The sequence below is a fragment of the Stegodyphus dumicola genome, chromosome X2 (genome assembly GCF_044657685.1).
Source record: "Stegodyphus dumicola isolate Sdum_Otavi_A_Nest chromosome X2, ASM4465768v1".
NCBI classification, from domain to species: Eukaryota; Metazoa; Arthropoda; class Arachnida; order Araneae; family Eresidae; genus Stegodyphus; species Stegodyphus dumicola.
Genome location: NC_140781.1, coordinates 73,861,581 through 74,067,775, shown reverse-complemented (window position 1 = coordinate 74,067,775; position 206,195 = coordinate 73,861,581). Strand labels below are relative to the sequence as shown.

General features: G+C 33.4%; 1 protein-coding gene across 2 annotated transcripts; it reads left to right on the top strand.

Annotated features, from left to right (window-relative positions):
- Positions 1-616: 616 nt before the first annotated feature.
- On the top strand, positions 617-152,288 carry LOC118181422 (rho family-interacting cell polarization regulator 2-like). Of its 2 annotated transcripts, XM_035350566.2 has the most exons (22): positions 617-860; positions 16,569-16,700; positions 31,840-31,984; positions 32,068-32,146; positions 49,853-49,882; positions 54,452-54,505; positions 60,874-60,922; positions 78,792-78,953; positions 90,409-90,578; positions 102,342-102,490; positions 102,587-102,731; positions 107,474-107,803; positions 113,729-113,847; positions 116,541-116,727; positions 126,054-126,177; positions 130,186-130,338; positions 130,430-130,567; positions 138,075-138,224; positions 139,140-139,186; positions 139,380-139,463; positions 139,669-139,762; positions 150,442-152,288. In XM_035350566.2, exons 2-22 carry the CDS (start codon positions 16,571-16,573, stop codon positions 150,468-150,470), a joined length of 2,568 nt encoding a protein of 855 aa, XP_035206457.1. In that variant the 5' UTR covers positions 617-860; positions 16,569-16,570; the 3' UTR covers positions 150,471-152,288. The 2 variants fall into 2 exon arrangements, with proteins under 2 accessions (XP_035206457.1, XP_035206458.1); XM_035350567.2 differs by lacking the exon at positions 49,853-49,882 and having other exon boundaries at positions 618-860.
- Positions 152,289-206,195: the final 53,907 nt, after the last annotated feature.

Below are 206,195 nucleotides of genomic sequence, written 5' to 3'. Positions count from 1 at the left end.
ATTATTTAGTGTACTTGAAGAAATCTTCGTCGGGGGAACTTCGACGAGTTTGATTTAAAACATTTTCTCTTAGTATGGTTACTTCACGTGTGCTGAAATTTCAGTACTTTGTTGTTTTTGTGTCGTATTTGGTAATTTAGTATGTAGTCTGTATTTCTACGTAGATTTTCCGTTTTGCATTTTGAATCCGTTTATGATTTTGTATTATTTTAAAATTTGTTATAAAGCCCTTAAGACTAGCACTGCTTTTGCATGTGTAACGTTTTTTGTTTGCATGCTCACCAGTTCGGCTGCTAGCCTTACATATTTCGTTCGTAAGAGAAATGCTATGTGACTGCGGTATTTTTATGATTAATAGGACTTTTGTCATTGTTTAGCATTTAGAAGCACATTTGCTACTTCCCAGTAAATTCGAAAGCAGCAATTTACTTGATGGAGGTAGGTCAACAAAGACTATGTACTCCGGTGTTTGCACCACTCCAAGAAACCTGAACTCTTACACGCACACACAGATCGTATTTTATTCTCTAGTGTCAAGATGTAGAAACATCTTTTTACTCGACTTCTGATAAGAATCAGGTTGGAGGAGAAAGAGTAGGGTGGAAGGAAATGTAATTCACTACATGTTCTTATGAGAAGTAGAGAAGTTAAGCCAAGTTTTTGAAATAGACGCCAGATTGCGCCACTTGCAGCCCGAACGTTTGTTTAATAATACTATTTTTGATTTTAATCTTCAGTGTAGTGAAGATTGTTCGTCGTGTGATTCGCTGTACTGGTGTGAAAGTTTTATATGGACTTGCTTGGACTCCAATTTTATTTCGGAGTATTTCATTTTTAGACAATTTTGATTTTATTATATCGTAAGTCTCTGAAGTTTGCGTTTCTCAAGTATTAAATATATAATCCAATGCATTTTATTAAAAATACTGAGAATCGAAAGTGTTCCGCAATGCTTTCTATAAAAAGTTTTAGAGTTGGAAAAAAAAAAGTGATATGAAATGTTAATGCAGAGTGTTTTCTTGGAATTATATTTTTCTTTTCTGAAATCATAAAACGTCAACAAATTATGACTTGAAATATTAAGTTTTATATGATATAAATATGTTTGCGAAAGTTGGTCGTAATAAATGTGTATTTGTAACGAATGTGAGGTCTTATATTTAAGAAAAAGAAGTAAAGTAATTAACTTAGGAGAAAATGAATGTCAGGTTGTAATGCGCACTAAGTAGTCAACAAATGTACAATGAAATTTCTCGTATATTGTTGGATGTTTTAGGTAACATCTCAACCGCTGGTAACAGTGACTTGGAAATTTAAAACAGTGCTTTAAAATGCATGTACTTGCAGTTTTTTATGAAGTTTTATGTGATGACATGTGTTGAAATGATTCTATTATGCATTTTAGATATCTACAAATAGTATTGGCTGTATCAATTTATAGTGACTGTTAAGTATTTAGTAATTTATCTGGGAAATTTCTCATATGTCATAGAAATTTTTGATAGATGTCTATTATTTACAATGAGATTGTTTTTCTGATAACATATCCTACTAAGTGATGAAAATGCAGTAGATTGCTTGCAGTGACTATAGATGAAATGCAATCTTCAGCCTAAAAAGCTTCACCACCCCAGTTTTTAAACATGCTGTCATTTCATAAATTGTGTTTTCAGCCTTTCTCTGCATTCATCATGAATATTCATTTAGATTGTGATGTCACAGAACATGTTAAATGACAAAGTTAGACATTCTAAGAATATATATATACACACACATATACATATTAGGTGTATCTCAATGAGAACATTTGTATACGTTATTATTTGTAAAGAGCGAATTAATTTTAATAATAATTGCCATAGTTTTGAAGGTAGTTATCTGTAGAAAATTCAGTTTCATTTTAAAAAGTAAATTAACTGACTGCATTCATTTTATTGCAAAATGTTTAATTTCAGTATTTGCTTAAAAGCATATATTTTTTAGCTTCTTTAGTAGGTCAAACATTTCAAAGTTGTGTATGGATGAAGTAGGGCTGAATGGCATTCCATTACTTCCCATTTGAAATTCTATAGCAATGTATTAGTTTCATGGAGTATGCAAGGACGGGCAGTGTTATACAGAAGTGTAACGCTGTTGTTGAGCAAGTCTGGCCATTCATTTTTCATTGTACAGAGATTTTGCAGGATCCTTAGGATATTCAATGTTGGTAATGGTTTTACGCTCCATTGCATTCTCTTAGATTTTACTGGAAGTTAAATATGATGATATCAGTTTTGATACCAGCAACAGTGCTGGTGTGTAATTCATAGTCAGTACGATAACATAGCAGCTCCGCTAGTGGCTGAATGCTTAAGATCACTCTGTACTAGTATATTGACTTGGAGTTTAACCGGTAAAATCCTAGTATATGGTGCAGCCTTGGTGCGATTTTAAAATTATCGCCAACACCAAAAATTACCAAAAGAACGTCTATGTATATTTAGTGATAGTATACTATACACTATATACTATCACTATATACATAGTATATACTAAGTATAACTATATATATTCTTTGAATACCTGTTTACTACTCATCGTATATGTCCCGTTTTTATTGCTCATCATAAAAGTCGCCAAAAGTAGCCAAATCCCATGTGCACCGGATACTAGGATTAAACCGTTTAACCTAGGTGAATGGGCTGGCAGCATGGGTTTTTTTTTTTGGAATTTTTCCTATGTGTAAAAGAAATACAATCTAGTTTTCCTTAGAAAGTACTCCATGAAGGCATTCTGTCCCATAGGCAGATAATCTGCATGTACTTTGTCCCATTTAAATAATTTAATCTGACAGCAACTGTGGGAAAATACACTGTCATTCAAGATGTGGCTAAAATGCAGAATTGCCCACTTATTTGTTTGGCGCTTTTTACAAGAGTAAGAAGAATTGGATTTTTGTCAATTTTCTTTGACTTTTTAAGTGAAAATAGGTCGATATGTACATGGATAAAGTCAAGGGTGTGCACAGTGTCATTTTTGTGCAATTCGGGGATTTTTTTTTAAGTGAAAATAGGTCGATGTATACATGGGAACCGAGTATGTGCAATTCTTAAAATTCGCCAAGCAGTGGACGATTCTGCACGTTCTCCCAAGATGCTTTTGCATGTTAGTTTACATTTTTAGCAATTGCTGCCTTTGTTTCTGTTTATATCCTTATCAGGAACTATTACATAAGTCGGCTAATCTTTGGAATATGGTAACAGGTAGTTTGGCAACATTTTGGTAAGGCGATAAAGGTTACTAGGTAGGACTTTAGCAATAATCTGAGAAGTACACAGTTCGAATTGCAGATTATTTTGTCTCGGAGAAATAAGAGATCATGAGATATGTCGTGACATTTTCGGGAAAATTCCGATCGTGATTTTAGCTAATAAACACTTAAAAACAATTTCGCTGCTAAAGTGCAGAATCGCCCACTTATTTGTTTGGCGCTTTTTACAAGAGTAAGAAAAATTGGATTTTTGTCAATTTTCTTTGACTTTTTAAGTGAAAATAGGTCAATGTGTACATGGATAAAGTCAAGCGTGTGCGCAATGCCATTTTTGTGCAATTATGAGATGTTTTTTTGAGTGGAAATAGGTCGACGTGTACATGGATACCACGTGTGTGCAATTCTTAAAAACGTGTGAAGCAGTGGGCGATTCTGCACTTTCTCACAATTTCGCATTTAATCTTCTTCATGATTAAGCACTTTTGTTCTAGCATAAGCATAATTCGGCTAGCAGATTGTTGGAAAAAATGTTGAGTAAAAAAAAATGCCTTTATTTCGTGAAAACAAAATGGCATCCAAAAAAAAAAAAAAAAAAAAAACTAGCAGGTTGCTGTAGCAGGGTTGGTCGCCAAATTTTCGCCAAAAAATCTCCAAGTTACCATAATCCGAAGATTCAGTCTTACGTTCATTTACTATGGCCATTCAGTCAAATGGCATTTGCTAGAGCTGGGAATGCTTCGTTCTGCAAAGTTACTGGGTCCTGTTTGAGATGAGTCCACTATTAATGCATGATTTTTTGTAGAAAGTAGGCATCTTTGATTATTGCAGACATTTAATTGTGAATTTTAGTGTGTATCATTTTTTAAATGTGGAAAAACATTTCATTTTGTTCTGGATTTGAAGAATTTGCAATCACAAATGTCATTTTTGCAACTTTTTGAACAGTCAGAAGTCGTTAATCCGGACTCGTCGGGACTTCGGCGACTCCGGACTATCGATTTTCCGGATTATAGATCATCAGTTTAAATCTGGTAAGATGGCATGCAGAAATTATAAAATTAAAAATATGAAACCGTAATTTATGAAATAAAGAACAATTATGATCTAAAGGGTATCAAAATTTACAAAAAAAAAAAAAAAAAAAAACTTAATATTTATTTGTTTACTTTATTAAACATTTCTTTCAATGTAAGTTGTTTAAGTTGCTTCGTTTTATGTGATAATACTTTCTCTTTAATTCTATTAAGCAGACATAATTTCTTGTTTAGTTACAAAGTTCCGCTGTTCAAGTGCTATAATTGCTGTGTTGAGAATACCGACTAATTTGTCAATCGAAATTTTTTTGTTTTCAATAACCTCTGTGTCACTTTCTTCACTATCAGAAGCGAATTATAATGATGAGGAATTTGATTTAAATCATATCAAAGACGGAGTACATCGAGATGAAATACTACATTTAGTAAATAATTATAAGTCAAATAAAATAAAAACATCTGCCCTGAAGATAAGGATAGTGCTGACAGATCAACTTCCAATAAATTGCGCGTTGCGGCGTCCCCCTCCCACCGCAGAGCAGCGTGAAATTGATAAACAGATTTCGGAATGGTTACATAAACAAAGGATTATGCCTTTATCCATTTTTTGCAGCAATTCCACTTTTTGTTTAATGGACTTCGAAACATACTTTCGCTTTTTAGATCCTTTACATATTAGTAAATATATATCGGAAATTCTATTTGACATAATTGAAAGTTGAAGCTTACTTTTATAGAATTGCTCTAACAGTCTGCAAAAAATAATAAGCCGGATCCAATTTGAATATTAAGGAACAACGCAATCTGCAACATTAACTGAATTAGATAATTTTAGCTTAGCTTATACCGTCCATTATACGTTAAACGCGCATGCGTAAACGTATTATGCGCATGTGCACACGCATATTCGCAGTCGTAAAGGTCTTGCGTGCATGCGTCAACGTGACGCATCCGCAGAAATTTTGTAGCTTTGAGGTCTGGATTATGGGTTTCCGAATTAACGACTTTTGACTGTATTCTTAATATATTTGTACCATAATTTCGCGCGTATAGTCTGCAGACTATCTGTGTTTAAAATGCGAATTTTTGAAGCTGCGCACTATCCACCAGTGCGGATAATACGCTGGTTGTTCACGGTTAAAATCATTGAAATTAAAAAAAAAACACACTGTTGTGAACTGCCGATGATCAAATATAAAAAATGCGTGAGATTCCAAGAAAACATTCGTATGTATCGTATCGATAGTAAACCATAGAGCATAGTGCAGAACGAATAAGTAGTAGCAAGTAGAGCTCCTAAAATCCAGGCTGGCGCATCAAGTGATGCCGGGATATGAGCACTCACTTAGCGCAACCAGAGTCTTGTATCCCAGTATCCTGCACACTGCTTTAGCGCAACTGCTGGGAGGAGGAAAGTAGTTGATGCGTCAGCTCGGTTTTTAGGAGCCATAGTAGCAAGTACCTGGAGTATGAAAAAAAAGCGTGATTCGTTTAACTTATAGCGTGGTTTGGCAACACCGAGTGAGTGGGGTCGAAGGTCACATTTCATTATCACTTATCACGAGGATAGCACGTTGCACAGTATTTTGTTTTCGTATTTTGTCTTTCATCTTCGATAATGTTGATGAAACATCGCCGGAGTTTTACTGCTGAGTTTAAACTCAAGGTAGTTGAGAAAGCTGAAAAAGATGGAAATAGAGAAGTGGGCCGTTATTGGTTTAATCCTAGTATCCGGTGCACACGGGATTTGGCTACTTTTGACGACTTTATGATGAGCAGTAAAAACAGGACATATACGATGAGTAGTTAACGGGTCATTCAAAGAAAATATATAGTTAAACACAGTATATACTATGTATATAGTATATATACTATGTGTGTATATACATATACTATGTATATACATATACTATGTATAGTGTATATATATATATAGACATTCTTTGGATAATTTTTGGTGTTGGCGATAATTTTCAAAGTCGTGCCAAGGTTGCACTGTATACTAGGATTTTACCCCGTTATTTTGAAGTAGACGAGAAAGCGGTGAGAAATTGGCGCAAATAAAAGGATGTATTTAAAAAGCATGGGAATATTGCCATATTAAAAAAAACGTAATTTCGGACATACAGTCCGTGGACTATCCGGTGTTGCAGCCTATTTGATGATTTTTGAAATTTTTTTTATATAAAATCATGTCTGCGAACTATGCGATGGTGCAGACTATACGTGCGAAATTACGGTACTTATAGAAAGATATTTTTGTACTCTTCTGAATGTCCTTTATGATCATGGCACTTGTCACTGTGATATAGTGTGGATCTGAAGTGATTCAAAATCTGCTGAAGAATTTTTCTGACCAGTTGCTCGGTGACTTGAAGTCATACAACATTGTTTATCGATAACCTATTTTGGCAATAGGACGGTGTTCCATGTGGATTTATAACATGTTCCACGTGGAACATGTTATGAATCATTGAATTTTTTTTTCATAATTTTTATATTTGAGTTTTAAATTGATTTTTCACGTCGAAGTTTGTTACCTTCCCATCATAGTATGATGCTTGAAAGGTTAAAAGTAAAAAACTGGAATAAAAGTTATACAAAGAAAAGATAAAAGCAAGAAGTGACCTTTGACTGCTGCTATTTTGCCTAACTGATTTTAGCAATAACTTTCATAAAGTAAAATAAATTGCTCATTTGAGAAAGCACAAGTAAAAAATTCACATTCTTTTCTGTTAGAAGGGTGCCACTTAATGCCAAACATAAGCAATGACATGAAGCCTAATTGGTAGTGTAGTTAAGGGGGGGATAACTGTTCCTGGGCGCAGCATCCAGGTGGCACCAAATTGATGTTTCCCATTCTATTTTGGCAAATAGGACGGGGTGCAAAATGGGAACTGAATGGGCCCTTGGGCACTGAAACCATAACAATGCCTTTGAATCTAACTAGATGGTTATAGCTCTTATGATAAATAAAGTTTCACATATTTTATATGCAATCAGTATAATATATATGATGTTTAGTGTGCACAGTGCTAATGTGTGCAATTCTGATTTTTTTATGCGAAAACATTGTATGCATGGAACAAATTACATATTTGTTCTATGTACATAGCAATCTGTTTTCGCTTAAAAAAAAATCTGAGATCTGTATAAATTTGGCATCAGGCACAAATTTGGCAATTAATGACTATCTTCACTTTAATAGAAAAGTAACTGATAATCTAGAATGGAAAATTACTGGATTGATGTTTATTTTTCTCGCTTGTTCACAACAACACTACTGCTGACATGGCATAAGCAGTGACCAAATGAGCATCAAATAAAGCACTTTTAGTATTTTGATGCCCATTTAGCTACTGGTATAATGTTAACAGAAAAGCACCAAAATTCTGTTATCTGCACATATTTTCAATGAATTCTGAAAACTTTTCAAGCCTTTTTTTTTTACACTTTCATTTTCACCTACATTTTCCTTCCATTCATTTCCATTGCTCATCTAGTGATCTTTGGAACTCTGGTAGTTTTATTTTTAGTGTGGTTCCTAGCAGAATGGGCTATTTGCATCAGTGCTTTTATGATATTTCTCATTTGTGATGATAAAAATGCAAATTGGTTTCCATATGACTGTTCTTTACATATATTTTCTGTTTTTCTAGGATAGGTAGCTCGTTTGTTCTTTGCTGTGATTGATTACCTTGTTCATTTTCTGGCCACTAATCTGTGCATTTACAAAAGTTGATTCGTATTAGAAAAGCAGGAGTTGGTACTTAACATATTAATCCCTTTGAATGTGAAAGTAGGCTGCCATCAAACTATGAAAGTTGGCAGAGATCCCACAGAAGTTGCATTAATTGTTTATGCAGAATTCTTAGCTGCAGTTCCTGAAATAAAGCATTTGTTAATCTCTCTGCACAATACACTAAATGAGGGAAGCGATTTCAAAATTGCCAACTTCGCGTGCTCTTGCATCTTAGCTCCTGGAGTTGCACCTCTCCAGAAGACTCTACATAAGAACTCCACATTTAAAGTGGCAAAAACCTAAAATAAATATAAAAGAGTTGGAAAAAATTTTAAAAACTAAAACAATAATTTTAAATCATTACAAAATACTGGAAAATTAACTCTTATCTTAACCCGGCGGAAGTCGCACCAAGAAAAGTTTCTAACTAGAGTGAGTGCGGGGGGTATCATATACTCCAATATTTGAAATACGATAAAAATAGTTTTATTTAGTTTTAAGGCTGTTTTTTTTTGTTCTCGTGTATTATAAATATGTGAATAATAATTGGGCTTCAAAAAATTAATTTCCAAAATAATCTTAGATTTAAAATTGAAATAAGTCAAAATAATAAAAAAATAAACATCATGCCTCTAAATTTCATTGCATACACAATGCTTATTTACTGTCCTGCCCATTTTGTGCAATCTTTATGGATGAAAGACCAAAAAAACAGAATATATTAACTTTGTTGATGCATGAATGCCAAGGTGAGACAAATTGTGCAATGTGGCAAAAACTTTGTCACAAAGGCTGGGGGAATGTAAGGGCAGGTAGAACCTGTTGACAAATCGCAATATTTCGGTAAGCTACAATTAAGTAAGGTAATGTTTTTGAGTAGTAGAACTTTTGAAACTTTGAGTAAAGTTTGTAATTTTGAATCGATTTGATGCATTTTAGCAATTTCCTCATAGTCGATAGGGTTAGGCATGCTTATCGCTTCTATGCGGGAAACTGCGTCCGCTGCAATATTCTCTGAACCTTTTATGTGATGAATTGTGAGATAAAGTCTAAATGCCTAGCCTGACGAGGTGAACATTCATCCAAACAATGTCAAAATGCATACGTAAGCAGCTTGTAATCGGTGACTAAAGAAAAATTTTGTGCTTCCGACATATGCTTAAAATGCCTAATAGCATCATAAGCTGCCAATAGCTCCCGTTCATACGCACTATAGTTCTGTTCTGCTTGTGAAAGCTTTCCTCAGAAAAATGTGAGAGGGTGTAAATTTCCATTAACTATTTGTGTGACAGCAATCCGCCGAATGCAAAGTCTGACGCATCAACCTGTAAAACCAAATGGGCATATTTCTTCGGGTGAGCTAAAAGAACCGCATTCGCGATTAACATTTTACACTTTTGAAATTCGCTCCGCGGTTTATCAGACAAATTCGGGGTTGTCTTATCATTTCTCTGAGCCCATTTTAAATAGGAAGTTAAGTGTATTTGATTCTGGGCTACCATGGGTAAAATTTTAAAAGTCCTAAGTATCTTTGCAAATCTTTTACCGTTTTCGGAAATGGGTAGTTAAGTGTCGGTTCCACTGATGCATCAACCTGTAAAACCAAATGGGCATATTTCTTCGGGTGAGCTAAAAAGAACCGCATTCGCGATTAACAGTTTACACTTTTGAAATTCGCTCCGCGCTTTTTCAGACAAATTCGGGGTTGTCTTATCATTTCTCTGAGCCCCTTTTAAATAGGAAGTTAAGTGTATTCGATTCTGGGCTACCATGGGTAAAATTTTAAAAATCCTAAATATCTCTGCAAATCTTTTACCGTTTTCGGAAATGGGTAGTTAAGTGTCGGTTCCACTTTTTTCAGCAGAGGCTTGGTACCATTTTTATTGATTAAATGCCCTAAGAAAGATATTTCGAGAACGCCAAAAACACATTTCTAAGCGTTAATTGTCAATCCATATGAAGTTAATCTTTCAAAAACAGTACATAAGTGAGATTTAGGATCATCTTCTGTGTCACTAAATATCAAAGTATCATCTACGTAGACATAGGCAAATTTTAGATCTCCAAGAATTTCGTTCATAAACCTTTGAAAGGTCTGAGCTACTCTGCACAGTCCGAAATTTAAAAACGGAAATTCAGAAAGACCAAATAGGGTGCAAACTGCAGTTTTCGGTATATGATCTGGTATATGATGATATGCTCGTATCGTCATATACAAAAATTTTTCTGCTAAGCATATTATTAGCAGAAATTTCACTCCTTAAGGCCTTAAGCTTCTCGAGAGGACCACAAAAATCGTTCGGATCGCTGGGGGATCTTGCTGAAGCTACCTGAATAGCAAACACGCTATTGTTTGTTGGCGTGCACACTTCAGCTATCTTAATCAGCCATTTTTGCTAAATTATCTAAGGATTCAGAACTTACTGATAAAATGGGATGCATCTCGGAAGGTAAACTTTGCAGCCATAATGATTTTAAAAATTCGTCAGTTATACATTTTCCACCCAATTCTGTCATTTTTTTCAATAAGTGAGATGGTTTGTCATCCCCTAAATGCAATTCAGAAATAAGTCTGCGTATTCTTTGTTTTCCAAATCCGATAATTCCGCTATTGACTTAGCTTTTAGGGCATTGTATTTTTCCGCCGCAGGAGGATTAAAATATTTGATACCGCGGAAAGCGTTTCAGGGTGAAAGAAATCACGTGGTTATATTTCGTAATATCTTTACTGATCTTCGTTAGAGCAAAGTTACTTTCAACTTGAATAAACCTTTGAAAGGTCTGAGCTACTCTGCACAGTCCGAAATTTAAAAACGGAAATTCAGAAAGACCAAATAGGGTGCAAACTGCAGTTTTCGGTATATGATCTGGTATATGATGATATGCTCGTATCGTCATATACAAAAATTTTTCTGCTAAGCATATTATTAGCAGAAATTTCACTCCTTAAGGCCTTAAGCTTCTCGAGAGGACCACAAAAATCGTTCGGATCGCTGGGGGATCTTGCTGAAGCTACCTGAATAGCAAACACGCTATTGTTTGTTGGCGTGCACACTTCAGCTATCTTAATCAGCCATTTTTGCTAAATTATCTAAGGATTCAGAACTTATTGATAAAATGGGATGCATCTCGGAAGGTAAACTTTGCAGCCATAATGATTTTAAAAATTCGTCAGTTATACATTTTCCACCCAATTCTCTCATTTTTTTCAATAAGTGAGATGGTTTGTCATCCCCTAAATGCAATTCAGAAATAAGTCTGCGTATTCTTTGTTTTCCAAATCCGATTAACATTATTTTTTCTTAAAGGGGGTATTTTAACCGCCACGTGTGAGATTTGTGGCTTCTGAGTCGCCACATTCAATTCATTGGTTTGGCTTTCCGATCCTGGCATGGTTAGCAATTATAAATATATCATAAATCCTTAGCTTAATGTTTTACACTATGCTTTAAGACTTATGTATCATATCAGAATAGTCATTCAATATCTCAATAAAATTGCGAGCACAAATATTATCCAAAGATCCATCCTTAATTGCGTGATAAATTACGTGTAATCCGTACGATAAAATGAGAAGGAAATAAGTACAGGGTTCGTACGGTCCTTAAGAGTCCTTAAAAGTCCTTAAGTTTTTTGGAATTGATTTTTGTTCCTTAAAAGTCCTTAATTTTGGCCAAAATCGGCAGAAGGTCCTTAATTTTAATCATCTGAAATTTCTGTCTGTTTTTACGACTGCCATTTTGAGTGTGAATTAGCATTTTGGAGAAATATTTTTGGCAAACTTTCCGCTTTTGGGGAAGTGAATTCTTTTATTAAACGGTTCTAAATTTGGCGATTATTAACATTTTGGCGATTTCAAGATCGAGTTCTATTGAAAAATTTTAATTACGAGATCTGGGAATTTTTTGACGATTTTTTTAAAACATTCTAACATTGATAAATTTCATTAAAATAATGGTAATATATAGGAATTATATTTAAGAAATAACATTAAAATAAAGCATTTTTGTTTTTCAACGACATGTTAAAAAGTTCCATTTTGGCCACATATTATACAATATTTTGAATCCAAAAAAATAAGCAAGGAATAATGCTATAAAGCACAGTTTACAAAACAGTTTCTAGCAAAAGCAAAATAGCTGTGTAATTAATTAAAAATGTCTTTTAATTTTTTCATGGTAAGAATTTTTCCCATTTCTCTGGGGACTGCGGGATCGACAGTGTTAAAGTTAAAAAATAAGTATAGTCTCAATGAAATGTGATCAGATCTAGTTTTAATGAAATTTATTGAAACATTCTAAACAAAAATACGCTTAGCTTTACACATGTTACAATACGAAACAACTATTTTGGTAACATTTTTGGCTACCTTTCATCCAAATAGTTCTGAATTGTCATCATGACATTTCGAATAATACTTTCGGACTTTATGTGCGTCTCCTTCCTTTTTGTATAATTTATGAATAATTTAAGTCGGCAATATTGCACCGCTTGATCTCAATATTGCCGCCGGCTCATCGCTGCCGGCTGAACGGAAAGGATAGCAAATTCGCCGCCGGGCTCAGCGTGTTAAACCTTTACCGTGGTCACAAGGTAAAACACAAAAATATAAAAATTCATGTGAAACTTATTCTTTGCATCTAGTGAGACTTAATGCAAAACAACTTATCACCGCTAATGCTTTAGTGGCTTAATAGAACCTTAAAGTACTATATTAACTGAGTTACAACCCCTGGAACTCTACATGAAGCTACAGAGGTCAGCTAACTTTCAAAACTTGCTAACTGTACCTACATCAGGCCTTTCAGGTTAGTTCTGATCAACAGGCCTCTCTATAGGCAAGCAGGAGTGACAACAGTCAGTCTTTTGTTATAAATCAAGCTGATTATGATTTTAATGCTCATTTTAACCTATGCTGCTTGACATGAAATCTACTTACTATTTACTAAACCTCTAGACTGAGCAAGTATGTGACAAAATGAGACATTAAAAAAAAAAGCATACTGTTAGTAAAACGTAACTAAAATGTCACTTATCTTTTTTCAAAATATGTCCAGTTATTATGAGTGTAAAATACTATTTAATGCTACTTGATAAATTTCATAAAATTAATTTTATTCTCAAACATATTAATAATTATGTTAATTAAGTTATGTTTAATAATAATGCATCCTACTCTCGTTCAGGCACAGATATAATATTTTTAATTGAATTTATTCAGTTTCCATTTGCTCATAGGTCCTTAATTTTTTTCATTAATGGTCCTTAAAAGTACTTAATTTACTTGTGCAGAAATGTGTATGAACCCTGAAAGAGGATGGAGCATTTATTTCTCATAAAAAAGAGCATTCTCATCAAAATAAGCCATATTTTTAGCTTTATGAACCAAGACTGAGACAGATAGCCATTAGGAATCTGAAATAGAAGGAGTGAGAGACAAGGTCACCAGTGAGGTACGCCCGAGTAACACGTGCCCACAAAAGTATAGATAACATTACTTAGGAAAGCAGCAATCGTAATTGAGATAAGCATATACCATTAAGAATGAGATTTAATAAGGAGAAGTAACATAGATATATAATAATGGTTTAAGAAAGAGTACATGCCCAACACAGACATGGATGCCGAAGTTTACATATCACGGTGAAGGCACAAGACTAGACTGCAGTCGTTAGGTAGATGCACACAGACTGAAGCCGTTACTCAGAACTGCCGGGGAAAACTTGTCTCTCCCTGTCAGCCCGTAGGATTCCAAGCAGGTTTACTGTCTTTGTTTGTTGTTTTGCCAATTTGTGGTTTTCTCTAGAGTTTTTGAGTCTGTATCACATGTTTGGCGCTGCTGCTGCAAGCTTATCGAGAATCGACTGAGGTTACATCTAGTGAAAGTGCAAATGTTTTGAATGTGCTGTGATATCGCACATCTGTATAATTGGTGTTGAGCCATGTTGCTTGGTTAGTTTCATGGTTGACAGGATAACGTGTAAGTACCCAGAAGGTCTTTTCCCCAATCAGTTATGTAATTTTGTCATCCTTTATGTAGCAGAAGTCACTTACATATCTGAAAAATCACTTCCCTACTACAGACAAAATTTTTTTTTAAATTCTCCATATTCTGTTTTTCATGTGCATTTTTAATCTCCAGTACAATGACTCCCTGCTTGTTTCATTTGCAACAATGAAAAGTAGACATAGTAATATGAATTAGAATAGAAATTTAATTTAAAACAGATTAGGTCATTATCTGAAAAATGCTCCACTTTGTTAAAAGTATGCTTTCTCTGTGCATTCCGGGAAGAAGTTAAAGAATGCTTTTTTGTTGGCATTTTCTTTCCATGAGTATTCTGCAGGATATATGTCAAGATTTCACTGTTAATCTCTTCATAAAATATTTAGTGACCAGATTCTTCTGACTCTAAATGATATGACCTGTTATGTATAATTAAATAACACTTGAATCGTATTTTACTTTTATTAAACTCCATAACTTTTCTGCCGTTTGATTAATTGAACAAATGTATGAAACATATGCTTCTGTTATAGTTTATCAAAGCTATGCAGGACTTTTATTTGCATATAGTAAGCACTGCCATCTTTCTTATAACTTAAATAAAAGTAACCATATTTTAAATTTGATTGAAATACCAGGAAAATTGTCTGAAAATTATCTAGTACGCAGTAGGTCCACTTCTGGACTATAGAATTACAGAATCAGAACGGGGACATGAAATCCAGGAGTTGTCCAAAGGAATCTGCCAACACATCATGCCTCATGAAGAATGATTGACTCTTTGTAATATTCATAGGAGGGAGATCTCTACTTGGAAGGGAATGTTGTATGGAATTCAGACCTGCTTGATAATATTAAGATCTGGTGAACAAAACAAAGATGCATGTTTCTCAAGCTATTATCTGGTTGTGGGACATAACTGTAATACATTATCTTATTAAATGAAACCAGACCCATGTAAGTGAGCCCATCAAATAAATGGGTGTCACATATTTGAAGGGGTATTTGAATAGCATTCACTGGTTAAAAAAAGTTTAAATGTATGGGGTACTTTAATTCATATTAGCAGAACATATCCCATTCCATTACTAGTCACTACCAGCTTACATTTGCCTTTGTTGACATGCTAGATTCATTGATTAATGGGATTTTTGGAATCTTTGATCTCTTCATCTGGCTGAATCAGTTAGATAGATAATTTGTTACATCAAGATAATTATTTCCGCTCTTTCAGTAATTGACATTTAAAGCCTATATTGTGCAAAGAGCATGGTAGTTTTTTACATTGTCTTTAATATATTGTGCATGTTGCTATCATCCACAGTATTTCAACAGTTGTATTGTTGTTGTATGCTGAATATTTTATTTGAGTTTGTATATTAGACTATATTCTTGAAATAATTGAATGTGACCTGTCTCATGAGTACATGTTGCTGCATCCTGTTCAAAGTTAACACAAAATCTACCTTCATTGCAAATTCAATCTTTTAATTTTCCATGAATATCTCTTGCTATACATATCTTACTGGCAGATGAAATAATTTCTGGGCACTTCACTGTGTTTATAATAGCCCTTCATTAATAGTTTGTCAAAACTGTGTAGGATCCTTATTTGTGTTATTCATACACTATTCTATAATATTTATATAATGTTCCCTGTCTTTAAAATGAAGTTGTATTTTGTATTTTTAGTTTTCGTAAATAGACAAAACATTCTTTCCTTCTCATTGTTCCCACTAGAATTTAAATTGCTGAATTACAGAAAACTAGTAGTTTGGTCTAGGGTTTCATTTTCTGCAATATTAACTGACAGCGTAGGTTTTTTCCTATGCTGGTTATAATATAAATATGAGTTTGTTTCTCATGAAAAGTAATGTTTAGAAATGTAACAATTATGTTCTATTGTAAAATCAAATATGTATTGTTAGCTCTGAGTCAGGAATACAATTAGATCCCAAATTAATATCTATCTAGGAACTGTTCAAAATTATAATTAAATAGAGGAAGTAATTTAAGTATGATGTATATTATAAAATGCTAAAATTTTTATATGTTCTTCCTAACACTCCAGCTATTGTATATTGTACATGAAAACAATTGTTAAATTGGGTATGTTTAAATATTGATTCATGGTTCAGTGTAATTTAAAATAAAATTAATGCTTGTCATTTATTATGTAATGTATACTGAAAACAGTTTTCAAATCAACAAATAAAATGTACTTTCATTTTTTTGTGATTTTTATGTAACTAATCAAATAACGGACCTTATTTGTGCACAGCGGCCGACTTCAAGCCTCATTAATGAAGCAAAAGTTTAATAAAAGTGGAACAGAAATGTATGGAAATATTGGAAATATCACAAATCGACTGCTTATTATTTCCTCAAAGTATAGCAATAATTTAGTTAAATTGAAATGGATGTATTTTCTTTTTTAATGTAACCATTATTGATGCTAATGTACTTTGCAGTTATTTTGCATTTTCATCATGTGTGCTTTAATGTGCAGCATAAATGTACTTTTATCTTTCACAGATATGTCACTGAATGAAAAAAAGCGACATAAGCAACTTCCAGATATCTACTTATCGGAAGGCATATCTAGAAGCAAATCGTTTGCAGGACTCTCTCACAGACGGACATATTCTGTTGATTTGACATCTTCTGGTATCAGTGCTAATTTTAATTGTTATTTAATTAGCTTATTGCATAATGATCGGGTACCAATTCATAGTAAATTACAATATTTGGTAACTGGGCTTATATTTTTATACAAAATTTTAAATACATTAATGGTATTGTCCGTACAAGTTCTGAATTTCTTACTTGCTTTTCATAATAAATTCATATTTTTATTTCTGTGCTTTGAATGAAAATTTGCTTTTCGAAGAATTTATAAGCATAATTATTGCGTATTTTTCTTACACTTACCATTGTTTTTGTCAACAAAAAAGAAATTGGAAACACAGTTATTACTAAATATAGATGACCAAAGACTATATTTTTATATGTTAAAGTTTTTCTTTGGCAGCATAAATACTTTTATTTATTTTTTTAAATGTCAGCCAAAATTGAATTGGAGATTCCTTTTAGACTACTCCTTTTTATGCAAATCATCTAATTAAAGTAAATTGTTCTCAATCTTACATGGAAGAGGTAGAATTGAACTGTAGGATAATCAAAGCTGCTTGTGCCATTGACAGGTAAAAGCCTATATCTCTAAAAATTCATCTTTTTAGTGTTTGATCACTGTTATTTTTTCTTGCTTTCTGGTAATATGATGTTTTGAAATTAATGCATGACTAGAACGTAAATCTTTCTTTAGTGGAATTGTAATAATAATATGCATGTCCATCTGCAGAACTTTGCACATTCTGCAAAGCATATAGTTAAACAACTTTTGCTGCCTGAAAATGTTAATGTAATATGTTCAAACTTTGTGGGTGTGTAAAGCCTCCTCATGGAAGCTGAATGTAATTAATTAAAAAAATTTTTTTTTTTTTCCATGGAGATATGTATTCACTGGTTAGATGGGAAAGCTTGTATAATATTGAATTTCATTTGACTTTAGTAATGCTTGTGTTTAGTATTTTGTGACATACCATGATTAAAAATCCATGCAATGCGAGTTCTTTGCCCCTTTCATTGTCTAATTTATGTTTGTACTTCTATCTTTCTAGAAGAATGTACTAATAATCCAAGTAATGGATACACACAAATGTACAAAATATCTTTATATCCATAAAAATAATAGAAGTTCATAATGTAATCGAAGAATCTGATTTTTTTTTTTTTTTGGGCCATGGAATGAGCAAGAGATAAACCTCATTTCTATTTCATTTTGAAATACAAGTAATGTTATGGTATCATCTAGAGGGGTGACAAGCACTTAATGCAAAGCAGCTTTCTCTGTGAATTTCTGCAAGATTTGATTTCAGTGTAAATTTAGTTAAAAATAGCTTTTTTTTTTTATGATACACTTGTATACATTAAAATAACTCTGATGGAAAGCAGTTGTTTAGAGCAAGATGCAGATTTGTGAAAATGGTAAAACAGCTAAATGTGTAAAATAGAGCAGTCTGTGCCTGTGGAAGCAATTAAAGAATTCTGAAACTCTTTCCAGAAAGCTGAAACAAGTTCATAGTAGAAAGTACTGTTTCTTAAGCTAGTTTCTTTTTGTAACAAGAAGAGCTTGGATGGTAAGCAGCTGAGTGAAGAGCTGCAGCCACTACTAAAAATTTTAAACAAATATGTACAGAAAAGCTATTAAAGGCCTTTATGTCAGGAGATCTGTTCTATGTTTTACTGACTTTATGACAAAGAGTCACTTGAATTGGTACAGAGAGCATTAAACCTAGAGACCAAAGGGTCTGCTATCTCTTCAGTTTAAGTCATGGTTCAGTTGAATATCTGATTTAAAATGTACTTATTTACATCTGGAGAGAGTTATAAACATCAAATTCTGCTAAACAAATCATTTAACAGTTTTTGAGAAATCAATATTGTTGTGCATATGGAGATAATTTTGAACTTAAGTGTATGTATTAATAAATGAATTTATCAAATAGTTCATAAGAGGGTACCAAGTCAGAATCAGAGGGTGATCGCAAACAAAATGAAAATAAGACTGAAATTTAATGCACACATCCCCCCACATATGTATATATTAAAAATATTTAAATTTAATTCATATTCAGCTTAGAGTTAGAAGGTGGCAAATATAAAAATAAAAATTGTTTACAAATGCAATAAACCATTGTAAAAAAAATAGTCCAGCATTGAGATTAAAAGTTCAAAATACGTTGCAAAAAATATAAAGTGCAAAAAAAGCATATAAAAAAAGAAATCTAAGAGGTAATGCAGTAAAATCTTATCTTCTTTGCTTACATAAAGTTGTAGGGATTTATATTTATTTTAAATAACCAATTTTATTTAATTTTAAGCTTTCCTATAAGCCTTCATTTCCCTAATTGTCAATGCCAGAATATTTAATTTTGGTAGCACGCATGAAGGTATGCAAATTCTATCTTGTGAAGAAAGAATTTAAAAATCGTTCAGAAGGAAAGTTAGATTTAGGCTGTTGCCGTCACCTCTGTTGCATGAGCTCCTTCTCCCGAAGTTATTGCTGGTTTACGTGGCATAACTGCATTTACTTGTTGCCACTAGTTTCGATGTGGGTTTAAGAAACAGGAATATCTGAGCCCTGTAACTTAAGTTCTACTACTTGTTAACGTCTTTGAATTTTTAGTATAGTTCTGTGATTTCAGTTACCGCCCAAGGGAGGTGTAGTGTGTTAGCATCAAGTTAACACATTGTAAATTTTAAAGAGTTCATAAAGGGTACTTTTAATTCTTCTCCTGTGTAGTCCCTACAAGAACTCGCTACACGTACAATTGTCACTTGGAAGTAAGCAAGTGGACCCTACAAAGTTCAAATGATCTTACTGGGAAATCTGTCGACTTCTCGCACAGGCGTGAATAATACTAGAAATAATAATACAGGAGAAGGGTAAAATAAACGCTTTATTAGTTATAAAACTGTTAACACAAATGCACGTACTTCGTGCTTACAAAAATACCATTTTAATTACAAAAACACACTTGCGGTGGTGTATGAAGAGAAGTAAATGTATCAAGCTGTTTCTTAACTGTTGGCACAAATTTACTAAATTTAAAACTTCAATAACTACAAATAAATTTGTATTCATCAGTCCAAATGTGGAATAAAAAGAGCATTTTGCCCAATTTCCTACAAATCCATTATCCATTAAGATTCAAACAATAACAGAAACAGCATCACAGCCTTTCATTTGAAGGTCCCACTTTAAGTTAAGTGCTGTCCTTAAGCTTGTCAACCTGTCTTGAGTTCGTTCATAGACGAACAAGCTGGCTGCATAGTGGGTTTTTATGGTTTTCCATGTGTATAATGCAACTATGAGTCTGTTTCTCTTAGAAAGTCCTCCATGAAGGCATCCCTCTCCTTAGGCATAGAGCTTTTGCTTATTTTTCCATCTTCTAACAACCTAACCATCAAATGCATTGTGCTTTTCTTCTTGGTAACTAGTTCAAGACATTTGTGATTTTTCAACATTGAGCACCCCACAGATAACACTATACATTTCCATCAGTTAGTGTTTTGTTCTAGAGAAACAGCATGTGAGGACAGTGCCCGCTTCCTGTTGGTGCAAATATCAAGTGTCCTCCGTACTTTATCATTCTATTAAAAATCAGCACAGCCTCACCAGTGGCTGAATGGTTAAGAACACTAAATACTGGTAGTTTAACCTGGGTTCAAAACAGGTGAATGGGCTGGCTGCTTGGTTGGTTTAGTTTATTTGCCTTATATTGTACTTGAATATGAGCCAGTCCCCTTAGAAAGTCCTCCACAAAAGCATCCCTTCACTTAGATAGCCCTAATGACTTTGCCATATTCAAATAACATAATCTTTCATTAAATTTGCATAATTCAACACAAAACATTTCAAGCAGAGTAATTCTCTAACCAAATATAGGAACAACACATAAAATAGTGAACACAGTAGAAACAAATAAAAACAAGTTATGCATAAAAAAACAAGGAAGACTGAAAAATTGTTGAATATTAAAAATAAAACTTAAAATTTAGTTCTAATAAACAATCTAGAACCTCTCCAAATGTGTGTCCAAATCCATATGTGTTGAAAACGTTGGCCTGAGCTAATTCTAATATGCACAAAATAGTAGCTTCAAGTGGAATTGTTACATTAACCCTCTGAGAGGCCCAGGTTTTTAGATCTATCATGAAGACCTGTATTGAAAGAGCGTTTATTAGCTAACTATATATATTTACCTATTTTCATAAACTTACGTTCATCAAGATGGCATTTATATTATTAATTAAAGTAAGAAAAATATCTTAAATTAATAAGCTAATATATAATAAGTGACAAAAAATCTCATGACCAGATAAAGCCAGTAAAACTTTCTTCTGTGTTGAAGACTAACAGAAATATTTTTATCCTTTTTTTTTGTATTATAGCCCGCCAAAGAGATCGTAGATACTCCAAATGACAGGAATCATTAATCCAAACATTCTTACAAAACAAACAACTTATTTTATTAGTATATACAAAGGAATTTAAACCAATAAGAGATTAATTACAATTGCGATAAGCAGCGCTCACTTCTTCCGTTTGCTGGTAGCACATGATCTGTCTCTATTTTTTTAAATTACCAATGTTTCTTTTCTGATGTTGATGTTCCGGACAGCACAACTTTTCTTTTATTCATAATTGATGATCATTACAAGTCCCTCAACGAGAAACACATTCGTCACCTTGGAGACAATGCTGCTCAGAGTTCAGAGAGAGAATCTGAAAATACAGTAATCCCCCCCCAAAAAAAGCAACACAGCGTGTATTCAAAACAATGAAATATAAGTGAGAGCTCGAAAATATGCAGCTTTCCCCAAAAATGATTTAATGAACACATAACTAACAAAAATAAATGTGACATTATATATATATGACATATACACACTGCCAGAAGTCAATACTACAATATTAAATTAATGCTATCGGAAGTATTTTGAATTTGTTGGGAAAGTAGGTTTTCTTTTTAATTTAATTTTGCTTACGAGTTAACTGATAACCTTGATAAGGTATCAGTATTCGCGTGGGAACTGCCTGTTCACAGTCATGTTGTAATGCTAAGGCCCAATGTGACAGTTTAGCACCATGAGGGGCACTTTGGGTCAAGTAGGTGATGGGATTGTGGTCAGACACAATTTGTACTTTGGCACCGAAAATCCAAGTGTCAAATTTTTTCAAGGCTTTGATTATGCAAAATGCTTGCCTTTCGATGGTTGACCATCCGTGTTGACAGGGAGCTGAAAAATGCTATGGACATTTCTTTGCCATGTTCATCATTTTAAGCTAAGCACGCTCCAAATGCAAATGCAGATGTATCTGAATAGAGTTGAAAGGGCTTGTGAAAGTCTGGAGTATGCAGGGATGGCATTTTAATCAGCTCTTCTTGAAGTTTTTTGAAAGATGCTTCCATTTTAGAGTCCCATGGAATAGTATTTGGAACACTCTTTTTTGTAAAGTTTGTCAGAGGCAAAACTATTTCAGAAAAATTTGGGATGTATTCCCTGTAGTAACTTCCTATCCCTAAAAGACTTCTTTAGTGGTATTCTTAGGCAGATTCCGAATGACTTCTACTTTCTCAGGATCTGGAGAGTGAGGGCCAGAACCTATTATGTGACCTAGAAATTTCACGTGACTCTTTCCGAAATCGCATTTTTCTAGATTTGCGGTTAGACCTATGTTTCTTAGACTCATGAAACACTTGGTCGATGTAATGGAGGTGGCCATCCCAAGTCTCAGAAAATATTGCCACATCATCAATGTATGAACAGGAGTATTTATTATGGTTTGCAAGTACCTTATCCATGGATTTTTGAAAGGTATTTCCGGCATTTTTCAAACCAAAAGGAAGAACTTTCCATTGGTAATGACCGGAATGAGTGACAAATGCCGTGTCAGGTTTGGCTGTTTCTTTTATTGGGATTTACCAATATCCTTTGGTTAAATTGAGAACTGTTATGAATTTGGCTTTTCCTATTTCAGAGAGTAAATCTTTAGCAATCTCCATCAGATAGGCATCTGGAACTGTGAAGGTGTTTAAAAGCCTAAAGTCTATACACAAGCTAACACTACCATCCTGTTTTGCAACACATACCGCAGGATGTACCCATTCACTGTCATTAAGCTCTATAAGATCCCATTCTAATAGTTCTTTAACTCTGCGATCAACTTCATCTTGAAACAAAACGGGCACACGATAAAGTCTTAATCTTTTTGGGTTAAAGTCTGCTGTAACCTTTATGTCATGACCATCAACTCTAGTTTGGTCTGGTTTGTTACTAAAAACATCGGCATAAGATTTTAATGCATTAAATAGTCCTTTTCGTTGGAAATGTTTTAAGTCAACTTTCGAATTTTGAAGTGGGTCTTGATATCTTCAGCAGATCTATTCATAGGATCCACTGGTGCAAAGTGGATATTCCCAAAGTCTTGATCTCGGTCAAAAATACCAACATGATTTACACGAGCAATTATAAGGTCTTAACTTATTTGTGTGGTGTTCTCTCGTACTTCTGTTTTCCATTTCGACTTTGGCAGAGTGTGCCCTTGTAAGTTCAAATTTAGTAGCTCGTCCTTGCCAAGTATTGAGCAATTTATTCGGTGATGATGGCATTAACACAAGGACTTTGTCCCCCCCCCCACATTGAAAGTCTTTTCTTTAGAACGTAAGTTAGATCTTGAAGTGTATTCTTTTTTAGATATATTTGAGTTTGCTAACGCAATGTCACGAGCTTTTCTTAATTTTTCTAAAACATCTTGTAAATAATTTTCAGTTGACCTGGAAGCTTTGACTGGAATGCTACGTTCACCTGTCCAGATCTCTTTTAATAAGGATAAAGGTCCTGGTGGTATTTTTCCATATACCATCTGGAAGGGAGACAAACCAGTGGTGCTATGTGGCACTCCTCTATAGGCAAACAGGAGATATGGAAGATGCAAATCCCAACTTCTCCCATGTTTTTGGACCATGGACCTTATAAGAAATAGACTAACCCAAACAGGTTTTCTCCCTCGTCTGAGGCGTTGCCGGCTGTCACCTTGATCACATCCGGAGGAGTAGGGACGACTTGCACAAATTTAACATTGGTTGCCTGTTGCAGCATGTATAATTGTCAAGAAAAAGCTGGTTGTAGCGCTTCATTTCACAAATTAGAATTTCTACATATTTTTATTTTTGAAACTGAGATTGATTTTTAAAAATTTAGCATATTTATCAAGCATAATTAACGTTCCAAATAATTATAAAGCTATTGCATGCTTTCAGGGCTGGATATTTTTTTAGCTTTTCCTATGCTGTAAGGAAATTTGTGGCTACTTCTTTTAGAAAATAATATTTTAAATCTGAACTAATAGAAAATTTCAAACAAGCAATTTTCTCTTGTAATTTTTATGCTTCTTATTGGTGTAAATAAGAAAAAATACTAAAATATTTAAAAACGAATTTTTGAAAGTTTTGTTTAAAATTCTAAATTGTGCTGCTTTTTTAAAATTATAGATGAGTATTATAGCATAATTTCTATAAAGGAATTTTATTTCAATTATATTTCATAATACATCATAGTGATAAGCACGTTTGACATCTTAATTTTTATACATTTAATTCTAATATTAAAATTGTATTTAACTGTAATAATTAATTTTGCTTGTATTTTATAGTGATTATTTTTTAAATTTATTTTTAGTTTTGCATAAGATTTTTTTAAATTTACTGTTAATTTAATTTATTAACCCAAAGTGGCGGTAGCCTAGAAAGACTCTTAGTTTCGAAGAGGCACTTTGCGCTCTTTTACTATAAGTGTCCGTGTCTCCTTGCAAATTGTTGTTACCAAATATTATCGCCCTGTATTATATGTAAAGAAATGAAATAATGTAGAAATCTGCATGAATACATGTATGTTTCTTGCACTGTGACAAAAACGACGCCATCAAATTTTGAATAATGTAATCCTACACCCGAACATGGGCATCTGGATGGCCGAATTTCGAATTTGTTTCAATCTACTTCATATTTTGTAAAACTTTTAACGAATTTTTGATTAACAAACTCAACGAGTTCAGAGCGAGCACTGTACGGAAAATAACAGTTTTATCTCCAGTGCAGAAATTCTAAAGATATGCTGTTTTCAAATGTATGTGGTTTACGGGTGAAGAACATGATATTCAATAAATATAGGTAACACACAAAACTTTAAAAAAAGGTTCCTTTTGGGCGTAATATAAAATCTGAGTGCTTCTACATTTTATTTTATCTTCTTTTTTCCTTTCATTTCGCTCAGAAAATTTTATGCTCCAAAATTTTTGAATTATTAAAATAACTAATCCACTTTAATGTTAATAATTTAATGATCATATAATCAAATAAATATGACATTTGATAATGTCATTATAGTTTGGTAAATCACTGCCTGAAAATGTTCATTAAATTAAAAAAAATTATCAGATCTTGTTTAATTTTACCTTATTTATTTCAAAGCAATCACGTACTACGAAAAATTAAGTTCATAAATTTTGTGGTTAGAGTTTTTACCGTTTTACCATAGTAAAGATGTTTGTACAAGAATTACGCGTGAAAAAAATGCGCAAAATGCAGTAAAAAGTGCTTTAATGAGATATATTAAATCCAATTTGGAAAAAACTGTGGCTTTCATAATCTCATCATTATACAATGTATCGCAATTAATAATTAAAAAGAGTTATGTGATACAAACACCATAGGTTTAAGTGTTAAAGTAAACCAGATCGTCCCTACTCTTTCTTGGCGACATGTCGGTGACGCGCGCCCTGCCTACTGGGTTAGTCTATCTCTTATAAGGTCCATGTTTTGGACATTTTTGTTCATCATCTCTTTTAAGGTTCTGTTCCAATGTTCAACAGCACATATACTCTCTGGGTATCCTGGCGTGGAGAATCATGGGGATACACCAAGGAGATCCTCAAAAGCTCGGGTGAGTTTGACTGTGAAATTAGTTCCTTGGTCGGAACAAATCGTCTTTGGAAATCCAGTCTGAGAAAAAATCCTCATCAAAACGTTACATGTTTTTTTTGATTTTGCACTTATCTCTTTGAAAGGAGTGGCTTCTGTGCATCTAGTGCATAGGTCAGCTGCACATATCACAAAACGATGACCTCTTCCAGATGAAGGTTCTAATGGCCCGATACAATCCACACTCCATGCTTCAAAGGTCTAACGATAGGTTGAATTGGTATTCTGTCTTTATATATAATTGTCCTTCTTAACTGGCATTCTTTACAACTTTTGCAGAACTTTTTAACATCTTGCTTAATAGTAGGGAGTGAGTACTTGATTCGTTGAATTGTCTTTTTCTCACCGAGATGTCCAGCAAGAGGAATTTCATGTGCCATTTTCAAAACTTCCTTTCTTTTTCCTAAAGGCAACACAACATGCTTAATGTTTTCACCGCAGATATATTCAAAGTGAAGTAATATGCCATTATCAGAAGCATATGAGTTTGCCATCTAAAGCATCATGCTAATATTGGGTATGATACCCTGTTGCTGAAATGCATGCTTGACAATGTTAAGGTAAGTTGTCAAAGGGTGTTGACCACTTGTGGCAGTAGTGCCCATTCTTGTAGTAATGCATGGCAGAGCTCGTGCAGGGTGCTTGTGGGAACACTATGACCTGCTGTCCGTCATCCCAACATACCCCATATGTGCTCTATGGGATTCAGGTCTAGTGATCTAGCTGGCCATTGCATATGTAGAATGATTTCACTGTTCAGATAACTCAGCACCATATGAGCTTCATGCAGGTCAGCATTATCATCCATAAATATCGTGTCATTGCAGTGATAAAAGGACACAACAAGGTGTAGAATTTCGTCGTGATATGAAACGGCTGTGATGGAATCACCAGGAATCATGTAGAGGTTGATGTGACCATTCATTGCTATCCCAGTCCATACAAGTAACCATCCTCCTCTGTAATGGTCTCTTTCAATGATGTGTATCATTTGATTGCATGTCATTGCTCTTCCGGAATAGTTCTGGATGTTAAATCGAAACTCCTCCATAAAGAGTACGAGGCATTACTGCTCTGGCATCCTACTGCAATGTTCACAGGCCCGATTCGACCACACTCGTACAGGCAATGGAGACAAAGGAACACAAATCTTTAGTCATCGGGCGTACAGTTCATCTTCATGCAGTCGACACAGTGCAGTTTATACGGATATGGACTGTCCTGCAGCAGCAGAGAAATGCAGTGCCAGCTGTCATGCTGATAGTGATCTATGGTGTCTTGCATATAGCAGCAGGAAGTGATCATCTGCTGTTCTGCTAATCCTCTTGCATCCAGACCCATGTTCCCGTGACCATAAAATTCTTTATAGTACTTGCTTGTAATAAAAAATAAATATACAAAAATTCAAATTCAAATTTAAGATAAAACAACTTGTATAATCAAATTATGTCTTAGAAATTTGGTAAACATAATTTTACATTACCTTGTAATAATAATTTTAAGCTTTTATTTAAAAAGAAACCAAATTGAAAGAAAAAGTCTTTGGCAGTAAATTTTCATAATTAAATTTAGAATAATTGTACAGTCAAAAGTCTTTAATTCAGGACTTCGGCGATTCCGGATTATCGGTTTTCCAGATTATCGATCATCAGTTTAAATCTGGTAATATGGCATGCAGAAATTATAAAATTAAAAATATGAAACCATAATTTATGAAATAAGGAGCAATTATGATTTAAAGGTATCAAAATTTACAAAAAAAAAAAAAAAAAAAAACAATATTTATTTGTTTGCTTTATTAAACATTTCTGTCAACACGCCAGAAAACTATTTGACGTGTATTCATGATATTTATAATGACGAGGAATTTGATTTAAATCATATCAAAAAGGGAGTACATCGAGATGAAATACTAAATTTAGTAAGGAATTATAAGCCGAATAAAATAAAAACATCTGCCCTGAAGATAAGGATAGTGCTGACAGGTCAACTTCCAGTTCATTGCGCGCAGCGACGTTCCCCCCTCCCCCTCCCGCAGAGCAGTGTGAAATTGATAAACAGATTTCAGAATGGTTAGAGAAACAAAGGATATGCCTTTATCCATTTTTTGAAGCAATTCCACTTTTTGTTCGATGGACATCGAAGCATGCTTTCGCTTTCTAGATCCTTTGGCAGCTCCAGAATCGGAAATTCTTTTTGACATAATCGAAAGTTCAAGCTTACTTTTATAAAATTGCTCTAACAGTCTGCAAAAAATAATAAGCCGGATCCAATTAGAAGATTAAGGAACAACACAATCTGCAACATTAACTGAAATAGATGATTAGATAATTTTAGCCTAGCTTGTACCGTCCGTTATACATCAAACGCGCATGCGTAAATGCATTATGCGTTTATGCATGCGCAGAAAGTTTGTAGCTTTGAGGTCCGGATTATACATCATTCCGGATTATGGACGTCCAGATTAAAGACTTTTGACTGTAATTGTTTTGTCAAGGCTTTTTTAAATATTTCATGTAATATTAAAACATAAAATTATGACTACATCCATTAATAATTGTGCACAATCATAACATTTTTAAAATTTTTACAACTAATTCTCAATCCATTTAACACAATTTAAATAGTTTTATTAGCATTATGCTTTTTGCTATTACTAAGGTATTTCAAATTGAAACTAGATGATCCCGTAGCTTTCTCTAATACCCACCTAACCATATTTTGGGGCAACCCACATTAACAAATTGATGTATGAATTTTCACTTGTGATTAGTGGGATGCTTGCTGCAGTTACTTCTAAATAGCCTCCTTTAAAGGCATTTGCCCTCTTTGAACTGCTCAAAAACATTCCATTTATAGAAAAAAAAATTACATTCATTTTATATTTTTCCAAAATAGCATAATGAAATTGCGGAAATTTTAAATGACATTTAAATGTAAATAATAAAGTCCACAGCATATTTAACAATTTTGTTACATTGAAAAATGAATCTGAGTAAGCTCAAACGAAGAAAATAGTTTTGAGATTCTGCAGACTAAGTGCTATTAGGAAAAGCGGAATTGCAAATAGTAATTTTCTGGGGCATATACTTGAAGCACATTAAACACAGATCAACATCCTTGGACCTACTATAAGGCTGAATCTGTTAAGCATTAATTCGCTTTCAAGATTTAAAGGACACTTAATTTTTTTTTTTTTTTTTTTTTTTTTTTTTTAAGTCTGAATATTGAGGTGACTGACGAAATTCCTTAACCAGATTAGCTTTGAATTAAAGTAGTAATGCCACATTTCATTTCATAGGACGTTAGAACTTTCGAACATGCAAATGAGCAAAACACGCTTAATTGAATTTTATAAGTACACCGAACTTTAAATATGGGGCTATTCTCTATTGAAGTTCCATGAGGGTGGCTAAAGTTTAACTGTAATGATTCGAGGATTAATGATTTTATGACTTCTCAGTTCTTAAACTGTACACATAGAGTGACAGTTATGTAGATGGAAATGATGGACTTTCAGACAGATAAAGCCAAATTCAACATAATTTTTATTATTGGATAAAGCCTTTTAAAGGATAATGAGAAAAAATATGTTCACTAAGTTAATGTTGCAACCAATGTCCAATGCTGTAATTCTTTATGTTAATTAAATACAATTGAACACAGAATTGCACTTCTGTGCTTATGTTAATGCCAGAAATTTGCAAATTCGTTGATTGACAATGTGGTGTACAAAAGATGCATGTTGAAATTCATGTCTGTAGTACAGTTTAAAGTGATTGTTGTTTCTGAGAGTATTCAGTAGTTATGGTTCAAAGACATCATTTAAGCAAAGATCAAAAGTGGCGAATAATTGGTTGAATCGAGGGAGGTCAAACACAAATAGAGGTCAGCTAAGATATGAATATCCTTCAAAGTGCCATATCAAGAGTTTGGAGCTGCCTTTTTAAGTACTGGATTAGTTAATGGACAGCCTGGTCAAGGATGACCAAGAGCAACAACTGCATCAAAAGACTGTTTTCTGTTGCTGCCGTGCTCAAAGAAACCAAGAAGCGACTACAAGAGATTTGGTTTTAGACCTTCAGGCTGTAACTGAAACTTCAATTAGTCATTCATCTCCTGTATGAAGGTTTAATGAGGTTGGATTGTATGTGAGATAACCAATGGTTTGTGCCTCACTCAGTTCAAATTTCAGAGGGGCCCATTTAAACTGATGCCATCATCCTGGAGCCAAGATGATTGGGTCCAAGTATTGCTTACTGATGAGTTCAAATGTAGTCAGAACAATGATTCTAGACATGATTTGATCTGGAGAGAGGAAGGAACAGGAAACTTGCTTTTTCTTGTCCGTGAAATACACCATTTCCGTAAGTATGTGTTAATGGTTTGGGGAAGAATCATGAGAAATGGCCTTACCGAGCTTCATATCATTCAGAGAGGTTCTGTAACCACTTGGAGGTATGTGAATGAGGTATTGGAATTCCAAGTTAGACTGTTTAGGGGTGTTGCAGGCTCAGGGTTTTTCCTAATGGATGACAATGCTCGGCCTCATCGAGCATATGTAGTGTCAGAATACTTTCAGACAGAAGATATCACTCAAATGAACTGGCCACCTTACTCACCTGACTTGAACCCGATTGAGCATGTGTGGGATGTCTAAGGGAGCCGAATTTAAGAGTGCCAATTTCCTCCCAGACCCTCCAGGAGTTGAGCACTTTTAGAAGAGTGGCGTGCAACTGCACGAGACTTGATCAACCCTTTGTTAAAGTCTATGAAATCTGGATGTGAAGTATGCATATCTATCTTAGGTGACAATACACCATATTAAAGAAAAATGTTTTCCGCAAGAGGCAACTTAAGTTTTCTATCATTGTACGGTTTCTATAAATTTGATTTTAATTTCAGTATATTGTGAATAATCAACTGCCAAGCATTGTAATTTATGTTAACTAATGTTTTTGTACAAATTTCTATGAATAACTTTTCATTCATTAAGTACATTTTATTTCTGTCATTATCTTTTAATTTTGATGATCAGTGTATTTGCTTCACACAGAATTATCAGTGCAATAGGCATACCCAATTTTAAAACTTAACCCATCTTCAAATAACGGATGATACAACAACCCGAGCGGCAAGTACAAGCTAAAGCAGGAAAGATGAGCAAAAGAGAGTGTGTAGTTAGATTACTGCATTATTTAGAGTAAAATGTTACATTAATCTGATTAGTTAAGAATGGTATGCAATGCAGGGTTAAGATGACATTAATGTGGAGTAGTTTTGAGATAAGACTTGGTTTTGAAAAACTATTACTATTTTTAGAACAGAAACGAGAGACTAGCCCAAATTAAAAAGAGGAATTATAAGGGGCTATTGTTAATTTAAAATAGAATTCAGAGTTACATAGTTTTTTTATCTTGCATACATGTTTATAAAATGCAAAATTAATATATTTAATTTATTCATTTAAGTTTGGAAGTGCATTTTATTTTGTATTTATTAAAAGTATATATATATATATATATATGGATGGATGGAGAAGTAGAGTCTATAATTTTCTCACTTGTTGAAAAGTTGGTAAATGCATCAAAAAGGTCAGTGTGTATGTTGTATTGAAGGGCTGTAGTTATTTAGAGAAACATGGGTTTATATGAATAGGCTAAAATACTATTTTGTTAGGTGTTCTGTATTTATCATGTAAAACTATATATTATCAAACTGTGGTTTTATCAGAAGGGTTGAATTGTAATTTATCATTAATTAGCAATACATATTTTGGACATAATAATATTTTACCTACCACGAGACTCATACTGTTCATAGTTTGTTTCCAAAGGAAGTCTTTCACGGTCAAGGAAGTTAAGCATATAATTCAGGAAAAGTTGTTATGGGAGCACAGAAGTATATATTGTAAAGTAGTTACCAAACTATTATTCCTGTTTAAAATCATGAATTTTAAGAGTGTACATGATCCCAAACTCTGCTTTTCTTATCCTTTGATGCCACTTTTAAGTAGTTTTTTTGTGAGTAGTATATAGTTATGAATTAAATTGGTTCTTGTAGCAATTTTACATGTAAACACAAAATGTTTTCTACATATTTTTATGAGTATTAATTTATTGTCTTGGAAGCAGTGCATTTTTTTAGCTTTATTTTTACTCTAATTTCTTGCTTTAATTATCTAAAATTACTTTTAGGGGGATTTTTTGGACCCAGTTCTACTTTAAGTTCAGCGAGGCATTACCTCCATGGTCTTGCTCATTTAAAGCCAAAGAAGCTTCGTAAAGCACCTCAACCTGAGCAAGCACAAATAGTCTTTGATATCATAAGCAAAGGATTGAAGTAATGTTTATTTATATAATTTTTTATGTTTTTTATTATAATAACTTGATTTAATATTTATTAAATCTTTTCCTTATTTTTAGGGATTGCATTGCTGTGACTCAAAATGAAATATCAAGTTTTAGAATTGCATTTGATAATGTATCAGTGTCTTCTCTTCAAGTAAGTAGCCATTGGCATCTAATTTTTCAAAACTGTAATCTTAAGAATAAAATTATTTTCCAACTGTTTAACTGTGCTTGAGTTTATAAATGAATAAAATATTTGTCAATGAAAATAAAATAATGCTTTTATGTGTGTATTATTTTATAGTGTAGTTAAATGCTTACAAAACATTATGAAATTTTGTCTTTATTCGCTCCTGACTACAAATTATCTTTATAATTAGAACTCTGTTTCTTCAAATAATGTTAATTCACATTTAAAATCAAAAATAATCTTTATGATCGTTTTTCGTAAATGTAAACAATTCTTGGAACAACAGCATCAACAATCTTTTGTTGCCATTCCAAGAACGACAAAATTGAATAATCTTTTTGTTGCCATTCCAAAAACAACAAAAAGCAAATAAAACAGTATTAATTAGTATTTAAAATTTCTGTACAAGTTCAAGCTGCAACAATACTCCCTTTCCAGTAACTAAGTTATGGTAGAGAATATTATTATGACCTTTAAAACACACTATTTACAAAAAATATTATTGATGCATGTAAATGCTAAACCCGAAATCGCACAGGGGGTTTTATTGTTCATCTTATTCATGATTTTTTTGCAGGAAACTTGTTAATTTTAGAAGGTAAGTCTGTTGGAGGTTTGACAGGCTGTCTTTTTGACGTTGTTGGTTGCTTCGTAGTAACATCTGGGGTTTGCAAGAAATATGCAGGCTTTGATCTATCAATAGACACTGTAACATCTTTGTGATTGATAATTACTGTAAAATATTTTTCTTTTCTGTCAACTACTTGAAAAGGACCATCATAAGGAGATTCTAATAACTTTTTAACTCTGTCTTTGCCAATAAACACAAGTGATGTTGTTTTTAAGTCTTTAGGGACGAATATTTTTTTGACATATGTATCGGCTACTGTTCTTGGTTCAGTTTGTTCCATAGTTTTTTTAGTTGCTTGACAGAAATATCAGGTCATGTAGTAGTTGTGCTATCTTGGAAAAATTTTCCAGGTAATCGTATATTTTGTCCATAAACAATTTTAACAATGGTTTATGCAGTCTTCCTGCATAGCTGTGCGTAAACCAAGAACAGTTGGAAGTGTCTCACTCCAGGCCAGGCTATGGTGCGCCATAAGTGCAGTCTTGAGAGATCTATGGAAGCGCTCGACCTTCCAGTTTGCTTGATGGTGGTAAGCCATTGTATGTGGCAATTTTATTCCACACATTTTTGATAGGTTGTTGAACAACTCTGAACTAAACTGTGCTCCACGATCTGTGACTAGGTGACATGATGGCGTCTCAAACATTAAATCCAGTTAGAATAAAATGCTTTAGCTACTGTGTTTGCTGAAATGTTGTTAAGTGGAATCACTTCCATCCAGTTAGAGTACCGGTCAACGCAAGTGAGACAGTAAATATTCTCATGTGATGGTGGTAGGGGTCAATTAGATCAATATGCACATCACAAAATCTTTCCAAAGGCAGTTGAAAATCATCAAAATCGATTTTGTGTGCTGATTAATTTTACTTTTTTGGCAAGCCTTGCAAGATCGAGTCCAAAGCTGCACATCTTTACGGATACTTGGCCAAATAAATTTAGACGATAAGAGTTTTACAGATGACTTAATGCCAGGATGGGCTGCATTATGCATTTGATGCAATATTTTCTTGCGATAACTGTCAGGGATGTATGGTCTGATATTATTCGTTGAAGTTTCACACCACAAAGACTTCCCAGGAGGTAATGGATACTGCTCTAAGTTCAGGAAATTTGCTGATTCTTCAAATTTTGCAATTCTGCATCCATAATTTGTTCGTCTGTAATTTAAAAAGAGCTGTGCAGAGCTGTAAAAAGAGCTGTGCAGGATCTTTGATAGTTTTATTGTCTTCAGACATATTCACTTTAAAATGAAAACTCCAAGCCACCAGTTATTGGCTCCTGACTACAAATTAATCTTTATAATTAGAACTCTGTTTCTTGAAATAACTTTAATTCACATTTTAAAATAAAAAATAATCTTTATTATTGTTTTTAGCCAATGTAAACAATTGTTAGAACAACAACAACAACAATTTTTTGTTGCCATTCCAAGAATGACAAAATTGAATAATCTTTTTGTTGCCATTCCAAAAGAAAAAAAAAAAAAAAGAATATTAATAAGTATTTAAAATTTCTGTATAAGTTCAAGCCAGAACATCTTCTCTAAGGTGCATGTTTTTTTAGAAATTAAAAAAAGGCATAAGTGAAACATATTTGCAGAAAATTACAAAAGGTTTCCATCTACTGAACATAATTGTGTAAAAAGCCTTTTGAGAGTGATTTAAATTCAATATTGTTATTTTATCAAAAAATTTCGCAAGTATAATGCTGCACACATGAATCATACTATCATTTAATTGAACTAGCATAATGTTACAAGAAAATGTAACTCAGGCTGAAAAATAACATGTTGAAAAATGAAACACTATGACTCAACTGAAAAATTAAAATTACATTTTTGAAGTTATCATATTTTATGCCTTAGATAATGTATTGTCCAGCTTCTCTATGATAGCTTCCCAGCAATGCAGGTTTAGGGTTGCCATAAAATGGCAAGGAGAGATGGGGTTGCTACATTTGGCGTATTTGGTGACAAAATTAGCGATATGATATAAACGGATGCATTAGATGTATTAAACAGAGTTAGCCTAAAAGAAATAGGTAGATTAAGTAGATTGTAAGAAGAAAAGTGTCTCTTTTTATCAAGTAACATTTAGTACCATTTCATGAAGTTTATGACTATCCTCCTTTCACATGCTTTTGTGAAATCAGTGTCAAATCAGCAGTGTTGCTATAAATTGAGCATTGTGGATAATCATGGAATATATGAGAGATTGAATGTCTTAAGTGCATTGTCTTGAAAAAAGTGCATATTCTTTTTCCATGAAACAATAGTGTTAATGATAATGTAGCTAGATACTGTATGTGAGTGGCTGATTAACAAAGAATATTTAACAATAAAAATTTCATATTTGTCGAACGATGCATTTCATTGCCTACTTATGGGGGATATCATAAACCAGTTTTTTTTTCATTCGCTAAATGATTTTGTAATACATTTGACACTCTGAAATTTATGAAAATTTGCTTGTTTGACCCAAGGGGCAGAATACAAAAGAATTTGAACTGATGTGAAATGTTCAATGAATTGTAATTTATGGAGTTAACACAAGAACACAAAATTGAGACTTCGAAAAAAATCTAGAGTGAAATCCTGAATTTTGAGAAGCCGGTATATATTTTATACCACTGCCCCTATATGACATTTTTTCCATGTAGCTGCCAATTGTTAATTTTAAATTTTTAATCTTATTTTTCTTTGATCTGTGTCTATAGGAATGGTGCTTTAATATAGCTATGCAAATCTGAAGCCGAAAAGTAAAATTTCTCCAGAAATTTAAAATTTTAGAAATAAAATTATGTTTTTAGGCACTTTGATGATGCTGTTCTACTGAACATAATTTGAAAAAAGCCTTTTGAGAGTGATTTAAATTCAATATTGTTATTTTATCAAAAAATTTCACAAGTATAATGCTGCACACATGAATCATACTATCATTCTGTAATTGAACTAGCATAATGTTACAAGAAAATGTAACTCAGGCTGAAAAATAACAGGTTGAAAAATGAAACACTATGACTCAACTGAAAAATTAAAATTACATTTTTGAAGTTATCATATTTTATGCCTTAGATAATGTTTTGTCCAGCTTCTGTATGATAGCTTCCCAGCAATGCAGGTTTAGGGTTGTCATAAAATGGCAAGGAGAGATGGGGTTGCCACATTTGGCATATTTGGTTACAAAATTAGCAATATGATATAAACGGATGCATAACAGGACATCACGAGTTGCAGCATGGAGAATCTTGAGAGTGCGTTGAGTTCTGAGAACGACCAAACCAAGTCAGGAGTTTTACTCAAGTGCTTTGCCATGAAGCTGTCTTTACCATTATAGCCTGATGGCTGTGTTACTGATTGTTGCAGCATGTTTTTAGTAGTTTTTCAATGACTGTAAATGTGTCTTTGGAGCTGTCCAGAGTGATACTGGCTAATAAATTGTGTTTTCATTCTTTATCAAGTGTTGTCATTAATCACTTCAAATTGTACGAACCCATAAGGAATGCAACAACTGGTGTCAGAAGTGGGATTTGAGAGTGAATGCCAGTGACCCGCCTGCAGCAGAAAGCCATGGGAGAGAAATGAAGTTCATAGATTTCTTAGTAGCTGTAAAAGTTGGACAAAAAGAGCTGAAAGTTGGATATGAAGAGATGAAAGCCGAATAATAAGAAATAAAATTTGGGCAAGAAATAAGAGCTGGCCAAGAAAAGCTACAAGAGCAACTCCAGCAGATAAAAGCGGAGCTTACAAAAGAAACTAGAGTCACAAAAGAAGATGTAGAATGACAGAAGTGGCATCTGAAGAATCAAAGGATGGAGAATGGATGGATGAATTCTTATTACAACCCCACTGTGGCATCAATCACCTCTTTTCACTTTCACTGTATTCTCTTGAGTTTAGGAAAACATGAAGCGATGGGTGTCCTCGGGGGCTAACATGCCGCATTTAACCTCTACATTTGTGTAGCATTTTGGCGCCAGACAACAATTTTGAATTCGATGAGTTTTTCTCAGGGTAAAGATTAAAGTGGTGAAATTAAAATTTTAGCTGAAGAGAGATGAATGAAAACTCAACTGGTAGTAAGCAAAGTATAAAAAGAAACTAAAATACTTTTATTCAGTCTTAGCACAGGGTCATTAAACTCTTCATCCCCCATGAACATAATATTTAATCCTAAACAACTTGTAAATTAATTATAAACAACTGTATTATATAATGTCATTTATGATATAAATAAATTCTGTCCCCCCCTCCCAGAGTAGAGAAGGAGAAGCTTGGTGCTGCCGTCTATTGGCAAGGTACCCTTAACATGGGTGCTGGTATATATTACATATTGTATATAAAATATATTACTATAATATATAAACTATATTATTATTATAACAACATATTTTATATGGTATTATATTTTTTGTATGTTTTAATGCTGTTTTTTTATATACCGGTATTAAAATTTTGTAAATAATCTACCACTTTTGATGTAATTACCACTTTTGATTGAAATGTAATAATTATATAACGTTCAGCATGTGTATGTTATGTATTTGAAGATTTTGAGTTTTTTTCCTCCCCTCAAATATAATTTTTAAATCTTCAAACATGATACCTTTGAATGAGGAGATATACTGATTTCATAATTGCAAAATATTGAGCATTCATAAGGTAGTGCTGCCATTTAGAATCAAAAGGGAACACTAGAAATTCAAGATTACAGTTTTTGGTATAGGAAAATTAGCATTTTTTGGAGGCTAGAAAATTGACAAATTTCCAGTATATGTTATATGCCAGTGCCTTTTAAAGGGTTAATGCTCTTGCTCATCCTAACAGTAATATTTTGCGATACTAGAGCCTCAAAATATCAAAAAATACAAAGTAATATTGTGTGTCATGCCTTCATAGGGATCTCCTTCAGTAAAAGGTCCAGATGAACCGGAAGACATGAAATTTGGTTCCAATTTGAGATGAATAACAGTTCTTGCGCAGAAGATAAACATATGTAAATTATTTCAGAATAATGAATTTAACATCGCAGAAAGAATCTGTATAACTTCATATTTTATGTCATCTTTCAGTTCTGACAGATCCCATGAATTTGATTACACTTTAGATTTTAGATAACACCAGAACCAGAAATCCATTGGAGTAAGGTCAGGACATCACAGTGGCCTTGAAATTGCAAAGTAACAGGAGATGACATTATCTCCAAAGCACTGGTGCAGCACTTGCCGAATGCATGACTTCATGGAGGCACACCATTTTGGTTCCGTACAATATAATTAATGACATTTCGCTGCTGCAGTTCTGGAATTACAAAATTCTGCTATATTGTTGTGTACTAAGCAGTTGTGATGGAGCACATTTTCATACCTGTGAAGTGACCTCTTTGAAAAACTATGCTGGGAAAATGATTTTGCTTGTGTTGGGGCAAAACACAATCTTTATAGCTTTGAGTAAAGCTGCTGGTGCCACATTGTGAGCATTTTTGTCAGCTCAGTGAACTCAGTTCTAGTAGTTTATGTTACCAGTTAAAGAGAAATGCTCCTCGTCTGTCCATAATATCTGCAAAGTCGACATGCTGTTGCTCTTCCCCAGGTTGCAACGTCTGGACGCATTCAAATTGATAAAGAAGTATCCACAGGTGAGGGTACAGATGCTTGAGGACTGGTTTTCAGTACATGCATACTGCGGTCTTCTTGGGGATCTGCTGTAATCATCTTATGCACTTTCTCAACAAATTCAACAGGAACATTTGCCTAGATTGTGATCTGTCTCATGCATTGAGTTTCTTCAGACTTTTTTATTCACAGCTTTCCTATCATCTTTGCTAATGTTTTATGCCTGCAGTTTATGGTTTTTCAATTTGTGCAGGAAAATAGTGGGAGTTGCCATTCAAAAATTTAGAAATTTTCTCACTGTTATTGTAACTGTAAGAGCTTTATTGTTTTAATAGAGTCTTGAGCACATACCTTGAAATAACAATATCTGAAATTTCCAATCACATGGTTGAGCAGATAGGTGTAAGGGCTCATATATTGAGAAAGTTTTTTTTTTTTATCACCACAGTGTGTGTATAATAAGGTTTAAAGGTTTCAGCAGGCATTATTATTTGTATTAGCAGAAAAAACTGCTTTTGAATGAAACAGTTTTTTTTTCATTTGATTGTTATTTAGTTAACTCCTTAATTAATTCATTTCTTAGAAATTGTTGATGCTAGTTTTAGACATGAAATTTGGTTCCAATTTGAGATGAATAACAGTTCTTGCACAGAAGATAAACATATGTAAATTATTTCAGAATAATGAATTTAACATCACAGAAAGAATCTGTATAACTTCATATTTTTATTGTCTTTATTATTATACTTTTATTATGTATTATTATACTTTTATTGTCTTAACCTTTTGATGTGCATGCTGTTCTTTTCATAATATTTTAACTAAAAAACTTTAGAAATCAAATATTATGATCCTACAGACAAATAATATATGAATTAAAAAAAAACTACTCTTGTCCACTGATTTGTGGGAGGTGGTCCCACTGTGAAACCAGTGCTCATCCGGGACTTTGAAACTTACTGAGGTAGTAGGGGGAAAACTTACCTTTCTCCTTGCGCATTTCTAATAAATGACAAAATTTGTAAATTAAAAAATATTATCTAAGAATTGTATTATATGTAAATTTTTTACATTATTTTACAAGGTAAATTGTCAGGAAAAATGAAAAAATAAACATTTATGTAATTTTTCTATAGCAATGAAAGAACATACATACATACTAAAACTTTTAGATAAATGGATTAAAAAAAGTGTGATTTTTTTAAAAAAATGTCAAAGAACATTTTTAAAAATGTCAAAGAACAAAGTATTTTTGTGAAACTGTTCAAAGGATGTTTTGTCTTTTTGGTGCATGCATAGACCAACGTTGCACATTTTGCACAAGTATCTTGTTCTATAAGATTCCTCATCCCTTGTGCTACAAAATGTACATTGCCAGGATTTGCAGTTGCCTGGCATATGTTGAGCATTCTTTTGTCTCTTTTAGTCTGGCACATGAAGTTTGTGATTTTTTATGTTAATAGGGGGTTTGTTTTTTTTTACTTTGGTATGGATCCTTCATTTCCCATTTGTAGTTATTTTATTTGTATTCCATCCCAAAAAACTTGTGAAATATTTTTAATTTAAATAAAACTTTTATGCAGTTTCTATTTATAATTGTCGCAAAAATTTTTTACATTATATTTAAACCATGGAAAATAATTTATAAAGCCACGATACTGGCATAGGAAATGAGCATGTTGAGCTCAGAGAAAAATCTCTGGAAAGTGGACATTTTCACTTTGTAAGCGCATATATTGTTTAGTAATAAAAGGACTCTGGTTTCAGAGCCCTTTATCTAAAGTCGGGTAAAAATAAGCACTCCTATTTGAAAGTGGAATATACCATTGTGAAGAGCAGTGGTTTCAGTATGCTGGTCGCGCCCTGAAACCATAAAGCAGATGTCATAAAATATACACAGGTTGTTTACATAGTAGTTTAATTAGTGCCACATTTTTATTGTTTATGATAGAAATGATGATGTGCGATGAATAACTTTTGAAATTTAAAGTTGTTTATATTAATGAAAGGAAGTCTATTTTGTCTCATTGAGAACGCATTTTAAAAGGCATCTAATTTGAAGTACTAAGACCTGAAAAACTTATGGTTTTCCAGTAATTTTATGTTATTTAGAGGTAAAAAGATAAGTAATCAGTGGATTTTTACTCAAGTTTCAGAAAGAATAGAGGGAAAAAGATGTGAAAATTGGCGGTTTCAGGTTGCGATCACCACACATCAAGAGGTTACAAGTTATTTCTTGAATTTTGTATGGAACTGCTAATTATTATACGAAGTCAGTACATGTCAGAGAAAGTTACTTGACGGCAGCTTTACAAATCTCATAAAATTTCCAAATGACTCATAAATGCATTGCATTTGATTTATGCTCTATACTTGAAAGGGAGATGAAACATGTGAATGTTGGGAATGTGTTATTGTCTAACTGCAAGTGTTAGGCAGTGTTTTAAATATTAAATTATTCTCTGTAATTAATAGTTAATTGCAATCATTTCTGTTTACTTTGGAAGTGTGGGACTGTAATGTTTTGGCCTGATTAAATAACTGATTCAGCTATCCAGATCTTGGTTTTGAAATTGAATATCTAAAGGATTAAGCTAACATTTTACCCCGCCCCCAAAAAAGAATTTTGTATTTAGTCGAATAATATAATAGAAAAAGCATTTAGTAATAAAGTATTTTCAACTAATTAAACTTTGTTTTCTCTCCTGTAATAGTGTATTTAATGATCATTAACATGTGTAATTGCTTGAAAAATGCATTAGGTAACTGCTATAAATGTAAATTAAAATGATATAGGGAACTATTTGATGTTTAAAATTACACAGTACAAAGTCCGAAATCCAGACGTCCATTATCCGGAATGATCTAAAATCCGGGCCTGAAAACCACCAACAACATTTTCCTCATTGGCTTTACGCATGCACATTTGATTCTCCCCCCCCTCCGCACATGATAAAATATCTGGAAAGTCCCGATTCTTCATTTCACTTTGATACTAAATAAATTACAATCAATTTAGCATAAATTTGTACAATCAGTAATTTGGCTCCATTGCTGCATATCTGCTTGGCACACATCTCAAACCGAAACATTCCACATAGATAATCGTTGATTTGACACGAACCTGGTGAATCATTATTTATTATATTTTCCTTTCATCACCGCATGTTTATCAACACAAGACAACGTGAGTGATGACTCGTGTAGCGATGCCTTAACAATTTTTTTATGTTAGTAATTGAATAATAAAGAAATATGGTAACCTTTTATGTTGACATTACACTTGGCAATGATTACAGATTTAAGTTAAATGTGCTAAAAAATGTTGACGAGGAAAAATTTACCGAAAATTTCTTTCCATGTGCTAAAAATAGATTTTGTTGATGATACTCAAGGACTTAAAGATTACATATAGGGCTATTTGAATTAAGAATAACTGATTTGTTATTCACATAAACCCAAAACCAGTGCCAGGGCTCGTATGGCTGTGCCGAGTCGCAGAATTTAAGACCCACAGAGACTGCATGAAGATATCTAGCGTCTGCCCTCAATAAGGCTTAAGTATATGTGGGAATTTACTTATTCAGAACTCTGATAAGCCTTAAGCATGTGCATGAAATAGACATAAGTATAATAAATAACTAAACTAATACAAGTCAGGCTTAATTATTTCAATGCCGCGATAGAAGCGAGAGGAAATTTAACGGAACAATTTGTTGTTAGTCGCCAAGCTCATGATGCATAGCCAAATATGTATAGTGAAGGGTAGCTACATTTGATGATGATAGCCGCTAATTTGAAAGGTTTTTGGATATCGCAAAACAAAGGTGAAATTTTTCCAATTAACGGATTTTGTAAAGAAATGCAGAGAAAAGTGGTAATAAATGAAGATGATATAAAAGTTTTTCATTATGATGACAATGCTTCTGAATCATCAATCAATTAATGAATGGCAAAATCTGTTGTATGGCTCTAGATCCCGAAAATACCGCTACTGATAGTGAAGAGAGTGACAGAAGTTACTGAAAACGAGAAAATTTTGATTGACAAGTTAGTCGGAATTCTCGAAATAGCAGCTACAGGACTTCAACAATGCAACTAAACAACTTATGTCTGTCTACACTATTAAAGAGAAAGTATTAGTACAAAAAGCGGAGCAACTTAAACAACTTTAAAGAAATGTTTAATAAGGTAAATAAATAAATATTAAGCTTTCTTTTTTGTAAATTTTGATACCACTTAGATCATAAATACTTCATTATTCCATAATTCACGATTTCATATTTTTAATTTTGTAATTTCTACATGCTATCTTACTAGATTTAAACTGATGATCTAATATCTGGAAAAAATCCCAAATCCAGAATTGCCAAAGCCCTGACAAGTCCGGATTTCGGACTTTGCACTCTTATTATCTTTTTGTTTAACCTTTTGAAGATGGGATGGCCATTATAGTGGCCATAGAATCCCCTGTTTGAAAGGACGAGGTTGTCCACTTTAGTGGCCATGTCTTCCCCCCCCCAGTTTTCTAGGCTGAAAGAGTGAGGTGAAATTGTATCAAGGATCCTGTTTTCCCAATTTTTCCCTTTTTGTTCTTGTAGCTACAGGTACAGAATTCACGATAACTGTGTTTGTAAATTGTAAACAGCTTTGCATTGCTTTGGAATATTGCATATTTTCGTAAGTTTTCTAGCCATTATTTTGAATTTTTTTCTTTCTTTCAATATGCTGAAAAGGAAAAGAGGGCTGATTGAAGAAAAAATACGAAAACTTCTTCAAGAGCTTGATGAAGAAAACTACAGAGATAGCGAATCCGAGATCGAGCTAGATATGGAAAATTGATCTGAAAGTGAACATGGGGATGTGGAAGAAACTTCATATTTATTGACTGATTCAATAAATTACAGTGATAATGTGAACAAAATCTCTTTTGATTCAAAATTTGAATGGCTTGAACTAAAACCTCACAACAAGATATACGTTTTGACTTTTATTGGAAGAAACGATATAAAAGGCCTTGCTTCTCAAGCTACAACAGAAATTGAATTTTTCAAAATATTTTCCGACAAAATATTATTGAAAAATTGAAAAAATTTGCCAAAGAAACAAATCGTTATGCGGAACAAATATTAAGGAAAAATTCCAGTTTTAGCCCTCAATTAGAAACCAAAAAGCATACAGTTACAAGGAAGGATGTTAATGAAAATGAATTGCTAAATTTCTTGGTGCTGACATTGCTGATGGGGCATATTCAAAAAGACAAGATAAAAGATTACTGGTTAACAGATGACATGCTTGAAAGACTTTTTTTTTGAAAACTATGCATAGAGATTTTTGCAAATTCTTTGTTTTTTGCACTTTGACTTTTTCACCACCAAATAGAAATGATCCTAATTATGATAGATTTTGGAAAATAAGGGGTATATTTGAGCATTTGAGAAACAATTTCAAGGAAGTATATGAGCCCTCCGAAGAACTGGCTCTAGATGAAGTAATCTTTTTTTAAGGGAAGAGTAATTTTTGAACAATATATTCCTAATAAGCATAAGCATTTTGGAATTAATATTTATAAGCTTGCGGACCGCCATGGTTATACATATGACATGAAAGTATACCTCGGATGGAATTCCTACGAGTCGAACAATGGGAAATGTGCCGCTCATAACACGGTTATAGCGAGCAAAAAGTGTAAAAGGCAAAGGACATAAACTTTTTATGGATAATGAACTTTTTACAATAATAAACTTTTTATGGATAATGAACTTTTTACAATAATAAACTTTTTATGGATAATGAACTTTTTACAGTAATAAACTTTTTATGGATAATTTCTTTTCTTCACTGAATTTATTGCATGAATATCTAAAAAAGTATAAAATAAACAGTTGTACAATTTGCAGCAATCGAAAAAATTATCCGGAACTGAATGCTGGCATCCGAATGCAGAAAGGACAAATTTAAATAAAATTTTCATCTGGAATGACTGCAGCTTGTTGGGAAGACAAGAGAGAAGTTTTTATGCTCAGCAATATGCACAATCCTATTGCAGCCTATGACGAAACGGGAAAATCCAAAATAGTATACACTTACAACAAAAATATGGGATTCGTTGACTTGAATGACAGAATGTCAAATGGTTATATATTCGGAAGGGAAACTTTAAAATGGATGAAGAAAATCTTTTCCCACATACTCGATCTAGCAGTTTTAAACTCCTATATATTGTACAAAATGAAAATTTCAGACTTATCTTTCGCAGATTTTAGAAAAAGTCTTATAAAGCAACTCCTCAATGATTCAGAACCTTCAGTCAGCTCTGCTCATATTTAAATAATTTTGAAGATGTTTGCATGAATTAGAGTGGCATTTGTAAAATGTCACTGTCCATTGAGCTCCAGAATATGAACAGGATGTTAAAGCTCTCATATAATATACAAATTATTGTTCTAAGGCAACACATGTCCCCCATCTGAATTTCTGAACCTTGACCTTATAACTGGTTGAATGCCTTTGCTATTCATTAGACACATATCTCACCAACTACACTGAAGGACAAATACCTGGAGGGCATATCTTGGCCGCTCAGTTATAAAATAGTTGTGATAATAGAGCATAATGACTGAAGCGTTACTGAAACCATTGAATAGCTGCCAAAATTTCGATAGAAAAGGGAAAAACGGTCAATTCAACTGTGTCAGTATAGAATTCACTTGACCTGGCAGTAAGTTTTTTTGAGTAACTGCACATAAAGGTACTAGTATTTCATAGAATTTAAATCACACCGTATGAAATATGTTGCCATGGTTGATGACAAAGACATTTTGGAGTTGAAATGAACTGGTTTAGACAATGGAGGGAATAGAAAAATTCACATGCAACGATGATTTCAAACAGGAGAGATTTTCGTTGGCCGGGCATCTGAAATTATCTAGAAATTTTTCTTAATGCGTTAAATTATGTAGCACAATAAAATATAGAATAATATAATACAGTTAAGATACAATACCATGCCGAACAAGTATTAATTCAGAAGTCAAACAACAAAAATCAGTGTTATATTTTCAAATTTCCACAGCGTTTTCACAAAATTTTCACTGTGAAAATTTGAAAATTTAACACTGATTTTTGTTGTTTCACTTCTAAATTGATATCATACAATATTGAAAACAACAACTAACTATCAGGTAACTTTTTTCCCCTCAGTTTTTTGGAAACTATACATAACAAACAATTTTCTCTTCAGTTTGAAAAAACTCTTTGCACTAAGAAATTAATTTTGATACCAGACTGAGGCAGGGAATTTAGTATAAAAGGACAAATGGAATTTACTTGTAAGTATGGTGTTTTGAATTATGGGCTGGCATACTAAATAATTTGACATTTTCAATGACTTGAATTTATTCTATTATTAATACTTGAAATATATCACTAATTTTCAATAAACAGTAAAAAACAGTACACGGTTAAATAATCCCTTTTTTTTTCTAATTTTTAAAACTAAAATATATTATTCTAAAAAACAGTTTTGGAGCTTCTGTTTTATTCTGCAGATATTTTGGAAAAGAACTGAATGTAACTTAGGAACACTCACGTAATTGCACATTGCAATACTTACAATAAAATAAAATAAATTTTAATTAAACCATATTCTAATTTGCTGGAAGTTTCCTTCTTAAATAGTACTTTATCAAGCAGATTTTTAACAATTTTGTAAAATTAAAAGTTTATTACACCTACAGAGCATAATTTTAACAGTTCCACTGAACTTTAATTTTTAATCATAGCACTAAGCATTTATTTTTTAATTATTCCTTGTATGGAAGAAATTTCAAAGATGTAGCTGTAGTTGATAATATAACAAACCAAATAAAAATTATAAGGAAATTTAACAGTGAAAAAAAAGACTGATGAAGAATACACATATTTAAAATTGTCCATAAAATAATCAGATAGCTGAAAAAATTTTGTGACGTAACATTAACATAAATTTATGACTGAAATAATTATTGTAAGCACTTTCTAAAGAAACATAATTTTGTAGTGTAATTTAAAATTCAAACAAAATTTTTGTAAAAAACGAAAGTAATGCATTATAATATAAAAATGACATGTTCTTCAATGGAAGTTTACACATTTCCTTCTGCGTAACGCCCAGTAGTCTCATTCCAGAACAGTTGCAATATGAAATTTTCCCTCAATGACGAAAAGAATCTTCAAGTCAGGTCACTAATCCCTACATTTCCCTTCCTTTTGTGACATAAATGCACCTCTCTGAGAATTCATTAAACTACACACAAGGATCTTTGTTGCAAACAGGAGGTGATTTCTTAAACGGGAGAGAGCATTCAGCTTAAAATACCCCATCCTTTCAAGGCTTTTACAGTTGCCAAAGTCCCGACCTCAAAATGTTAAGTTCAATTTTCTCTGGCAGATTATTGTCTTATTCTTTGATTTTGACAATTTCATATTGCAATTTAAGTTGTGAAAGCATTTGACATTATGAATATCTTTAACTTGTGTTGGTATCTTGTGTACCTGAGAATTGGCTGAGGGCAGCCAATTAACAGATATGCATACCCTAATGCTACACTGTAATTCAACATGATCCATGGCTTAAAATGAGAAGCCCTAATAAAATCGTCCCCAAGGAACTGAAAACTAGGTATATTATACTGAAAATCAGGTATGCTAATAGTCATGGTAAGGAACAAAAAAGCTTTTGGTGTAATCATAAACAAATAAACATAATAACATCTTTTGATGCACTATTGTATCTTTTTTGTTGCATCAAGATGCAGCAAAAATTTGGAATTTAACCCATCCATAAGTCTATTATAAAACCTGTCTATTCGTATAAATTAAAAAAATTTATGCCAGAATGATGAAATGATGAATGAATATGAAACTTAATGCCTCACATTTTGATGAAATGATCATACTTATATAAACATATATTGATGGAATATTGATAGACATATATTGCACAGTCTGGAGAGTAAATACTATTAAATGTTTCATTTCGGTAATTGATTATGTTTAATTTAAGCACATACAATAATTTTCCCCTCTGTGCCCTCAATGTGCATTAAATTAAAAAACCAAGTTCAGTTTCACAAATCATAAGAATGGCATTATGTTTTGAAATATAGAAATAGTAGATTACCAACATATATACCATGTTCTTACTAGTTATTGGACAGAAACATCTCAGCCTGTGAAGCACATCATTCCAGTGCAGATGATTAATTGCCTTATTTATAGAAATTCCGAATTGGATGTAGATGGAATGATTTCTTATAGTTTTCTTGATGAATTTCAAAAATTGCTGCTAGAGAGTTCTGAATTTTCTTCAATATCTGAATCAATCAATGTACAATATCTGAATGTCGTATTTCATTTTATAATGTCTGATATGTGATTCAATAAATACATATTGTACATCAGCTTGAACTACTTTTTTAATTATCATACCGATCAAGGATGGAAGACGTAGCATTTACATTTATAGCAATTATCTAATGCATTTTTCAATCTATTAACACATGTAAATTATCATTAAATACATTATTACAGGACAGAAAAGAAAGATTAATTAGTTGAAAATACTTTTATTACTAAATGCCTATTCAAGCCACATCTTACTCAGTGTAAGTGCTAAGTATTGTATACTTGTTGAAAATTAGAAGAATTATCTCAAGTTTATAGTGACTCTACTTTTCTGTCAATTAATTGAGTCTTTTTGGAAATTATGTATTTTTTTGTGGTTTAGCTATGGAAAAGTAACCTTAGTCTTTTAAAGCAATGAGACTTAGCATTTTCCCCAATAAATGAATTTTTAATATCCATGAGTATTAAATTCAGAAGTGAAACAACAAAAATCAGCGTTATATTTTCAAATTTTCACAGGACTAGTTTCGATGGTTTTACCGAACCACCATTCTCACCTGCCTTATTGTGTCTTAATCCATGAGTATTTTAACCCAGTGGTACTTTTAATATTTTGTACAATACCTGAAATGTAAATAACACTTTTGTTTAATGCTATTTAAAATTCTGTATTGGAGACGACTCAAGCTTTTTCCAAGAATTTCATATTTTTGGGATACATGTCAGTCAAATTCTTTTGCATAGTGCATTGTTTTACAAGTATATATACATTAATTAAAATGTTAATGCCAATTGTGGTATAAATAATTGCATAAAACCTGTTGAACAAATGGTGACTATTTTGCTACTTTTTATTCTTGTACAGTATATCGTTTTGAAGATTGATTGCTAATATCGGTAAGGATGGGAAGAGAATATTTTTACAGAATAATATATAAAACTTTATTTAGTTGAACCCTATCTTGTCAGGCTATTGTGTATAAAAGGCTCTCCCCTCTCCCGAGGGGCTCGATTGGGGACAACTTCCGGCATTCTGGCTAAGACCTATATGCTTAGACTCGGCTCATTGGGTACGTAATCAGTCTTCAGAGTGATTAGAACCATAATTTATTTGGTGGTAGGTTCAGGCTCGGCAAGAACCGTACTGGTATTGTCTTGTCTGCCCCATGGTTATAGGGGCATTACATTGTGAGATATCAAAGGTTGTCCATCGGGGTTTGGCTTACCCTTGGTCAGCACTGGGGGGGCAGTCTTTGACCTGACTTCATTCTGTTTGTAAGTGATTGCTTGCTGGTCACCACTGACTTGCGATTCATAAACCTTGACTGTGTGCTATTTTTGCCCTCTCCCTGGGTTGGCCAGGGGTTTATGCCTTCTTGGATCACCTCAAGGGGATCCAAGGAGGCATAACTGATGGCAATTATAACTGTGTAAGGGTTTCATAAAGCCCAGGTCTGGGAGTCCCTTCTCCTTAGTGAACTGTATATATAAAGGTTAAAACCTGAAGTTGTGCATTTCTAACCATAATTTGGTTATTTTTCTTTCAAATAAGGCCCCAGCAGTAGGTGAGTGGTTAAGACCACTGAATGCTAGAAGTTCAGCTTGGTTTTGATCCCAGGTGAAAGGGTAGTTACGTGGTTGGTTTCGATAGCTTTTCCAATGTGTAATGTGAATTCCAGGAGGGAAAGTCCTTTGCAAAAGCATTTTTAGGAAAGTCCTCTGCAAAAGCACCCCTCCCCTTAGGCAAATAGCCCTTGTGTACCTTGCTGTATTCAAATAACCTAACCTTCTAATGCATAATGACAATAAATTACATACTTTATGTAATGAATTTAAAAAACTTTTTGAACAAATCAGCAAGTTTACATGTAAAAAAACACTTGGATATTGGGGATAATCCTCTCATTGTTTTCATTTCTCAAGTATCGTCATGTAGTCAGAAATTATGTTATAAAGTTGTAATTATTTTTTATTTTAAGTCTGATAATATGCTGTAAACTGCTTATAAAAATAATTAAATTGTCTGTTTAAAATCCTAGTCTCAAGGCAGACTGTATGAATTAGAGAAGGTGAGTTTTTGTGCTTACCATTCTGCATGTTTTGGATATTTTTGTTCTGAGTAACATAAACATCCGATATTGCCTGTGAAACTTAATTTTTTTTTCCTGAATGAATTAATTGAATGACATTTTTAACACGGTTATTGTCTATGAAGTAGTCTTGCTTACATATCCATCTACATAAATGCTAATTTTTACTTACTGATTACATAATTTTCTGCTTATTAAGCAACTGCACTTTTGAATGTGTAAGCATGCATCATATTTAAAACCACTTTCTATTAATTAAATAGTTTGTTGCCTGTTCTCTATTATATATTGTGTATAAACTGTTAGATTTCTTAATTAGTAATTCAGATTGATTTGGAAACTTTTTGGGTTATATTTGAACTTATGTTAATCATGTCTGTTCCATGCACTCTGTTATAATTTTTCAGTCAAAAATTACCTAGTAAAATTTCTTATTCTGCATGTAAGTATTCATTGATTTAAGAATTTCTATATAAATATCTTTCTGAGATATTTTTACTTTAGTTGTATTCTATTTGCATGAAAATAAAATAACATTGATACATTTATAAATGAATAATTTAAAAAGTGCATTATTCTTGAAGTTTTTGTAAAACAATGTAGCTGTTTACCCTTATGAATAAATATTTTTGAATAACTCATGCATGCATGCATGCAAAAAGTTGATTTAATTTTAAAATTTGTTAATCATGTGTTTACCATAAAGTATATATTAATAAAATTAAAAAAGACTATTTAAGAAAATGTATTGAAATTTTGGATCATTTGAAGTGAAAGAGCTGTGATATTAATTGGCTGAATGTTGCATTATAGGCTGTTAAAGTACTTTATAAAAGACATATAATGGATTATTTAAATTCAACCAAACTATCATTGATCTTCCTAATAATCCTGGTGATAACATTAGGCATTTTACGAGTCCTGAATGAAAGAGACATGTAGTTGTCTTAAGTATATGTATTACATAATTTAAATTAATAAAATATGTCCATTATAGATTGTTTTGATACCTTTAATTAGCTACTTGCAAGATTAAAATTATGAATTAATGTGGTTCTTCATTTTTATTGTTTTTTTTCTCTTAGCATTATTTATATGTATATCAGTATTATTTATTAAGAGTCTGTTTGTTGTTGAAGTAAAATCAATGTTTCCCACTGCATGTGATTAAAATTATGAATTATAAAAACATAGCCTTATTATTTTGTGTTTATTTTAAATTAAGTCATGTTTAGATGTATCATTTTCAAAATAAATTGAACAAATTTTAATATTTTCACTGTGTGTCTTTAACAGTCTGTTCCCTGGTGCTGACTAATGTTGATTTTTCAGTGCATGAAGAAGTCATACAAACAGGATACTGATTTGTATCATTTGTATTGCTTTAGAAATTTCAGTAGATAATAAAAAGTATTTCAAAAAGGAAGAGCGCATTTTACATGCTTGTAAAATTATTTCTTGCAGTGCAGGTATGAATCATACATTTTCTTGTAAATTTCAGAACATGCATATATATAGTGACCGTTACTTAGCTCATAGAGTCCATTAATCATGAGAAAATAAATTGAAAGAATTTTAACATTTTCACTGTGTTTCTTTAACAGTCTGTTCCCTGGTGCTGACTAATGTTGATTTTTCAGTGCATCAAACAGTCATACAAACAGGATACTGATTTCTATCATTTGTATTGGTTTATAAATTTCGGTAGATAATAAAAAGTATTTCAAAAAGGAGGAGCGGATTTTACATGCTTGTAAAATTATTCCTTGCAGTGCAGGTATGAATCATACATTTTCTTGTAAATTTCAGAACATGCATATATATATATAGTGACCGTTACTTAGCTCATAGAGTCCAGTAATCATAAGAACTGACTGTTAACATGGCATTCCTTTCACCAGCAGATCTGTATGGTAAGCTCCCTTTGACTGAAAGTTCTGGAAGTTTCTTAAAATTGGCCAATCAGTTTATACTGCTTAAAGGCTTGAAATGAAAGAATTAGGGATGAAAAACAGGTCCAGCTACACAGCTCTGAGGAATATTTCAAATAAAGGGGATAGAATTATTCAATTTATATTTTCATAAAACATGAAGATAATTATTTTAGTGTGTACCACCATACAAAAGCTCTGTAATAAAAACTTGAAAATATAAAACACAATACATGAAATTCATCATACCAAGCTTAAACTTTGCATATAAATTATATGTATGATAGAAATTATACTGCCAGAAATGATTCAAATTCAAATTATCTATTCTTTGTAAATTGAACAGAAACTGTAGTCATTAATAATAAAAAAATAGTATAAGCAAATTATCAGATAAAACAATTGCATTTGAAGTATATTTCTATAGTGATTGAAAGAGTTTAAACAGGGAAAGAAAGTCATAAAAATAATGGAAAACAAAATGCATTTCAATTAAAATACAAATGTGCTTTAAAAATATTTAAATGTGTATTATCAGAGACTAAATAATTTTGAGTACAATTAATGTGCAAAAATGACTGCGATAAACAAGTGCTAAAAGTCTAAACTGAAAAAGAATATAATAAACTTATGGGGATAAACATATTCCTGTTTAAAAAATTTATCTACCTTAATTTAATTGCCTGTAGATGTACTGTGAGACTTATATATTTTGAGTATAGTAGTTATGCCAAAATTTGCTGCGGCATTCACTGTCTCCTTGGCAGCAGCTGACTGTATTCCAAACGAGCGTGGTCTCGGCAAGGTGATATTGCCATCTTTTGGTGGAGACGGAAGGCATCCCCCCCATATACATATACATATATATATATATATTTAGCATTCACGAGCAATTAATTAACAGCATTTTGATTCACATAATGTCAGGAAGAACAAAATGTTTGTTTGTCATTATTTAACTGTTCGAGTTTAATGTTTCAAATTCTTATTACCCCTTAAAAAGTTCTGTTTGAAGCATTAAACAAATTGTGATTAATGGTTTTTGTTTGTATTTTTGTCTGTTACTCCAGTTGCTACTTTTTTATAGTTTTTAATTGTCCTTTAGACGAAATTTCCTAATGTGACTTTAACTTTGTTACTTCTGATTAACATGCAACCATTTTACTTCCCTTACACAGTCTTTCTCAGATAGGATAATCTTTTAAAAATATTGCTTTTATACTAAAGGCTTATAATTCTCTCCTTTGCAGGCACAGTAATTTTTTCAAAGAAATGTTTCTCATTATCTTTTTGTAATTTCAGTTTTTTCTTACCTACGCACACACATCCTCTTCCCATATATATGTAATATATATATGCATGGAGAGAGAAAGCAATACAGTTAAATTGTTTTGTCAGATCATCTGTAAGAACTTACCCGAAGTGACCCTATAAAATGACATAATCTAATGGTTGATGAAGGACTGAGCGCAATAAAATGTGTGAAGCTATATCACAGTGTGGAGGGGAAAAAGCTATCTAAAATAAATATTAAGATCTTGATCATAATTTTGAATATTCAACAAATACTTGAGAATATAATTAATATTATTAAAATTTATATAGTAACATTAGTTATTAACTGAAATTATGTAGGGATATTTTATTTAACTTGAACACCTAATGTGTTCAAGATAAATACTATTGTTTTAAGATTATAATCTTTACTTTTAACCTCATCAACTTCATTAATTGTCTGCAAAACAGTTTTTGAAACTTGTGTTGTCAAAATAGCATGACTGACAAAGTGAAGTTTCATTATATTCCTCTGCATTATGATTCATCTGGAAAACCATAACCAATAACCACACTTTTGAAAAAGTCATGCCACTTCAGAAAGAATACCATTGTTAATCGTCCTTCTTCTCTGAATGCTGATGATTATCACATTGAGTATGTAGCAGTTCAGCATGCATTGTGAATTTATCTTATTCCACCATTTTTGATGCAGATGCTCAGTTCTAAAATGGAAGCATTTAAATCCTGTTTGTTATTGATTGCTGCAAACAAAGTTGTAAGAAAAAACTTTCAATATTTGACTTTGGTGCACATTTTGAATTGTACCTTGATATGGTGATAAGCTGTGCAATCTTATGCTTTATTAGAGTTCTTCAAAGTGTGTTGAGAGACATTAAGTAGAGTTTATCCAAGTTTTCTGCAGTTTTTGTTGAGATGTTAGCAGGTGGCTTGATTGCAGAATGTTCCATATTTTTCCAATTTGAAACCAAAATGAAACATTATGTTGTATCATATTTTCATTTGTTTTGTCATAAAGATAGTCATGACTATCTGTAAATGTACCTTATTGTACAGAATTCTCCTAAAATGTATGAATATTTCCAGTTTTAAAGAAACTTTAGATTTAAGATTCTGTTATCTGCTAACAGTAATATTTTTACAGTATTCTAAAAAAATACATGAATAACAAATATTGTCAAAATCTGGGTGGGGTTTTCTTTTAGTTGTTTTATCTAATTATGTGCTGATTTTTCTCATTTTCATGTTATTAAGCATAGTTCCTCCCCTTATAACATACAGGATGTAAACATTATTCATGCTATTAAATTTATTTTCTTAGCAAGTGAAAGCACATGAAAGATATTTGAAGAGCCTAGAGTTTCATCTTGCAAAGGTAATTTAGTTCCCTAAATAATATATTCTAAAGAAGTATATTTATGAGAGTAATAAATATTTTTTAATGTGTGTTTTCATTCTTATTTGTATATTGTACACTGGTCATCAAAATTAAAGGATAATGCGAAAAATTGCTTACTAATTTAATATTGCAACCAATGCCCAATGCTGTAATTATACAATTTAATGCAAACTTGCATTTCATGCATACGTTAAGCACTGGAAAAATGCAAATTTAGTGATTGATAGACAATGGACACATGTTGGAATTCTGGTCTGCAGTGTTTTTAAAGAAATGTAGTTTCTGATAGTGATCAGTAATCAATAGTTATGGCTCAAAGGCATCATTTAAGTGAAAGCCAAAAGTGGCAAATAATTAGTTCATTCGAGGGAAATCAAATAAATGGAGATTGTTCAACATTTGAATATCCGTGAAAGTGTCATATCAAGATTTTGGAGCCGCTTATTAAGACTAGGATCAGTTAATAGACAGCCCGATCAAGGGCGACTAAGAGCAACAATTGCATCCGAAGACCCTTTTCTGTTTTTGTTTAGCTCGAAGAAACCATGAAGTGACTAAAAGAGATTTGGTTTTAAACTTTCAGGCTGCTACAAGAACTCGAATCAGCTTTGCTACTCTTGCATGAAGGCTTAATGATGTTAGACTGTATGTGAAAGAAAACCAATTGTTTGTGTCCCTCTCACTCCAGCTTCCAGAGGGGCCCATTTAAATTGGTGGCATCGTGCTCAATGGAGCCAAGGTGACTGGGCCTGAGTATTGTTTGCAGAGGACTCGAGATATAGTCCGAAGAGTGTTTCTAGACATGTTTTGATCTGAAGAGGAACACGGAATTTGCCTTCCCTTGTCTGTGAAATATGCTGTTTCCGTGACCACAGTTTTACGGAATCTTGACTAATGACTGCACCAACCTGCATGTCTTAAATAATTTCTGTAAATGCTTGGAGATGTGGATGAGGTATTGCAACCCTAAGTTAGGCTGTTTAAGGATGCTGTTGGCTCAGAATTTGTGCTAATGAATGGCAATACTCAGCCTCATTGAACATATGTGGTAACAGAATGCTTGCAAACAGAAGATATCACTCAAATGTCTTGTAAGATTCCAAACATAAAAGTTACTGCAATGGAACATTGAACTGGTAAGCAAATAATTGCTTAGTTCAAAATGATAGAAGTGTAAACTTACGAAGGGTTGAATACCTTTTATTATTCAAAATAAATTTAACAGACAACTCCTTTCTTAGAGTTTACAATAAAGACTCCTCTTGGGCTTAAACTGAGGAATACTAAGAATTAAAACTTAACTTAAAAGATATAGTCGAGGCTATCAATATTCTAACAGAGTTGGCCCCTTAAAACTAACTAGCGGTGAAGCTATCAAGGGCCTAAAGTACGGCCAAGCGTAATAATAGCTTAAAGGCCCGTCCACACGAGGACGCTCCCGACGTAGTTGACGTAACTTTTTTGATGCCGGCGTTAATTTACGTGACACAGAAGATGTAAAACTGAGTACGCTCCTGTTCAGCTTTTTCGCCGCGACGCGCGCATATAGCCAATAGCCGACCGAGTTCTTATCACATGTCATAATCAGAAAACCTTCTTGCTTACCCGTTTCAATATGGCATCAGAACCACACAGAGATGAATTTTTGCCTAGAAATGTAACTGTATACAGCAATAAAATGATCAGCATTGTTCACGCCATCTTCAGATTTCTCAAACCGTACATATTGGTATACATTTAAAATTCTCATTAAAGGGGAAAACTGTATATTTATAAAGCAATGATTCGACCAGTATATCCATATGCTTCACCTATTTATAACACCGTAAGTAATAGGAACCTAAATGAATTACAGTTTCTACGAAATCAAAGTTTCTGCCTTACAAAATTCTCCTTAATTATTATAAATATTGGCTATATCATGTTTAATAAAAAGCTCTATAAAAATCCCAATATTAAATACACCAAAAACTAACTACAGCAATATAACAACTTCTGAAATAAAGCAGTTGACTGTAAAAGAGCATTCAATAAAATACAATTACGAAATTTTGGAGGAAAGTTACAACTTGTGTCATACAGCAATCATTTATTCAAGTTTAATTAAATTACCTTTGCAGCGACTTCTACTTGTTACATTATTTTTCACAAACACTGCTTGTCACAGAAAGCTGAGTGGTCAGCGCGCTGCTTTGGTGGCGGAGGAATGGAAAGGTGGCGAGTTCGAACCTCACCCGTAGACGGTACATAATTCAGTTAGCTTTTCTCATTTTGAAATGTGTTTCTTATATTTAATCATGAGTCATTCTATTCTTATTTTACCTATTATTGTTGTTTTCATTTCTTATTTTATTCATTATTATTATTGTTTCTAATTTAGTTTAAAAATGTGCAGTGCAAATAGAAATCCTTATGTAATAAATAATATATCTGCATCTCTTTATCATATATCATCTATAAATTCTCTCTTTATTTTTACTTTTTTGCATATTTTATCAGGCACATAATTTCTCATAAACTGTCCAAAGTTTGAACCTCATTCTAAATTCAAAAATAAATAAAAGAAAAACAAAAGACCAAGGGAGAGGGAGTTAAAAAAATATGAAGTTGGTTTTATTATATGGTGGATGGTGTATATAAAGAGAATTAAGTAATTTAATTCTCTTTATATGCAATTTACCAAACCAATTTTATAAATCCTAATTTTCATACGATATAGAATCTTCAGGTCTGTCAAACTGGTCGATACTCATCCTGAAGGAATTAAAAAACAAGTAATATACCCCCTCAAAAAAAAATTAAGTCAATTCCTACTTAGGTCCACAAAGAAAAATTTTAAAATACAAAAATAAATAAATAAATAAATAAAAATACAAATAGAATATTTTAAAATTAAAAATTAAAAAAATTTTAATATGTGAAAAAGCTGTATTAACATCAAGTGTCATTCACTACAAGTTAAAAAAATTGTATTTGAACTTGAGTGGATGAATAAAAAGCATTTTATGTACTGAAAATTTGAACAAGATATAGGGAGAGTGTGAGCTAATAGTAGGAATTTAATAATTCTGGATATTCCTTTCGCAAACAAGGCAGTAAAAAAAAAAATCTCTTTGAACAGGTCGCTCTAAATAAAACTTTCGGACCTATTCTTGCCATTTTTTGTGGTTTTGCCTCTGCTTAATAATTGCACTTTATAGTAAAGTTTCAGCTATAAAAAAAAAATCGGCTGATTCGGACAACTTGCCGCAAACATACAGAACAGCGAAGTAATAAGATACAGCTCTGTTGACGCTATATTACAGCGTCACGTGATTTTTGCGCAAAATAATTCTATTGGTTAAACGCACTCTTCGCAAGCGTACTCGTTTGGATGCTTTTATGCTGGTGATGTAAAAGCGCGTTCGTCAGCTACGTTTCGAGCGCACTCGTGTGGACGGGCATTAAGAGAGACAGTGGCCTTAAAAGCGAGCAGGCGCTGCTCAGAATATCTGGTTCTCTAACGAAGTCAGCAGAACTTCAAAGTTAAATACTTCTCCTCCTCATTTGCATTTAACCACGATTCTGAAAATACGTTCAGGCTGCAAGTTGTAAGGTGAAATTAAGACAGGAAAGTTACTTTAACTAAAAATTAACTGTTGGGAACTTAGGATAAACTGTATAACCTTACTCACCCAACCTGAAGTGAATTGAGCTGTGTAAACTGTATAACCTTACTCACCCAACCTGAAGTGAATTGAGCTGTGTAGGATGCCTTAAGAGTGCCAAATTTCAGCGACCAAAATTCCTCTCTAGATCCTCCAGGAGTTGAAAAGTGCACTTTTAGAAGAGTGGCTTCCAATTCCACAAGACTTGATCAACACTTAAAAAGTAACATTGGTAAAGTCTATGAAATCAAGATGTGAAATAGGCATATCTGTCTGAGGTGACCGTAACACCATATTAAAGAAAAACGTTTTCCACTAGAGGTGACTTAATTTTTCTATAGTTTTCCAGTTTCATAAATTTGGTTTTTATTTCAATATTTTGTGAATAAGCAATTGCCAAACATTGCAATTTATGTTAACTATTGCTTTCTATTAACAATTTTTCATTAAATCTGGGCAGTGCTTATATACTGCCAGTCTTCTTAATTTTTGCATTCCATGCTTTAATGCTTTTACAGGATTCCCATTTGTTTTGACTCTAAGATGGACTGTTGTGGCTGCTGTCTAAATACAATGTCAGACTTCTTACTAAAAAACATCAGACTCTTGATCTTGGCTGAAACTCAATTTATTCATTCTTCCCTGAACACACCACTGTGGTTGAATAATAAGTTGCCAAGCATACTGATGTCAGTGGCATTTTTCCTCGCAAAAGCACTGTCATACTAGTATGCACATAGCCATTTCTCTGCTTAGTAAATTTCAGAAAACTGTCCCAGGATTGTCTGTTTTTTTATTACAAAGTTTGAAGAAATGTATTTTTTAGATGTATTACACGTGAAAAAATCATTCTTATGTTAAAAATAAAGTATATATATATAGAGAGAGAGAGATGGAGAGAACAAAAAATTAGTTACCCGTTGTAATTTTGACTTTTTGCACACACATGAGTAGTAAGATTATTTTGTATTAAATACCCCTGTAATATTGGCTTTTTTAACATGTGCCAGGTAGTAATAAACAATTTACATAGCTTTACATTGCTTGTTTATTACATATCTGGAAATTTTAGCTATAATTTAATGTTTCATCTCAGAACAATCTATTTTAAAACAAGGAAAGGCACAGGAAGGATATTTTTGGTATACTTTAAAACAAAGAATAAATGAAAATTAAAACATGCAAGGTTACACTAATATAACTTAAAAGCTATTTTGTATGCTTTTAGTAATGAAATTTAAAAGTTTATGAATTTGTAATAAAACTTTACGAAGTGAAATATTTAGCAAATATAACACAATATATTTGTTTGAGAGTTTCATTATGAATTTAGAAAGGGGGAACCTTGCAAACTTGCTCTTATGGTCATCTAACATCATCTAGAAATGGAAAAAGTAAACTGATATAAATTGTATGGCATAGTAAAAAAGAGCTAAAGCTTTGGAAACAAGATTCCCATGTCACATATGGGCAAGTCAAGCTGTGGGGGGGGGGAAGGTTACCTGTATGATGAAGGAACAAAACTGTTAAGCAGGTAAAAACTGAAGTTTTAAGCACTTGTATGAATTTTAGAACACTGTTTTATATCTTTGCCAATCCTCAGCTTAGTGACATTGAGCAAAATGTACATGATACTGAACACCACTAACTTTGAAAATCCTGAAATGCAAAAGAAATGAAGAGTTGTCTAGGGAAGTCTGAAAATGTAATAATTTTTTAAAAATCAGAAAACCTGGAATTTTATTCATGAAGTCAGGGAAGTTGAAAAGAAATGCAGTGTTCTATTCAGGATAGGTAAAACGAAATGCAGTATGCTATATTCTCAAATAGTGTAAAGTTCATGTTTAAAACTTTGACTTGTAAAGTTGACTTGAAAGGAAAGCAAATAAAATATGACTGTATACATTTATACTTTTTGCTCTTACGTATTTTACTCTTGTTTACCATAACTATCTTCTGCTCCTGCTAGTGTAGTGTTATATATTCTTCTCATTAAAAATTTATCCTTTCTGTAACAAAAACGAGTAATGCAGTTTCAAAGTTGTTGTGCTGCATAATTGTTATATTAAGTAACTAGATTAATCAAAACTTTTGTGATCCAGTTAATTTATGAATGGTGCATGGTTGTTACAAACAAAATGAATGACTTCTCCCCCAGAATTTGATTTTGTTTTGTTAAACCTTACTGTATTGTTTTGAAAAAGGGTTTAGGTGCATGCTATATACATCTTTATTTTAGCTATCTTTATCTAAGCTACGTTTCAGTGGCAGCCCTGTTTTGTAGTTGTCATTCAAACATATTGTCTTTGTGCTGACACAGGTGATTTATTTTTACTATACTGTGGATTGCACTGCATTTTCTCCCTTATTGATCCCATGTTGAAACAGATAATCATGCATCGTCTAAAATAAAATTAAAAAAAAAAAAACTTGAATTATGCAGCGTTTCAACTTTTGTCATAGTTCTTAAGATTTTTTTTTTTTTTTTTTTAATCTGTAAAAGATTCTTCCTCATATATTTTTAAAGCTTTGTAATGTGTTTTTAGGCTTTGATTTGCTTAAACAGATTATGAATGGAAGGCCTTTTTTATTACTTTCAGCTAACAACTGTTGCAACATTTTTCAGAATTGAAATATTTTGATATGAAGCATATTGTTTTGAAAAGTTAAATGTAAGACTACTTTATTGCTTTATAGCTTGAAGAAGTAAAGGAGCAGTATGATGTGCAACAGAGAATGCGAGTTGGTATGATATTTGACACTTTGTCAAGTTCTAAATTTAGATGTAAATTCTCATTCTGTAGAAATTGATAATAAGTTGTGAGATCTGTTTTTATAAGTAGTTAACAATTTAAGAATTAGTATAAGAAAAACTATTTTTTTCTTGAAAGATATAGTTACAATGTGCAAGAGTATTAATTTTTATGAGATGGTCAAACATTCTAAGAGTTAGTATGAGAAATATTTGTGTATAATATAAGAACTTGATTATGAAAGATGAATAACCAACTTCTTTGTGTTCTAAATTTTAGATCTTTCTATATAAAAAGACTATTAATTGTCATGCTAATCAAAAACCACCTAAAATTTGTTGCACTGATTAGGCAATTTTTTTTTTTATATATCGGATGACTAGCCATTTTCTGTAATTTTCCAGAGAATTCTTCTGTTAGTTTTCTGATATTTGTATATCTGTACTTGGATTTATCATTATGTTCATAGTTTTGACTATGATATTTTAAATGGGATGTAATATTTCAATAAAAATGTAATTTTAGCACAATATTAATTAATATCTCGTGCTATAATTATAAATTAAATGTTACTTGAATCTGAGAATAAATTATTATCTGAAATTTTAAGTGGAAAATCAGGCTATTTCTTAATTTAAGTTTAATATAGGATTATTATAATTTAACTGATGGTACTCAAAGACTATGGAGATTGTTCATACGAACAGAATCAAATAAAATTTGGAACACATGCTATAAGGTCACAGGGAAGTAATTTACAGAGAGAAGAATGCTATCAAAATAGTTATTGCTGTAAAATTGTATTACTAGGGTAAAACATCTAAATTATAAGCTTCTATGTGTGTTACATTAAGTAAACTATTAGAGCACATTTATTAACAAGCACATACAAGGTGTGCCAGTGAAGTAACCAGACAGTTTCTTGTAAATAAGAAAAAGATTACTAACCTTCAGTTAAATTTGTCCCCTACAAAATAATCACCAGAGGAGTCTGCACAATTTTTCCAGTATTTCTTCAGACCATCAAAACACTGTTTATGGGCTTTTAGAACTAACAGTTTGCAAGATGCATGTAACATTTGATTTAATAACATAGACATTTTCAAAACTGTCCTTTTGTGGTTATCTTATTTTTCGGAAAGATGAAAAAAATCAGTTGGCCACATGTCTGGAGAATATGGTGGGTGATTTATTACTGCAGTTCAGTTTTTAACAAGATGTTGTTCTACGATATTGTTTCTTAATTGAAAAGCACATTCTTGAAAAAATACTGATTAATTGATTGATTTTGAGGGAAAAACTCTTGGTAAGTCCTTTGTAATTAAGAAATGCAATCAGCATCACCTTAGTCTTTGATTTCAACATCAGTGCTTTCCTTTGTTTGGGAGAAGATGGTCCTTTCCACAGTGCACTTTGTCTTTTTTATCCTGTGCCATATCTGTCTATATCTGATATGACTATATCTGTCCTATCAAAATCCATGGTACAAATCAAGCCCAAACATTCCTTATTTTCAGATTTTCAATTAAAATTAATCTGCAGCTTTCTTTGCTTATCCCAAGCATGTCTGAAAGTTGTTGAATTTTTACATTATCAGCTTTTGCCAAAGAACTGATTTTCTGCACACTTTCCGCACACTTCGAAGCTAACAAGGCATCCTATCTTTGGTTTATCTTCAATGTTTTTGCACCCAAATATAAAGCAGTTGTACCACTTATATACTCGTTTCTTGATAACAGTGCATCCTCATATATTGCAAATCATGTGTAGCATTTCAGTAGCAGATTTACTTAATTTGTAACAAAATTTAACCTTATAATACTGTTCCATCTCAAAGCAAATTTTTTGCGCAATGTCTTCCAAATAAATGATAATGACTCCTCTGTTTTGATATGCAGATAACAAAATACAGAGTTTAAATTAGCTGTAACAAGCATTGGGATGTCACTTTCTAAATGTGCCTTTTTTTCTTTTACTTTTTTTATTGCTTGATCTTTTAATTTGCTTGGTTATTTTTTGAGTGCACTTTTTACATTTTTAATATGTAATAAAGTTCAGAGTACATGATATCTGCAATATGCAAACTATATTCCAGAATCAAATGTAATATGCAAACTCTATTCCAGAAACTATAATCTGAAGGCAGAGCACCACACTATATAATATTAATGCTACTTATACTTAACAAATATATTGTTGCGTGCATACGGGTTCGTTATGAAATGAATGCACAAGTCCGATGAAAAATGAACAAAAATTTATTATTATCACAACAAAAATGCTTAAATTTTCTCAAATTATCATGCAGTATTACAATATCTCACAGTAGTTATCTTTTAACTACTCAAATGTCCAATAGAACGTAATTCAAAACAGCTAAAGAACGCTAATCCGCGAATTCGCTACAATCAACAACAGTAGTTTTCAAAACAACAACAAACTAAGCAACTACTTCAAACTGAGATGTTTTCCTCCTTTTATAAGATTTTAAAATCACGCACTAGAATTTTCCAGTACTTTCTCGAAATCAAAAAGAGATATTTATTTATTTAATGCACGCGCTCTTGTATTTTCAATTTTCCGGCTTAGCTTTCTTTTAATATTCGTCATGTGCTGCACTGCGCGAGAAATAAAACCATTTAATTTATAATTGAACTAACATTAGCTTTTTAAATACCAAATTCATAATACTGCCCCCTTCCCAAGGACTGCACGTCCCAGGCAGTACAATCCCTGGACAGGAAGCTAAACTTACAACTGTGGCATAAATGCAACTGAGGCATAAACATTACATTACAATATCAAACAATATAAACAATAAATACAATAACTAACTTAAACAAATCAAATGCTATCAAATACTAAATACAAAACAAATACTAAATACAAATCAAATACTAAATACAAATCAAATACTAAATGCAAATCAAATACTAAATACAAATCAAATCAAATACACATTTATAAACAAAAAGGACCATGGTCTGATACTATTTACAATTATTTACATTACGTACTGTGGCCATAGTAATGAGCTAACCTGTCGTAATGAACGACTTCGAATCCGAACCATGACGTCATTTAGTCTGTTCAGCACTGTATACGGATCATCCGAAGGTGACTGTAATTTAGGACTCAGTCCTTTTCGTTGAATCGGGTTCCACAACCACACCTTGTTTCCTTTGTTGGATCTATGTCTAGTAGCTCGCGTGTCGTATCTGGTCTTTTATTTCTCCGTCGCCAAGTTGACTCGCTTTCGTGCAGAACGGTGCATCCCCTCAAACCCGGCCTGGACATTTTGGATGTGTTCCTCAGGCGATGAAGGCGCATCCGTACGGCGAGCAAACAGGCGGTCACAAGGCAGACGAAGGTCTCGACCGAAGAGCTTCTGAGATGGAGAATAGCTGGTAGTCTTGCGTTTCTTTTCGACCCTAGCATGATTTCGGCGGCTTCCCGAGCTGGGTCTTTCGGACAAGGCGTTGGCATTTCCAAGTGAGGATCTCTTCTGAGGATGGATAGTCATGTCACCAGATGCTGAAAGCAGTTTGTTGTTTTTGAAGTCTAAGGAAAAATTGTATTTCCTTAAAAAGTCCAATCCGAGTATGCATGGATCTGTAATATCTGCCACATAAGCCGTGTGATGGTAGGCGGCACTTCCAAACATGATGTTTACGTTTAACTTCCCAGTTATGTCGATCTTATCACCAGACGCAGTCTGAAGGGTAACACAGGATGGCGTCCAAATAAGTTTATCTTTAAACTGTTCAGCTAAATCTTTCCTAATGATGGTAACATTAGCTCCTGTGTCAGTGATCGTATCGCAAGGAACTCCATCGATATTCCCATTAATGGACATTCCGTTACTGTTGCCACTCACTGTATAAATTTTACGCGCTTTAAAACAAGGTTTTTCATTATCTGACAACAACCGTTCCTCGATATGGTCACTAATTTGTTTACTGCGTCGTTGCTGGGAAATGGTCTTATTTTCCGTACCTCGGGATGTTCTGCAATTTCTTCGTATGTGGCCTTCAACTCCGCAGTTCCAGCATTTTAGAATTAGTTTCTTTTCACTTATGTTCCGTCTCAAGCCACTGACTTGTCTGGTAAAATCATCTGCTTTATATCCCGTACCCTGGGGTGTTCTGCAATTCCATCTTAGGTGACCTTCACTACCACATCTCCAACACCTTAGAGCCACTTTCTTCTCCCTCCTACTCCGTATCAAAGCGTCGACTTGTCTGGCTAAATCATCTAAACGAGCCATCAGTTGATCCACTGGCTCATGGACTCGCACAGCTCTAACTGGGTAGCGATCTCTATTAGTTGCTTGCTGGGCTGCCTCGAACTTCATGGCGTACAACAGAGCGCTTTTTATGTCCTTTACATCTGCCATTCGAAGAGCTTTCTGTATTTCAGGATCCCGGATGCCGTCGATGAAATATTGCAGCGACAGGATTTCTCTTGTTTCTGTCGGGCACTCCGAAAAGGTGAGGTGGGACAGCCTTTCAACATCCGTGGCGAGCTCCTGAAGTGTTTCGGTGAGCTTCTGTTGACGAGATTTTAATTGGAGCCTGCTGTAGTCTTTTAAACATTTCTCGCCGAAGCGCAGCTCCAAAGCGCCAGATAGAGCTTCGAAATCTAGCCTTTGATTTTCGGGAAGCGTCTGCAGGATATCCGCTGCGTCTGCTCTCAGAGAAGCGGCAAGATGACAGGCCTTAGCTTGGGAATCCCATCCATTCGCATCTGCAACGATAGAAAATTGTGTCCTATACACCTGACAGGAGGACTTCCCATCATATGTAGATAGTTTCAGAACGGAACGAGCAGGCATCGATAAAAATTTGAAACCTTCAGAATTGTTTCCTACCGTCGCTATGCACTTCTTTAGGCTGTCAACTTCTTTGGCGACGGCAGCAGAAACCCTATCATCAATTTGTTGTTTGACGGCAGAAACTCTTTCTTCAATTTGTTGTTGGAAGGCCGAAACTCTTCCTTCGACTCGTTGCTCCACAGCCGACACTCTATCTTCTATTTCATCTTTGACAGAAGAAACCTTTTCTTCAATTTGCCTGACTTTATTTTCGACAGCTCCTATTCTGTTTTCCATAGCCTCAAATTTACTTTCTATTATGCAGGTTATTTCTCTTTTCATTTCGTCTTGACCTGCTTCAATCTTTTCTTGTACAGCTTTTATGTCTTCTTTAAAAGTTACTTGACCAGCTTCCAACTTTTCGTGAACGGCTTCCATTTCCTTTTTAACGGATCTCATCTCTCCTTTAACGGAATCTTGGCCCAATTTCATTTCTTCCTTAACGGATTCCTGGCCCAATTTCATTTCTTCCTTAACGGAGTTGACGGCCCCTTCCATCTTTTCTTGGAAAGCAGCAAATGCAGTCATCATTTGCGTGAATTGTTCTTCCATCGCTCTTGTTATTGGCATTCAAATCCCACTTCTGACACCAAAAATTGTTGCGTGCATACGGGTTCGTTATGAAATGAATGAAAAAGTCCGATGAAAAATGAACAAAAATTTATTATCATCACAACAAAAATGCTTAAATTTTCTCAAATTATCATGCAGTATTACAATATCTCATAGTGGTTATCTTTTAACTACTCAAATGTCCAATAGAATGTAATTCAAAACAGCTAAAGAACGCTAATCCGCGAATTCGCTACAATCAACAGCAGTAGTTTTCTAAACAACAAACTAAGCAACTACTCCAAACTGAGATGTTTTCCTCCTTTTATAAGATTTTAAAATCATGCGCTAGAATTTTCCAGTACTTTCTCGAAATCAAAAAGAGATATTTATTTATTTAATGCACGTGCTCTTGTATTTTCAATTTTCCGGCTTAGCTTTCTTTTAATATTCGTCACGCGCTGCACTGCGCAAGAAATAAAACCATTTAATTTATAATTGAACTAACATTAGCTTTTTAAATACCAAATTTGTAACAATATAACATATATCTTTTTGTAATGAGAAAAACTTATAATTGAAATGATTTTTTTACTAAAGCAGTTCCACTTTTTGTTACATAAACAGTTTTCTGATTACTGGTGTGCATTGCTTTATTAACATGATCAGCATTTTTCAAACTGTAGTAATTTCCTTTATTGCCTAAATAAGGAATCCAATAGAGTTCCACACATTCGACATAATGTAGACTGAGATTGTCAAGTTTCCAAAAAGTCGAGTTTTATGTATTAAGAAATGGGTTTTTTCAGAACTCTTAATATTTAACCTTTTGATGTGCACAGTATTGTTTTTATAATGTTTTAACTTAAAACTCTAGAAATCAAATATTATGAAATAAGTAGTCTCCCTGATTCTCCAAATTTATCTTGGTATAAAAAAACTATAACGTATTCATTCGAGTATAAAAGCAGCTGTAATAAAGGCAATTTTGAATTAAAAAGGATAATAAGTATCCGGCAACTTTGAATTAAAAAAAATCTACTCTTGCCCATTGATCTGTTGGTGGTGATACTGCTTTTTTCATCTCTCAAGCTAGCCAGTACTAGCAGTAAATCCAGGCTTCCCTTCTTGAAATTCATCCTAAAATTTTAGGACTTTCTCTTGTAAAATTGGTCCCGAATGGGTGTTCCCCTTTGCTGCCTGAACCACAAATAAAGCACCTCACTCACTTTTTCATATTCACCACATTTCATCCTTTTTCTTTCCTTTAAACTATCCATACAAGCTCTTTTTACACACCAAAACTTAATTTCCGACTTCTTCTTTTCCCATCCTATCAAAGTAGTTCGTCCAACACCTAAATCCATGGTAATTTTGTTTATATTTTCCCCTTTGTCCACTCTCTTAAAGACATCTAATTTCATTTCCATTTGCATGGTAGTTTTCTTTTTGAAGGACATTTTCACTTCACAAAATTATCAGGAGTTCCCAAAAATATGTAACACTTATACCCCTGGATATGAATTGAGGAGTGATACCTGCAGTGAACTGGTGTGAGTTTAGTTTGCAATGAAATGCAGTCACAAACCTTCAGATAAGTCTCCTAACATTTCGAAACAATAGAAGGGATTGTGAGCCAGCGGCCAGCTGCTACATGACTTTCTTTGTACCCTCGAAAGAAGCAAGCAGCATTGCCAAGTATCACGATGTATCTTGAAATTTGTTAGGCAGTTCCAAGAATCGACAGAATGTGGAAATGGCAAAAATTACAGAAAAAGAACACTCAAATCTTTAAACAGAACAGCAAAGACATAGGCATAATTATATGTACTATAATATTTGCTCTGTTTGGCCTAGAGATATCTTCAAAAAGTTCGTTAAAAGTTGTTGAATTATACGGAATGTCAAGATATCAGGAGTCGAGTTTACGGGACTCTACTGTACCATATTTTGATGTTTAGAACTATGTTTACATTGTTACTGCGTGTTTAAATTTCATCTTACTGCCTTTATTATGTGTTATTTAAGAACTTTGTTTCGCAGTAAATGGACAGCCTCCTAATGTTTACTATCCCTGAAAAATACACTTACTCCAGTAATTTTTTTTCTTTCCTTAATCTGCTGATTATGATAAAATTTAGTCATGTTTTTAACCTCTAAATTTGTTGCTTAATTTTTTTTTTGTTATTTTTGGTACTAAACTTTGCATAGTAACTGATCATTTTTATGATGATACCTGTTGGTAAGGAACTGTAGAGATGAATTATTCATTTATATTTATCAATTCTTGTATTCTAAAAGTGTTTTGTACATTTCCTCTATGACTGTTCTTGATTTGCAGAGGATACTTTAGCTATCTTAATCATCCTGTTTGCGGATTTGTTCAGTTTGAGATGAATTTGGAGAATTAAAACTTTGTTCAAAATTTCAAATTATTGATTCATATTTATATTGGTGAGGGAAGCATGTGCATATTAATTCTTTCTTATGGTAGCAAAAAGCATGTTATGAGGAATAATTAATCGGAGTATACCATGGAGGGTTATTGCCAAAGTTTTGATACTTTGTCTGAACTGTTGTTTGATAGGTTTATAATATATTACAACTTTAATAAGTAGTATCGAGTTACCAGGTAATTTTTACTCACATATTGATAAATATCCATCTGAATTTTTTCTTAATACAAATTTGGAATATGGCAAATTTAAAAAATGATTTAATAAAGGCTCTTTTGACATTTTTAGACTTAATTCAGTTATGTATCCGGCAACTTTGATGAGTAACTTCCAATTGTCAGGTAGTTTTTATCCTTATATTCACAAAAATTTATTCAAATTTTTTCACAAGGCGAATTTGGAATGTCATGCTTTATTAAAAGCTCTTTTTGTATTTTTAAACCTGTATCTTTCATAAATTTTATATCTAGAAATTATAGTTTAAATATCTGCAATGATCCGAGGCCAAGCAATACCTTGTTTTTCTGTATTCTGTAGTGAGCATACTCCATTTTCCAAAGAGCTTTTCTCTGCTCTACGGTGAATTTAATGAAACAATGTGAACACTTTTGGTCTTAAACTCATTATCACTCTGGCAATTAATAACACTAGATGTTCCTAAATGCATATATTACTTTAAAACTTAAAGTACATTTACTCATTTGAAGACCAACCTTCAAACCAAAATCTAATAACACAGGTAAGCTCCTCATCATTTAGAATTGCATCCTTGAAGTGCTTTTGCTTAATTGCACTGATCTAGATGGAAAAAACTGTGTACAGTTTTTGTCATTTCTGGATCATCTTTAATCCTCTCTCTGATTCTCCAAATTTATCTTGGTATGAAAAAAGTATAACGTATTCGTTCAAGTATACTCAAGCGTCCTCAAATGCTTAACATGTGATTAGCCCAAGTGCTAGAAGTAAATACTTCCATTCTTCACTTCAAAGCATATTTTCTTTTGACTTCTAGTAGTTGGTGCTACAAAAGAAGTAACCACAGGAGTTTTGAATTTCAGGGAGTTCTGCTGAAGAACAAAACTGACCTTCTCTTCTTGAGATGCTTTAAAAGTTATTTGGGTGTAGACACAGAGGAATTGGGGTTTGACACAATAGACTTCCTACTTTGCAGATAGGAGGATTGTAGTGTCAAGCATGGAAGCTAACTGCATTTGAAGCGGAAGGCAAAATTTTTCAGACCGTTTTTTTACTGTGACTGCTTACCCCTGCAGGACAAAATTAATTTTGTTGAGCTACTGATTAAGGAGTTAATAGGTTTAGGAATGAATGGTTATGGAAATAAATCTTCTCTGTTTGTCAGTCTCTCTCTCTCTATATATATACATACTGTTGCAGGCTGATATCTCTTTAAATAATCACTCTGATTGAGCAGGAAGATAGTGACAATTTGTTAAAAAAATTGATGATAAGTAGCTGAATAAATGATGATAAATAGTTCAAAGGGAACATGAATATCAAGCAGTTTCCCTTAGTACATGGAACATATTATCAACTTTCTAAGTCACTCAGAGCAAATTCTAAACTGCAGTTTAGCTATTCTTTGTGAACCACTAAATTTCACAGCTGATTAATAACTAACTCCTTAGCTCTTTGAGCCATATTTATATAGTATAACACAGGCTTCTGGAAGTTTTGCGAAGAATCAGTCACAGGTCTTCAAAAATATGTATGTCTTGCCAAATTTTTCAAAAAGTGCGAAGTTCGTGTGAAATTTCCAGATGTCATTAACTTGGTGACCAAAAATTATCACCAAGGCCTACCAGGAATGTACTTGCCCATATCTTCTATTCTACTTGTACCATTTATACAGTGTGAAGTTTGTTGGACTCAGAATTGAAAGTCCTATAATTCTGCATAAGAAGTAAAAACTTATATCCTGAATATGTGGACGCAAATTCACTTAAAGGTAAAATAAATATTAAAATTATCACATTAAAAGCAACAAGTAAGGAAATAAGTAAAACAGTGCTAAAAATTACAATACAGGAAAACAAGACTGCAATCAGAAAGGATTGAAATATTTACAGAAATGTACAACAATATTTTCCAGTAAGTTTTAATATTTATTTGGAAAAATTTCATACATTATAACCAGGTTGATTTTAACAATATTCATTATGAATACTAAAGATTTCTGATGGGGAAGTACATCAGTTACTTGACTTTAAATAAATTATATGTACTTAAAAATTCCCTTTCAGACTGTGTATCATATTTCTGCTTCAGTTTAAGCTTTGAGAAGCAAATGTGAGTGGCTTTCTGTCCTGTAACATACCGAAGCTAAGCCATCTTTGGAACTAGCTGCCTTTATTACAGTTGGCTTTGAACTGTCAAAAACATACCAGACAGGTGTATTAAAAATCTTATTTTTACATTCAAGAGATTTTTAAATGTACCGTGAATCACTACCACTATTGCTGCTCCTATTAACCCCTTAACAGCCGCGGGCGTATATATACGCCTTGCTCAGCCGATGTGTTAACTGCCACGGGCATATATATATGCCCTTCCAAAATACTATCAAATGCCTTGCGCTGCTACCCATAAAATTATTCGCAAAGCTTTGGAATACAACATCACAATGACCTTGACAAAGTATGCGAAGGAGGATACTATTTCAAAGAGGAGGGAATTGGAGAGGGGATGTTTGCAGTGAAAGTAATGACTGCGGGGTATTCGCTGGTGCTAAAACGTATTTTCCTTTTAATTCTGTGTTCTCCGTTTTCATTTACTTTTTGTAGTATGTTCCAGGAATAAAGATATAACATATGTTTCAAACCCATTAATTTTTTATGAATTATTTTTTGATGAACTGTTGGGCTTTATATTGTTACTGAAACTAACTGTTTTGTCAACGAGTATATGAACTAACACCTTGCAAACAAAAAATCAAGAACAAAATTGTGGCATTCGACCAGTTCAGAAGAAATATGTGTTTTTTTTAAGGCATACTGATCTCACAAGGTGTAACACTGAAACTTGATATTACACTTTACTGGTCTAAAAATGAATCGATTGAAACTCCATTTTAGGGATCTTTTTTATTATAAAAACATCATTTTTATTATACTTACATCTTTTTATTATACTTTTACTCAAAACATTAAATTTTGTGCATTCTTTTTTTTCTTTTATTCTGTATTTTGTGAAAGTAAACAGTTTTTAAAAAGTAAAACTTGCACTTATTTTCTCCCTAATACATCGCATAACTACGCACACTTGTGTTAGAAATCATTGCACTGGGAAATGATTCTTATACATTTTCCACAGCAGTTAAGGGGTTACATTTAGCATTTTATGTTTGGTATTATTTGATGATTTGTTTTGCAGTTTTGTTTGATCTGTGAATCTGGCAACCCAGATTTTTTCTTGGAATGTTTTTCTTGAAGAACATTTTTACCATTCTAGGTAGGCAGCATTTAATTTATACTACAGAAAATATTTAATGTTATTTTGAAGTATTGCCAATGGTAAGTAAACCATTTAAAGGCTGAATTCATAAAATTAAAAGTGTATGTGTCAGATATAGAATAAATGGTTATAGATTAATTGAAAAAATAAAGGTAAAAATAAGAATATCTTCAGACATGCTTCTGGAAAATTTAGATTCAGCAAGTAATTGTGAATTAAAAGAAAGAAATTATAGATATAATAACAATTCTGTAGGAAGATGTTGGTTTTTTAATGTTGAATGCGATGATCGGTTCAAAGCTGGAATTGTTGCTGGAGGGTTTCAACAAGCAGAAGGAATTGACTTTGAAGAACCATACAGTCTTTTGAAAGAAATGCAGCATTAACCCCTTCGCGCCGACTGTCACGTATACGTACCAGCAACGAACGCACTTACCTACCGGCCGACACACAGGCGTGCCAGAGGATTGTTCCATTCTCTACCGACTGTCACGTATTTGTGCCAGTACATTGGAACGTTTTTCAAACTATAATTTCTGCCACAAGATGGCACTGTATGTCCATATGGTTTCAGATACATGTAAATTAGACCTTCTACTCGAAATGAGAGAAGCATGACTCACATAAACGTGTTTTTGATTATATAAACAAACGGGGAAATAAATGTTTTCGAATGGCGTGATTTATGACGTCTCTTTAAATCGCACTTTATTCGCACGTGGTAGTTGTTTACTGTAAGTAGAGAAGTTTTATTTGCTCTAAAGCGTTGTGTATTTCAGTTTGCAGTTCAGTTTATAGAAAATAATTAGATCTCGTTGACGTGAATTCTTTGTTTTTACCGTTGCAATGTCGAAGCGTCGAAAATGTTTAACAGAGCATGAAATAGCAGAAATGATGCAAAATATTTCAGATATTGATTCTGAAAGATTAACTGAAAGACATTTTCCAAAACTTTGTTCAGAAGAGACCGATAAGAAAATGAGACGACGATGCTTCGTTTGTTCACATTCCCGGAAAAATCCTCCAAAACGGCAAATGAGTTATTACGAGTGCAAGGAATGTAACGTAGGACTGTGTGTAGATCCCTGTTTTCAAATTTTTCATACGAAAAGAGAATTTTAAGTAATATATTTTTCAGATGTATAATGTTAAAATTCATAAAATGGTGAGTACTTAAAATAAAATATGTAAAATATGCATTTAAACAAGAAATAAGGTAATTAAAGTATATATATAAAAATATTTATAAAGCATAAGCCGTTTAAATACTCTATAGAGCTTTATTAAACAATGCGTTGATACTTCGGAAATTTCATGGATTTAGGCTTAGTAGCAAAAAAGCCCCCGGCCCTGGAGAGACGCTCACGTAAGACACTGCCGGCCTCAGCGATAAGCGCGCGTTTTCGCTACCCGGCTCGAAGGGGTTAAGGATATTATTTGTAGTAACAACAAAGAAGAAATTTGAAATTATGCTATTTTATATGAAAACTTAAAAATGATATTTACATGAAAGTTCCAGAAGACTGAATATTGAAACAAAATATTAAAATTACAGAAGTTCGTTAGTGACTGAAACAAACTCCTCGTAATGGGAATGATTACTTCAAAAAATTTCTAAAAGGAAAAGTTCATGCAAACTAAATTTGATTGATAATTGTTTAATTACAAATGGTTCCTTAATGATTTTAGAACTACTTTTTTGTTTGTAAAGAACAAATGAAAAAAAATTTAGAAGCTATCTCATGGGAATTTGCAATAAAAGTAGAACATTCATGCAATTTTTTGGGACCAGAAGTAGGAAGAAATAATACTAAAACAATCAGGTTGTTTGGTAGATGGTATTGAGAAATATTGGTTGACTGAGAGCAAGGGAGCAAGTACTTTAATAAGATTTAGAATCAACAGTATGTAATGAAAAGAAAAAAGATAATTTCCCTTTTGGAGAAGCAAGTGGTGCATATGGAAAATCCAAGTATGAAAGATACTGAAAGTGCAAAAATCTCTAGGTATCTCAAAGGTAATTCACAGCTATTTGGCTCTTCATTATGAATGTTTGGAATGTTGTTTTACTTCAATGGAAAATGTTGAAATTTTCTGTGATGTGGATTATGCAGGTAATGAATAATTTGCAGAAACTCTATTGTATATGTTATTTGTGAAGGAGAGGGACCATCTGTTGGTCTTAAGGTCTCCAGTTGTGTTAAAGAATTTATGTATTTTTTAAAAAAAGAATCTTTTTAGGAGAAGTAACCATTAAAACTGTTATAATTAATTTAAATGCTGATAATCAAAGTATAATTAAACAAAGAGTGGAATTTTGGGTAGTCTATATTTTTCGGTACCCTTGGATTATCGCCAAGTTGTTTCATTTAACCTGAGTATTTTACAGTATATGTTTTGGAAAGCCTATTATGATGCCGTGATTGTGCTGATTTTTATCATTTATGAGAATATTTCTCAGGTCTTATATCATCTGCGTTTGGTGTTGGTTAGGAAGTACATTACTTATTTTGTGCTTTACACCACAAAATTGCTGCTGGTGGTAATATTAATTTAAGGATTCGGAAATCAGAGCTGATGTGAACACTATGGAAGGTATATGGGGTGTAATAAAAATGGATTTTCAAAAGAAATGCCACCAACAGTCCACCACTGCGAAGGATATTTTTGATTCTTACTTTTGTAAATTTATGTGGTGATGGTTCTAGCTCAGATAATTTTAAACAGTTTTTGGATGCAGTTAAGGAATTCTGTTTTCCACAGAAAGGCACAGAAATTTCTAAATATGGTAAATATTGTTTCTAAATATGGTATTTTTTTGTACTGCACAGATTAGATAACAAGGTGTTTCCATTTTTATGTTATTTCCTTGTTTTGTTTTGATTTAAAATTCAGTTTATTGAGATAATTTTTTTTATGTTTTAATTATATTTTATTGCTTTATACAGGACTAGCATAAATGGTTCATTTATTTTGAAAAAGCTATAGTTTGAAAAGTATTACACATACACACACATGAAAGATATATGAAAAGAATCACGAGTTCCCCAAGTTTATACACCCTGTACAAATATTCAATATGTGCCCTTCTGGTGACACGACACATGTCCAGATGATAATCAAGCTCATTCCATACATTTTATAGCATAGTCCTGTTATTTGTCTGCACTGCAGCATTGATGTGTTCTTTGAGCTCGACTAAGGATTTCAGTAGTGGGGGTACATAAACAATTCCTTAATGTACCTCCACAGGAAGAAGTCGCAGGGCGTTAAATCAGGGTATATGACACGAGAGGCCAGGGAAACAAAGCTAGCTCATTCTAACCAATATGCGCAATCCAGTGATGCAGAAATTCATCCTTTAAGTAGTTACGAACTGGGACGTGCCAATGAGAGAGTCAAAATCCCTGATATCAGCACTGAGTTGCGGGAGCAACCACAACTGCAACATATCCACGTAACATGTATCATTTTGCTCAGTTTGCTCAGCGAAGAGAAATGGCCCATACATCTTTGTGACACTGCGCAGAAAACATTCACTTTTAGCAAATCTGTTTCAGCTTTCACGACTACGTATGGATTTTCTGTGCTCCAGAATTGTATATTATGACGATTCAGGTTCCTGGGTAAGTGGAGCATTGCTTCATTGCTGAATATCAACTTGGCGGTGAAATCTTCATCCTCCAATGCTTCCTGCATGCTGACACAAAAATCTAGTTGACAGGGCACAACCTTCTAACCTTAATTGTTGCAGGAGCTGCACACAGTACGGTTTGAAATACAACCCTTGATGCAAAATCTTCTACACTGTTTTTTGCAGTATTCCAAGTTCACAGCTTGCTTGGGACAGAATGCAAAAACAAGGACCACTGTTCCATGTTCCTCTTAGGGCCTGCCATATTGGGGTGTGTGTCTCTAAGCTTCTTAGAGCCCTTCAACGGCGGCGCAGACCCCCACAGTCCCTGCCCGGCTTTATGCAAAGCATAAGACAAGGTAGAAAATGCTTGACAAATTTTGAACGCTGTGATTTCTTTTCCTCCGGGCACCACTCCATTGGCATCGATTCTTCGTATTGGTGCCTTGTCCACTCTGTCAGTCACCATCATTGGAACTGAGGGGGCCAACCCCCCCTGATGAAGGTGATCTGTGATCTAGCTCCACAACAGCCGAAGGAACGGACACGACAGAACTAGTACAGTCCCTGCCAAGCCCGAACCTGCCTTAGAATGAACTAAGGTTTTGCGTGTAGAGTCCTGTAAAGTCAACTTATACGCCCCATGGTCAAGACTGCCTAAGTACAGATCCTAGCCAGTACTTCCCAGGAATTCTTGTGAGTCAACCCCTGGGGGGGGAGCTTGCTTGGGATGTTGATTTTTTTTTGACCATTCAGGAAACTATCCCTCACTCTCTCCACTGTTTATTACAGAACTTTTGGTTGCCCAGTGCTTTTCCCTTTACACAAGCAACCAGTGTTCTTGAATTGCTGGTACCACCGTAAAATGCATTGTTTACATCGCAGTTCTTTTCCATACTCTCTTCTGAAAGCACATTGCACAGCTGTAACAAACATCTGGCATATTCAAGTACACAAAAACGTTTTACTTTCTTTCCTTCCGTTTTCGACTGGTACGAGGCACTACGAGGTACCAACCTCGTACTGCCCCACCATATCGGAAAGATAATAAACTTGCGCTGCCACCTGGGTTACTCAGTACAAACTTGGTGAGTTTGTGGTTCTTTTCGTATATCTTTCTTGAGTATACGTGTAATATTTTGAAAATACAGCCTTTTTAAAATGAATCAATCATTTATGATTCCCCTGTTTCATAAATGATTCATTCCTGTATTTTGGATGGTATGTTTGGTTGGTATGTTCCCTGTATTTTGGATGCTATTTTACTTGGGATCATTGCCAATTTTCACCAAGAGGTACCCTCAAATGTATTTTTCCCGGAATTTTTGATAGAAGTAAACATAATCAAGTAAGGTATTTTTTGATGGAAATAAATCAGAGAAAGTAATAATAATTTAGTTTTTGTATCTTCTGTGAGTGAGTGAGTGAGTGAGTTTTGTATCTTCTGATGAGAATATTGTCTGATGTGTTTGTAAAATTGTTGTATGAATTGAAAGCTAATAAATTTCAGAATTATTTGGTGTATTAGAAATTTTACCAGTTTTAATAGTAAATATTTTGCTAACTCAGAAGTATTAAAATATTATAATAAGCTGTATAATAAAAACTATAAATAACTTTTTGGTATGGTTGTTTAAATCAAAATTTTGGTATGGTTGTTGAGGGGCAATTTTTTTCTGATTTTTTGTGAGTAGCAGTTTATAAAATATTTCTCCTGCCTTCGTGGTGTAGTGGTCAGCATGCTCGGCGCATATTCGAGAGGTCCCTGGTTCGAGTCCCGGTGATGGCATTGCTCATTTTTCATGTCTCTTGCTTAGAAATAACCTGATGTCTCTGCAGTAGCACCCAAACTAAAAAGGGTAGTGGATGATGTTTCTGCAACACCAAGATTTAGCGATGGGGTCCTCTAATCCCCAGTTGCCCCTTAAAATTGGGAATATATAAGGTATTTCACCAGCCTTCTTACCATTCTTTTGTGGTGTAATGGGCAGCATGCTCGTCGGGTATTTGAGAGGTCCGAGGTTAGAGTCCTGATGAGGGCATTGCTAATTTTTCAGCTCTTCTGCTTTAAAAATATACCAAATGTCTCTACAAGTTAATTAACTAGTTTCTTTCAGTTATGTTTTCTAACTTGATTTGTGGCCTGAAATGAAAACATAACATTTTTGGGAGGAGGGGCTACATGTGAAACATAACCTGTCATAAAGAAAAGAGGCTATCATATGTTAACTCTTTCTTCAAACCATTAACACATTATATAGTCTGAATGTAACTGTAGCACTACCATTTTGATGAAACATTTTGACTGAAATTATGTGTTCTAGCTTCATTACCTGGTATGATGAACCATATTAAATTATTTCGACAACAGTTGGAGTCAGGTTTGTAGCAAAAGCATGGTTTCTGCTAATATGTGTAAATTTTTATCTAAATGGTGTCATACGAAAGAAACATGTGAACCATATTCTTTTTTTTCTTCTTAAATCTCTTCCACATGATCTGAATCGCAATGAAAAAGATTCATTTCATTTTGTATGTTACTGTGCATTTAAATGTAACCTTCAGCAATTCAGTAAGATGTGGTAATTTGATTTTGTTGCTTTTTTTTAAAATCTAAACCAGTAGAAGTATTTTAAATCCTTCAATTAATAATCTTTTTCTGCATTATTTAGTGCAGAGTACATAAATATACATGTGGGTATTTCAACGTAACAAAGTTCTGCAGATTAAAAAAAAATTTAGTGATTCTTAGCTAGAAAATTGCTGATTGATGTTTTAAAACTCGCAGTTTGTAGAATAGAAATATATATGAATTATTAGAAATATGCTTTGTGTGAATTTGAAAGTTTTTCTCATTTTAAGTATTTTTGTTGTAGGAATTCGTAGCATGGGTCATGCCTTTGTTTTATCTCCTGGTAAAGAAAAAGAGACTGCCTTACAAAGCATAAAAGCTGAATTCAAAGAGTGTACAGAAGTTATGTGTACATATGAAAATCACTTGGAATTACTTATGGGAACATTGCAGTTTGAAATGAAAGGTGAAATTTTAGATTTGTTTTCAATACTTTTTAAATTTTTTAATAATTTTTAATACTTGTTTTTTAAAAAATTTCTGCAGTAGACTATAGTGTGAACCTTGTTAGCTAAGTGTCAACTTTAATCACTGCTGCAAATAATTTCATTTTATTGTTGTCAAAAATATTATGTTAAATTTTCTAAATTGCTTCTGTATCTTTTTTTTATTCACGGAAATCAGGTGGGCTAGATTTTTGAGATTTGTTCAGAATTCATTGTCTGAATTCATGTTCAGAATTCATTGTTTCAGAAGCCATTGTCTGGTGGAACTGAGATTGTAGTCAATGCTATAATTTTTATACCGGGAGTACAAATAAGTCTCTGCTTTTTTTTAATCAAAAATTGCTCATTTATTTTGAAAGAGTAGAATGTTATGTTTTATTTAAAATATTGTCCATCACTAGCCATTACTTCCAGTCTTTCTGGCAGCAAATGGATACCGCATTGGCAAAATGCTTCATCTTTCAAGGCTATGCACAAATCAGCCCAATTTTTGGTATAATCATGTGATATGAAGTGTTGCTCATACAGGCCATGCATCATCATTCGACACGAGGCAGTCGGAAAGAGGTATGTCTTGTGAATACAGCTGGAAGGAGAAAACTTCTCATTTGAGTGTTTATGAAGTAGGTTTTGACTGGTGCCGCAACATGTGGATGAGAATTATGATGCAGAGAGTAATTTTGTAATGTCTGGAGTAGTTAATGAGTGCATTTATCTTTGGGTGCTCAGCTGAGTTTCATCAGTTGTCTTCGGTAGAGAGCCCCAGTAATGGTTTTGCTCGGTTTGAGTAATTCATGACACCAAGTTAATCCTACCATATACACATTATTATTATTATTATTATTATTATTATTATTTCGTGAATACTTGGCTTCTGAATCAATGTTGAAGCACAGTCAGGTGGTTTGCATGATTTCTTATTTGGGTTATTGTAGTGGATTTATTTTTCATCAGTAATTGACTAAAGGATGCAAAAAACCCTTCATGTAAGCCTGGCCGGCAGCATTTCTTATGTAAAAATCGGCCTTCTACATTTCTCAGCTTCAATTCGTATGGAGCTCAATTGCCTTGCTTTTGAATCATTCCCAGTGATTTTAAATTATGTGAAATAACTTGTTCAGAGTGTCCTAATGTGTGGTAAGTGTAGAAAGTATTTGTACGGAAAGTGTTATGATCTGAAAATGCCTCGTTAATAAAAACTATTAATAGGAATAATAAAATATAATTGAACATTTCCGTGTGAAATTTGCATGAAATAAATGTATGCATAAATATGACATTAACCAAACAAAAATAATCCATCATCTTGTGATATAAAAAGTATTCGTACATTATATGTAATGCTGAATATTTTCATAAAATATATTTAAATGAATACTTTGTAGGATATCCTTTAGTGTGAATAAATGCTTCAAATCTCTTTGGCATTGATCAATCAAATCTTAATGAGCTAGACATGGTGAGCCAGAAATGAGCTAGCCATAGACTCCCATTTTTATTTAAGAACAGATATTAAGTCATTTTTAATATAGGTGTGTCTGTATTTAACATTTTTATCAAGAATTTTCCTTAAATTCTCATTGGGATGGAAGTCAGGCGACTGAGGAAGAAATTTTCTAAACTTTGGGATGTTATGTAATATCCGGAGCCATGTATTTAGGGTTTTATATGTTTGAAGTCATTATTATGCATGAAAACATATTTAATATCCAAACCAATTTTTGTCATTCTATATATTATTTTTCAAAATATCAATGCCCCTCAGGGGGCTCACTTCTGTGAGTACGGGTGTGGCAATCCCGAGGTACCCTAGCCCTTCAGGGGATCATCTTCTTGATGAGACGGCTGTCACGATCCTGGAGCCCCAGTGATCTATCCTCTTTTCCGTCTCCTCTCCTCTTTGCTGGAACTTTTCCCCTTCTCTTCTCCCTCGTGGTTTCTCTCTACGGAGTTTGGGGCTCGTCACGAGAGACTGGAACAGCCCTTGTCTCTAGTCTTCGAGTGGCGAGAAAACTGCCCATGTGTTTGCCGTGCGTGGAGACCCGTGTCGCTGGAAAGGAGGGTCCTGGTAGTTGAGGGGCGAGGTACTGTCCCCAACACACTACTTTGGCCTCTGCTTCAGCTAAACGGGAGGCACCTTAGTCGTCCTCACGGGTGTCAATCGGCTGGTCACTAGTCCTTGTGTCAGTGGCTTGGGGTCAAGCTCTCGGGAGTACCTGCTTTCGGGAAAGCCGACTGTGGGGCTTCAGTTTGCGTATAGGTCCGGCTAGCCCTAACACAGGAATCTGTGTTCCCTTGTTGGGCTCCGTGGTGGGCGGGGCCGTCGGACCCGAATCTTTATTCTTTCACTATGGCTTCTTCTCATATCTACTTAATTAAAGATTTCAAGGTAACTCCAGTCATTCAAACTAGTTCGGAAACGTCTACAGCTAAACCAGTCACTCAACCTAGCTCTGAACCATCTACTAATAAACCAATCATTCAACCTAGCTCTGAAACGTCTACTACTAAACCAGTCACTCAACCTAGTTCTGAAAATTCTGCAAAAAAATTACGGACAGATGCAAATAAAAAAAATCATCACAATAGTCCCCGTTTCCTAGTCATCTCTAGTCCTTCTGGCGAAATGCATAAGATGTCTCCTTTCGTAATAAATAAATACATCCAGTCTTCTATTGGTGAGCCGAGAAACATAAAGCGTCTCCGCTCCGGAGACTTGCTTATTGATACAAACTCAGCCACCCAGTCTGCTTCTTTACTTCAGATTACTAAACTTGGGCAAGCGAATGTCACTGTAACACCCCATAAGTCACTGAACTATTGTCGTGGTGTAATCTCAGAATTCGACCTTCTGTATGTTTCTGAAGAAGAGATCGCTTCTGAGTTATCCGAACAAAATGTCTGCGGTGTAAGGCGGATCAAGATGCGTAAAGAAGGTAAGTTGATAGACACGAAACACGTGATCCTTACCTTCAACACGCCTGATCTGAAGAATATTAAGGCCGGATATCTAAATATTCCTGTAAGACCTTATATTCCAAACCCTATGCGATGTTTCCAATGCCAGTGTTTCGGCCATTCTAAGACATCTTGTCGTGGCAGCCTCACATGTGCCCGATGCTCACAGATTGGCCACGATTCTGATAATTGTACTGCTGCGCCTTTGTGTATAAATTGCAAGGGTGACCACCCAGCATTTTCTCGCTTGTGCCCAAAATGGAAATCGGAAAAAGAAACCCAGACTACAAAAGTTACTAGGAACATCTCTTACGCCGAAGCCAGAAGACTAGTCCAGAGCACACAGCTTCGACCAAATTCATCATACGCCAGTGCTGTTAAATCATATCGTACAGTTGCCACCCAAACATCAATAGGCACACAGACCCTACCAAATAAAACCCAACCGTCTACATCCAACAAGAAAAAAGAAAATGCAACTCATATAGTACAAAAGAAAGAAACAATTATTCAAAGTAAGCCGAAAACTGCCACACAAAAAATATCAAATAAAAATAGAAGTCGCAGCAATAGCTCTCTTGATGACATGATTTCTGAATCTGCGGATTCAGACTTTATGGAAGTGGAAGAGGGTCTGGAATTTCCCAGGCATCTACTTCCACGAAAAACAAAAGAACAGCACAGGAAAAACAAAAACCATTCATAATGGCCACCCTCGTGTCATGGAACTGTCGCAGTTTCCACCGAAATTTGCTTGACATCAAATCTATAATAAATGCGTACCATCCTGTGTGCTTAGCAATACAGGAAACAAATCTGAAACCAGAACACCATGCAAAACTTCGGAGGTTTTCTTTCGTCAGGAAGGATAACCTTGCAGGTGAGCGTGCCAGTGGAGGAGTAGGTCTCCTCTCCTCACTGGATTATCCCTCAAATGTACTTCCTTTGACGACATCCCTCCAAGTTGTCGCTACTCAAATAAATTTTGATATTGTTGTTTCATTTGTTTCTTTGTATTTGCCTCCAAATGAGCACATTTATCAGCAAGATTTAAATAATCTAATAGAGCAGCTGCCTGAGCATTTTATTATAATAGGAGATTTTAACGGCCATAGTCCACTCTGGGGTAGCAAAGATACAAATTGCCGAGGAAGACAAATTGAGCAGATGATCGAAGATCACAGCCTTTGTCTCCTAAATAATGGGCAAGATACATACTTCCATGAGCCTTCAAGGACATTCCACGCTCTCGATCTTGCCATCTGTTCACCATCTCTGTTGCCATTTTGCACTTTTAGTGTCGGAAATGACCTGTACAACAGCGATCATTATCCTATTTTTGTGTCTCTTGCACGAAGAGGAGCAAACCCCATGTCGAGATCCCCTCGATTCATACTGGACAGGGCAGACTGGGAACTCTTCTCTTCCATTGCAGAGCTCACAGATGAAATGGTAGAAGATGCGCATATCGATGACGCTGTTGAAGCTGTTACTAATACTATTATTCAGGCAGCTATGCTCTCCATTCCTAGAACATCAGGAAAACTACTAAAATATTCAAAACCATAGTGGAATCGCGACTGTCATGAAGCACTGAAAAAACAGAAAAAAGCATGGGGTATTTTTCGTAGATATCCTACTCTGCGAAACCTCATAGCTTTTAAAAGATCCAAAGCAAATGCACGGAAAGTAAGAAGGCAGAGCCAGAGGGATTCCTGGATTTCATATGTGTCCTCAATAACATCCTCTACGCCTAGTAAGCGGGTTTGGGAAAGAGTTCGAAAAGCATGCGGAATGTATAAAGACCACTCACTTTCCTTTCTGGAAAAAGATGGCCGAGTGATTAGCTCCATAGAAGAAATTGCAAATACAATTGGTGAGACATTTGCTGCCGTTTCTTCCAGCCGAAATTACTCACCTGCATTTCTTTCTATCAAGCAACGCTCTGAGAAAAATCCCATCGCTTTCAACTCTTCCAACTTTGAGCCGTACAATAGAGACTTTACTATGGTTGAATTAAAGAGAGCTTTGTTGCAGACACATAGGTCTTGTCCGGGTCTGGATGGCGTGTATTATGAAATGCTAAAGCATCTGTCCTATAAGTCACTGAGTGCCCTTCTCACACTTTACAATAGAGTGTGGAAGGAGCGTACATTTCCCAGTGCATGGAGGAGAGCTGTTGTCATTCCTATTGCGAAGCCAGGGAAAGACCCGAGGAATCCCTCGAACTATCGGCCAATTGCCCTTACCAGTTGTGTTTGCAAACTGTTTGAAAAGATGGTAAACAGCCGCCTAGTCTACTTCTTGGAAAAGAATAATATTATATTGCCTTATCAGAGCGGTTTTCGACAGGGGAGAACGACCGTAGACAATATGCTTCTATTAGAGACATCTATTCGAAAAGCCTTTGTCAGAAGAAGTCACCTTGTCTCAATATTCTTCGACATTGAGAAAGCTTATGATAAGGCATGGAGATACGGTATACTCCGGGATCTTCACGAGAGTGGCTTGTGCGGCAACCTACCAATTTTCATACAGAATTTCTTGAATGCTAGAACTTTTCAAGTAAGGATTGGCTCTGTTTTTTCGGATGTTTTTCAACAGGAAGAGGGTGTGCCTCAAGGCTGTGTGCTTAGTGTAACGCTGTTCAGTTTAAAAATAAATTCTGTATTAAAAGAACTTCCTCACACCATCTTAGGACCACTATATGTAGATGATTTACAGATTAGCTGTCGAGGAGCAGACATGAGATACGTAGAGAGGCAATTGCAGATGGCTCTGAATAAGATCCAAGAATGATCAGACAAACAGGGATTTACTTTTTCGAAACAGAAAACTGTGTGCGTGCACTTTTGTAGGAAGCGAGGTCTCCATCCTGAACCTGAGTTATATCTAAATGGTACAATTATTCCAGTTGCGCCCGAAGTAAAATTTTTAGGAGTAACGTTCGACCAGAAATTGACTTTCCTTTCTCATGTTTTAAACCTGAGAAAGAAGTGTCTCAAAACACTAAATATGTTAAAAGTGTTGGCGAACACCTCCTGGGGTGCAGAGCGTTGCTCCATGCTTCGCATTTACAGAGCGCTTATCCGCTCTAGACTGGACTATGGCTCAGTTGTTTATGGATCTGCTCGGTCATCTGTTTTGTTAAAACTGGATCCTGTTCACCATCAAGGTTTGAGGATATGTTCAGGAGCCTTCAGGACTTCTCCTGTCCAGAGCCTGTATGTTGACTGTAATGAACCATCACTTTATCTGAGGCGTGAACAATTGTCCCTTTTGCAATATTTTAATATACTATCCCAACCTGAACATCCCAATAAGCTGTGCTTACTTGATGATGTGAGTAACGCGTTATTTGAAACACGTCCATCTTGTGTTCCTACATTTCTTTTAAGAGTTCGCCCTGTCATTGAGGAACTTTCCCTCTCTGATATGCACCCCCAAGCAGTACAGAATTTTGAAATCCCACCTTGGGAAAATGCACGGATTCAGCTTCTTGATGTTTTTAAGTATCATGTGAAGGCAAGCACTAACGAGATTATATACAGACAACTCTTCGCTGAGCACAGGAACAAATATAGCAGTTATCTTCCAGTTTATACAGATGGGTCCAAGTCAAAAGATCATGTGGGGATGGCATATGTAATTAAAGACCACATGGAGGGCAGACGCTTGCACAATGCTTTCTCTGTCTTAACATCCGAATTAACTGCGATATATTATAGTCTTTTATACATCTCAAGGCTCTGCTACAAAAAGTTTATAATTTATACAGATTCGTATAGTGCTCTTAAATCAATAGAAGCTTTTCCTAATACTCAAAATCCAGTAATAGTGGATATTCTCAAAATACATATAAACTTAATGAATCGTGGGTATGATATCCTGTACTGCTGGGTTCCCGGGCATGTGGGAATAAAAGGGAATGAGCTGGCAGATATCACAGCAAAATGTGCTGTTGAACTGTCCAGTCGTCTCATCCCTTTTGCAGACATTTGTTGTGTTGTGAAACAAAAGATCCGAAAAAAATGGCAACAACTTTGGGATGTTCAGCTTCAAAATAAATTAAGACATGTAAAACCTAGAATTGAGCACTGGGAATTAACCAAAAATCGTAAGGAGGAAGTTCTTTTGACTCGCCTCAGAATTGGTCACACTAGAGTGACACATAACTACCTTTTAAAAGCTAGAAATGAGCCTGTTTGTTTTAACTGTAATGTTTGTTTATCTGTTCGTCATATTTTAATTGAGTGTCCATGTTTTAATAGTCTTCGCCAGAAATATTTTAATAGCTGTGACTTACCTCTCGACCGTTTAATCGGAAGAGAGGTCAATTCTAATTTATTTTATTATTTAAAAGATATTGGCTTTTATTACCAAATGTAATTTGTTTTGAAGACTGTCTCTTGAATTTTAATATGTGCTTTTAACTTGTGTTTATATGACTTCATCCTCTGGATTTGGTACATTTATCTACTTGTTTTTATTTATTGAATTTTAATGTCATCAATTGTAATCATCTCATCTTTTGTTTGGCGCGTCATAATCATCTCTGGTTTTGCGCCATAATCACTCACTCACTCACTCACTCACTCAAAATATCAATGTATAGGAAGTGGCTTATAATGTCATTATTGATGACAAAATTGCCAACCGCGGAAGCACTCATACTATCATAAACCGACTTGATCTCGGTGTTTCTTTTGGTAGTAAATTCATTGGATGCATTTCTGCATTTTGTTTCTCCCACACCATTAGCCTCCTGTCTGATCCAAGAACATTGAATTTACATTCATTCGAAAAAGTAATGTTTTTCTAGAACTCTGAACGTTCTTTCACATATTTTTTGGCGAAGGATAATCATAACTTTCAATTGCTGTCACTCACAGAGAATTTTCATCATGCAACATGGCCATGGAAACGTTACTTTCTGTATGCATTTTGACTTGTACTTACAGAACCGCTCTTCTCGTATTTCACAATTCTGCTGTTAGCTTAGGAGCACTTTCTTTTGGGTTTATCTTCAAAGAGTGAGCCAAAAATTGTCTGTTAACAGATGTAAGTAGGTATGGTCATTCTGAATGAGCACTTTTGCACTGTTCCAGAGGTAATAAACTTTGAATAATTGACTGCACAGTTGAACCTGGTGTGCCGACTGAAACAGAAATTTCATTGTACGATTTACTGCCTTTACATTGTACGATTTACTGCTTTAAGTTTAATTGTCTTTCGGAAATGCTCGTTTCATTACCTTTATGACACATACAGTACACTCTCGATTATCCGCGGAATTGGGTGGCGTGGCCGCCGCCGATGACAAAAATCTCAGATAATCCGAAAAAAGCTAAAAACAGGTATAGCAAAAGAGAAAACAGTCATTCCAACTTTGAAAAATCGTTTTATGTACAATAAAACGTAAAATAAACAGCAGGAAATGTTTAACTAATGCTTAACTTTTTAGTATATCACTCAAAACTAACCTAAAATGCATTTTGTTAATGAAAACAGAAAACTGCTTTGTGCTTACGAGAGGCGTCAAGGATACACAGAAAAAATAATACACATGTACAGTTTTAATACTGTAATGTATTATGTAATTACAAAAGCATAACTGTAAATCTACACCTTTTTGGAGAAATCTGTCATTTGTGTTTGCTTTGGAAGCATTTTCTCTTGATCCGAGATTGCATTTTTCGTAGCATAAATTTCTCGGCCAACTCCGCGTTCGTTGTCTTGTTCTTCCAAATAGCCCAGCAGTCCGTCGACTTGTTGCAAAGCCGCTTCGTGAGTCTTCCACATCTGCACAGTGGGTTTTCTTCCCCTTCACATCGCTGTCCTTCATTTTCGGTCTCTCACCTTGCTTTCTTCACAATTTCGTCATCTGTCAAGCATTCGAAGCCAGGTTCGTAGACGTCACACTCCAGCCACTCGTTAATGTTTTCAGCATCGACGTTCTCACCACCCGGAACTGTTTTCACCATATCGACAAGCGTTGCCGTAGGCATGTCTACATCTTTATTATCTTCTTCACAACTCAAAGGGGTTAGGTTGTTGTTGGCTTCAACATTAGGCATGAGTTGTCTCCATGATTTTATGAGGGTTGAAGGTTTTGCTGAGTCCCATGCAGATGCAATATCGTAGATGCTTTAAAAGATTGTGTAGTGTTTCCAAAACTCTTTCAGATCGTAACTTTCTTCAATTTTGTCATTAGCAGCTTGGTTCGGTATGTTCTCTTCATTGTTGCACAATGAATCCTTGGTCCATGGGTGGGGTTAGCGCAGTAACGTTGGGGGGAGGGGAGAAACTTTGCAAAAATTTGTCCATCAGAAAACTTTAGCACGCTTGTTGCTGGGTGAAAAGGCGAGTTGTCGATCAATAGCACAGCTTTTTCAGGCAGGTTTTTCGATTTAAGATGTTTAAGCACTTGAAGAACAAAGATTTTTTCGAACCATTCTTGAAAAATGTTTCGGTTCATCTAGCCTTTTTTTTTTTTGGTTAAAGTAATCAACGGGCAAATTTTCTATCCTTGTGCCTTTGAAAGATTTCATTTGTTTTGGCTTTCCAATGACAACAATTCTAAGTTTATATCCACCGGTAGTGTTATTGCAAGACATGATAGTGATCCTTTCCTTGCTGCTTTTATGACCGCCACTTTACTTTCGCTTTCAAATGCTAAAGTGCGAGTGGGCAGACATTTCCACAAAAGTCCCGAATCGTCAGCATTGTAAATGTGTTCAAAAGATAGCTCTTTTTTGAAAACAAATTCATCAAATTCATGGTGGAAATCGTCGGCTGCTTGTTGGTCACCACTAAGTTTCTCCCCATGAAGTCCAATTTCTCGAATTCCATGTCGCTGCTTAAAACGAGTCTACCAGTCAGAAGACGCATCAAAATTTCCTTTCAGGCCTAACAACTCAAGAAAGGTTTTTGCCTAAAACCATTTACAGGAGTACCCTCTTTTCGAACTTGAGCTAACCACTCTGTCAATGCCGTGTCTAGCTCATCAAAGTTAGAACCCTTCATAGTTTTTCACGTTTACATTGCAAAAGCACTGTCCGACATTGAAGCAAAGTTCACCAGTTTGTCTTTTTGCTTTAGAATGTCACGCACTGTTGTTTCCGTGATTTCGTAATCTAATTCCATCTGCGGCTTTGTAGCGTCATTTGCTACTTTGAAAATTAATTCTAGTTTTTGCGCAGTTGTCAACACAACCTTCTTTCGTTTTCCTGACATTTTAAATCGGTAACGAAAAACACAAAACCAAAAAGGACAAGCGCTGAACGCAATAAAAGATAAGAAATTAACTCCGATCGGTTCGCAAACACTATCAGGCTGAAACTAACAATGGTGGACGTGTCAGTAAGATTAAGATGAGAGAGGGCGGTGGAGCGGCACTGCCCAAGGGTGAGAAGAAATCACTTACTCATCCGAGAGCAAGGTTCCGAGAAGGCCTGGGATATTTTTGCCATAAATAAGCATGATGTTAGCAAATTTAAAGTTTCACTCAGTTTTGTGAACATTTTAATTTTCTTCGCTTTATGCTTGTACAAAAAAAAAAAAAAAAAAAAAAAAAAAAAAACTGTGGGGCATGCGCAGATAATCCACTCCGCAGATAATCCGGAGTCTACTGTATTAAAATTTACATTTCTTATCACATTTAAGTTACAGCTGGTCATTTTATATAACCCACAAGATAATCATGGTCAGTTATCAACGAAAAATTGACTAAACAAATTAGAAAATGCTACCAACATTTAGCATTTGTTTGAATGTATGATTACTTTTTGAGCACCAATAAATCCTTAGTTATTAGTTTCCCATATATTTTAAAGCTAATTCAATATCTTTTCCAGTCTTTTGCAGTCATATTTGGTAAAACATTTTTTATTAGTTATTGCCTTTTGAAGAAGTTTCGGTACAGTTAGTGCATCAAACCACTCTTGTACAGATAATTTCTACGCTCACTGTAAGTACAATGTGTACTTGTGTTTTGCACAAATGTTCATCCAGTAATGCTACAATTCCACATCTTCATATACTTACATCCTTCCATTATGTTTTTTGTCTTTGATGTCAAATTCATCATTCTTAAACTTTTGAACCACTCACAACAACTTGTCTCACGTAAGGCAACTGCTTCATATGTTTCTACAAGCAATCAAAGTGTCCTTGCTGCAGATTCCTTCAAATTAAAGAAATAAATCAAAAGTTCTCACTGGTGACACTCATCTGGCTCAAGACTTGACAATTTCTCATACAGAATCGCTAATGTTTCAAGATTGTGTTGTTAGCAGATGTCCAACCTTACAATAGCAGATGTCCTACTTTACAATGTGACGTTTTATATCAGACAATTTTAACCATAACTTACTGGTCGCACCAATTTTTGCCAAATGGCAAGACTTATTTCTACTCCCAATATCACAATAGCCATTTCTTTTCTTCACATTTCAGGTATCCAAGGTTTTGCTAGAATTTGTTCTGGTGATGTATTTGAAGTTGTTCTTAAGCATGGAGATCAGAAATGGAAGACTCGTGGCAGAGTTGCGAGAAATGGAGAGCAGTTGTGGGAGAACAAATATGTTTTATTTAAATCTCTTTTTAATGAACCCCTTTGTATAAAGGTTAGTTATTACCTCTTTATCTGTATAATTTTGTTAATGACCTGAAACATCAATGACTAATTGTCATTCTTCTGTGTTCTTGAGACTGACAAATGATTTATTTTTCTAAGAATGATTGTTGTGTTTTTATTTTGATAAATATTTATTGCATTTACACTGAAATTATGTTTGTTATACATTCAAGTGTTGTAGATGTGTGTTTGCAGTATCATATGTTGTACCTTAAAAAAAAAAGTGTAATTCTTATGTATTGCAGATTTGCCAACTCTTCAGATTTCTGACCATACTCCTGTCAACCCGATTTCTTGTGACTTTTCCTTATTCTTAAAATTTCTCATGATTTTTATGTAGCTTGGCTTAATTATTTGTCCCCCAAAATGTGATTTTTGGGTATCTGAAAGTACTTTTTCTCTAGATGCACATAAAAAAAAAAGAAGTTTCATCACTGTGATATGGGGGTTTCTGCTTTGCGTGTGGAATCCGAAACACATGTCTGAAAACATGATGTTTCAGTTCTCCAGTGAGAATCAAGTGCCGCTGTTTTTCATGTGCCTTACATTAACCAATGAGCACAAATCGAGGTTCAAGCGAGATCAAGGTTGTTTATTTCATTCGTCTCACCAGCAAGCAAATTTTCATGTTCTTCCCAGAAACTGTGACCTTCTGTCTTAGTTATGTCTATGAAAAATAACAATTACTCATGTACTTTTCAAAAATCGTATACAGATCTCTTTCCTGCTAGTATTTCGTCAAGGAAATGTAATATTGCAATGTGTATCATTTGTTATTGCAATTTTCTGATTTCGCACAGTGGAAGGGCTGATAATCTGAAACATGTGCATACACAAGGGCAATGCAAGTTGTACTGGAAAAAAATTAAATCTTTTTGTGGAAACAAAAAGCCAAAAAGTTAGTCATGCGAAACACCTGTTTTCTGTCTTTTTACTGGAGCACAACCTGCCACTGAATGTATCGAATCATGTAGCTTTTTTAGAAAAATGTTTCCCGTCAGTGAGATTGTTAAGAAATGGATTCAAGAAATTGGTATGAAAAATAATTCTTCAGTTATTGATTGCATTAAAACAGTTCCATTCTACTTCTCTATGGTGAGAAGCAATAATACTGATGCAAAACTGTATCAAATTGTTTCTTTTTTTTAATCCAGAGTCTTCAGAAATTGACTGTAGTTTACTTTCTGATCCCACTTTAGAAGAGATTCGACAGACCTTTAATAATAGCACAACTAATTATTAAAACTTTAAAGGGAAGTGCAATCCTTCAGGATCATTACTTAGCACTTAATGCTCTACAAGGAATGCACCAGGAATTTCAGATTTGAAGACTGATATTGCAGGCATCTTAGAAAAAGAAAACTCGTATTTCCAAATTATGAAATGCACCTATCACCTCTCAAATGTAGCAGGGAAAAAGGATTGACTTTTTTGCCGATAAATGTTGTTGAACACATTTTTTATATTTATTATCTTGGACAGCTTGCTAAAAGGAAGGAAAAACTGAAACAATTCCAACAGCTGCATATTGAGTTTATACATTAATGTGTTACTTTTTAAAAAGTAACACATTAATGCATAAACTCAAGTATAAAGTATCTCTATTATTTTAAAGCTTAATAGGGGAGATACTTAATCTTTAAATTAGGCTGAACCAAGTAAACTATGAAACTTTAATTTTCCAAAGGTTCCAATAGTAGTAGGTTAATAAGCTGGCTTTGGGTTTCCTCATGCATGGGTCACTTTTCTACAGAAAGTCCTTCATAAAAGATCTTTTTTCAGTGTCATGCACACTCTAGTAGGCTTTGTTATAATCCAATAGTCATTTCCTCAATCTTACCTTAGTGCCAGTTTTGTAAACCTCGTGTGTTGTCTCTCGTATGTCAAGAAGTCAGAGGGCGAATGAGCTCAATAACCCAAGATAATAGTTAAATTGATGACAAAAGTAGTACTATAAGCTATTTATTTATTAGCACAACCACCTTAGTAGAATCTGTCTGATTTCGAGAAGACATCAAACTATAAAAACCATATGCATAACAATTCTTCAGTTTTAACAAGTAATGTTGCCTTTTTTGTATACATTCTTTTTGTTGTATTTAAAGTTCCAGTAGCTTTTATGGGGGCAAGTTATGACATATTTTGTCTTAATTTTAAAATATGTGTTTTTGGGATTTTCCCGCTGTGGAAGAAGTGGTATAATATCCTATGGAATACAGTATTTTGTCCCAAAATCATCAGAGTGAACAGTTGATTTTTATTAGTTTCTAAAATAATCTCTGCAAAATTTTCACCACAATGAAAACAGAAATCTACTTGTGAGTATGTTTAGTGATTAATTTTTTTAAATTAGTAGGTAATTAAAATATAAAATATGCATGTAATAAATTTTTGGGGGAAAACAGTTGCAAATCATAATTTTTCTTTTATAAGACAATCACCAAATTATGCTAAGATGGTTGTGCAAATATGTAAGTACCTTCTAAAATCCTGATAGTTAAAATAATATTTTTTGCACCAAATTCAAAATGAATTCAATGAAATTTCTAATGTTTCATAATAGAATCTATTTGTGGCAGGAGGGGTAATTTGCAGGTATTTCACAGGTATTTCACTTTTATTTGTTCATTTAATCTGTGTTTTAGGGGAAAAATTAACTGTATCATCATATCATATAAGTAGCATATTCATCTATTCCATCATATGCAGAAATGTTGTAGTACTGATGGTATTCAACAGTAGTAAATAATAGACAGAATCATTTGCAGTAGTTCTACTTGATAAATGAAACAGTTCAGATAATAAAAGCATTTAAGTCCGTCATAACTGAAATAATATCCAGTGAATTATTTTTGAATTTGTTCCAAATATGGACTTGGTTTGGAAAGTAGGCTCAAACACTTGATGCAAGACTTGGCTTGGAAAGTAGGCTTAAACACTTGATGCAAGACTTGGCTTGGAAATTAGACTAATTGTAATCTGTCAGCTCTGAAGTAAATGGTAGATTTCAGAAAACTCAGTCATCTAGTAATTCAGTTTTATGAGTTTAACATTTTTATGTACTGCATGAGCTAAGTACCTATGGAAAAATGTATTTATGGAAATTTTGGTGTTGAAAATTGGGACATATTAAAAAAAATTATTATATGAAGTAGCCTATTAATCTGATTTATTTTTGGGGTGAGCAAGGCATTAGCAAAATGTAAATATAATTATCATTATCCAATTCGATTTGATCAGTCTGTTTCTGAAAAACTGATTATGGTATGATGTCTTTGCACTTTCTGTGAAGTATCTGACTTTGCCATTTATGAAATCAAAAGTGCATTTTATTTTTGGAGAATTGTATACAAAAGTGTCATTAGGAAGAATCTTTAAGATGTAGAACTGTCAGTATGGTTGGCAATTATGAAGCTGACAAGAATGCCTGTATATTTCAAGGCAGTCATTACATTCTGGAAGTAATTTGAAGAAAGAAGGTAGAACAGGATCATTGTAGAAGACTGAATTTTGGTTTCTTCTTGCTCTTTCCAACAACATCTTGACTACTAGATGATTGAGTTTAGGGCTGAAACTGTCCTTGGTATTCATATCACAGGAACTGTGTATAGAAAACTGAATGGTAAAGGACTTTATGCCAAAAAGCGAGCATTTCAAATTTAGAACATTATAGCAAAAAAGTGCTTGCTGTGGGAAGCATCAGAGCTAAAGTCTACAATGTTCGACCCGTGTTCTTTTCATTGATGAATTAGTATCTAACTGTTAGCACATTCACATTTGTAGAGAAGCTTGGAATGGGAAATATTTTCACCAGTATTAGAAGATATGTTTGTTATGCCACTGCAGATGGAATGGTATGGGGAGGAATAATGATAAATAGATGTTTCCCTGTATGTGTTTGGCATATAAATTATGTTCTTTAAAAACTAACAGGATAAAAGCTACAACCTTGCATAAGGCAAAATAAGGTTCCTTCAAAAATATCAAGATAAAACCTACAACCTTAAGGTACATGTGGATTTTTCTCTTTATGGATGATGTCTGTGCAAAGCAAACTTAATTGATGAATTTCTTGAAACTGAAATTGCTGAGTAAATATATTGGCCCAGCAACTGACCTGATGTAAATTAATAGAGTAGTTATAAGACAGCATAGACAGCATAGCAAGTGTTTTGTTATGTAATGGCATTCTCTTCCTAGAGATCTGAATCCCATAAAGATCATATTTATGGAGGTGTGTAATTTTTTCTATTAACCTGTAATTAATTATTATCTTAAGAGCATCCCATTGCATTGAAATTTTTGTGCATAAGTTAGGGATGCAAGTTTTTTTGGTAATGTCAAATGTTTGCATTTTTCATCTGGGGTTTTCTAAAATTTTTTCATGTATTATCTCTGCTTTTTTGCTTAATATAATTATGTGTTACATACATCCACATCTTATCAATTTGAGTTACTTGATTTATGCATTATGATACTGTGTATTACTCTGAATAAATTCATTGAACATTTATTGAGAAATCTGTGATTTATGTGCTTTTGGATGACACTAAACATTGAGAGAAAATAGCCATGGAAATATGTACAAGTTGTATAGATTACACTTGTTTCTCAAACTTGTTTTTAATTCTTTACTGCTCATGAGTCTGATGAACGTAGGTATTGCTTTTAGTTTTGTCACCCTAGTGAAATTGTTGAGCTGAAACCTTTGACTCGATGAACTTTGCAAAGCGAAAAGATGGTAGTAGTAAAATTCCTATTGTTTTGCATCTTATTAGAGAACCTATATAAGAATACTAGCTTGTTTGTAATTTTAATTACATATTTTGTATAAAAATTTTAATTTTGTGAAATTCCTTCACTATTAAAACGGATATTTTTATGGATATTAAAATGGATATTTTTACAAGGTTCTTTCCATTGACCATTATCTTGGCCCCAAGAAAGTAAAGAATTTTTGTAGGTTGTGATGGACTATAAGAAAATCAAATTAAAGACAAAGGTCCTAATAGAAGCAAACTTGAAACAAAGTGACCAAATATCAGTAATCAAGACTGAAAACTTTTTTTTAAACTCCAGATGTAGATACAGTCAAATCCCGAAAATCCGCCAACCTGAAATCTGCCAACTCCTGAAATCCGTGTCGGCTCTCAAAATATAAACATTCAGTTTATAGGTTCCGGAAACCACAACATGGAGTACGAAATATCGAAGAAAAAATACTTACCGAATAATGACGTCATAATTACCAAATAATAATGAGTCATAACGGATATATCAAATTATTGACATCATGATAACATTTTTTACTCTCCAATCTGCATCGAGGTAAAAAAGCGGACGATTCACTCAATTCTTCTTTCAAGTTCACGATTCACGTACTTGTATTTTCTGAGCTTTGTTATTTCACAAGATTGCGTAGTACTGCCCCCTTTTTTTTAATCCGGATATTTTGTGGCTAAATTATGAATATTTTAAATTTCAGCCCTTTTTAATACATTGACAAATAAGAAAAGCACTCGTGGTTTTACTGCTTGAAACGTTGAGAAACGTAAACACGTTGCTTTGACAGTAATGCAAAAGGAGTAGATTCTGCAAAAGATAGAGGCAGGTTCTACTCCTCGGTTTATAGCAGAGTCGTATGGAATTGCGACACGGACTGTGTATTATATACGGAAAAATAAAGAAAAGCTGTTGTACAGCAACAGTGATTCTAACACTGAATCCGAAACCGGAAATCTTTGCATGAGGCGAAATCGGAAAACCTTGATGCTGTCTTGTACAAGTGATTCGGGCAGCGGCGGAGTGATGGGGTACCAATTTCAGGACCGCTCCGAGAGAAAAGGGAAAGCAGAATCATGCTGATTTAAAAATAGAGGAGCCTAATGTCAATGAATAATATAATCAATTTATATATGTAATAATAATTTAATGCATATAATAAATTATTGTAATAATGTATATTATAATTTAATTAAATGCATCTATGCCGTATTTATTTTGCACTTTTAGTCGAATATTATGATTTATCTTTTCTGTCCTGAAATCCGCAAAATCTTAAAATCCGCACAACCTCTGGTCCCAAGCTTTGCGGATTTCTGGATTTGTACTGTATAAGAATTCACCTTTATGCATGATTTAGCTAATGAGATAGTATACTTATTAAAAAAGATTTAGTCTCTAAATATTCTTTGTTAGGTTTTCCAAACTGAGAGCTAAAAATTCTGTCTTCAGATTTTAATACTTTATTTTTTGAAAAATGCATATTCATGTTTATAGTCTTATGTTTCGTCTATTTTTGTCTATTGAATCAATAAGAATGGTGCTGCATGTGCAGATGTTATCTTCTCTGTAATTTACTTGTAATTTGTACATTCATATGAAATATCAATATTATTTAGACCAGCCTTTCTTAAATATTGTTCAGTGGGGGATCACTTTTATAAATTAGAATAATTTGCAGACCACTATAACTCATGTTCCCTTTGAAAGCAGTTTTATGTTACTATCAGTTTACTTACATTTTTCAAAAACAATTATTTAATAATCATCTAATTTTATACTGGTATCAAGTAATTAATAGAATAAGATTTATTTGTTTTTAATAAGTCAAGGCTATTAGAGTTTGGGTAATTTTCTTATTAACTGACAGTGACGGTAAAACCAGAGAGTGCTTATTAATGCGAATTACATCAAAAAGCACTCTGGTTCTAGGAGATTGTAAGAATTCTGTGTTCATTCCTTTCTTACCATCAATTAGCTATAAAATTGCATGCATTTTATAGAAATTCAACTTTTGAGTTATTGTTTCTTAATAAAATTCGCTGTTCCATGCGTAAAGACCCAATTCTGGATATGAACTCCTGGGGTATATTTTGAATTCTTTGCTAGTGTGGTTTAATTTACAGTGACTAAGTTAAAATTTCACATGAAGGAGCATCATGCATTAGGAAAAAAGAAACACATAAATCCTGTGTTGCCCAAAACTGTTGGTGAAAAAATCACACTTTCCATTTTTCTGCAGACAAAATTATTAGAAAAAAATCTTCCATTAGAAGTCTTTCACACTTGTACACTTGTACACATTCATAAAGATCTTTCAGTTTTAGTTGATCCTAATTCCAGTCTGTCTTTATCCTCAGTTTTTAAGGAAATTACTTCATAGTTGTTATAATTTTTCATCAGTAGATGACAGTCTGTCTTTATCCTCAGGTTTTAGTATTTCCTGAATGTATGATGCCAGCAGCTTAACTTCCTTCCTGTCATTGTTATTGCCTTAGCACAGGCTTCTTTTTCATAATTTGCACTTCTGCAGCTGAGAAGGTTCTGTATTTAAACCTTTCTAACCAGTCCTGCAAATTTATGAATATTGCACCAATTCTTGTTTTTTAGCACCTCCAGTAGTCCGTATGTTGTTTGGAAACAATTTTTGGTATGATAAAGTCTTTCATTGAAGCAAAAATTTGTGAATTGTCTAGTTTCTTTAATCTGACATGCATCTTTTTTCTTTGACTGCAGTTCTGTGTGTGAATTAGTATTTTGAATGAATATGGAATTCTGTCCACTTTGTTTAGAATGGAACCATTTCAGATTTCTTCTGTAGATAATGAACAGTCAGCCAGCCCGAAATGAAAGTTTTGAGCTGCCTAATTGATTGTTCTTCCAACCTTTTTAAAACAGATGTTACCGATTAAGCAATGGAAAATGTTTGTCAGCAATGGAAAAGTATTCTTTAATACAGATGTACTTTACAACCATTCTTTCACTTACTGCAATGAAAACACATCTTTCAAGAAAATAAAAGGTAGAACTTCATAAAGGTAACATTTCCAGAGCATGTTATGTGTGAATTTGAAAATTCTTCAGGACTGTGGGCAAAAGATATAAATAGGGCATTTGAAAAGGAGTAGGATATTCTGAAGAAATATGCAAGTAATAAAACAATCTAAATCTAGGGAGAGCCACATATTTATGTTAAGAGTACAAGTGTCCTTGCTTTAGTGCCACTAGAAACAATGAGGACCATTTAGAGCAAGGTTTCCAACCTTGGCCCACATGAACCCCTCCCCTCATGGGCCCATAGAAGCCTCGAGGGCATCTGTAAGAAAAAAATATATTTTCAGTTTCAATAATATGAACTAAGGGGTTCTTGATAAAATATTATTAATAAAATAATAATAAAATAATACTGAATTGTTATCTTATGAGATAGTCCGATGTCTGTTGAAAAAGGAAAGGAAGGATGTAAGGAAGAATAGTGACTTTGCATGCAAATATCCACTTTTATGTAAAGCTAAAATGTGTTTTATTGTTTTCCCATCATCTTATCTTGTGGAAAATGGCCTTAGTCGGCTAACATGGTTGTTAACACAAAATTGCAATCAACTTGATATAGTAAAATGACAGATCTCTGTCTTACTCTCTTAAAACTTGAGTTACATATTAATTTGCAAATATCAAAACGTCAGCCATTAGGATCTTTTTAGAAAGCCCGATTTATTTAATGATATCTTATGTAACTGGCTTTGGAATGAATTTGTGTCTTGTTTAAAATAGTATATTTATTTTTAAGTTTTAAGTATAAATGTTTCAGTTTTATCAGTTAAAATTTTCAATTTTTGTAATCTATATTTTTCATATTATGTTAGAATAGTTATTTATTATAGAACAGTTATTTATTATAGTTAGATTATTATCTTCTAACAATCTGCAGATAAATATTTCATATAAGAATTTGCTTCATTTGCAGTTTGGCACCTGAGGATGATGGTTCGGTAAAACCATTGAAACTAGTTCTGTGAAAATTTGCAAATATAGTGCTGATTTTTGTTGTTTGACATCTAAATTTAAAAATTGTTTAATTGTTTACCTATTTGCTGTTAATATTCTACACATAAATATTACATTTAGGAATATTACACATGTGAATTAGGGAGTCTGCATACTTAAAGTTGAGACTTGGGATCCACAAGCAAAGACAGATTGGGAACCCTTGGTCTAGAATATTACTTTGGGAAAGAAGTAACCATTAAACTTTTTTTTCTTTAAAAGGAGGTCAATGATGGTTGACTGTTGAGTTGATTTTTCTGTTGAACTGCAAGTCCGAGCAAGATAACCAGCATTAATTTATTTCTACTAACTTTCATAAGTCGTTGTTTTTGCAAAACTCATATTTTATGAATTGAACAATTTTTGTGCAAAGGCACTATAAATTGTGTCAGTTTGTTTAAATTTTTTTCTCTTGCAGTTTATATTGCACCAAAAACATTTTTCCATTTTAGCAATATGAATTCTTTTGTGCATTGCCAAGTTTAGTGACTTTTCAACATTTTGACGATTTTCAAACATATTTCCCCCCCAAAATTTTCATTTTTGTGAATTGTTGAGTTCATGATGATATTTTAGCATGTATCATAATGTTACTACAATATTTTTAAAATAACAGTAATAGATTAAAATTACATTTTTAAGAAAAATGCTTAGAAGTACTTTTATGTCAGTGATGTTTTAAAATGTCTTTCATTTCAGCAATTTTTTAATTATCTTGATTCTGAAATTTAAACAACATAATAAATGTTAATTCAGAAGTCAAACAACAAAAACCAGCGTAATATTTTCAAAATTTTTACAGGACTTATTTCGATGGTTTTACCGAACCACCATCCTCAGCTGCAAAACCGCAAATGAACAAGATAGGAAATAATGATTAGATAAGATAAGAAAGTCTGGACAAGAATAAGCAAGTGGTGCCATCTGTTGGTGAAACCAGAACTAAAACATAATTTCTTTAATGGCCGAAGGCAAAGATGGATTGGAATTAGGATCGTTAACTAGAACAGAAAGATTTTTTTGAATGTGAAATGCCTCTAGAAAATCCAGTTCTCCAATGGAAGATGTTTTCTGAATAATTTTGGCAGCAGAAAAATTGAAAGTGGGATTTTCGGACCAACAATTTTGAGCAACAGAAGACTTCTGTGTTTCCTTTTTTCTAACATGTGCCTCATGTTCCTTGACACGAAATTTTAAGGCTCTCCTAGTTTGGCCAATGTAAATCAAACCACACTGGCAAGGAATCCTATAAATACCCCAAGAATTCATATCCGGAATGGGGTCCTTGAGTATGGAACTCAGAATTTTATTGATGGGAGAATAAACAACCCGAAAGTTAAATTTCTTCAAAATATGTGCAACTTTATAGCTAATGGATGGAAAGAAGGGAATGCCATGTTCTTGACACACTCTTGTGACACTCTCCTAAAACAAGAGTGTGTGAGTTGTTTTAGGAGATTATAAAAATTCTGCTAAAAGATCATACATGAATTTATATGGTTTTATTATGTGGCACGCGCACACACACACACACATACAAATCATTCAAAATAACAATCTGAGCAGATAAATGATGTCATTGCAAATACTTTCCCAGTCCAAACTGGCTGATGTTGAAATTATAACTATCATAAAATAAATTAAAAGAACTATTTTTTTTTGGGGGGGGGAAGGGGAGAATTTCATCATTGCCTTTCTTAAATAAATGCTAAGTGAGTTAATTTATTGCATTTTGTATTCTGATCGTATCCACTCAAAAGTGCATCTGTATATGTATTAATCATAAGATTACTGATGTGTTTAATTATAATTTAAAACTAGATTTTTTGTTGATTTGTAAATGTGTGTTTTTCATTATAGGTTTTGTAATTATGTTTTTTTACTTTATTGTAATGCATGACAAGTTTCCAGGGCAATCTAGGACTAAAAGAATTTGCGTAAAATATAAAAAAATAATGTTTTGATGGAGTCTGAACTTACTTTGAAGGATGTAAGTTCAACTGCTAAAGAGGACACATATGCAGATTGAACCTCGCAGAACAGTAAGAAGTAACACAGAGCATATTTCTCACAATTGATTGACCAAAATTGTCCATGTGAACTGATAATTCTGACTTGAAAAACTTTCCATTTTTATAGATTTGCCATTTTAAAAATTCTGTAAATTTTTGTTTTGAATTTGTCTCAGAAACTGTTTTGGAATATTAAATCTTGAAAAAACAAACCATTGTTCTTTTTTCATTAGTTTTTTTTTATACTTTTTGTTGTAACTAAAGTTTTTTTTTTTTTTTTTTTTTTTTTTTTTGCTTTAGCAAAGTTTATCATTTATGTATAAATAAGAATTCCTTATGTCCCCTGTTTTGTATCAAAATTTTTAATTCTGTTGTATGACTCAAATGTTGAGTCAATAGGCTATAATTGAGGAAGCAAATTTTAGAAACCAGTGGCTCAGCCCTTTTAGTAAGCGTGGTTTTTTTCATCTTAATGTAAAACTGGAAAAAGAAAAAAAATCGTAATCCTATGGGTGATCAAAAATGGCTTTTCACATAACTCCAAAAACATATGTTGATTTTTTAGCAATTTAGATTTAGATTGTGTTAGAAGTGAATACTAAGTTATAACTATCATAAAAATTATAAGAAGGATTTTCTTTTCATTGGAAGAAGAATTTCATCAGTACTGCACCTGTTATTCCCAGATTAATTATATTTCTACATTTACTTTTCTTGTGTTTTGCAGTGCCTTTATTCTAACACTTTGGTAATTTTTATTTTATTGGCATTATGTAAACCTTTATGCTGTTTATACTATATTTTATTTTTGCTGTGGTACGGTAACAAAAATGTGTTTGAGTTTCTCTTTTGTTACCATTTTTAAGTCATTTAGATTTGTTTTGTAAACTTTTCCCTCCCTTGAAATCTAGGCTGTTGAAGTGAGAGGATTGGGGAAAAACATTTTGTTAGGAAATAAATTCTGTGAAACCCGAGATTTATTTAGTCCTCATCCTCAGCAAATGACTATTAATCTAAATCAGTCTGGATCATTGAAGCTAAACCTTGTAATAACATGGAAGTAAGAAAGTATTTTTGTTTGTGTTTTCATTCAAACAAATATCAGAAGCTGTCATATTTTTTAAAATTACTAAAAATTAATAAATTTTATTTTCAGTTCTATTTCTGCATCAGCAGAAAAAATATGTGTACCTGTACCTCCTTCAGCCGGGATGCCTTATTCTTGTGATCGTCATAATATTAGCCAGTCATCAATACATGAAGTAGAAAATCTCAGCGAGCTTTCATTATCAGAAAAAGAGGTTTGAAAATTTCTTTCTCTTTTGAAAAAAGGACATTGGGGTGTGTTGCATGTTGACAAAAACTATTGTTTTCTTGAAAGTTAAAAGTGCCTATTTTAAGGTGAATTTTTTTGGGGGGGAGATACATTGTAAATGTATGTATGCAATAAATAGGGTGATCTTTTGGCATAATCTCAGGAATTGATTTCAGATTGGTGAAGCTCATAAATGTTACTGTATGCGTTTTTCTGTTTGAATGTGCACTGGACAGTCTGTGATTTCTTAAAATGATTAAATTTACAAGCCCTTATTTCCTTTTTCTCAGTGAAGAATCTGTGCTTTGTAAATGGAATGATTAAATTTATAAAATCTTATGCTTTTTTCGCAATGCAAAATGCCATCGTTCTTTAGCAGAGAAAGTTATTGTCAGTTGGTTTACGTAGTAAAATATCCTGGAAATGACATTAAAGTTGATGAAGAATTTGAAGGTAAAAATAAAGATATGGTTGAATAATATGATAGCATGTAAGCAAACTCCAGTGAAACCTGAAATGGTTAAATATGTCTAAAATTAGTTCAGGAAGATAAATTTGGAGGATTAATGCAAAATTTTGTCAGCAGAAGCAAACTCAGAAGCAGGGTATGTAAGGAATTACAGCTATATTCTCTTATATATTCTTACAGTGCAGTGGAAAACATGCTCATCTGGTAACCAAGGAAGGTCCCAAGTTTAAGTCCAAGAGGGTGCAGAGTCACCTAAACAAAAATGTAGTGGACTGTAATTCAACTGGGTCTTATCTCCTTCTCCCAAGTGCTTTTTAATTACACGGAGAACACAAGAAAGAATTTTTCTTCTATATAACTTTATGGTTTATAGGTAAGGACCTCCAGCTTGGTTGGAAGGTATGATTAGTTTTCCAATTATAAATCTGCTGGCAGTCATTTCTAGTATAGTGGAAGATTTCAAAATCCTTTGAATTAAAACCTGCCAACTTCTGAAATTCACACGCTTTTCAGATGTTAACAAAGAAATGTATATATCTTTTGCAGTTTTTTTTTTTTTTTTTTTATTTAACAGCTGCCAAATGATGAAGACTCTGCCATCAAATTCTTTGAGAAAAAAAGAATTATCTATAGTAAAAGATTTCATTCAAATAACCATAAAATCAAGTTACAATTTAAAGTGCTAATACAACTCCAAAATGGCACTGAAGCCGGCAGTCATGCCAAGAAAAGTAAGGATTCCAAGCCAAAAAGTTTTTAAGTTGAGTTATTCACTTCACAAAGCTTAGCAATATTTCCCTCAAATACATATAATTATATTTTAGAACTATTATATTAGTATTCAGTGTGTCATTAAAATTACCATCATTGTTTCAGGCTACATTTTGCAGCAACATTTATTTTTGGTCACTGACTGCTGGCCTGCTAATGATACTGAATTTCTTCTCTTTTGTAATGACTAGTACTAAGCTAGCAATTTTGTCCTATGACAGAATAGCAGTTTCTCACATTCGTTCTTAGCTTTTTAGCGCAAAGCATCTGAATTTTTTAAAAATATTCACAAATTTTTCTTCCTCAAGACGTTTACAAAGTGAGCTCTCATAAATTTTAAAATGGTTTTGTCCATGTCCAATCCAGTTTTTGTTATACTAATTCATAAGATATTTTCTCCTTTCAACATGCTTTTGTGGTGTAATGGTTGCACACGTAACAGTATTTGAGAGCTCCCAGGTTTAAGTCCTGGCGAGGGCATTGCTCTTTTTTCCTGTCTCGTACTTCAAAATAGCCTAATGACCGTACAGTAGTGCCTGAAATAAAAGGTGGTGGACAATAATTCATTACCACCCGAATTTGGTGATTGGGTTCTCTAATCCCCAGTTGCCCTTTAAAAAAAGGCTAAGTATATTAGCTATTTTCTCCTTCCTTTCAGCATGCCTTCTTTGTGTAATGGTAGCATGCTTGAAGCGTATTCTAGAGGTCCAGGTTCGAGTTCCAGCAAGGCTATTGCTCATTTTTCATGTCTCCTACTTCAAAATAACCCAGTGACTGTACAAAGTAATTTGCATCTGCATTTGGGGTGCATGGGCTCTGGTTAATACAGCAGTTATATGGAAGAGGTTCAATCAAATAGGGATATCTTATGTTCTTGATGGTTCTAAAAGTTATTGCACAAATGAAGACAAATTTAACAGTGATCAAGAGCAATGATTTGCAAGCTGTAGTAGATTGCATATACAATAGTTCCAGCAGCACTGAATGATTTGAGGCCTTGGGAACAGCAGTAGACAACGATAAGTGTGGGTGAGATTCAAGATATAAGATACAGGGGAAGTAGAAATGATATCATATTAGATATTATAATGCTTGTATTACTGTGTATTCTTATTGGAATAAAGCTTCTTTTAAATAAATAATATTGCAATAATTACCGATAGTTTATCCATAAACACTTCCCATTTGTTTTGTTCTTACTGTAATCACATCTTTCAAAAATTAAATTATTCGCAGAATTTTCGTGACAAAATTAGTAAAAGGGGGAATAGGTGAGTATGCACAGTATTTATTTCTATATAAGGTAATCAAAATGAAGTTGAATTATTTTATATGCTTTTTTGAATTTTTTTTTTTTTTTTTATCTATTTGTGCTTTTTGCAGTTTGATTATGTTTTATTTGTGATCGGAAATCTGCACAGCAGCTGCCAAGCTGTGCAGATTTTTAGTCTTTCACTGTATTTCATTCTTCAAGATCTGATAAAAGTATCTGCCATACAACTTAAAAGTGCAGTTGAGGATATTTTAACTCCCTTTCGTATGTGATATAGTACTTATCTTTTAAGTGAATCTATATGTTTTTTCATGTAATTCATAGAAGAACTTGTGATCATCATAATGCAGTATGAAGTCCGAGATCTGGACATCCAATATCCTGATTGATCTAAAATCTGGATCTTAAAGCTAACGTCAAACTTTTTTTAAGGATTTTTTTTTCTATGCTCTATGCATGTGCATGTGATTTTTTTTCCCATGATAAAACATGGGGAGAGTCCCGATTCTTAATTTAACTTTGCCACTAATTAAAATACCTCACTATTGAAGAAACAATCATTTTAGCATAAATTTGTGCTATCAATAATTTGACTCAGTACTTGCATATCTGCTTGTCATGCATCTCAAACTGAAACATTCTACATAGAAACATTGTTGATTTTAAACACCAACTAAAATTTTATGTCCCTGACGAATCATTATTTATTATATTTGGCTTTTATCACTGCATGTTTATCAGCACATGACAACCTGTATAATGACTCATGCAGTGATGCCTAAAAAATATATATTTTTTAATATTAGTAATTGAATAACAAAGAGTATGGTAAACTTCTCTGTTGACATTACGCTTGGCAGTGATTACAGATTTAAGTTAATTGCCTAAGAAATGTTGATGAGGAAACATTTAAAAAAATTTCTTTCCATATGCTAAAAATAGATTTTGTTAATGATGCTTACTCATAGGCCAAAAGATTACATTTAGTGATATTTAAATTAAGAATAACTGATTTTTATTCACATAAACTCAATGAATGTTTTGAAAATCATTTCATGCCCAAGGCTCGGCAACATTTGTATTCAGTTGGTTTACCTGATCACGCAAAAATTATTCTGATTGTAGACAACTGTACAGTTCATACTTCATTTTGTTTTAGTGAAAAATAATGTATTTGCATAATTCTTTCTTCCAAATTGTATGTTCCTATAGATAATGGAATAGAGCATGAGCTGAAATGCAAATATGAAGTAGCATTTTTAAAATTCATGTTAAATTTCTTGAATAATGGCAAGACTATTCAAGAATATTTGAAATATTTTTGCATAAAATCTGCTGTGTGGATCATCACGAGATCGTCGGAGATGTGTCTTCAGATACTTTAGAAAATTCATGGCATAAATTTTGTCCAGCAACCATATTTCAAGGTGAGGCTGATGAAGATGATAACCGTGAAATTCGAAGGTTTTCGGATATCACAAATGAAAGGTGAAATTTTCTAAATATTGGATTTAATAAATGAAGATGATACAACAGAAGTTTTTCTTTGCTATAACAATGCTCCCAATCATCAATCACTGAATGGATGACGAAATCTGTAGTGTGGTTTAGCTCATTGAGGAGTCATTATAACTGTAATATTAGATACTGATAGTGTTACAGAGCTACAGACAGGTTATTGAAAATGATCATAAGCTACAGATAAGCTGTATATAGAGAGAAACAATAAGCTACAGAGAGTTTTTTGAAAACAAAACAATTTTGATTGATAATTTAGTCGGAATTCTGGACGCAGTAATTACAGGACTTGAACGAAATGAAACTTTGTAACTGAATAAGAAATTAAGTCTGTCTATAGAATTAGCGAGAAAGTATTAGCACAAAACTTAAAGCAACTTATATTCAAAGAAATAAATATTGATCTTTTTTTTTGTAAATTTTGACACCATTTAGATCATAAATGCTTCATTATTTCATAAGTCAAGATTTCATATTTCTAATTTCTACGTACCAGCTTACTAGATTTAAACTTATGGTCTAATATCCGGAAAAATCCGAAATCCGGAATTGCCAAAGTCCAGATGAGTCCGGATCTCGGACTTTCTATTGTATTAGGCAGTCGTCAATCTCTTTAATTCAAATATCTGTTTAGATGAAGTTATCATTTTTAAATGTATGCTTTGAGTAAATTATTTATATATCTTTTCTCCCAAAGGGCACACAGCATAATGCTAATTTCTGTGATATTGGACAAAGTTGTAGTAGCGAAAGTACAAGTGCTTCTGCCCAAAGTTCAGCATTTACAAGTCCTGATGTGGAAGCCACCTTTAAATATTGCCCTTGTAGTAACTGTGATTTCATTCCTTGTCCAAGTGAAGAAAACTCAGAGAGTCACAGTGTTTCATCTTCGGACTCTCATGCTTCTGGCTCTAATTTAAAAGACATACTTAAAAGCATATCTTTAATACTGGATGATAATTTAGAATCTTATCCTGAAGTGAATGAATTTTCCCAAGTGTTAAAAAGCATTAACAGATTTTTAAAGGTAAGCTAATTATTTGTGAAAATAAGGGCTTTTAAATTCTTTAAATATGGAATTCTTATTTTGAATGGCAAGATAATTTTTTACCTTTCTTCCAGTTCTTTGTTTCTGATCATCATTCTTGTGAAAAACTAAGCCTAACAGTATAGACATGAACTTTTGCATTACACATTAAAACCTTCATATACACTAGGCAATACCCCTCATAATCTGGCTTTGATTAACCTGTATTCAACATGGTCCAGTTTGAAAATTTCAGAACTGAAATTTGAGTGAAATAAAAATAAATTAAAAAAATCAGACAAAGTTACTTCTAGTACATAAATGATAGCCTCCCCCTTTATACAGTCAGGTCACTTTTTGTGCGGTCTATATTTAATCAATGTAGTACATATTTTTTTTTCTGGAGTTCTGTGTTGTATAATATGTGCCTGCATGTGATATTTTTGTTCTTGAGCTCTAACAGCTGTTCAAGAGAAAAACACACCTGCTTTAATTGAATTTTAGAAAAGTTACATTTATTAAAGTTGAAAATTTTATTGAAAATTTTAAGTGCAGCATGGCATGAATTAACATTAAGTCACATGAGTGTAGTATGGAAATGTGTCAGTGCAAATGATTTCATTCATTTTTTAACCTATTTTGCTGAAGTTATTGATAACACAGTGGAAACTAGACAGCAGTTTTGTTTCTATGAGTTAGATAGTAACAGTGGAATTGAGTGCATCAAATCAAACACTTATTAATATAGATTTAATAGTATCTGTATTTTGTGTTGTATAACGTTCTTATTATATATCTTTCCTCTTACATCATCAGTTCTTTGCAGGGCCCACCAGCAGCTAAGCTGTAAAATCACTGAACACTAGTAGTTTCAACCTGGGTTTGATTCCAGGCAAACAAGCTGGCTGCCTGGCCATTAGCATAGCTTGTGTAATGTGGAAAACCATGAAACACATGGAAAACTATGAGAACATGTGGAAAAACTTGTATTCGAGCCAGTTTGCCTTAGAAGGTTCCTCCATGAAGGCTAGGGAGGTAGCCCTAGTGGCTTTTTGTATAATCAACTAAACCCAAACCATCAGTTCTTTCCATGGAACACACACAAATTGAGCATTAATTTTTGCAGTATTAGTAAAATTCATCAGCCTGCATCAATCCTAATGCATATGTAACTTGAAATAATTGTTGTATAGTTCTTTTAATAAACCTGTTTGTGTTATGTGTTCTGTCACTTCTGTGTATTACACTGGTGTGCAAAAATTAAGGACGAGACGGTATTTTCAATATAACTTTGTACAAAAGCTTTCCAAATCAACACATTTAATACCGTAAGATCCCCATAACGTAAGAACATAACGTAAGCAACACTTACTAAAAGAGAAATCAGAGGGATAAAGAGAAGCTTTATTAAAAAAGTAGCATGGAGCGCAATGCAACTGAAGGCCGAAACATCCCTGTGATGGGTGTCCAGCAAGAAACATCCGGTCTTTAATAGGGGATATGATCTCCCCTGACTGCTAGGCAGGTTTCACAGCGTCTGCCCATGCTGAGAATGAGGGTGTCAATGAGTTGTTGAGGCATTGCTGCCCATTCATCTTGCAGTGCCAATCGAAGCTCCGGAATCATTACTGGTGGTAAGGTACAAGCTGCCAAGCGTCTGCCTAGAAAATCCCATACGTGCTCGATGGGATTGAGATCCGGAGATCGTGCCGGCCAATCCATACATTCAATATCCTCACTCTCTAAGAGCTGTTCGGCAGCTACTGTGCGATGACATGGTGCATTATCGTCCATGAAAAGGAACTGCGGACCCATAGCGCCTCTAAAAAGACGCACATATGGAAGAAGAATCTCGTTACAATAACGGGTCCCGTTGACTGAACCTGCGTCTAAGATGTGAAGGTCTGTACGACTACCAAGCATGATGCCTCCCCAAACGAGAACACCGCCACCTCCATACCTGTCCCTTTCAATGATGTTCGAGGGATGATTGCCGCTTCCCCGCTCTCTCCAGATGAGTATGCGATGAGAATCGCTACTCAGACTGAATCTGCTCTCATCTGTAAAGAGTACTCGTCCCCATTCATTGTCTCTCCAATTCCAGTGTTCCCGGCACCACAGAGAACGCCTTCTCCGATGAGCAGGCGTTAGAGGTACACACCGTACAGGGCGTCGTGCAAACAGACCACTACCGCGCAATCTTCTGGCCAGGGTAAAACGCGATATCGTTCGTCCAGTCGCCTGTGTCGTGTGTCTAGTGATTTCTCCCGCTGTCTGCCGCCTGTTTCTTCTGGCCTGTAAGGCAATATATCGGTCATCTGCGGGTGTGGTTCCTCGTGGACGACCACTACTAAACCCCCGGATAGCTGTTCCTGTAGTTTGAAATTGTCTCCAAAGTCGTGAAACGATGCTGTGAGCAATTCCGAACTCTGCAGCCACACTTGTCACACTGCGGCCTTCCTCCAACTTCCCAATAATTCGACCTCGGGTAAAAGCATCCAGATGTCGTCTAACAGATTGATTATTCGCCATTTCTCGCTGAGGCAGCAACTCGGTGTGATTTTAACTGCTATACGGTGTGCAATCTCTTTGCCAGAAATACTGATCTTACACCGACAACATGCTTTATACTACTCAGACACTCCCCCATTACGTCTACCTGCATATCTGCGCATGTGCTACCGTACATCACCTTACTTAATCTCCTGATTGGTCTTTCTGTCCGCTCTGCCTCTTCGTTCAGCTGATATGCTAATTTTTCGACTTCGTCCTTAATTTTTGCACACCAGTGTATGTGACGCACAGTGTGCCTGTGTTCTGTCATTATAATACTCAATTTCTGTATTGTGTTTAGATGCTTGTATTTAATAAGCTATGTGTGCAGAGGGTATTTACACATTTTTGTAATGATTTTTCAAATATTTATATATAAAGAAATCTTAGGATTTTATCTTCTAATATGTTAATCCGATAGCCTTTTGTCGAACTATCATATTACACTTTGATTTCCAAGATAAAAGTCCTTTTCTTGAAACATCATGGTTGATTTTATTCTGCTCTTTCTTCGCAATCTTCCAGAGTTCATCCAATTTTTTAGAATGCCGCATATAATGAGCTGGTTTTAAAAGTCCAGATGCACAGTAATCCATAGGTGACACATCAGGAGATTTGGGTGGGATGCAGTTAAAGGAAGTAGCATCAATTTCAGTTTCATTTCTGGTTTTTCAAAAAATAGAGCAGTAGATTTAGAGGCATGTCCTTGAAACCTTATCCTGACGAAACTTAACACAGTGAAGATTGTTTATATAAAGAGACAGAATTTCTTCTTTAAAAATAGGTGTTAAAACATATTTCTGATAATAATTCAAATTAATTGTGACTTTTTTTCCTACTTTCCTTATTTTAATTTTTCCATTGTAAGAGAATCCAGTAATAACTTTAAAACCGTTAGAAAAACTTTCCTTGTTTTCTCTGAACCAACATATTGAGTCTTTTTCTCCTCTTTTTCAATAGTAAATTGATCTTTTTTCTATTGCAATCAGCTAAGTATATACAAGCCTTTTCAATTGTATCTATATATTTCCATTTTTCACTATCGAAATAATTTTCATACAGCAATCTGCACATAGTCTTGTGCTGAGAAACATGTATTGGCATTAGGCAATGAACATCATGTTTTTTTTTTGATTAACTTTAAATAAGATTTTATAATTTTGTTCACAGTTCCTACAGATATATTTAAAGATTTTGCAATAGCTGTTACGGCTGCTGGATTTTCCTTTAAAACATGAGATGTGATATGATTTAATAAGAGCTATACCTACTTCTGTTTGGTATGCATTTTTTATCTTTTTCCCAGTCAGATGTCAACTTTGATGTTTCTTTCCTTTCATATTAATTATGTCGCTTATCATATGGGTAGAAATATTAAAACCATGCTTTTGACATCTCTTTTTTTTTTTTTTTTTTTTGAATAAGAGTTCGGACAGCACAAAAATATAGCCTTCAATCCATTGTTTATTTTTTAGCAACATTTTAAAGAAAAGAATATTTTTAATGCTGCAGACGATAATTAGACGTTATTGCAATTTGATGCCAGTCATTTTTGTATTTTAAAATTAATATTTAAATTCATGGAGAAAAGCAAGATCATTACAAAAATATGTAACCACCCTCTGTATGAGTATGTGTGCAGCCTCTGTTTTGGGGTTTTTAAAAATAAGTATAGAATGCTTATTTTGTAATATATATGCAGCATATAATACTTTATGGACTTGTTTTGTGTATTACAATAGTGTGTACTTCAGTTTTCTTTGTTTGTAAATCTTGGAGGGGGAAGGTAGAAAGTTGTAAAAATCATCGATTTGGTTCATATTAATGATTAATTATTCCATGGATTCATTTAATATGCTTTTCCTTTATGAATTTTCTCAGTTATATTACTGTGTAGTCAATTGGAAGTATGTAAATTTAATTGTAACCATTAATCTCTGTCCACATGCGGATGAGTGGATAAGATCACTGAACTCTGGTAGTTAATCCCTTGCTTAATTCTTGGCAGACAGGCTGAATGTTTGGATTTTTCATGAGTTTTCCAATATGTAACATAAATGTGAACTAGTTTCCATTAAAAAATTCTTATCCGTTCTGAGGCGGATATTCCTTGCATGCTTTGCCATTTTTAAATAATCAATCATTAATTTCTTTTGATGTTTTTTGAATGCATGGTTGTCTATTTTTTTATCATAATTTCTAAAGTTAACGGACACTTTGCAAAAAAAGGTTATATATGAAAGATAAAAAATATGTAAATCAGCTGTATAATTTGCTTTAGTAATAGTCACTTAATTCTTCATTTTCAATTTAGGTATTTCGTCTCTCTGTTCTAAAAATACACTCATGTCCATAAATTAAGGATAATTTGGAGTCACACGGAAATCGAACTCTAAAATAAATATATCACCTGTAAAATCACTACACACATCTTCGAGAATCATATGCAAATTTCAGGAAGTAACCAGATGACACCGATGGTACCTCACAATGACAAGAGTGTAAGAGAGTGATATATATAAGGAATATAGGCAAAAAAGTAAAATTGTTCGCAGGCACTTTATAAGTATTTCAGTGCAATAACCAAATAGTTATGACACAAAGGACGCATTTGGATGATTTTTTACGTGGTAGAATTATCAGCCGTCTGGAATGTGGGCGTACCCAACTGGAAGTATCAGACAAACTTGAAATTGCCTAGAGTGTCATCTTCAGGCTTTGGCAGTGATTCTAAGATGATGGTAACGTGAGTAGACGTTACATCACAGGTCGCCCCAGAGTTACAACGCCGAATGAGGACCGGTATTTGGCAGTTACTGCCAAAAGAAACAGGCGGAGCACAGCCTCAGACCTGTCTCGTCAGCTCTCTTCAGCCACTAGTACGACAATTTCAAGGCAGACCGTGTACAGACACTTAGGGCAGATTGGTCTATATGCTCGTAGACCTTGGGAAGGGCACTATTCACTGAAGTGTGAAGAAATAATGTACACAAGTGTACAGAAATCCACAACAATATTATTTTAATTATTTATTAATTTTAATAGTTGTTACAGACCTTTCAAACACAGAAATGAATAAAATGAACAAATTTCTGCTGTAAATTTTTTCATCAGTGGGTTATTGCTGTACTGTTTTAATGTGACCATCTTTGGAAATTCTTAAGTTACAATATGCATAGCAGCCAGTAGCCAGAAGTATGAAACTAACTTAGTAAGTTTATTGGTGTAATTTTCTAATTTTGATTAAATTGTTTATTATTTAACATTATAAGATAATTTCTAATTTCAAAATAATAGCATGCGTATTTTTGTTGTTAAAAAAATAATTTTGTGTGAAGCTGTTAGAACATTATTTTATTTATTCTTGAATAGGGGGAAAATGACAGTACATCTGGTTCAAGTATTAGTATTTCCATTGAAAGTGCTCTTGGTTGTTTTGATTTCTTAAACACTGCAATTGAAAGTGAAGAATTTGAAAATGCAAATGACAGGTGAGTGATTTGATTCTTGTTGTCTTTAAATGTTTACATACTGTACAACATTGAAATTGCAACACCAATTAAAAAGGTGTACAAAACTGGGGTAAGGGGAAAGGTTTTATGCTATGATATCACCCTAATAAAGTAGTGATAATCTAAAATATGAGCTTTTTCAATAATAATGCCATGTCTCACTTTAGAAATATTTCAAAATCTAGATTAAAAATTGCATTGGACCAGTTTTGAGTGAAATGGTGGCACAATGAGTCTCAAACTTAGTCAGATGGCATGGAAAAAGCATGAAAGAGCAGGGAAAAGATAAAAGTCATGGCCATTTAAGAGGCATGGAAAAGATACCCCCAAAAAGACAGTTACATGTTGTTTTCATTCTTATCCAACCAATAACATCTCTTCCTTTTCCGTTTCTCATCACTTTCCACTTATGCCATCTATTGACTTTCATATTTGCTCAGTAAAATGAAATGAAATGAAATCTGTGCCTATTTTGTATGTTTAATATTATTAATAATATTTTTTGTCTTAGATTCAATGATTTCCTTTGATTTTGTTATAACTATGTATATAAGATACTGTAATAAAACCTAAATTAACAGTCATCTGTGGTCATAGAACAGATTAATGTGCTCTAAATTATTTCTTACGGAGAAAATAGTTTCGGTTGACAAACATTTTAAAGGACAAATGATCTTAAGTAATGAATTAAATTTGTGAACCAAGGTTTCACTGTATTGTCTAATGATATTTCCGATCGAACATGCATTGAAAGGTGCCGTCATGCAGGCCTCAAAATTAGGGAACAGTCACAGGCAGTATGTAAAAAATGTAGCAGCAGCTGTCCACATTTATTGAGTACGTGAACAAGAGTTAATCAGGATGTGTACACAGTGGTGTCCCATACCAGCATCCCAGGTCCTGTGCATGTATGAGGATGACAAATGGCTAGCAACGTTAGTTCTCTGCACCTGTACACTTGGATACATATAGCACAATGCTGTAAGCAGAACCAGCATTTTTCTGAAAAGGTGGTACCTCTTCTGTGTACTGCCATCATTTGTAGCACCATTGTAGGCATGTCAGTCACTGCAGAGTCAAGGGAAGCTGTAACAGTGGTCAGTGTGCTGACAGTTTGTGCAGTTGTAGTCATACTGCCCATTGAACATTTGCTGTCTTGTACATGAGCCGAGTTGCTGATTCAGGGTACATGGCATGGCTGTACGATCCTGCAAAACCAAGGGGGGGACAACATGTCTAACTTGTCGGGTGTTAGCGGCCTAGGGCTGCTGTTATCCTCCATGGTGCCTTCATAGTATGGCAATTTTGATGGTCAACCATTATCTAGCACTTTTGCTATCAGTTTTTCAATAAAAAAGGAAGATCCTTTTACTGAGTTGTAACACATAGTCATCCCTCTTTTAACATTTTGAAATTATTTATTTATAAATTCAGAAATAAATTTTTCAGTTATAGATGTGACATTTTGATCAGTGGCATATTCCCATCTTTCTGGTTGTTGAAAAACTCCTCTTTTATTGAATTACAGGGACTAATTGGAGGAAAACCGATCCAAGTGGTCTTTGATTTGTGGTCAAGAAAAATTTTGATAATTCTCAGTAGAAGCATTTTAATTTGCATTTATGTGTTGAATTCAGTGCAATATCAGTTTGCCAAATCTGTTTTCTTCAGTTGCTTCCCTTACTTTGGTCATTTGTGACCAGTGAAACTAGTTACTATGGTTTTTGGAAAGATGTCATGAGAAACATGCTTATTTTAAATAGCATGATTATTTTCAGGTGCAAGTTTTCCATTATTGGTCAGCTGCTAAGATAAACCAATTTTTTTTTTCTTCCAGTAACTTGCTATACTGAATCTACTTTTCATCAAGAGTGACAATTTGGAGCAAATTCTCTTTAAGTTATGAATTACAAGCAGAAATATGGTCTACTGAAATTTTCTGTTTCACCTGATTATGGTTTTCTTCTGAGTCTCAAAACTGCACTGCTGGCCATCCATTGCAACACAAATAAAGACAAGAAATATCTCAACAAAATTTATTTAGTAATGCTCATTTTCTTTCATGTTTAAAATGTCATAGTAAACAGTTAGGCTCACTAGTCAAAGTTAAATTTCATCAAAATGATGATTGAGATGCAAGTTTAAAATTAGAGGTGTATATCTGCTTCCATGAAGGATCTAACAATTTAGAAAAGCAGTGGCCATCACAAATAAAAGTGGGATGAAGGTGTGTTACCATCTAATATTATTAAATTTTTTAAGATACTTTTGTTTAACTGTAATATTTTTGTAATATTTGACTGTATAATATACTGTATCCAGTCATGTTTTTGATATATTATGTTCTAATAACCACTGAAAATACATAAAAACTCAAAACAAATTAAAAATGTTTTTGCCTCTCAATTAGACAATGAAATTTTATGTTGCACTTTATATATAAAATACTGTATATCACTGATTTAAAAGAAATGATCGTTATTTATTATGAAATGGTTTTTGTTAAGGTATCGGCTGTATAATTGATTAAATTAAAATGCTGAATATTAAAAAAGAAATGGAAAATATTACAAATGTCAAGAGCTTTTACATTTTTGCAGTGAATGTATTTTAATGAACATTAAGTATTATGATTAGTCAATTTGTAAACTGTTTCTGTTCTATTTCAATAGAATTTCAGAGGACAACAATATAAAGCCATGTGATCAAAATAGTGCATCAGATATCCACATACTGCCTTTCAATAAAGAAAACTGTAGAAGCAATTTGGATTTAACATCTTTTAATGTTTCATCAGGCAATGAACAAATTGATGTGGTTTTGACAGAACATTTGGTATATTGTTCAAAATTGATTTCAGTAAGTTAAGTTTAATATGTTTTTAATGTAAAGATAATACTTTTTAGCAAGCTGAATGCTCACATATTAGTGACCAGTGAAGTCCTTGTGTAATTTTCTGGTGATCTGAAACTTGCTTTACATTTTAACATATGGAACTACATGCATGCAATTTAAAGTGATTATAATTCAGGTGATGCTCCTGGTGTGGAAATTGCAATGAATACTTAAAACATGAGCCATTCATAATTGAATGCATTAGCACATACTGGTGCAGACATATTGCATAATGTTCTCTGGGATGGTAGTAATTTTTTTATTGAATATTTCAGCTGAGTTGCTGAATTATGTTAGGCTAGTTTGCATCTGTCTTTTTAAATACCTATACAAAACGAGTACATAAAATGAAAATAATGACCAATATTAAATAGGGAATCTTAGATAATAAAATATGGCATTTGGTGACATTTTAGTAATGAGAATAAAATTCGATTTCAAAGATATTGAAGCCGAAAATCACTGTCTAATGAAATGAGGGCTGTGTATGTAGTTCCATTGGATTGTTGAAAGCTAATTTAACTATGTTTTCATTTTTAATTATGTAGTGCATCATTCATTAAAAGGTTATTTAGAAATTTGTAGGTAAACTGATTTTGAATTACCCTGCACAAAATAAAATATATTAAATATTACATGTTTCTCAAATGAAATAGTCTACAAATCATCACCTTTTGTTTGTATTGTATTTATAAGCATCAGAATAAATTCGTGATGATTAAAACCAATAAAAATGTGTTTAATATGCATGGTTTCTGAGAGAAATGCTGCATAAGTGATTCTTAAAATTCTCTCTGCAGTATTAAACATTAGATATTTCTCAAATGCCTAGTCTAAAAATTATCAACTTTTGCTAGTAATGCATTCATAAGCATCATACATTCGGGATGATTAAAACAAGAAAAAATTTATTATTTGTTTTTAATATTCATGGTTTTTGAGAGAAATGCTTCATAATTTATTCTTAAAATTATATAACATGTTTCTTCAGTTCTAAGACACATATTCCACTTCCCCAAACAACTCTGAACCACAGGTTTTTCCTATCAGTGTAAATAACCTTATTCCTCCTCCCTTGAATTTTCTTACACATCACATATAGCACTTAATGGTTTGTTTATAAGGGATTTGTGGTTTGCTTGAGAAAGAATGCTTGGTTGTTGATTGATAACCTGCTGGTAGTGGCTTAATCTGCCTTTCTTTACCACCATAGCCCCCCACCCCCAAAGAAAAAAGACAATGGCACTAGTATCAAAATTGGCAGTTTAAATATTACTAGCTTAGAATCGAATCCCAGGAAGAATGGTGCAGTATTATTTGTAAAAACATTGCATCAGCTAATATTCTTGATGGCTTAAGGTGAATATATTAATAATATATTAATTAAGGTGAATATAAGTTTAAATATTACTAGCTTAGAATCGAATCCCAGGAAGAATGGTGCAGTATTATTTGTAAAAACATTGCATCAGCTAATATTCTTGATGGCTTAAGGTGAATATATTTAAGGATTAAAAAAAAAAAAAAAAAAAAATGTTCAGAGATGTTAGATTGTATATTGATGGAATCCTTTACTTATTTCACTTGTTAATATGTTGAGTTATGGTATCATTTTCTATAATACAGGACTGAAACCATAGAGAAGTTAAATATTGTTTAGTGCATAGCTGGAGTAATGCATCATGTCTAGTAAATATATTTGATGGGGGGAGACCAGGAACATGATGATTTTTTAAACTTGAAAGATATGCTCTATAGTGTTGGTTTCGTCTGTGCTGTTTGGTGTTTCAACATTATCTATTGTATTTGTCTCATTTTTGCCAAAGATCTTAACTTCAAACTAAATAGTTTGATGTACTTGGTGTGATGTTTTATCTTATATAACTTTGAGTATAAAAATCTAGGTCTTTTTTTTGACACCCTGCTAATTAAAGGTCTGTCTATATGAAGTGATTTTATTGGATCTGCACACTCAGCACACAAAGGAAAAGCATAATTTAAAAAAAAAATTGCTGGAAACTAAGCAAAAAATCGAAATCACACAGCACCATCCTTAAATAATTTCCAAATTCCACCATGTTTTCAACACACAACTCCAGGAGCAGGATATTACGCGCATCATGAATTGTTTGTCGTTTGACCCAATTTTTGGTCCAAACGCATTTTCTTCCCCTCCCTTCTGCAGCAGTAGCTAAGTTTAAAATTGCAGCTATAGTAGCAATTTAAAGTAAAATAGTTATCCATTATTTTGACTATTTGACAACACCGTAAGTTTTGTTTACAAATTATAGACAGAGTGATGCTGTAGAGGACAGGAACACAACCTTTTACGGTGATTGGCTGAGTGAATTCCTGTACTAGCGAGAAAATCATTCCGTGTGGACAGGCGAGCTATCTCAGATATTGTTGGCCAGATAAGTCGGCCAAGGAAATCGCTACGTGTAAATGGGCCTTAATACAATTGGTATACTTCCAGAATATTAATGATTGATGTTAATGAATTAGTTTCGGACAGCCAGCACTATTGCTTAATATATGAATGCATAATTCTTTTCATAAAAAGAATAAAATGCAAATTATGTTTTACGATTTTACATTTTATGGTGCAGTCACGCTTCAAGAAGTGTATTTTTTGTAATTATGTGTGAAAAGATGAAAAATAATTACTTTTAATCAAATTGTGAACTTGTGGCAAATATTCTCTAATTGACAGCTTAGTGAAATGTGCATTCTGCCGCCTGATTTGTAGAAAAACACTGAACTTAGCCTTGCCTGTCATTTGTTCAAGTTAAACTAAAGAAAGATATTAAAATTGGGGATATTTTTACATTTCCTAATGTAAATAAAAATTTAAGTAAATAATAGTTTCAGAACATGCCTATACATTCATTCATTGCATGAAGCCATGAAAAATCACTGTACTGCCTTAATAAGAATAAGTGGTACCTTCTTTTTTAATACAGTAAGCGTGGAGTTGCATTTCTAATTCTGGAACAAATAAAATTCAAAATTTTGTAATTTTAGTCTTATCAAAACATGAAACTATAATTTATTATTTGAGCTTTAGACTAAAAATTTCTAGTTCTGTATAATGTGCATTTAAATTTAAGTTCTAGTTTCATGTCAAATGTAATGTAGATCATCACTTTTCAGTATTATTATTTCAGTGCATTGTTGGTTAGACAGTAATGCTATTAGCTCCTTGTACAATACGGATATTGCTACAAAAATGTAGAATTTTACACCACATATACACTGGCATTACTATGGAAATGTAGAAAAATTAGCTTAATTTGTTACTACTGTTAGCTTAATTTATTGATTTAATCTCAGAAAAAGTATGTTTTAATAGTTTGTGATTTGCAGGAAAGTGATGTGTAAGGCTCTTCAAAGTTGCAGAGAGGCTATATGGCATAACGTGGTATTGTAATGTTATATAGCACTTCAGAAATTTTAGAAGCACTTCATTGAAGATATTTTTGACATAAAAAATTCTGATATTTTTTGTAAATATCTATGGTACTGTATATCTTATATAAAATATTAACAGCTACAAAATAAAGTATTAGTTTTAAATATCAAAACATTTTTATTTAAAATTTGAAGATTTCTAAAGGATACTGTTGAACTGCTAAGCTGACTTTAGTTGAAGTATATTGTTTTTCTACATTTATTAAATCTGTTGCCATTTTTAAATTGCAGAATGTTTTTGAAATGTTTCTTTTTTAAGAGTTCAGTCCAGATATATGGGCCTCTTATTCACTGTCCCATTTCTAGTTCTTTCATCATTGCCCGCCCAAGTTCATAATGATTAATCATATCTCCTCATTGCATCAGAAATGCTTGGGAGGAGAGTGTGTAATGATCTCAAGAGCTAATCAAATTCTCACATTACAAAAAACTCCACTTATCAGAATCTATCGTACGAGAATTGGTTGTGGCATTGTATTAATTGCTTCACCTTTAAAGAGATCAGGTTTTCAATTGTCTTCATATAACTCATGTTCTATTTAATTTGTACGATTTACCTTTATTGAATTTCACTGTTTATTTATCATTTAGCTTTACTGAACTTCAGGTTTTCTTCTTGTCCTCTTTGCAGTACTCTTTTAGGTCATGCTCTGTTTGATTAGAAGCCCATACAGTAGAATCCTTATAACATGGTACATACGTTCTGTATTATATGAATCCATGTTGTACAAGTCACTTATATTGTACAAATACATGAGCCGTTCACAGCCCAAAGTGATTAACTTGTTATATTTAAAATAACTTTCTTTAATAATCAGGCTTAAAATACTACATGACAATTTTTATGGCCATTGAACAATAAATGTTTCTTTTTTCACAGGAAATGTATAAAAAATTATGAGTACATATTTTCTACCTTTTCTTTTATGGACTTAATTGTTTTTGCAAATGAGCAACTCACATGCAGTTTAACTTGTGCATAAACATTCATTTATACATATACTACTTAACAACAGATGTAAATGAGTATTTAATATGTAAAAGTTAAAATATTTTTCATTTTTTTTAAAACAAACATTGAAACAAAATTTTTTAAATTCATTTAGTGTTAAATAAAAGAAGCAGTTACACTTTTTTAACATATATTTACTATTGGAGCTATCCATAATTAGGTTCCAATCACGTCTTCTTTTAAATGCTGGTTGTGTTATTAAATAGCTTGAAGATTAATTTGTTTCTTCACTACTATTTTCATCGTTTAAAAGGGTATCTTTTTGTGCTTTCAACAATTTATTATAGTTGCTTTCAAAATCATGTTTTACTTCAAAATATGGAGCTACAAGTAATAACTGCTTCTTTCAGTTTTTTCTAAAATTCCTGAGAGAACTTTGTTGGTGGATCATTATTAATAAAATATGCTTCTCGATTTTTTATCTATTGTAATCCTTCATTTAAGATTTCTGAATTAAAATGTTGCCCTGGCTCACAGAAAATTCATAATGAGTTTACTTCTGCTTGATTCAAATGACTCTGACAGATGCATAAGTTCTTGTTCATATAAGTGTTGATAACTAGTATTAATTCAGTAACATCTTCCTCTTCATGTTGATGAATCCCTCTCCATCTAAAGTCTGGGCAGTATTTCCCCCTCTAATAACAACTTCAGGTCATAATTTTCCTCAACAGGCATTCAGAATCAAAGATTTTAGTTCCTTCAGAGATAACGAAATAATTTCAATGCTATTTAAAATTGAAAAGATCTTTTCACAAGTCCGTTACTGTAGTATAATTTGGATTACAATCAGTATCTTCTAAAATGTATTCCATATATTAATAATGGTTTAATTATTCCCTGGTCTAATGATTGTAGGATTGTCATGTTGGGTAATAAAAGTATTAATTTAACAACCAGATGATTTAAATCTTCTGTGAGTCCTGGCACGTTATCAATCTGTAACAAATCCTTGAAACTGATATGTTTTCTTTTTGAGTAATCTGGCATTTCAGCACTACGCAATTATAAAACTAATCGCGAAATAAAATACCTGTTTCCCGTGTTGTTTTTTTGCTCGCCAGAAAACAGGAAACACTGACTTGAATAGCTTGATTTTAATTTATAGATTATAACCAGTTTGCAGAATGATTTACTTAAGACATTTATGAGAGATTTTTCCCATTCGCCGGACACTTGTGATATTCACGTATGTTCTGCGTTTAGAGTAAATGTGTGTTCTTATGACATTTATAGATTTTTCAATTTGCAGGACATTTTTGATGTTCACATAATGTTCTGCATTTAGAACAAATGTGTGTCCTTTGTTTCTCAATATTGACCTCTTTACTTATATTTTTAAAATGTTTACTTAGTTTCTTTTGTATTATGTTTACAACAACATGTTCATCTTTTATTATTTTCATTTGAGCTTTTTCTTATGTTAAATTTATTGCATGCAGTTATCTTATCCTCACTACATTTTCTCTAATACAATGAACAATTTTAACTTTTATTAAACTGTCTATTAATTGAGCAATCTTATGTAACTTAGCTTTGTTTTGTAGGTCAGTTACATAATCATCTATGTTTTCTGATGCAGTTTGATTTCTGGTAAAGAATCAATGTCTTTCAAATTTAGTATTTTTAAGTATTCTGCAGTGAAGTATCATCTAATTTCTTTACCATGTTCATCAAATGTAATATATTTCAAGATCATGAATTCCTATTACTGTAATTTCCGGAAGAAACGCCGCGGCGTTTCTACCCATACGGTGTTTAGGTGCACTAAAAATAAAATATTTCCTTTGATGGTCATTGTGCATAGTTTGAATAACTTTGTCATTGAACAAAGTTTGAATAATTTTGTCATTGTACATAGTTTGGATGGCCTTGTCATTGTACATAGACCACTCAGTTGTTCCCATACAAAAGACCACTCAGTTGTTCCCACACAAAAGACCACTCAGTTGCTTTTTGTGAACTTTATTTTGTTTAATGAAGAAGAATTTTCTTATGAAGTTGCAAAGTGGGTAGGAAGTAGGTGGAAATCGGTAAAAACATCTTCAATAATAGCAGGATTCAAACAAGCTGAAATTGTATCTTTAGATAAAGAGACTGTAAACCATGAGGATGAACGTGACAATCTGGAAGACTTGGACTTAGATACTTAGATCAGGATTTACAAAATATTTTTAATTCAGAGAGTGAAGAATCGGATTTTGATGGCTTCATATGATGTATAGTTTGCTGTAATTCCTTGTGTAAGTAAAATTTGAAATTTCCTTTTGTAATCCAAATTTAATATTTCGTTGTTGCAACATTTTTTATAATATAATCTGAGTATTACAAATATGGACTTCTTTAGTGGGTAAATATAAGTATATTCGTGAACATAAGTATATTTTCAACATTTCTTACCTTTAATTTATTTTTGAGTTATAGTTTCATTTCATGCATTTTTCTTAACTGATATGTCATATATCAGGACATAGGTTGAGATTTTGCATCTATACGCCCCGCGATGATGTCACGCGCAATTTAATCTACTGCGGCATTTACGCTGATGTGGCATTTTTGTGTAATTTTAATTTTTTCCCACCATTTTTCGAGTGCAGCGTTTACGTTGATACGGACTTTCTTCCGGAAATCATGTTATTTGGAGAAAAGTATTAGTTCTTTCCTTTACTTCTTTATCATGTAAGCCTACTACATAAATTTGAAACATATAAATTTCATCATTTATTTCAGTCAAATTTCATCAACTCTATAGCTTTTAAACTTTCCATTTTGAAGGAGAAAATACTTATTTTTTTAAAATGGTGTTCATTTTGAACTACAAAATCTTATTTATAAATGCATAATTCTGAATTATAATGTAGAACTCTAAAGCTGATTTAAATCATAATAACTTAATGAATATTCTTTTTTTACAATTGTTAAATAAATCTCTTGTAAATTTTAAATTACAAAATTCTAAAATGTGATGACTGCTAAATATCTTAAATAACATATTTAACAAAGAGGAAATCTTGAACCTTTATTTCAGCTTGAGACAATAAGAGTTTTTAATAGGAGATAAATAGATAAAAATGCCTCGGAGAAACAAGCTGAAAGATAGACAAGCTAAAATTCTTTTTAATGGAAGAAAAAATGTAGCAAATTACAGAATTATTCACACATCAAAAACTAAGTTCACTGAGCTGTTACATTCTAGAGCATATTATATTGAGCAGACGCTGAATATGTTGACCATACTCCATACCCTCTCTTTATACTAGAAATACAAAGGAAAGACATTATTTGGAGAGACTTCTAAAAAACTGCACTCTCAAAGTTTATTGAGTCTCAAAGCTGCATTTTTTTTTTAAATTCTAAAGTGTCACTACGTTGACAAGAAATTTCAAATGCGACCAAGGCATGATAGACGGACCTTCAACTTATATCTTCTAGTGTCCTTAGATTAGGCATTAGCCCACAAGCTGCATGTGGTCCATTGCACATTTTTATGCAGCCCCCAAAATAGTTATATTTTGGTGCCTCTTTAATTAAAATAAATTAGAGTTGTAGCACATTTTGAATTATCAGCATGTGATGTGTTTTACACTTTTTAGTTTTATTGAAATCAGGGTAGAATTTCACAGGTGGTATGCCATTCTTATTAACAAGTACTCTGCTTTAAACAGGTTTTACTTCTGTATTGTCATGTAGTTCTTCAGGGTGTTTTAAAATAATACATATTCTTCACAAATGCTGCAAAATTATATAAGATGACAGTAAGGAAGCTTGAAATGATAATTTTAAGAATGTACTACAAAATTAACACCTGGAACTAAAAGAGACATTGATGTAAGTAAAACATCACCATTCATCTCATTTAATTGTTTGGTCATTAGAAATTTATTTTCATTTTCAAATTCACTTTCCCTGATATTAACAACAAGTGTCTAAAAATACTCTTTTATGTGTGGCCTTCTTTTTTTTAAATAACTACAGTGGCCCTTCAGCCGAAATGTTTGGCCAAGCCTGCCTTAACTTATCTTTACAATTGCAGTATCAATGAATTCAGAATTCAAGGCTCTAAAAATAATGCATAACTTTAAGCATATAATTGCAATAAGTAGCCACAAATTAAAGATCTTGTATAGTACGCAATAAATAAGCCCCCGTCTAAAAATACTAAATGAATAATTGAATAATATAAAAAGTATAGAACACTTCAAAAGTGGATAAAATAGAAAATAAAGTAATGAAAATATTTATGTAAATTACAAATGTGTAATATATATACTGTAGTAATTCAGAATTTTAAAGGTAGTGGATTTAAATAACATTAGCAAAGTATTTCATTTCGGTTTTAAAAACTAACTGCATATTAATTCATGATTGAGTTTACATTATGTACTGGGTCATAAACATACAAAAGATGATAGGATTTCATAAATGGGGTTTTTAATGTGCATAAAAATTTTAAACATATGTTAATAAAAGGTACTTTGTATGTTAGTGACATTAATGCAAATTTCTGTAAAGGTTTTGAGCACTGTTTCAAAGGATTTATACACCATTATTTTTTTCCCTTTTGTTTTGCTTTCGTGAGGAAAATTGAAATCATTAAAAATGTAATGCAGCGTTCTAAGGACAGTTTTATGGATAATGAACAAATTAGCAATATATTAATAATTTTGTGCTGAGTTGCATGACATAAAATTTATTAAATAGTGTTTGCTGAGCTTAAATAGCAATATCAAAAGAAATAGAAGATTCTTATTTGTTATATTCAGGTGTATTATCACTTAATAGAATGCAATATTTTTTGTTCTTTTAGTCTCTTAATGCTAGCCAACATATGAAGCTTATTGAAAATTATAATTTGAAGAAATTAAAAAAGCAAAACTCATGTCTGGTAGATCTTTTAAAAGTTTTGAAAATGGCTACTTCTGTCACTTTAGGTAAGTATATTAAATATATTTTTCTATTCTGTTGTATATATTCTTCTTCTATGTTAATGTGTTCTTGTACATCTCCATAAAAGAACTGTATAAAAAGAGAAAGGAAGATTTTTTAAAAGTTTTTTTGAAGATATTTTTCATCTCTGTGACAAGAATTGAGTTAAGCAAATTAATAAAAAAAAAGTTTATTGGGCGCATGCATCAAAACCCCATTTGTCTACATTATTTGTGAAGTCATTTCAGATTGTGTCTATTTCATCTGTTTCAGTTTATTTCCATAAAAATATGTAAATGGCTCATTTTTTTCCCCACATCATTCTTGACAATTTTTCTAAAATATATTTTGCATAAAATAAACTTCAAGATTTTTGAAGTTTGAGTTGATTGCTCCCACTTTTTTAACAGAATATTGGAAGCCTGTTTTTCTTACACCTATGTGGTAAGAACTGAAGTTGATGGAAAAAGTGTTTATTAGGGACATGCTTCAGAACCCCATTTATCTACACTAATTGTGGTGCAGGCCATTTCAGATATGCATGGTTAGGCTTAAAAATGTGGAAATGATTAATTTTTGTGCTTACTGTTTTTGACAATTATTTTTAATGCACTCCTTTTATAATATAGAAAATTGTTCAATTGATATAAGAATAGACTCCATCTCTCCATCAAAGTAAGTCATGAAATTTCCACCTAGAATGCGAAAACAAAAAAGTTCAATAAAGATGCCAACTCCGGTAGTTATATAGTGTAACTAGTCATCGGAAGGGTAACTATAATGGATGGTCTCCAAAGCGATCAGCTCTGAGGTTTCGAGAAGGATATACGACGTTCTAATTTTCTGAATTAGATCCAACCTTGCGTCGAGATTCGTGTAATGAAACAGGCAGGATGAAATAAGCAACTTAAAAACCTCTCTGAGTCTTCGAATTGTGTTTTGAATTAAAATCATAGCCATGCCAAAAGGCATTGTTTGGAAGCATAACAAGCTTATTATATAGAATAGCATTTTTCATTGTATAGCATTAAACATAGGCTCAGTTTTGGTCAAAAATTGTGAGGCCAACACAGGGGTAGTTTTAACTTCACCAGTGACCGGCTGGATATACATTTTACAGGTTAAATTTAACCCTTTGCAGAGCACCGGTAGTTGTGAAATTTTATTAGATTTTGGTTTTAATAGGGCTTTTTTAATATCCATAATTCCTTCTATAAGAAGGTCATGTATGAAAGCATTGTGGAGTCGTGGAATCACGAATTCATTAATTCAAATAAAGGGAGTTTAACTAGAAGATTTTTCCCTTCTATTAAAATGAGATTGTCGTGTCATCATTTCTTCACAAATTATAAATTAACCCAGTTTCTTACTGGACATGGGAATTTTAAAAGTTATTTGAACAGATTTGAGTCCTGAGTCTGTCTGTGACTGTGTCCTCGGCGGCGAGGAGAATGTAGAACATGTGCTTCTTCTATGTCCTAAATATGAGGGCGAAAGAAAAGTCTTGAAACTGGGACTGAAAAATTTTAATATTAACTGGCCTCCAGAGTTTTACCAATTTATTTCCAAGAGAAGTGCTTTTAAGACTTTTGTCAATTCATTGTAAAACTGTGTAATCATCCTTAATTTTATTTCAATTTTCTCTTCTGTTTAGTTTGTATTGTGTTTCTTACTTACTTCTGTAAGCCCCATGTGATACTATGTGGAACATGGGGAACTTGTGTTTCTTTTAATTAAAAAAAAAAAAAAAAATAGGGCTTTTTTAACAAGTATTGTTAATAGGGCAACAAGTATTGTTAATACTTTTGGTTTTAACAGAGCTTATTTAACAAGTATTGTTAAAAAATAAAATTTAATTATGGCCATGTAAATCCATAATGACTAAGGTTATCAAACTACCTAATTTAACTAGTTATAACTAACTGCTTACCCTTAAAAATTATCTCGACATATTAAAGCGAGTTATTGCCTTTCATTAATACTCACAAGATAAAATATGAAAATGTAAAAATTCAAGTAAAACTTACTCTTTGCATCTAGTAAGATTTAAAATAATACAAAATAACTTATCACCTCTGGTGTAATGGCGTATTGGAACCTTAAAGTAGTATATTAACTGGGTCACAACCCCTGGAACTCTACATGAACTTACGACATTAACTGCATCAAACAGAGCCTGACTAACTTTCAACACTTGCCAACCGTGCCTAGATCAGGCCTTTCAAGCTTGTTTTAATCAGCAGGTCTCTCTCTAGGGAAGCAGCAGTGATGACAACATTCAGTGTTTTGTTTATGAATCATGCTGATTAAGATCTTACTTCTCGTTTTAACCTATGCCGTTTGACATAAAATCTACGTGCTATTTACTATAAGACTGACCAAGTATGTGACAAAATGAGACATAAAAAAATTCAACATAAAGCTAACTGACTGTTAGTAAAACGTAAATGTCACTTTTTTTCTTTCAAATATGTCCAACTATTATAAAGTGTAAAATATTTAATGCTACTTGATAAATTGCATAAAATTTATTTTATTCTCAAACTTATTAATAATTATGTTAATTAATTCATGTTTAGTAATAATGCATACTACTTAGGGATCTATTTTATTTTTAGGATGGTATTATGAAAATGAAATTCAGGCATTGATAATATTTTCATTGAATTTATTCAGTTCCCATTTGTTCATATTTCCTTAATTTTTTTCATTAATGGTTCTTAAAAGTCCTTAAAAGTACTTAATTTCTGTGTGCAGAAATGTGTACGAACCCTGGCATTTGTCATGTGCATCAGTATTGCAAGAATAATTTTCATTTTAAAATAAATTTTGTGGTCCCCCAGCCGATATGAATAACAATGCATCACGAAAATAAAAAAAGGGTGTCAGGATTATTTATTACAGTATAATTATTATAATTAATTAAAACCTATATTAAATCATATTATTTTATAATTATTGTAATTAAAAACAATAACAATCATGTATTCTTGTATAATTATTGTAACTATTTATTAAGGAGTTCTTTTCAGCATGTACATTTTAGCTCAAAGATAAAAAATATGTATAACTATTAATTATAATATAATCATTATTATTAACTATTATAAAATTATATATTAGAATTCATTGTACTAATAATATAATGAAAATCATACAAAATATAACAATTGAGTGATTAAAAATTTTTATACGATAAGAATTATATATTACAGTCTATCATGAATTTATGTATATATAGCAAAATTAAGTTTTAAAAACATTTTTGTTTTTACCATAAAATGCAGTGTAATGAAAGATAATTGGAAGTGATGATCGTATTTCTGCTTATATTACTTAAAAAAAAATTGCCTTAACTTTGTGCTCTTTGAATGCTGTGGGAAAAAAACGGGGGAAAAATTAACAATAGAAAGAATCCCTACTACATAAGTCATATCCATCCTCCCTATTTCAAGAGAAAATTGGTCTGAAGGGTGCATGATTGCACTTATGGTCGCAGTTGTGATGGTTGAACTGTAGGAACAATATTTATTTTGTGTTATGTACTATTATAAATTGCTTTTGCAAAACATATAATTTTCTCCAGAATTAAAACTTTCTTTATTAAAAACCTCAGCTGCTCGCTTAACTCAGTATTTTGATGCATATTTGCTATTTATACTTTTTGATCTTTAGTTTTAAGTGAAATAATTTTTAAAAACTCTTTCAGTTATTTCATTTTACTTTTTAATGTGTAAAATTATTCAGTCAGTTGTACCTAATTTGATTACTAGTTAATTGTGTTTGGTCAGGAATGCCTTCCTGTTTGGTCAGGAAAATGAAAGAGAAAATGCAAATTGAATTTGTAACAAACATGTTAAAAAAAATTTCAGATCTACTTTTTTTAAAAGCTTCTTTTGAGCTTAACTGTTTAAAATTTAAAATTGCATCACACATAATTTTTGTTAAGAATGTGGTGTTTTGTGTAATGAGAAAACTAATCTATATTCTGTTGTACATTTTCTGATTATCAGATGACTTCTTTGAAGAAAGTGATGTAGATGTTCAAAAACTCTGGAGGACTGTGGCTGGAAAAATGTTATATTGTGTATCAGAAAATTTCTGTGCTGAAATGGAAAAAGTCATTACAAAAAAGGCCGTTCTAGATGGTTATATGGCTTCTGTAGGTAATGCATCATTGGGATTTCTTGGCTTTTTTTAATTTTACGTATAAGGTTTTCGTTGTTCTGTTACTAATTTAGACTTTTTTTGTTTCAGTATCTCATCATTTAGTTTGTGAAATTTTGGATTCTGGTCACTTTGATTCAACATCTCGCATTTCTGTTTTGCACTTCAAAGCATTCTTTTCTAGCTCTCAAAGCCCAGATTCAGTTCTTTTAGAGTTTGTAGCAGATGGTGAGTTTTATTTTATCAGTTCCATATTATACATTCCACATTTCTGTTGCTGCAAATAATGATCTTCTATAATGTGTTTAATATGCTTGGTGATAATAAAATAAAGGGAAAATTCAAAGAAATTATAAAAATTGACAAATTTAAAGTATTTTTCCCTTATTCACGGTTGTTAGTTATATACTTTCTTAGTAACTCTTGTGGAATATATGTGGAAATTTAAAAAAGTAAATGATAATGTAATATTAAAATATGTATATAAATATAAAAGTAGTGTTTAAAAATGTATTCAGTCCTTTTCATCAATAAGAAAAGTTTATTTTTGATCTCTTTATTATATGAAATATTATTAATTTATCCATGAACTCCTTTTTTCTCTTTAAATGATGTTTGTTTTATTTTACTCTCAATTATCATTTAAAACTCTATAGGAAAATTACTCTCAAACGGCTAAAATTAATAATGAGGAACATCATATTTCATTATCTAATTGTTCACAATAATTAAGCATTATATTGTTTTAATAAGCTAGATTTAAAATCATGAATTTATAAGCAAAATTAATTTTATTCAGCATTTTTGTTAGACCAAAGTTGTAGAATCTTAACAATTTAATTTCATTTAATTGTAAATTTTAACATTCATGTCTGTTCCTTTCTGTCTGTGGAATTATAAATAATAACCAAATAACATCAGATTTAGGTTCAGCATTTTCATGTTATTTAATGCAAAATGTTGACATCTTATGTCACTAGAATTTCAGTGGAAAGCTTAAAATTTACTGTAAGTGAAAGAAAAAAAAAAATGTGTGGAATATTTTAAGGGAACTACTCTGATATGCGCCCGGCGAGAAACTTCCCGCTGCCATATTACTATCTAAATTTTTTGTCTATATGTCGAACTTTAAGCCTAAAATGTCTCCAAAAATGCGGTTTTTGCACATGCAAAAACTACGTTTTGAATTCACGATTTAAGCTAAAAATCCAAAACAAAAACAAAAAATTTAGATAGCAAAAACGTAAAGTTTCTAACCAAAAATATTTGACAAGAATCCATGTACACAGCGACATGTTTTAACCTAAAAGAACATCTACAAATGGCACAATGTAGGCAACGAACGAATGTACGAACTACGCACACCTCGCTTTAATAAATTAACATAACAACAATAAATTTCAAAGAATACCATGTACACAGCATCCTGTTTAAACTTTAAAAAAATCTACGAATTGCACAATTTAGGCAATGAAAAAATCTACAAACTCCGCACACCTTGCTTTAATAAATTAACGTAACAACAATAAATTTCAAAGAATACCATGTACACAGCATCCTGCTTAAACTTAAAAAAAAATCTACGAATTGCACAATTTAGGCAAGGAACGAATCTACGATGTACGCACACCTTGCTTTAATAAAATAACATAATAACAATAAATTTCAAATAATACCATGTACACAGTGTTCTGTTTCAAAAACAACAATAACAACAGAAATTCATACTAAATAACCAATGAACATAACATTGTACAAAATAAGAACAAGAATAAAATAAAATGCACTTACCATGAATTAATGCTTTTTCGAGCAGCAGAAATACCAATTTCATACCGCCTTTAACATGCCGCCACGTAATCACTATCGTATTTACATGACAGCCAGACACACTCCAGAAAATTCATACTATGGTTCACAAATAAATAAAATCACAAATCCCTACTTCTATCATGCACAGCCATTAAAAATAATCTTCCAGACCCTTTTTCCACACCTCCAAATACCCACTAACCCTCAACAGGATGGCCACAATGATAATTCCTTTTGCCGAACTTCAATTCAACAACTTCTACCATTTTATCTTTCCCTCCCATCTTCTCAAACACAGACGCGAATCAATGAGCTCCAGCGAAAGATTGTTCAACGTTAACAGGGTTGCCATAGAACACGCAATCGCACCAAAAACCAGTGCAGAACACATATCGCCACATTTGGTGAAATTAGGGCGTATATCAGAGTTGTACCATTTTAAGTTATCAATTTTGCATATTTGTGTTAAAGTAGCATATATGTCTATCCTTCGCAGAAAATTAAAAAGTTCTTAATTTTCACCATTTAAAGTTAGTCCTTGTTGAATTTGAAATTGACATTCAAACACTACAACGTTGCAAATCTGACTTGTAATTTGTTGCCACAAACTAATATAAACCATATACTGATTTAAGTTAGAAGTGATTATTTGAATATTTGCTAATTGCTCAGTTCAACTACCTTTCTCCGCCCCCCCCCAATCTGTTGTATCCTTTTTAAAGTGTACAATAAGTACTTTGATGCGTTTTGGAATTAGACAAGAAATGAGCCTTAGAATAGTGTAAATCTGGAATAAGACTGTCAATTATGAGGGTGATCAAACATAGGCTGTAATTAAAATTTTCAAAATTATGTTTTGAAAAAGGCCAAATTGTGACCATTTGTTATTAGCTATCCAAGATTTTTTACTTTTCAAATATATGTTTCATGTTCTTTGGTGTGAAATTTTATTGCTTATTTAGTATGTCTAGTACCTCTCAAACTATGCTGACAATGTATAATGTAAAATCCCCGAGAGTTAAAATAGGATATGGGAATTTTTTTCCGGGGAAGAACATGAATCTTCTGTTTGAAAAGAAGTAACCGAATCTTCATTAATTAATCAAAAGTTGGCTACTTAACCTCAATTCTGACTTTTATTCTGTGGAAATAGCCACAAAGCTTCTGTATTTCATTCATTATATAACCTTTGAAGCTTTTGACATTCATAAAAATTTACCTTCTCTGGTTAATGACATCATGTTTCCCCCCCCCCTGACCTATTCAAAATTCTGTCATCCTAGAGTTTTCATGTTTCATTTCTCTTTTCCAAGACAGTTGGCACCACAGTCATTTCTGATGTGCTTTTTTCTCTATTTCATTATGAATATCGTTGGTTATTTTAAAGAAGGGGCAGTTATATCTGAATATCTTCAAATAGATAGAATTTCATTTGAAATCTGAGACAGTTTGTGGATGCGTCTGTGCTCAAGTTTAAATTCTACATTAGTGTGTTTCTCTTCCTTTCAGTTAAGACTTTGAAGCTCACTTGCAGTCTTTTACTTTGTTGTAAGCCCCTTCTAAAAAGAGCTTCATTTGTAAAGGGAAAAGTGAAGATATTTAGGAACAGTAGTAAAATAACATATGAGAAATAGTGGGTTTCAGATTTAAAAATCAATGGAAAAAATATGCTCACAATGAAGTAAATATGTTTTAATAATTTCATATCTTTCAAATGATCTTAATGTATGCTTTATACTTATTATATTTTGGGTAAATATTTTTTGAAACGCTTCGATTGTGGAGTATAAAATCGATAGATGTAAAATTTTTATTCATTAGAAAAAAAAATTTAGTATTGAGATTGTGACTGAAAGGAAGTATATTTGACTTGACTGCCTTTTATTCTTAAATTTTACTGAAAGCACTGCTGGCGGTTTAACTGCTGCATTGCGAAGAAAGTGTACAAGAAATGTAAAATTTGTATAAAAGGTAGAACGTGCTGGAATATCCAAATCATTAGCCTTTCATGACGTGCATTTTCCAGGCAAGAGTGAAGACACCTTGAAGGTGTATAAAAAGACAGATTGAAACGATGATATTTAATTCAGAAATTACATTTACTCATTTTTTACGTTGGAGACCATGTGATGCATTGTGTAAAAAGGAACTAGTACCAGTGCATCTCAGAATTCAATCACAAAGAAATCGTAGTCGACTGGGGCTATAATTGTTGTATTCCAGAATTGCTGTTCTTGTTAATTGAAATCTGATAACTGTTATAAGAATCGGCAATTGATGGGTCCGGTAGAAACATACAGCTCCCGCTCAGCAATACTTGAGAGTACAGACATTTTATCCACCTCATTTCTAAAGTCCATGTACACAGGAGGGACCTTAGGTCAAGAAATTGGGTGTGTTGCACAACACTGAATATGCACGTCTGCAGTGCAGTATTGTCTGCAACACCATATAATATCAGCAATGCAACACTGCTTTCCTACAGCACAGGATTCAGTGCCTACAGCGATACATTCAATGATGCACATGGACACATAGATGGATATCTTTTCTAGACGTCAAGAGATGTCTTTTCAGACGAATCTCACTTTTTCATAGAACATCATGATGACTTTATCTGTGTGTAGAGATGCTTAGGAAAACAAATGTTAGAAGTTTGAAGTCTTATTATGTTATCAGCACAACCCTTGGACTGGTGGCATGAAGTGGTATTCAGTATGAATCCAGTTCTTCTCTAGTCAGTACATCTGATACTTTGATGGCAACTGAAGTTTTAATGCCTATGTCTGGGCAGTGCATTAAGGCCTTCATTGCCCCATCTTTCAACAGGACAGTGCAAGACTGCTTGTTGCCCATACTTTCCTGCTTTCCTGATTATCCAGTGTGTTTGAATCCACATTGTCCACATCTCTTGCCAGTTAAAAATATCTTGTGAGTGGTTGAACAGAGACTAGCACAATGACACTTACTAACTAGTATGATAAATGGACTGTGGAATAGAATTAAAGTTGTGTAGACTGCCATCCAGTGTCTGTCTGGCTATATGCTAAGGCATATAGCATTTGCTGTAGCTGCCCGAGGCATATGCTTGGAGTACTCATTTCTGTATATTTTGCACCACCGAAAGTTTTAATTTCCTGAAATTTTAAGTATTTAATGTTGTTATAGAATAAATATTTTATTAGCTGCTTGCCATCATGGTCACAATTTTAATGGCCAATAGAATCTTCTTAGAGAAATATCATTCACATTTTATTTGCAACAGTGTTGTATTTTGTATTAAAACGATCTAGTTCTTCTCTAGTCGGTACATCTGATAATTTGATGGCTACTGAAGTTTCAATGCCTATGTCTGGGCTGTGCATTGAGGCTTACATTGCCCCATCTTTCAACAGGACAATGTGAGACCACATGTTGCCCATACCTTCCTGCTTTCTTGATTACCCAGTGACTGAGTTATCTTCTGGTGACTAATGCCTGTTTTATCTGTAATTGAAATAAAGTTTTATCTGGTATTAAATGATTCTAACAGGAAGCATAACTGATCGTAGCCTGCAAAATCATGTCACAGGAATTGAGGTTACTATAAAAAACAAGCAGTCTTTGAGTTTATAGTATTAAACACTCCTAAATATGAACAGTTTGCTGTAGGAGGATGTGGTTTGCACCAAACCTCATTTCATTAATTTAGTATTTTTTACAACCTTCAAGGGGGAACAAAATTTCAGCTAAAGATAAAAGTACAACATAGGAACCATAGATATGAAAATGAGATTTTTAAAAGAAACTATACTACTGTAAAACTAATTTTTTATACTGATTTATGTTCACTTGATATCCTAGTAGGAATTTTGTTTGACCTTTCTGAGTTTTATATGCAGGAAGAGATGAAAACATGCTAAGGCCCACTGACTGTGATATTGTTAAAAAATTCTTGTATGATGCTTTGAGAATTATGAATACTGCTTGGTGCAGTTTCATGGTAAACCTAATTATTGGTTCATTCTTTTTTGAAGATTAAGAAAGCAGAAGGTTTGACCAGTTATTGCATGAAATAGACAGAAATCACTCTACATAACAAAACAGTGCTTCCTAAAAACTTAAGTCAAGAGATGGTACCATGTTTGAGGAAACAAAATCTCATAGACAGTTACGTTTACTCAAAATGGTACTCTTGTATAATAGCATTTGTGAAGCAGTTTTGTGTAAAGTTTTGTGGTGCCCTCCTGCTCTATTGCCTTGCCTGTTCAATCGCTGGTCTTGAAATCACTGGATTTTTTGGTTATAGGGCTATTTGAAATTGCAAGAATATACCATGCTCATAATTTATAACATAGTTTTTCAATAGACCCACATATGCTCAACACATTGGTTAATGGCATGGTGCGTATGCTGAATGTGACTTCTTGCAGTGGGGAACATATTGAACACATGATCATATGAAACAGTATGTAATAAACCATTTGTACAGCGTTTAAGCTAGCTTTCGTTGATTAAATGTGTCATTCAGAGGATATGAGGACAGTACAGTGCCATTTCTTGGTAAAATTTTGAACTAAAAATTTCATTGCTACCGTTATATATAACTTAAAAGCCAACACATTATGATCATCATGACCATCAACCCAATAACACATTCTTTGACCTTTCTCGTGCAAAAGAGCTGCAACTTGCCTTTACATGGATGCTACAAGTTCTTGGTAGATGACTGGAGACAGGTTGTACAAAATATCTAAGCAGCAGTCATGCAAAGTTGAGATTCCAACATGGTGGCATTTGAGATCTGAGCTGTTGCTCCACAACATCGCAAATGTGCTCTATTGGGTTAGGTACAGCGAGTTAGGTGGAAAGGACATTAATTGGAATTCATCCTAATGCTCCTCAGACCACTTTAACTCAATTTGAGGCTTGTGACATGGGACATTGTCCTGCTGGAAGATTCTCTTTTCAGTTTGGAAGACAGACTAGGTTGCAACTGATTTGCAGTTATGTTCAGATGAACCACAGCTTTCATGGTCTGTTCTACTACAACTAAGGGTCCAAAGCTACCCATGAGAATGTCCCCCAAGGCATAATACTATCACAACCAGCCTGTGTATGATCTGCTGTACAGGAGGAAGCAACTGTTTGCATGGAAGGCACCATACCCTGACACAACCATCAGCATGATGAATAAGAAATCTTGATTCATCTGACTAGGCAACTGTCTTCCACTTATCCATGGTCCAGTCTCGATGTTCTAGGGCCACTGGTGTAGTTAACAATGGCGCTGGGGTCAACAGAGGCAAATGAGTCGGACATCTGTGCAATCTCGTATCCAACAGTATCTGCTGAACTGTGTGTTCTGAAAAACTTGCATTGTATTGAGCTGTCAGCTGAGGCACAATTTGAAGCCACTTTTGCTTTACCAAGCGAGATCAGCTCCGACATAATTTTTCTTTGATGAAACATGGACATCGAACACCTTGGTGTCTACTGCTGATTTCACCATCATTTATCCACTTTGCATAAATAGTAACAATGGCAGATTGGGAGCTGAGTCACCAGTTTCGGACATATGCCTTCTGAGTCTTCAAGCCGTTAAAATTTGCTCTCTCTCAAATCCACTTAGATCAGCAGCCTTTCCCATTACTTGCAAAAGTAAGTGCAAGAATGTTTCCTTAGCTTCTCCAGCAGCAGTTAAATACCATCTCCACTTAATCACATGTCCTATGCATCATCCAGGCGAGTTCATGAAAAAATGTGGTGATGGTCATAATGTTTTGGCTCTTCAGTGTATATGTCTGTACAAACTGATGGCATGAACATGAGGCATCCGTCATGTACGACTCACTCATTTTTGTATGATTTTCATAAAAGTATAATTTTTTATGTGTGTAGTATTTCCATCTGTTTTTATATATGCTTTTATCTGTTTTGATAGCTATGGCAGCTGAAGATTTAAAATGCCGTGATGTTCAAAAGGCATTTGCTGCAGTATCAGTTTTATCAAAAATTGTTCCATCATCTCATTCCTTGTACCTGATCGGTAGTCTACTTATTGAAACTAATACTGAACTTCAAAATATAGCTGGCAAGTATTATTTGTTTATACATTATAATAAATAAAGAGTGAATGCACTGAAGACGTATGTTAAAAAAATTGGGATTTCTTTTAAAATTTGTTCTTTTTTATTCTTTTAGTTTTGTAATATAATATTAATATTTCTCTAATTTTTTTTTTTTTAAAGGAGGGCCCCCCAACCATATATGTCGATTTTAGATTTTTGCCAAGATTTCAGTTATGATTTCACCAAACTCGTGAAGCACAAATGTAAGAATAAGTAACACAATAGAATAATGACAATAATACTCGCGGGTCATTTCCATAAAATATTTTGAAAAATACTTACTGTTTTCCTCATTATTATTTATTTTATTGCATGTAATTTTTCCAGTTAACTGCAGCACTTTCAGACATATTAAGCTGTTTGTTACACCATTTCAAGGATGTCAATGCCTCTGCCCAAGAATACATTATAGTGACGAACGATATTCTGCAACCCCTGAACCAATTTCCCACACAGAGGCCCTTCTTTTTGCAGATTTCAACATTTTAGCTCCAAATGGGGTCATCATTAACATAAAGTTTCATGTTGTGCAAGTTATGATACAGTCCTCTCCAACGCCATTCCATTGCAACACTCACCAATTCATCTTATTTCAATAATAACACAGTTTTATTACACACACACATATATATAAATGTTTGAGAATAGTGTTAATGATTTAATAATTAGTTTTTTCCATCTGTATGCTATAAAAATATATGAACTGAGTTCCATTTTTCAGAACAGCTGAATGTTTTTCTGAATCTTCTATACATTCCCTTGTAAATGATGAATTTTATGTTTTTTGTATGCTAAATTATGATTGTTTAGTTATAAAAAAAATCTCTGTGTCCTTAATTATATTATATGCTTTTTTCTAATAATTGCTGCTTTTCAAGGTTGTTACTTGAAATCTGTATGTTCCAAGGAGGATTTAAAAGAAAAGGCAAGTATCTATATTTTTATACTGTTCTTTCAGTCGTATAAAGTTAAAAGCATTACTGCAGTTAATTTTATTTAATGCACCCATTTCTGTTACTGTGTATGTTTTTTAATGTTTTAATATTCGTCGTTTTGAGTATTTTTTCAACTTCTTCATTTCCAAATTTTTTAAGATTATTTTTTAAATATTTAATTAGGTAATTTTGAAGTATCTGAGAATGCTTTATTCAGAGACTCCTACTGTTAGACTTGTATCTTGTGTGGCATTAGAGATGTTGCAAGTAAGTTATATTTACCTTTTCAGTATTTACTATAACATTTTATTTGTTTTGCCTTTCTATTAACATTATTAATCTTCTTGTATTGATTTCTATTCATGTATTAATATCTCATGTTAATATGTTATACTTAAGTTTTTTAAAGAATTATATGATTTAGAGAAATATTTAGTACAGAGATTTCTTTATCATTTCTAATATATTTCAGGCAAAACATTTCTCTGAACAACTTTCGTATGTAGCTGATAATGACAATGATGCTTGTGTTCGAGAAGCTGCTAATAATGCTCTGTGCAAGTTTGGTAAGTTTGTGATAAATGGGGTCTTGATTAAAGAATGTGTCTGTTGTTATTCAGTTGATTTCAATATGTTTCATTTTACATTGTTTGTGTATACACAATGCGTTTGCAAAATTTTAGGAATAAATTTTCTGAGTTTGTTTCTAAGGACCTGCTAAATAATTAGAAGTGGCAATGATTAATAACATGTCTAAACTTCTTTTCTTTAAAATATTGTCTCTTTATGGAAGAAAGTTAAAATATAATTTTTGGAATGCGTATCTGGAGTTATGTTTTTGAGGCTGAAAGAGGAAAGCAGTCAGGATTTAATTGAACTAACACAGTAATCGTGGATATCCTAGGAATGGCAGTTTAAGCTTTGCTTGTGCCTGGAGCCAAACTGACTGTAGTCTGCATAAATAAGAAAAAATTTACCTCAACCAGAGAAATTTTGCTTTTCGATGCTTCAGTAAAGTTCAGAAAAGCAATATATTGCTGAAAATAATTTAAAGTTAGGATACAATTTAGACAGAAAGAAACAACTAGGGAATGGAAAAGCATTCAAGGAATTCTATGAACATAAAAACATATGTATAGCATTAGATAGAATATATATAAAAAGTAATAAAATTATAAATAATAAAAAATAAAAATAATAAAATTCTCTCCAGCTATCAGATTTTTATGAATTCATTCTTAAAACATTTTGTGTTGATTTTTTTCCCTCAGTGGAGGTTAGGTCTGCAGTAGAGAAATAAATTAAATTCATAAATGTTTTCCATATAGCGCATTATTCAAAATCCACAAGACTCGCTTTTTTTGGACACTGTTTTTTAATGAATGACCAAAATAAACACCACTTGACAACTGATGAGGAACGGTGAGATTTTATATCACAATCAGTGAAAGATATTAAACCTACACCTCGAATGTAGTTTTTATTAAAATGAAATGGTATATAATTGAGATTTGTGAAAAAGAACATAAATGCAAAAGGAGAGGTACCATAGAACATAATGGAGTCAAGCCTCTCAAAATATCAGTAGATAGTATGGGTTTCTTAGAACTCCTACATACACTTTACGTGGATTATTCATTCTCTCGAAAAGGTTGTTCAGAAGTGTTCTAGTGTTTTTTTTCCTACACTCTTGACAAGGCATTGTGAAGATAGTACAGAATTAGGTGTGATGAACCATGCATTAGACATCTGCTGAGAGTATCCCAGGCATCATGATGGGATTGAGGTCTGGAGAATATATAGCCTAAGTTATGCAGATAATATCTTTTCTTTCCATTACCCTACTCATGCTATCTGTCCTGTGTAGGTGAGCATTGCCATTCACATACAAAAATTTGGAACCCACTGTTTCACTAAAAAGATAATGTAGTCCAGAAATTTCTGTACAGTACCTTCCTGCCATGATGGAACCTGATGTAAAAATATACAGCATAGTTCTTGTGTCATGATCCTTACTGTCACCATTACATCCTAACCATGGTAATATTAGGGGGACCGGAAAGTAATGTAATTTCTGCGCATGTTGATATTTGGGATTTGTCAGCTCATTATGTGTCTCTAAGGCATGCCAAAGTCATTTTAAGGTTTATTGTGACTTGCTCACTTCTAAATAATTCAATATTAAACTTTTTTTTTGTAATTTGGTGGGAAATGGCCAGCCAAATACCAGAAGAGCATATCCGCCGTTATATGCTTTTTGAGTTTTGCAAGGGTAGTAACGCTACAGTCACGACCAAAATCATTTGTGTGTTTATCCACATGCATTAGACGTTCATAAATGCCAAAGATAGTTTTCCAAGTTCAAATCCAGTAATTTTGATCTCCCTGACTCCTATCGATAAGGAAGACCAACAATGTTAGACAAATGACATGCAGAAGTAGAAGCAAATCCATGTCAAACAATCGAAGAACTGTGAAACACCCTTAACCGACCTTGGTCGACCATCCAAGAACATTTAAAGCAGATTGGAAAAGTAAGCAGAGCAGGTGTTTGGGTCCCCCATAATCTCTCCAAAGGGAACAAAACCAACCAATCCATCACATGCAACGGCATCATATAGAACCGTTTTTTTGATTGTTTGATTACTGGAGATGAAAAATAGGGCCTATGTGATAATCCCAAATGCAAAAGGCAGTGGCTTTCTCCAAATGAACAGGTTTACATCTCAAAAAGGTGCTTCTGTGTGTTTGGTGGAGTATTCGCGGAATTGTTCATTTTGAATTACTGAAACCTGGACAAATTGTTAATGCAGACCGAACAATTGGATGAGTGAACCAATCTTTAATCGGGTGATTTTGAACTGAAAAGGCATCATACTGCTTGACAACAGTGCAAGACCACACTGTGCAAGATGAACCAGGGCTCATATATGGTCCTTAAGAGTCCTTAAAAGGTCCTTAAGTTTTTGGAATCAAATTTTGGTCCTTAAAAGTCCTTAATTTTGGCCAAAATCGTTGGAACTGTCCTTAATTTTAATCATCTGAAATTTCTGTCTGTTTTTAGGACTGCCAATTTGAATGTGAATTAACATTTTTGAGTAATATTTTTGTCAATTTGCTGACAAATATGGTTATCTTTTGAATGGGTCCATCAGTTATAGTTTGTTCTTATTTCTAATGTAAATGGTGGGATACTCGCTGAGCAAAGAGTGAAACATAAGCATTTCGAAATTATTTAATTTTTTCTAATGAAGAGCTCTTAAACAACTTTTCGCTTTCTGGATGTGAATTCTATAATCAAACCTTTCTAAATTTCTCAACTTATCAACATTTTGGTGATTTTAAGATGTTTCTATAGAAAATTTTTAATTCCGAGATCTAGGACATTTTTTTAGAACATTGTAACATTGATAAATTTCATTTAAATAATGGTAATATGTTTTAATTATATTTATGAGATAAGATTAAAATAAAGCATTTTTATTTTTTTCTGTGATATTATAAAATTTTATTTCGGCTATTTATTATATGTGGTAAATAAGCAAGGTATAATGATATAAAGCACCATTTATGAAACAGTTCTTAGCAAAAACAAACTAGCTATGTAATTAATTAAAAATGTATTTTTAATATTTTTATGTTAAGAGTTTTTCCGATGTAATTGTCTCAGAACATTCAGAATTGTCAAAATATATGTCAGATTTTTCCAGAACTTAAATTGTGCCCAAGCCCTGCTCCGGTACTTCTTAGTTTTGGGGATAAATCATAATTCTACTCAAGCCTTAAATAAGAAAGCTGTGACATTTTTTTTTTTTTTTTTTGTACCTGAACAAAATTTCAGTAGAAATTTGATATTGAAAATTTTATTTTTAGTAATAAAGTTATATTAAAAATCAGGGATAAATTAAATTTTAATTTAATTAAATTTTAATTTATCCCTTCATATTTTACATTTTTATTTAAACTATTTAATTTTTTAAGCATTAATTATTGAATTATTTTAATAATTAATAATTAATTTTTTAATTATTAGTGATTTTATTAGCCAGTTTTATTTATTTATTTTTGTACCTCTTTCCTGACAGTGTTCCATGGGGCTCCAGCACATCTAATGTTAGAAATTAAGCTCTGTTTTTCTCTATAAAATTAATTTTACACTTTTTTCCTCCGATTTTTTTTTTTTTTTTTCCAAAATATTTCTGGCATAATGCTGTTACAGAATTGATAGGGGTAATTTTTTTAGGATTTTAGACATTTTAGCTTGAAAAGTTTAGAAAGATATGAAGGCAAGATTTATAGACCCATTATTCTAGAGGATTCCAGAAAAATGTGACAAAATGAAAAATGTCTCCATAGTACAGTAGAATTCCAGAAATCGGCAAAGCTTGGTACCAGAGGTTGTGCGGATTTTAGGATTTTGTGGATTTCAGGACAGAAAAGATAAACATAATATTCAGACTAAAAGTGCAAAATGAATAAGGTGTATTAGATACATTTAATTAAATTATTACATACATTATTGCAATAATTTATTATGTGCATTAAATTATTATTACATATGTAAATTGATTATATTATTCATTGTGTTATATGTACATGGCATCGAGGTTTGTTGATTTCGCCTCATGCAAAGATTTTCGGTTTTGGATTCCGGTGTTAGAATCACTATTGCTGTAAAATTTCAACACCTTTTCTTTATTTTTTCATATATCGTACACAATCGTGTCGCAATTCCATACCATTCTGCTATAAATCGAGGAGTAGCACCTGCTTCCATCTTTTGCAGCATTTGCACTTTTTGCGTTACTGTCAATGCAACGTGTTTACGGTTTTCAAAGTTTAAGTAGTAAAATCATGAGTGTGTTTCTTGTCTGTCCTTGTGTTAAAAAGGGCTAAAATAAAAAATATTCTTAATTTATTCACAAAATACCCAGATAAAAAAAAGGCAGCACTAAACAATCTCGTGAAATGAAATAACAAAGCTCTGAAAATAGAACAATGTGAATCGTGAACTTGAACAAAGAGTTGAGTGAATCATCTACATTTTTACCTCGATGCAGATTAGAGAGAAAGAAACTTATCTTATTCATTTTATCTTATTTTTTTAAACTTTTCTTACATAAAAAATTTGGTATTTCCGTTTTGATTCATTATTATTCGGTAATTATGGCATCATTTATTTGGTGAGTATTTTTTCTTCGATATTTTGTACTCAATGTTGCGGTTTCCGGAACCTATAAACTGAATGTTTACATTCTGAGAGGCAACGCGGATTTCAGGTCGGCAGATTTTCGGTATTTGACTGTATTAACACATAATTTCTTACCTTTTGGAGAATGTCTGGAAGAACAATGAAAACATAGTTGAATGTTTGACTAGAATCTTTTTCTTAACATTTTAATCTTCCTTTTATTTTCTCTACTTTTCACTAGACGCAAACATGGAAAATACCAAAAAGTCTTTTAATCTTATCATATGGACAGGAGTTGTAGAAAGGAATTCTTTTATTAATAAAGATATTGAAAACTGACAATTTAAAAGAGTCATCTAATATATGTCTTAATGCATCATACACAGGGCTGGCACTAGGCATTTTCCCATCTGATGCAGTCTCTGTGGATCTTAAATTTTGCTGCCTGGTGCCTTTTTAAATTTTGCTTCTAGTGCCTGTTCTAAATTCTAAAAGTTTTGCCATTTCTAGACTTAATTACTCAGTGTATCACTAAATTCTAAAAATGATGCCATATCAGCTCTCTAACCGAAGCTTACCATATCTATTTCTTCTGATTGTTCACATTACTGTAGAAATAAGATTAGCAGCTTTTTCTATACATTCTAAATGCATTTAGTTTATTTAGAATATCAGAAATCTTTAATTAAATCAAAAAATTCTAAAATGAGAAGGAAACGTGGAAGAAAGAAACTGAATATGTAAAGAAAAACAAAATTATTCTTCAAAGATATGTACAGTTATTATTATGTAAATTACCCAATTGTTTACAATTTCAGCCCTTACTATAATTTCTCATTTCGATTTTCTTGCCAGAATGCAAATCACTTAGACAGTTTTTAAACCGAGATTTTTGGATTGTAAGACAAGAGTGTGTTTCTGACCTCCACTTGCTCCTTGCATTAGTTCCTGCCAGCTGTGATAATTTGTAATTATTCGTCTTGGATTCCCGTTGCCAACATTTGAGTTTGTTATAATAGAATGATTGAGCCAGCTTAAAATGAAATTAAATTGTATAGTCTTTGACCACTATTCCATATTTTTAGTTTGAATTAGACTCTTCTTGTTTTATTACCTCACTATGAGTTGTAATTGATTTTGTTAGCATAAGAACATGCCTTTATTTTTTAAGTTCTTTTTAAATAAGAATCTTATTTAAACCTTTGTCAGACATTGTAGTTACTTTCAGACATAGCAATAATTTGCTTCTTATCTGTTGATGTGTTTTGGACTATTTAAAATTTACCACATCAAATAAACCCTCATAGGTACATTGTGGACAGGTTAGGAGATAAAAACACACAGAAACTAGTGAGAACATTATTTTGTGTGTTGAGACAAATTTCTAATTGTTAGAAAAGGTGCTTAAAGAGAAGGAAATCGATATAAATTATCCAAAATGTCTGGGAAGGCTTCAAATTAAAAAGATGCATAAATATTTTGTTGAGTGTTGTTATGTTTTGTAGCTTTTAATGTGTAATTATCTGAATACCGTTTAAGAATCAATGTCGTAAATTCGTGTATTTTAAACTGTGAAATTTTATTAGATTGGGATTTTAATAGGGCCTTTTTCAACAATTATCAAAAATGTCTGGGAAAGCTTCAAATTAAAAAGACGCAGAAATATTTTGCTGAGTGTTGTTATGTTATGTAGCTTTTAATGTGTAATTATCCGAATATCGTTTAAGAATCAATGTCGTAAATTCGTGTATTTTAAACTGTGAAATTTTATTAGATTGGGATTTTAATAGGGCCTTTTTTATAAATTTAATAGTGGCCATGTAAGTCCATACTGACTAAGGTTATCTTGTACCTAATTTAATTACTTATAACTAAGTGCTTGCCCTTAAAAATTATCTCTGCATATTAAAGTGAGTTATTGCATTTCATTAACCCTTACTGTAGTCACAAGATAAAACACAAAAATGTAAAAAATTCGTGTAAAATTTATTCTTCGCATCTAGTGAGACTTAAAATAATGCAAAACAACTTATCACCTCTGGTGCTTTAGTGGCTTATTAGAACCTTAAAGTATATTAACTGAGTCACAATCCCTGGAACTCTACACAAAGCTACGAGACTAACTGCGTCAGACAGAGCCCAGCTAACTTTCAGAACTTGCCAACCGTGCCTGCATCAGGCCTTTCAGGTTTGTTCTGATCAGCAGGACTCTCTTTAGGTAACCAGCAACAGTGACATTAGCAGTCTTTTGTTGTGAATCATGCTGATTATGATTTTACTTCTCATTTTAACCTATGCCGCTTGACATAAAATCTGCTTACTATTTACTAAAGCTCTAGACTGAGCAAGTATGTGACAAAATGAGATATAAAATAAACATAAAACTAACTGTTTGTAAAACTTAAATAAAATGTCGCGTATCTCCTTTCAAATATGTTCATTTCTTATAAGTGTAAAATATATAATGCTCCTTCATAAACTTGATATATTTTATTCTCAGACTTAATAATACTTACTCAGACTTAATTAAGTCGTGTTTAATAATAATGCATCCTACTTACAGATCTATTTTATTTTTAGGATGGTATTACAAAATTGAAGTTTAGGCATAGATAATATTTTTAATGGAATTTATTTTTAATTGAATTTTAAATTAAGGACCCATTCGCTTATAGGTCCTTAATTTTTTTTATTAATGGTCCTTAAAAGTACTTAATTTTCATGTGCAGAAATGTGTACAAACCCTGATGAACACTGGAAAAATTAATGAATTGCGGTGGAAGGTTTTGCTGTACTGCCTTACCCACCATACTCGTCCAATATCGCACCCTCAGATTTCCATTTATTCCAATCCCTATGACATTTTCTTAGCGGCAAAAAATCTGAAAATCTGGATGATGTCCAAAATGCCATCTGAAGATATTTTACTCGAAAACCAATTTATTTTTATCAGTCTGGGATTTAAAATCTGCACACTAGATGGGGAAAGGTTGTTGATAAATAAGAGTGATTATATTGATTTAAAAATAAAAACTTGTTAAAAATTTATTCATTTGAATTTAATGTGAGAAAGCGACATTACGTACCGGTCCCCATAATAACTTTGAACATATCTTTGGTGATTATGCTTTTCCTGTTCCACCACAGCTTTCAGTGTCCAGAAGTATTCGTACAGTACGAAGTCCGTAATCCGGATGTCCATTATCTGGAATGATCTATAATGCAGACCTCAAAGCCACAAACTTTTTTTTTTTGGTATGCTTTATACATGCGCGTTTAACGTATAATCGATGGTATAAGCTAGGCTAAAATTATCTTTACTGATTCTGAGGCATTTCAGTTAATATTACAGATTGCACTGCTCCTTAATCCTTAATCCACCTTATTATTTTTTGCAGACTGTTAGAGCAGTTTTATAAAAATTAAGCTTGAACTTTCAATTATGTCAAAAAGAGTTTCCAATTCTGGAGCTGCCAAAGGATCTACTACACCACATGATCAAAGCATGTTTCAATGTCCATCAAACAAAAAGTGGAATTGCTGCAAAAAAATTGATAAAGGCATATCCGTCTCAAAATTAATTGGAAAGTCAACTGTATATGACATAAGCAAAAAGAAAAAAGAACTGTTTGAATTTTTGTGGATTCCGACACCCCACTTGCAATGAATAACAGAAAAAGGGTTCATTATGCTAAAATGACGACTGTGACAAAGTGATGATTAAGTGGGTCAGACAGCGTCGCAGCGAGGGTGTGCCATTGACGGGTCCAATGCTAATGGCTCAAGCCAAAATATTTCGTGAAGAAATGAATTTAAACACTGAGTGCTCATATTCAACAGGTTGGTTAACCAAATTTAAAAATCACCATGGTATAAGACAATTAAACATTTCAGGTGAAAAAGCTTCAGCTGATACTGAAGCTGCTGAACAATATACAGATGAATTCATTGAACTCATTACTAGTAAACAGTTATCTTCAGAACTGTAATTTATGAAATAAAGAGCAGTTATGATCTAAAGAGTATCAAAATTTACAAAAAAAAAAAAAGCTTAATATTTATTTGTTTACTTTATTAAACATTTCTTTCAATGTAAGTTGTTTAAGTTGCTTTGTTTTTTGGGCTAATGCTTTCTCTTTAAATATGGAGTGAAGAACAAACCTTATCGGTATTGTTCTTCCCTCCAAATTGTACATCTATCATTCAACCTATGGATACGGGAATAGTGCACGCACTGGAATGCAAATATACAGTAGCATTTTTAAAATCTGTATTAAATTTTGAAATTGTTCTTGAACAATGGCAAGACTATTCAAGACTTTTTGAAATTTTTTAGCATAAAATCTGCTGTGTGGAGTATCGCAAGATCGTGGGAGGATGTCTCTCCAGATACGTTAAAAAATGCTTGGCATAATTTATGGCCAGCTACCATATTTCATGGTGAAGACGATGAAGATAATAGCCGCGAATTTGAAGGTTTTCGGACATCGCAAACTAAAGGTGAAATTTTCCAGTTATAGGATTTTGTAAAGAAATGTGGAGAAGTGGTTATAAATAAAGGTGATATAACAAAAGTTTTTCATTGCAACGACAATGCCCCAATCATCAATCAATTAACGGATGGCGAAATCTGTAGAATGGTTCTAGATCCAGAAAATACGGCTTCTGATAGTGAAGAAAGTGACAGAGAGGTTATTGAAAATGAAAAAATTTCGATTGACGAGTTAATCGGTTTTCTCGATACATCAATTACAGGACTTGAACAGTGGAACTTTATAACTGAACAAGAAATTATGTCTGTTTATAGAATTCAAGAGAAAGTATTAGCACAAAAAAGAAGCAACTTAAACAACTTACATTGAAAGAAATGTTTAATAAAGTAAACAAATAAATATTAAGCTTTATTTTTTTGGTAAATTTTGATACCCTTTAAATCATAATTGCTCTTTATTTCATAAATTACAATTTCATATTTTTAATTGTATAATTTCTGCACGCTATCTTGCCAGATTTAAATTGATGATCTATAATCCGGAATCGCCGAAGTCCTGACGAGTCCGGGTTACAGACTTTGTACTAATGTCTTGGGACTCATCTGAGAACATTCTCATTGGCTTCAGTGATAATGCTTGCTTATACCGCTGCATTTTAATATAAAGAGGATGCAATGATAGCAGATATTGGTCTACAGGAAATGGTTTGAAAATATAGGTTGCTACCTTCTGCATCTACAGGAATTTCCATTGCTAAAAGAATACTGATCCTTTTATACTGTTTTGAATTAGAACATATTGGTGTAGGTAACAGATTTGTTTTTCTGAATGTTAATTTTGATATCATTATTTAATAAATAGATTTATGAGAAAGAGATGCAAATGAGATTCTTGGTATCAAGAGTGATGAAAAGGCAGCAGCCTATAAGCTGATATATTAAGTATTTTAGGTGTTGTAATGAAACATTCTGTCTGATACTCTGATGCCACTGAAGAACATTCAAAACTGTATGTTGTTTACTATGTTTGAAACAGAAAGGAAACAATTGTATGTTGTGGTTCCCCCCACCTTACGCTTTTTGGAAAACTCAAATATCTATACTGTGTTGTTCATAAATATAGGTAAATATTGTTGATGGGATGGCACTTTTTGTTAAACTGCTGGAATGTTATTAAATTATGTGTCAAAATTATAAATTTAATGTTAATGTTTAAAAAATTTGTTTTTCTTTGTATTATTGCATAATTTAAAAAAATGCACTACTTTAAATCTTCCCCCCCCCATTAAATGTTTTTTTTTTTTTTTTTTTTTTTGTGTGTGTGTGTGTGTGTGTGTGTGTCATTTTTGGGGAACAGAGAAAAGTTGTAAGTTATCAATTATTTAGCCAATTAATGTAGTTACTTTTTTTTTAACTGTAAAATTTATAGCATTCCTACATTGCTTCTCACCTGATTTTCTGTTTCCAGTATGATTTATGCTAGTGTAATTTTGGTATTTAATTAAAAAAAATAACGTACCATGCATATAGATTTTCATTGTGTGCTTTTAATTTATTTGCAGAAAAGATGGCAGTTCAAGATAGTGTTTGACTTGCATTGATAGAAACTTACAGAAAGGTACCAAAATAAAAAGGGGTAAAAATAAGCAAATGATGCTGTTGAAGAATTTGTTTGATGGTACTTTCAAGACAACTAGTAATATTGAGTGCAGCTTTTTAAATATATTATCAAGCTGTGCATCAAAGAAGAAACTTTTAAAGTATTCTAAATTCTGGTCATACTCAATGTTACACGCATTTGCTTAAGTTGAGAAATTAGAGAATACGTGTAAATATATTTCTAACTTGTGCTGCATATGAGAGCTTATATTTTGTCTTTGTTCTCAAACTGAATATTATATTTTATCATTATGCCAAAGATATTTCTTTACATAAAAGTCATTTTATATTTCCTAAGTGAATGTCATCTGTGGTATATCAGCAGCTTTAGCTACTTGTTTTCCTATTTTATAACTGTTTTAAACCTTTGTTTCATGTCATAATTTTTTAAATTTTGTTATTAGTGACTGTGTACAGGGTTTAACTTGTTATTGAATTTCAGTAACTCAAGCAAAGAATCCCAGCTTACCTTCTGTGCATATATTTGTTGATTACAAAACTACCTGTTACCTGCTAGTGCATTGCTTTTCCATTAGTGGCCATATTTTGATATACCAAAGATATTTTTGTTGTTAGTTGGTAATTATTTACAGCAGTTTACCTGATTTTGTTTGATGAAAATATTTTTACTTACCATTTGTTATTTTGATGCCAAATATGCATTCCTTTTGTAAGAATTTCATGTTACTTCAAAATATATAATACTGTATTTTACATAGTTGAATTGTAATAAATATTAAAAAAAAAAGAGAGAAAAGAAAGAGTAAAGAAGCATGTTATCTTAGTATCATTCATTTTCTCCCCATCCCTCTTGCTGCTGTTTGCTACTGTCTTAAGTACCAAAATACTGCCAGTACAATCATTGCAAGAAGTCCTTATATGACCTTAACATACTTAACAGAGAAGTTATTAGCTATAAAAAGTGAAAACTTTTAATTTGAATTCAAGTGGAAGTTTCATGGAAAACTGAATTGTTAATAATTTCGAAGTCATCAAAACTACTAACTTTTTAAGTAACTGGGGACCTCACTTTTTTACTACACAAAAAGAAAATATTTGTCTGTAAAAATCACAATATTCATTCCACATCACAATAAATTTAGGTATGTAATTCGTTAGAAAGTGCTAGCACTAATTCCTGGTGTGCTAGAACATGTATTAATTTGTGGTGGAAATTTTTATGGCAAGGTCAATTAACTGATTAATTTGTATATTCTATGATAATTACATTCTAATTGCTTTGAATTTTTATTAGCAAATGTCAAAATGAAGAAAGTATGCATTTCTGGATATGTATTATAATTCATAAAGGTGAGGACAAATAATAATGTAATTCGTTAGAAACTGCTAGCACTAATTCTTAGTGTGCTAAAACACGCATTTGTTTGTGGTCAAAATTTTTATGGCAAGGTCGATTAACTGATTAATTTGTATATTCTATGATAATTAAATTCTAATTACTTTGAATTTTTATTAGCAAATGTCAAAATGAAGAAAGTATGCATTTCTGGATATGTATTATAACTCATAAAGGCGAGAGACAAACGATGCAGCACTTTTGTTTTTAAAGACATTTTCTGTAATTTTTATCAGCAGAATTTTTTTTGCTTGCAAGTAATGTAATCATCTATGATATAGATGAGATGTAAATATTTGAAGTTTTGGCAAAAAATGCACTAAATTGTACTTAATTTTAAAAACTGGTATTTATATGAAATTTTGCAAAATTAAAGCAGTTTTTTTTTTCCATTTTCATGTTCCTTTTGTGATACAGTTGGCTAATGCAATTGCATGAAGTTTTAATAAGTAAGCTAAAGGACAGGTAGACGAATAAAAATAATGATATTCAGACCAACACTTTTCTTCTTGATTGATATTTTACATTTCATGTATGCCATGGTATCTTTAATTTGGAGGACAATTAGAATATGCATGCTGAATAAAAATCTACATGAAGGATTTTGATGACGTTTGGAGATAATGGTACAAATTACATTATGAGCTATAAAATGGCATTAAAATATTTAAAATGAGAAACTTATTTAATCAGAAATGAGTTCATTGAGGCATCTGCTAAAAATGTATGATTATAAAATGATGTCTGCCAGTGGCTGAATGGTAAAGTAGGCAAACACTGTAGTTTGACCTGGATGCAAAACCCAGTAAATGGGAATGCTGCATGGTTAACACGGATTTGAATCAGTTTCCCTTGAAATATCCTCCATGAAGGCATCCCTGTCCTTTGTAAGATTGCTTTAGTATGCTGTGCTGTAATCCAAATCCAAATATGTTTATGATGGTGTTAGTGAGTTTATTAGGTAACAACAGAATAATATTTTTCTTGAAACACTGAAGTACTATGCTGCTATTAGCTTGTTGTTTGAGGCTATATGATTCTTGATCATAAACCCACATGCTTAGTGTTGTATATACGTCATGAGGTGGGTCAAAGTTGCCCCTGACATCTGTACGTTTAGATATCGACTGATCGCCCCAATGCGTCATATCAATATATAAATTATGTTGACTACTTGGTGCTTTCCCCCATCATATTAGTGCAGGGCTCATTTGTTTCAAAAGTTGTTAAATGACATGCCAATCGTTCTTTTCAAGTTACTAAAGTAGCTGTCTTATTTGAATGCATATTTGCTCTCCTTTGTTTAGCATCAACTCTCCCAGGAGAGATTTGTCTAGATTGTTCATTTATTCCTTCCTCAAGTAGTGAAAATGTCTCACTGCTATTCTGTAGCTTCATCTCAAAATGTTCAGAAGACTTAAGATAACGCAAGAAAAAATAAATGTCATACTATTTGGAGAAGCAGACGAATCATATTCCGTTGAATCTGGTGAAGATGATGGGCATGCAAAACATATATTCACTGATAATGTGAATGATGAACTCAAACACTTTATGTGATACCTTTGAATCCGACTGGAAGAATAACATAAATAACAGACATGAAATTTAGGTCTTTCTCGTCCTCACCTGGACCATCTCATGATTTGCCAACTGGATTATCTGCTTTAGATTATTTCAAATTACTTTTGCCTAATGAATACTAGAAGTAATTTGACAAAATGCAAACAAAATAAATATGCAGAGTTTTGTGGAAAAAATCATGGTGTTGAAGTTGGAAGTTGGCAGCCTATACTCTCTGTAAATGAGATATGGGCTTTTATAACTGTTTCCCCCCTATAACGAGCATTATGTGTTTACCTAGAATGAATTAATACTAGTCCCAGAATCCTATACTTAGCAATGAAGGAATAAGAAAATTAATATGTTCTGATAGATTTTTAAAAATTAAACGTTATTTTCAAATCTTTGAAAGAGAAAAAGGGGTAAAGGAAAAAAATGATGAAAACTTTAATTTTTTGCAAAAATTGGAGCCTGCTATTTCTCAGGTGAAATTTCGGTTTTTAGATTGCTTTAAGCTGTATAAATATCTTTTGGTTGATGAAGCTATGGTAAAATTCAAAGGGCATTTAGGAATTGTACAGTATATGCTTGTAAAACCAGATAAGCCGGGGACTATGATTTTAGCAAAAATCGACCAAAAATTGGGAAATAAAAATTTCATATGATAATATTCTTCGGTTTTTAACTTTATCGTCTACAAAAAAACGCTTTTATGTAAAATTATTTTTAAAGAAGTTATAAGCGTTTGAATACGCTTGTTTAACTTTTTTGTGACATTTAAATATCAATAAAAATGTAAACAAACATTTGAGAAACATTATTTTAATTTCTGCGACACTATTTTTGCTGTTAGTAAGGTTATGAAGACTGCTATTTATGCAAGTTCGTTTCACGAATGAGTTACCCAGACATTATAAATACCCAACAGATGTCATATTTTTGTTTTTTGAAGGTGTAGCATTGCTAAAAATGTGAAACCTAAATCTCATTCAATGATGAAAAACAAATCAACAGTAAATGTTTTATCCAAAATATTGCCAGTATATCAATAACTAGCCAGTAATCAGCTTTTAGCATGGTCCATATCTGAAAAATACGAAACACTAACGAAATATTTAAATTGCAATGATCCAGAAATTTTTTCAAAGATATTTGATATAATTATTGTAAAATATACATGCATGCAAAATTTCATAATTCTATGAAAATAACTAAAAAAATGTATTTGAACGTCCACTGTCCCCTTAAAGTAGATATTTCTTTTGAAACGTGTTTTAAAAGTATCAAATATGTACAGGTAATAATTATTTCTCAATATGCAAGTAAAAAGTTTACTTTCCTGCTTTCATTCAAATAAACACTAACGAATTCAAATACGAAACACTAAAGTTCACATAGCAACATTTGGAAGAACTGCCCAAAGGAAACATTTGCATTGAAAACAGACTCGAAATAGCTGTTATCACAGCAATTAGTGACTTCAATTTTGAGTGTTTAAATACTTTAGGTATGGAACATAAAGATATAAATTCATGTTCAATATCTATTGGACAGAGGCAAGATAAACGTCGTATACATCAAAGCAAAAAGAGGGGTTCAACTGGATACAAGAAAAGAATTACCAAAAAAAAAACAAGTAAGGTAAGTAAACATAATGAAAATGTAAATGAGGAAGGGGAAAATATGGTGCAGGACGTTTTTAAAGTGATCCTAGTTTTAAAAAAAGTTATTTGGATGAATTTACTGAAAGTGTTCGAGAAAATTTCTAAAATAATATTTAGTATTTCTTACCATTCTACGATTTTATTAGTAAAAACATTATTTATGCATACGTAAAATAATGTAAAAATATTTTATATTAAATAAAATTATATATTAGGACATGTTAAGAAGTAAATATTATAGGTAAGCGTAAAAATACTCGTAAATTGTATTTTTCTCATAATGAAATTTTCGCGATTATTACATCTTCAAAATGCTCCATGCGCTTTATTTTATGTTCAAAATGACTGTAATTTGTAATTTAGATTCCCATTTGTACATGTAACAAAAATTAGTATGCATTTTTGAATGCGAATTCATTAAGGGGATAAAAGTCCAATTAAAGTGGGAAATTTTGTCCAAAATTCAGGTATATGTGAAAGAAATATTAATTAAAAACTAACATTTTATGCAATTCACTAATTGATACTAAGTTGTGTTTGAAATGCATTTTTAATAAAAATAAAGCAAAATAACAAGAAATGGAAAAAAATTAAGTCGTATAGAGCATTTTGAAAAAATTTAAAAAATTCAAAAGAAATTTGAAAAAAAATTAAATTGCAATGATCCAGAAATTTTTTCAAAGATATTTGATATAATTATTGTAAAATATACATGCATGCAAAATTTCATAATTCTATGAAAATAACTAAAAAAATGTATTTGAACGTCCACTGTCCCCTTAAAGTAGATATTTCTTTTGAAACGTGTTTTAAAAGTATCAAATATGTACAGGTAATAATTATTTCTCAATATGCAAGTAAAAAGTTTACTTTCCTGCTTTCATTATATTAATTCATAAGCAATTGATTCAAATCTACACAAATTAATAAGGTGCATGTTAGTAAATGGTTATTGTTAATCTTGGAAAGAGAGATACCATTTTCTATAGCATTTATTTTGATATAAATTTTTATTCAGTAGCATTAATTTCCTGAATGAAAATAATTTTCTGTTTGCCAGCATAAATTATCGAAATATAAGACACTTGTAATTTTCGTGATGGATAAGATGTAACTGGTAATATTTAAGTTCATCAAACCAGTATTAATCAACTAAACTATTTGCATTGAATGTTTCTTTTCTTCCTGCAGTGGTAATAGGTATAAAGGTACCATACTTTTCCATTTATATAAGAATTGAAAACATTACTAAATTTAAATAAAAATAAATCCATGTATACCAATTCTCCTTATATGTTCTTTTCATGCCTTGTTATACAACAATTCCAAATTAACTAGATGTGGACTGTACTAATTAATTCTTTATTCTAAACCTTAATCACATGGGTGTCATTTTTTAAGCGATGACTTACTACCAACAACAGCAATAAAAAATTGAGCGAGCGGTTACAGGGTTGCTGTAATGAACATCTGCGCCATGCAAGGCGCCAAGAAGAGAAAAAATGACGTAATCTTACAGTTAAATAGTCCTAATGACTTAACATACCCCCGGCATTGAAGGGTTACTTCAATAATTTCGTGCGATAATACTCATAACATACAAAATTGTACAATTACAACCTTATACAATAAAGCAATACAAATATCATCTCAATTCAATACAATAATATTCAATTTTCAATACAAAATTTTATACACAAGTTACAAGTTTTATATTAATAAGCTAACACTTAACTGACTTAGGAAGCTTCTTCCTGGGGTAAAATTGCAATTTTTGTAATTCCACTCTTAATGATGCCTTTTGCTGTCTGTATTTCTACTACTCTAACCTTACCGTCCACTCCAGGAAAAAGTCTTGTAATGCGCAGTACTAGCATACCTATTTTAATATTCGTTTGTTCTACCTTCCATTTTGAAAGCTGTTGTAGTGTGTTTAAGTAGTCCCTATGCCAACGAATCTTGAGAGTCTGTTTTCAGGTATATCAATTAATTCGGGTTCTACTATAGCATTCAAGGGTCTTCCAATGAGAAAATGGCCTGGTGTTAAGGCCTCTAAATCATTTACATCTGAAGATAAGGGAGTAATACGCGAGAATTTAAAACAGACTTTATCTGAGTTACTACAGTTAATAACTTCTCGAAAGTCAACCTTGCATTACCTACAATCCGCTTTAAGTGATATTTCACGGATTTTATTCCAGATTCCCATAGTCCATCAAAATTAGGTGTCCGTGGGGGAAAACTTCCAAACGATTCCTTCTTCACCTAAATAATCTGCTAATTTTTTGTCAAGATTTCTAATTAAATTGTTAATTCTTTGCAAATCAGCATTTGCGCCAACGAAGTTTTTTGCGTTGTCTGAGAAAATGATTGAGCATTTTCCGCGCCTAGCAATAAATTTCTTTAAGGTGGCAATAAGTGCGTCAGTGGTGAGGTCACTCACTAGTTCGAGATGCATAGCCTTTGTTATAAGGCAAATGAAAAGAGCTAAATATACCTTATGAAGAGCTCCTTCCCTCTGTCCCTTAATAAAAAAATGGACCACAAAAATCGGTGCCGACATGATTAAAGGGTGAGCTCGGATTTACGTGCTCTGCAGGTAATGACCTCATAATTTGTTCGATAGTGACTGGATTATTTTTTCTACAAATTGTACATTCATGGGTAATCTTTCTAGTTAAATTCCTACCTTGTAATGGCCAAAATTTCTGTCTCATAAAACTCAATAATGCTTGCGAACCTACGTGCAAATATTTCCGATGATAATGCTCAGTAATTAGCTTAGTTAGTTTACATTTAACATGCAAAATTATTTGATGTTTTTGTGAAAACCTTACATTGGCCCGTTGTAGTCGGCCTCCTACTCCCATTACATTATTTCCATCCAAAAAAGGGTTCAAAGAAAGTAAATGACTTTTATTATTAATGGGTTTACCCTGTGCGAGGGAGTTGTAATCTAAATAAAAACTACATTTCAAATAATTTTAGCAAAGTATCTAAACCACATTTGATGTTTTATCACTTTCAAAAAATATGCCATATTTCAAAACGGGCCAATATATAAATTCACGTATATCTTCGGAAATTTTGAATAAAAGACTAATTTTTTGCAGGTATGCTCAATGCGTCTACTTTAAGATGATGGTAAAATTTTTATAGATTATAATTCAAAAATTTTTTGAAAAGTTTATGAAAATTATTTAAAAATACAAATTTTAAAAATAACTCATAAAAAATGGGTGAATTTTATTTGAACTGAACCTAAATTTCGAAATGTGAAAGGAGGAATCGAATAAGTTTAAAAAAAGAGAAATTAATAAATATATACCAAACTCAATTAACACTGAGGAGCTAAAATTTTGAGAGCTAATTTTTTAAAACTACTCTTGCGATTTTTGTAAAACTTGGTAGTTTGGTGTAATTTGAGTCCCAGAATTGAAATATGGAAAACAATTAGTATGCTATTTCAGAAAAGGTCAGATTTTGTGTCAAAATACCAATATTAGAACGATGCTATATATAAATCTAATACATATCCTAAGTCACGCTTTCGAGACATGAAAAACGCAAGTTGAATTTCGTCAATCGGCCCAGTAGAACGGGAGCCATAGAACTGTCCCTTTTTTTTGGGGGGGGGGCGCAGTGTACCTTTTTCGGCTATACATTTGGAGTCTTCTTTTCGTGTAGAAGTAGTGATTGACGATTTTTTTCCTTTGGGATGAATAATATGGCTTATCTTAAAAAAATTAATACTGTTACGCATTTTTGTATATACGTAAATCATTTTAGTGAAATTATATATGAAATTTTAGTACTTCTTTGTATTATGTAACATGAAAAATCTAAAGAAGCGAAGCTTTGCCGGAAAAGTAAGAATTTAGAGCAAGTCTATATAACATTGTATAAATGGCTATCTCAGTATATTGGAAAGATATCACCAACACGGCGATGTTTTTGGTGAGTAATTTTTGTCAATTAATTTATCAGGAAATCGCCGAAAGCCCCCAAATGGGCGAGCATTTACCGACTTATTGGTCCGGTCCCTGTGTATCTGCGATGGTAATTGTAATTGAATAACTGTAATTGATACCATATGTAGCTGTAACGTATCCAGCCCTCATATTTCTAGTAATTTCGAGGACTGGAAGGTACTAGAAATCTCTTGGTGGCCGAGAGGAAACTATATAAGACAGGGAAGAGCTTCAGTTTCTGAGTAGCAGTTGTCTCGTTCAGCTTAATTCGGAGTATTGAGATATCTCCGTGTGAGCATCGCACTGTAAGATGCGCTTTGCATTGCCTTTTGTTTAACGTTCTTAGTAGCTTAAAGTGTGACTACTGATTATGCCGTGTGATATTGTTTCTTTTGATAGAATAAATTTTGCCAAGCTATCATCAAACTATAGAACACCACAAGCCACGGAGAATAAGACCGCTTTCCAGCAAGGTGCCAGAAAAAACACTTAGTGACCATCTCGCGAAGCGGAGGTTGGCAGATAATGAGAAGCCCCATTTAAAGCGCTTCAGATGTCTGCAATGAGTTAGCAGTAATCTAGTTTTCATCATGGTGACATATCAGTGGACATGACCACCGATAACTGAGCCAGTGTTATTGGCATTCGGAAAGACTTAAATCAACTTTTGGAAATTAAACTCATCTGAACGGGGCCTGCTTTACCCTCCAGACTGTGTCCTGGCATAAAATCGGAATCGATGGAAAATTCAACGTTAACATCACGCTTGGAAGCATCGCCTACCATCAAACAGCATATGTAGCAAATATGAAAGAACGTTGCATACCTGGATTAAACTCGCTACAAAAATACATTTTTTCCTTGGACTTTAAAGGTAACAAACTGCATTCTGCCTCTGAGGAAATAATCTTGTTCTGATTTAAAGACGTAGGGGATAATTCAGTTCATCATTTCGGGCGGTTGTGGTTGTTTGAATGAGAGGCCGTCTCAGGCGCTTTGGTCTTCAAAGACTTAATAATTGACTTAATGAAATCTTCAAATAATAAACCTATCTGGCAGGACATTTGGATATATAGTCCTAAGACGAAACGATATTAAGCTCTCTAGGACTAACCTTATTTTCGAAACGGCATCATATTCCGGAAGTTCAAATCGGATGATGGAAAGGCATTCCAATGGCAGCTGATACTCCGAAGATCCCGGATCCCAGACGTCCTTAAAGGAAATACCTAGCACCCCGACAGAAGGCCACGTTGGATTAATGAATGCTTTGCATAGAGTCCGAGAGCGGTTCCACTGAGGTAATGAAAAGGCTGATGTGCAAAATTGGTGCCAAACTTGCGATGCCTGTGCGAATCGGAAAGGACCAAAGCTTCGTAGCCGTGAGAAGTTGTAATGTTACAATGTAGGAGCGCCTCTTGAACGCATCGCCTTTGATATTCTGGGATCTCTGCCACGAACTGCTCATGGCAACAAATACAACCTCTTTGCCATTGATTACTTCTCCAAGTGGCCTAAAGCGTGTCGTATCTCTGTTCACGCTGTCACGTAGCAAAGGTAATGATGCAGAATTGGATTTTCAGGTTTGGAGTGCCTCTTCAGCTAGATTTCAGTCAAGGAAGGAATTTTATCTTGGCTGTAATCAAAGAACGCTGCAGCTTACTCGGCATCGACAAAACCAAAACGACAACTTTACAACCGCAGTCAAACGATATGGTAGAGAGGTTTTATCGAAAGATCCTTAACAATCTCTCGCTGATGGTTTTCAGAAACCATCAGGAATGGGAATAGAAGTTATCTCAGTTTTTACTGGCTTATAGCAGTGCTGTCCACAAGACTACCGGCTGTTTCCCATCCCAGATGCTCTTCGGTCGTGACCTTTGTCTGCCTTGTGTTCTCTTATTTGGTCGCCCTCCGGTTGCGCCTTCATCGCCTCTGGAGATCTGCAGCCACGGTTTGAAATGATACACAGTTTTGGATGAGAGCGAGTCATCTTGGCGACGGAGAAGATGAAGACCCTACTAGGACGTGGATTCAACGAAAGTGACAATTTGTGGTTATGGAATCAGAGTCGACGGAAAGGACTTTCTTCTAAACTGCAGTCACCTTGGGACATTCGTTACACAGTCCTAAACAGGCTGAATGATGTCGTAGTTCGGATACGTAAGTCATCAAATTCTAAACCTGAAGTTGTTCATTACAACAGGCTAGCTCTGCTATGGCTAAATGTAAATAGAATACTAAGACAATGGTCCTATTTGTGTATAAATTTGTAAATTTATGCATTTATTTATTGTTTTAGTATTTGATTTGTTTTACTGAAATTATTGTTTTAATATTGCATTTATTTTCCTTAGTTGTAAGCATGGCCTTCTGTTCAGGGATTATACTGCCCGAGACGTATACTGATTGGGAAGGGAGAATGTTATCAATTTTGGAATACATGTAAATAATTTTAGTGAAATTAGAAGTGAAATTTTATTATTTTTTATACAATGTAACATGAAGGGAGCTTCATTTAACATTGGGTAAATGGCTATCTCGCAAGATTGACGAGATATCGCCAAGAGGGTGATGGTTTTGGCGACTAATTTTAGTCGTAAACTTGGCGAAAACTAAGCGAAATCTTGGTGCGATTCCTGTATAACTGTAATGGGTATTGTAATTGAATAACTCTAATTGATGCTATATGTAGGTGTCACATTATCCGGCCCTCATATGCCTTCCATCAATTTCGAGAAGGTACCAGAAATCTCTCGGCGACCGGGGGAAAACTATACATGACCGGGGAGAGCTTCGGTTTCTGAGTGGCTGTTGTTTAGTTCAGCTTTATTGAGATACTTCAGTATTAGCTTCGCCCTTTACATGTGCATTGCATTGCGTTGTGTTTGACGTTCTTAGTAGTATGAAGTGTAACTACTGAATGTGCTCTATGATTCAGTGAAGAGCTGTATATTTTGGAAAGTTCCAGAACTGTGAAATTTTTCTCCTGGTAAAATAAATTTTATCAAGCTGTCATTAGTTCTGTGTGAATTCAATCCATTACGAAACCGCGTTCACTCAACAATACCATGCATTTTGCAACCTTTATGGATTATGGAATAGGAATGCTCCTTTTCGGGAAGAGCAGAAACTAATCCTTCAAACCACAGCTTGTTTGCATACGACATTTTGAAAGAAGAATAGTTGAAAAAAAGTGGATGATATGTCTGATTTCAAATAACAAGGTGTTGCCGGAAATTTTTCTTCAAAACTTTAGCTTTCTTTTAAAAAGATCTTTATTGAAATCATTCTTAAAATGTGTAAACATCCTCTGTACATTGTACGATCTAAAACATTTAAGTTTTTAAATGCATTTTACTAGGAATTTTTGAAAATAAAGGGAAGAAAATATTCAAAACTTGAAACGGTGTTTTGAGAAAAGAGATGTAATAGCAGGCGGAACAAAGTTATTTCAAATCCAAATCAATCTTTTCATGATCAAAAACACATCAGAATATCTCTAGTTATCTTATATGTACAAAAACACACTATTGAAAAAACTGAACAGTTCACAATAAAGGCCACAGTTTTATATGTAGCATTGTAACAAGGAGGAAAATATACAACAATTATACAGACAATTATATTTTTAAACAAACAAAATTGAAATAATATATAAAAAGTTTAGAAAAATATGAATACTTTGCCATCGAATGTAAGCTTTCAGCATTAGAAAAAATGATGGCATCAAGCTGAGACTTGCTTATAATATGATTGCATGCTCTCCGTAAGGAGGTTCACTAGAGTTTCGGAGACTAAATTCGCTTCTCCATCTATGCTATGTATGGTTCTGTTATCTTTGGGAGAACTTGGTCATGTGACATATTTTCTAAGATTAACCCTTAAATTCCATACGAACTGAAATAAGATGTCTGGATGGCCATTTTGACTTTTAAAGTTATTTGTCAACCGGATTTGTATCATATCGATGCACGTTGTCATCCATAAAAGGAAAGTCAGATTTATATACACCCATAATAAACACTATGAATGGTTACAAGACAATCTCTTGATAGCGAATAATGAGGCTCTGTCAAACATTATTCGGGCGTGTTCATCAAATAATCATTATTCCTCTCCATTGCACAGTCCTTCTAAAAAATAAGCAACAAAGGCAAAACACTGAATAAAACAACAACTATTTAATGAATATGTGTGATAATAGGAGTAGTGGATCCAAGAGGTTGGTGTGGAATTATTAGACCACATAGCAAATAATAGTGCAATGGAAACGTCACGCTAATAACTTGTATAACGCTAACTAGTAGAAGCTTGATAGAACTGCAGCAGAAATACATGCTTGACAGCAGCGAGGCAAGCAGGTGATAGTGACTTGTTGATCGCTTGCTGTGTCAGTAGCGCACATTCCTGTAGTAATACACATCAGAGCTTTAGGAGGATGCCTGGTGGCAGCACTGTGACCGGCTATCCGTCATAACAACATGTCCCTAGATGGTCTATGGGATTCAGGCTCAGTGATCTAGCAGGCCGCGGCAGATGTGAAATGGTTTCACTCTCCAGATAACTCCGCACCACTATAGCTTTAGGAGGGAGGGCATTATCCTGCATAAGTATAGAGTCGGTCCATTTTAGTGATAAAAGGACACACACGATGTAGAATTTTTTCGCGATATTGTAGGGCTGTGACGTAGCCACCAGGAATCACGTAGAGGTCGGTGCGGCCGTTCGTTACTATACCAGCCCATACAATTAAGGCTCCTTCTCCTCTGTAATATTCTCATTCGGCGATGTTTGGTTCCCGATAGCGGATCCCTAGATTTGGGAATTGTTCTCGATATTAAATCGAGACTCATCTGTAAAACATTAGTGGCCCCACTGCTCTGGTGTCTAACGGCGAAGTTCACGGGCCCTATTCAACCGTGTTCTGACATGCGATGGGAACAAAGGAACACAAAGCACAGATCGTCGGGCATACAGTCCACCTTCATGCAATCGACGAGACATAGTCTGGCGGGGTACGGGCCATTTTGCAGCAGCAGAGAGATCGACGCCAGCTGTCCTGCTGTTAGTGATCTACAGCGTCTTGCACACAGCAACAGGAAGCGATTGTCTGCCCTCGTGGTTATCCTCCGGCGTCCAGACTCATGTTTCCTACAGGGTGTTTATTCCTTAAGTAATGATTCCACAGCCTATTCATGATACTACAATGCACATTCAGCTCTCTCGTAGAGGTGGATTGTCTTGAATTAGCTTGCAACATCCTGACAGCTCTCAAACGCATTTCATCGTGCAGAATTTATCGTACTAACTGATGCATAGGTTCCGGCATGCTTTTGTTAAAGCGTTGTTGTGTGACCGGGGGATTTCGTTTTATGCTAATTCTGGTTGCTTATTTGCATTCGCCGATGGAACCACATATGTAAATTGTATATTTTAATTCCTCTTTTTTAAATTGGTACCTTTTGCTTTAGCGTTCGTTGCTTATTTTTTCTTAGCACGAGTGTGTTTACACTGCTGTAAGGTATTATTTCACAAAGTTGGGGAATATTTTACATTCTTTCTCCAGATGTAGGCATTTAGAATCAGATGCTAAACTAAACTTGGACTCATAACTAATAGAAGATCCTGTTGTAAACTCTTATTGTTCTCAGTGCCAGTTCAGATAGCCCTCTTTTATTGTAAGTTTAATGAATGAGGACCTTTCTCATTAAGTTCCTTATTCATTAACCTTTTGTGCATAGTTTGCTCTGTTACTTTAACAGACTTTTGGATCTGCAACACTTACCTAGAGCCTTTAAGACGGAACAGGTTATTTTGTTCTCAAAGCTTCATAAGCATTCTTCGTACAATCCGATCTGCCTACTCCCGGCTCTGGGGAAAGTTTACGAAAAGCTGGCGGTAATGCGCTTGAAGTATCAATCAACAATCAAGGGCACAATCTCAGAAGCCCAGTTTAGATGTAGAGAAAATAGATTTATGAAATGCTCTAGACCAGCGGTTCTCAACCTTTTGACTAACGCTTACCATGTAAAAAAATATTGAAAAACCTTAGTATCACCATTATATTTTACAGTGATTATTTTTTAATTTCTCAATAAAAATACTAAAAAAAATTATTTTGCTATTTGCACAACCTATTCGTATTAAATATGCACACGTAAAAGTATTAGATAGAAAATTGGTTACCATTTTAATTATCAAAATTTAAGTTATAATACTTTAATTCCAAAATTTAATGTGAAATTTGGGCCTATTTAAGGGAGATTAATTTCTTTCTGTCTGGTCTTATTTCACTTTGCTTTAACCGTAAATTAGGATCCACTTTTAATTTTCTTTTGTATTTATTTTCCAAATATAACATGGGACGAAAATCTTTGTTCACACAAATAGGTTCTGTAAAAAGGTGATAAAAATTTAATAGCTTTATTTGAAATGCCTTTAAATTCTTTATTCTGTTCAGCCAGAAGTTAATAAGTGTTATTTTTTAAACCTTCAGTTAGAGTTCGATCACGAGAAATTTCTATCTAGTGTTCTTTTTTTTTTTTTTTCAGGAGACTTTTGAAGTTAATAGTTAAAAATACTTCGTTTATTTGCGTACCACATATTTTGCTCTTGTGTACCACCGGTTGAGAATCGCTGCCCTAAACCGTATTCAAATTGAAGTGAGAGAAAATTAAAAGCAACAAATGCCCTGCAGCCGTTCATAGTCTGGAACTAAAAAGTGCATTCGATTCTCTGTGATGGGCCGGCAATAATAAAGGCACTGCATGGATCCTGTATTCCTAATAGCTTCTGAAAGTAGTCACCAGCTACCTCAGCAACCGAACCTACGTTGTGGTCCACAATGGAGGGAAAATCACTCGAACTCAGACTCGAGGCTGCCCACAGGGATCATTCACTGGTCCAGACCTTTGGAATGTTACTTTCAATTCTGTACTTAAAGCTCAATTGCCATCACACACATGAGCTCTGGCATTTTCTAATGACGCCACATTTATTGTTCAAGGGCATAGCAGAGACATTCTCAAGAAAAACAGCAATGAAATTATAGCCCTCTTCCATCGTCTCTGCTGCCAGAAACGTCTTAAAATCTCGGAAGCGAAATCCAGGTACATTATTTTCCACAAACCTAGCCAAACTATCCAAAGAACCCCGTTAATAGAAATGAACGGTAAACGAGTGAAACAATCCAAGGAGCTTAAACACCTGAGCCTCATTATATATGAAGACCTGACTTGGATACCGCACCTGCGAGAACAGAGGACCAAAGCTTTGCGCATAGAGAATAACCCTAAAAACATGCAAGGTTCTGATTGGGCCTAAGATCACATATTTGCAAAATAATTTACAATACGGTAGTGGAAAAGCTTATTACGTATGAAGCGGCAATCTGGGCCAAGTCTATGATTACACGTAAAATCAATATCTTAAGTAGTACACAACGCCCGTTCACCTTAGCCATTACCAAAGCATACCGCACTACAGCGACTGCAGCAGCCATGGTTCTAGCAGGCCTAGTACCTCTCCACATTAGGGCAGTTATGGAGTCAGTAATAACAACTGTCACAGTGCTTAAAAGACAGGTAATATACAGAGATCTTCATTTAAATCCAGCCGATTATGAGTACAAGAAGTCGCTGCTTAATCTCCATCCATCGCAACATGGAACAGGTATTCGTGCCCAACCAATGATGCTCAATATCCAGAATATTTCGGAAAATGCAATTTGCATATATACAGACGGTTCCAAACTCGATGGAGGAGTTGGATGCAGCTCTGTAATAAAATGTAACAATGAAGTTTTACAAGCACGGAAACGGCACTTAGGATCAGGAAATACAGTATTTCAAAGCTGAAGTGGCCGCAGTTAGGCAAGCCATCACAGTGACGGAACAGTTTGTTGGGCACACATTCCGCATCTTTACATACAGCCTTTCTGCTATTTATGCACTCCGTAATCCCTACCATCCCTCTACTCAGATAGCTGACAACCAGGCTTTGTTTAGAGAGAGCGAGAGTCGAAGGACTATATTCATATCTCCTGGATAAAGGCACATGCTGGATACCAGGGGAATGAAGAAGCCGATACGCCAAAGAAACAGCAAGAAACATCAGTGCTGAGCCTGTGCCCATTCCTCTATTTAGATCTCATCTCAAGAAATAAATCTGGAAGAAAGCATTAAAAGAATGGCAAGAGGAATGGGACGGAGCTCCTCAAGGTAGAAGAGCTCATGTATTTTATCATAAAGTTTCCACTGATCGACTTATCTCGGCACTCTTTATAACAAGATTTGTAACGTGCCACGGCCCCTTCCCAGAGCATTTCTGTAAAAAGGGATTTGTCTCATCTAACTTCTGCGTGGGCGTCGAAGCTGGTACTCCAAATAAATACATAACAGCATATCTCACAGAGACGTGGTACATGCGGCTGCCAGTTGATGATGCACCATTCATGCGCTTCTTCATTAAGCAGTCTGCTCTGCTCAGAAAACCTAAACTCATAATGGAAAAACTGCAGGCTTTGGGACAGGAACTGTGTAATGTCACCTAGTGCATTCCTGAGCAGTCTTCAGTACTAACTGTCTTATTCCTGAGTGTCTCGTTGTGCGGTACTAGGGGTCTTGTAGGCATGTTAGTGTGCTATTTAGTGTGAGTATGATAGAACCCTGTACATGAGCATTCTGAAGTAACTAATGTATCCACAGCGACTATTTGATGTTTCTGCGCATGTCCAGATCGATGCATCAGCGAGTTTCATGAGCTCCAACTAAACATATTATTTCTTGGTAAACATACTTTATTTCATTTTAAAAGTGCATTTTTTGGATTGAATTTGTGTTTCGCTTTAGGAAAATAGTAATATTGCTGCATTAATTACTGTATTTTTCTTTCAATTTATTATGCAGCGTAGCTGAGCCTAATCTTAGTCCTAACTTTGGATAGTTGTTGACACTTGAAAATGAACGGTTTATTGTTTCTTAATGACTTTTAGCCTGTTGATTAATATTGCTGCCTTTGCGTAGAACTTTATTCTGGGCCATTCTAATGCTGGTTTTGTGTGTTCTTATGGAATCTTTGGTGTTTTGCTGAATTAAAAAAAGATTAGTGTTATTTTAATTTGTTTTTATTTACACTGTATTTTATTGAATTAAAAAAGATTTTGTGTTATTTTAACGTGTTTTAACTGTAATTGTATTTTAATTGTACTTGGTGTTCTGCATATTTGTGTTATTTGATTATGTAAATTTGCGTGCTTTCTTTTGAAAATCGGCCGCTATATGAGTATTTTGTAAAGTTTTGGTGATTTTAAGGGTAGCGCACTTTTGTAATATTGTGTTAATATACTTTATGATAAAACTGTTTATTATTTGATTTGAATAACAACGGCGCTATGAATGCTTGCGATATTTTCTACTTTGATACTTTTGTAAATGAGTCTAATAACATTGTAGCTTTGGCAAGGGAGTTATGCGAAATTGTTGAAAAAAATTAAAAATCAAAAAAAGATTGCCAATGCATTGCGAGATAAACCTTTAGAGGGTTTGGAAAAGATTCAAGAAATGCCATCTGCACAAAGTGTACATTTTGTGGAGGAAGACATCATAAAATCAAATGGGAATGAGATTAGATGTATCCGAGAAGATATTGCTGAATTTAAGAATTTCATTGCAAATAGAGTTGATGAAATGTGCAAAGGTAACCTCGCCGGAATTGATGTAAAATTCCTTTGACTAATAAATTAAAGGGTCTGGAAGAAATAATTCTGAAGCCCATGTCTGACGGCGTTAACGCCTTCGATGAACTCAACAGTATGATTAGGGCGGATGATAGAAGTCAATATTAAAAAAAATCTATCAGACGTGGTGACTTTCTTCTGAAATTGGGCAGCAGAGCTGAGGTTGAGAGGTTAGAAAATGCAATCAAAAATAAGGATAACTTGTGAACATTTATTGTCCCCGCACACAGGCGATTTATCAGACCTAAAATCATCATATATGGAACTGGAGAGTCGCTTAATAACGACGAGTTGGAGAAAGCCCTGAAGCGAAACTGCGAGTGTGAAGGGGATTGTGTGCGTCATCTGTTTAATATCCCCGTTCGTAAAAAAAAAAAAAAAAAAAAAAAAAAAAACATTTCATCGCATCTTCGTAGTCAATTCTATTTGTCAAAAAGAGATCCTACAAGATCAGCGCTTAGGTATTGGCTGGGGCTCTTGTTCTGCCAAACGTTTTTTTAGACCTAATCAGGGCAGCATAAAGTACCTTGCTTTCGGACATATTAAAAGGTTCTGCAAAGCCAACGTTTGTTGTGCAGTTTGTTCAGGTGATCATCTGACGTCTGAATGTAAGAACAAAGATAAAGTTAGATGTAAAAACTGTGTTTCCATGAATCAGAAATTTAAAATTGATTTAGATTGTAATCATAGAGCTTTTGATAAAGACTGCCCGACACTTACACACAAGTTATTGAATTTCTTAAGAAACATTTGGATATAGATTTTATCCTTTTTTCTTAAAATTTTTATCGTTTTTACTGTATTTATGTCTGAGATATTTTAACATTAGCGTCCATGATTTAGATATGTTTTTAATGTATTCTTATTTATACATCAGACTACAGTTTGTTATTGCTGCTTTCATGCATCTACTTAGAATTAACTTAAACCACTGTGCGGTGGCTGCTGCCTAGCTCTTCGGTGGTTGAAAAAATCACCGGTATTTGCCCTGACCTGATATTGCTGAAATCAACCTACTTGACTGAAAATAAGGTTGCTTTCATTAAACACAAATGGAGAGTCGTGGCTCTCAGCGGCAGTAGGTCTGCTATCGTGATTACTAATGAAAACATTGATTTCGGTGCATATTATCAATTCAATGAGATCGTGACTATTACTGTTTTCTGGCAAAATATGAGTCTTGGAATAATTTCTGCTTATTTTTCTCCAGCGGAGAATGTTGCTTCCCATCTACACACATTAGAGAACATTCTTAATTTATATTCTATATTTTTAATTTTCGGTGATTTTAATTCTAAACATTTTAGCTGGGGGGGGACAGGTCTAAATGATCCAAGAGGGGTTTTAGTCTTTCATTTTATTGTTGCTAATGATTTAAATCTTTTTAACGATTTTAATTCAATTCCCACTTTATACTCAACTGTCGGATGTGGTTGGACTGATTTAGTCATGGAGGCGAAAATATAAATGCTAACAACTGCAAATTGAAGATTTGTGAAGAAGAATCGCTGAGCTACCATCGGTATATTCTGTTTGAAATAAACGATTTTTGTCTTCAATATGGAAGTAAATTTTTCGTATCTAAAAATGTATACAGAGTAGACAGACTATGCAATAGAATGAAGAGAACTATCTATAGGTTCATCGACAAATTAGCAATAATTCATAATCAGGAAGAACTACTTCAAATAAATGAAAAATTTGAAAAGTTATTGCAATTGAGAATAGATAAAGAACTAGTGGTTAAGAAGAAAGAAGCGAGAAAAGCTACTTGGTGGACCCCTGGACTAGAAAAATGTAAAAGATATATACGTGCCTTTAGGAAGAGTTCACAGTGTCCAGATGTGGATGAACCAACAAGAACTGCACGCAGAATAAAGTATAAAAAAGAGTTAGCAAAATACAAGCTACTGATTAATAAATCCAAACGAGTGAATAAGATAAACTATATTTTAAAAAGCGCTAACTACCTCGATGGCTATTATAAGACAGCGGTCAATAAACAGAAATCTTGCCTCATTGTTAAAAGAGCTGATGGTTTGGGGGGCAGCATAGAGGAAATCAACGAGTTTTATATACATGGCATCTTTGAACTGAGCTTTCCTGTTGACTTTGAAGATTTGAAAAATAGTGCTTCGCAGCGCGGTGAGGTCGATCCACTGTTCACCCCGATGACGAAATCTCGTGCGTTATCTCTCGATTTCGGAATTCTGCTGCTGCCGGCCTGCATCGGGTACATTCAGTTCTGGTTAAATGACTATTTGGCATGTTTCCATATTTTTTCGTTGACATATATAATGCTTGTTTAAAATTGTCTGTTTTCCCTCGAAGTTGGAAGTTAGGCCGACTTATTTTGATCCCTAAATGCAATGGGAAACAAAGGCCCATAGCGCTCTTAAATTTTCTTGGAAAAGTTTTGGATAGATTGATTACAGATAGATTAGTTTATTTTATTAGCAGAAATTGGCCGTTTAGTGACAGCCAATTTGGATTTGTTTCTGGAAAGGCTAAAGAAGATGTTTTATTTGAAGTTATTGAATCTATTCGAAATAATAAGAAGGAACAACATGTGGTATTGGTGTCATTGGGTATTTCGACGGCCTTCGACTCGGTGGATTGGTTCTCATTGCTCCAGTGTTTGATAGAACAGAAAATTTCTAAAAATTTACTTAATCTAATTAAAAACTACTTCATCGATAGGAAGATCTTGTTTAATTGTTTTGGCGATAAAAATAAGGATTCTGTTTTTAATATACACTGCTGGCCACCCAAATTGCAACACCAAGAAAGACAAGAGATATCACAACAAAATTTATTTAGTAGATAACATGTTGACCAAGTATCAAATGATTAAATTTATAGACTTTTGTGAAGTGTGGTTCTTTCCAGAATCAGTAGCCAGAGTAGACGCCCATTGTTGGAGATCACCGTTGCCACACATCTCGGCATTATTTCAAAGAGACTTTGGATGTGCTCTTGAGGTACAGCAGACCAAGCAGCTTCCACACGTTGCCAAAGTTGATCTGGAGTGGCAGCTTGAGATGTAATCTGGGTCAATCGTTCAGCAACCATGGACCACATGTTTACTATCGGCGAAAGATCCGGAAAGCGAGCCGACCAAGGAAGAAATTCAATCTGGCGATTGACGAAGAACCCTTGGACAATGCGTCCCACGTGTGGTCGCGTATTATCCTTTTGAAATATGGCTGTGGGCTAGCCCTGAAGGTAAGGAAGGAAAACGGGCTCCAACACCTCGGAGATGTAGCACTGGCTGTTTAAAGTACCGGCAATGCGTACTAAAGGAGTGCGAGAGTGATATCCAATACCGCCCCATATCATAATACCCGGTGCATGACCAGTGTGGCGGTGCATAACGCAGCTGTTCAGAATCCTCTCTCCACGGTGTCTCCAGACTCGAATACGACCATCATGGTGTTGCAGACAGAAGCGTGACTCGTCAGTAAAGACAATTTCATTCCATTCTGCCGTCCACACCCTTCTTTCATCGCACCATTGGCAGCGGAGACGTCTGCGGTTCTGCGTCAAGGGTAGACGAAGCAATGGACGTGTTGCGGACAGACCACTTTGCTGTAAACGGCGTCGAATGGTACGCGCAGACACTGGATAATGCGCTACAGACTGAATGTGCTGCGCTATGGTTCGTGATGTGACTGAGCGATCCGTCACTGCCATGCGCACAATGTTCCTGTCATCACGTGAAGTGGTACACTGAGGTGGATGCGATCGAACACGTTGTACCCTCCTGCATCCAGCGGTCACATATCCGCATTACAGTTGTTTGGTTTCGTCCAACACGACTACTGATTTCCCTAAAAGATAATCCACACTCTCGGTAGGCCACTATTCTTCCTCTGTCGAACTCGTATACTTGATCAAACGATGATCGCTGTTTACTACGAGGCGTAATTGATCGTTTTTTTGAAAAAAAACCACAAGAAAAACACAATTGCCGAACTTGAAATCGTCGAAAACTCCAAGCCTTAAATAGCGCTTTGAAGTAGCGCGGGTGATGTGCGTCTGCGCTGAAATTCTAATCATTTGCATATCTCACCTCCGCTAATGCATGTTGTAAATTTCATGTTATTTGCATGCTTCCTTCAGGGTGTTGCATTCACGGTGGCCAGCAGTGTATATAAAGGTTGCCCACAGGGATCCCGGAGCGCTTCCCTGTTTTGGAATGTTATCATTGATAAATTACTAAAATGTGAAGTCCCTCAGAATGTCCCCCAGAATTTACGCTTATGCTGACGATATAACGATTTTAATTAAACACAATTCATTGGAAAAAATTGAGAGATCTTTCACTGATATTTGCAACATTTTAGAAAGTTGGCAGAGAAATGAAAAATCAAAATTTAATTTAGATAAAACAAATGCTTTATTTCCCGCCAGTGGTAGGAATGTGAAAACACCACGACTGAGATTTTTAGGGAAAAGAATACGTTTTGTTGAAGATATAAAATTTTTGGGTGTTATCATTGACAGTAAATTGAATATCGTCAAACAATTTAAAGAACTGAAACGGCGAACAGATCAGATTTTATTGCACGATAAAAGGACTTTTTCAGCTGATGTCTTAGCAACGAAATCCTCCACCCTGGGATTAATCTACCAGAATGTTATTTTAGCAATGATCATAGGCGCTTGGGGCATAGAGCAGGGGAGCTTGTCAGGTTGAGGCTTAAGCTTGATAGCATAGAGCTTGGGCTTTAGCGGTCACAAGATGCTTTAGGACAGTCCCCACTGAGGCTGTGTTTGTCTTTCCCGGATGGCCGCCTCTTTCAACTCTCTACGAATTCTTTCTGGACAAATTCTTATTGCGTACCAACCGAACAGATTTTAAAATATATAATGATTATATTGTTACAAAGTATGTTTTTGCGCCCTATAATATTCAACTTTTGCACCCATCTAAAAGAATTGACTACTTTTATGACAAAGAGACTGCTGATTCTAGTGCATATGATATATATACCGACGGGTCTGGGATTGGGGGGGGGAGGATTGGAGCAGCATTTGATGTATATTATTTTAGTGTCGAAATCGACTATATGAAATTTAGATTAAACAACTATTACTCTGTCTTTCAAGCAGAGTGCGAGGCTCTACATCAAGTTTAATTTCGATTAAGAGATGCGTTGCTTTTAGAAATGTGATTAATATTTACACAGATTGTTTGTCGCTGCTTCAGTCTCTCTCCCGCCATACAACGCCAATCCCATCACTGAAAATCAAAAACTGTTTACAAACTTTGAGAGGGTATTTAGATGTAAAACTGCACTGTATCAAAGCTCATGTGGGGCATATTGGAAAGGAGAGGGCCTACTGTCTGGCCAAGTAGACAGCCTCCGATATGGATATCCCCTTTATTGAAATTTCAAGATCTAAATAGATGGACCATCACACACATGAAGAAATTTTAGATTGACAAATGGAAAATCCTGTTAGAAAATTCACCAAAAAATAAAGGATACATGAAAATTATCAGAATTTCAAGCAAAATGGCTATTTTTTACAGTACTGATTTCAACCAAATTCTTACTGGCCACGGGAGATTTTCCTATTATTTTAAGCGATTGAACTTACAAAATAATGAACTTTGTAATTCTTGTAATGCAAATCGAGGTGTAATTGGAATTCTGATCTGATGTTGTTCTTCGTGTTAATTTTTGTTTGTTATATAATGTTAATAATGTTCGTGAGTGTTTGTTATATATTTTTCCCTATTTTTATTTTATATTTTGAGTATTATTTGTATCTTATTTATATTATGTATTATTTATTTTGTATCTGATGTTCTTTCGGGGTCACTCTTTTTTTTTGACCACGAGGCCACTTCGTGGCCAGGAGGGTCTGAGTGTACCCCCAATGTATTAATATGTATTACAGCGACTATCTATGTAAAATGCATCAGGGTAACTTATGTGTGTTTATTTATATATATATATATATGTATGTATGTATCAATATAGTACTGGCCTGTAACCAAGAGTAATATGTTTAATTATTAGTGTGGAATGTTTATGTACGTGCAACAACGTAGGCATGTGTAAAACAAACATTACTGGAACAATATATTTCTGACGTGCAAACCTAGGTGCACATAAAATACACCACGGTACTGTTTAAATATTAATGTGTAATATTGATGTAACAGCTGCAGTGTGTGCATCAGTATGCAATTATTATTATGTAAAATCTTTAAATACCAGTTTAAAATGCTCAGATTTCAATATACAGCACCAACAAAAGTTTCTTTTAAGCACCTGACGCCGCGCTTCTGGGGCGCCAAAGAGTTCTCGCGTTGTACGGTTGCGGACTATTCGGGTATCTGGATGGTACCCGAACAGTCCTAGTAAGCCACCCGGGTGTCCGGATTCGCTCTCACCTGTTATCTGTATATAGTTTGCTGCGGTATGAAAGTACTGCCCAGCCAACATAATGACTAGTGACGCTGAATACTGTACCAATAGGCTCGGTTTTGTTTTGCAAAGAAGCCCATGGAGGTTTGTAAGCATACACTGTCTATGCCGCAAGGAGGCATTCCAAATACGCGATGAGTCGAAAGACCTGTCGAGAGGTTGATGCTAGGACAAGAGGGTAGGGGGAACCTCGGGCTGGCCTCCGGGGTGTTCTTGCTCAAAATTTCGGCGGAAGCTTAACAGTAACCTAAATTCAGCAGTACTTCAATCACCTGTGGTTGAAGTGTGGTGAATCGCCTGTGGTGTACTGCAGAGATGCTGGCCTAGTTTCTATCTGTGGTATGTAGTTTCTTTCCTGTGGTATGTAGTTTCTTTCCTGTGGTATGAAAGTACTGAACGGTGGTTAGACTCTATCTGCCGTACCGAAAAACTCCGGAGAAGGCATGGGTGATTGTAATTATCTAGTGTGTGTGCGGCAAGGGGGCACTCAAAATACATGGTAAGCCGAAATCCTCTTAAAAGATTAGTGGTAAAGGAAAAGATGTGGGAGAACCTCGGACCTAGCAGACTAGTGAACAGTGTGCCTAGTGAAAAGCAGCCTATTAAGCAGTGTAAGCCACACTGGGCAGAGAACATCTGCAGAAACTCAATCGCGAGGACAAAACTGAGAGACCTGTAATAAAGCAGTGTGCAGAAAAACATGCAGCAGTAAGTGCTAGAATACGCACTGATCAACGCCTTTTCTCTGGGCATTCACACGTCGAATTGTATTATTAGATGCATTTTGTTAATAAGGCTTGAGTTAATAGTATTACTATCGTACATGTTCATGTTCGGGGCATAGTTATTGTCCTGTAAAACTACACAAATTTGCTCTCAGTTGCATGTAAGGCATTTTTGTGTAGGCTAAAATGTGCTAATGTATTGTGCTTACAATGTGAGTAGCTCTATTATTATTAGAATAAAAGTTTGTTAGTGTTCTGCACGTCCTGATTTAGTCAACGGGAGCTGCTCTATTATTGGTTTGCAGACAATGTATTGTTTTATTAATGTAACCTCCTCTATACTAGGCTTCCTAGGATTAGATTTATGTAATAACTTTATTTTCATTTTTACGTGCACATTGTGACCAGGGCCTGTTTTATTTGTATTGCGCTTCTTTAGGTTAGGGGTATAGCTATTGTCCCGCTTTCTATGTAAACGTGCTTTATAGCATGAAAGGTATTACTGTATATTATTTATAATGTTTTAATGTAGTGTGCTTACAGTGTGAGAAGCTATAATGTAGCTTGTATAATAATGTGTTTAGTATCCCTGCACATCTTGATCCTTAGTCAAAAGGTTATTAATTTATCATATTGTCTTGTAACAGTATCTGACTCTATCCTAAGATTCCCATGTTTAGTTTGATGTAATACGTCAGTTTTGATGTCAGTTGCATGTTGTGACTAGGTTAGTTCTTATTGCATTGTAATAGCATTAGTTTAAGATAGAATATAGTTTTTGTCTTGCGTACTATGTAAATTAGCTCTGAATTGTATGAAAGGTAACATTGTGTTTGGTTTACAATATATTAATGTATTGTGCATACAATGTGAATGTGTGTAGAATAATATTGTAGATATTTGAATTAATGTAATAATTCAGTTTTCATTTAAGTAGCATTTTGTGACTAAGACTAGATCTTATTATACTGCAATAGTATTTGTTTATGTTAGGGGTATACTTATTGTCTTGTCTAAAATATATATTTCCTCTGAACTGCATGAAAGTATTTTTGTGCATAGCTACAATGTCTTAATGTATTATGCTTACAATGTGAGTAGCTCTAATGTAGATGGCATAAGAATGTGTTAGTGCTCCTTCACATCCTGTCCCTCAGCCTAAAGGTTCAGACCAATGGTTCAGACTAGCTTCTCAGTGATGACCGTCCGAATGCCGCAGGCATGGAGGTAGGAAGTAAGATGGAGTGGCCCTAACCGGTTTCCCCCATACACTGCTTTGAAGCACTGGCGATTCCTTCGTGGGCACCAAAATATTGGGTCATTTACCATTAAGGGGTTCAATGGGTTTTAACACGATCGGATGTAAATATTTTGTAAATACGTTAAATAGTACTGAACTTTCTCCGAATATTTCTGAAAGGGAATAAAAAAGGATTTTTTTAAATGCTATTTAAAACTTATAACTGAGTTATTATAAAATATAAGGGGAATCACATTATTTTACCCTTAATTTCAACAATACATATTCTAAAACTCTTCTTTATTACTTTCTTAAGTACACATCTCATAGAATTTGCTTTACAATACCTTTTAACAGATTGCTTTCCAGTTACGAACAATCAATAAGAGGACCATTCATGATCGGACTCCTTTGGCAGGATAAACAAATGTTTTCACCTCCGATGATTACCCTATGTTCAAATTCGTAATAAGCTGTCTTGGTGATGTGGCACGTTCACATGGTCACATCATCTTGACCACACATGGTACTTCTGCCGAATTCGCAAATGTATCCATCTTCTGATCCATACATTTGTGTAAAACTGTACATAATTTTACGTAAATGTGTGGGTACAAATCAAGGAAAAGTTAACTTATTGGCGTATCTGTTTGTATATTTATTAATTTTGACGAGGATTGCAGCATTTGGTGGTAATATTATTTTTTAATTACCCCAAATGAGTAAAACGTGTAAATCCAAAGTGATTATTTTTAAGTTATATAGAAATAAAATGATAAATTTAAAATGAGCAACTATAAAGCCTCTCCTCTAAAAATTTTTAATAGTACATGTCACAATAACATGTGGATGACAAAAAAAATATTTTATTTTTGGCGTTTGAAATATAAAATAAAAGTAGCGAATACTCTATCAAGGGTATCGGAAGACGTTTACAATTTTAAAGGTACCGTAATGTATTTTTCATTCTTTAAGTATAACATTTTTTGCTAAAACCTATATTTTCGTAGTTCAACAGCTTAGAAATTTACAAAGCAAATTCATAATCAAATTCGCTGTTGTTAGTTATCGAAAAATAACCAAGATATGATTTTTGCGTAAATGTCCCTAAACTGTACAAATTGCTATTATCCATCACACAATGAATGTTTCTTTTATGCGGAAATGTCCCGTTTTTCGATCTGTATGGAACTGTCGTGTGTTGAAATACTATCGAAGCTCTGTCAAGGTAGCTTCTGAATGTAAACAAAAAACATCCCATTTGGAGACCGAAGCTTCGGAGCACTGCTTCACTCTTAGTGCCGAGCAGCCACTCCTTCCTTTCTTACCTCCATGGCCGCAGGATACAGGTGAGAATTCTATCTTAAAAGCTTTCTTTCCTGAAAGCTTCTTATTTTGAAACAATTTGGTTTTAAAATTTACGCCGTCTTTTTTTAATTATTATGCATGTTTTAACTAAGTTAGCTAAATCTCTGTGTCATTGATTATCAACTGAATTTCAATGCCGATTGGTTAAACTGCTATTAATAAAATTCCTATTAAAAAGTATCTGGTGCAATTTTCATTCCTTCTGTGAGATTGCTGAAAAATTTAAAAAAGTAATATTTATAGTTCGATTGCATTTGATATTATTTCTGATTTTCTATGTTTTTCTCGTAAAGTAAAAATCTTCACATCTTTAAATAATTTTCTATATTCTTCATTTGTATGCAGATAATAATTATCTTACGTAATTTCGTTTTACTTAAATATTACCTATAATTTAAAATATTTAGCATAATATTTGAGTAATTATTATGAAAACCATCTGTTTATTATTTCTGCCAAATTTAATCAACTTAGTTTGGTGTGACTTTTAAACTTGCTCTCTAAAGAAACTCTAGTTAAATATTGAGGAGATTTAAAAATTTTAACTTTTCAGGAATATGTAATGCTGAAATTTATATAGTTTAATTTATATAGTTAACGGATGTTATTTTCTGGAAAGATTTCGTTTTTGAATGAACAATATATACTTAAAAATATATATAAATATGCTCTTTTAAAAAGGTGAAAAATATTCAGTGAGATAAAACTTCGTAACTGAATATCTTAATTTCAGGGGTGGGTAAAAGTATTTTTATGATTATACGTGGATTGCTGATTCGAAAAAGGATGTGTTTCAAATGTGACTTATTTTTCATCTGATTAATGAAAACAAAAGTTTAGGTGATTTCAGGGTATAGCATAAACGATTGTTTAAAATATATTCCTGACCACAAAGAAATTAAATTTGCCTTTGGTGTAGAGAAATAATAAGAATTCCTTTGTTTCTGCTTTTTCTTAAGCAATAATGCGAGATCTTTTAATACAAACATTTTAGTATTAACTTTTAAACACTGATCTGTTTTTGAGAGCAATAAACAAAACATTTAGGAGTTGTTTAAGGGCTGAAACGGTATAATATCAATGTCAAATTTGCATTTCACGTTTTTTATATACACTCAAGATATTCTGAAAAAGAATTTTAACCCGAAACAGTTTTCTTTATGAATTTTCAGTTGATCATGAATTTATTGACTGAATTAAAAAATTTTTGCCTTCCTGTTCTTGAAACACCAGTACACCTTGTAAGGATCTTAAGTTTTACTAACGTTTATTTTATTTTAAATCTTTACTATCACTTCTTATTTTCTACTTCCGGCCAGAATTAAGAGCGTTAACTTATTTATGCAAAATTTGTCTGGCGAACGCCAAGTACTTAAGTTGTGGCTTTTTGCCAAGCGAGAGAGAGGAAGGAGTTAGTCGAAGCAGGCCACTTGCCTTAGAAGTTTTACTCGGTTGCTGTTTGCCTTCCAGGTCAGAGGTTTAATCCTCGTGATAATTTTAAACGTATTGTAGTGTTAACAGTTCTCTGTACTACATACGGCTTCCTGTTAATATACGGCCAATCTTCCTTGTTGATTATTCCAAATTTAAGTTAGAGTTTAGTTATATTTTTATATTCTTACGTTCAGACCACAAGTAGTTGGTCTCTGTATTCCGAAGTACGGAAATTATTGTAAAGAGTGAAAAATAAAGGGTTTTGTATACCCTTCCTGTGTATCTTGTCTACTTCCCACAGTTATTGAACATAGCTTTAGTAAGCTCCCTGTTCCGAGTCAGGTCTGTGCATGTTCCCAAAGAAAGTAAGACGGAACATTGAACCTGATAACCTGTCTGAAATAGGATTAAAAACATTACTCTGTAACAGAAAGTTGAAAAGGAAAGATGACACTTAGTTAATAACAGACAATGCAATGCTGTTATTTATTAGCTTACAATATAGTTGTTCAATATGATATTTTTGTAAATAAATGGTATTATTGTGCATTTTGTAAAATATAAGTAAGCATTATATTTAATAATTATAACAATTATTAATTATTTAATAAGTCATTATGAGAATATAAATAATTAAATATTTTTTTGTGGAATATACTTTTTGAGGATATTTTTCTTTCTAGGAATCCCAGCATTCAATTTTTGAAGCATTAAGTTCTAAAAAACTATCTTGTTTCAACGCAGCATTAATTATTTACATAAAATCCCGAACCAAAGAAAATGCCATACAAGGGTATATTATTAAACAACAGTTTTTATTAGAATAAATACATTTATTATTTTAAAAATAATAATAATATACAAATAATTATTTAAGTTAAAAGCTTTAGTTACATTACTATTCTTTGAATTTGTAGCAACTTATTTGTTACTCTTACGGTGCCGCTGTACTGCCACCTTATTTTGCAATTGTATAATCTGCAGCCGTTCGGCAGTTTTCTATTATGAAGATAATTTTTCAGTAAATTGTAGAGATTTGCTGGAGAGTTAAGACCTTAGCGCGTGTGGAGTATACCCGGCCACCAAAGATTATTAAAGGCAGACATCACATCTAGAGAAATTACACAAGTGTGCCAATTTCGAGCATAATTATCTTTGATGATGGTTATAAGATTATCCAATGCATCCAATGTTCCCTTATTCGGCGTAAATCTAAACTGGCGTAAGTAATCCATTCGGCGTAAATAAACTTTTATTGATATAACAGTTTATTATTCAAGAGAAAGTATGTGAGTATTTGTGCTAGAAGTTTATCTAAAACTTTGCCTCACGTAGAAAGAAGGCATATTGGTCGGTAGGCACTAGATTTAACTTTTTCTTTTGTACCGCCCAGACGGTATAGTGCTTAGGGAACCCAAATGCAATACGGAAAGACCCGAGTTCGAATCCCGAAGAAGGCACGGACGTAAATTGTCTATCTCCTAATAGGGGGTAAGGGTGGCCGCTTATTAGATGCCTCCATAATATAATGGCCACCATTTCCGGTTTTAGGAACGGCCCATGGTGAAACGGCAAGTGCCCGCCGTTCGATAAAAAATTTTTCCTTTTATGGGAAATAGTACTAAATTAGCGACTTACTTATGACTCAGGAAAATAACTAAACCTAAAGCAAGAGCTCATGATATGTAAGAAAAGTGCGCTATTTACCAGATAAAGATCTTCAACTAATTCTAAAGTAATTCTTTCCATACTTGGTGCTATACATTTATTCGCCATTTAAAAAATACCTTTAATCTCATTTTGCGCAAAGTAGAGATCATTTTGATTTCTAATAGTAGACTCAACTTTTTCTCTTATAGAAGCATACTCTGCCGTATCTGCCAGCACATCATCTTGTGGAAAGTGAAAGGGAATAATGTATTTTACTGTTTCTTGGATATTCATTGTAAATGAACCATCTTGTTTTTTTATTTGATAAATTTGTCAAGAGAAGATGTTTTTTCCTTTTGCCAAGTTTAAGTGCCAAACGACGACTTGGGGGAAACGTTTTACCAAAAAATATTACAAGAATTAACCTTGGCTTTATGAATAAAGCGAATAAAATTTTCAGAATATAAATGAATTTATGAATAAAGCGAATATGAATGAATGAAGTGAATGAAATTTATAGAATATGATTATGAATAAAATTTACAGAAAAGAAGTGCTTCTTTTTTTTCTGTAAATGAATTGCATAGTCTATTTCTCTTCAACTCATTCCAACTCTTACTGTGATTCCTTTGTCTCAGTTCCCTTATATTTTCCCTGTGAATAGTTAATGCTTTTATGCACCAAGAATGTGACTTAGAAAAGGTTTTTGGAAATTTTATTTGTAATTTTTGTATAATTATACAGATTATGTAGTTCCTCTGTAGTCTGCGTCATTAATTTGTATATTTGATTTTCTGTATCTAAATCTGTAGTATATCGGTAGTTAGCAGATAAACCTTCCCTTAAAGATATCCAGTCGGTCCGAAACAGTTTAATTCTCTGCTCATTATTTTGCAGAATTAAGACTTTTTTAAATTCGAATGAAATGATCCGATAGTCTCTTAGACTGATATTATCTTCCACCTTCCAGTTATTAAGACATGAATTCCGACGGATTTTTACCATAGTGAGATTTATCCATGACTCGCTTCGATTGGCTATGTATGTGTCTGGGTTGCTGGGGGTCATTGCACAACGTAAAACCTGAGGCCGTTACAAAATCACATACTTAAAATACTCTGAGTTTTACACTAAAAGGGCCCCAGCGAGGATGTCTGGCGTTAAAGTCACCTGTACCGATAACTGAAGTATTATTAAACTTCCTTGAAAGACTTTGTATGTCCATTAGTATATCAGCTAAAGGTAGAGATGATAAGCAATAGACGGAGCAAACCATAAATGGATCGTGTCTTGAAATTAAAACTGCTACAATGTACTCTGAACAATAGGTCTCAGAGACTGAAACTAGATACTATGATTGGCGCTTTTGGAACAGAGTCTTTGATGTACCGTCTATACTTGAATGGAAAACCTATAAGCTTCCCTTTAGACGTGGCTCTTGAATACAAGCCAAGACCGGGGATATTTCTAAATATAAATTTGCACTAAATTGTACAGTCGCAATCTTGCAGTGCTGTATATTTAATTGAATAATGCGTAATTTATCGATAATTTATTCTTCTTTTGTATAATTCTAATTATCTCTTTAGACAAGTACATTATTTGGCTTCAGCATAGTGAATAATACTGAAATCTTATTTATACTTCTGATTTGCTTGTTTACACTTGACGCAAAACGATTCTAATAAATTTTTGTTGCTGTGGAAAATAAACAGCTTCTTGCACTCTCTGAACTACGTTTCTTATGCCTATATCGCCTGAAATGGACGCATGATGGAATTATTGCAAAATACTTAAACTCGCTGGGATAACCGGTCTTAATTCATTACCAACTACAGATTTCTTACCAGTAATTCAAGGTCAACAAATTGCATACAATAGTAAAACTCTCAACCCTTCACAGAGAAATTAAACGACTACCAAAAGAGAAATATTAACAGTTTTGTTAGCAGTGCAAACATTTAGAGCATATTTTGGCAAAACACCCGTTACAATTCATTGCGATCATGCGGCTGTGGGTCATTTGTAGTCAGAAAATAATTAATCACCAAGATTTATTAGATGTCCCTTAAACTTCAAGAATTCAAACTAATCAATAAGCATACTCCTGGGAAAGAAAACGTGGTGGCCGATGAATTTTCAAGAATAAAATTGGATAAGGAGAGGAATAAAATAAAAATGTACTATGCTTACTGCGAAAATCCTTGATTCGCGTGAAACTGTAGTCGCAGAATTACCAAGAGATTCCGAATTTAAAAATATTTTTCCATATAAAAGTTCCGGATAGTTTTGAGCATTAGGATATTACGGCCCTTAGGAACAGAGCATCAAATTTTGAAGTTATCTGCAATCTTTCATTTTATGCAAGAACTGCTAATCAGAATTACGAATTCGGACCGGTTATTCCAGTTAGTTAAATGTTAAGCAACTTACAAGAGTTGTGTGATTCGTCAATTTTAGGTCACCTTGGAATAAGGAAAACAGTACAGAAATTTCACAAGGCGGTATATTTTCCGCCGTTGCAAAAGTTTGTAAGTGCATATCATATAAGGTCGTATCATATTTGCCTGTTAGGTAACGATTTTAATTATAACCTGACCGTGTATCTAAATAGTATAAAAGCTACTTTTCGAAATTAATTAGTCGGAATAGCCTTATTATGTTCATACCCATGTAGTTAAGTCCATAAAAATATATATTTACTCGTTATCATAGATTATTTTTCTAAGAGGGTAGAAATAGAGTCCCTAAGAGGAGCCTCGGCTGAAATAGTTTCGAACTCTTTTCTAAATAAATATATTTTAAAATATAGAGCTTTATTAAAACTACTTCAGAATAATAATAATCAGTTTATTGGTCAAATATCTGAGGGACTAAGAACAGGGCATTGCATATGGCATTTAAAAATTGTACTTTATCGTTCGCAGTGAAGCACAGCGGAGTGGGTAAATAAGAATACAGTTAAGATTATATATTGCTACATGGAAAACTTTTATAAGCGCTGTAGCTGTCTCAGTGAGTTAGCATTTGCTTTAAGGTCGGCTAAACATGGCACGAGAGGGAAGAATCTAGCAGAATTATTTTGGGGACGAAAACTCATTATCCCGATGGATAAATTATTTTTTGTTCAAAAGTGAGCATCAGAATTTAAAATGTGCTATATACAGAAGTTAATAGATAAAGCCAAAAAAAATTTCGACAATGCAAGGGGAAAACAGGAGATATATTATGACAGGGAAAGGCAAAAAGTTAATTAAAAGGTGGGAGATAAAATATATAAGTTAAAACATTCATTATCATGTGCTGAGGAAGATAAAGTGGGGAATCTTGGTCCACGGTTTGAAGGACGATATAGGATCGACAAATTTCTGGTGGCTGTGATTTATTTAAGAAATAGAAATGTAAATTAGAAAGATGAAAGATGAGAATGAAGGAAATTACGTGTGTTGAATGAAACATATTTACCAGCAAAAGAATCATTTTATAGTGCATTGCATTTTGGAACTACAGTAAGCGATGAGGAATATGATCGTGCTAATTTAAAATCTTTTAAATGTAAAAAATTGCTGATTATTTGGAATTGCATTAAAATGCTGTTTTAATTTTTCTTTCAAAAGTTTTTTTTTGTATTTTAGACGAGCAGCATTAAAATATTATGAACTAGATCCTGTTCACTCTGTGTTCACACCAGCTGAACATGGAATGCCGGACTAATAGTTACTAAAATTGAATTGCAGTTGCTGAAAAATGTTAATGATTACATTTGGTTTGAGAATCAAATGAGGGAGGGAAATTCCTTGTTAGGTACTCGTTATAAATTAACAAATATGTATGCATTGTTGTCTTAAATATGTATGCATCTGATAATTTTAATCCAGAGGAACCTACTGGTTATATAATTGCTTTAGATGCAAACAATTTATATGGTTTTATGATGGGTCAGTCCTTACCAGTTGGATCATTTTCTTGACTATCTAAATCCGAAATAGAAAAATTTAACATTCTATACTGCAGGGACGATTTTAATGTAGCTGATATTTTAGAAATGGATTTATTTTATCCACTTCTAAAATATCACCATATTTACATTTTTTTTTCGTAATGGTTTACCAATGGCATCTGAACATTTTCTTTGACTTTTGACATATTATCGCCATATGGAAAAGATTTACGCACAAAATTTAATTTAACGGCGACACTGCCATGTAAAAATTTGCTACCTAATTTTTTTTTTTAAAGGAACAATGTAACACATTATCTAAATTAAACATTTTATGTTTGCAAAGGTCATGTTATAACGAAAACTCATCGAATTTTAGCTTTCAGTCATCTGGGTTAAAAGAACACATATGATTTAACAATGATATACGGCAAAAAGCAAATAACGAATTTGAAAAGTTCTTTTAAAAAAAATAATAATTTGTTTTATGGGAAAACATGCCAGAATATAAGAAAAAGAATATCTGGAGATAGTATTTTAAATGCAAGGGAATGTTAGAAAAAATTTAATAGCCCTTTGTTAGAAAATTTTGAAATTGTGAATGGAAATATTTCTTTATTTAAACTGAAAAAGAACCACAGTATATTTAGATAAATATATTTATGTAAATTTTACTGTTTTGGAATTGTCTAAATTACCTATGTATAAATTGTATTACTGTTTTAAAAAGACGCAAAATACACGTTGTGAATTGGTATATAGCGATACTGATTCTTTTTATTTAAATATACAAACAAATGATATATATTCTGATTTAGAAAAATATTTTTCTGATATTTTAGAGTGTAGTAATTTGAAAAGAAATAATTCAATGTTTAATGCTGAAAATAAAGGAAAACCGGATTATTTTGAAAAACGAAACCATTTTACCAATCCGTGAATTTCTTGCCTTAAAATGTCAAAAGTATTCTTTTCAACATGTAGATGTATGCAAAAAGACTGCTAAAGGCGTTAAAAAGAGTAGTTTAAGACAGATAACTTTTAATTTTGATTAAAATATTCTTACAAGTGCAAAATTTTAAGACATGATTTAATTATTCAATTATTTTCAAGTAACATGATTTAAGAGCAATTTTCCAAAACCAAGCCAGTGTTTCTGTATATTATAATAAAAGATATTTGAGGATGAATGGTATATCTTCACAAGCATTTTATAATATTGATGATACCGATAATAATACTTGAGAGAAAAAAAGTGAAATTATAAGAAAAATATTTTAAAAATGTATTGTTGAATTTTTGTGAAAATTTTTTATGTATAAATTAGTCTCTTTTTATGGTATAATACTTTTATATGTGAACTAAATATTTTTGAGACAAAATGCTGCGAGGAAGAAATGATTGTATAACTGAAAAAAAAAAAAAAAAAGATCCAATATTTTTTTGGAATGTTATACAAGAAATTAGTTTTTGAAAATGTTTTAATTTCTCTCAGCTGATTTCGGCTAGGCTACTACTAAGGCCAGAAGTAGTGGTCACTTTATTATGGAAGCACCTAATAAGTGGGCCACCCTTGCCTCCTATGAAGGGACGGACAGTTACAACCACGCCTTGTCCGAGACTCGAACGCGGGCACTTTGGTATCGCAGTCGGTTCCCCGAACCACTGCTCCGTCTGTGCGGCTGTTGTAATAATGTAATAGGTTATATTTTTTGTATGAATGTATCCAATTTTTGGAAGCAGACTTTGAAAAAAAAAGGGGGGGGCGAAATAGTCTTACTGAGTTTCTATCGTTTGAAAGAATGTTAATATTTTTTAGCAGGAGAGATGAGAAATGAGCAATACACTCCAAGAGAATCGAACCACGGATCTCTAGAATACGCGCCGAGTGTGTTGACCACTGCACCACGAAGGCATGCTAAGAAGGCGGCAGAAATGCCTTATATACTCCCCCTTTAAAGAGCGACTGAGGACGGGACCCAGTCACCAAATTTTGGTGGTGAAGAATCATCATTCACCACCTTTTAGTTCGCGCGCCACTGTAGAATCATCAGAATTTCTTTTTTAAAGCGGGAGATACTAAAAATGAGAAATGCCCTCGCCGGTACTCGAACCACGGACCTCTCGGATACGCGCCGAGCGTGCTGAACACTACACTACGAAGGCATGCTAAGAAGACGGGAGAAATACTTTATAGCGTAATTAACTGACTGAATAATTTCACTTTTAGATAGACAGGAAGCTCATTAATTATTTCTAGCAATGTAGCTATTATATCATCTTCAAGTCTTAATTCTAGTTTTTGTAAATGGTATGCTGATACCAGTTCTTCAGGGATTAAAGCCACTTTCTTAGCCGTATCCCTTTACTTGTATGAACACACAGAATGAAAACACACATTTTTACTACAGTATATTACCAATTGCACTTCCCCCTGCGCCTCCTAGAACAAATACGATAGTTGGTGCTATGAGAGGTAAAAAGCTGCCTGATTGGTTTACTGACTTTTCTTTTTCCGTTGAATGCTCCATGACTTTTTTGCGAGAGTTCTCAAAATATGTTTATGTTTTTTCATCTTCTATAGATTAACAGGCATATTACCACCTAATATGTTAAAAAAATTTTCACATAAAGATTTCATCTGTTCATCGTCAGCTGTTCGAAGCAATGCTTTCTTTTGTGAAGGATGAGAGCGGGTAAGGATTTGAAGAAAATGGTAATGCCATTTTTAAACTGCGTTTGGTCATTTTTGTGTGATACAGCCAATAATATCCATACTCTATTGGAAATAGACTTTTCCTTAAACGATATTTCTCCTCTGTTTGAGGATGTAAATCAATAACTGTATAACCATAAGGGTTTGCAGTTGCTTTTATATATGCACCTGACAAGAAACTCGAGTTTCGAGAATATAGTTGTCGACTCATATTTCCTGCATTTTTGAATAAAATAGCATAATGATTAAAATAACATAAGGATGTATCATACACAGTGCAAACAAACATCGCGCATTACTTTAACACAGGGAATAAATTTTGTAAAATTAATATGACATTTTCATTACAATGATGTGATGCAGCAGTAAATAAATCCACATTTTTTTCATTTAAACTATGCATCATATCATCTAATACAATCAAATCTTTTACACATACCTCAGACAAACCTTGTATAAATTCAAAATTGGGTTCATCTAAAAACCCAGCGCAAAATATGAATAACACCACTTCACCTTTTTAATGCTTACATCGCATATACAATTTCGTACCATTTCACGTTTTAAAAATGTTTTACCCGATTGACTAGGACCTACAATCAAACAATAACTCGGATACTTCAGTTTTAACATGTCTTTCTTTAAAATAGAGGAAAAAATAAAAAATAATAGAGTATAATACTCACAGTATAAAAACTTAAAATTAAATGATACATATCAATCATGGATTCTTAATATACAATACAAATAAATTTTTTAGAAACGTTCTTTAATTTATTAATAAAATATAACTTACCTTAATATTGAAGACAAAACTCTAAAGGAAAAATAGAATTGTAGTTGAATTATTTTTTATTCTTGTACATCATTTTTTTACACAAAACATCCTTTTTTATACATAAGAGCAGTAATTGCAAGTTTTCCTAAACTCCTCCACCGTCATTCTTAGAACAGTAATATTTACTTTCAAACTTTATAATTTTTTTAGAAATAACGTAAATCATAGACAGTTTAATTATTTCTTCTTCAAACCTTATTAATTTACTCTAACCGGGACTTATTACCGATTTGAGTCTGTGGTGTTGAATGCTTCCAACCATTAGGCTTGCCGTACCGGTTTTCTACAAACCAGAGCCTTTCCTGCGCGTTACTTTATCCTGTGAGCCATTAAGATAATTTATTTTATTTAATTTTAGTTCAAAATTACGTATTTAAGTTCAGCCAGCAGTGTTGGCTTGTGTAAACACAAGCTGGATCATTGTTACTTCTTTGTGTTAAAATAAAAGGGTCTTATTCACTTTTCTTCTGACTTTTGTTTTTGTAATCACAAGACTTCAAGAAAATTCTCCTGTAGTCATTTTAAAGTCGCTAGTGTACGTTTCCTGAAAATACAAGACTTTACAAACATATCGAGCTCGGTAACAGAAGAAGCCATCTTTGAAGATATTGAATGCAAAAATTATTCCGTTAAAGTAAAACAATTAAAAAAAAAAAAAAAAAAAGAATGAACAAATTACTGATCTCCCTATCTGCTTTTTAGAACTGAAAAGAAATGCTGCAGGCGATGGAATGTACAGGCTAAATAATGTATTTAACTTTAACGTCATTATCAAGAAATAAACACCAAAGAAACGTCCTATACAGTGCTTTAATTTTCAGGACTGTGGACATACATAAATTAACTGTTACAAAAGAGTAAGATGTTGTAAGTGCACAAAAACCACAGATAAAAAAACACCTCTTACTTAAAACCTGGAAAAAAAAAAAAAAAAAAAAAAAAAAAAAAAAAAAAAAACTATCTGCTTTTTCTGTTCTGAAAACCATGTAAGCTCCTATTGAGGCTGCAAAGTTCACCAATTAAGATTTAAAAATACTTCAAAAACTACACCTGCACCACCTAAAAAAGATTTTCCTGCGCATACCTCAGATTGCAAAATTGAAAATACTACAACAATTAAACAGATTTACAGCGATAAATTAAAGCAAAATCTCTCACCGGTAGAAGAAAAAGCGGATATTCTCTCGATTATTAAGGATACTAAAGTTCTTAATCTAACGAATAATATTACTATATTTGCACAGAAAATCAAAAACGCAAAAACAGTTACTGACAAGATAATAATAGCCTTTCGAACAGGGCAATTCATAATGGAATTCGCAGCAGAATGTTAACTTCCGTCTTTTCTCCAATCCTACCATAGTAGAGCGGTTAGAGACAAGTCTTAAGTTCACTGCATTGCAAGTTCGGGCCTAGACTCGACTCCAAGTTTCATGCACCATTTTCGGACCAGCCGAAGATGGTTTCTTTCAAGATATTGCTCCGCTTTTGCGGCTTTTTATTTTTTCCATCAAGCCTAAGGGAAAGCGTGATATGGACTGTAAACGCCTTTCCGCGTCGAAGACCTTTCAATGAATGACAATCTACGATTTGTCAAAAGCGCAGTAAGTTCATGATGTTCTGTCTCTCGAGCATGTTCTTGGAGATCTCTTGATAAACTGCTTCTAAAATTATAACTTTTACGGACTAGACTGTTATCTAACTGTTAATTTAATGAGCTACTGCACCAACAGTGTAACTCTTAAAAGGCTTTACTAACGTTATAGTACATTATGCCGTCATTTGTAGAATGTAAACTTTGTATGTAAACCTAACGTAATTTATTTCTAATATTTTAATCAAAAATTACAGTGTTTGAAACTCAAATTTGACATCTCTAACACTTGAAACTCAAATTTGACATCTCTAACACTTGAAACTCAAATTTGACATCTCTAACATACACTTGAAACTCAAATTTGACATCTCTAACATACACATATTTGTTATTTTAATTTTAGATTCAGGGAAGCCATTTTGAGAATGAATCTGCAGCTCATGAAATAATATTTTATTATATGTTTTCAGGTAACTTCCTCTTCCCCCTATAATTACGTATGTCGTTTATCTTAGAAACTACAGAACTGAGGCATCATAGCAGATGGAAAAAAAAATGCTTTTCCAACAGGAGATTAATGAAATAAATATTGCGAAAGAAATAAAGAAAGATAAGGCTCTGGCCTCTGGTATCAGTTTCAGTCGTTTACTCAAGGAAAATCTAATCATCAATTTTGAATAAGGAACTCATAAAGTATGGATTGAAGTTCAGATATTGAAACTTATCGGTTTCTTCCACTAAAAATGGCCCACCAGCGGCCGAGCAGTAAAGTCGCTGAACACTGGTAGTTCGGCCCGAGGTTCGAATCCCGCGAACGGGCTGGCTGCATGGGCGTTTTCGTGGTTTTCCCCATGTGTAACGTGTATACAAGCCAGTTTCCCTTAGAAAGTCCTCCACGAAGGCATCCCTCCCCTTAGGCAGATAGCCCTCGAGGCTTTGCCATAATCCCACACACACACTTCCACTAAAAATGTTCATTCTATCACAAAATGATACTGCTTGCATAAATTAACAGGCAAGAAGTTTCTTTAAAGGCATTAACATTTATTTACAGACATCTTTCACTTATTTACAATAAAACCGCTTCATTACAAGCTAGCTTCTTTACTAAAAGTTTTAAACTAAATGCTCCAATCGGAATATTTCTCTCACGAAATAACTAAGGTGTTGTCACTCATTTCAAAACAAAAGTTTGAACTGATGTAATTCACTTACCATAAGTGAAAAAATAAACGGCTTTTGCGATTTAATTTATTTCCTGAAGTTCAGTGTTCAATAGCTTAATCTTTTAGAGTTTTAATAAAAAGCGATCGTCTTATGTTAAAACTTTTAATCTCTTCTGAGGGAAAATATAAATTACGACTCCAGTTTAGGGTTCTTGTAGCTAAATTAATTAATGGTCTCGAATAAATTAGTAACACTGAATTAATTAAGATTTAAAAACAATAATAATCATCAGAATGTAAAAAATATGGAGGATTATCACTAAGGCCTGAAACAGAAATTTGAGATTTGCCTGAAAGGCCTGAAACAACAAATTACACAAAATAAAGAATAATAATCAGGAACCGAATTGCTTAGTAAAGGCAAAGGTAGAAGAACTGCTTGTCTAGCCGCCAAATGGAATGGTGGTTAGTGACTCTGATTACCGTCTCGAAAGACCAGGGTCCGAATCCCGGAGAAGACATAGATTTTGTAAACATACAGTGCCTTTACAGCATACAAGTACTCTAAACATATAGCGAGCCGAAATTCCTCTAGTGTAGTTTGGTGATAAGGGAAGAGTGATGGCAGATCGTCGAACCACCTCCTGGATTGCTCTCCCACAAAACTGGAAGAGAACTAGGAAAAATTGTACTGTCACCTATACGGTGCTCAAGGCTCTTTACAACGACAGATACAATCTTGTACTCCTTGCCGCAACAGCTAACTTCACGAGAGGACTTTTGGATCGATAGAATTTAAGTGTGCCGATTCACAGAGAGCCACGCTTATTTGAATCTCAAATCCAAGCCCAATGATCTGAAAACCAATTAGATCTCGCCAACTACTATTTTGTCTAAGACGGTAGAAAGTGTTAAAAAACCTGGGAATGCAAACGGTGAGCGCAGACAGACATTTAATTGCAGAAGATCATCAAAAGCTAGTTGAAAGGTAAACCCAAGTCTGAAGTCTCAAGGCCCTTCCACACGAGTACGGTCGCGACACGTAATTTTCGCTACCTTTTTTTCCGCCTGCGTAAATTCGCATTACGCAGACGACGCAAACCTGACTTCTCTCGTATTTAGCTTTTTTCTCCGCGATATGAACGATGCGCCAGTAGCTGACTTAGTTCTTATCATATGTTACAATGCAGTCAAAAAATTGCTTTCATCTGCATATGAACCATTTTTTTAAATATAAAACCAAAGATATTTAGTTTGTTTAACCATTATTTATCAGTTAACATTTTACAGAACAGTTTGATAATTTAGACATATGTTTACCAGGGCATTATGTTGAAGATATAATTAAAAATATATATTAGGGTATATTCGAACATTTTGCAAAAAAATTATTGTTGAAAAAGAAATGATATAGCTAAAAAGATTTCTAAAGAAAGAAAACTTTAATAAACTTTTAAAAACATTAGCATGCTGCAAAATGTGTTATGTAGAGAAATTATCTGATAGCGTTATAAAAACTAGGTGAATGATTTTATGATTTATGGAAATTTAAATTTTATTTTGATTCTGAATTATTTATTTTAAGGCTTTAATTTTGGGGAAAAACAGATGCTTCTGGAAATATTATTCAGTTTAAATGAATATTATTTATTTTCTTTTATTTGCAAATCTTGTACAAACTTTTATTCATTGTGAAAGAAGCAGGGAAAGGGAGGCAATTTTTGCCAAGTCATGATTTCGCGCGCTTTGTCCTTTACAATGTTCGAGAAAGATTTTTCATTGTTAGTTGACCTTAAGAGAGGAAAGTACGTGACAGAAAGGTCAAAGGTTGCTACTTGTCTTTCAATGTAAGTCATTCAGGTTTTTGGCGATTGAGGGTCCGGTTTGGCTAAGTGAAGAAGGGCGCGCATGCGCGATCACCCTTATTTTCCGCATTCTGGAGTTGAAAACGAAGATTTTGCCATAATTAAGGGGGCGATAAGTGAAGCCATAGTGGGAGCCCGGTTTGTGAAGGAGACGAAGGAAAATTCGAGTTGGATTCACACTTACTTTTTTGGCTCTCTCTCTGACTGACTCACTGATTTTTGGGCTGGCTGGACTAGTGGACGTTGCTCTTGAAAACTGGCTTGAAGGAGATAAATGTAATTGACTACGAGAGATGTTTTCCGGCGGGGAGCGGCAAATATGCTCCCCGGCCGCGTTTTGGGTTAAGAGGCGACTCTCTTACTGACGCACTCTCTGACTGACTCTCGGACTTTCGGGCTTGCTGGACTTGTGGACGTTGCTCTTGAAAACCGGCTGGAAAGAGATCGACAATATGTAGTTCACTACGAGAGATGTTTTCCGGCGGGGAGCGGCAAATATGCTCCCCGGCCGCGTTTTGGGTTAAGAGGCGACTCTCTCTTGCTGACTGGCGGGTGGAACTTACTTGAGACCGTACTCGTGAAGCTTGCTCTTGGGATGAGTAAGAACAGGCGAGCCGTAATTGCCTAGAAAAAACGTTTCTGGCCTGAAGCTGAAAACCTCTTCCTTGCGGCGTGCTGGTAAAGAGGCGAAATTTGAACGAGTTACCTGCGTGTTGACATAGGACTTTCAGGACCAAGCGGATAGCCGTCCTGGGCAGCAGTGCTCCTGTTTCTGTTCTACAGTGGGAATTGGCGCCTACATTTTTAGAACCAGTGTCAAGATGAGCCCGGCCGACATCAACGCTTGATAAGATACGAGTCCTCCACTTCAAGATGTCCCCTCAAGATAAGTTTTATTTTTTTGGTGTGTTTGAACTTTAGGCAAGTTTTTCAAAAACGTCCTTAGCAGTAAAAACAACGTCGAATCTAAAATTTAACTCTCAGGCCTTAAATTGTTTCCCTTTCCTTTCTTTTAATTTACCAGACAAACCTTAAGTTTTTCTTTATGAATTTAAATGAAAAGACTCTCAGATGAGGTTAAGATTTTTCTTATTGTGATGTAATTGAATAAACTGATATTTAATCTGGAACCTCTTACAGTATGTTTTCTTTATATATTTAATATGTTTTTCCTATATTTCTTGTATATGTTTTTCTCATGTTTTCGATCCTCTCACGGCGCGGTCCCGGGATGCATTTTTTTTCACAACGCAAAAATGCTGTACACGTTTCACTATACGATCACTAAAATTTTGTTAGTTGGCAAATTCTTAAGAGTTTAGTTTTCCTCCCTAAGAGGAAGTAGAAACCTTTTCACGGCAAGTAGTTTCATATTTAACATTTAACATATAGGAATTTCAGAAATAACATGGTACCTTGAAGTAAAGCTATTTAACCATGGTCTCGAAACTTCCTTATTTAACAAATGTGCACAGCACATTTGCAACACAAAGGAAGGGGCATATAATTATGTACCCCCATATAATAACACATAACACAAAGGAAGGGAACACATTATTATGTATTCCCACATAATGGCACTTAACACTATCTTTGGTAACCTGGTTTAAATTGAATATCATCGCATAATAGCATATCATCGAAATGGATATTAATTTAATGTTTTGTTGTTTTGTTCTTGTATAGTTTTAATTTTGTTAATCTTTTGTAGAGTTTATTTCTTGGAAAGTTTTTTTATTTCTTGTGAAGTTTTAAATATCTTAATTTCTTACAAGATCTTATTTTTAGCAACGTTTTCTTTTTAATTTATAGTGACTGTGTTGCATAGATTTCCTATCCTGTATATGGAAAGGATCAGTAATATCCTTACATTATAAATACCTTTACATGAGATCTGCATTATATTATATATCTGGCATTATTAAGTGCGTAAAATATTGCAGATATTTTTATAGTGTTTACTATAACAAACATATTCGAGGACAATACTTGCGGGAAAAAACATTGTTCAATGATATACTTTTTGATGAATCGATTAAAATACCTCACGGAATGGACTCTGATTCAAAGTTTTATTTCTTTTCATGCATTTCTTGAATAAAAGCTTCACATCTTTTCATATATTTCTTATATAACTTGTTTATTTGTGCGAACTTTTATTTTTTCTTGTTAACTTCTGAAAATTTTTCATAATCATTCTATTAGACCCAATAATTTTTAAAATGTTTAATTCATCTTTTGTAATTACTGACAAAAATTGTTTACACTTATTACACTTATTTATATAAGTTGAATAGTACTATATTAAATATTAATAAACTAAATATAAGAAATAAAACTTATATTTAGTTTATTAATATTTAATATAGTACTATTCAACTTAACACAAAAAGTTACTTATCCTGAAAGGATTACGTTAATTTTATTAACAGTTAAATTTTAAATTAAAGTTCCTTTCCTGTCAAATTCTTAACTTCAACTTACTACTTTCGGCCAGACCGTGGTTTTGGAATCTTTCTGAATACTTAATGAGGAGAAGCGGTATTTAAACCGCGAAGTTACTTAGAGAGTTAGAGAGAATCAGAGTTTCTGATTTACGAGCGTCTGTCTTTTGGCTACTCTCTCTCTGAAAGCTGTTATTACGCTCGGCCGTACTCAGGCCCTTGATAAGCTTCGTAGTCAAAATAGAGTTAAGGGGCCAACTCGATTAGAATCTTGATAGCTTCGGCTATATTTCTTTAGTTAATCTTAGTTTTAGTTTAATTCTTAGTCTCTTAAGTTCAAGCCCAAGTGTCGGCTTTTATTGTACACTCCAAGACGGAGTTTTGTTAAATCTTATTGGAATAATAAAGGGTTAGTTACCCTTCTATCTTGTTGTTTCTTGTCACACGAACTTAAGCGATTATTCGCTAACTAGTTCTTAAGATTCGTCACTTTCTACAGTAACTGAGTATTACACCAGTGAGAATCTTACAATCCATTGATAACAAACTACATTTCATTCAATAATAAATTATGCAAATTAATATTAGTTTAAATGCAATCTAAGGGAAATCGGTTTGTTAGAGATGGGAAAAGCACGAAAGCGCCTCTCTTGTGAAACACCTTCACCTTACCATTATCACACATGTGAAGCTGCCTTTTCTTCATTTCCTCTATTTTTATTGGAAAACACCGTAAAATGTTCAGAGTCGAGAGGTCGTCTTGCATTCAGGTCAATATCGTATAACTGGAAATTCTGAAAAAAAGAGTTTTATCTAATAAAATATAACTTTTGATAAATAACAGCATATATATAGAAACTCGGTTTGCTTCTGTTAATTAATAAACGTTAAAATAAAACTTCAACAGTACGAGTGACGAGTGATTCACCTTCATAAGTAGTCAACAGATATCAGCACCGAGGGAAAGTAGATACCAATACGTCGCTCAGACTTTCTAATCGTGTCAATTTCTAGGAAACTGTTACGGGAAATGAGAGTACTGGCTAGATTAAAGGAAGAACTAAGAAATATATCTGGTGAAATAAAACTCAATAATACCTGGAGAAAGACATTTACTTTACAGGATTTATAAAGACAATGGTTGAGCTCAACGTAATGAGATTTCCGAACTCATTACAAAAATGGGCATAGGAAAATCAGTAGCAGTTAAGCTTTATAACCATAAGCTAACAAGAAGCAGAATACTTGGAAGACCATTTTGAGATAGATATTTGAAAGTGAAAATGATTTTGAACTATTAAATATGCAGAGCTGAAAAACCCTAACTAAAATAGAAGTATACTGGCAGAATACTTTGAAGAAGGCCCTAGTCCACTGAGGACCGTCTGCCTGTTGATGAGTGATAATGATTAAAAGGAGAGTAATTATATCGTACGAGAAAAAGAAACTTGTGAAGGACCCTCATCAGAGCGATTTAAATAACACGATTTCATAGATTTCATGACTGAAGAAGGGATCACTGAATGAAAATTTACAGAGGTATGACTGTTATACGCAGGATCAGCCAGAAAAATGTGTACAAACATTAACAGATGGCATCTGGGTATGGGTTTCGAAGTTGAATTGGATTATCTTTGCATAGCATGATGTTTGCTCAATACATGTCGGTACCCTCATGACTGCAACATATGACGTATAAGGAATCAAAATGGCGTTGAGAGACCTTCAAGGACGCCGTATGGCCCAGGAAATTGGTTATGCTGGGAGTCTCTTATCAAGAAATTACCGCGGCATGTGCAGAAGACCTCTCGGACACATTTATCAATGTTATTCAAGCAGCCGCTGCCATGTGTCTGGCTGCTACCGGCCATCATTCTGCCAATTTAAACACTTAAGTAACTGTGCAGATATAGATGTAGGAAGATTACATTAAACCCAATCTAACCTATGGTATGAATGATTATATTAACATATAATTAAGTTCGGTATTAACACACAATAAAAAATTTTCTTTCATAGAATTATGTATACATTTTTGTGACGGACCTGTGTATAGAGAATGCGTTGATGTGAATACTTGTGCGACAGTAGGGAGAAATTTTAAACATAGCGAGATGAGACTGTCTGGTTTGTGTGTTCAACATGGTTATAAGACCAAGATCAGAAACCAACGAACTTCACAGGGGATGAATTGATGAACTAATTAATGACAACTAATTATTGGATTACACAGCGCGAAACTGCTTGAGAAATCGGTGTTTCACAAGAACATTCAAGTCACATTCTTGCTCTTCTTGGCTGTTGGGACATTTATGCACGATAGGTTCTCGGATGCTGACACCTGAATAGAAATATCAAATACCTGAAATTTTCCAGAAACTTTAGATTCATTATGAAAACAAAAGTGAAATTTTTATTTACAATACTGTGCTTGGAAACCATATGTGTATATTATTATAAACCAGAGTCCATGGGATAAAAACATTTTGATTCATTACAGGAAAAGAAATTCAAAGGACAGCCTTCAGCTGGAAAAGTTACATCAACAGTTTTGTGGGATGCAGAAACTACTCTACGCATTAATTTCTGGAAAACAAAGAACCTACATTTCAACGCTCAAAACTTAAATTAAAAAAAAGTTTAAGGAGAATTAAGCTAAATATTCCTACAGTATTACAATATTATATCACACATTTTATGTGCAGGAAAATAAAAAACCCTATAAATCTCCCCATAATACGGCATCCATCATACAATTCAGATTTAGCTCCTTGCGATTTCACCATTTTGCGAAGATGAAAGAAGATATTAGAGAGCATAACCATGCATCCGTTGAAGAAGTTAAAAACATTATCTGGACATACAATTAGGCAAAGAAACAACATTGTGTTTGGAGTACATTTTAACCAAGATTTTTTCGATTTCAAGAGCTAACAGCTCTTCTTCATCAGGAGGAATAAAATTCTGGAAAGAAGGGAAAGCCACAACCGTATTTTTACCAGAAGCAAAGTAAAAAGAATGAAAAGGTAAGCGCCATCTGTCCAGAGAAATAGTAACAAGAAAAATTAAGTTAATAGACTTTTAAAAGCGTTCATGAGGCTTAGTTTGGCATTAAATCATTAATTAAATAAGTTAAATTTTTGTGAATATGAAAAGCTTCAAGGAAATTCAGTTCACCGATTGAAGAAGCATTCTGAATAATTTTTCCAGACCCAAAGTCAAAAATGCGATTGAATTTCTAACTATTCTCTTTTTGATAACTAATCATGATAAAAAATTTGTTTATTTCTTTTTCCTGAACATAATATTTGTGTTTCTTGATGCGATATTTTAACGATCTTTTAGTTTGGCCGTTATAGCTCAAACCACATTGAAAAGATATGCTATAAATTCCCCCAGAATTAAAGTCAGAAATGGAATCTTTAAGAATAGAACAATGGATATATGGAGCTAGTTGTGAAAATAGGTGATAGATATCCTCCGTGCTGGCGGCACGAAATTCGTTTATCTCTTTGACCGCAGTGTACCTAGTTATCTGATGATCATATCGAGAAATGAGAACAGTTTATTAAAGAGTAAAGGATTACTACCGTGTTTGATTTACTGAAATATCATAAGGGCTAAATGTTATTCTCATGCAAGCGTTACATTTCAGTCAACTTTTGTATTTATTTGCTTGTCGGAAAAATCAATTTTGCTCAAATGAAACAAAATGAATCACTTGGTAATAGCCCTGAAATGCATTTATGATTATTTTATGAAAGTTTCGAAACGAGAAACTGAAATTATACTATTTTTCAAGAAAACTTAGCCAGAGCTCAAGAAAAAAATCACAGTACAATTTGCTAAAACCTGTACTCGCATATACACAAAGGCAGTTTGCACATTTTTAGAACGATTTTGGAGTCATTTAATGAATGTTTAAACTATACAGAGTACTTTTCTTAATGTTCGATATGATAGCTTCTTTTTTTTTTCTGAATTATAAGTCTGTACAGTGATTCCTATGATAGAAAGGGCATTTCATAAAATTTCCTGAGGTCCTGATTTCCATTCCTCTTTCATTACTTAAAAGAGCCCAACAATCCTGGTGGGCATGCATTTAGAAAGAGCTCTTTTCAAGAAACCTGGGAGCACAATAGTCCATAGGTGAAACGTCAGGGGACTTCGCAGGAGTATTCTGAATTGGTACATATGCAATATTCTTAATGTTTTCAAGGAATGCTGTGGTACGTTTCGATGTATGACTTGTTGCTTTGACTTGAGGAAGTTTAATTCTTTGGAAATCACTGGGATAAAAAAATGGAATTCCTTCTGTAAATTTCGGAAGTAAAACTTATTCTTGATAGTACATTGGGTCGCTTTAACATTTTCCACACTTCTTATTTTTAATTTCCCATTATAAGAGAATCCTGTAACAATCATAAACTCTTACTGAAACCTTCTTTGCTTTGACAGAACCAGGTTGTATCTTTTTCCCCTAGATAAAAAACAGACCTTTTTTATTACTATCATTTAGGTTGTTACTTCATCAAGGGTCATAATGTATTTCCATTTACCTCCAGCTAAACAATTTTCATACATGGTTCTAGAAATTATTTTGCGTTGAGCCACACGCCTCGGCAAAAGCTGGTTAAAATTATGTTTTTTTAGCTTTAAGTTGAAAATCTTGGTTTAAGTATTTTATTTTTTGTTGCAACAGTTATATTTAAAAAGTTTGCAATTAATTTCTTTGTCGATGGATTTTTTTTACCAATGATTTAACGTTAGAAACATTATAAACACTATGCATCTTTTTCGAGTATTCGTTTAACTCTTCTTTTCATGCAGGCGTGATGGTTGACGGTTTTTCCCTTTCCGATTAAATAATGTTGCTTATTTTTCACTTAGAAATTTTAATACCACGCATTTCACAACGTATTTGAATCATGAAATAAGAACATTTCTCTTTGGAAAGCGCAAAAACATATCCTTCAATCCACAGCTCTTTACATGCGACATTTTGAAAAAAGAGTAAATTGAAAAGTAGCAAACGAAGTTTATCATTTTAAATAATAATCTGTAGGCAGAAAATTTTATTCCAAAACATTTTCTTTTTTTTTTTTCTCAATCCTTTATCGAAATCGTTTAAAAATGTGTAACCAACCTCTGTGTTTTAGCAGCTACAAACCTATTAGCAATTCCTTGTAAATCATAGCACCATCACATCTCACGGCTTTCTTTTCCTAAAACACAAAAGCAGAAAACTTTTTCACTTCATGAAGATTTCGTTTCGTTTTTACCTAGTAGGTGAGTCTGGTAGATATGATAGATTTAAAAGTCCAGCCAAATGATGCTTTGCTTTGAAAAAAAAAATAAAAATAAATATGTGTTACGGAATTTTACACCAAGGGGAAGAATTATGGTGAACAGCGGTACAAATCTAAAATCATAAGAAAGGATTTCTTTCCTTTATTGGCTAAGAGGCAATGTTCACCCATTTTAATCCAATCATATGACCCTCAGACGTCAGTACATTAGGTAAAGAAGTGAATCAAAGTTTATTCAGCATCTTAAATATTATAATCATTGAAATCTTCGAATTCAAGATCTTAATATTAGTCAGAATTGAATTCATTAAATTGAGGCAAAGCACATACTAGGGTTATCTGCTTACGAGATGATGAAGTGCCTTTCTGGAGGACTTTCTATGATAATTGGCTCGCATTCCTGCTTCAACTCGTTCACAGGGATTTGAATCTCTTTTGAACAATGTTCAACGAGCTTATTTGCTCGGCGGTTACTTGGGCTACTAGATGGATATGGGCATCATGATTATTCCTAATGTCTTTTTGATAGACATAAAGATGCTCCTACTCTTTGAATGTGTTTATGTGCAAAATGTTTGCATCCATTTAAATGTTACTAATTTTAAGGTATAATGCTGAAAGACATTAATATACTTGCCGAAATGTAATTATATCCCTTAAACATACATTCGAAAACCATACTGTAAGCTTAAAATATACCCTAGATTAATATAAAACTTTATTCTTCACATTTTATGGATTTTAAAAATAATACAAAACAAGTTATTAATTTTTGTGTTGACAGCCACTTGCTGGAACTCTTTAAAGAAATTGGTGGGCTACAACTCTAGCAACTCTACTCGAAGATACAGCCTTAGCTGGTTCTGACAGAAAAGCACAATTAACTTTTAAGACTCACTAACCATGCCAAAGACAGACGTTCACTTATACTTAAACGAGTTGCTCTCTAGACAAGTAGCAGCACCAGTGACCAAGCTTCTACTCAAAATTATACCGAACATAATTTCATACTCATTTTAACTTTCGTAGCTTGCCATAAAATTTGCATAAATGGTTAGACTGAGAGAATAGTGACGAAACGAGATGTAAAGGAAAGAATCAGTGTAAAATTAACTATTAGTAAAATTTAAATCAAATGTCACAAGCTCTGTTCCAATTTTGAGCGAACAGACCTCAGGAAAGGGAAGCATTTGCTCTTGTTGTTGTTAATTCTTGAAAACAAGGAGAAATTTTGAGAAAAGAAAGCCGAATTTCGTTTCATCATGCCACTTAAAGTACGACTAAGGGACAGAGAAGTAAGATATATTAAAGAATATAAAATATTGTAAATATATTCGGTCGGGAATAATTGCGAGGAATTGTCAACGAATGTTGATTTAAGCAGTGTAATATATGCAATCTGTTCTGCAATTAAGCATAACAATAGCCTTACCTCAAAAATCTGCAATTTCGATTCCAGAGTTTCATGGTAAAAAAGGATTCCATGCTATCAAATGTTCAGTTTAATTTTTCGGTTTTTTGGTACTTTCTTACTAAAAGCTGCATGCCCTAAAAAAAGGTCAAGATTAATGGTTCCCACGCAAAGAAACAGCTCTTTCTGCTATCAGATGTATCTTGCTGTAATCCTAATATCAATTTTTGCGTAATCATGTATATAAAAAAATGCGATAAAAGCTGCTGATTTTCAGACAAAATGCTGCAGCCATTTCGTTTTCCGAGCTAAAGCCAAATATTTTTAGATGATTGACGGCTTGATTTAATTTTGATTTCTTCTCGAGTTATCTTCCGCAAAGAGCTTATATGTGTGTAACCTAGCAATTACACAAATATACTCATTTTAGGGCTACGAATTATTTTTATCTCGGGATGTGTATAAAGCAAGATATAATATACTTGTATCAGATGTTAGTTAATCTGATTGCTGCATAGCTTACGAGGATTATTTGCAATCAATGAAGATAATTTGTAAAGTAAATTCTTGGAAACTGGCGCATTTGCAGATTAAAGGTTAAACAGAAAATCAGAGCAGTTTTAAACGTCTATTAAACTTAAAGAATGACGACTCTTTTTAGACTAAATAACTCGTACCGATACTTTGCGATGACTCGGTATTTTGAGAGCAATCAGCCAAAGTCGAGTCTCCTCTGCAGGTTCTAAGATCGAATGCTATCGCTAAAGTATTCTAAGCAAAAAATTTTAAATCACAAATTGTAACTTTATCAGTTGATTTGCTATGAAACTCTAACTGCATATTCGTAAATACTTTCGAAAAGATTTCTATTTTTATATTTTAATGTAAAATTTAAAATTTCAACTAAAATTATCTGTTTAATGAAAATTCGGTTTGAGAACAAAAACTTTAGTTCGTCAATGTAGTTCTTTAGCAAAAAAGGAACTGTTCTTGAAACAAATTTGTAATAATTTATTAGTAACACTTGAAATAAATGACTTTCTAATCGTATTTAAAAAGTTTCATTTAAGAAAATTCAGAGTATTTAGCGATATATCTATAAAGTTCAGTCTTTTCAGGGATCATAAATTGTAATCAGACTTTGGACAGACTAACAGAGAATTATCGCTAAGTCTGAAATAACAAATGAGAGTTGAGAAGGTTTAAACAAACCTTTATATTAAATCAGAACTTAAACATAAAATGCCCTACTCGTGCCTACAATTCAGCCAATAACTTGTGGTGATGTAACGTTAAGTAACAGTAAGCTCAAATTTAAAATAAGCTAATAGTTTAAGGCCTACAAAATTCAATTTAACGCAAAGTTGGTTCAACCTGTGTAGATATTCAAATATCTGCAATTATAATGCAGTGCAGAAGACTACAAATGTTTCTGAACTAGCTAATATTTCTGATTAATTTCTGAACTAGCTTTTTATTCTTATTAAATAGTAACGTGACCTCGAGAGACAGAATACGGTCTGTCTCACAATCTAAAACCTCAACTTAAATACATGAGAGCTAATTTGCATTCTGGCGAAAAACAGGAAAGTAGAAGTGACAGTAAAAATTCAAAATATAAAATAACTGGTTATATTAACATTGTTACACATCAAATAATCCAAAATGAACTTTATTCCAAAAGTTTGCAGTAATGGTCTATGTCGAATTGTTTAATTGCAATAAAATAAGCTGACTCGAGTGAAGCACAAATGTCTCAAGATGCCAATGGATAACTAATTATCTGTCATTAATTTTTCTGCAGGATGAAATGTTAATAAACATTATTTTCGATTTTCTCTTTCCTTTGGGGGGAGAGAATAACTCTAAATTTTAATTCTGCTTGTTAGCTTCACTGTAATCTAATGGCTAATCTTAGACTACTGAAGTGTGAAATGAGATATCGTCAACCTAATATCAATGAGCGTACAAAAACTAAGCAAACAATAAGTTTATCTTAAGCTACAACTTGTAGTCTAATTTGGAATAAAGAGCAAGAAAAAAACCCGAGAGCCTCTAGCTAGCTTGCAAACAAATACACAGCTTGTCTGAAACCCTTAATTATACGCAGTTCAAATCAAGTTGAAAAGTACTCTAAAACTCAGATTTCAAGTTCTGCTTACCTAAAATGGCTTTCAAAGTCACAATGAGCTTGCAACTTCCTCAAATCAGATTCAAATCCTCAAATCCCCCATGTGTAGCGTGTTAATACGAGCCAGTTTCCATTATAAAGTCCTCCACGAAGGCATCCCTCTCTTCTGTGTGTAGTGCCTTAGAGCTACACACGGACAGCTACTAGCGACAAGTACTTTTCCAAATGGAACTGGACTAGACTTATTACTTTATGGATAAGCTACCTACCGAAGGGAAGAGATGCCTTCATGGTGGACGTTCTAAAGAAAACTGGCACATATTCACGTTGCTCATGGAGAAAATCATGAAAAGCCCTTTCAGCTAAACTGTGTTCCGGGATTTAACCCGAGTCCAACTAATTGGGCTTCATTTGGCACAAATTGCAGTTAAGAAACCGGAATACTAACTGAAATTTGATTACACTTTTTAATTGAACGTATTATTGCGACAGAAGCCAACTGAAACGTGTCCGTATTAAAACTTAAGCATAACTACTAGGAAATTAATATAACTGTCATATATAATGCTCATAAATAAAAAAAAATTGCTTTAATTTATTGCAGTTTGTTTCTTAAAGCAGAGGATGACGATTTTTTTTTTGTGTTTTCTGCAAATGATTTTAATTCTTTTCTAGACCGTATGATGTACTTTTTTTATTCTTATTAAATTTGTTATTCCTTAAGAATCTTTTCGATTAAGTTTGTTATAGAGTAGTTTTACCAGAAATATATTTTAGAAAGGGAAAACAAAATATCTCTAAAAATTTCCTGCGAATTACCATTTCTTCCAAGCTTCCTTTCATTTAAGACCTCATCACCATGTAAAGATTTGGATATTTCTGACTAGGTGAAGAATATTGAAATTTGTCTCTTAATTCACTACATGGCTAATTAATTAGGCATAATGTATCAGGGAACAAGAAAAAAATCAGCTGTGATTTTGCAGAGATTCGAGCCACGGTTCTTCCCATGCTAACTGGAAGTGCTGACCACTTACATGACAAGAGCACGCAGGGAAGAATTCCTTATATTCTTCCGTACCTAAA

Bases quoted from the DNA above. Each gene is read 5' to 3' on its own strand.
- LOC118181422 (XM_035350566.2), top strand. From the start codon at position 16,571: ATGTCACTGAATGAAAAAAAGCGACATAAGCAACTTCCAGATATCTAC. The intron at 49,883-54,451 runs GTGAGTTTTTGT...TTATTTTCTTAG, and splicing joins GACTGTATGAATTAGAGAAG to CAAGTGAAAGCACATGAAAG. The intron at 102,732-107,473 runs GTTTGAAAATTT...TTTCTCCCAAAG, and splicing joins TTTCATTATCAGAAAAAGAG to GGCACACAGCATAATGCTAA.